The 220,399-nt window shown below is 36.3% G+C and overlaps 1 protein-coding gene and 1 long non-coding RNA gene across 10 annotated transcripts; both read left to right on the forward strand.

Moving 5' to 3' along the window:
- The first annotated feature begins 11,972 nt into the window (after nucleotides 1–11,972).
- On the forward strand, nucleotides 11,973–45,335 carry HLH54F (basic helix-loop-helix domain-containing transcription factor HLH54F). Of its 3 annotated transcripts, none has more exons than XM_090401974.1 (3): nucleotides 11,973–12,371; nucleotides 30,417–30,728; nucleotides 44,955–45,335. In XM_090401974.1, exons 2-3 carry the CDS (start codon nucleotides 30,441–30,443, stop codon nucleotides 45,225–45,227), a joined length of 561 nt encoding a protein of 186 aa, XP_090258100.1. In that variant the 5' UTR covers nucleotides 11,973–12,371; nucleotides 30,417–30,440; the 3' UTR covers nucleotides 45,228–45,335. The 3 variants fall into 3 exon arrangements, with proteins under 3 accessions (XP_090258100.1, XP_090258102.1, XP_090258101.1); XM_090401976.1 differs by lacking the exon at nucleotides 11,973–12,371 and adding an exon at nucleotides 12,655–12,765; XM_090401975.1 differs by lacking the exon at nucleotides 11,973–12,371 and adding an exon at nucleotides 16,392–16,449.
- A 13,870-nt stretch (nucleotides 45,336–59,205) lies between these two features.
- On the forward strand, nucleotides 59,206–197,546 carry LOC150101055 (uncharacterized). Of its 7 annotated transcripts, XR_016549155.1 has the most exons (5): nucleotides 124,147–124,274; nucleotides 127,504–127,602; nucleotides 169,516–169,573; nucleotides 169,827–169,921; nucleotides 197,058–197,546. It is a non-coding gene; the product is annotated as an uncharacterized LOC150101055 (long non-coding RNA). The 7 variants fall into 7 exon arrangements; XR_016549150.1 differs by lacking the exons at nucleotides 124,147–124,274; nucleotides 169,827–169,921 and adding an exon at nucleotides 59,206–59,259; XR_016549154.1 differs by lacking the exons at nucleotides 124,147–124,274; nucleotides 169,827–169,921 and adding an exon at nucleotides 59,241–59,263.
- Nucleotides 197,547–220,399: the final 22,853 nt, after the last annotated feature.

Raw genomic sequence — 220,399 nt, forward strand, 5'->3', positions numbered from 1 at the left:
CAACTGGAATTCGATGGAAATTCTGAAAGATATGGCCAGGGACAGATCTGAATGGAGAATGTATGTCTATGGAATCACCAGGAATCGAAAACGACTCGATGGAACATAACAACAAAACATGTTTTTAAGTTTTACATATCTCGAAATGGTATATGACAAAGTGCCAAGAGAAAAGTTGTTCATAGGACTGTAATTACTGTATATAGCGTAAATCATATACCGGACAACAAGAAGTCTATATTCTAAGATGTAAGTCAGCCATTAGAATTGAATGGTATACAAGAAGATGGTTTGATATAAAATCAGGCATGTAAGACAAGAGTGCATACTATCTCCACTGTTATCCATCATCTGCATGAATTAGGTTATGAAGAAATGCAGCAGCAAACCCGATATCAGAATTGGAGATGTTAATCTCAGTCTTTACTTTTTGCAGATGCTATATTCGCAATGAAATTAAAGTCAGAATAAGTCTTCAGAATTCTTCAATTAAATTAAATAACTGCTGTAACAAATTTTGCATGAAAATCACAATAAAAATATCAAAATTATGAAAATAAGCAGGCACATGTAAAACATCAGCGGGATTCTCAACGGAAAGCCTGTAAAATACGAAAAATATTTCAGCTGTTTAGGCACAACTTTTGTTGACAAAGAGAAGTAAATATTGAAACATATAATAGAATAAATGAAACTTCTATGATGTTGGTCAGTTGAAGACATTTATATGAAATGAGAAAAATTAGTAAACACACTGATTAACAGTATAGAAGACAATGTTTAATTATAACTTAGTCATTCGAGATGTGGTTTAGAAATAAAATAGTTGACGAAAGACTTGAGACCACAGATATGAGAGGTCCGAGAAAAATTAAGACGGTGAACAGATGGCATCGAATCATATTAAATGTCCTTATAATATTAAAAAGGAAGACATTGTTAGCATTCAGGAATATATGAGTGGAGCTAATTTCAGGGTATGGTTATTCAACTGAAGATGGAGAAAGGTTGGCAAAACAAGTGTTTGATGCTAGGATGGCAAGAAAAACACACATAGAAAGACCAAAATATAGGTGGATTGATGCAGTTAAAGTGCCTTAGACAGAAGCGCTGACCGTAAAGGTAGTCCGATAAGAAATATCCGATCTTCTCTAAGACTTATATATCATGAAAAGAAAAGGGAGGAGAAGAGGAAACAAAATAGAACAAACTTATCTTTTATTTAATTGAAATCTTATAATGCCTTTCTTGTTTACAGAATGGCGTAGAGATTAGTATTTTGGTCACTGATTATAATCAAACAGTCAAAATTAAACCAATCAAAACTTTTCAAGAATATCTATAAATGTTCTTGAAATTTTGATTAATTACTGTAAGGTATGTCAAATGAAAAGCCGAATATAAAATGCGAGGTTAGAAAGAGAATGAGTCATTCTCTCATTCAATCAATGCTAACTTCAATTGAATGTTTGGAAATGAAGGCGTAGCTGTTTCTTGATTTTGAACACAACTGTCATCAGTAGTGGCGGCTCGTGACTTGAATTCGTGGGGATGCTGCACTTTCGAAATAAACATACACACTGTAAGTACAGTGTATACGTGTTTGGATAAAATATCAAAATTATGGTAAAAATTAAACATAAAAAAATATTGTTTATTATCGATAAAATTATACAGTTTAGTGTAATTCAAAATTACTTAAAAATTGCTATAACAAATGTTATGTCTTTAATTCTAATGTCCAAATATTTAAAGAGACGGAGTAAACACGATAAGCACTACGAACACTTGCTACTGGCGCAAACTGCATATAAACAACAGTGAAAACTGCGCGACGGACAGTGCCGCATTACTCTAATGGCTCGCATCTCACTGTGACCTGCATATGCTTGCGCGCGTAACAATATGACACAGTGCTGCTAGCGTCCTTCGCCCTCCTAAGTGCTACAAGATGGATTTTTATTATTCTTTATACAAAATAAGAGAATTGTATAGGATTGTTGATGATAAAATTAAATATTACAAGCAAATATAAATTAGTTAATAAATATATTTATGTATCGAGAAAAATTGGGGGTGCTGCAGTTCCGTAGTGACTTTGCACGAGCCGCCCCTGGTCATCAAATATATTATGAAATCCAGAAGAAATCCGTCATGATTCTTTATCTCTCTCTCTCTCTCTCTCTCTCTCTCAACTTGACACATTTTTCCATTGCACACCGTAATATTTTGCTGAAATTTTTATCAACGAAAAATATTTGCATAAACTACATAAATGCGTGTCCTGCAAAAAGTTCGCATGCTCACCAAATGCGCACTTGAGATTTACAAAACCTATGATTTGATCATTCATTCTGGGAATTGTAGAAAGAGGTCCTTTTATTATTTATTTACTTTGTGTGTGTGTGTGTGTGTGTGTGTGTTGGAATAGTACCGTTGAGAATTGGAGAAGTTAAAGCACGATCCAACTTCCAGGCAGATTCTATTAAAACTATTGTTTACTGATTACCTTTTTTTTTCCTTCTTAATTTTGAGATATTACAGAACAAAGTAACCAGGGAGAATGAAACTTTTCATGATGTATTTTCTTTGTTATTGAGTTCGCTAGTTTCACTAAAGGCTTCTTTCTCTCTCTCTCTCTCTCTCTCTCGCGCACGCACGCACGCACACACACACACACACACACACACACACACACACACACACACACACACACACACACACACACACACACACACACACACACACACACACACACACACACAAGAGAGCGACACACAGGCAGATCAGCGCACCAGCACTCTTCACCGGGGATCCACTCTCCCGTCAGTTGTATGTCGAGTCCACAGAGGTAGAAGAAGGGAGCCCTTAGGAGGAATCTGGAAAGAATTTTAACCTGGCTAGCTTTACCTAAAATTTATTTGATTATTTTATGCTACTCGCTTCACATAGATCTTTCCACTGAGAGGGGAGGAGGGGGGAAGAATCCATGTAATTATAGAACAAATTTAGCACAAATTACGAACAGCGGTTGAAAAATGGATATAATTAGCCTACCGGATTTTTTGAAAGTATTTGGGTGCTGAAGACCTTCGTCGCTCGGTGCCAGACTTCAAGAAGGCCTAAAGTGGCTCGAAAATACTATGTTTTGTCTCTAGAACAGGGAAACCAATGTATCTAACCTTTGCTCACGTGTACTGCTGTGTGTGTGTAGTAGTCTTATATAATGAATGATAATAAAAGAACGCCACAGTTAATGTTGGATGAAAGAAAAAAAAAAAGTTTAGTTTCATCCATTCTATGAATTGACTAATCGATAATTCATAACCATTCTCTGCGAAAGAAGAAGAAACGAATTGGGTTATACATTACCCGGAAAGGAATTTTTCGAAAGGAAATTTTGAAGGAATTGGCATATAAATAAAAATGTAGGAAAGACAGGGAGAAGAGGGGGGGGGGTCTATGTTAAGAAGTTGGAATAGAATTAAGGACTTAATTCTGTGTAGCATTGTAGATGTATACGAATTATTTCGAATAAACGGAAGAAGCAGGGGATTGTTTCATTTGTTTCCTGCAATTTGGTAGGTCAGGAATTGATAGTGCCGGAGTTGTTTTATTATTATTATTATTATTTTCTTTTTAATTGTACGGATGCTTGGATTATTGGTCTGCTCTTTTGAGGCTGGCGCTTTGACTTTTCCAAATGTGGAATAAACAATGAGAACATCTTATTGATGACCAGAGTGTGGCCACGTATGGATACTCCCTGGCCACAATTCTCCTTGGGATCTCTAACAATAATGAAAAACTGCAATCCAAAACATCAGGCGCTTCATTAATTTATCTTTCATTTGAAACACTGACAGTATCAAATTTCAACCCGTTTTCAAACATCACAATAATGATGATCATTCATTCATTCCCTCCAAGTTTGTTTATTTTTAATCTAGCGCCTTCTTTCCCACAATTATCAAGTTACAACAAAAACATGACTCAGACTCCTGTACTTCCATTTATTCCCAGGTCTAGCTGGGGGAAAAGGATTTTTTGTTTTTCCCAATCCTTTCCCCCAATTCTAATATGACTTCATAACATCTCTCTCTCTCTCTCTCTCTCTCTCTCTCTCTCTCTCTCTCTCTCTCTCTCTCTGTGTGTGTGTGTGTGTGTGTGACTTTCAAAACCTCGTTTCAGATTTCTTTCTAGTTAATATATAATCCATCTCTTATGCATTCCACCCTTTTTGTCAGTCAGCATTATGAACTACCAGTCCACAGTAATAAACTTGTTTTTATCGTCCTTTAATAATGGCTTGATTTAATATTTTGGCTTAGCTGTCCTAGGCAAAAGTTACTAAATAAAAATGAACACGTTTGCTTCCCTTGGATTGTGTATAACTAGGTAGTCACCATTTTAACACTATTACTGCAGTTTATAAAAATATACCATATGTTATTATTTCTTTGTGGCGATGCAGATATAAACGCTATTTTTGCCTTGCCTCAATGAAATAATATTTCTTCGGAAAGCATTACACACACACACACACACACACACACACACACACACACACACACACACACACACAGAACAAATATAAATAGTAATGAAAGCATGTAAGACAAAAACACAATTAAAGGTATTTTGCTTAAAAAAAACTGTTGTTGCTTACAATAACAGCGGTCAAGATTATATATTTTTTATAAAATAAACTGCGCTTATGCCGCAGGTTCACTAGACGCAGTCACCCTGTGTGTGTGTGTGTGTGTGTGTGTGTGTGTGTGTGTATGTGTGTGTGTTGAGAGAGAGAGAGAAGCTACTATGCACTCCCCCATGATTTCAGTGAAAATGCCTAGCGACCACCTCCACGATGACCACCCTGAAGATATTCATTACTCTGACTGCACTTTCACCGCTAATTCCCGCCACTTGACCTTTAACCCTTCTCTGATTTTGACAGAGCTGAGAAGTTATATTCGCTGTACTTTTGACACCTCATTTTGCATGCCAGAAATCGCTGAGGTTCGTACTCAAAGTGGTGATATGTTTGTTACAAAACAATTGTTCTGATAATTTTGAAACAGAGCTGCTCACATAGGCTTGAGTCTCCAGATGTTATTCATCATAAAAAAAAAAAACGATAAGCAACGAAACTTGGATACCTTACTTTGTCCAGTTTTTTAATAAAAATTTAATCAGTGAAGATAATGTTTTCACTTTGCATTAAAAAAATATCAAACTTAAAAATATATATATTCATGTAACTCAATTAACAACGTATTATTAGATCCTTAATGCTCACTACTTTTTCGACTTTCTACAAAAACGAAATTCTAGTAACAAGCTGTATTTGATTAACGACTATTCAGAAATGTCTTACAAAAGCAAACATTGTACAGTTTCGTTTATACTTAAGTCGCGGATCTGCTATTATGGCTTTCCCTTAGTGTTTGATAGGTATAAACAACAAGATCACGTGATTACAGCACACGTCCCACAAACCTTAAGTTTCAACTGTGCACGCGAACCAGTGTAAACAACGCCTACCAACAATGAGTCGCGAGCTGCGGGTTGTAAGACAAGTTGCTCTATAAAATGCTCTCTGTTTGGAGAGTTTATTTGAAGTTTATCGCTGCTTGAACGAAAACAAGCCAATCATAGTTTTTATTGTGCCTCACTGCTTTTGTTTGCGCTCATCTCTAGCGCGAAAACGCGTGCGTACATCTGTCATCGGAAAGCAGGGCCGATGCGGTTTATTTAACTTGTAGCTTTGCATTTCTCTGGCGCGACGGTCGTTTGCGGTGAATTCTGAAACCATCTGTTCAGGATCAAATATTTGTCGACCAAAGAAGTTGGTGTCTGTCTTGCTCGCCATCGTCTGCATTCCGCCGTTGTGGTAATCGTTCGTAGAGACTGCTGAAGCAAATGACTCAGACAATGAATATGCAGTCTTTTATGTTGATAAATATCTTTCCGTCATTCGACCTACATGCTAAGATGAAATACGTGACATTCGGCCCAGTTGGCTTAATGGAAAATTAGGACTATTTAGGCTGAACATTGCTAAAAATGTGTTGCATGCGCCTTACATGGGCAGAGTTGCGAATTCTCTTTTTGGAGCAAAGTCCTGAGACCCCGAAGTTCAATACGTCCCAGCTAAAAATGATAGAAAAAGAAAAAATGTCTGCTGCGCAATAGTCTTGTGACCCTACAGTTAATTCTTAAATGTGTGACTAGCTTGCAACTTTAATATACTAGTTACTGGCATATACATACGCATCAAAGCCCTCCGTAACTCAGTCGGTATCGATGATCCTTTTTTACTCGAAAAAGCCTGGGTTCAAATCCGTCTGGAAACTGAATAACCTTTACGAGGGCTTTTTAAGTTAAAGTGAGTTAGCTGGTCTTATATAGGGGTCAGTGGCGTAGCTAGGGGGGGGGGTATGACCCGGCCGACACTTTCCGTTTAAGAAATCTTGCCATACTGTATACTGTCTATAGAACAGCAACTGAGTGATGAAATAGACTTCGACAATGTCAGCGACGATTTTGCTAACGATAAAGCAAGAAAAATAACATTTTAGAATGTTGGAATTAAAGTTTTACTTCAAAAATAAACATAATGTTTTAATTTATTTCCCTATACATCATTTTGACTTTTTGTAGTATTTTTGGTGTGTATTGAGAGGGACGGCAAACTCAGGGATCGCCCCGAACTGCAAAAGCTCTAGTTACGCTACTGATAGGGGTGACGAGATTTTTCCTCCAGGAAACTCATGGTTTTTATCCCGCAAAACAGGTAAACCGGCCGGAGAATACACACAATTTATTGCCATAATAACCAAAAATGCAGATAGGATTAACCGTTCCTATGATAAGCAGCATTAGGTTTCTAAGAAATGCTATAACGTAAGATTCCATCAGGATCATGCTCCATTGAGCCTATCACGTAAGATTCGATGATTTTTAAAGCACCCTTTTCATCGTTTAGGACTTTTTATGATAATCTCAAACACGAGAGGTTGTCCAACCTTATAGTACTAGTACGGTAGCATCGAGAAGAAAGAAAACGAAACTTATTCACATTAGATTAGCCAATATACAAGTTGTACTTTTTTTTTTTTAAGAAAGACATATGAAGCATTTTTTTCTCCCTTACAGATGAAGTGGAGAGTGTTGAACGAAGAAGAAGAAAATTTGTTTTCTGTTTGGAGGTGTGAATCGGTGCTGCTAGTTGTTCGTTGCATGTGTTTCTTAACATATTTTAATCAGGGGGAGGGTCATTAATTCATTTAATTGTTCCCTTCTGTGAGAGAGTAGTAAGGTGGATTACTGATCCGGATGTCTATATAGGACTGCTAATTTCTTGGATGCTGAGAAGATAATACTCGTAATGTGTTTATACAAGAGAAACTGCAGATTTAGAGTTAAACCAAGAAGAGAAACTCGGTAGGGAACAAGAAAGCACGACTGACCATTTGGACATGGTATATGCTTCTTACTTCTAGTTTTTTTATTTTATTTTTTAAATCAGCTTTCGATATAATTGATAACTTGTTTGTAATTACTTTGAGGTTTAGTATAGACAGGAAAGGAAGATGTCTGTGAAAGCCACTGAAATGTGATATATAGTTGAATCTTATCTCCGTAATATAGCAATGTGATATACTTGGCTTGATTTTTATTAGATATCCTTGGCATACCTCTTGAATCTTACATACGGTACAAGGATTTAAAGAAGAGAATCTGGAATAAATAATAAATATTACCATACGTATAAGTTCAGGGATTCGTGCTGCTCAAACGTATGGATCACAAGCCAGAAACAGTTCAATTAAGGAAACGAAGAATAGAAATCACGACTATTATCTACTTTGCATTTCGAAAAATGCTAGTGAAAAACACGGGGATGAGAACAGTACTGTGGGTGTTGCTCCATGGAGGGAAAAAAAAAAAAAAGAAACGTAAATTTCCATCTGAATTGTCTTGTGGATAAACAACATCCAAGGTATACTTAAATTACTGTTAGGAAAAAGTCAAGAGTATTTGTAGAATGGTTACCTAAGGATCCTCCTGGTAAGTATATGAATACGTTATGTGAGACCGCAGTTATAATCATCGCTATCTGCCGGATCATATGCCAGTTTGCAGCTGGAAAGAAAGGAGCTGTGAAGAATGCTGCTATTAGCGATAAATGACATCAGATTATTTGCTAGTATCGTCTCGTTCCCAGTAATTTCTATTTTTTTTTTTTTTTTGTTTTTGTCTATGAAATCTTCGGTGTTTCTGCATACGTACGATTTTTGTTTGACTCTTATCACAATAAGTTGTTCTACATCATTCCTTCCGTTTTAGAATTCCGAAGTGAATGGGATATCGAAAATCGCTTTACTAGGATTATTACTTTAACACTTTTTCACAGAATAACACCTCCTTATTCAGTATTTAAAAACATTTTTAAATAATAAGTTTCACACTCTTGTTTATTATACAAAATTATTTTGATTATTTCATCGTAGGTCGTGGAACTTGTAAAATGGCAATGTTTGATAGTAGATTTTGGATTCAGGAGGCGCATTTTAATTTTTTCGAAGGTTTTCCCTTTATGATTTATTTACCTGAAACACAAGTTTGAGTTTATGAATTAAAACAGCGAACATTAGAAGTCAGTAACGTAACCACTCCGCTTCGAAATCTATCAGTACGAAGAGGATAGAAGTAAAGAGGTATCAAGGAAATCCTGGAGGCTTTTACGAGAAGGTTTACTTACTTTTTGAGTAACTCTACGTTGTTAATAACAAATATTTCTGTGTATTCTTTGTGTACTTTTTTCACCTAAAAAGCGCAAATGCTATGCATCCGTATATTCATGATGTCCTTCTATAAATTATGTCCTTCACTGCGTACAGTTGATATTTATTACATCAGAATTACGTTGCCCCTAAAGTCCTTGTTACAGCATATTTCCAATATCACCTCGTTTCAGGTCAATGATAATTTCTGGAGGATGTTTCCCTACTTCCGTTTTATCTGTCTGTTTTGGATTACCGTGTTTTGGAATTTGACCTACTAGCTCAAAGTTAGAACAGTCATTTCAAGTTAAGGTCGTCATAGTCGGTACATGCTTTTCCAAATAGTGTTAAATATATCAAAAGCCACTGATCCTCTTTACGTGGTTATGTCAGTATTTATTATTTATTCGAAGTCATCATGGGATTTATTTATAAGCAAACAATTGTCTGTAGGCTTTTTTTTTTTTTTTTTTTTTTTTTTTTTTTTTAGAGCAGCACTAGTCGTATGGATGTGAAAGACATTATGGTTCCATGTAGCTGCATTTGATTAATGACACATTAGAGGTTAATGGCACAATTTTGAACTTCGAATATTTTTCTAACCAGAAGAATGTTTCTCATCTTGACGTATACGCACATGTGAAAAATGAGATGAAAACTGACGAGGGAATATCTCACGTTGTTTAAATGAGGTGCTAATCGTACATTCCGTCAAGAAATATGCGAAGCGAAAGGTCGTGAACCAGGTGGTGACATTTGCCAACATTGGCGACCCTTTAGCGTTAAGTTATAGTCGCTCCTGCTGCTAGGCCAGAGGTCGGACGCTGACAAGTTGACGATCATCATGACAAGTGCAGTGATGGTCTTGACTCACTTCTCCAACCCAAAGTTACTGAGCACCACACCCGTTGTCACGTTTTTCAGTTCTATTTAGCAGTTCCCTAGCAGTTCTTCCTAAACGAAGAATAGCTATGAAACTGAACTGCTCGATTCTACAATGAAAATAATCTCATCAAAACACCACAGAATTACTTTACTCGACCTCCTCATCAACTTCTCATTTATGAGAGAAACTGAACACCCTTTCCCATAGTCCTGATTTATATACTGTTGCTATTGCCCGGAATCTGACTTAAGAACACTGTGGTTATTGCATGTTGGCAACACGAAACAAGTGTGTCTCTGGAGTGCTGAAAGCACGGCTGATGTTTGAGGGATAGTGTTAGGTAAAGCTTTCAGTATTTTCTCTCGAAATCAAGCAGTAAAATCAGGTTTGACTTTGCGAGGCAGTAGTCAATGATTCATGTCCGGCTGATAAATAAATACAATAAACTGAAAATACCAGTTTGATGAGGGGGAAAAAAACAAAAACAAACTGAAATTGCACACACGCACGCACACGTTATATGTAAATTAGATATTGAATATAATTGTTTATTCTTATACATTTTAATGTATACAAAAAAGGTAATAAACAAATAAATGAAAAGTAATCAGAGGTGATTGAACTATTTTAACATATTCTCTAAGCTAAGTCCTGTCTCTTTATTAAAATTTTAGAATACAGTTATCTAATTTCAGTTTTAATTCAAGCATAATAAATGTTGAATTAAAACCGAAGTTACTGAGAGAAATCTTACTGATAGAAAACTGAGTTTAATCCACTTCACTGCAAAAATCATAGGATGTTTCCAATTATTCGTCACAAGAATGTAGCAAATAATTGGAAACAAATATCATAAACATGTAGATACATAGTTGATTAACAGTTTAAATAGCTTAGCATATTCCTTTTTTAATGCCGATATAGAGTTAATAGAGTCCATTATTAGGCATACAATATTCATTGCATATGTTATGCATATAGTAATGTTGTTAAAATTATTTTTTCAAAAAAATATTATATTATTTATCATCAGGCGAATCCGCACTTCATAATGAAGCATTGCTGTATATTCTCCAGCGGAGAGAATGTGATTGTGCTTCTGAAATGTGGTTCTCAAACTTCTTTGGTTGATTCTCGATGAGCAGTGAATGGCATTTGAAAACTTCCGTGGAAAAGAACAAAAGATGCGTTTCGTAATTTGTGGCATGTGAACCTCCATTAATTCAAATGATGTTGTGAATGAGTGAAGTTTATTATTATTATTATTATTATTATTATTATTATTATTATTATTATTCTGTACACCCCTTTTTTTTTGTTCTGTAAACTTATGCAGTTCTAGAAAATTCTTAAGTAATGTGGCAAGAATAATTTAGCATATTAGCATCAGTCATATATAAATTTAATTATTTCATATATTAAAATACGAAGACTCTAATTCTATACTCATGTATTAAAATGTGTGCAAGTACACATACAGACAAATACGTATTATGAAAGTGTCCTGAAAAGCTAATATTTAATAATTTGCCCTATTTGAACAAAGTAGTATGCAAGAAGAAGCTTGGTGATGATAAATAGAAAAAAAAAAAAAAAAATTTGTGTTTCGATGTAAATTTCCATTGGTCTAGGAAACATCAAAATCCGTTTTAATTTAAATTTTACCTTTGGTATAAACACGAGCATATACAGTGGCCCTTGACACGAGGTTTACTACTCAATAAATAGGATGTTGGAGGTTCTCTTCGTTGGGGAAAGTGAAGCATGCTGTCAGTTCCTCTATCATAGCAATATCGTTGTGTCAACACTTAGAACCCTGCGATGTCAAACAAATTGTCCCAACCCATCTCGACAAACACTTTCATGTCAAAAGGCTAATCTTGTCTTCTTAACAAATGACCATTCACTCGACACAAGCAGTGCGGTCTCGCGTCGCTACACTTATTGCTAGAGGAATCGACGGACAACGACTCGAAGCGGCCGTTCCTACGAGCGAAATCCGAAACCGCCCCCTCGAAATTCTGAGGAATCATCGTCAAATCCCACCTCACTCCTATCGCTGTCCCTCATTTGTCAATCTCTCTTGCTCGTTCGTTCTATTCCCGTATGAGTGTGAGTGCGCGCGCGCGCCACTTCACTTGTTTCGGTTTTCGGAGAGACCATGGCGTGTTAATAACTTCACACATCGGATGACAGTGAGCGTTTCGTCACTGTTAGGTGATTGGCTTGTACTTAAGATAAGGGTGGAACATCGGACAATGTGGTCCCTCTATAAGTGCCGAAAAAGAACTTCGAAACAATTTCTGCAATCTTTTCGGTGTACAGCGGTTAGGCTTATTGGTATAATCTTTAACTCTTTCCACCATTTCGAAGTGATTAAACATTACAGCATTTCAAAGACTGTGATATTTTTGTTTGTTAGCAGGAACCTTTGATTTATTCTTACATGTTACAATATCTCAAAAAAATCCCTTTTCTACAAAGCTCATTATTTAATGCTAAAGATGATTACCGAGTTTTATTGATAGTTTCATCTCTTTGTGTATGTGTGAGAGAGAGAGAGAGACGATGTGCATGTTACGTCTAGAGCGTGCTAGCAAACACGTGCTCTGATATTTACCATGAAAGTCTATGGAAAGTGCTTTGTTGATCAGCTGCAGGCTTCTTTACGAACATCATTGGGATATTCTATTCACGTAAGTATTTTGTCCCTTTCATTGTATTTTAAACTTACTTCACATACTTGCTTCTAATTTCAAAGCAACTCCAAGGATCCAGTGTTCTTTCGATTACTGGCGATTTGATTATGAGCTATGTTGACAAATTATTTTTATTCGAATTTATTAATTTTTCTGGAATGTTATGCCATTAGGCAAGAGAGGAGTTCTCTAGTCTATCATCACAGTTATTAAAAAATAATTATTAAATTTATTTTTTCTGACTGCAAATGCATGATAAGAATTGAAGCCAGCAACACTGGAAATACTTTATAATGGCCCATCATTAGTGACTCTTAATTATTTTGAGCCTATTGGTTAAAAACGTACATTCATTCATTGTGTTTCCAGAATTTTGTTTAGAATGAAGGAGGTGAGACATTGATTTATTATTATTATTATTATTATTATTATTATTATTATTATTATTATTATTTTGCAATACTATTATTTTATTGCCTAAATTTTCTGCTCTAATAAAACAATAGAATAGTTTCAAGGTGTTATGAATTAATCTTCTTAATATTCTTGCATAATGTGCTAGTTCGTTAAATGCGCTTTGGACATTGATGCAATCTACCCGGCCGTGTGAAGCTTCTCATCTTCATTCAGATTCAGAAAAATCGATCTTTCCACAGTTCAAGCCACACTCCTGAATTTAATTTATGCTACACTTTAACTTTGGTGTGAAGTGTTTTGCCAACTTTTCACTCTGGAGATTGCTTTGAATTTTTATTCAATACAAATAAAAATAATCAAGAAATGTCTTTAATTACATTCAATTTTTCTTGTTACTTTTATCTCAAGTACAGTTGTGTGTTTATCCGCTTCAAGTGCCATTTTCAGCTTTGAGTACGGCAGAATAGCACATGAATTAACAAAATGATGATGCTGATGATAATAATAATAATAATAATATAGGAAGCGTTTTCCTGGGTGCGTGCGTGAGTGAGCGCTCAAACCTTTAAATTGAGCAATAATCGGGTCAAAAATCTTAATCAGTCAACATTAACTATCCTTTCTTTATAAGAAGATAGCACTAAACACGTACAAATAATTAATTGATAAGATATTGAACTTTTAAGAAAAGTTTCAATAAAAAATCAGCGATTTCTTGTGGCAGAGATGAAGTGCTTTGTTGTAGCTAACACTGGATATTTCGGATTGTTTCTAGTTCTTCACTCAGTACTTGATATACTATAGCTGATGATATGAAGCAGCAAATGATAGATAAAACGGTAGATAATGCAACTTTTTCGTAATTTCGATCCAAATGTGTCTAGAGTTTTATGTTCAGGAACAATTAACTTAAAAAGGCAGTAGGCAAATAATGAATACGCAATTAACTTGCCTATTCATTGTTATTCAGAACTGTGTAACTTGCCTAAGCATGCTAATTCGAGCCTCTGTAGCTCCGTCGGTATAGACGCAGCCCTTTGGTCGGAAAGAGCTGGGTTCGATTCCCGTCCATGACGTGAGAAACCTTTATCTGGTCCCTTTCGACTAAAGGTGAGTTAGCCGGTCTTATACGGAGGTGATGGGTTTCTTCACCCAGAAACGTGGGTTTTTCCTCCCCCAGAATAGACAAACCGGCCCCGTGAACACACGTATCTACAGACATGGGACACACCAGGAGGCATAAGGCCAACCACCTTATCCTCGAGACGGTCGCGGTTGCGAAGCCCACTGCTAAATAAAATCAATGGTTCGTGAAAAAGCTTAAGACACGACAAGCATACTAATTCTCTTTTCCGAAGAAAGTTATGATGAAAGGATTCATTTTATCAGAAGTTATTTTATCCATTTCATATGAAATATATGTGAATTAAAAAAAAGAAATAAACTCTATTTGGTTATATTTCTTTCGCTATGAGAATTGCAATTATCAAATTTGGGTACATCATCAGTATCTATACATTTTTCTGGCATTTATTCTGCTGAATGCAACATTGACTTAGGTGATGCTAATTTTTTTTTCATTCCCGTTTATAATTCCGTTACAATGTCCTGCCTGGGAATATTTTGCGCCTAGAAAAGAGTTTTTTTTTTTTGTTGTTGTTGTTGGCGATTACTATACTTAGCAGAAATCGGACGAAAGATTCCTTTTATATTCACTAAATCACCATAAGAGCACTTTCTCTTTATGAAATAACTTTCAAGCATGTAATAACAACATTCGTACTGGAAATAAAAACTTGCTTGAGTACTCGCACAACGGGCAATTGAACCATTTCGTAGTAGGTCGATACTACCATATGTTGTCTATCCGATCCTCTTTCACCTATCTTTACCATATTAGGTCCAATACTCTGTTATGGCTAGGTAACTAGGCTTCTTCTAAACTTTTTTTTGTGGCAGTTAAAGAGCGGTCATTCCCATCTCCACAGTCTGCTACGTGTTCTCCATGCGGGTTGTTCGTTTTTCAAGAGAAACACCTTACAGTTACGCTTTTATGAAAAAGCCCCTATAAATGTTTCTCGTGTCCTAGCCGGGATTCGAAACCGAGATCTTTTTGCCGAAAACGCACCATTGCTACCAACCCGGCTGTGTTGTTTAGGGTTCCGTTTGCAATATTTGCTATTCGTTTGCAATTCTTTGAATTCGAATTCCGTTTAGGACGCAATGGACTTTTACAGGGTGAAAAATCCTAGTTCTAGAATTTTTATTAATCTTTCATTTAAAAGATCTGAAACTAGGATTTTTCCTCCTGGAAAGTGAGTATTTTACTCCCGCAAACTGAAAAACCGGAATGAGAATGCGCGCAATTAACAGACGTGTACTTACTCGATGAACTTAGTTGCCTGGTTTTTAATCCAGGTTTACATCCACCACCCTAGAGGTCACTTCAGGTCTATTTTGATTACCAATGTCGGCCAGGTAGAAGCCCCTCATTGAGAAATGCCTGCACTGTAGATACTCGACACCTTCTTGTGTCGAAAGTACGAGTGTATGCACTGAGTTAGCTTTGCATTAGAAATACCCATTCTTAATTTACATATTCGGCGCTATAACGAAATACCACGTGCCAGTAATGGGGAAACGTGTCAAGGTAAGCCAATTTGACCACTGGCAGATAGTTGGGACCCCAGAGGGCAGGTGCCAGTATTTCAGAAACAGCTGCACTTGTTGGTTGCTCCCGTACTACAGTATCAAAGGTATACCAGGACCGGATTAACCATGAAGAGACATTCAACAGAAGGACTCACATTGGTCAGCTACGCGTGGTTCATCCTAGAGGTGAGCGTCGGGTGTCATGATTGCTATCTCAGCAACGACGCGCAAGAGTCACACAGCTCACCCATCAGGGTCGCATTTATACTTTCGGAGGCCCGAGGCGCAACATCATTATGAGGCCCTCAAAGATAAGCATTTTTTTAATTTATTGAAAATAAAAGTCAACATTCCATGATAACTAATTTTAATAACACAATACAACATTGGTATACATATATTTGCATTTTAAAAAAAGTATAAAATAAATCAGTTCACATTTAAATAAAAAAATTAAAATGTGAACTGATTTATTTTATACTTTTTTTTAAGGCTTATCTTTAAGGGCCTCATAATGATGTTGCACCTCGAGCCTCCAAAAGTATAAATGCGACCCTGGTTGTACTGGTGGGTGAACTGTGTGACTCTTGCGCGTCGTTGCTGGGATAGCAATCATGACACCCGACGCTCACCTCTAGGATGAACCACGCGTAGCTGACCAATGTAAGTCCTTCTGCTGAATGTCTCTTCATGGTTAATCCAGTCCTGGTATACCTTTGATACTGTAGTACGGGAGCAACCAACAAGTGCAGCTGTTTCTGAAATACTGGCACCTTCCCTCTGGGGTCCCAACTATCTGCCAGTGGTCAAATTGGCTTACGTTGACACGTTTCCCCATTACTGGCACGTGTTATTTCGTTATAGCGCCGAATATGTAAATTAGGAATGAGTATTTCTAATGCAAAGCTAACTCAGTGCATACACTCGTACTCTCGACACAAGAAGGTGTCGAGTATCTACAGTGCAGGCATTTCTCAATGAGGGGGCTTCTACCTGGCCGACATTGGTAATCAAAATAGACCTGAAGTAATGCGTCTTGGCTTTAATTTTAGCAAATATATCTATAATGTCATCATAATTGATGGAGTCCATTACATCTGATTCAATGCATAATAACGACAGCTCGCTTGTTTTATTTTGGTGCAAGTTGCTTCTTAAATAATTTTTTATTCGTTTCAACACTGAAAATGAGCGTTCAGCACTTGCATTTGGAATAGGCATCGTCAAAAATATTTTTAAAATTGTTTCTACGTTCGGAAAAGTAGACCTTAACCCATCGTTTATAAATTTGTACATATTTTTAATTGAAGAATTTTCTTCCTTTATCATTATTAAAAATTGCGTAACTTCATCAGTAAATTTTTCTGGATCAATATCAATCCCATAAGTTTGTAAAATTTTATCAATACTAGTCTTGATCTATATCTTCTTTCAAAAAAAAAAGTCAACTATATCTAATATGTCGAAATAGCTTTTTGTTCTTTCATTAATTTCCAAAATTAGCTTATCGCAAATGACATTAAAAGTGTTCGCAGCGAAATTTTCTTTCCCATGTAATATAATCTCATTGTTAGATTGTGAAACTTCGTCACTTATTTTTTTTTTTCGTTTTTTAACTCTTTCCTTTTCATCTTTAAATTTTGTCTCATCTGTTAATAAATTCGCTTCTTCATTTACAGCAGCAAAACTATTTCTTATATCTGAAATAAAACCAACTAAAGAGTGTAACAAATTATTAGCTAAAATCCATATCGGGATCTTGTAGAGATTTACTAGTAGCATTTATTCGTTGTAAAATTTTGTCCCACATAACTGTTAAAATTGCTGTTTCTGGTTTGTCAGAATGTTCAGCCAACGATGAGCTCTCTAATTTAGAAATAGGTTTTTCATGAGGAGAAATGGCTAGTTCAAGTAATGCGTCTTTAATTTGTTTATATCTACGTTTCAAAGCCAATAGAGCGTCAGTTCTTGCGGATCACCTCGTTTCACTTAGTCTTTTTAACTGTTAAAGAATTTTTTTTCTAAATGTTCAAGGAGTATACCCCATCTTCTTGTTGAAGATGAAAAGTGATTATATACATTGTGAATAAAACAAAAATATTGCACTGCTTCCGGACAAGATTCCGCGGCATAGTTGCCAATTAAATTTAAGGAATGACTAGAGCACGGTATATAATGCTCAGAGGGACATCCGTTTTTTCAGCCTAGCTTGTAAACCTGTATACCTTTCATATTGGCAGCGTTATCATAGCTTTGCCCTCTGCACATTTTTATATCCAAAGATAATTCTTCTAATTTTGTTAATACTACCTCTTCTAAATATAAGGAATTATGTTGTGCAATTCTGATGAACCTAATAAATGTTTCTCTAATGTCAGAATTTGCGGCAACATATCTAAATATCATAGCTAGTTGGTCATTATGGGCAATGTCTAGCGTTGAATCGAGTATTATTGCAAAATAAGCAGCTTCCTTAATATCTGATATTAATATTTCTCTTGTTTTTTAGTTGTTAACGCTATGAATTCATCACAAGTATGGTAAGAAAGATAATTTGATCTGCCAGAACCACAGTTGGCATACATTTTCCTGTGATGTTTTAAAAAATCATCAAATTCACTTAAATAATGTAAACACGATAAATAATTTCCGCAAGAATCAGAAAAAATATCATTTGTATTTCCTCTAAATGCTAGTCCTAGTTTACCCAGTAACTTAATGGTAGCTATTATTCTTTTTAAAATCTCTCTGAAATAATTTTCTTCAGATTGTATTTGTTTGATCAATTCAGAATCAATTCGACTATTTACAGAACTTGATTTTCTTTTGCGATATGTGCACATCGCTCGTATATGCTCAGTAGAATGCTCGTGATCACATAAGGTTCGTGTTATATTTCCCCAGTTACTAAAACCCTTCATTAAGCTATTATTTGACTTAGAAAACAATTTACAAACAAAGCAGTAAATTGCTTTGCTGGTTTTTGAAAAAATTAGCCACTCTCGTTTCTCCTTTGTTCCATTCGCCTTTTTATAGTAAAAATGTGATATATTTACATTTCTGAGATATATTCTATTGCGTTCTGTGTATTCTTTTTATTAAATTTTCGAGTTTACCAACATTCTGGGGCATATTTATTAAAATATGCTCGATAAACTGTTCATTAATAGTAAGTGGCCACACTGCTATATCGGTAGGATAAGAGATAGCTTGCTTGCTGGTAAGTACAGACTCCGATTGAAAATTTTCTTCAGAATCCTCTTGATTTGTTTCATTTACTTCTTTCTCTCCTTTTATGTTTTCCGCATCATTTTGATGTTCTTCATTTTCACTTTCACCTCCTCCTGATAATGATACTAATGTTTCGTTTTCATTCCGAGAACTGTGAAGTTCAACTTCAGTTCTACGAAAATCTTCATTTTCAGAACGCAAGAAAGACAAAATTGCCCCCTTTTGACTATTTAGGGTGTTTTTCATTTTCTCTAAGTCGTTTTCTTTTACTAGCTCCGGATTCAAATTTTCCTGGCATCATTATGTGTATTAATCTATCAAAAGCAAAATAAATATTTATTAAATCCAAAATAAACATATAAATAAAATAAACAATTACGTTAAAAGCTTAAAAAATACAAAAATAGAAACAGTAGTATCTTGGTTTTGTTAAAATAAACGAGTAACAGTAAAATAAGAATAATAATTAATTGAATAATATATTCTTACCGACTGCGACAACTACTTTAACTATATAATTAGGTATATACACTTGTATACAGTATACTGCTTTACAAGCTAGCCAAATAACGGTAACTAAATTATCAGTTTAATTACCGTTTTTTGGAATTTCCTTTACTGTTCTACGATTGTGCACCTTTTTGGTGCACAATTTATTTATTGTCTCTCTTCCCAAAAATATAAATGAATTTCACATGTATACAGTAAATATTAATATTAAAAAAATCTTGGTAATATTAAACTAGCAACTTTGTAAGTCATTTTATATAAATAAATGACTAACTTATATCGATGGATTATAAATAATTATGCAACTTCTACGATACTTTATATATAATATTAAAGTTTCTAAATAGTTTAAAATCTTTTAATGTAATTCTAAATATATATATTATTTACACTTTTAATCCATTTACATGGATTAAAATCTTTTTACGAATCATTTACATGGAATTTAAAATTCCATGTAATTGAATCATAATTAATTTAAAGAAAGATGTAATTAAAATCTTTCTGTGAAAGATTTCAATTGCATCGTTGATTATTGATTTTGAGAACATTAATTTTGTTTGACAAGCTTCGTTGACAAGCATCATAGTTGCTACAAAAATTCTGAATACCGAAAAAAATATTAAAAGGTATGGTAATAATTTAGTATAAGGATAAAAGTTTTTTTTTAATAATAAATTAAATGCAATCAAATTAAGCTTACTAATCAAGGTAAAAATTGGAACTTCATGAACTGCGAAGTTCAGATATTCTCACTAAAAATAAAAATTTTGAATTTACGGTAATAAAAATTATAGAAAAAATCATCATATTTATGGAATTACAACATTTATTTATTACAAGATTTATTCAACTCCAGCTTTGATTTTTGTAAGTTGCAGTAATAAGCATAATAATTCTAGCTTTAGTTAAAACGTAGAGGCAATAAATAGTAACGATAACTTGCTTTGCTCGCTAACAACCACTTTTTTACTCGACATTTTACCCTAAAATGATTAGAATCTTGATGCACAAAAAAATGAACTGAAAAATCAGTTTAATTTATAAATAATAATAAACTTGAAATTCAAATGCTCTATTTATGTGATATAGAAACTGCTCTTACCCAACTAATTAATAGAAATAGCAGCAGCAGCAGCACACAAAAAAACCTCTGTTGTCTCTGGAAAGTGTCTCAAAATGATCGCAAAAACTTTCTTTAACTCAAAACTTATTTACTGTGTTTACAGTTTCCTTCTTGTTACTGTTAATCTAAATCTTAATTGTTCACCTAAAACACATCATAAGAGGAATTGTACAAAGGTATATAACTTACAAAAGCTCTGTATCGCACATTCAGTCAAAGGTCTTGCACAAAAAATTCTAAGGCAATTCTCTCATCTCAGATCTTGAGCTTCCTTCAGGAAATCTGGCTTCAAAAATATCTCATCGGGAAAATAGCGGACTGTGAACTGCGCCCTCAGGTACTGATATACAACTCCGGCAAAAAAAAAAGTTATTCTCCCATGGCGAAAAGAAAAATTTGCTTCGGGTAATTTGTCTCGCCTTTTTTCCTCTGCTTGGGCTTGCCAAAAATGCCTGGACGACTGCCTCCTTGGAACAACTCCTTTCAGCAACTCGAAGCTTTCTCTTAAGACTAGAACCGGGAAGCTCCTCTCTGGCAACGTCTGGAAACGGGAAGCCTTCTTTCTCTAGCGACTTCTGGATTCGGGAAGCCCTATATGCTTGGCTCTGTCCCCTTTTATTATGCATTCTCTGAGACCTCGCACGAAGTTTGTAGCCCCCCGAAGAATTCGGCATGATTCGTTCATCTTAAGTTTCAAGTTCAGCATGCTCTTTGTTCTCTTCTGTGCCTTCTTTTGATTGTAAGTTGCCATTGGAAAGTTGTTTGAACCTTTCTGACTGACTTCGGAGGTGTTTACATGCAGAGCTTGTAAGCTTTTCTCATACACACAAAATTTAATAAACAACCTTTCTAATCCCCCATGTTATTCTATTACATACAGCTCCGGATTCAACATTGCTCAACTGTTCAACATAGAGAAGTTTAGTTCGTGTATGAATAACGATTGAATTATAACATGCATGTTGATGAATTTTAGAACATTAACGCTCACTTGTATGTCGATGCGCAAAAATGAGACTGGGATCGAATACGTGTAAGTATAATTAAATAAGCAACCGCGCACGTGTTGCAATTCGTTCCCCCCGCGTCGGCCGGGCGGGAACCACCGACATCTTTTTATTGGTAAATATGTCATTTTGGCCTACTTGATTGGCCTCAGTTACTATTTTCATGACCTTGCTCCATCTTACAGGTCCTATTCATGTCACTTTTCCCACGGTTCACTCTTAATTGCGTTGTCATTCAGAATGGAGGTAATCCAAGTTAACCGAATTAAATATTACCCCTACAATGATGTCTTATATTTTTCTATCGACCCTTGAGCCCGAATCGACCCCTAACAATGGTATATCGACCACTTTGGCGACCACTGCTCTAACATATTCTTATTAAAGAAGTATATGCAGTTAATTTCTAAAGGGCTATTTACTACAAAAATATCTAATACAAAATATACAGAGACAAACAAGGTTATTTTTTTACAACATTCTTATGGGACTTGACCTAAGTAAGAAATCGGTGTAATGTGCTTTGGAATATTTAAGCTACAATCGAGTTTTTACAATATTGATAAGAACAATAGTCTAAAAGTCCAGGTGGTCCAGCGAAAACCATCTGTGACAAAATGAAACTAGTTTATTTATTTAAAAACACAAAAATATAAATTTATTAAGTATATCTTTATAGAGTTCATAATTAAAAGGACTACTACTACTACTAATAATAATAATAGGTTTCTACAGATGTGTCTCATCTTGTTTTGGTATTATCAAAATTATCAAGGTATTCTGAAGCATTATGAATTTTGCTATTTTATTATTATGCCGCTAATATTTCTTCAAATGCGGCACTTTTTACAACAAAACTGGCTAAGTTATGTCGAATACAGTATTAGGTCAAAGGGTTTTGAGTATATTCGCGAACAGATATACTCAAAACCCTTTGACCTAATAAAAAGGCAGAATGCTGATGAAACTTCATCAGCATTCTATCTGTTAAAATGCAATTACCCCCCCCCCCCCACCCCCGTCGTTAACGGATTATTGTAGTTATGTGCACTGTACTTATTGATTGACCCTTAATTGCTGCACAAATTTACTTATTGTGTCTCTTCCCAAATAAAAACGAATTTCACATGTGCGAAAATAAATAATCAAAATGTTTGTTTGCATTGAAAATATTATGTCAAATATTTATATTTTTTAAATACCATTTATTGAAATAAATATGACATTGGCTTCCTTTCCTTGCAAAATAAGATTATATGGGTCGCACATTTCAATTTTAGGAACGATTTTTTTTTATTTTATTATTTATTTATTTTTATGAACAACAAATGGTGTTAAACTGCATTACTCGGGGTTTCCGATTGTGAGTCTTTTTAATTTATATTCAATGGTATTTTATCAGAGATTCTACACCTTTGTCTTTTGCTTAAAACTGCAACAGTACAATTACTTTGGAAAAATAACGAATTCAAACAAAGCGAAAGTGTGCACATGTTATCTAGCAGTATTTTTTTTTTTTTTGTGTGTGTGAGTGTGTGTGTGTGTGTGTGTGTGGTGATAATTTTGGGAGGGGGGGCGGGAGTTAGCCATTATTATTATTCCTGACACCTCCAAGAAGTCCAAAGACTCATCGCGGGAGGACACCTACAACTGTCTCAACTACTACACTGAACCCTACTACGAATCATCTCCATCAACGCCATCTACCGCCCACCTCCACCACAACTGGAATTCTATATCTGTAAATTGCGTGTGTTCTGAAGGGCCGATTTGTCTGTCTGCGGGATGAAAAACCCGAGTTTCCGGGAGAAAAAAACCCTGCTACCTCCTTATGAGATCGGCTAACTCACCTTCGATTGAAAATCGTCCAGATAAAGATTCCTCCCGTCGCGACGGGAGGAATCTTTATCTGGACGATTTTCAATCTGATATAACTTAGATTCCGGTTACCGAGCAAACGGCAAGCAGCTGCATTTCTTCTTGTACGCAACTGAACATAGCTACTACATACGCCAAGTAATCTAGTTAAGTGTTCTTTTCAGCGTGAAGGATTATTGTCCCTTCTAATGGACATGACGGTCAAACTACACTTCTTATCCATGTTCTTTCAGCAGGTGGACAGAATATTATCCAGGTTTGCTGGACGTGTATATACGTCCAACAAAGAAATGGTACGCTTACATACACGAATTTTATGGAATACAGAGTTCCTGCTAGTTTTATATTCTAAGGAAAGAACAATGTATTTCAAATGGAAGCGGGAAGCCTCACAAATTTTTCAGCGGCCTCTAGTTTTTATATTATGAATTTAATATTTAAAAATAAGTATTTTATTTATCTACTATAACTAACTGTTTTTTTATTGTTCTTTGTGAGGAGTAAGGTTTTAAAATGAGGCCCCCCCCTAGAGAGAGTGAGGCCCCCATTTTGCGCCTCATGCGCCTAATGGTAAATGCGGTCCTGAGTACAACAGCGAGGAAGTTCGATTTATTTTCCTGCTGCACCATGCTGATGAACCGATTCGCATTTGGTATAAACAGCATGAAGTCCTATTCCCTGGTTGCACAGTTGGGGTTCAACAGGCCGGAGGAGGTGGTGTATGGTCTGGGGAGGTTTTTCCTGGCACGCCTCAAGTTCGTTGGTTATCATCCCACAAACACTGAATGGTGAATGCTACAGGGACCTGTTAGCATTCACAGACCATCTCCATCCATATCTTCAGGAGGTTTACCTCGACAACAGTGCCATCTTTCACCTTGTTATCGGGCTAGTACAACGACTGAGTGGTTAGAGGAACACGACAACGAATTTACCACATTACCTTGGTCCCAAAACTCCCCTGAGTGTAACCCAATTGAACATGTGTGGGATATGCTAGAACTGGCTACTGATCCTCCTCCACGGAATGAGCGCGAACTGATGGAGTTGATGCAACAGACATGGTCGAATTATGCATGGAGGACGTTCAACACCCTGTGGAATCTGCTCCTCGGCGTCTGCGAACCGTGATTGCACAGAGAGGTGAACCAACATGTTATTAGGTGGGTGTTCCTAATGCAAAGCTAACTCAGTGTAGTATACTAAGAAAATTCGAAATGTTTTATGCCCTCTTATATTTCAAATATAACATTTTGAACTTATAGATTTTTATAATACCATGATCACAATATTGCGCAATATGTAGTATAATCAAAGTTACTGGTTTAAGATTTAGCTTTTGTATTACGGAATTTGTCTTAAAAATGCTCCTTAGTCTCTCTCTCTCTCTGTAAGAAAAATGAACATTTATTCATATTTCTAAAAAGAAAAAAATCGCTAGCTATCGCTTGAATGTGGTCGCTGGAAAAAAAAAAAGTAGCTCCGTGAGCCGAGCAGGGATGCTTAAATTAGTTTTGAACACAGCGTTATATTGGACTGTTAATTATGCTTTGATTTTTTTTTATTTGTTTACAACAGCAAAGCAAGTTCAAAACCGTGAAACCCATCTTCCCAGTGAAAGACGCAAGAATGGATTTCAAAATGATATAGCAAAATTTACAGTCGGTTTACTCCTCACTAGTAAAACCGAATTAGGCTTGTGTTACATATTAGGATATGCAAACATAAATTTACATAGTAGTTAAAGCCACTGACTTCAGTTAATATTTGGCTGATATAGCACTATCTGATTTGTGGTGTACTTCCTTTCTGCGCATGCTATCGCTGCTTTGTGTTATCTATTGTGATATATTTGCTGCTGTGAAAAACAAATGAAGGACGAGAACAGAAAGATAATAATATTTGCATTTTCCCTATACCTCCACTCCACTCCACTCCACTCCACTCCACTCCACTCCACTCCACGTACGCACCCAGATCTTTATCAGTTATTCAGATATGAATTGTCTGATTTAAGTGTGAAATTTTTCATTGTTATTTCTCTGTCGAGCCTCCATAGCTCAGTCGCTTTCAGAAGAACATGCGCAGTATATAGACATAGGACACTACGAGAATAAGGATTAATTATCCTGTTCCGTTGGATTTGGTTTCGAACGCCTGCATGGTAAGCGTAAGTCTACGCGTAAGCGTAACACAGGAAGGATTTCTCTGTCATATTATTTCCAATAAATAGGCATTTACAAGTTTAAAAGAGCTTAAGTTTCAACGGACTGATCTAATTTTTACCGTTTGGTGGAAAATCTATTTCTTACATCACCTCCATGGAGTCCGGACTCATATCGAGTAGCAGCTCTATACCCAACAACACCCGTCTCTCCTACACTGCAGAATTCACCGTCTACATTACACCACCTACGTCTACTTGCGCGTATTTTCTATCGGTTTGTGTAGATAAAAAAAAAACAGAGATTACGTAAGGGAAAATGCCCTTCAGTTTCGCATGAGACCCTCTAATTCATCTTCAACTGAAAAAATCCCATATAAAGATTTTTCGCATCATGATGAAATCTATCCCACTTCTTTTCCAACAGACGCATATCCAGTCGTTCTTCCAACTGCGCTACGGAGGCGGCATCATATCATTTTGGTCAGTACTTAGATCTCGATAGAAATCAAGTTACTTATTATGAGATAATGTTTAGAAAATGAATTAAAAATTTAGAAAAAAAAATGCCAAGATGTATTGAAATAACAATCTTAATGAAACCACTTGCATTATTTTTTGTTGTGTTCATACTGATCTAAACACAGCGTCTCTGCCCTACAAACCATTATCTCTGTGGATTTGAATCCCACCGTGACATTGATGCTTGCAGATGTCTTGAGGAGGAAGTTGATTTTAAACCATTTCGTAATAAGGTATAACCTGGCATGGCCTGAACTCCCGAATCCATTCATTTCATTAGAAGGCGAGATTGAGGCCGCGCATTACTTTATAGTAAATCTTCAGAGTTACTCTCGCGTAACTGTGTGAAGTGCATTTATGCGTTGCTGTGTGGAATGTCATCGAGGTAATGATCATGCTTCATCTAGTAAGGTATGTATGATCATGAGTTACTTCCGAACAACAAAGATGAACTTATTTGTCTTCGTTTCCGAATGATTGTATTTTTGGACCTGTCTGGAGAGAGTGAGATGCCAAAGACCCCCTGCAAACCATTATCAAAGTGAGAAATGTTTTCTGTTCCGGTGCAAAAATACGTAACACGTCTAAACATCGAGACCTAACTCGGATACTGGGAATATTTTTTTCTGGCTCTCAGCTTGGTTACAAATAATTAGTACAATATGAAATGATAAAATGCATAATTAAAAAAAAAAAAACTTAAGTTGTCAAACCGCACACAGTTCGACGAAAAGTAATAACAAACTAATGACATTGTCCCCTGAGAAAAGAACCGCATGGAGTAATCCCCCCCCCCCCTCCGCGTCCCTTCTTAGCTTCCTTGTTCAAGGAGGAAGAGTTCTAAATCCATGCTGACCGCAATCACTTCCGATCCATGCCATACTTGCCGTAAGGGATGTCCAAGATCTTAATATATGTAAATATATTTGGAGAAAGGATAGTACTCACTTCTAGTGTATCTATTCTAATAAATAATTATTCAAATATAAACAAACACACATTTTTTCATGAATTACCCGCAGTTTGAATCCTTGATAATAGCTTTATGCGACCATAATGTACTTCTATGCATTTCGATTATTTTTCTATACTATTTCTATATGATATTTTTGTCGCATATGAGTGTCCTTTATATTTTTGCTACTGTTTATACATCCTTCCCATTTGTTTTTCTTTTTTTTTTCTGCTTTAAAGACCATGTATCATAGGCTAGATTTGTTTTGTTTGTTTGTTTGTAACCTTTATGTAGTATATGCGATAGAAGAAAATTCTGTTTGTAACAATAAGAGAATATTTATGTGCTTATTTAATATCTTCGAGTATTCTGGCATGTCATTGCTAGGCAATTCGTTACCCATAGAAATCAAGTTACTTATTATGAGATAATGTTTAGAAAATGAATTAAAAATTTAGAAAAAAAAATGCCAAGATGTATTAAAATAACAATCTTAATGAAACCACTTGCATTATTTTTTGTCCACGAACAATCTCCACGAACGACAGAAAGGATTTATGAATCAGCAAGAAAGCAACGGTTTCTTTGTCTTTATTTTATTTATTTATTTGTTTGTCTTCTGCTATTCTTTATTCCTTATCATCTCGTTTTTCGTTGTTCTAAATCATCCACAAGTCTGTTATCTCACAATGTTTCTTTTTTGAAATACCGAAGAGCAACTTCAAAGTTAATTGAGATTTACTTTAATTTTCAAATTACTTCTTAACATTAAAATGCTAGGCATCCATCATTTCCCCCCTCTGGGTTTAAGCTAGCTTTGCATAATATGCTAAAATATTCGGTACTATGAACTACAAAACGTGATAGAGAATGAAATGAAAACTGTTTAGTAGATAAACTTAGAAAGAAGGTAAAAAAAAAAAAAAACACTCCCGTATTAAATAGCAGAAAAAATCAATGCCATTTGTATTTTTCCTTTTGTGATTTTAGCTTGTATTTCGGGCATCTGGCACTAATGTTTAATAAGTTAAACACTGTAAATGGATGTTAGAGTAATGGGAATGGTTGCCTGTTGCGTGAAGAGAAATTCAACCTACCACGCCCTCTACTCCCCAGGAAAGCCCCAATGTTTTGGAAACCACCGGCTCAACTCTCGGCTTGGTAAAAAATTCCTCTCAAGGGGAAAAACGTTATTTCTATTTCTCTGCTCTGTGACATACGACACTCGGGATAATTAGCCTCAGGATTAGCGAAGGGTTGAAGGTCAGAGTAAAGATTGGACCACTTGTGCTTAAAAAACAAATGTGGACGAGGAGAACCGATCGTGTGAACGTTTAGAGTAAAACAAACACCACTCCGACCTCAACGATGTCATTGACCAGCGGACTCTTCCCTAAGAAAAGCTGTTGTTATCGACAGACTATCTTAGTCTACCCCTTCACTCCCCGCTGGCTACTTCGGACATGTGGTAATAACAAAAGAAGGAAAAAAAAGTTCCTGGAAACTACTGTCACTAACTCTGGCAGTGCTCCCTCTGGTGTCTGTAATCCACAGCGTATGTGGAAATGTTTCCGGAACTACATCAAAAATAATTGATATTGAGAAAATATTTGTTGTCGTGTTTCTTAAACCAATCTAAACGGAAAATAAAACATGAAAACGAAATCTGAAAACAGTTTTTTTTTTCATGTATCGAAAAGATATTAATTAAAATTCTTTATATAATCTTAGGCCATGAATAGTCTAAATTTTAAGAAATAAGTTTATGCGTAACCCGTCACTTTGTCTTGAGCACACAATAAAAAATAAAATAAAAATAATATTAGTATGAAAAATATTCATTTGCAAATCACATTAGACGATTTATAAATTTGTTACTGCCTATGAAATTTTGAAGTAGTATTCATTTAGTATATAACTTAGGTTGCACGTAATATATCAGTCTATTTCATTGACAAGGAGATAAATATTCTCAAACGAATAGTGTTGTTGATTGTACAGTTCGCATTAGCCACCTTTGCTACTTTTCAATATATCTATTTCTTTAGAATGGTACACATCACGACAAATCCTGGCAAAAGTGAATAAACACATTGTTTGCCTCTGCTGAGTTTCAAATAGCCATATAGATATTTATTCTGCTTCGCTACGCACCCACCTATTCGCCAAGTAAATTCTTTTATTATTTTGAAGCAGAAGAAATACGTTAGTTAATTTCAGTCAACAGGTATCGTGTGCGGCTTTTAAACAAAATAAAACTATCAATCTGAGTTGTAGGTTAAAAAAATATCAAAAGATTACCGTAAAATTTAATGTTTGGATATCAAAACTTATCTGATAACAACGAGCTTTCATTAATGAATGTCACGAGTAATTATTATAAGATTTGTTTGATTGGTAAAACCATCTCTTCCTATTATATGGAAATTTCCTGTCCACATTAACTTTCCTGATTTCATTAACTGACTAGTATGTATTATGTATAGTTGGTATTGGAATACCCGAGGAAGATCGCTTAATTGATGTGTGCGCGCGCGCGCGCGTGTGTGATAGAGAGAGAGAGAGAGAGATGCTGTTGAGTTTGTTGATTTGCACATTAACTTTCTAAATCTCAGATTGAGGTGAGGCATCCAAGACCTCCCTAAGCAAGAACTCTTAAATTCTTGATGATATTCAGAAGAGTTCAATCCACTTAATAGGCGACCCTTTCCTCAGAATGCCTTTATAATAGGCGCTCCGTCTCAGTTCTTTGCTTATTCTATAGGTACTTTCATGGGCATTGCTCCTCTGAATTGGCTGCTACTATTCCTTCACTTTCTTCTAACCATAGGAGAACCAGAGCAGCCACTGACCAACACCCATACACTGTTCAACTTCGAACATACAACTAACTTCTCCTTAGCTTCTTTCATTCTGTCTACCTCTATTCTTTGAAACAATCTTCACCGTACTGCTTTTTCCACTGAGTACAACCTCCCACTATTTAAGAAACATATCAACAGAGTACAAACTCCTTAATCACTTGCCCACACATGGGAGTGTACTGTTATATCTTGTGACCTTTCATGTGTGAGGTCAACATTCAAAAAATTTAAGAAAAAATTGTTTATATACTCGCCCGACCTCTTTTTACGTATTAAATACAATGGTCTGTTATTACCTGGCTTTCATGTCTCATAACAATGATGTTGCTAGATACAAAGGTTAAATCCGTTTCCATAGTCGGATATGTCAGTCAGTTGCGTGTATTTTCTGTTTGGTAAGGTGAAACCCCGAACTTCCGGAAGAAAAACCTCATTAATATTAACGGCGTTTCTTGGAATCCATGAGTGCATATTATAGTTCTTCTCTGCTCGTCATTATATAACAGAAAACTTTGGCTAAATGGATTTTCCTAAAAACGAGTATTTGATATTTTCATTAAAATTTATCCAATATTTTAGTTTTCAAGTTTGATTTTTAACAGTTAAAACTTTTATAAAAAAGTTAAACAAAATGCTTTTTTTTTAATCCTGAAATCATTACTGCGATTATTTTATTCCTTTCCTTTGATTACTTCAGAGTAGTTTCTTTAATTTAGGTTTCTCACCTACTATAATCAGAAATGGCTCGAAGGAGAAAAGATACTGATTCGGACACAATTAATGAAAAACATTTTCACAGAAAAGATCGACCGGTACAGAGGAACGCTGCAAATGCTCGGGAACGAGCGCGTATGCGAGTTCTTAGTAAAGCCTTTTCCAGATTAAAGACATCCTTACCTTGGGTACCGGCAGACACGAAACTCTCTAAGCTAGACACTTTGCGTTTGGCGGCCAGCTACATAGCCCACCTTCGTCAAATACTAACAGAGGAGCCACCACAACCTTCTTCTGTTCATCCCATCACTTTGGTAGGTAGATGGCTCTGCCAATCTGTTTATCTTTAAAGATATTTGATTGTCTAATGATAATGAAGTGATCAATGATTAGTAACTTATTATTACTGATTGTAACAGATCAGATTCGTTGATTTCTTAATATCTCTTGATTTGCAACACATGCAAACATCGGTTTGCACATGTTCATGCTTGAACGGCTCGCATCACTAACTTATCGTCTGGCGCAAGAAAATATCTTCGTAAAAAAGTGCCATCAGTTAATCATAGAGAAAAAAGAGAAACTCCATATCTGGAATGCCGTAAAAACCAGTGGAATAACACAGGATATTACTAGAGGGTATCACCATGGGTATTACTAGAGCAATTTGATATGAAGTTAACTGCCCCTATATTAAAGACCTGGTCGTGAAGATATTTCACGTGCAAACTCTTATTTGTTCACGCTTGAATAAAAAATGGAAACAAGAATACAACTTCTTGTCAGGTACAATCATCACAGAAAACTCTAATAATAATAAGAATGAAGAGAATTTATTGAGCTGTTGCGAGACAACTTTCTTAAGCAGCATATGAAAGACGGACCTCCAAGTCAAAGAGTGTTAGATTTGATCATACCATCAGAACGTGGTCTCGGTTAAGAATGTGGCTGTTTTGCCACCAGTTGGTGGCAGTGATCATACTGTACTGATTTACCTGGAAGTAGCCAACTATATAGATGTTCCAATTAGGACAGGTTACATGGTGACTACATTGCTGGAAATTAAGACAAACTCAGAAGAATACTGTCCTTGGTTCCATGGTATCGGCTTTTGAATGGAAAGAATATCGGCTATGCATGGAAAGATTTAAAACGATTTCCATGCAGTATATGAAAGCGCCCCTAGAGTTCGAAGAATAAATAGGGTGGGAGTGAAATGGACGTGCAACCTTATTAAACAAGAGATCCATAAGAAGATCATGTGGAACGAATATCGTGAGAATAAGAGTGAGAGGAGTAATGAAATATAAAAGTGCAGGCCAGGAAAGATATTAGTGCAGAAAGGGAAGTATGAAAAGAAATTGGCTATGGGCAGGGTAAAGGCTATCCAAAATAATTTTATTAATATGCCACAAGTAATCAGAAAGAATGAAGGTAGAATGAACTTTACTGAATGCAGATGGTACTCTTTTGTTAGCTGATGAGATTGTTCAATTAATAAGTGCTGACTTCGCTAAGATCTATCAGCCAGGTATATGTAACATCGTGAATAGTGCTACCATTACATTGGATGAAGAGCTAAAGGTATGTGAATGAAGTTCAAGAGCTGTTGCATAGCATGGATAAGAATTCGGCTGAAAGGGATGTTCAGCCGAATTGGCTAGGCCCTTCATATGCTTGTGAAGAGCCTAGCCTCAGCTCAGGAAAGATACCACAGGAATGGAAAGAATATGTGATAGTTCCGTTGTACAAGTATGCAAAAACCGATGTGTCTTACTACCGACCTATCAGTATCTCTGGCGTGATGGTGAAGATTTTAGAGAAGTTGGTGAGAACTTACATACAGAAATGGGTTAACAGACAGTCTACACTTTGTAAGGAAGAGCATGAGTTTAATGAAGGGGGAGATCATCGCTTGAAAAATGCGCTCGTGCTCCTCGTCCCTGACGACTGAGAATTTTTAGTTGACGAGTAAAAAAAAAAAAAAAAAAAAAAAAAAATATCAGAAGAGAAGTTTCGGTTTAATCGTCGACATTACATAAATGCCGGTTCTGCTTTTTGCATGCTTACCTTACTTGTCGCATATATTGGAGAATGCTCGTCATTACAAATACATGATTTGTCGTAATTCGACCAATAAGAGGTTACGGTTTGCACAGGGCATATTTTATCTATAGAGCGCTCAGTCGTATCACGCCAGGTAACCAGTTAATCGCAACACGGCAACCTAGAATAGATATGTAGTGGGAAGCGGTAATTAATTTATTTCTTACCCAGTGATTGAATATTGAATTCAGGCCCGTTTCTACATTTTGCGGGACCCTGTGCGAAATGGAAAACGGGACCCCTGAAAGTTAGTAACTTTTATGGAAATTTTAAATGGAAGAATATCTTATTAATTAATTAATTAAATCAAATATGAAAAATATTTATGCACATAAATAAACAAGTATACTCTTTACCATCAATTTAAGTAAAGGGAAAAAATTAGTTAAAAAATATGTTTGTATGTACATGATATATTATTTTATTATGTAAGTACACATTATCATATAAATACGCCAGAACAATGATTTATTTAATAATATAAATAATAATATACAAATATGAAAAAATATCCATTTTTTACTATAAAGAATGAAATATATGTATAACAACTTATAAGATTTAAAAGAAATCTTAATATATTAAATTTTATTTAACCTAATGCGCTTATCAATAAAATCATTTATAACGCTATCAAAATTCAAATTTTTTTGCAATTTCGTGCTCTATAGATATTATTGCCAGGGACGACAAATGTTCTTGAGAAATAGAAGATCGCAAATAGGTTTTATTAATTTTAATTTGGAAAATGACCTTTCTGCTGATGCGACCGTAACTAGACTGGTCAATAATATTTTAAATGTCGTAGTAATATTTGGATAAATATCCGACAAATTATTTGCAATTGTGAATTTTAAAATATTAATGGGTGCATCTTCTGGAACAATATTTCTAAAAATAATTAATTCATTGTAAAATTCAGATTCATCAATATCTGTATTTAATTTTTGATACAGCTGTTTTGCAGCAAAATTTTAATTTATTTTCTGTCATTTTTCTTATTAATTTCATATCATAAAGAAATCCAAATGATTTTTTGTGAATTTCATACAATTCAAATCTTTTTTTGACAGATTGTAGAGCAGTATCTAAAATTACAAAAAAGAAATTTATCCTAAAATTATCTTTGTTATCACCTATTTGGGATTCATCAAGCGTTTCATAATCAAAAAATACTTTTATTCGACGTACTCGACTTTCTTTAAATTAAATTTCTATTTCTAATAGATTTGGCAGTTCTTTAGCAATCTCGAAACAGCTATCAAATCCTGATATTCTCTGCTCTTCAAAGTACTCTTTAATATGCTTAGTTGCTAAACGTCTATGGGAAGTTTTGCATTTTGTAACATTTTACTTACTAAATTAACTTTTGACAAAAGCTAATACCAATTACAAGGCTTAGTATAAACTCAAATGAACCTATTTGTTCATATATTGAAACCACTTCTACTTTGATAGTATTATCTGATGCAGTTTTGAATAATTCTTTTAGTGCATTTAAAAATTCTGGAATTTGAAAACGTACAGCTCTAACTGATTCTATTCTACATTCCCATCTTGTATCACATAACGGTTTTGGAGTTAATTGTTTAACAAATTTCTTTAATATGTCCCAAAGTGAAGTTAAAGCAGCACATAATGTATATATTTTTTATATAACATTAAAAAAATTTATTGCTATAATTGATGATTTTGCGACATCCCCTAAAATCAAATTTTAATTATGACAGGTGCAAGGAGTATAAAATGCCTTTTCGTTTTCATTTAAAATGTAAGCACGGACTCCCTTATATACGCCTTTCATATTTGCTCCTGATAAAGGGCAAGGGTATGATGATTACAATATGACAATTTAAGATTTAATTTATTCATTAAAGCGATTTTATATTTTCATATATACTTTTACCAGTAGTGTCAATAATTGTTAAAAACGTCAAAAAGTGTTCACGAATTTCGATGTCTGCTTGAAATACTGTATATGAAATAAAATTCAAAAAATTACTGAAATTTGCTCCTGATGACTAACATAAGGAGTACAATCGAGAATTATTGAATAGTACTTTGCCTGTCGTATCATATTTAAATATTTTGTTGAATTTTGGTTCCCATATCAACAATTAATTCATTTTGCACAATGGGTGATAGATACGAATTTTGTTTCTTACCTATAATTTTTTCCCCTGAACATCTCATTAAATGATCTTTTAAAAGTGGATCAAATTCTGCAATTAATTCTATGATTCCAAAAACATTACCATTATGGGCAGTGTACAAAGTATCAAAATTACCTCTAAAAGCTAAATTATGTTCGGATAAATAAAGAATTGCTGCTACTATTCGTCTTAAAACATTTCTTAACCGTTCTGCTTCAAATTTTATGACATTTTGATTTTCCTGATCAATTGTATTGTGATTTTTTAAATTACATTCCATTTGTGTCCATGAATACATGCATTTCATGTGCACTGGATTTCGTTCGTGTGACTTTAATCTTTCACTTACATGTCGCCAGTCAGAAAAGCCATTATTAGATAAAAATTTATCATCAGAAGAAAATAATTTGCAACGAAAACAAAAAATAGAGTTGGAAGAGTTGGAATATACAAGCCATTTTCTGTTTTGCTTCTCTCCGTTTGCAATTGTCCTAACATAGTGAGCTGTGGAAAAACACCTCTTGTTATCTTTTGGAAATTCATTTTCAGTCGGAGGAGACGGTGGACCACTTTGTACAATTTGTGTTAGTATTGCGTTGTTCAAAATTTTGGGCCATGTTGCTGGATCATCAATAGTAAATAGTTCACCTTCCTCTGGTGTCTCAGTTTTAGGATCTTCAATACTCATTGTTTGACCAAACGCATCATGTTCTCCGCTTCCTTTGAGTATTTCAGAACTCTCATTATTAATTAATGTTGAAGCCGAAGAACTGTTTGTAGTTATTTCAGAACTCTCGTTATCAACTGATATATCTGAACAAATATATGAGTTCAACTTCATAAATTTAAACAGTTAATTTCTTTGACGTTCCTCAGCCGCTTCTTTTTCTTGTTTTCGCTTTCGTTTATCATGCCCACTTTGGATATTTTCTTCCATAATAATCTCGCTCACGACTAGCCATACTCTAGAATTAAATACGATAGATTTAATTATAAAATAAGTTAATAAATTAAAACAAAATTACTTACCTGATAAATAAAATATATCTAAAATAGATAATATTAGAAAATAAATAAATTTAATATAGATTGAAAACTGCTATTTAAGAAAAATTCTGATGTCGGATATCCTAAAACCAGTTTACAAAATATATTTTTAAAGATGTTTTGCAAGTAATGTCACATAAAAAATTGCCATGACAGTACGTTTATATATTTAATTGTTCATAAAATCATAAACTGAAATAAAAAAAAACTCCTTAAAATCATTGAAAACACCTTTTTAAAATGCACTTTTCCCTATTTAACACTATGTTGTACGATATTGTTATATATCTTAGAGTAGGCTCAAATATTACTGCTCTCTAGCGCTACGATCTTATTTCGCTTACTATAACAACAATAGTTGGTTGGAAAATTATACACATATATTTTTCTATATAATAATATTTTTATATAATAATTTTAAAAAAATTAATTGATTTTCTTTTTTCAATTTTTGAGCTTTGCGGAGCCCTGTGCCACCGCATAGTTCGCACACCCATGAATACGGCCTTGATTGAAATATTGGTGGATATTGAAACTTTTTCCATAAAAGTGATGATTCAAGACATATTATAAGTGATATGAACAAAAAATGACATCATTAAAAAAGAAAAATAATAAATGGTCTTGTATCACCATCATCATCATCATCAATATCCTGATATGTACCTTCAAATGATCTTCAGGCTACTATGATCTCACTACATGGCTGAGTTTACATTATTATTAATCTTATTATTTGTTATAACAGACAATCGCTTATATTATGAATGAATTGTTTTCTTTACAGGTTGATAAACACACTAATACGTAAGTACCATAATTAACATATTGATGATTCAACACTGGTTGTTATATAATGTTAAAATTAGCCATGCCATTAACAAAAGCTTATAAATTGATCAGATCTGGGAATAAATACGTGACCAGGATATAGTAGGCGATCATAGTAGAGTACACCCTGGCTAATCTTTGACCATCGAGATATTTGCCTAAACTGATGAGTCAGCACAAAATTTTTCAAGCTCTGGAGCTCATGTTTCAGCAATTTGCTTTTATTTTACAATAATTTTACAGCTGAATTGGATACGGAGAATTGATATACTGTTGGACTTTGATAGAATACCACATGAAAAACTGAATAATAATGCGTAAACAATGCAAAAAAAAATATTGACCTGGATAAGTGGGTGGCTGACAGACAGGCACCAGAAAATGGTATATGGTAGGTATGAATCTGCCAGATTTAAGGCGACCAGGGATATGCATTCAGTCTATGCATTAATTATATTGGGAGTTGGCTGATAATGAAAAGATAGGCAGGCAATCAGGGATGCTCTGATATCCAGTGCTTACAACATGTTTTGAATAGGCTGGACGTATGAGCAAATCATAATGGTTACCAATTCAATGTAAAGTTATGCACTTTATGCTTATTCCAGAGGCACTTTGTCGCAGGAATAGGGCCAGACAAGTTCTCTGGCAGAAATGAAGTTTTGTATCCTTGAATACTGCAGGTTTGGAGTAATCTGGAAAATAAGTGCAAAAGGAAGTGTGCTGCTCCTTACTGCGGAATTTGATATAAGATCGACTGCTTCTATACACAAGTAGTCTAGCCCAGTCGTGTAGTTACTTAATATGCAAACTTTTGTTATTAAGTATAATTTATATATATTGAATTGGTTTGTTAAAATACTGTAATAATAATTTGAATATTAAAAAAAGCGTTTAATATTTTAATAAAAACTTTAGAAATAAATTTTTTCACTAATTCTGTGAGTTTAAAAGTTACTATGCCATGTTACTTAGTATTTAAGCTTGCTGTTCTATTTTCCTCAGGGTCGGTTAGTTCTCTGCATTTCAGAAGAGGAATTCAATCAAAGGATAAGATTTGTTGTTAATGGGATAAAAAAAAAGAGAAAAAAAGAAAAACCAACCGAATTTCTATTGGTGTCATTCATTAAAAGGATTTAAAAGGAATGTGGACTGTTAATGGAGTTAAACTAAGATGAAATCCGAGATATGGATTGATAATTGATATTAGAGGAAAAAAAACCAAATAAATTTAGGAATATCAGTTTTAGGTGTAGAATGTATGTGGATGAATTTCCATGTATGTAGAATAAATATTAGTAGAATAAAAAAAATATAAACAGAGGAAATTAATGATTAGTCCCTCGCATCAACGTAAACTCATTTTGAGCTATTAGTCCACCTGTAAGCCTTCGCCTTTGCGTCACGGACTGTGTTAAAACAACATACATGCCAATCGTTTGTAATGAGAAGAGTGGGGGGAAGCTACCTAAAACAGGAAATGCATCCTTGAGACTTCGAGATTCCTTCGCACACCTTCGCTGTGCCGACAACAGCTTTCTCTTGTCTTATGACCCTTGCAGCTGCGTTACATCAAACCCGGTGGCTTTCCGCTTAAGCTGCAGGAAGATGGACGCGACCGCTTGTCGTCAATGTCGCGCGCGTGGATTTTATTCCTGCACGTGTCTCAGTATCCTGCAGGGGTATTGAAAGTCAGCCAAGGGAGAAAGAGAAACTATCACCCAAGGGGTTGTGGGAGCGCATTTATTAATAGCTGTTTTTACCGCTGAAATGCGATGTTTTATTCTTATTGGAGCACTGCGGGGTACACATTGAAATCCGACATTGTGGTGCCGTACTTCGGAATGCGAATCATCGTTCGAACTAGTTGCTAAAAAGTATCTTGTAGGAACATAGTTTAGATCTCCTTCCAAGGATATTAAAGATCATTGGTACTGTTACTCTTAATCATCTTCTAACTTTTCTGTTTCTGTGTGTCACATTTTTTCCCCTTTCATTTGTGTATTCTTGCAATATTTAGTCTTTTTATTTTTCACCAAACAGCAGAATGGTGATAAACCAGTATAGCAACGAAAAATAAATTCCAGTACCTCATTCAGTTTATCAGCAAAGATTTATTTATTTTTAAATTCTTTAAGTTAGTTTAGAATACAAGATTCCATTAGGGCTAAATATAATAACGCATATGCTTTGAATTATCGGCGTAACTCAATTAATCCAACTCATTGCTGAAAATCACTAAAAAATCTTAACATTATATGCATCGTTGCATCATTTGAGTTAAATAAAACTACATTATTTGTGGCTTATAATGTCCAAAGGCAACCGTTAGCATTTTTTTCTATAACAGTTCCTTTTATAAAGGGAAACGGATTAGTGTTCTGCGATAGCCAATTGATTAGATATCTCAGAGACTTTGCTGTAGAAAGAGATCTCGTAAGCCACTTTTGTCTTAGAGTAAGCAGAGGTGGTGAGTTCATGCCAGGCGATGAAAATCATCTGTTATTTAAAGACCGTCACAAAACGTCCAAGCTGCAGTAGGACTCAACCCCTCCCCCTCCCCTCCACAGTTTATTATCACAAACCAGGCGGGGTTGTCGAGTTCTTGTAAAATAGTTCGCAGAGTGAAAATTCGAATCAAGGCATAATTTCCCATTGACTTTCATTGCATAATGTAAAGTGAGCTATATTCCTACGGAGGGGGGCATCCGCAAATACTATAAAATGACAAATTGGGTATAGGTAAGTAAAATGTTGAAATTGTTCGGCTGACAAAAAAAAAAAAAAAAGCATTGTTTTCAGTTCATATAATCATTGTAGTTCACTAGCGAATTAAGTGTTGATTGTTTGATAATAAAATAGCTAACGTTATAAGGCTAGGTATGGTCTCTAGTCGACTTGCATTTTATGTGGGATGAGAAGATTCCAAGAGAGAAAACCCTGCCACCTTTGTAGAAAAGCCCTTATAAAACTTCCTCTCGTACCACAATAGGAATGGAACTCATTTCCTAACCGAAGGACTCTATCGCTACTGACTACGGTGCGGACGCTCACAAATGACAACTCACAGTACAGATGTCATATTATTATTATTATTATTATTTAATATGGATTTTTATGAGGAGAAAAGCAGTTATTCTAAATTGATTATAAAATGGCAGCGCCGCATATAACAATATTTTATTATATTATTTCTGGGAAAACTCCCATGTTACTCCTCATTATAAACTATTATAATACAGCTATATTGCCTGCTTCAGTTTAGGAGTACCCCTGTTTAAATGTCATTGGCTATTTACTCATGGGTTCTTAGGGCATTATGAGTGTAGATGTACTAAAAAGTATATGTAGCTTAAGGAATAGAAATTGCACATACCTTTTTCTGGGTGTTGTGGCTTTTCCTCTGTCTGCGATGTCGAGAACTGCAGAGTGTGTGTGTGGGGGGGTAGGCAGTTTGGTAGAATAAGTTAGAAAAACCCGGGTTTTTTTCGTAATATATAGAAACATATACTTTTATATAGGGTGGGGAAAAAAGTGAAAGGGTTAATTTTTTAAAATAGGGAGGGGGAAGGGGAAAGGTGGTTGACGGGGTGACGGGGTCGACCACGAATAGTCGAAACGGTCCACACCCCGTCAACCACCTTTCCCCTTCCCCCTCCCTATTTTAAAAAATTAACCCTTTCACTTTTTTCCCCACCCTATATAAAAGTATATGTTTCTATATATTACGAAAAAAAACCCGGATTTTTCTAACTTATTCTACCAAACTGCCTACCCCCCCCCCACACCACACACACACTCTGCAGTTCTCGACATCGCAGACAGAGGAAAAGCCACAACACCTAGAAAAAGGTATGTGCAATTTCTATTCCTTAAGCTACATATACTTTTTAGTACATCTACACTCATAATGCCCTAAGAACCCATGAGTAAATAGCCAATGACATTTAAACAGGGGTACTCCTAAACTGAAGCAGGCAATATAGCTGTATTATAATAATAATATTTTATTAATTTTAATAGATAATTTCCCTTATCCTCTCAATTAGGGTCTGCTGCAGAAGGACACTCTGAATCTTTTATTTCCACCTTTGGAATTATGGAAGGTGGAAACAGTTGCAGAGGATGGTGGGGAGGGAGGGATTACCTCCAGAATTTTAACTGCCGACATGTTCAAATGATTATTATTTGTTTTACCATCGTTCTCTACACCTAGTCCCCCCCCCAAGGTAATGCCAAGATAATACTGAAGTTGATTGTTAAATAACACTACGAAATTAATCATAACAAGAAAATCCAAAAGTGTTTAATACAAAATTAAGGTAAGGCAAGGCAACACGATGATGATACAAAATTGCTAAGAGAAAGAGACCGAAACTTATAAAATTTTGCTTTATTTTGTTATTTTAAGTTTCGAATTTTTTTGTTTATGTTTTGATGGAATTTTAATTTCTCCAAAATGCTGACGACCAAGCATTTGACTTGTGCCGATTCTAAAAAGCTCCAACTTTAAGACTCTAATTTCATTAAAATTAGCTGGAAAATGTAGCTATTTTATTTATATAATTATCATCTTTATTGGAAGTAATGTGGTGCAAAACGCTTGAATTTTTCAAACTTCATCCGCGATTCTGCAAGGAAGTAATGTACCAATTCTCAGTTAATTAATTTAGACTACATTTTATAAATACCTATTAATTCAAACCACGTGTCATTTTTCATTACCCACCCTCCCCCTCATAACTAGGTGTCAAATCCTTTTTAGCAACTGTCCGAACAGGCAAGATTACACCGAGGTATCCAAGGCTATAAACAACAGCATACGGCAATGCGTGTCTCGTGGCTATCAGTTGCATGTTCTTCCATTTGGCCCGTCTCCGTTCTCACGTTCATCTGAAAATCCCTCATAAAGGTTCCTTGCATGCTGGATGGAATTCGAACTCTGGTCTTTTCAATCAAAGGAGACATGACATTCTTCCGATTGGATGCTGAGGCGCTCACGAAGGCATAATTGAAGCTAACTTTTAACTACATAGTTTAACTGAAAAGTTGGTTGAAATTTCATATTAAATATAATTTTGAAGACATTCTTGGTTAGCAATGCATCTGGTGCAAATAGTAAATGATACAGCTAATAAATAAAACATCTTTCCTTCGTTACAGCATAGGAGAGTAAATCAAAATATCCGCAAGGTGTTATTAAAAAAACATATTTCCTCACAATATCCTATTTCTCTCTCCCCCTCCATTTTGAATACACTCGGTTACCGAAATCTCTAGTTGATGTATGCCTTCATAAAGAAACTTCAGCCAGGCAGAAAGATACATATACATACCTCCTTCTCTTGATCGATTGACTGCAAAAGTGGTCTTCTTTTAAAGCACTTTTGGAAAGCCAAGCAAGTTATGGTCAAATGAAGTAAAGTTTGGACTATATGGAAGAAGATGGAAGAACTCAAACTGTAACCGCCTGAAGGTATGCATATTTTGGTCAAGGAATGGACGTCATCATGCAGAAACAGACACTTTGCAATAGCAGTCCTCATCGGTGTTTACTTCCAATCGACTTTTACTTACTACGTGCCATTTCACAGTAACATGCACTTTAACTATCTGTCATAATCATTGTTTTATAAATGCTCAGATATTTGTTTTTTGTGAATTCTACAAAAGGGTTAGCGTCGCTTTTCTGAAGACTGATTTGAACTTTTTTTTTTTTTTTTTGATGTCATGTATTTTCATTCCATACTCTGCATTTGCTCTCTGGCTTGCAAGTGATAGATTCACGTTTCGTCAGTTTGTCAGGGCATTTCAGGAAGACTAATTCCTCACAATATCGATTTCAAAAGACAATTAAAGATAGCAAAATGGTTTTGTCCTTACTCATTCATGAGTTGCTTGGGAATCCATCTTGTATAAGCTTCATTTCCATGAAGTCAGAAATGGATTATTTTTCCCGCAGAACCAGCCTACATTTGGTTGGCCGTTTCGTCGACAGCCACCTTCTAACCTCCCACGCGAGAAGTTGTAAAATCCATCGCACACCAATGCAGTGTGTGGGCAAAAGAGCTCGGACTGTTTCAGTACATTTATTGCTCATTTTTAATGGATGGGCGTGGATGATCTTTCTTTGTGAAGTCATGTTGTGTATAAGGTCCTCTTTGAAGAATTTCTGTCATTCATTCTATACCTGCAGTCTACAAAATTTTTTGGGGGGAGGAGGAGGGGATCAACAGAATGGTTGTGCTTATGTGGATTATTCACCAAAAACATTCGATTAATGAAGATCACATACCTTACCTAAGTAACATTGCGGTATCATGTTCATGGTTGCATGAGTATTCAACAATCGAGAAATATTGTAGAGTACTTATTTTCTCTCTCATACTTATGTAAGAAACAATTTCCAGTGCTCACAGCAAAACAAATACGCTTCTGTATCTCGCGTATCATGGCTAAGTTTCATATTTAAATAGCTTGAACCGCAAATGCTATCGCTGCTAACACCGAATCCAAAAATCCTAGCTTCCCAAACCATGTAGTTTACAAATTAAAAATTAAGTGTTAGAAAATTCGCTTTTTGTAAATAAAAGGATAACTTTCTTTATGACGGATAAATATATGCAAAACATTTTAAGATGTATGTGCAAATACAAAACAAGCATTATTACTTCTTTTTCTTAGAACTTCTCACTTTGTACGTTCCTTAGTCTGCTCTACGTCAGAAATATTTCTCCATTTGGAATAGTGCTCGAAAAAAAACTTTCCGACAAAGCCCGATGCTTTCTAGAGAAAGCCTGTTCTGCTAATTGATGATCCGTTTCTCTGACAGACTTGCTCCGCTCTCGGTTGGTTGCCTGCACGATTTCTGCCTTATATCTTCTCAATAGGTAATTTTCATTGCTGCTATTCGTCTAGTCAACATTCATACACACTGCAAACCCACCAAATCTGCTTCTCCTTCCTATCTTTATCCCATTTTAGTCCTCTACATGCTGCCGATGTACACTCAGCGAATATTAAAGACATCCTCATGCCAAATGGGATCCACTAGCAACACGCAGCTAAAGACGGGATAATAAGAAGGCAGTAATGTACAGGAAGGTTACTGCCTTCAAGTACGCATGATAATGGACAGTAAGGTTGAGTTTGCCCATAAGAGCATCATGGAAACTATTGTAATGCTAAGGTTGCCACAACGTAAATGTCACGGGTATACCGAAAATGGTGTAATAAACAGAAAATTTCAGGTCATCATTGCGTTGTACATATTTCCGTAAACAGCTTAGCTGATCAATCTGAAATGCAGATTAAGTATCATCAGGTTCTTGTAGTGCAAGAGAAATGTTGTAGTTGGACAAAATGCGTGATACAACCAAGGGCTGCAGTGAGTCTACTACTATAAGAATGTATTTGAAATAATTGCGTCGGAGAATATAGCAACCAACGACCATCCAGGAACAAACGACACCATGCTTGGCCACAACAATATAAGGTCTTAAAGTAGTGGCTTGGGACATGTTTCCTGGCATTCTTATGTCTCTTAATATTAAGAAACCTAATGGATGACTAATTAGTCATTCTTTGGGTTTCTTAGTAGTAAAACAACATCTAAGCGACGAGGGCTATCTGAACTGCGTTGCCGACCAAGCAGCCCATTCATATTGATCATTCATTTATTTTGTATGCGATGGAAATTTTTTACATGCGTGATAACACGCCTTATCACAGAAACTTGTTCAAGATTGGTTCCTAGCATACGTAGTAACTTTTCCTTAATGGATTATGCTCTCTTTCCTCATGCACCCGATTTTAATCCTTTGCAAGTCTTGTGGATGTAGTGTGAATACGTCTTTGACAGAGACCTTTTATCAGCAGATCTGATGGAAATAATTTATTATCTTATAATAAACTGGTATTGTTGATTGTCTCTTTCATGCCATGATTCAGCTATAGCTGCTTCGCTTAGTTTTACCAATTTGAATCGATTTACGATGCTTTGGTATTCCTCGTTCTCTGCACGTTCGTTTGAATGGATGCCATCTTTTTTGTTTATTTAAATGTCAGATTTAGTTACAGGTAGAATGTTTTCAAAAAGTATTTTCATTCAAATGAAATAGACTACGCTGTTATTAACTTTTTTTGTTTGTTTATCTTATTTATGTTACACATTTTACAAAATGCGTGTATGCGGTAAGTAGTAGCGAGATGACTGAAGCAATCAGCTACTATTTATACAATGCCTAGCACGGTTAAACGAAGAGTTAGTCGTGTTAAACATTAATATACGTCTTTTGTTGAGGTTTTACTCTCACAATAATCTCGGTAACTGCAGATCTTTTGTGCTAATGTATTGTTTGCTGAAATATTAACGTTTCTTTATTATTACTTTTTTTTTTTTAGACTTGGCCATTCAGCTTTCATAATCGAGCAATTAATCAGGAAGAAATTTCTTGTGCATCTACCATCCAAATAACCGATGCTACTTATGAAATCAGCAGTGGAAGCCACGAGATGTCCAATGACTGTAGAGATGTGACACCTCCGTATTGTGATTACATTGCCCAAAGAATGCAAAATGAACAACAGTCATCAGCTGGGCTGACACAGCAGTTCCTACACTGGCATAATTCATCTGGTCAGCAATGGAGAGACACTATAAATGGAGTGCGTTAATGGAACTGAAGACATCAAAACGCATGCCGTTTTCTTTGTTCTGATTTATTCTATTTAAGCTATTTACAGCGAGTTTTGAATAAATAAAATGCCCTATCAAACCATAAATGAAGAACGAATTCCATATTACATAAAACGACATCTAATAATGATTAAGAGCAGTAAAAATCTTCCACGGTTTAATCTTTAGACATTACTGTTGAATTTTATTAATTGTTAAATTATTTAGGTCACTGGTAGACCTGCAAATGGCGATCTATCATTTTAGTGGTTAGTCGTCCTGCACCTTCCCGCACTCATCCCTCACTATCTCTACTGCTATTGTTTAATCCAGTGGTTCTTAACCTTTTTATGACTGCCCCCCCCCCCTTTTTTTTTCCAACTATTTGTATGGTCTTGCGCCCCCCTGCTCAATTTTATACTGGATTAACGACTCAATAAGATAATTATTATTTATTATTAGGCAAACCTAAATTGCCATCAACATATCTAAATTGATAATTAATTAAAAATTAATGACTGCTACAAATTTTTACTCAAAAATGATGTAAAGTTACTGTATTTAATAAGCCAATCATTAATGGTTACCCTGAGTATGATGAGATCCTGCTAATTTTTCAGTATTAGGTTCAATGTTCGGCAAACGAAGTCTCAAGTCTCCGCTTTCAGTTATTTGCAATCTATTTCGCTACTTAGCTAACAATTGCAACACGACGCTGAATCCTTTCTCGACCAAGTATGAAAAAGGAAAAGTAATGACTAATGAGCTGTAATTTTATTTCTTGCCAAAACTAAGGATACTTGCATCACATGTTTGGTCAGAATCTTTCATACTCACGCTGTTGAAATTGTACTAAAGCTTCAAAATAATTTTTTTAAGTCAACAATTTCTTCACATAAATTTGGATGAACAGAAGTGGCATCAGAAAGAAATGGATTTATGATACAATCGGGTATTTTAAATTCATGAAAGTCTTTGAATCTGATCATCGAGTCTTCTTTCAGTGTCAGAAGATGGAAACAATAACAATCCAAATCTGTATCTAGTATTAAATCATCATCTGTTATTTGTAGACTTGTGAACTGCAGAAAATCTCGTCTTGTAATACTCTGCTTGTAGAATGTTAATTTGCTGATAAAAGCATTTATAATTCCCTTTGCTTTAATAAGATTCATGTTGCTTCCCTGCAATTTGATGTTAATCTCATTTAATTTGGTGAAAACATCAGAAAGATATGCGATGCCAACCTTCTCCTTTTTTTAGAACATTACACATGTTCTCATCACGTGAATTAAGAAATTCCAAAATAGTATCGTAGAGATCACTAAAGCGTCGCAGACAGTTTCCATTTGAGAGCCATCTGTCTTCAGTGTGAAGCAAAAGACGCTCAAATTCTTCATTTTCAAAGTTTCTGAAAAATACGGGTATTCAATGACCGGCTTTTTATTTTATTCACTGCTTTAATTACATCATTCAAAGTCTTATGTAGTCTACAGCTAAGATGTTTTGCAACTAAGCGCTGTCTATGAAGAATGCAGGGAATTGTAAAGATATTTAGGACTGCTTCTTTTAAGTGTGCTATAAATCCACCGTGACGACCAATCATAGCTGGTTCTCCATCAGTTGCACTCGCAATAATATTTGTGAGAGGAATGTTTTTAGTATTAAAAAAGTCTTTAACAATCGTACAAATTGTAGAACCTTTTGTGTCAATTTTCAGCTGTTCAGCAAATACAAACTTCAATAAGAAGAGTTTTTAAATGATCACAATTTTTTTTTTTTTTTTCAATGTCCTTTGCCATTTCGTCAATGTTTGTTGATACTGAACTATTGCTGGGAGGAATTAACGACGTCTTATAACTCTAACCCAGGCCAATCATCGTATCTAAAACTTCATTTATAGCCGGTTAGATGAGTTTCGTCAATAGTATGTGACTTTCCACTGGCAATTAATTTTGAAAGTTTGTAAGACGCAAGTCCTTTCTCTTGTTGGTTACTTTATATTGCAACCAGCCCTTTAAGTCTAGGATGATTTTTAAATTTAATCTTTAATTCGTGAAAGTACTCCATATCCTTTTTTGCTTTATTTGGATGCTTTGTTCTTAAATACTCAATCATTCTTGAAGGCTTCATTCCTTCGTTTGAGAAAGTTTTTTCACATATTAAACACAGTGGTAACTGCTCATTATTTATAGACGGAATAATTCCATATTTTAAACATTCACTTGAATATTGACTACATTTTCCTTTCCACTCATTTTATTTGGCTGCAGTGCTACACAATATCAACGAAGTGCGCCACACGCTACTACGGGCTAGATGTAAACTGCAAACCACGGTTGTCAGGTAGACGTTAGGAAAAATAGCAGATAAAGCTCATGAAAGTAGTGGATTCTACTAAAAATAGCCCAAATTAATAATTTTCAATGTAGAAAATTCAGACCAAAAAGTAGCCAAATTACTTAACATTCAATGTAAAAATTCTGAAAAAAAATAAGTAGCGAATAAATTTGAGCAATTCCAGACACAATACCCTGGACAGTGTTGCCGAACATACAATATAAATAGGGATGCTAGATTAAATACGGAATTTTTTGCTATTATTATATAAGTAGTATTATAACTTATGGTCCTCCTCAGCGACCCTAACCACTTACTGCTCCTTCAGCGTTCACAGCACCCGCCGGGGGGGGAGTGCTACTGCCCAGGTTAAGGCCCACTGGTTTAATCTGAAATCCACTATGAACAAGAAAGAAAGAAAGAAAAAAGCCAATATGTAGAAGAAATCAGGTTAATATTTTAGGGTTATTATATAGATTGAATAATATGAATAATATGGGATATTTCAATAATTTATAAAATTCAGAAAAATTGCTATATTAGAGCGCGGGTTGCACGAAAGTGAATCGCAAGGAAGGTTTTTTTTTTTTTTTTTTTCTTTCCCTGAGGAAATTTTTTGTTCAAATTTTCACCGATAGAGGGCGAAAGCAGTGAAGGCAGTCAGAATGTCATTGAAAACTTATTTATTCATATGAAGGAAACCCGTTACACATCACTATAGTAATCGTTCAACGTGACAATTGACATTTATGTCTTTACGGGTGAAGCAAGATCTCATATTCCCCGCTGTAACCGCAACAGATCTCATATCTCTTGCGGTTACAGTGATTTTGCTCGCCCTGATTGGGCATGGAGATTATGCATCGCTATAGGAGGTTAATATAGCTTTTGGTCTTCTATGTTTGAATATGTTCGTTGCCTCGTATGCTGCAGCTTGCTGAACCAAATCGTTGGGGTGTATGGACGTGTTTAGGAAGAACTTAGATGCTAAGGATTGTAGGAAAGAGAAAATATAGGGAATATTTGTATCTCTATGAAGCTGATTGTTTCTAACTTACCATGGGGCGTTCAGAATCATTCTCAAGCACTTGTTCTGCACTCGTTGTATTTTGATAATGTTAGTATTAGAGGTGTGGCTCCAGGCCGGAGAGGCATAGGTGATTATAGGACGAATCGTCATCTGGTATAGCTGCAATTTGATTCTGCTGCTGAGCTTGCTATTTCTATTAATTAGCGGATAGATCTGTGCGATCGCTTTAGATGCCTTTGCACACGAAAACTTGATGTGTTGGTTGAAAGATAGCTTTCTGTCGAGAATTACATCCAGGTATTTTGTTTTTGTCTGCCAGGGAATTTTAGTATTGAATAGTAACACATCTGCGGGAGATATTGAGCTTTTCGAGAAAAGAATGGCTGAGCTTTCTTGGGGATTGACTTCCAATCTCCATTTGGAGAACCAACCCTCCAACTTTAGAAGGTTTTCTTGAAGCTTTCTGGTAATGAAATGTGGGCAGAGAGATCTGGTTAGTATTGCTGTATCGTCCGCATACAGGGCCAAAATGGAAGACATCGGATTGTGCGGTATGTCCGACATATATACAGAAAATAACAATGGAGTCAGTAGGGATCCCTGTGGCACTCCAGTAAAGATATGGCGCTGGGATGAGGTAGAACCGTTGATTTTGACTTGTATCGATCTGTTCTGAAGATATGAATGGATTAGATGAACCATTTTTAGTGAAGTACCGGCTGAGATACGTTTGTGTAGGAGTCCAAAATGCCAGATTTTGTCAAATGCTTTGGACAGGTCTAGGAAAACAGCTCCTGTGCACTGGCACCAGTTATAGCTGGTGGTGATGTATTCTGCAATTCTGTGGATTTGCTGGGTAGTATTATGGTGTTGCCGAACCAAACTGTTCTTTAGGGAGGATGTTTCAGTCATTTACTGAGGTTTGGAGTCGTGAGAGGATGACCTTCTCCGCAACCTTACCCACATTGGAGATGAGACTGATTGGACGATAATTTTGCGGTAGGTGTGGGTCATTGCATGGCTTATGTATAGGGATTACATCAGCCAGTTTCCAGGTGGAAGGAAAATAGTGAAGTCTTAAGATTGCATTAATTATAATGGTCAGGTGCACTACAGCTTTTCGAGGCAACAGCTTTGATCACCCTATTCGAAATGCCGTCTGGTCCAGGAGCTTTATTGTTCTTTAGTTTTTTAATAATATCATATAATTCAACAGGTGATGTGGGTGCAATATGGTCAGCACTGGTATCTGGGAGTTTTAATACATGTCTGACCTGTCTGCGGATTTTGTGTAAGTGATTGAAATCTAAGTTATCATGTGAAGGTTTGCACTGCACCTCTAGATTCTTTACTATGGCTTCTGCCTTATCTACATCTGTGTGAACTAGGCCCTGGTTAGAGATTCTGGGGCTGAAGGGATCTGTGTTTTTACTTTTTATGTTTATCAGTAACCCCCAGATATAGTGATCAATAGGTTAGATACAGGCTAACTTTTCATCCCAAACTTGGTTTCTATGAGTTTTAAGTGCATCTTTCACTGCACTGTTCAATCTATTAAGAACTGTTTTGTCCTGAGGATCGCGAGTGTTACGAAATCTCTTCCTAGCTCTGTTCTTCTCTCTGATCAGGTCCATAATATCCTCGGGCAAACGACCAGGCTTGGGAACAGGTTTGTGGAAAGTTACAACCGTTATAGCGGACTTAATCTGTTGGGTGAGGCTAGTCACTGCATATTCCACATCTTCTTCTGTGCATATGTGAGGGACAGGTCCAATGTGATCCCTAAGTGCTTTAGACAAGTTGTCCCACGATATGCATGAGTGAGAGGGAGGAGAGGTATTCTTGTTCTCCCACGTTTGTTAGTACGTGCCCAGTTGTAATAGAATTAGGTTGTGATCCGATGACAGCTCATTTAGTGATTTAAGGCTGTACTGAAGTTTAATGCCTTGCAGGATAGTTATATCCAGGATGTCAGCAGTGCCAAACGTATTGAGATGAGTTGATTCAGTAGGTCCAGCCGCAATAGCATAGTTTGATCCTATGTAGTTGGAAAGGATGCAGCCATTCTTGTTGGTGGTTCTACTATTCCAGGCAGGGTGCTTGGAGTTTAAATCCCCAGCAATAATGATGGGTACTCTAACGCCTAAAAATGGCATTCAGATCAGTGTGCAGTAGAGTTTTTAAGGGTGGATTGTAAGCTGAATAGATTTTCAATCTGCGGACAGAGCCGTTGAAAACTTCCACGCCTGTAATTTCAAGGTTAGTGGTTGGTGGTTGTTCACAGAATGGTGCTTAATATAATTTTTAATGAAGATGGCAGTGCCACCGCCTCTATAGTTGGATCTGTCATTTCTGTACATGAAATAATCCCGAATTTTGGGACTGTCAGAGGCTCTAAGGTGTGTTTCACTTATTAGAGTAATATTAGGTTGGTATCTGTAAGTGAAATCTAGTGGCTCCAGAATTTTGTTTTTTAAGCCGTTCGCATTCCATGCAATGATCTGAAGAGAGGCAGGATTGAGTTTGTTTTTATTCATTTATGATTGCTGTGAGGGTGGCCTGTGTTTCCCATAGGAATATTTTAGTGGTGGTTGCTGAAGGGTCTGAAGGGTTAGACAGGCTGAAATCTTGTAGCATGTTAGCTAGAGAGGCTGCAATAACTGCTGTCAGATTAGTAGGTGCTATTGGCTGATTTTGTTCTAATATCGGTTTGTTAGTACGGGCCACGTCAGCATAACTTCTTGTTTGCCTTTGGTTTTCACTGTTTTTATAGGTCACCGACTGTTGCTGCCGAGTCTCAGGTTGAGGTGCAGGGGCCTCAGGTGATCTTTTACTAGAGGAAGAGGGAGGTTTAGCTGCCTCCATTCCTCTGTTTTTTTGGGTGCTGAGTACATCCCTTGTAGTTTGCTGGATGAGGACCATCACAGTTGGCACATTTAGCCGAGATGGTTTTTGGCTTGTGCAGGTGTTAGTGGGGTGGTTCTTTGCGCATTTCAGGCATTTGTACTCTGCCTTGTAGAGTCTTTGAGCATGGCCAAACTTCTGGCATCTATGGCATTGACCAGTAGATGCCCTTTTATGGAGTGGTTCTGGGGTGATCCGGAGTCCACAAACAGATGTTAAATCATAGATGTTCTTATAGGCTTCGTGGATCTCCACCAACACCAGAGGCATAGGGGATTTGTCCGCTCTAGTCATTCTGCAGATCTTAATAGGTGGCAGGTCCTGGTGGAAGTCAGCCTGAATTTCATCTGTAGTTATATCCTCCGTGACACCCCGCAGTACTACCTTCAGATTTTTCTCCGAACTAAGAGAAAAGGTGTGGTATTGAATGTTGCTAGAGTCTAACACTTTGGTCAGTTTCCTGTAATCAGTCACAGTATCCGGCTGAATTTTCATACCATCATCAGTGTTCTTGGCTGAGAGATACTGTATCTGTGAGTTTATCATGGTGGACCTTAATTGTGTCCATGTTTTCTTTTCCCGGAGGATTATTGGTGGAAACCTCTCTTTCGTGGCAGTCGAGGGATTGGAACTGGAAGTATCCTCTTCCCTAACAAAATCTATGGGAGGTTCTGTGTCAGTGGTTTTGCACTTTTTGTGCACCCATACCTCTTCAAAGTCTGGGGAAGACTGTACCTGAGTAATGAGCTCCTCATTTGTATCATCCAAGTTATCTTCTGTGACTGCAGAGGGTGGGAATGAGTCAAAAAATTTAACTTTTCCCGGCCAACTATCACTCAGAAGTTTTCCTAATCTGAGGAATCCATTATAGACCTCCTCGAAAATGGTCTCGTTCAGATGTTTTGCCATAGCAAATCCCTTAGACACAATCTTGTGTTCCAGCAGTACGATATTTGGTTGGTATGCCCTGATTAGGCTTAGAATGTTGGTTTCCAATGGAACTAAAAATTGAAATTAAAGTATTTACTCACCTGCAACTTACAAAAACTTTTCCTAATCAAAAAGCTTGATCAATACATGTGAACTTAGTACTCGACACGAAAGCATAAATCGCTAAAAAAAATATGAATCAAATTCGCAATTCACCATCAAAAATACACGAAATGCTAACGAGCGAGCGGCCATCTTGTTCTTCTCCTCGTTCAACGTGTTCGCCAGCACAAGCAATTACATGTTGCAAATGGATGAGAACGCCATTTACAGAAACATGGAGTATACTGGGTGGATGCAAACAACTACGCGGCGAATGGCATCTTTTAAATCCGCTAAGGAAGGTGGGCTGCTCAGGTGCACTCGGGACTTTAAATAGCCCCACAACTCGAAATCTACTGGTGTGAAGTGTGGAACCGAGGGGCAATGCGGTGTTGCTGAAGTCAGTCTTTATCAAATTCGCTGATGAGAAACTAACTGCTTCACGGGAGATGCGATATGAGCTGGCGCTCCATCCTGCATAAACATGACTGTATGAAGAACATTTTTTTTCCCGCAAAGGAACTATATTAACCTACCTTTCGCGTAGCAAATGCAAGTAGCGCTGTGCATTTACTGAGCACATCTTCCAACCCCTTGTTGCACATGGATCTTCAAAGAAAATGGGACCCACAATGACGGAAGCGGTGACACCAAACATTGAGTGGTGGTGAATTCAGCTGCTCCTGTGTGTAAGCATATGGAATGTCCTGCATCCAAATTCGACACTTATGTGTATTAACTGTCCCATGCACATGCGAAAAATGCGCTTCATCTGTCCAGAAGGTGTTATACAGCCGATGTGGAACTTCTGCGACTTGTGTCGAATCCCAAGTTGTGAATTCTTCCCGCTTAGTGATTTATTTATTTATTTAGCGTATTATGATATAATGGCCACGAGGCCCTTTTCATAGAGAAGCACAGCACCATCTCAATCCCTCCTATTTTTATTCTGGATTGGAACTGGCATATGGCTGACGAATTAGGCCTATGGCTGGGTCTTAAGTATTACTGACTGTAATCAGTGTGTGTTCTCTGAGCCGGTTCGCTGTTCTGGGGGACGAAAAACCCGAGTTTCCGGATGAAAAATCCCCCTCTCCCTCAAGACCGACTAACTCCTTCCGTCGAAAGAGATCAGATAAAGATTCCTTACGTCACGGACGGGAATCGAACACAGGTCTTTCCGAACAAAGTGCTTCGTCTACACCGACTGAGCTATGGAAGTTCCCTCTTAGTGGTATCACTTGGTAACAGTTGGTGAAGAGAGTGCAGCTTGTATGGATATAAGTTTAACACCATGAAGTATGCGGAATACGGACGTTTTCGCTATGCCATGATTCTTGCAGCTTCCCGTGCACTGCTTACACGGCTCGTTGATTGTTCCACTAGGACGTTCATTTGTGATACCCCAGCACTGGTAAGGGCTTCGGATAACACTGGTCTGCAGTGCAAGGGCGATCCAGTTTCCTGAAAACGTTGTATTAGAGACTGTAGTCCGACAGGACTTTGAGCTTTCTTTATCATTTCTGCGTTTGAAACTTTCGTAAAGCTTCTGCTGCCAATTCCCCACATACGTTAAACATCTTCACTAACAATGTCTAATCCACGAATGTCAGCATCGCAGCAACAAAACCTTTCTTTTCATAAAAATAATTCTGTTCGCACTGACTAGGTGGTAAAAATACCCACTAGTCCATTCCAGCGTTTTTTTCCCCGATACTCGGATTTTTCTTCCTGGAAACTCGAGAAAATCGACCCACTCAGTCTCCAAAAGCTAGACAGGAAACAGACGTCTTCGTTTTTAGTCCTGCCTAACTTTTAGAGACTGAGTGGGCAGTTTATTTTCTACTGGTAGCCAATCAGAAATAGTTGGCCCGAAACTATCACTAATTTAAGGGTAATCCAGTGAAGAGATGGCTAACGAACTCCGCCATCTCGTGGTCCTTAACTCTAACACAATATTTTTAGAGTCTAAAATAGTGTGGGTTCTACGGTCGATTTTCTTGAGTTTACGGGTGAAAACCCGAGTTTCAGGGAGAAAAAACCTTGCCTGTGCTAGAGATCGAATAACTGGGGAACCAATCGAAGAAAGGCGAAAATGTTCATATATATATATATATATATATATATTTTTTTTAATCATTATCATTTTTGATAATGACTGAATCAGATCAGTAAAATCATTCAATTATTATATTTGCCTCTTCTTTATCATTGAAAGATTCTTCAATTACCATTGGGATATAAACTTATAATGATTGAATGATTGTTCATTGTCAACTTAATTTTTATTATTGATTTTACCCAGAACAGCCTATGTAGCTTAGTGGAAGTGGCATTTGCACACACAACGCTAGGACATCCGAACAAAAATCTAAGTTCAATTCTAATCGCCGGCTAGAAGCCTTTTTTTCGACTGCTTCCGGAGTTAGTGGAAATATGGCACGAGCAAGTGGGATTTTTCTCCAGGAAACTCGCAAGTCTAGGCTAAGCTATCTCTGATTGGCTAATAGTGGAGGAAGCATGCCTTTCTGTCTCCAAAAGTTATATCAGACTAAAACGACCAGGGGAATAAAAGGAGTTAGTGGATGTTTTCGGATTTAAAAAAAAATGCCTGTGAATTTCAAAGTGCTGCAATAATATGCATGTCATTGTTTTTCCTCTAACGCCTTTTATTTCCAGATGGGAGTAGGTGGAACTCTTTTATCCCTAATCGTCTTTTTTGAAGACGGGCTGGAATTCAACATCAACCTTCACTGACAGTGACTACAATGAATGAAGTGAAAAAGTATGACTAACAACTGCCGCCATCTCGTGGTCGTTAATGCCAACACTTGTATTAGTCAGTAATAGTATGAGCGCTATGATCAATTTTTTCTTTATTGTTTATTTACAACAAACACAAACAGGAAGCATGACCGTCATACGGCTTCCCTTGATGAATTTGACTACCCAGAGGTCTCTGGTAATAATAAGAATTATTAGGAGAATAATATTGCGGTTATGATGCATGGCATTTTTTTCTTATAGCAGCATGGTTTATAACGAAATGTAATCATTCAACTATTTTAGCCCCTTCGTAGCACAATTGCAAGAACGACGGTACGTTGTGCCCTTCAATTGGAAAAGACCGAAGTTAGAATCCCGTCATAACGGGAGGAATCTTTTAATGGACTTTTCGAATCGAAGGTGAGTTAGCCGATCTTATACGGAGGTAGCAGGGTGTTTTCTCCCGGAAACTCTGTTTTTTCATCCAGCATACAGAAAAATCGGCCTTTCAGAACACACGAAATTTACAGACAAAAAATGTTAGCTGTGGTGGTGAGTGGCAGTAGATGATTGGTGGTAGAGGTTCGATGTAGTGGTGGAGACGAAGAGTTGTACAATAGGTGTCCTCCCGCGATGACTCTTCGGACTCCTTGGAGGTGTCACGAATAATAATAATAGTAATAATAGTTTTCAATGAAGAGCATCTACTGTCATAAAGCATGTAGTGAAGCAATCTTAGAAGAACTGTAGCACGATCACCCAAGATTTACAAATCTATATATAGGCCTAAAGCGTTGCATTGGATGGGCAACATCCAATCATTTCGCTGAAACAAACAGCGGACGATCAGATAAGTATTTCCAAGAAGATTGCTAAAGCAGTAAGTCATGATACTATTAAAAATGGTAGTGAAAGAAGTAAAACTGCAAACATGTTATGGGACTTTAAAATTCAGAAAGAGATCGCAGCACTTGTTTGCCAGCCTCTCCATCGGTGGCTGCTATAATTAGTGATAGACATTGGCCAGCTATCTCTGATTGGCTACTGGTGGAGATTGAACTGCCCACTCAGTCTTCAAAAGCTAGACAGGGTATAAAGGCCTTGCCTACTCCCTATAAGGGAATAAAAGTTGTTAGCTGATTTATTTATAAAATTCAGACAGACAACTAGAACATAACATGCCAAACACCATTATAGTCGCATAGCAACGTATACGGTTTATTTTTATGGTTGCTGAAATACCAGGAGACAGGGCCGTACTAATGCACAGGAGTAGGAGGCTCTAACTGAGGGACTTGGAAAAATTAGGGCCAACGTAAGGGCCCCAAACAATGAGGAAGGCACCCGATTAATCTAGCGCCTCGGGCTACGACCTCCTCGTGAAAAGTTTAAGTATGGCCTTACCAGGAGACTCGAGTAGAAGTAAAAGATAGTCGTATTGGAAAAAATGAGCAAGTATAGAGATTATCTAATTTGATAAGCGAAATATGTTGGTACTTTTCTGTACATAAATAAAAATAAATATATATTAAAAAAGTTCAGCTGAAAAGGAGAATGGAACTGGTGTCACAGTGTATTTGTATCGCGCTGGTCTTGATAATTGTTTTGGTGCTGGCTTTATTCCACATAATGAAACAAACCAAAAGAAAATTACGTTCAATTCACAGGTTGGGTAATTCATATGGTTACTATTCATAGATGAAACTTTCTTAGCAGAAGGTTGAAATCATACCAATAAATATATGAAACATATTTCTTTTTGTTATTTATTGTAAATATGTGTATCTTTTATTTCTTTGTGAGCCTATGTAGCTCAGTGGATGTGGCGTTTGCATAACACAGCGCTTGACTGCACGAAGGAAGACTTGCTTTCAAATCTAGGCAGTGACTAGAGGATATTTTACTAAGCCTTTTTTTTTCAGCCGGTTCCCGAGTTAGGCATGTCAAGCGGGATTTCTCTCCCCCTGAAACTTAGGTTTTTCTCCCTGTAAAACTCAAGAAAATCGACCGTAGAACCCACATTATTTCAGAAATTCAACATATTGTGTTAGGGTTAGGGACCACGAGTTAGCGGCACTTGTTGAGCTGTCTCTCTTCACTGCGTGCCAACTAATTAGTGATAGCCTTGGGTTAGCCATCTCTGATCGGCTACCAGTGGAGATTGAACTGCCCACACAGTCTCCAAAAGTTAGACAAGGCTAAAATGGCCTCACCTGCTCCCTATACGGGAATAAAAAGGCATTAGCCTAATTTTTTAAAAATTTCTTTGTTAAACTTATTTTCTAATTTTTGTTTAATATTGGTACATACTATTTCATATTGAGAACAGGAACGTTCTGATTACTAATCTTTAAACTGCGAACGAATAAGGATTCTGAAAGCTTAGATTTGAAATTTTCACAATAAATTTAATTTTTAAAGAACAACTTAAATTTTTCAGAGTATATTAATTTTTGGTATGATAGCTCATGATTTAATCTTATTTGTATTTGATTATTTTCATATATTCTTGTGATAGCTTTTAGGATATTATTTGGTATTTGTCTTTCATTTAATATGTTAAATAAAATGCTTCTTTTAACTTTGTCAAAGGCTTTTTCAAAGTCAATAAATGCAATATGTGTTTCTAAATTGTATTCTCTTCTTTTCTCTATTATTAATTTTAGGCAAAAGGCTGGATCTATACATGATCGTCCTTTTCTAAATCCATTCTGTACTTCTAAAATAAAGTTTTCGGAATATTTCATTAGTTTGCTATTTAAGATTCTGCCATATATTTTGTAACAGGAATTTAGTATGCTTATATCTCTATAGTTTTTAGGGTCATCTCTGTTAGCTTTTTTAAAGATAGGAATCACAATTGCTTTTTTCCGTTCTATTGGGGGGGGGTACCAGTTGTATAAATTTTATTTAAAAATAATAAGAGTCTTTCTTTGAATCTGGTTCCTCCATATTTATATAGTTCTGAACCTAGTTTATCTTCTCCAGTTGATTTCCAGTTTCTTGTTTCTTTCAGGCTGATTTCTAATTTTTCTTTAGTTATTTCCTTTTTATTTTCGTTTATTGTTTGCCAATTGTCTTTTTTAAAATATTTGTCTGTCCACAATTCTATGTAGTAATTTAGAAATTTTTCTAATTTCATTTCAGTGTTTAATTTTATGTTTTCTTTGGTATCTGCATTTAAGTGTTTCAAAATTTTATATACATTGGGTCTTATTTTATATAAACCATGTTCTAAATTAGAAACAAATTTATTCCATGATTCTCTATGTCTTTTTCTGACTTCTCTTTTAGCTATGGCTCTTATTCTTTTATATTCTATTTGATCTTCTAATCTTTTACTGCTTAACCATTTGTGATAGGCTTCTTTTTTCTTTTTGATTATTTCTTTCATTGTATCATACCAGGTCTTCAATTTTTTCCCTTTTATTGAATTTTCTCTGGGTGTGATTCCCACTGAAGAGGCCCCAATAAAGGTCGACACCAGTGTGGGTAGTAATCCTTTCCATAATGCATGGTATTATACATCACCTCTGGGTGTGATTCCCACTGAAGAGACCTCAATAAAGGTCGACACCAGTCTGGGTAGTGATCCTTTCCATAATGCATGGCATTATACATATCTGCAAAGAGATGTGCTTTGCATTATGGGATACTAATGAAAGTGATGTGAAGTCGTAGCCTTTTTATACGAGTTGCCCAGTCCTGAAAATACTTCAGGCACAACTTTGTTTGCTTTCACTTGGATGAGGGATTAAACCAAGTACAGTATATAATTTCTTGGTATTTTTAATTTATAATATAACCAAGTGGAAAAATTTCCAACAAAAATTTAAAAAAAATCCCGCATTCTGATTCGTAACACCAGAGGGCGATCTTTACTTGTTTACGTTTTAGGTATGCTATTTAAAACAACACTAGATAATGTTAATCGTAAGCTTGTTGAGCTGTGAGATGAGGTAGGTATGTAATTGGAAGTTTTTTTTTTTTTCCTCATGAATATACCTGCTCATGTGAGAATTTGTAGTCACGTTGTATAACTGCATTGATTACAGTGGAAGCAAAAATTAGCAAACTGAAAAATTTAAGTTGTTCTTTCAAAATTAATTGTGAAAATTTCAAATCTCGGCTTTCAGATCCTTATTTGATTGGCACTTTAAAGATTACTAATCAGTACGTTTATGTTCTCAAAATATGAAATAGTAAGTTTGACAAAGAAATAAAAGTTACGCTATTTACAATAAATGACGAAAAGAAATATGTTTCATACATTTATTATGATTTTAACCTTTCGTTAAGAAACGAGTTCATCTGTGGATAGTAACCATATGAATTTGGTTAATTCATATGGTTACTATCCACAGATGAATTGAACGTTATTATTACTACTACTACTACGGGCAACTCCAAAGAGTCCTTAGACTCATTGCGGGAGGCCCTGAACATCACGTCCATCACAACTATTCTGCATTCACACAGTGGCTTAGCTGGAGGGGGCGGCACTTTGAACCTTTTTGAACTTTTACAGTTAATTCTAAAATACAGTCTCGAGAACTCAGTTCCAAATATTGTAATACTGCTGCGAATTTTCCTCACGATTTCTGTAAGTATTGCTAGTTATGAGAGGAGTTTTTCTAAATAAAATTGAATAAGAATTACCTACATTACTATGAAATAGACTTCGCCAATGTCATCAATAATTTTGTTAACAGAAAAGCAAGAAATATAACATTTTAGAATGTTGAAATTAAAGTTTTATTTCAAACATAAACATTTAATTTATTTCCCTATACGTCATTTTGACACTTTTTTGTAGTATTTTTGGTGTGTGTTGAGAGGGGCGGCAAAAGTTCTAGCTACACCACTGCATTCACACAGTATCCGTCATACTTTGCCTCGAACTTATTCACAGTCATAGCACCCACAACAGATTCTGGCAGCTTATTCCACTCATTTACTACTTAAAAGTAAAAAACCTAGCTCTAACACCCTTGCTAACCACACTCTTGCCCAGCTTCCATGGGTGGCCCCTATTCCTCCCACCACCAGTCCTGTTCTCAAAAATATCCTCTGAATTAACCTTATAGGGAAACCCTTCAGTAATTTGAATGTCTCAAATATATCCCCCCCCCCTTATCTGCCTATCAACCAATTTCTGCAACCCACAAATTTTCAACCTGTTCTCATAAGGTTCATTCCATAGACCTGTTATCATCTTGGTCACTCGCCTCTGGATCCTCTCCACCTCCTCCCCATCTAGAAGAAACTGAGGCAACCAAATCTGTGCACAGTAGTCGAGATGGGGTCTTATCAAGGCTCGATACAGAGGAACAATAACTTCCTTGTCTCTGCTCGTCGATGTATTCTTCAGCAACCACTTGATTTGATGAGCTGATTTAGCCACTTTTGCAATGTGCCCCTAAACTTCAACTCCCTATCCACCAACACTCCCAAATCTCTGGCCTCATCAATCTCCTGGAGTACAGTTCCACCAATGTGGTATACTGCTATTAATCTTTTCACCCCAAAATGCATAACCTTACACTTTGCCACATTAAATGGACATCCATTCTCCTTAGCCCAGTCTTCCAATCTATCCAAATCATCCTGCAGAATTTTGACATCATCTGCATTCACTATTGCTCTACCCAACTTTGCATCATCAGCAGACAAATGAATAGTACCTCTCAGATCCTTTCCAATATCATTAATGAACAAATTAAATAGTAGTGGTCCAAGATCAGAACCTTGTGGCACACCACTAGTCACAGGCTCTTTTGGACTCTACTCCTGAATAAACTACTTTCTGATATCTCTCCATCAACCACCCACCTATCCATCTCACCAACCCCCATATGTTGCAGTTTACGGATTAGAATTCCATGTGGTATCCTGTCAAAGGCCTTAGCCAGGTCCAGCAGTATCACTGTAAACCCATTACCCCTATCCAGTTCAGCTGTCACTGTGTTATAAAACTTGTGCAAGTTACTGAGGCATGATCTACCTTTCACAAAATCATGCTGTCCCTCATATAGTATCTCATTTTCATCAATCCATTCCTGTATTTTTTTTCTTGACTACTTTCTCCAAGACCTTGACAATGACTCCTGATATCCCGATCGGTCGGTAATTTGCAACAGCAGTCTTGGATCCTCCTTTATACAGTGGAACTATTTTCCCCTCTTTCCACCCCTTTGGGACTAAACCAGACTCGAGACTCAGATTGAACAATATGGTCAAGGGCACTGACAATTCTTTTGCCGCTTCACGTAAGACCCATGCTGGTATACCATCCAATCCCGCAGATGTATTCACATTAAGGTTTTGTAATACACTATTCACCTCCACTTCATTCACCACAATTCCCGTAAAAACTAATGGTTCCTTCATTCCTTTAATGTCGCCAGCTGGATGATATACTCTTGCAAAGTACTCGCCCAGTAATTCCACTATATCAACTGATTTAGTGACCTTCCTACCATAGGCATTTCTTAAAATCATTCTGCTATATATAGTTTTTCTCTTACTTGCAGCATATTATTATTATTATTATTATTATTCCTGATACCTCCAAGGAGTCCGAAGACTCATTGCAGGAGGACATCTTCAACTATCTCTACACCTTACCTTTCATATGCGATCATACCTAGGATGTATGATCGCATATGAAAAAGATATAAACGTAAAAATTGCAAAATATTTAAAAATAGCAGGTGTAATTAATCCTATATTTAAACCAAAGTTAGTTCAAAAACAAACCAGACTAAAATAAAATAAAAATAAAATGATTTTGTTATGCAAATTCATGTTATACGAAACAAAGAACTATTACAAAAAACAGGGTTAGGTTCCAAAAGTTAAAAAACTATACTATTTTCTTTTTATAACTAAGCGAAATGTATGTTTATTAAAACAATAATTGATCAAAAGTATTACACATTAATATTATTACATAATGTTTTCTTCATCATTACTACTAAGCACCATTAAATGAGGGCATTTTCTTTCTGGTAAAATATACTCATCTTTTGAGCTTTCTTCAGCAGCATCTTGAGTTCTGTGCTCTACTTTTTGCAAAAAAATGTGTTATTTTCGATTATTTGCTTTTAGCTGAGGGACCTTTATAAATTTCGTTGTATGGAGCTATGCACTTGTGAAGTTCTCTCTTAAATTTTGCACTTCTTTCAGTGGAAGGATCTTCATTTAGAAAATATAACTCCAATTGTTCGGCTAAGTCTAGGCCTTTCTTTATGCTTTTTTTTAGGGTAAAATGTTTAACTTCATGTCCATCTGTACTATCGTCCTCTGAATTAATTTGGTTCATCCCAGATGCCATTTCCACCAAATTTGCTTCATCAATCTCTTCTTCCATCAGTAATTCTTGAATATCTTCGACATTCATATCATCAAACCTTTCTCTCCTAGAGACTTAGCAAGTTCTATTATTGCATCTATTCTGTTTTCTGCTGGCTCAATTGGATTATTGCTATGAACTGACCCTGGCCATATATTTTTCCAACAGGCATTTAACGTTGCGAAATTTTTGTTGTGAAAATGTTGGCGATCACATGGTAAAACACATGGGTTTTACCATGTGATAGCCTGAACCGTTACTGCACATAAGTAATGTTACACATCTTTTGATGCTTTAAAACCTGATGCAAATTTTTCATTTTTTGAAATAAATGTTCTCTTATGCATTTTTTTCCACCAATGGCTCATCTTGTCAGCATTAATTTCGAACCATGTCAGAGTGAGAACGTGTTGTAGGAATGCCATGTTATACAGGGATTTTTTCCCCAATTCTTGAACCTTATATATGTATATGTGTATATGTATGTATATGTATATATGTATATATAAGTAAATAAATGTCATCCACCAACAGTTTGGTGGATGACATTTCTTTTTTTTTTTTTTTTTTTTTTTTTTTTTTTTTTTTTTTTACAGAGGAAGGGGGGGAAATCAGCTGAATACAGGCTTTCTTACATGCTGTAAAGTGAATAGCAGGTGAGATATTATCATCATCATACATATCAAGGATTTAGGCCTAGCGTGGCCTATTCCGGCCTTAGAAGTCATCGTTGAATCGTTTAAGAGGACATCCTGGTTTTCTTTTTCCTAATGGCTTGTACTTTAAGGCTTGTTTTGGTAATCTTTCTATTTTCATACGCTTTTTATAAGCTAACCACTCCCCAGCCAAAAGGCTGCGGGTTCAAATCCCCCCGTGGGCATGGATGTTTGGGATCGTCTGTGGAAATACTAGTGGTGGTGGTGGTCAGCGATAGATGCTGTTGGTGTAGTTGCGGTCAGTTGGTGGGATTGTGAGTAGTGGGAACAGAGTTGTGGAGTGGATGCCCTCCCTTGATGAGTCTTTGGACTCCCTGGAGGTGACAAATAATAATGATAATAACACAGCATATTTTAGGAACCTAACGACTGTGTTATACGGGGGGGGGGGGGGTTACCTGTATATATAGTTTTTTTTTTCCCAGAAGTAGTTGCACTTCTGGGGAAAAAAAGAGGTCTTTCATTGTTTAAGATGTTTAGATGTCTCAGGTGTTATGCATTAATAAGGTTCATAGTTTGAAAATTTATTGTGATGGCTGTTTACAAATATGATCACTAACAATAAGACAACAATCAGAATGACAAATGTTTCAAGAAACATTTGTAAGATATTACAAAACAAACAAAAAAGAAAAAAGCTGTGCACAACAACTAAATGTCATTTCAAGGTATTTTAGCTGACAAACTAACAGAAATTCTGAAAATGATTTTTCATGTTTTTAATCTATTACAGCAACAGTTCTGAAGCTATGATCTGTGAAATCCTTTGGAGTTTGATACCCATAGCTCTGCAGCTGCAACAGAAAATTAAATTTTTTACAGTAGATCAATAAATTATATATATCTAAAAAAATTTTAATTAAATATTTTAAAATTATTATTATTACATAACACCTATAGGGAGTCCAAAGACTCATCGAGGGAGGGTACCTACTCTACAACTCTCCGTCTCTACCAACTGCCTTCATCATCTACCGCCAATTGCATTTGGGCATGGATGTTTGTTTGTGAAAATAACACTAGTATTTTCACAAACAAACATCCATGCCCATGGCAGGATTTGAACCCACAGCCTTTCGGATATGCTAACCACTCAGCCAACTAGGCCAGCTTTCTAAAAATGTAGTAAAAAAGTGGAGTAAAAGTAGAGTAAAAATGCCTTGTAAAAGTGGAGGAATTTGAAATTAGACATTAAAAATTAAATTTGGTACCCTTAGTTTGATGTGTGGGAGTGCCACAAACACCATCTTTTGTGATGCTGCAGAAGAAAATGGCTTGATTGAAATCTCTGTAGTGTGCTAAAACTTGAATTCAAGGAAAATTCTCTAGTGATAATTACATACAAATTATGCTGAACTCTCATACAAAACACTGGAAGTTTTAAATCCATTCCCCACCACCTGTTTTTGTGAAAAAGCTTTTATAACTGTGACATTCTTAAAAGCAAACAGAGAAACCACTTATGAAATGTAGAATTGGTCCTCAGATTTCACTCTCAGAAATTTTTTAAACCATATTTCAAAAAAAACTAGTCATTGAAATGCAGTATCAACCATCTTATTAAATTTATATTCTGGTTTTTGCATGATTTCTTGTTTATGAATTAAATATTTTGAGATTTTGTATTTTTTTTTGTTGTCAATTGTTTTGAGGTTCAAATTATAGAAGTGGCTTAGGTTTCTGGCTTCCCTAGAGGTCTGAGCCACTTCTACAATTTACTGTGGGTAAATTGTAGAAGTCAAAGTCAAAACCCACTAGTTTAGTTATAAAATTTTGTTAGGCTGTAAGCTAACCAGTTTGTATTGTATAAGAAAATCATTACACTTCTATTGTTCTAATGCTGTACTTAGTAAGTGTCGATGTATACAAGTTTTTACATGAGTAAAATTTTTTTTCTCAGAAAAAAACAACTCACTATTTAGTGATAGGCTAAGTTCTACAAGGAAAAGTTATCTGTTTGCTTTTGCTTTGTAAACCTTAATGTTATTTACTACTTGCCTTGACTACATTAATATAATATGCCATAATTGTCTGGTTTTCTGCAGGATGGAGAGAAATTTCAATAATAAATTCCCTCGAAATTTGTTATGGCAATGAAAGATATAGTTAAGTATAAAAAATCTTAACACTTAACTTGTTTTAAACGATAGTCACAAAGAGGAAAAGTATCTTTTTGAATCTTTGGAAAAAGAAAAGTTTGATTAATATCTATTTTTTTTTTTTATCAGTATTTTAAAAATGGAATCAAATATTACTCATTGGCTGTCACATGAGAAATTAATAGTATTTATTTAATATAAACTTATTTATTTATATATAAAAAAATTTCCAATAGTATTTATTAACTTGTCTTCTGAGCATTCAGAGAATCATATGATTGATTCCTCGTTATCCATCATCATCAAATTCCTGCCACAAGGGGTGTCAGGATATGATAGTACTACATGAAAAATTTACATCATTACTAACTTCTTATCTATAATTTTCCTCCAAATCAGTCTGTTACTTGTCAAAACTTTATCAGATCTTGCATTTCTATCATCTAAGGTACTTTGTACCGTATCAATACACCTATATCTTGGTCTTCCTCTGGGTCTTTTTCCTGCCAACCTGGCAGAGAACACTTGTTTTGATAATCTTTCTTCTCCCATTTTTAAGTGACCATTCCCTGAGATTAGCTTTGCTAATGCATTCCTGGATGCTGACAATGTCAAGTTCTTTCCTAATATCCTCATTTTTAATATGATATTGCCATTGATGCCATCTGTTTGTGCCTCTAATCTTTCTCAATACTCTCATATCTGCGGTCTCTAGTCTTTGGTCAAGTGTTTTACTTCTGAATCAGCTTGCAGATCCATAAGTTAAAACTGGTTTGAACACTGTCGTGTATACAACTAATTTAGTGTTCCGACTAATTTCTCTCTTATTCCATATGAATTTATTCAATTGACTTCCTACCATACCAGCTTTGTTGATTCTGTTGTCTATTTCCATATTTAATTTACCATCTTCACTAAAAATCGTGTCTAAGTAGCTGAAATGTTTTACTTGTTCCACAGGTTCTTCATTCACAATACAGTTGACATTTTCGATGATTCTATTTTTATTGTCTTTGTCTTTTTATTGCTGACTTTCATACCATATCTATTACAATAGTTATTCAATTTAGTCAGGGAATCTTGCAGACTTGTAGCAGATTTATTTAGAAGTATAACATCATCCACATAAAGCAAAGAGCTGATATTAACATCTGCAATTCTGATATTATGTTTAATACCACTTTCCTTCATAATGTGATCCATATAGATAATGAATAACAGAGGGGATAATGTACATCCTTGTCTCACACTGTCTTCCTGTACTTCCTTCAATTCATAAGAATTGCTGACTTACAACTACTCAAATAAAGCCTAAGTATTGCTTGATATAATGCCCCATTGACACCATATAACTGTAGCGTATTGACTAGCTTCTCTCTTGGCACCTTGTCATATGTCTTTTCCAGATCGACAAAACTTAAATACAGATCTTTGTTATATTCCCATGATTTTTCAACTATTTGTCGTAAAGTGAAGATCTAATCCTGACAGCCTCTATTTGGGCTGTCAGGATCAGATCAGAATCCAGTTTGTTCTTCATCAAGCTTTTATTATTATTATTAAACAAGACTTCATGGAGTCATAGGCTCATCTGCGAGGTCCTTTTATCACACACACACATCTCATCATACCGAGCCGTAAAGAGACACAAACTCCTTGCAGACACCACAGTCTCAGGCAAGGCATTCCAATCATTCACAACTCTGCACGAAAAAAACCTGCCTCTCACTCCCCTACTCACACCCTCTTTATACAGTTTCTGGGGATGACCTCTGGTTCTCCCCTGATCTACTACTATTCTCTGTAGAACTTCTCCATCATTGATCGCATAACAACCCCTTACAACTTGTCGGTCTCTATCATATCTCCCCTCTTCCTTCTCTTCACTTTTCTTCCACAATTCTTCTCAACCTTTTCTCAAGTATACTTGCATGAATCTTACCAGGAACACTCAGTAGGGAAATACCTCTATAATTCTTGCATTCAGTTTTATTTCTCTTTTTATATATGGGTACTATGAGAGCTTTACTCCAATCATCGGGAATTCATCCCTCTGTCCAGGACTTCTGAACTATGCAGTGCAGCCACTGTAAGACTTTTATACCACCATACTTCAGCATTTCTGGTCGAATATCATCTACTCCTGCTGTCTTTCCACATTTCAAGCCTTTGATAGCTTTTTCTACTTCAAGTATGGATATGTATTCCTGACTGTATGCCTGTTGAGTGTCTTTTACCACTCTGCTATCACTGCTTGTTTCATTTAGCAATTTTTAGAAGTAATTACTCCATACTTCAAGGGTATCTTTTTCTGCCGTTTTCATGTCACCTTTATCATCTCTAATTCCTTTTAGAGCACTCTTTCCTCCATATCTAAGCTTCTTCCACAACCTCCAGAATATTTTGCCACCCTCTTGATATTTATTTTCTATGTTCTTGCCAAAGTCCTCCTATGACTCTTGTTTGGGCAGTTTTACACAGTGTTTAGCTTTCTTACATTTGTCAATATATTCTCTAAGAGCACAAGCGGACTTATTTACCAGGAACTTTTGATATGCTTTCTTCTTTTCCTTCACTGCCTCTTTAGCTTCCTGTGTCCACCATGGAGTTCTGATTTTTCTATCCTTGCAGGCAACCTCACCATATGCCTCTCTGGCTGAATCAATCAGGGTTTTCTTCAAGGCTTGCCACCGAATCTCCAAGGTTTGGTTCCTGTTCTCAAACTCTTTCATTTTTTCTTCAATAATCTTTGTGAATTTTAGTCTACAGTTCACATCTGAGAGCTGCTCAACTTTTATTCGCTTTAAAACTTTCTTACATGTTATTGTTTTCAATATGAAATTCAATTTTATCCTGCTCAAGACTAAATAGTGATCACTTCCAATTTCAAATCCTCTGTACACTCTGGTGTCCTGCACAATGGAGAAAACATCACTATCAACAATAACATAGTCAGTGAGACTTTTTTTATTCGTTGCTTCTTCTCTCCATGTGAATTTGTGCACATTTTTATGTTGGAACATGGTGTTAGTAATAACTAGTCCATGTCCTGAGCAGAAATCCAACAGGTATTTGCCATTATTATTAGCGTTGCTCTTTTCTCCAAATTTCCCCAAAATATTTTTGTATGTCTGACAATCATTTCCTACTCTGCTATTTAGATCCCCAACAAGGACCAACTTTTCCTTTTTCATTGTGCCAATTGCTTTTTCTAAAGCATCAAAAAATTTCTCCACTTCTACCTTAGTAGAACCTTCTGTGAGACCATAGGCACAAATAAGTCTCATTCTCCAATTCCCCATTCTGATATTTGCCCACATCACTCTACTTGAGACTGGCTGCCATTCAAGAAGATTAGCCTCGTATTTAGTGTTGAATACTATGGCTACTCCTTTTCCTTGATTGTTATTGCCTGAATATAACATTATCCTGATTATCTTGGATATGTTAATTTTTAATTGATTTATTTTTTTTATACTAATCTGAAATATGGAGAGTTGTTAACCTATGATGTTTTAATACTGTAGGAAGCGTTCAGGTTGGGAGGAAGTGAAACTTATTAACAGTGGACGAGCTGGTTGTTTAAGTAGCTATCATACCTGATGTTGAACCAACAGGCTGTGGGTTTGAAAATCCTGTTGTGGACATGAATGTTTGTGATTGTGTTTAGGTGGGAGATGAATTTCATTGCCTAGTGAGACCACTGCTCTGCTTGTTGGATGCTTGAAAGTGGCACGAATAAGTTCAATTTTTAGTTTCTAAAGCATTGTTTCCTGATTATATAAGAAATATATGGCACAAAATTAATTAAAAATACAAAAAAATAATAAAAATAGAAAAAATGTTTAATCCAGCATCAGTACCAGTGTACTATAGGTTTAAAACATTTTATGGGTGGAGTTCTTCTTTTCAGCCATTTTCTGTACACTGTTGGATGAAGGCCTCCTCCAGTTCTTTCCACCTTTCTCTGTTCTTGGCAATGGTTGACCAATTTTTCCCAACAAAATTTGACAGTTCATCACTCCACCTTCTTTTAGGATGTCCTTGGCCTTGTTTCCCTTCTTTTGGAATCTATTTTGTTAGTATGGTAGTCCATCACTCATCTTCTCTTCTGGATAGATGTCTGGCTCATTTCTATTTTAGTTATGGTGAAGAATGATGTCAGTGATGCGAGTCTGGCTTCTTATCCAGGTGTTTTGCTTCTTATCTTTCAATGTGCCTAGCATCAACCTCCCCATTTCTTTTTTTTGAGTTGTTGTTAGTTTATTTGCCAGTGCTTTTGTTAGCAACCAAAGTTTCACAACCATATGTGATGACTGAAAGCATACACTGGTTAAATGTCTTCCTTTTTAAACAGAGTGGGACGTCATTGTTTAAAAAATGTTTTTCAGTTTTCTGAATGCACCCCAGGCAAGTTGAACTATCCTATTTATTTCCTTTTGGAGTCCACAGTTTAGATCAATGAGATGACCTAAGTATATATGTGAAGAGACTCTTTCCAAGAAATTGTTTTCTGTTATTATGTTTTTTGGTACAAAATGATTAAACATTATTTTAGTTTTTTCTCTATTTATATTAGACCAACTTTTCTGCTTTCATGATATAGGTCTTCTGGAGTGTTTGCAAAAATTATATCATCTGCATATCTTAGGTGTGTTAAGTTTCTGTTACTAATTTTTATACCATGGTTTGTCAATTTTATATTATTAAATATTTCTTGAAGGACTGCTGTAAAGATTTTGGGTGATAGAGAGTCTCCTTGTCAGACACCTTTTTTCAATTGATATTTTATTGCTACTTGTGTGAAGTTGGATTGTTGCAGTGTGGTATTAACAAAAAAAAAAGCCATGCTATAGTCAGAATACTAAGATTTGAAGTAGTAAAAGTATTTTTGAGCATTGAACAGAGAATTCTTAAATTATGTTTCAGTATAACCACATAAGTATGAAAGTAAACATTTACTTATTCATTCTGTTAATTTCTTATGCAATATGGCATACTTCATCAGAATAAAATTAAATATCAGTAAATAAAGTTTAAGCACCTTAGTAGTGCAAATGGATGAATGATAGAACATTGTGCCCCTTTGATTGGAAAAGGCTATAGTGACAGGAAGAATCAGTTTTTTTCAATTGAAAGTGAGTTAGCCTCATAAGGTAGCATAGGCCTTCTCCTGAAAACTTATTTTTCACCCCATACAGAAAACTGGGCAAAGGACGCAAGCAGTTTACAGACAAAAATACTATTAGTGGCATTTGTCTAGATCGAGGATTGTGATGACTCCTCTTGCAATGAGTCCTTGTGATTGGAGGTGCCACATAATGAGCGAGTATGGATTTGTAGAAGGTATGACGTCCATTGACTGAGGCTTTGAATGGAAGAAGTAGTAGGTAGAGGACAGGACAGAACAGAAGATCATAAGTAGGTATGGAAGCAAGCAAGAGTGATAAGATAGCATATGTGACTGATAGTAAGTTATCATGCAAGAATGATGGTAAGATAATGAAACACTGACTTAATGTAAGATAGTGGATGCGAAAGGCAGTGAGTTACATGGCAGCAAGAAAGTGATTAAAACAAAGATTAAAAGCAAAGTTGATGCAAGTGAAATGAGAATTATAGATGTTTAGGGAAGAATGATAAGAATGATGAAGAACGGAATGAAAGAGCGGCTTGTATGGATATTCAGTCATTACACGCGTGGTGAATGAAAAGATATACAAGATTTGATTTTGTGGAGATAATGAACAGTAATTCAGGCGATGGATATTGAGGAGTAAACAAGTGAGTCAGTAGTCATAGTAGGAACAAGTGATTTGGAACAAGCAAGAAGAGTGTGAGAATGGATATCATTTGTTGAGGAAAGAAAAAAAATAAGTGTTTAATTTAAAATTGAGATGGAAATAAAGCTTATGTGAAAATTACTTTAATAATTAAAAATTTTTTGTGTTATTATCAAAGGCATCTTCAGTACATTGACAATGGAATCCAAATGCAATTAAGAGAAGCATTTTAAAAATTGTCATCATAGCATAAGTAAGACAACTAGTCAATAAAGTTACTAATTAAAAAAATATATAATAATCTGTTGTGCACTGGCTGTTCAGATAAGCTCTTATTTTTAGTAAATATTTGCAGTATTGCTAATCATTACTGGTGTTATTTTTGACAGTGTTAAGTGTTTGTTTAATCGTAACTATCATTACATGATATTGTTTCAAACATATTTTACTTTCGTGGCACTATTGCATACAAGAAAAATGGCAGCTAGGATCTTCAATGTTCATTGATATCAATATGTGGGATTTGGTGTGATGTAGTTTGTGTTTAATGTATTCATTGCTGAATGCGAATGGTTTGTGGTGCAAGAGTGGAGAGAGTGTTGGAAATGTTTCATGAGTGAGTGCTTTTTTTTTTTTTTTTATGGCACAAGACATCAAAGGCCATACTGCACCAGGACACAGATAGGTCACAGCAATATATGGTAATCGGTTAGTAGGACAATCACAAACATCCACGTCCTTGGTGGGGTTTAAACTTCAGCCTCTTGGCTGGAGAGCAGATATACTAACTACTTGGCCAAGCAGGCTGGTTGAGTGAGTGCAAGAAGTGAGTCATGTTGAGAGCAGAAGAATGAAGTGACTGATAATTAAGTTGTAAGACAGGATTGTGAAAGTGTTTTAGAGAATGTAGTGGAAGTGGTGAAAGAGTGTACAAAATACGAATGAGAGTATGAAGGTAGTGGATGAAAGTAATATGTATGATGAGGTGACACTCTGGAGAGAAATAACGTTTACAGGGACTTCTTTGCAGGACAAAATGTGAGCTCAAGTGATTGAAGAAATGATTAGCAAGTAGTACAGCAGGAGGGAGAGTGAAAGAAAAAGTGAATGGGAAAAGTGTAAAAGTGCACGAAACTGGGAAAGCGTTGTATGGAGAATAAGAGGATTAGTGAAGCTGTTGGTATGCAGAAGGAAGAAGTGAAATAGTTAATTGTTTAGGCAGGCACAAGTGATTTGAAAGGTGAAAATGCAATGAGAGAGGATATGAGAGTTTTTGACAGAAGCAAAAATGATGAGTAAGAAAGTAAATGCTTTGAGTCTTTTGCCTTGGTATGATAGGCAAGAATTGAGGAGAGCCATGATTGCTAATGAGTCAATGAGAAGATTGTGCAGGAAGTACAGTGTGCACTTTGTAGATGTCAGGAGTGAATTTGATGCATGAAAACTTGTGTTATGCTTGATAGTTACTGTTACTCTGCATTTAATGGTTTTTGGTAGATGCTTGGAGAAAGTGTTGTTCAGTGAATATTTGGAAGTGCAATATTTGAGATAAGAGTGTGAATGCAAGAATGACTGTGAAGAGCTGGTTGCAGTTTCCCAGGTTTCAAATCTGAATGGGCTGGTAATGACATTATGCAGAGTAACTGTGGGCACTATTGAATGTTAAAATGTATGTACACGGATGCCAGAAGTATCAGAAATAAAGGAGTTTTTGGCATTGGTCAGCTCCACCGGGCCAAAAATTATCTGCATTAGCAAGACATGGTTGACAAATGATGGAGTTACAGGGATAGAATGTAAGGGATATTGTATATTCTGTCTTCTCTGAAAAAAAGATCGAGAAAATAAGGTAGGAGGCATAGTATTATTATTAATGATAGTTGAAGAACTTCAGCTAACAAAAATAGAAGTTAAGGGAATTATAGATCTGAAGGAGAGATATATAAGGCTGTCTGGTGTGAGACAAGAGGCCAATAGGTGAAAATATATTGTTGGTTTGTTGCTATAGACCTCGGGGAGCCAGAGGCAGATGTGCTTATCTGCTGATGCATTGCATCCACAATGAAAGCAGGCTGAGTAATTTTCATGGATGACTTCAGCTATGAGGATATAGATTGGAAGGAAGAAGGTGCACATGGCAAGATGGAAATGGAATTTACAGTTACTAAGGAATAATTACCTGAACCAGCACATGAAGGAGACTTAGAGGTTTGAGCATTGTTTGATCAGGTAATAGCATTAGAAGATCTCTCTCTGTGATTACAGTAGCAACTCTACCGTAATTCTCAGTCAAGAAAGAATTTGTATGGAACTACGAAGCTGGTAATTTTGACAAACTGAGGTGGCAGCTTGGAGCAGTGGCATGTCATAATAAGCTACGAGGAATTAATGTCAATAGTTCATAGGAAGTGGTCAGATTGTTTCAGAGAGGCAGTATCAGACTTGTATATCCAGGGTCAAGAGGATAAACTGAGTAGAGATTAAGTGAATGAGTAGCAATATGAACAGGAGCTGGGGAGGAGAGAGAGAAAAAAAAAAAAAAGCACTATGGAAGGAATATAAGCAAAGAGGTGATGAGCATGCTCATGAGCAATACAAAGTGCAGCAAGAAGGGTAGCTATGACTAAACAAACACACATAATAACCACAGTAATAAGTTTTAATAAGTAAATATTTCATCCTAAGTATCATAGGACATTGTCAGTACAGTTAATTCAAACAATACTAGGAATAACTAATCATGTTAGGGTGCATGATTACAATGGAATTCCAATATGTGTGTAGTAGCGTGTTATAGAATTAAATTAAAACATATCTGGAGGAAAAAAAAATTACATTAAAATAAGATAACATATATAAAAATTATTTTACACAATTTTGTATGACAATTTCCCGTACTTTAGGAATAGCAAGAGCATCATTATGGTTCAGATTTAGTTTGTGAAGTAGGGCTTCAACACTTTCTTTATATAAACGTTCATGTTTATATAAAGATCTATGTAGGAATTTGGTCTTTTTCCAATGGATCCTATGGTTTTGGGTTTTCAACTCAGTGTTGTGCAAGGCCAGATTTCTGCGGTTTGATAAGGTGGACATGGTCTTGATGTTGTGAAATGCGTTTATGAACAGATCTACCTGTCTGTCCATAGTAAGACAATTTACAGGAGCATGGAACCTCGTACATGCCAGGTAGCATCAGAGGTGAGAGTTTGTCTTTAGGAGAAAGTAACAAATTATAGATCTTGTTGACTGTTTTGTAGGTAGTAGCAAGTTTGTATTTCTTCATAATTTTTGAAAGACATTTGGAGATGCCTTTGACATAAGCCATCTCTGACTCTCTGATGAATCTCTAAACCAAGAATTGGAAATAATCAAAAATACAGCCATAATAAATGGATACAATTGTAAAACAACTCAAAAAATCATCAGTCACACTTATCCACACGTTAACCTAGACAAGAACAAGCCTGTAGGATTCCCATACCTCATGTCCCATATCTTAACTGCATGCATATTGGGATTCCATTGTAATCATGCACCTAACTATGTTATTCCTAGTATTGTTTGAATTAACTGTACTGATGATGTTCTATGATACTTAGGATGAAATATTTACTTATTAAAACTTATTACTGTGGTTATTATGTGTGTTTGTTTAGTCATGAATTCTCCACAGGTTTCATTGTACAATAAAGAAGGGTAGCTAGTATGATAAAGAAGGCTAAATCAGATATAACAGAAAATCAGCTAAGCAGACTAAAGTAAATCCAAAAGAGAGCTTTTTTTTTACATAGCAAGTAAGAGAGAGAATGATTATGGAAGAATAACTTTACATGCTAAAGTTATTCAGCTATAAAGAAATACAGTAAAACCCCGTTTTTACGTTCCCGCAATTTACGTTTTCCTGCCATTTACGTCATTTTCTGTTGGTCCCGTCTTAAGGCCTATTCTTACGATATATTGTTTTCCCGCCATTAACAACTTGATGTGGGCGTTATTTCCCGTGATTTGCGTTTTTTCTCGGGTAGCAATACTGATTTTGGAATCGATTTCTGCAGAAATCTGCGCATTCTGTTCCCAGATGGCATTGCTTTCTGCTGTAGTTTCGTTTTTGCCATCATGGTGACTTGCACGCTTGCAGCAGTAATGTAGTGATGAGCGATACCATGATTTTTCAATCACAGTACAAATTGATATTGCAGAATTTCTGGTAAGTAATTTAGCATGTGATAGTTGCTTTCAAGTTGCGGTGGTGGATTATCCATGTTAGTAACATGGAGAAAAAAGACGGAAAATGTATTTCGGTAGAAGAAAAGATGGCAATTCTGCGACGTGTAGATTGGCATGCTGGAACACGTGTGTATTTAGCAAAAGATCTTGGACTCTCCGTGTCCACTTTGAACACGATAGTAAAAAACAGGTCAGGCATTGCACTCAATGCAAAGCAGTCTGGTGCTAAGTCAAAAAAAAAAAAAAAAAAAAAAAAAAACCAAAAGAAAAACAATCAGCAATTAAAGGTTTTTTAAAATAGAAATGTAAGTAATTGTAAATTCATTTATTTTCAGTTATTAAATTTTGTAATCTAGTATGTAGACTCGCATACTAGTAGTAAGTCATCTTTCAGCCTTTTTTAATGTTTTTTTTTACATTTCCTGCTATTTACGCTTTTTTCCATCAGTCCCCTGAAAAGTGTAAAAAAAAAAAAGGGGTTTTATTGTAGTTGAGTTACTAAGTGATCACTTTGTAAAGGCATATCTTCCAGATGGAGACTTTGTAGTTACTGATGTGATATTGAGGTTGATGAACTGGAGTTACTCAATATATTTAAAAATATCAGTGTGAATACAGCAGTGGGACTGGACAGTTATCAGTTTGTGTTACAAGAATGTACAAGAGAATTGGCAGTTCCTCTGATGTTGTTTATTCTAAGGCTCAGCTCTGACAAGGTAAAATTCAGGAATGGGTGGATAGGAACAGGATATACTATATAAGGAGCAGCATGGCTTTGTAAAAGGTAGGTGCTGCCTCAGTAATTTATTCATATTTTATAATTAGGCGACAGCAGAATTGGATAAAGGAAATGGCTACATCATGATACTGCTGGACTTTTCTGTGCAGTATTCTGTCAAATGCCTTTGCAGAACTATTACATAAGTTGGTGTGAATGGATAGATACAAGATTGGTGGCATTGGGATGGATAGGGGTGGCTGACAGACACCAGAGAAGTGGTCTATGGAATCAAGGCAAATGAGAGGAATACTGCAATGCCTCAGGGCTCTGTACTAGGGACAGTACTATTTAATTTGTTTATTAATGATATAAGATTTAACGTGGGATATTCAGTTGTTTGCTGACAATGTAAAACTGGAAAGGAAAATAGTTGATAAAGGTGATGTTGATATCCTCTAAGGTGATTTACATAAATGCATTGTAGGCAAGGACAATGGTTGTCAATTTAATGTTGCATGTTGCAGAATGTGAGGTGATGCACCTTGGAATGAAAAGATTACATACTTTATATCATATCATATATTATGTTCCAGGAAGTTGATGAGATTATGGGTCTGGGATTGATGATTAGAGGTTTGAAGTTCAGAGGACATATTGCAAAAGAGGTTATTATCCCTCTTTAGTAGGCTCTGAATCAGCCACGTCTTGACTGATGTACAGATATTTGGTTGCCTAGAATTTTTGGGGATCAGGAGGTAGTGGAGAGGATTGGGAAATGTGTGACAAGTCTATGGAATACTCTCTATGAGAATAGATTGAAGGTGTGTAGGTTGGACAGGTGAAGGAAAGGGTACATGATAGAAACTTGAGTTATTAAAGGGATTCTATAAGATTGACACAATAATCTTTTTCAGTATATAAGTAGCAGCAGAAGAACCAAGGGACAGAGAACTCTGGAACCAGGACTGTACAGACTATGTTCTCTGCTTGGAGAGTAGTGAATGAGTGAAATGGATTGCCAGAGGTAGTGGTGAATAAGTTTAAATAGAGGTATGATTGGTATTGTGTGAATAATGGATAGTGTGGGTCTCCTGTGATGAATCTCTCGACTCCATGGAAATGCATGTATAATAATAATGAATTGGGAATTAATAGAATGACATATTAATAATTCCCACAGAAAGAATAACCAAATCTGTCAGTTCTGGTTAAATTCAGACAATGTAAAAAGGTCTCACAGCGTTCTTTATATAAATATTATATAATGGTTTTCTTCTGAAGTATCCTGTGTTGAATACAGATGGCATCTTTAGCTAAAACAGGTTCATGGTTAAGACAAGCTAATCAGGTTTATGGTACTGGATATAAGATTTATGTTCTTCATGGCAGAGAGCACAACAGCTCTACCTGAAGCATGGCAAGCAACTGGAGGAAGGAATCTGTAGGCTCCTGGAAAGTTAATTTCAGGAAGTTTGTATTGAAGTGAAGGATAGTTGGAAATCTTCTTGATAGGATAAAAGGACACCACAATATTGAGAGGCTTCCTGGAACAAATGTGTTCAGATCTTCCTTGAACATAAGAAGAATCAGATTTTTGCCTCAGACATGGAGCATAAAATGGTTAAATGCTCAATAAAGGACTTGTTGAAACCTTTTGTAAAAAGGGCATTTGACATGCTTCAGTTCTTGGCATAAAGTAGTATGAGCTTGGTAATAGCAAGATCTTAATGGTTCTAATTTTTTTTTACTTGGGTACTAGTGTGAAGTAGTATGTGGAATGTTTCTTTGCATTTCTCAGATTTTTTTTTTGAAAACAAACATTCCACATGCTACTTCACACTAGTACTCGAGTAAAAAAAAAAAAAAAAAAAAAAACCATTAAGATCTTGCTATTACTAAGCTCATACTGCTTTATGCCAAGAACTGAATCATGTCAAATGCTCTTTTTAAAAAAGGTTTCAACAAGTCCTCTCAGTTTGATGAAGAATCTAAATCTAGAAAGGGTAGCTGGTTGATTTATTCCTCTGGAGCAAACTAAATTCTAGGATGAATCACTTTTTTTTTTAAGACAAAAAAGGTTAGTATACTGCTGGTTTGAGAGAAATTTTTTTTTTTTTTTTACATGATCCTCAAAATGCTCTACAACATAATTGGCAAGTGTAGGAGAAAGAGGACTTCCCATTACTGTACCTTTTTAGCCTGCTGATATAATTTACCTTGAACACTAACTGGATTGAAATGTAAAAAATTTTGATGTCGGAAGGAAAATTTTGTTTAAATAAATTGATAAGTATCTGTCTAAGGAATGTTAGTAAGAGGTTATAAGGTGATCAAAATATCTGAAGGGCCTTTATACAAAGATTGTAAATTTTATTTTTAAAATCAAGAGTTCTTAATATGTGAAGTGGATTTTCCAGTAGACAGGTGCTTAGATCTTATACATGGGGAAGCCAATACATTTCATTACAGGTCTTAATTGAACACAAGACCTATGGATCTTTGGAAGATCATGTAATCTAGGAGAATGAGTGCAAAAGATCTTGAGTATTTTTTTTTAATTCTTCATCCCAACTGGAGATGTTATCAATTTATTAAGTTTACCTAGCTAGTAGTAGGATCAGGCTAGAGGGAATAAGTAGAAAAATCGCAAAACATTAAGGACATTTTCCTTAATTATTGTATCCTATCTTGTATGACTACTGATTTGCCTGTGTCAGTGCTTGTAATAATGAGATTATTTTTATGTAAAGATTTAAGAGCTTTCAATTCTGGATGCATTTGATTTGAAGGAGGTAGTTTTGCTTTGAAGAAAAATCGTAATAGTTTGAAAATAGACTGTTGAAACTCTCAGAAGGAACATAATTTAGGCCTCTGTAAGATGAAAAAAAAAGGTCCATAATAGGAAATTTTATTGGAGAAACTGCATACTCATGATTTTTGGGTAATAGAGAAATTTCATCCTGAAGGAGAGGATTTTCAGATACATGAACTAATTTATCTCGTTTGTAATATTAGAAGATAATCCTAGAATGGCTAACTAATAAACTGAACTTCTTTTAAGGGAGCTTTCGAGATGAATTAAACTCAATTGTATGAATCTAATTTAAATATGAAGACTAATAATTAAAATCTCATTGAATTATCCTTAAGAGAGAAACCAGACCAAGGTCTCGGGTTTCTGTCCCTTTCAATATTTAAAAGCGCTAGTAATGTCCTAACTCAGTGGATAACGCATTTGAATGTGCTTAAGAGAAACCTGAGCACTCTCTCAGGTTTTTAATCCCTTTCTATATTTAAAAGGACCAAGGATTTCTTAACTTCATTGAGTTGTAATATTAACAGATTTACTGGCCTTTGACACTTTAGTCACTTGACTGCCCAGGAGAGCTTTATCAGTCGGCAGAAAACCTACTTACAATGGAAGGTACAACCATCATCTATCATGTCACCACCCTTCCTAGCAGATATGGTGTTATTAAAATCTTGGCCATTCAAAACTAGTGGTCAAAACCATTTGTTCTGGCAACTGGTCTTTTCATAGAACTTAGTCAAATCTCCTCTTCTTCCTCTTTATAGAGCTTTTATCCTGTTTAGTGCAGGGTCCACTATAATTATGCGACTGTGGGGAAACCTCATCTGGCTTGTCTCAGAGTCTGGTATTGTGGGGGGGGGGGCAATTTTTATGACTGTAGAAGTACATGTTAACAAGGCTGGTTTGCCTATTCTTGGGGATGAAAAACTTGAGTTTTTTGGTGGAAAAACCCCCTACCTCCATACGAGACCAGCTAACTCACCCTTAGTTGAAAGAGACCAAATAAAGGTTCCTCACATCTTGGATAGGAATCGAACCCAGGTCTTTCCGACCAAAGGGCTTCATTTACTGACTGAGCTACAGAGGCTCTAAGAACTTAGTAAAATCTGAGATGGTTTTTTAGGTAATGGCTTTCCCATTCACAGAATTCCCTAATGCCCTTCCATTAACCCAACCCCTGTCAGCTTAGTTGGCTGAGTGGTTAGCATAGGCACTCTCCAACCAAGTCTGTGTGTTCAAATCTGCCATTGGGCATTAATGTTTGTTAGTGTCTTTAGGTGGGGGGGGATGAATTTTACTGCATAGTGTGCTACTTACTGGGGACCTGGAATGGCTTGAAAACATTCTATGTTTGCTCTCTAGAACATAGTTTCTGGACTATGCGAACAAATTTTTAAAAAAATTAGAAAAAAAATTAATAAAGAGAAATATATATTTAGCTCAACCATGGTATCTCAGTGTACTTTAGGTTTACAAAAATCTTCAGTGGGTGGGAGCTACAGAAAAAGGGAAAAAAAATCTGTTTTCAAATTCATATTTATCTTTATTCTTGATGACGTATGTCAGTGCTTGTGTATGTGTGCGAGAAACTAGTCTGAATGCGTAAATAAGTTTTTACTTCTAACACGATTATACTGGAATTTTTACAGTCAGAAGCTTAATATCAGTGATGTACTTCAGCTATATCATAGAATGAGGAACTGGATGGTAAAGAGATCCATGTTGCTGGGTTACTGCTCAGGAAATATCTGGCAGAGGCATTTTCTGAATGCATTCCAAAAGTCATGATATTAAATAAGACAGGTGTAAAATGGATGAATGAAGAGGTATTGCATGCAATTTGGAAGAAGTCAGTACAAGATAAGTAGTAATAATTGGTTATATGAAATACATGAAAGCGTACAAAAAGCAGGCAAAAAAGGTGACTCACTTCGTAAGGGTAGCAAAAGTGGTATGAGCAGTGGTTAGCTAATGAGGCTGAAAAAAAATCCCAGAAAGGTTCTTTCAATATGTGACCAGTAGAAGAATGATTATGGAAAGGTGATATTATTATGTGAAACCTCCAGGGAGTCCAAAGACTCGTCGAGGGAGGACACTTACTCCGCACCTCTCTCTCTGTCTTCACCACTCAATCCACCAACTACAAATAACCACAACTACACCAATGCCATCTACCGCCCACCACCACTAATGTTTCCACAGCAAATCGCAAATATCCATGCCTGCGGGATTCGAACCTGCAGCCATTTGGCTGGAGAGCAGATACGCTAACTGCTCAGCCAACGAGGCTGGCAAAAAGTGAATGTTTCCTCTCAAACCATTTCCTATATCATTAATATACAAAGTAAATAGCAACAGTGCCTTTACAGAGCAGTGCAGTACACCACTCCTCTTCTTCCTCCTTATATGTTGTTTCATCCTGGTGTGTCCTATGTCTGTAGATGCGCGTGTTCAGAATGATAACTGAGGAGTACGATATAGCTGGAAGGGTGATGAGCAGTTCATAAAAGTATTTCATCCTTGAATGTAACATGCAGAACTTAAGAACAGTGGTAAGGAAGGAAGGAAGGAACCACTACTAGTGAGTGAGTAGGAGGCATATGTGGAATTGAATAAATTGGGTGCTAATAAGGCTGTAAGACTTGATATATTGCCACATTTTGAGGGAATGTTCCAGGGAGTTAACAGCTTTGATAAATCTTTTTTAACATGAATCTTATACTGGAGGTATTAGCATGTTGTGTATGGAAGGGGGGGGGGGTTGATTTCCCAGAAGAGAAAAGTTATTAGTGGTGTGCTTATAGCATCTATTTTGAGACATTTGCTGCTTAACTTGCATGATATTGAAGAACGTTTGAATGGTGATATGCAGTTGTTTGCTAATAGTGCAAAGTTTAAAATAGCTTTGCCAGAGGAGTTGAACAGACTGGCTGGATATGTAAGTGAATGGATTACCAGTTCAATGTAGCAGAGCATAAGTTTTTAAAATTTGGGAAGCAAAGATGGGATGCAGAGTTTAAGATTGGTGGGGATATCTGAAAGGAGGTGGAGGAAATTAGGGATCTGGGAATAATGGCCAAAAATTTCAGGAACTACTTGCTAAAATTGTGAGGATAGCATAGTGGATTATGGCAATGATGTAGGATACTGATGTGTAGAAGTAAGGATATCATGATTCCATTGTATAAAGCTTTAATCGATTGCATGTAGTTTATTGTGTGACCACCTGGTTTTCAAAAGGATGAAGAGATGTTGGAAATGCTGCAAAGATGATTGACTAAGGTGGTTTCTGGTGTCTGGAATGTTGGTTATAAAGACAGATTGAGGTAATGCAAATTGCAATCTAGTGAATAGGATGAAATGGGAAAGATATGATCACACTGCAGCCTAAAAAAACAGATGAGACTATTTGAAATAGCATGTAGATTGCATTGAAAAATAAAATTCACATTGTTTTTTTTAGGCTTCTGTGGATAGGGAACATGTTAAACATATTAGTCTGGTATAAATTCTGTATGGAGACTGTTAGCCCATTCAATTGGGTTTAAATTGTAGTGTCATGTACTTAATATTTTTTATATTTGGCTCCCACCCATGAAAGGTTTATTTTTAAACTTATATATATTCATTTAGGATTTTTTTTTTTGCTATTTTTAATGATTTTATATTTATTTTGTATTTTTGTATTTGTTCACATTATGGGTAAATATCAAGAATAGTGATCGGAGCTTGCTCCACCTTAGACATGAATTGCCTCAGCTTGCACTACCTTAAGGGTCAGTTGCTGCAGTATCCAGGTATTTGCTTATGCTTGGAATTGCCGAACTTTATATAGTTTCTACTATATTCGGCATGAAACTCTTTGAGTTTCTTATTTGGCTAAGAAACGATATGGGATATATATCCCTTAACTTAAACAAGTTATATGTCGCCGAATTGAAGCCTTTGGCTCTTCATATGTCTAATAATTTGTATTTTTATTTTTTACGAGGTCCAGAAACCCTGCTCTAGAGACCAAACATTGAACTATTTTTTAAGCCACTTCAGGACTTCAGTGAGCAGGGCAGTGGTTTCATGCTGAACAATGAAATTCATCTCCCACCTAAAGGTATTCACAAACATTCATGCAAACAGCAGGATTCAGACTCACAGCCTGTTGGTTGGAAAGCAGATATTGTACATTAACCACTTGGCCAACGAGGCTAACAGTTAACCAACAAGCAAATTAACATAAAGAAAAATAGAATATTTGAATAAAAAAAAAGACTAACAAGAGTGATTGCATGTGATTTGTGTTGTACTATGTGATGAGAAGAGCATCATAGATCCTCGTATATCAGAAAAGATGACCAAATGTGATGTAGGGTCTCGCATTGTTTCTTGTTGCATTGATATGTTTCAACAAGGATGGTATACTTTTCAGAAGCAGCTGTCCAGTATGAACTGAATTTAATAAACACTTCCTATAATTTCTTTGTAAGAAGATTCAAAGTCATCAGAAAGTTCGAAAACATTAAATCATTGCAACAAGGTATTGCATTAGTTTTGGTCATTTTTCATCAAAAACCTGATTGTGTGCATGCATGCACGCACACACATACGCAGATGTTTTTCTCATTAAGTAGCTAGCTATTGCAACATGAATTGTGCATGCTTGCCATTGTTAGTCTTTTTTTTTTTTTTCAATATTCTGTGTTGTCTCAGATTTGCTTGTTTAATTCAATCATTATTATTATTATTATTACAGGCAACTCCAAAGAGTCCTTAGACTCATTGAGGAAGACCCTAAACATCATCTCTACAACTATTCAGCTTCCACACAGTATCTATCATACCTTGCCTTGAACCCACTCACAATCATGACACCCACAACAGACTCTGGCAACTTATTCCACTCATTCACCACTCTCCATGCAAAAAACCTAGTTCTAACACCTTTGCTAACCACACTCTTGCCCAGTTTCCATGGATGGTCCCTAGTCCTCCCACCACCAGACCTGTTCTGAAAAATATCCTTTGAATTAATCTTATAGATAACCTTCAGTAATTTGAATGTCTCGATCTTATCACCCCTCTTCCGCCTATCAACCAATGTCTGCAACCCACAAATCTTCAACCTTAGGTGACCAAGATGATAGCAGGTCTTATGGTTCATTCCATACCTCCTGCTATCATCTTGGTCACCTGCCTCTGGATCCTCTCTACCTCCTTCCCCATCAAGAAGAAACCCTGGGGCCAAGATCTGTTCACAGTAGTCAAGATGGGGGATCTTATCAAGATCCACCAATGTGGTATACTGCTGCTAATCTTTTCACCTCAAAATGCATAACCTTACACTTTGCCACATTAAATTGACATCCATTCTCCTTGGCCCAGTCTTCCAATCTATCCAAATCATCCTGCAAAATTTTGACATCATCTGCGTTCACTATTGCTCTACCCAACTTTGCATCATCAGCAAACAAATGAATAGTACCTCTCAGATCCTTTCCAATATCATTAATGAACAAATTAAATAGTAGTGGTCCAAGAACAGAATCCTGCCGCACACCACTAGTCACAGGCCGTCTTTTGGACTCTACTCCTGAATAAATTGCTCTCTGATATCTCTCCATCAACCACCCTCCTATCCATCTCACCAACCCTATATCCATCCCCATGTGCTGCAGTTTGCTGATTAGAATTTCATGTGGTATTTTGTCAAAGGCCTTAGCAAGGTCCTGCAGTATGACTGTAAACATTTTTCCCTTATCTAGCTCAGCCATCACTGTGTTATAAAACGTGAGCAAGTTAGTGAGGCATGATCTACCCCTTCACAAAGCCATGCTGTCCGGCATCCAGTATCTCTTTATCATCTATCCATTCCTGTATTCTTCTCTTTCCTACTTTCTCTAAAACCTTGACAACGACTCCTGATATGCTGATCGGTTCGATAATTTATAACAGCAGTCTTGGAACCTCCCTTATACAGTGGTACTATTTTCCCCTCTTTCCACCCCCTCGGGACTAACCCAGACCCGAGACTCAAATTAAACAAAATGGTCAAGGGCACTGTCAATTCTTTGTCTGCTTCACGTAAGACCCGAGCTGGTATACCATCCAAACCCACAGCTGTATTCACATTAAGGTTTGTAATACACTATTCACCTCCACTTCATTCAGCTTCATTCACCACAATTCCCGTAAAAACTAATGGTTCCTTCATTCCTTTAATGTCACCACCTGAATGATATACTCTTGCAAAGTACTCGCTCAGTAATTTCACTATATCAACTAATTCAGTTACCTCCCTATCATCGACATTCCTTAAAATCATTCTGCCATATACATTTTTTCTTTTACTTGCAGCATATCGAAAAAATTGTTTAGGATTCTCTTTTGTTTGCATGGCTAATTTCCTTTCATAATCAGCTTTTGCTTTCCTTACCACACTCGTTACCTTTCTGGCCTGTGCTTTGTACTGTTTATGTGCCTGCAGGTTGCCTTTCTCCTTAAATTCCTTCCACAGCTGTTTCTTTTTTTGCAGCTCAAGCTTAATGCTGTTAATCATAATTTCATTAATGTTCATTAATGTATATTTTTCCACTTTCCTGATGAAGTGTACTATAATGTATATAAAACTAAACATTCTCCATATGGAGAATGTTTACAACAGAATTAAATGTTTGGCAATTTACTGAACACATATTAAAGGTACTTTTGAAAAATTCATCACAGACGTAAAAAAAAAAAAGGAAAAAAAAATTGGCTACCACATTTAGACTTCTCCAACATACTATGATCCCCTTCCTACAAGGCCTATATTTCATTTAATTTAATGCACATGCTTTAACACATTTCATTACTATCACCAGGCATCATGGAGTCAAAAGACTCCAAGTACACACTGTTGCAAACAGAGTTCATCAAACTGTTTTAAACTAATGTAGCTACATTCACCATACTCTCAGGCAATGCATTCCACTCACAAAGGAACCTTCTCTTCAATCCTTAGCTCACCCCTCCCTTATACAATTCCCAGGGATGGCCTCTTGTTCTACCCTTTTCCTGTTTACGAAAAATTTCTTCCACATTATCATGTTAACAACTCCTGACCAACTTATGTCTTGGTCATATCCTCTTTCCTCCTGATTTCAAATTGCATTCTCTCAATTTTTCTTCATACCCCCCCCCCCCCACACACATTCTGAACACCAATCATTTTAGTGAATTAGGGCTGACCTGGTTGGCCAAGAGGTTAGCTTATCCATTCTGCAGCCAAGAGGCTGTAGGTTCGAATCCCCCCCCCCCCACAAGGATATGGATGTTTGCGATTGTCCTACTAACCAATTACCATATGTACTGCTGCGACCTTTGTCATCTTTGCACCATAAAAAAATCAAATTAAAAAAAATCTTAGTAAATTATCTCTGGACCTTTCTAATATATCATCACCATGAAAATCAGGTCATCGCTAAACTGTGCACTATAATCCATATGAGGCTTGATCAAGGCTTAATACAATGCAACCATAACCTTTATTTTTGCACTTCAAGGTCTTCTGCATCATTGCCTTAATCCCTGTAGTGACCCCCTGAAGTTCAGATTCTTGTCGCCACAATTCCCAGATCTCTTGTTTCTTCAATCCCTTAAAAATTTCCCCACCAGGTGTACACTTTGCATCCTCCCATTTTTGCTTACCAAGTTTCAGTACCTTTCCTTTTGCAGCATACTGACATTTCTACACACTTGTCCATTTATACAATCTATTCAGGTCCTCCACATCTGCTTGACTCATCACTGTTTTTCTCAATTTTGCATCATTTACAGTCAGTTGAATATCTGTAGTTAAACCCATACCAATGTCATTAATATATCAGTTGAACAACAATGGCCCAAAACAGACTCTTGCAGTACACCATTAGTGATTTTTCTCTTTTGGGATACCACACTTCCATATGTAACTTGCTGATACTTGTCTGACAGCCAGTAATCTATTCAACTCACTAGTCTATCTGATTCCATCGATTTCAATTTAGTTACAAACTTTGTGGCAATATATCAAAAGTCTTTGTATGCACTTTGTCCCCTGTGTATGCATCTCCCCTTGTCTAATGCATTCATCACCCTGTTATGGTACATAAGTGAATGTGTAAAACGTGACTTCCTTTTAACAGACACATGCTGATAATCAGAATACTGCTATTCTCAACACATTTGTGTCCTAGCTCTTACTAACTTCTATAATCTGTAGCTTCACCTTATCTCCACCTTTGTGAAGTTGAATGATTTTACCTTACTTCTGTTTCTTTGGGACTTGTGCTGTTGTAAGCTACTTGTTAAACAGGAAAGTCTAAGGTGATGCTAACTCCCTGGAACATTCCCTTAAGACACAGGGTTATGTGTTATCAAGTCCTGTTGCCTTATCAACATCAAGCTTATTTAGTTCCCCATATACCTCTTGCTTGGTCAGAAGTAAGTCTTCTCCCATTTCTTCTACATTTGAACTTTTGGTTTCATGCTGAGACTGTCTCAGATAGCTAATCTCGAATCTAGTTCACTAACCTGACATCTAAACCCATGTGCTGCAACTTAAATATCAACTTATCATGTGGTACTCTGTCAAATGCCTTTGTAAAATCCAAAGAAATAGCAGAATATGCCATCATCAACTGCCCTTATCGCTTTATTATAAAAAGCAAGAGTGACCGTTAACAAATCCATCTTGACTCTCACAGATAACTTTACCTTCACCTGCCCAATGCTGTGTATTGTCCCTCATTAATTTCTCCAGGATCTTAATAATTACTGAGGAAACAAACTGGTCTATAATTTGACACTTCCATTCTGCTACCACCCTTATGCAATGGCACTATCTTACCCTCCTTCCACTGCTTGGGTACCTTTCCCTTGGCCAAACTTTCATTGAATAGCAGGTCAATGGAGCTGTCAGTTCTTTAGAACATTCTCACAAAACCCATGGCAAAATTCCACCCAGAGTACTCAGTATTTGAAATGCACTCTCCTCTTGCACCTCGAACCTGTCCCCTGTCCCTCTAGTATTAAAACCAACTTCTCCAGGATGAAATATCCCAATAAAGTGTTCATTGAACAACTCCACTATGTCCTTTGCATCAGTTACTCTATTCCCATTTTTATCCAACAATGTCATTCTTCCACAACCATTTCTCTTTGTACTGCCACATAGCTAAAAACCTTCTTAGGATTTTCTTTGGACTCACGGCCAATCTCTTCTCATGTTTTAGTTTTGCTTTCCTTACCATAGTAGTTACTCTCCTGGCCCGAGTCTTATATTCTTCATACATTTTTTCTCCACCCTCTCCTTATATCTCTTCCATAACCTCTTTTTTACCTGCAGTTCCATTGTTTGTCATCTGCTTCACACCAAATTGTGTTCTCTTCTTCACTCGTAGTATACAGCTTACTATTATTGCTAACAAATATTCCTTCATAATTTCCCAAGCACTAATGATATTTCACACTTCCAATTCCTCTCTCCATGGAACTGCTCCAAGCTGATATCTAAGACTATTATAATCACCTGCCTTATAATTCCATATACATTCCCTTCTCTTTGATACTACTGCATATCTATTCATCTTCCAAATCAAAACCACATGGTCACTCTCTCTCTCTCCAACTGGGGGAAGAGATGCTATCTCAGTTATAAACAGCTCTTCTGATGCTATGACCAAATCCAAAACTCTTGAACCTCTTGTTCCTTCTACATGTTGCCTAAGATATTTGTCCATCAAAAATTCTAGGAATTCCATTTCCTTATTACTACATACAGTTTCATCTTCCCAATTTTTACTGCTGTAGTTAAAATCTCCCACAACAATTATTTTTGCATTTCCTTATTACTACATACAGTTTCCTCTTTCCAATTTATACTGCTGTAGTTAAAATCTCCCACAACAATTATTCTTGCACTTGCCAAGCTCAACTGCCCAAAAATCTCCTGCTCCTCACCCTGTATTCACCCTGGCTTGTAGCAACACCCCACTAAATATCCTGTTGCCCACCTTTAACTCACACTATATGCTTTCAAAACCATTAGTGCTGTTGCCCTCCAAATCCTCCACTCTAAGAGGACATAAGTCATCACTTATCATAAGCAGTGCTCCACCACCACCACCATGTTTTCCCTTCCTATCCTGTCAAAAAATGCTGTACCCTGCTACTTCTATTCCTGTTAGTGTATCATCCGTCAACCATGTCTCAGAGATCCCAGTAATCTTTGGACCAACTGATGCTATCAGTGCCGCCAATTCATCTCCTTTACTCCAGATATTCCTGGCATTAGTATAAATAATAAAAATATATCACTGTTTCTATACATATCATTATCCCCCTCCAGACTCCACAGGATTCAGCATTGTCAGATGTATTTCCCCCTTTTCTCAAGCACTTATTCCCATAAGAGGCCATTCCTGCTACCATCCACCCTGATAATTCTAGTTTCCCATTGATACAGACTTGTTCAGAGAACAGCAATCTCTCCAGATGCCTACATCCTTCCTCATTCAAATGCAAGCAGTCTATCGCATGTAGTTCCTTTCTTTCCTCAAATGCTATCCAGGCATCCACGTACTCCAAGCCTCTTTTGACACATTCTGGCTATCATGCCATTCATTATTAATGCTCTTCTTGGCTTGATCTGCTAATTTCTACTCACACTGCACTCTTGCTGTCACTTCCAACTGAGTCACCTCCCTGGCCCACTTCTTATACTCTTTGTGTAATTGATTATTGCTATTATTCATCTTTCCACATTACCTTCTTCCAGATTTCATGCTTAATTCCTTTATCCATTCAACATTATCTTATTCACCTTTCTGACCTTCTGAATACGTTTACACATATGTGTTGTTAAATATCTTTTGGTCAGTGCCCAAGCAACATTTCTCATTTAACTTGTCATTCCATGCTTATGCTCTAAGCTATCTCTTGAGCTTCTCATAATCACTGTCCACATATCCTTTCATCATAGAGGTCTTCATATGGCTAAACAGGTATTATAATTACATGGCCCCTCCAGGGAGTCCAAAGACTCATCAAGGGAAGGCACCTACTCTACAACTCTATCTCCACCACTCAATCCACCAACTTCAACGAACCGCAACAACACCAACGTCATCTACCACTGACAACCACCGTAGTATTTGCACAGACGATCACAAAAATCCATGCCCACGTTGGGTTTCGAACCCATAGCCTTTTGGCTGGAGAGCGGATACGCTAACCACTCGGCCAAAAGGTTTGTGTTGGCAGTTCTTGTTTTTGTTTGTTTTAATTGTTTTAATTCACAACACAATAATTAGGAAATAATATTTAACTTATTTGCTGATATTTTGCTGGCATTATTATTATTAATAACACCAGAATTCAATTCACAACACACTCAGGCAATGCATTCCCTTCACCAACCACTCTCCATGCAAAGAACCTTCTCACTCTTCTGTTCATACTGTCTTTATACAGTTTCCAACAATGGCCTCTTATTCTACCACTCTCTCTCATTCTATGAAAAATCTCTTCCATGTCAACCAGATAACAACCCCTGACTAGCTTATGTCTCAATCATATCTCGTACTCCAAAGACCACCGGCAACCTTTGTGAATCTTCTCTAGATCTTTTCCAACATATCTTCATCACCATGAAAATCTGGTGACCAAATTTGTGCACAATAATCCATATGAGGCCTGATCAAGGCCTTATATAATGGCATCATAATCTTTATTTCTGCATGTCAGGGTCCTCCATATCATTGCCATTATCTGATGCAATGTCTTCACAACTCATGCAGTGTGCCCCCTGAATTTCAGGTCCTTGTCCACCACCACTCCCAGATCTCATTTCCTCTATCTCCTTTAAATTTCCCCACCAAGTGTGCACTCTCCATTGTTGCTTACCAGATCGATCTCAAAAGCTTACACTGTGCAACATTGAATGGACAGTTCCACTTACCTCCCTATTCATGCAATCTATTCAAGTCTTCCTGCAAGGTCATAACATTTACTTGACTCTGCATTGTTCTCCCCAATTTTGCATCATCTGCAAACCACTAGTTAAACCTGTCCCAATATCATTAGTATACAAATTGAATAGTGGTCCCAAAACTGACCTGCGGTACACTACCATTGACCTTCCTCTTACAGATTTGTGAGTGAGCAGGAGGTATTTGAGGAAATAAATAATCTTGATGTCAATAAGCAATAGGATTTGATGGCATGTCACCACGTGTACCCAGTATCTTCAGAGTACAAAGCACCAGAAGTATCTGCTGCAATGATAATGTGTTTACTTGTGCTTTTATGCACTCCACACTGAATTCACTTACCTATGCTTTACTCACCCACACTTTTTAGCCAATTGCTAATCTCCCCCATATTTGAAGTTCTGATTTCATTGAGATTGAAACATTCTGATGAATTGCTCACTGAATCTCTCTACTATTCTTTGCAGCAGTTACCAATCTATTACTTTCATCCATTAACATCATCTTGCAATAATCATTCTTCTTTCTCTTTGGCACATATCGATGAAACTCCCTAGGATTTTTCTTGGCTTCATCTGCTAATTGCTGCTCACATTGCATTCTTGGTGCCCTTACCAACCGAGTCACCTCCCTGACCTACTCTTTGTGCAACTGATTATTGCCATTATTCATCTTTTTCTGTCTCCACAGCCACGTTGCCTTCTTCCAGGTTTCATGCTTTATTCCTTCTTGACGATGTTCTCTGCACAACAGAACTGTTAACATTCTGTATGTTCAATATCAGCTGCTTATCACATGTAAACCATATCAAACTGGCAATCTTCATCCATTCACCTAAAGACAAACTCTCTCCTTTATCACATCCAGGAGTGTATGAAGTGCCCTGTACTTGTGACCTAGCTTATTATGGACAGACAGAGAGAATCACTGATATCTACCTCAGAGAACATAAAGACCATTCTTTGATATTCCTTCACACAAGATCAACATGGAGGAGGGGGAATAGTGCTACATAGAAGTCACAAGTCAGCCTGTTTTTTGGAATTAGCAGGTTAAAAACATTCTCCAAATTTCAACAAGTATGACTATATCAATTTACCAAAAATCTGAGAGAGACTCATTTTGAGATTAAATTAATACTTGTTAACACTTTATCCAACAATAAATGGTGCCAATCATTTGGGACCTTAGCTCTTTGTGTTGCTCGTTAAAAATTTTAAACTGATCCCACTGTTTGTTGCTGTTCACATACTGTATCAAACTGTTTTTTGTGCTCTGAAGATGCTGGATATAACACCAGCAGAATATCAGCAAATAAGTTAAATCTTATTTTCTTATTATTCTTGTGTTTCGAATTAAAACCATTCATATGACTTACTAGGACCCAGGTGATTACTTCATGGTCACTCTCACCAACTGAAGGGAAATGTAAATTATGCCTCCCAAGAAATTATATTCTTATTTAATCCTTTATTCAGGTGTAAGCAAACAGTTTTTAATGTGAAGGAGGAAAGTGTGACACTCCATTCACAATCACATCTTCCAATGAAATGATTAGATCTAAGACTCTATCCTTACCTGCTCTCCCTTATATATTTCCTAAGATAGTTGTCCCTCAAGAATTTGAGAAATTCATTTTTCTTATATCTAAATGCTATCTCCTCATTTCAATCTTATGTTCAATATACTGTATTGTTCAATATATTTGTTGGCAAAGGTTGGTCGATTGGTAGAGCCTCTGCTACAAATGGCTCAGTTAAGTAAGTTTGAGTGCAGTTAGTAGTTGGAAGGGGACCAATCGTTCGATGCTGTTGGCACACTCTCCCTCGATGAGTCTTTGGACTCTTTGGAGGTGTCAAATAATAATAATAATAATAATAATAATTTTGGCTGAACAGGCCTAGGAACATGGATTACAAAATGTTCTTGCATTTCTATAAATCAAATTTATATGACTACATATTGTATTATTAACCACAAGATTCATAGCGAAGAATTTATGGAGATAAAAAACGTGTTGGAATAATTACTTATAATTATGAAAATAACACTTGATGTTTCGACTTATCCTGATCTATGGTGAAAAAAAAATTAATAAATAAAATAATAATAATAATATATTTTATTATTTTACTTTTATCTTACTTTTATCCCAGATTATCTTACTTTTAGTCCATCCATTCTACAAATACTAATGTACTATAAGTTTTCAATCTTTTTGTGGGTAGGATTCACATTAAAAAAAAGTCTGTGGTGATAATTTGGGATAAATAAATAATTTTTTGTTGTTTGTTCAGTTAGCTAACAGACACTTCTTTTGAAATTAAGATGCCATCTTGGAATCAGTAAACTCATCATGGGAAATTTCACTCAACACATCTCATTAGTAACATAACTGCCATATTATATCTTATAAGCTCATGTGTTCCCTTCACATTCATAACACCTTCTAACAGCAATTTTCCAAGGCAAATAACATCTATTACTTGCCTCGGGGAAAAAAAAATCTGTCTTCACTTCCATTTTCATCATATTTTCATCTTTCAGAGATGTCCCATTTTTTTTTCCCCTCTCTTCTTCCACTCTTTGAAATCCTTTTTGTTAATTTGGCAGAATCCTCTTACCGCTTCTCCTCTGGCTATTTGCTTATGCATTTTTGGAAATTATGGAGACAACTACCGTGTTTGAATAAAAACTTTAGTTTACTATTACTAAAATTTTACAATTTGACGTTTCGACCTTTATGTCAAGGTCATCTTCTGGAGCATACAAATATACGCAAGAAACAAGCTATACTACAATCATACTGGTTCGTTAAAGACACTGACTAACCGCTACCACAATTGTTGGCCTGACCTCTGGTGAAAAAAAAAAAAAAAAAAAAAAATTATACATCAATGCTAGAGTCCTATTATTTGTGTTGTCTACTATATACATATATTAACATCATTCCAGCCAGTTGGAGTGGAATGGTTTCTAATACCAGCGGATTGGCTAGAGTAGCCAATCCGGTAGTTGTCTCCATAATTTCCAAAAATGCATTCGGATCACCGTGCAAGCCTAAAAGAAAGGCTATTTGCTTATGTTTTACAGTTTATATTTCCTCAACTTTTTTTTCATAACCAGTATTCTAGAGTATGAACTCACCTTACTGAACTCTAGTTTCCTGCCACCATGGAACCAAACCATCACCAGGAAACCAAATTTACACACAGTAATTCAGATGTGGTTTGATTGAGGCTATCTCCATATCTTTATCATACACAATAGTTTCTGCAACTCTTGCAGCCCTGAGCTTCAGATCTCAGTTGGTCATTCTCAGATCCTGAGCTACATTCATCTTCAGGAACACTGTTTTCCTTGTTTTGTTACTTGAGTATGAACTTTGTCCATCTCTGTGTCAACAGAACTTAAAAATGTCAGAGATATCAAGGTTCTATACTGTCCACCTCGTCCAAGCCTATATCCATCTACCCATTATTAATTACTAGATTTAGGATCAGACTAAGAATGAATACATGATCAACATGAGCAAGTCCTTGGGTATCTTCATATCTAACAAAATATTTTTAGAATAGGCATCAAATCAAAGAAGTATCAAATGCTTTGCAGTATGGACTTTGGTTTGAAAGTGATAGTAGTAAATCTGCAGCAGACTTTAAAAAATCACCCTAATCTTAGTAAATATAGTTGTATTAAACTTCCCAAAATTTGGGAAACTCCCATCCAACATCGATGGCTAGCCAACAGCACCCATAGAGTATAATAAATTTAGTTTAATCCTTTATCCAAGTGTGAGCAAACAAAGTTTGCACCTGAAGGTATCTTCAGGACTGGGTTAAGGTGGTACAACACCAGGGCAATTCGTTGCAAAGGTGGAGCAAGCTACCAACACTCCTATCTCAGTATCTCCTATAATGCAAAACACATCTCCTTGCGGATATGTCTAATGTTATGCATTAAGGGAAGGGCACCCATAGAGGGTGCCCTTCATAGGACTAACTACTAGATAGTCTTTATTTATTCTCTCATTTCTTCCACTTATTGCTTCTTGTGTGTTTGTGTGTGTTATTACAATTTTAAAATTGTGTTCCTGATGTCTCTCTGACTGAGATGAAATATTGAAATCGATTAAACCTGTTTAATCATTTCTCTTTGTGCTGTAAATTTATTCAAGTGCAACATGAATGTAAACCAGCATTTAAATCTAAATACTCATTCATGTAAGGCATTGGTTGGACCACATGTGGATTATTATACTCAAATATGGTCATTGTGATGTGAAAACACTGGAGAGGATCCAGAGATGACCATGGTAATATCAGAACTCTGGAATATTGGTTATTTAGAGAGGTTGAGGGGATGTGGATTGTGAAGTTTGGTGGTTAGGAGGAAAATGGGTGATAGAAGTTTTTAACTTAGTGAAGGGATTTTACTGAATTAATACAGAGGGAATTATAAAAAAGATTTGAGATTGAGAAGGGAAGAATGAGGAACCACCCTTTGAAGTTGTGTAAAAATGTGTGAAGAAGAGTGCTAGAAGCAGATTTTTTGCATTGATAGTGGTGGATGAGTGTAATGCATTGCCAGATTGCAGATGCAATCTGGCAACACATTCCAGATTTCACATACCAGATGCAAAGCCCATGAATGAATTCAGAACTCAGACTATATTGCTAATTATGTATTCTCTTGCAGTGAATGACTCCATGGTATTTGCTGTAATCACTCATGTTGGTTACCAAAGTAAAGAAGTATTTGTGTTCATCAGCTTTTTGTTGGCATGGTTTGGTAATGTCATAATGTATCCAAATTAGTGAATATGACAAGTACAGCAATCCCTCGATTAATGTGTCCCCGATTAGTGTGACATTTTTTTCGATACATAAATTTGATCAGTGTGCCTATATACATCTTAAAAATAAATGTTACAGATTTTAAAAATGTTCTTTATACATTTTTTATGGCTAACTATTTTAAAAAACCACTCACCAGAATGAAATAATTTAGTTAATGATTTAAAACTTTTACAGAGTTATTTTTAATAGCATACTACACTACTTCCATGTACTCTATGTATAGTATGTTCCAAATTTTTACCGCCAAAATTTATGTTGTCTGCTAATTACATAGAATTTTCCTGATCATATCTTGTAATTTGCAATTATTTTCCTTACATTTTTAAAATTTTTATTTTAAAGTATTTTCCCAACCTTTCATCATGAGTAAAAGAATTAGTGAGCAAAAAAGTGAAAGTGTGGAAAATGATTCGAAAAGTAAACTCATTGGAAGAAGAACTCGAAATAATAAAGTGAACAAGGCGAGTCCAGAGCAAAGATAAGACAAGAACACAAAAATGGGTGAATCAACTATAAGAGCAATTTTAAGTAAAGCAATTTTAATTAAAATTCAATCATTATAATACTTTGAATACAAAGTATTATAATGATTGAATTAGAGAGACTTCTTTGTACACGGATTGAAGATTGTAACCAAAAACGGATCCTGCTAAGAACTGACATTATTAAATCAAAAGCATTAAGTCTCTTTGCAACCTTGAAAGAAAGGGCTATCAATGATGGAAAAGAAGAATTCCACATTAGTGCTGGGTGGTTTGAGAAATAGCCTACATAATGTTCTAATCACAGGCGAAGCTGTAAGTGCCGATAAGGAGGTGGCTGCAAATTATCCAGGGATTTGAAAAAAATGGCATTAGAAGGGGGCTATTGTGACCAACAAATATTTAATGTCAATGAAACTGGCCTTTTTTTGAAAGCCAATGCCTTCCAAGACTTTTCTGGCTAAATCTGAGAAATCTCAGCCTGGTTATAAAGTCGAATGAAATTACTGCTAGCAATATGCGATCCATTTGGAAGCACATTCTTCCACATTGTGCAAATGATTTTAGAGGTTTTAAAATGAATCTAAGTTAATTAAATCTCATTCTGAGAAACTGAGTGATTCTGACCTGCTAAATTTAGATATGCAGTGGAAAGATCCTGAAGAATATGAAGAAAATTTAATCACTAACAATCCCAAAGAGATTTCACAGAAACAAATTTAAAATATTTTTTGTGCAACCGAAACTTTTTTTTTAATTTTAGCAATGCTTAGAGACTGGCCCTTGTGAAGAGAGAAGCAGGAAAATTTGCAGAAGAGGCAGTTGTGTGAAAAAAAAAGAAACAGAATGCCCTCCATAATAATAGATTTATATTTTGAATATGTTTTATTGTCTTTCAGCTTCATAGTTTTCTTTAACTAGGCCCTGAGACATACTCTAATTCTTTTATAAAAAAACAGTGGTAAAAAAAGAAATTTGAGGAACGAATTATACTTTTTTCCATAGGTTATTATATTCGATTAGTGTGTTTTCGATTAATGCGCCTGTTTTAAAGAACGCATTAGGCGCACTAATTTAGGGATTGCTGTATAAAGATCTCCTGATGGAGGTGGGACCTGACAATTTATTCTCCTAGTAAAATGTTTAACTGATCATCACACTTTCATATACACCTTAGCAAATAGGTAGTACTCATAATTTGGATGCCAGTTTTCAATTAGTATATTTGTCCTAATAAATTACTAATTATATGAAGAGCCAAAGGCTTCAATTTGGTGACATGAACTTATTTAAGTTGAGGGATATTACATCCCATATTGTTTCTTAGCCAAATAAGAAACTCAAAGAGTTTCATGCTGAATATAGAAACTATATAAAGTTCGGCGATTCCAAGCATAAGCAAATACCTGGATAGTGCAACACCTGACCCATTTGGTAGTGCAAACTGAGGCAACTCATAGTAAGGGTGGAGTAAGCTCCGATCACTGTTCTTGGTATTTACCCATAATGTGAACTTAGCTCCTAAGAGCTATATTACTGTTCTACATTATGAGAGAAGGTCACTACCCAGGCCAGTTTCAATCTTTATTGAGGTCTCATCAGTGAGTAGGTAGACCTAGTTAATACCAAGTTTGTAGCGAACAGAACTTACAACCCTTCTATGAGAATTACCAAGTAGGTGTCCTAATAAATTACTAATCTATAATCACTACAAACTTGGTATTGACTAGGTCTACCTGCTCACTGATGAAACCTCAATAAAGGTTGAAACTGGTCTGGGCAGTGATCTTCTCTCATAATGTAGAACAGTAATACAGCTCTTGGGAGCTAAGTTCACATTATGGGTAAATACCAAGAATAGTGATCGGAGCTTGCTCCACCCTTACTATGAGTTGCCTCAGTTTGTACTACCAAATGAGTCAGGTGTTGCACTATCCAGGTATTTGCTTACGCTTGGAATCGCTGAACTTTATATAGTTTCTGTATTTGGCATGAAACTCTTTGAGTTTCTTATTCGGCTAAGAAACAATATGGGATGTAATATCCCTTAACTTAAATAAGTATATTTGTAATTTTTTCACTTAAAAATATGTATATTTATTTTTACTACAGTGAGAAAAGCTAAATCTATGAAAAGAAATTGATTTGGCAAGCTAAAGGCAATCCAATAGAATTTTAATGCTGTATCTCAAGTAAAAGAAAGAATGAATGTGGAAGAATAACTTTACTGAATGCAGATAGTACTCTAGTGTTGGAAGCTGATGACATTGTTCAGTTAATGAATGCTCACTTTCTCATCAGCTTCTGACCGCTAGAATACTATCTGCATTCAGTCCTGAGACATACTGTACATTGTATGAGGAGATAGAGGTGCATGAGGGAGGTTTCAGAGCTGTTGCATAAGCTGGATATGAATTCAGAAATAGGGACAGATGGAATATTAGCACATATGATAAAGGAATAGTCAGCTGAATTGGCTAGACCTACATGTTTGTATAACTTGCCTCAGCTCATGAAAGATACCACAGAATGGAAAGAATATATGATAGTTCCATTGTACAAGAATGTGCAAAACCTGATATTTCTAACTACCAACCTATCAGTAGCTCTGGAGTAGTGGTGAAGATTTTAGAGACGTTGGTAAGAACTTGCATACAGAAATGGGTTGACAGACAAGCTATGCTTTGCAAAGAACAACATGGATTTAATGGAGGTCATATTTTAATAATTGCTCAGATTATTTTATAAGTGTTACAACTGAGTTGGATAAAGGGAATGGAAATACTATTATACTCTTTGACTTTTCTAAGGTATTTGATAAAATATCACGTGAAACCCTGTTGTATAAACTAGAGAATATGGAATGTATATAAACTCCTGACTTCTATAAGTGGAGGAGTGATGGACAGGTATGATAAAGCAGTATATTGTGTGATTTTGCCAAATTTAATGTGATCAGTGTGTATCACAGGGATCAGTCCTTGGACCATTGTTCTGTTTATACATTAATGATATTGGGAAGAATCTGACAGGATATATTCCATTGTTTAAAGTTGTTGAAAGTTTCCATTGTTTGCATTGTTTGCTGATGATACAAGGATAGGATGGACAATCAGGGATGCTGCTGATAACCTTTACTTACAGATTGATTTGAATAGACTGGAAATGTGAGATGATGATGATGGCTGTCAATTCTGTGTTAGTAAGTATAAAGTTATGTACTATGATATGATGAGATTTCCAGCAGCATATTATATTGGCAGGGATTATGCTATAAGAAATCAAGGAGGCTAAGGATCTTGGAAGTTATTGTTGATAAGAAATTTATGACTGCACCTAGACCACTGAGCACAGATCTGGTCTCCTGGGTTTGGAGGAGATAGTCTGTGGAAAGACTGTAAATTAGAGTTACCAGGATTATATTAGGACTATGGGATGTAGCTTATAAGGATAGATTCAGAGTATACGACTGCAAACCCTGGTGAACAAGGGAGAGATATGATGTCTAAACTTCTGAATGGATGTTATGGGATGTTGTTTAATGAAATTTTTGTTATGTGAAACATAGGGAGGGAACACAGGAGGCATCCATGGAAGTTTTTGTGTGGTTAAGAAAGGGATAAGAGCTGGATTTTTCTCTCACAGATCACTGAGTGGAATAGTTTGCCTTGTTGAAATGGTGAATGCATCTAGTGTAAATGAGATTAAGAGAAGGTATAACAGGTGGAAGTGGATGATTTAGGGCTTCTTTTGACGAGTCCTTGACTTACAATTTTTATTGAGTAAAAAAAAAAAATGAGAAGAGTTTTCAGCTTAGTTGTCAATTTATGTAAATGCCAGTTCTATCTATGATTATGTTGCAAATAGTTTACTTTATTTTATTATTATTATTATTACCCCAAGACCTCATGGAGTCAAAGACTCATCTGGGAGGTCCTTTTATCACACATGCATCTCATCATACCGTGTCTTAAGCACACTCAAACTCCTTGCAGACACCACACTCTTAGGCAAGGCATTCCAATCATTCACAACTCTGCATGAAAAAAACCTGCCTCTCACCCCCCTACTCACACCCTCTTTATACAGTTTCCAGGGATGACCTCTGGTTTTCCCCTGATCTCCCACTATTCTCTGTAGAACTTCTCCACCATTGATCTTATAACAACCCCTAACCAACTTGTAGGTCTCTATCATATCTCCCCTCTTCCTCCTATCCACCAGTTTCTGCAAATTACATATTCTCAATCTTTCCTCATACTTGACATTCCAGAGGTCAGAAACTACCTTAGTCAGTCGCCTTTGGACCCTTTCTAACATCTCTTAATCCTTCTGAAAACCCGGTGACCAAATCTGGGCACAATAGTCCATGTGTGGCCTAATCAAAGCCTTATACAATGGAACAAGAATCTCCCTACTTCTACACGTCAGTGTCCTCCGCATCATTCCCAGAAGCCTTTGTGTTGTCTTCACAATTTTGGCGATGTGTCCCCCCTGAATTTTAGATCCTTATCCACTATCACCCCCAGATCTCTTATTTCCTCTACCTCCAACAATATATTCTCACAAAGCATAAATTCTGCGTCCCACCTTTGTTTTCCATATTTTAAAACCTTACATTTTGCAACATTGAACTCGCATCCCCATTTCTGTGCCCAATCACTCAATTTATTCAAGTCTTCTTGCAAGGCCACAACATCCTCACTACTCTTTATGGTTCGTTCCAACTTTGCATCATCTGCAAACAACTGAATATCTCCATCCAGATCTTCGCCAATATCATTAATATACAAGTTAAATAGTAATGGCCATAAAACAGACCCCTGAGGCACTCCACTAGTGACTTTCCTTTTCCTGGATATCGCACCTCCCATACACAACTTGTTGATACCTATCAGATAGCCAGAGTCCAATCCAATGCACTAATCTAATATCCAATCCCCATCTGCTCTAAGACTCTAGTTTGACTGTCAACTTATCATGAGGTACTCTATCAAAAGCTTTTGTGAAGTATGTTACTGTGTATCCTTCTCCTCTGTCCAAGGAAGCAGTCACTTTATTGTAATAAGTAAGTAGATTACTAAAATATGACCTCCCTTTAGCAAATCCATGCTGTCCATCAAAGATTATACCATTGTTGTCAACCCAACTCTGGAGCCTAGTTCTCACAAGCTTCTCCAACAACTTAACCACAACACTTGACACAGAGATAGGCCTATAGTTTGATGCTTGAGTTCAATCATCTCCTTTATGAAGTGGCACTATCTTGCCCTCCTTCCACTCTTTAGGAACTTGACCACGTGCAAGACTCGTATTAAAAAAATATGTCAAGGCAGGTGTCAACTCTCTGGCACTTATTGCACTTGGTGGGGGTTTGCATACCAATCTTTACAAATACCTGTTTCATTGATTATCATAGATGTTGTTATAATAGAGTATGACTATTTTGTGCCATTATTTTGTTTTGGTTTACACAAATAAGAATATAGTTTAGTCAGCTAAATCCCAAATTGCTGGTTTATTATTCTTGTTTGTTCAGTATTTAAGTAGATACTTACTAATAATGTGCACCACGAGAAGTTGAAGAAGACTGGGACTTCTTAGGTTAGAAGTCCCAGTCTGCTTGTTCACTGCATTCTTTAAAAAGCAGTATGAAAGTTTACTCTGTTATCTGGCTTTAACCTTAAGTGATCCTTAAGAATATCATATTGATTATCTTAGTACCTCATAATGCACCACACACACACACACTGCTGCCTAGACCAGTTTCAATTTTTATTGAGATATTATTCAGTAGGAGGTAGATCTGTTGAGATACTGAAAGCTAATTTCACTATCTCAACAGAAGTAGAAGTCATATTTCCAGATGCAAGTAGGTAAATGTTATAGGAAACAAACTGAAAAAAACTTACTGCTACAAATTTTTCATCCAGAGTATTTTAATAATATAGTGATGCACTGTTTTCCTGATAGTGTATGGAAACATAACTTTTGCAATTTGATTTAGCTCTTGCATCTCTATTGGTCCAGCTCCCATTGGTGAGACCTCAGCAAAGGTTGAAATGAATCAGGATAATGAATGGAAGTGTACATGTTTGAAAGGAAGTGTGTTGTGCATTATGAGATTAGGCACTTTAATGTGAAGTCATCTCCTATGTACAAGTAGCCTAGCTGTGAATTTGCTTAATGCAAATTTTTGTTGGCTTTTGCTTAGGTTACTTATTTCGTATCCAAACATAAGTAGTAAGTAAGTGGTACAACATTATTTACAACAAATTAGGATACATTACAAATGAGAACAGCTTAAATTTCATAGGTGAATTATACAGGGAATAATAAGTAAAATATGAAGAAAAAGAAACTATACATATGTTATATTTTTGTTTAGGTAAAGGGACAAAAACAAACAATCACAATAAGGTAATTAAGGTAAATTGATCTAGGTAAGTTGGACAAAAGTTACATCTGGTAGTTTTCATGAGCATTAGTATGAACAGAAACAGAAGATTGTTGATATATTTTATTCGTCTTCTTCTATGGGGAATGAATGTTTTCATACCAATAATTTTGGTGATGAATTTAGTCCAATTGTTTGATCAGAAGGCTATCAGACAGTACATGGATGAGCATAACTCTGTACTCTACAGGACAACATACTAAATTGTGGTCTCAAGACAATTGGGTCATCATTAGTGTTCTGTCTCTTGACAGGTCCAATGGTATAACTCAGCAGATTCTCTTCCTCCAATTTCCTCTGTCTCTTGCTTCCTCCTTCATTTCCTAATATCCTCTTGTGCCCATTATATCATCAAGCATCATTAGTCGTCTCCTTCCTCTTGGTCGCTTCCCTTCAATTTTCCCTTCTATTATTCTTATCAGTAGGCTGTCTCTTAATACATGTCCTACCCAGTTATGCTTTCTTCTTCTTGTGGTCTTTAGTAAATTCCTTTCTTCTTCAGCTCTTTGTAATACTTCTTCATTGGCGATTTTTTTCAGTCCACTTTATTTACTCCATTCTTCTCCATAACCACATTTCAAATGCCTCCAACATTTTAGCTTCTTTCTTCCAAATTGTCCCTGTTTCTGGCCTATATAAGGTCATACTCCAAATATAACACTTAAGTCTTTTCTTTAGATTTTTATTCATTTTATTAATAAACAAATTTTTCTTGCTGTAAAATGCATATTTCCCTTTGTTAATTCTTTCTTTTATTTCCATGTCACATTTTCCATTTTCTTGTATTATACTACCAAGGTATTTGTATTGTCTCACTTGCTCTACACTTTCTCCATTCATCATCACCTTGATACTGCCTGGTTTCCTGGAGACTCTCATCACTTTTGTTTTCTTTGTGTTAATTTTCATACCATATTTCTTGCATATACTTTCACATTTTTGCATTAGGTGCTGTAGTTCATCTTCAGTATTAGCTAATATTGAAGGTGGGGGTTTTCCCACTATTGGAAGAACCACTATTGTTCTTCCAATAGTGGGAAGAACAATCTTCAAATGCTTCTTTTGTCATTTTTTCTGCAAATATATTGATGAGCGTCGGTGACAGGCAGCATCCTTGTTTTATACCTCTGCCAATCACACATTTTTAGTTTTTTCTACTTTTGTCTTTATTATCGCCGTCTGGTTCATATATAATTCAGCTATTAACCTTCGTTCTCTCCAATCTAAACCTATTTTGCGTAACATTTCCATCAGATTTTCCCATTTCACCATGTCAAATACTTTTTCAAGGTCGACGAAACGTATATAAACTTCTTTAGTTACTTATATATATTCCTTTCACATATGGTCCTCGTTACTACAATTGCATCTCTAGTTCCTCTTTCTTTTCTAAATCCAAATTGATTATCCCCCAGAAAATACTCCACTCTATTATACAATCGTTGATTTAATATTCTTAGCAGTACTTTGGAGGCATGCGAGAGTATGCTTATAGTTCTGTAGTCACTGCACTTAGCAGAATTGCTTTTCTTTTCAATTGGTATAAATATACTCTCTGTGAAATCTTTCGGCTATACTCCTTTTTTGTAAATGAGGTTGCAGAGTTTCCATGTTTCTGTTATACCTTTATCCTCCAGTTGTTTTAGGATTTCACTAGGTATTCCATCCACTCCTTCCATCTTTCCACTTTTTAATTCCTTAATTGCTGTTTCTAATTCTCTCTTTAGCATTTCAGGACCTCTTTCTTCTGTTGAGAATTTAAAATGAAATGGGGAATGAATATTTTCATACCAATAATTTTGGTGATGAATTTAATTCAAATGTTTGATCAGAAGGCTATCAGACAGCACATGGATGAGCATAACTCTGTTAATGTTGTGCTCTACAGAACAAAATACTAAATAAGTGGTCTCAAGACAATTGGGTGCTTACACCCAATTGTTTTGAGAAATGTATATCAACCTTAGTCTTGAATTAACTTCACTGTTAAATTCATTATTCGGAAGGTTTTAGATAGGAGACAATTTGACTTTGAGAATGGTTGGTGGCATTAGGAGAACAGTGGAGACAGCAAATGAACTTCATAGAATGAGGAAGAGAGATTTTTAGTCACAGAAGATAAAAAAGAGAACATAAGTTGGAAACTTTTTTGGTATAGTATATCAGGGCTAACATAAATACCAATGCCATTCTTGAAGTGTTGCTGCCCTGGTTGGCTGAATGGATAGCATATTGACTCTCCATCCTACAAGTTATAGGTTCATATCCCACCATGGGCATGGAGATAAATAATCTACTACCTAAAGGCATTCACAAACATCCAAGTGTGATACCACCATCTGTTCATTTGGAGGCCTGAAGTAGACTGAAAAACTACCATGTTTGGTTTCTATAGCAGGATTCCTGATTCTCTAATGCTTATCTCAACCACCATACTAATGTATCATAGGTGTACAATCTTTTGTGGGTGGGATTCACATTAAAAAAAGACTATTGAGTAGTGAGTGAAAAAAAAAATAACTAAAATTTGAGTTTAAGTAAAAGTCCATGTGGTTTTTCTAGATTACAAATGAACATCATTCATCTTGAAACTAAGACGATGTATACACTGCTTGGAAAGAAGTCAACGGACACCATGGCATGAGGAACAAACAGCCATGACACCCATCTTAAGATATATGATCCACTTTCACTGCTGTGACTGCAGCAATCCTATGTGGCATACTTTCTGCAAGCATACAATAGTGATCAATGGGAATTTTGGACCATTCTTCCTGGACTGTCGTGGAATGATATTGCTTGACCTCATTTGGCACTCCAGTTCATCTCATATGTGCTCAGTATAGTCGATCAGGGCTCTGTGGAGGCCAGTCAAGTGTGGTGACATTCATGCCCACAAACTGTGCAGCTACAACAGGAGCCTTATGACATGGTGCATTGTCTTGCTGAAAGAGACAATGATCAGTTCATAGAAATGTCACAAAGTAGGAAGTATTGCGTTGTTCAGAATGTTCAGATACCTCTGAGTTCAGTGTTTGTGACATCACAAACAGTGGTCTGAGGCCAAAACCAGGAAAAATAGGACAATACCATCACACTCCAAATTTCATAGTTGGGGTTACATACTCTAGTAAGAGACGTTTACCAGGCATCCATCACATACACACCCATCCATCTGCTCGATAGTGTATGTAGTGAAATTTTTCAGTCCATAACAGCTTTCCCAAGCTTCCACGTCCCACTATACACCTTCTTTTCACCACTGAAGATGACACTGCACGTTGGTTTGGGAAATGTGGGACTTGCATATTCAGTCAAGTTTGAAGCAGGTAGAACTTGTATTCAACTCCCTGCACTTCCATCTCAGTATGGTATCACTGATTGTTGACCTGGGATTGCCCAATTTGTCAACATTTGCCAAACCCACACCAATAAACCTGCAACATGTCATCCAATCCCAATGCTTCTTTCAAACTCCATTAGTTCCCTTCCTCAGCCAGTTCAACCAGACAAAGTTGCACTCACTAGGGAGAATCGTATTTCTCAACACTTCCTTCTAGGCAGTATATTTGTAATCTTGAAGTGTTTGGGAGGGTCACACTCCCTTGCAAGTACTGTTCTTGGCACTGTTCCCACCACCCAAATCTGCCTCTGCTACATTAGACAGAATATTTACAGCAAAGATTATTCAGTAGCTGACCTGTAAGTTTCTTTCCACATAATCTTTACTATAAGATACTCCAGAATACTATTTGGTAGCTGATTTGCAGAATAACTGTCTTAAGGCTGCATCTTCAAAAATATGTTGGATCTCTCTCTCCCTCTTGTATTGTGTATGATTTTAACTCTACAAATATCACTCATATCACATATTGAAAGAAATAGAAATAAACTGTTTTTGGTCTTGATTCCAAACATGGATTTTCTCACTTCAAGCCTTAGTACCTTCATTTGGTGCTGTACCTACAGTGGTGGTACAGGACTAGTTGATGAAACTTATCAACTCAGTGGTGTCCACTGAGAAATATAGTTAGCACCTCAGCCCATGATAACTATTTTGGCATGATGACTGATTGAATCTGTGATCTATTGCTTGACAGATTAATAAATTAGGGTAGATGGCAGCATTTGCAAAGAATTTTGCACTCCTTTACTGTAAGAACGTTTTGATCTTGGGCATACTGGCTTCTCAGAGCTGTACATTTCTTACAAATGATAGAAATGATAGTATTTAGAATGCTGTTTGTCTTGGATTATCTGTAGTTTGTTAATGTTTGAATTTTCCATGTGACTTTAGGCAGGTGAGCCATGCATAAGAATTGGTCTCTTCATCTTGTATAGAAGTAATTTAAGTTCCGTGCTAAGCAGGCTATTCTGGTTGAGTAACAAGTATAACTGTTCTATTGCCCTATTTGATTTTGAGCAATTTTGGCACTCCCATTCCAATATTCAAATACTTAGGGATACAACTAGATAAAAGCTTCACTTCACAACTCGTCAATTTGACTATTGGACCCCGTTGAATGGGAGTGCCAAATATTACTACTTGCTGGGAATACTTGTCTTGTGAATACCACTCCAGTGGTCTTGTCTGTGTTGACATAAATTCACCATTTTTTTGAACCATCATTCTAGTTCTGAGATTGCATTTTGAGTTTGTGAAGGTCGGAGGCAGTGCAATTATTGCATTATCATTTGCATGTGGAGCTGTGCACAGAATGTCAGCCACATAGATTGCTATGAGCATAGGTAATAACAGGGATAACTCTGGGTGATGCCCTGCTGAGATTTTTCTTTCACACTGATTCCCTGCTTTGCTTAGAGTTTTTGAAAAAATGCATCATCATTGAGAAAAGATGCATCATCATCAAATTCCTGATATATATACCCTCAAGGGGTGTACAGGATATGATAGTACTACATGAAAAATTACTTCATTACTAACTTCCTATCTACAATTTTCCTCCAAATCAGTCTGTTACCTGTCAAGACTCCAACATTATCAGATCTTGTATTTCTATCTTCTAAGGCACTTTTTTTTATGTATCAATCCACCTATATCTTGGTCTTCCTCTGGGTCTTTTTCCTACCAACCTGGTAGAGAACACTTGTTTTGCTAATCTTTCCTCTCCCATTCTGTTTAAGTGACCATACCAAATGAGATTAGCTCTGCTAACACATTCCTGGATGCTGACAATGTCAAGTTCTTTCCTAATATCCTCATTTTTAATATGATATTGCCATTGATGCCATCTGTTCACAATCCTAATCTTTCTCAGGACTCTCATATCTGCGGTCTCTAGTCTTTGGTCAAGTGTTTTACTTCTGACCCAGCTCTCAGATCCATAAGTTAAAATTGGCTGGAATACTGTCTTGTATACAGCTAATTTAGTGTTTTGGCTAATTTCTCTTATTCCATATAAATTCATTCAATTGAGTTCTTACCATATCAGCTTTGTTGATTCTGTTGTCTATTTCCATATTTAATTTACCATCTTCAGTAAAAATCATGCCTAAGTAGCTGAAATGTTTTACTTGTTCTATAGGTTCTCTATTCACAATGCAGTTGATATTTTCAATGTTTCTGCCTATTTTCATTGTCTTTGTCTTTTCAATGATGACCTTCATACCATATCTGTTACAACAGTTATCACTTTAATCAGGGAATCTTACATACTTGTAGCAGATTTGTTTAGAAGTATAACATCATCTGCATAAAGCAAAGAGCTGAGATTAACATCTCCAGTTTTGATATCAGGTTTAATACCACTTCATAATGTGATCCATATAGATAATGAATAACAGAGGGGATAATGTACATCCTTGTCTGACACCAGATTTAACATTGAACCGTACTTCCTTCAATTCTAACTGCTGACTTGCAACTCAAATAAACACTTAAGTATTGCTTGATATAATGCCCCATTGACACCATATAACTGTAGCATTTTGAATAGCTTCTCTCTTGGCACCTCTTATATGCCATTTTCAGATCTACAAAACTTAAATGCAGATCTTTGTTATATTCCCATGATTTCTCAACTGTATGTCGTAGAGTGAAAATCTGATCCTGACAGCCTCAATTCAGCTTGTTCTTCACCAAGTTTCTCTTCCACAATTCTTCTCAACCATTTCTCAAGTATACTGCATATACCTTACCAGATACACTCAGTAGAGAAATACCTTTTGTAATTCTCATATTCAGTTTTATTTCCCTTTTTATATATGGGTACTATGAGAGCTCTACTCCAATCATCTGGAATTCATTCCTCTGTTCAGGCTTTGTGAACAGTGCAGCCACTGTAAGACTTTTATACCTCCATATTTGAGCATTTCTGGTCGAATATCATCTACTCCTGCTACCTTTCCACATTTCATGCTTTTTCTACTTCAAGCGTGGATATGTATTCTGACTGCATGTATGGTCAGTTTTTTACCACTGTGTTGTCATCACCGCTTGTTTCATTTAGCAATTTTTCTAAGTAATTACTTCATCATGCATATCAAGGATTTAGGCCTGGTGGCCTGTTCTGGCTTTAGAAGTCATCGTTTAGCCAGGTGTTCTGTGTTATTGATGCCTGAGTCTTCTTTTCGCATGAGATTTTTAATCTCTTCCAGAAGTCAGTCAGAGTTAGTGTGTGACAGCTGTTAATGCAGTTATTAACAGCAGTCACCTGTTTTTCCAAGTATGAAATTGAGTAACTGATGTTTTTTTATTTTGACTTGATGGCTGTATCTAGGTCAATAAATTTGTGCACAGTGGTCATTAGTTCTGTTCATTCGGGAACTGATCTGAGATGTTTCCATGTTGTGAGCCCATTTGGAGTAAAACTAGGTTTTTGTTAGACATAAGGTTGTCCATTGCACTTATTTGATATTGGTGTGTGATATTATTGTTACCCTAAAATATTGTTACCCTAATCTAAAATAAAAAATTGTTACCCTAATGTCCAATTGCCAGCCTGGTTGGCCGAGTGGTTAGCGTATCTGCTCTCCAGCCTAAAGCCTGTGGGTTCGAATCCCGCTCTGGGCATGGATGTTTATGATTGTCTGTGAAAGTACTAGTGGTGGTAGTCAGCAGTAGATGGTGTTGGTGTTAGATGAAGGTTAGCGGAGTAGTGAGACAAAGAATTGTAGAGTAGATGTCCTCCCTCGATGAGTCTTTGGACTCCCTGGAGGTGTGATATAATAATAATAATAAAACCCCATGGAGTCAGACTCATCGAGTCGAGGGGGTTTCCTTTGTCATACACACACAGGTTGAGAAGATACAATTTACTGTGTGTTAAACACATTCTATTCTCCACAGACATCAAACTCTCAGGCAAGGCATTCCAATCATTCACAACTCTGCATGCAAAAAAAATCTGCTCCTCATTCTCTTCTTATATAGCTTCTGGGGATGATCTCTTGTTCTCCCACCATTTAATGAAAAACTTCTTTAACATTGATCCTATAATCACCCCAACCAACTTGTACATCTCTGTTATATCATCCCTCTTCTTTCTATCCACTAGACTGTAAATTGTCTTCCCAATGTTTCCTCATGTTCACCATTTCAGAGATTAGAAACTACCTTAGGATCCTTTCCAACATCTCTTCATCCTAATAAGATAACTGAACGGGGTTTTATTGGTTGGAATTGGATACAACTATTAGCTGACTAGTTTCGTGAAGGTGACCAAATCTGTGCACAGTAGTCTATGTGTGGCATAATCAGAGCCTTATACAATGGAACAAGAATCTCCTTACTTCTACAAATCAGTGTCTTTTGCATCATTCCCAGAATTAAACAAAATTGCCTTCACAATTTTGGCAACCTAAATTTTAGATCCTTATCCACCATCACACCCAAGATCTCTCATTTCCTCTGCGTCCAACAATATATCCCCACCTCTGTGTCCATTCACTCAATCTATTCAAGTCTTCTAAGTAAGGCCACAACATCACATCTGCTATACTCTTCATAGTTTATTCCAACTTTGCATCATCTGCAGACAACTGAATATCCCATCCAAATCTTCCCCAATATCATTAACATACAGGTTAAACAGCAATGGCCCTAAAATAGACCCCTGAGGCACACCACTAGTGACGTTCCTCTTACGGGATATTTCTCTGCCATACACAACTTGCTAATACCTATCAGATAGCCAATCTTTGATCCAATGCACTAGTCTAATATCCAACCCATCTGCTCTAGTTTGACTATCAACTTATCATGCAGTAATCTATCAAAACCCAAAATCTAAGTATACTACTGTGTATCCATCTCCTTTGTCCAATGAAGTCATTACCCTATTGTAATAAGCAGATTACTAAAACATGACCTCTCTTTAGTAAATCCATGCTGTCCATCAAAGATAATACCACTGTTGTCAACCCATTTCTGAATCCTGGTTCTCAGCCTCTCCAACACTTTAACCATAACAACTGACACACAGATAGGCCTATAAGTTGATGCCGGAGTTCTGTCACCTTCCTTATCAAGTGGCACAATCTTGCCTTCCTTTCCCTCCTTTGGAATTTGACCAAGTGCAAGACTCATGTTAAATATGTCAAGACAAATGTCAACTCTCTAGCACAGCATTTCCAGTGGTGGGTTACGACCCGGCACCAGGTCACGAAAGCTAAATGCCAGGTCACCTAAAAAAAAACTCTTGGAAACCTAGGTGTTTCATTTTTGGGTTTTCTTTTTTACACAAAACTCTAAAATACAAGTAAATAGCATTTAATCGGGACTAATGAATAAATAATTTAATTAATAGAGACAAAAAACACGCTCCATCCGCATTGCCATTTCACAATCTCTTTGTTCTCAGTAAAGTAGCTCAAGTAATGGCGAGGCAGCGCGGTGGCAACTGCACCACCAGCTGAATCATTTGGCGGTCTGGCATTTGTTTTACTCGCCCACTATTTTTTCTATTTATTGATTATGTGTACCTTGCCTAGTGAGTTCGGGATCCACTAAAATAAAAATTTTAGTGGGTCACGCAGATGAAGTATTAAAATAACAGGGCCATGAAAAAAAAAGTTTGGGAAACCTTGCTCTATCACATTCCTTCAAAATACGTGGTGATATATTATCAAGTCCCACATCCTTATTAACATCAAGTTTGTTCAATTCCCCAATATACCTCTTGTTCACTTACAGTCAGTCTTTCCTCCTCATCAACTGTTTTCAAACTCTCCATGATGTTGCATTCACAAGAATGAAAGACCTTTATGAACTGCTCATTAAATATCTCAACTACATCCTGCTGCAGTTCTTATACCATTTTCTCCAATCAGTGTCATCCTTCCATAATCTTTTTTTTTTTTTTTTTTGTTGGCTACATATTGAAAGAACTCCCTAGGATTCTTTTTGGCTTCATTAGCTAACTGCTGCTCATGCTTCACTTTTGCTATTCTTACCAACCACGTCACCTGCCTTGCTTGCTCTTTGTAATCCTCATGGAATTGATTATTACTACTCCTCCTCTTATGCAGCCTCCATAATGCCTTTTTACGCTGTATCACATGCTTAATCTCTCATTCATCCATTTCACACCTATGTTATTTCACCTTCTGACCCTTGGAATACATTTAGACATTGCTTCTACTGGATAGTTCTTGAATATCATCCAAGCTGCATCAATCTCCTTTCCAGCCAACTCCTCATTCCATGCTACACCTGCAAGCTGTGTCCTGAGCTTCTCATAATCACCAGCCTTGTAGTTCCATATATACCCTTTTCTCACAGAGGTTCTCACACTACTGGCAACCATCCAGGTAATCACTTCATGGCCACTCTTACTGACTGGAGGGTGATTTGACATCTCATTTATAATAACATCCTCTAATACGATCAAATCCAAGACCCTCAATCCTTGCATGCCCTCTGTTACACGCTGCCTGAGGTAATTGTCTCTCAAAAACTTAAGTAATTTTCTTTACTCCCAGTTGCTATCTCATCATCCCAGTCTATATTACCATAATTGAAATCACCCATAATGATCACCCTTTTCTTATTTGGCTTGGCTAATTTGATTATACATCCATGCATTTAGCTGAATGGTTACCTGCTCTGCAACTATATGCCTGAGAAAAGAGTGTCCTGCATTCGATTCTCGTTGCTGACATGAGGAGCTTAAGGAGCTTTCTCAGACATAGCCAAGTTAGCTAGTCTTGGGTGTGGACTGCAGGGTTTTATACGCCAGATAAACTGGGGAGAAAAACCCTGCAGTCCACACCAGGCTTAAGAACACAGCACTTCACAAACAATTACACATGGTTGAGCATGGGGGATAACGACTCCACCTCATAGTGAGTTATGAAACCCAAAAATGGGAGGCCAAGGCCCTACATGGGGCTGTAGTGCCAAATGAGAAGAGAAGAAGAATTTGATTATACATTTCATAGTCACTACCATCCACATTACCAGGTCTGTAACAACATCCCTCTAAGTATATCATTCTGTTCATCTCTATCTCACACCATGCTGCCTCAAAACCACTGGCACTATTTCCCTCTTGCATCTCCTTGTATGGACATAACTCTTTCTCTTATCAATACCACTCCCCTCCCCTTTTTACCCTTTCTATCTTCATGAAACATATCATACCCTTCTATCTCTATTCCTGTCAGGATGTCATCCTCGTCCAACCATGTCTCATTTATTCCAACAATTCTTGGGTGAACAGACTCAATTAATGCACCCATTTCATTTGCCTTGTTTCTTACACTTCTAGCATTTGTATACAAACATAACAACTCATTCCTGGATCTATAGCAAGTTTCACTGATACCACTTAGTAGATGTGACTTCTCCATACTTAACTCAAGCCATTTCGTTTTCTCCTTATTCATCTTAGAACCTTCAAATCCAACTGTTTTCCCCTGATCCCAGGTGATCCCCTTCCCTTTTTGTCTACACACACTCATTCACATCCTATAAGAGCATCAATCTTTCTCATGCTGTATTTCCCTGTATATCCTGACCTTCTCATTTCCTTGTTTATCCTGCACACTTGTTCTCTCATTCTCTATACTCATGCTACTGCCATTTTCATTCATAACCACCACTTCAATCCCCCCTTTCTTACTCAACTGCTCTTTCATATTGTGTAGTATTGATATAGCAAAGGACATCAGGAAGTCCTGCCACATTATCCTTAGGGCAGAAGTCATTGAGGGTTCTACCGTTTTGGTTTGTACTGTTGTTCCAGGCTGGGTTCTTCGTGTTCACATCTCCTGCTACTAGCACTGCTTGGTTTATGTCTAGAATTTCAGGTGAGTCTGTTTGGAGAGTTATATGGAGTATATTTTCATGTCACTTGCATCCATGGTTTGAATCTTCACTTCCTTACCCTGAGCCTATCATTATGGTATAGAACATAGTTCCTGAACTGTGGGTTATTGATTGATCAGACATGTTTCATTTACAAGGATTACTGCATGCTACAGTACTGATGTAATCCTTGTAAATGAAACACATCTACCAGCTGACAACCCAGAACACAGTTTTTAGAGAGCTTAATCTTCTATATTAATCATCAACTAGAGCAGTAAGGATTGTTTTTATATGTCTTGCAAACTTATTTGGAGCACTGGTTGGGGTTTGCCTTGAACCTTCTTAGCATTGCAAGATTAACATCTTGCAATGCTTATGGTGGTTTAGTGTTCTGTTGGCAGGTTATCAGCATTTGCTATGGGTGCCTGTGGAATTGATGCTGGAGCTCTTTGTTTTTCTTTTGCTGGGTTTTGGGTGGCCAAGTATTGCTTACACCCTGTGTAGTTGGTGGGATGGGATTCACCATAGTTCATGCATTTAGCTGACTGTTTTTGATTTTTGCAGTAAACTGTTATGTGGTTTCTCTCCATTTAATGTAGCTGATGGTTTTATGCCTGTTGACTCAAGGATACAGAGCTAACCCATCAGCATGAAGATGTAGGTAAAGGATGTAATTGCTACTACCTGACTAGACTTCACCAGAGTTCAGTGTACTCCACATGGTCATTACCTGGACTTCAGAAGTTGAGCACTAGACAGAGCAATAGTAAATCCATATTTGCTGTTTTAAGAAAAATATCTACATCCCTTTTTAAGCTTGATATATAGTTGAATAACAGGACTGTTTATTAAAATTAAGGGGATAAAAATCCCTTGTTGTTTTACAGCCAGTAAGTGAAACTCTAAGATCGAGAACTACGATCTATGAGTTTCATGCCGAAGAACTATCGGCAAATCCAAGCATAAGTGACCACTTGGTAGTACAACACCAAGGCAACTCAAAGCAAAGGTGGAGCAAGCTCCCTCACTATCCTTGATATTTTCTCATAATGTAAAAACACAGCTCCTAGGAGATGTAATACTGTCATTACATTATGAGGAGAGGTCACTACTCAGACCGGTTTCAACCTTTTTTGAGGTCTCATCAGTGAGTAGGTAGACCTGGATGATAACAAAGTTATATAGGAGCTGTGTTTTTACATTATGAGAAAATATCAAGGATAGTGAGGGATCTTGCTCCAACTTTGCTTCGAGTTGCCTTGATGTTGTACTACCAAGTGATCGCTTACGCTTGGATTTGCTGATAGTTCTTCGGCATGAAACTCATAGATTGTAGTTCTCGATCTTAGAGTTTCACTTACTGGCTGTAAAACAACAAGGGATTTTTATCCCCTTAATTTTAATTAAGGTCACCAGAAAAATAGCCGTTTGGCTTTTCATCTTAGGACTGTTTATTATTATTCCAAAAGTAAGTCATAAATAATTGCTAACATTTAAGTATCAGTGGGATCTGTACAATAGCACAATAATATTTTTAGTACAGTTGAAAGTTTGAAAAAGACCCGAGTTTGAATCCTGTTTGGGATGCATGAAACATTTATAGAGCTTTTTCAACTGAAGATTGAGTTATGTAGTGTCAAGTAGTGGTCGAAGGGTTTTTCTCTCCCTCACCTGAAGAAAACATGCATTTATGACAGAACATACTTGTCTCATAGTATCTAGCATGATCCAAAAGAGTGATATCCTACTATGCAGAAACCCTAGAGAATTTAGAGGATCCAACCTATTTTGGGCTCATTGCTGAGAAGAGGAAGCTGTTATTTAAATTTAGTCTTGGTCTTGCTGTTTAGGTGAGGAAGACTGCATATCACTTCAGATTCCTCATAAGGCTGCATATTTTATTATTATTATTATTATTACGTGACACCTCCATATATAATAAATTTTGCTAAAATGATAGAAGTCATGTGCAAACAGTATGAACATCACATTGTTAAAAACGTAACCTTTCCTTCATGGTTACAGGGGGATTAGAATTCATTGTTAAAATGTGTTTAGATGGCACACATTCAGCCCACTTATTTCAAGTTTTCCAGCAAATCCTGACTTTAGGACTCTAAACAATTATTTCAGCTTTTATTGGCCACCATCCATACTGTTTGGTTTAATTTATGTTTAGTTATGAGTAACTTTTTTGTTAACATGTTATTCTCTAGCTTAATTTATTTTTGTAATAACCAAATAGATGATAATAATAACAGGACTCTAGCATTGATGTAGTAGGTTTTTTCCACTGGAGGTGTCAATATCAGGTCAGTAGTTTTTGCAGTTGACCAAATCAATGTAACTCTGGCATACTATGTAGATTGTAGTGCAGCTTGTTTCTTTGTATGTGTGTACTCCAGATGATCTTAATGTGAAGGTCAAAACGTCAACGTACATCACTTGTATAATAACTGCATTGATTTAAGTGGAAGTAAAAATTAGTATATTCTGAAAAATTTAAGTTGTTCTTTCAAAATTAATTGTGAAAATTTCAAATCTAGTCTTTCAGATCCTTTTTCAATTGGCACTTTAAAGATTACTAATCAGTAGGTTCATGTTCTCAATATGAAATAGTAAGTTTGACAAGGAAATAAAAATTAAAATTGCAGTTTAAATTTGGTCTGTGTAGTAGGGCTTCAGAACTTTCTTTATATTACTATTATTATTATTACTATTATTACGGGCAACTCCAGGGAGTCATTAGACTCATCGAGGGAGGCCCCAAATCATATTCATCACAACTATCTGACATTCATACAGTATCTATCATACCTCGCCTTAAACTCATTCACTGTCACAGCATCAACTACAGACTCAGGGAGCGCATTCCACTCATTCACTACTCTAAAAGTAAAGAACCCAGCTCTAACACCTTTACTAACCACACTTTTGCCAAGTTTCCATGGATGTCCCCTAGTCCTCCCACAACCAGCCCTGTTCTCAAAAATATCTTCTGAATTAATTTTATAGAAACCCTTCAGTAATTTGAATGTCTCAATCATATCTCCCCTCCTCCGCCTATCAACCAATTTTTGCAACCCACAAATCCTCAACCTGTTCTCATACGGTTCATTCCACAGACCTGCTATCATCTTGGTCACTCGCCTCTGGATCCTCTCCACCTCCTCCCCATCAAGAAGAAACCTAGGTGACCAAATCTGAGCACAGTAGTCGAGATGGGGTCTTATCAAGGCTCAATACAGAGGAACAATAACCTGCTTGTCAACGTATTCTTCAGCAACCAAGTGATTTGATGAGCTGTTTTGGTCACTTTTGCAATGTGTCCCCTAAATTTCAATTCCTTATCCACCAACACTCCTAAATCTCGTGCCTCATCAATTTCCTGGAGCAGGGTTCCACCAATGCAGTAAACTGCCGCCAATCTTTTCACCCCAAAATGCATAACCTTACATTTTGCCACATTAAACTGACATCTATTCTCCTTAGCCCAGACCTCCAATCTATCCAAATCATCCTGCAAAATTTTGACGTCATCTGCATTCACTATTGTCCTACCCAACTTCGCATCATCCGCAAACAAATGAACTGTTCCTCTCAGATCATTTCCTATATCATTTATGAACAAATTAAACAGCAGTGGTCCAAGAACAGATCCTTGTGGCACACCACTAGTCACAGGCCGTCTTGTGGACTCTACTCCCGAGTAAACCACTCTCTGATATCTCTCAGTCAACCACCCTCCTATCCATCTCACCAACCCTATGTCCATTCCCATATGCTGCAATTTACTGATTAGAATTCCATGTGGAATCCTGTCAAAGGCCTTGGCAAGGTCCAGTAGAATCACCGTAAACCCATTACCCTTATCCAGTTCAGCCGTCACTGTGTTATAATACGTGAGCAAGTTACTGAGGCATGACCTACCCTTCACAAAACCATGCTGTCCCCGATACAGTATCCCATTTTCTTCTATCCAATCTTGTATTTTCCTCTTGACTATTTTCTCTAAGACCTTGACAATGATTCCTGATATGCTAATCAGTCGGTAATTTACAACAGCAGTCTTGGAACCACCTTTATGCAGTGGAACTATTTTCCCCTTTTTCCACCCGCTCGGGACTAACCCAGACCCGAGACTCAAATTAAACAAAATGGTCAAGGGTACTGACAATTCTTTAGATGCTTCTCGTACAACACGAGCTGGTATACCATCCAATCCCACAGATGTATTGACATTGAGGTTATGCAATAGACTACTCACCTCCACTTCATTAACCACAATTCCCGTATAATCTACTGGTTTATTCGTTTCTGCAATGTCACCACCTGGATGATATACTTTTGCAAAGTGCTCACTCAGTAACTCAACTATCTCAACTGATTCAGTTACCTCCCTACCATCGGCATTCTTTAAAATCAATCTGCCATGTACATTTTTCCTTTTACTTGCTACATATCTAAAAAACTGTTTAGGATTCTCTTTAGCCTGCATGGCCAATGTTCTTTCGTAATCCTTTTTTGCTTTTCTTACCACACTCGTCACCCTTCTGGCCTGCGCTTTATACCGTTCATGTGCCTGCCGGTCACCCTTCTCCTTAAATTCCCTCCATAGTTGTTTCTTTTTTTGCAACTCAAGCTTAATGGTGTTATTCATCCATTTAACCCCTACTTGATTTATTATTCGGACTCTAGGTATACAGTCAGCCATTGCTTCATGCAAGCACTTCTTAACTACCTCCCATGCACTATCAACTTCTAGTCCTTGCAGTTGTACATGCCATGGCACTGAACCAATCAAACTCCTAAGCTTGTCATACTTTCCTGCCCGATAATTCCACATGTACCCTGTCTTAATTGAAAATTCTACACCTTTAGCCACCTCCCAAGTTAAGACCCTATGATCACTCTCACCGATTGGTGGCAATGTGGTCATATTTGTTACAGCCAAATCCTCAGATGTAATTACTAGGTCAAGCACTCTCTGACCCCTAGTATTTTCCATCACATGCTGTCGCAGATAGTTATCCCTTAATAACCGCATAAAATCCAGTTCCTTCCTCCCGTGTGTCCTCTCCTCACTCCAATCAATGCGACCATAGTTGAAATCTCCCATAATAATCACCCTCCTTCCACCCATTTCTTCTATTTGCTTGTGCATACTGTCACCACCATCTTTTCCATCACTTGGTCTATAGCAGCACCCAATTGTATATTTAGTTCTGCTAGCCACAATCTCACACCAAATGGCCTCAAATGTGCTCTTTTCTCTATCCTGCAATTCAACTTCTATTCTCCTTGGCTGGAGCTCATCAGCTATCATCAACAATACTCCTCCCCCCATTTTGTTCTCTCTGTCATTCCTGAACACACTATACCCATCACATTCAATCCCACTAGTTATATCATCTACAGTCAGCCATGTTTCACTAATACCTATAACCTGTGGTCTGGAAGTGCCAACCATGGCCAAAAACTCTTCCTTCTTGTTCCTAATACTCCTAGTATTAGTGTACATGAATTTAAGACCCCCATTAGCCCCAACCCTACCTTGATGCCTTATATTAACTATCCCACTCTGATTTGTTGTCCTTATTTGCTCTAGCATATTATATTCATTCTTACATTCAACTGCCTCCATAAGGACTGTATCTCTAACCCCCCCCCCTAACAAATCTAGTTTCCCTGAATTTGCACATCCACTACATTCAGCAACACTTTCTCAAGTCTTCTTACACCGTAACCATTCAAATGCAAGCCATCCATCTTATATAGATCCTTTCGCCCATCAAACTCGCTCCACACATCCACAAATTCCACACCACTCGTCATACATAACCCACGCATAAAGTCATTTGCAATTATAGCCCTCCTTTTAAACATTTTACTGTCATACCGTGGCAAAAGACTAATCATTCTAACTCTCTCACTCTTTTCTTTTGCTACCTCAAACAATTCATTCAGGTCTTCTATCATTTCCATTTTATCTCCTTTCAAATCATTCGTACCTGCCACAACAATCATTTCTTTCACCCTTTCCTTTTGCTCTCTAATAGACGCAGTTACGTCCTTTATGGTCGCACCAGGTTGGTACGATTTTGTCAAATCCTCTACTAACACACCTCGTACTAACGAGTCTCCATACAGCACTCTATCCTTCATTTTGTTCATGTTCACATTCATATGTCTATTTTTCTTGTCATACCTTTTATTATTGGTTGGTTCATTCAGTCTACTTTTGTTCATGCACTCTAGCTGCTGTTTTGCTCTTTCCATCGCACTATTCAACAACGCGATCTCACTCAATGCATCTATCTCATTTTTTTTTTTGTTCTCTGAGAAACCATTTATACTATCATTCACACTTTCTACATTCACACTCTCACAATTTTCATGTACAACCTTGCCGTTTCTTGTCATATCCCTATTTCCTTCATTTTGAAGGTTGACAACAATATCACACTCACGATCCGAAATACACTTCAATTCCGCATTCTCCCTACATTTTCTACACACATTCAATCCTTTATCATCATCTAACCACACTCCGACCGCACTCCGCAAAGCGTACATTTCACAGCTAGTACACTGACTCATTTCTTTCATGCTACCGTTCTTTGATAACGATGGCGAACCTTCATTACTGGCCGCTTTTCCTACGCACAGGTGCCATATTTATCTGTAACGTGTTTTGTCAAATTAAACGTTATAACACACCAAAAATAGACGCACTAAAATATGCAAGGCAAACAAAACAAAACTACACAATATTAAGTAATTTGTATCGATAACTGAAAATGATACTTATCTTATCTGGAGCTTGCACGAACACTACTCATTACGAATCCATCTAGCGGCGACTCCCTACATAGATTATGTTATAAAACACTTTAGTACACTAACCACGTTAATAAAGCTCTAATAATATACCAAAATTAAACACTTAAGTCCAATAAATTGAATCCAAAACACCAATAAATCAACAAAAAACACAAATCTCTCAGGATCTCTCCGATAGCACGACCGTTCACCAGCTAGCCTCGACACCGATTTATATAAAAGCTATTTATGTAAATGTTCATGTTTATATCAAGATCTATGTAAAAGTTTAGACTTTTCCCAATGGATCCTATGGCTTGGATTTTCAATTCCGTGTTGAGAGAGGCCAGATTTCCGCAGTTTAAAAAGACAAATGTGGTCTTGATGTTCTGAGATGCATATCTGAACAGACCTTCTTGTGTGTCCAAAGTAAGACAATTTGCATGAGCATTGAATCTCATAAATGCCAGGCAACATCAAAGGTGAGAGTTTGTCCTTAGGAGAAGGTAACAAGTTGTAAATTTGGTTGATAGGTTTGTAAGTAGTGGCAAAATTGTATTTCTTCATAATTTTAGAAAGACGTTCGGAGATGCCTTTGACGTAAGGTATGGGAATCCTATGGACTTCTTCTTGTCTGGTTTGATGTGTGGGAAAGTGACTGATGATTTTTAGTTTAGGATTATATCCATTTAGGATGGCTGTATTTTTGATTGCTTTTAAATCTTGGTTTAGAGATTCTTCAGAGGAGCAGAATTTGTGTGCTCTGGAAACTAGTGATTTAATAATGCCAGATTTCTGAGATGGATGATGAGCAGAAGAATTGTGAATGCAGCGACCTGAGAATGTAGGCTTGCGAAAGACAGACATAGCGATGGAACCGTCTTCTTTTCTTTGAATGTGTAAATCCAAAAAGGAAATCCCTGTGAAGATTCTTTTTCTAACATAAAGTTGATGCAATGATGAAGGAGGTTAATTTTATCTAGAAACAGTTGTAATTCATGTTTGGGATGATCCCAGACTACAAATACATCGTCGACATATCTTAACCAAATTTTTGGTTTGGGTTCAAAAGTGAATATTTTTTCCTCAAGGTCTAGAAACAAGTTTGCTAGGTTTGATGATAAAGGAGATCCCATTGCTGTTCCTTCTTCTTGCTTGTAAATTTGACCTTTCCAGGTGAAATAACATGATGAAATAACAAACTTGAACAATTCAACTATATCAGACGGATATTTGTGAGTTAGTAATTCTATTGTTTCTTTATGGGGAATGTTTGTGAAGAGGGGGGACAATGTTGAAGCTGATTAACAAGTCAGTTTTTGAAAGTTGAAATATAGAAAGAAATGTTAACCATCTCTTCAGTATTGAAGCCAACAGACTTCGTTTTGGTGTAGCTAAAGTGATCTACAATGCCAAATTGTAAATTTAGCATTGTAGATCACTTCGGAATTAAATATCCCACCATCAAAATTGAAAGCTATTATATCTTTAAAACGTAATAAAAACATAATCATTACCAGAGCTGATAAAGGAAATACCACTGTGGTTCTTGATACAAATTCATATGATCGAAAAAGGAATTTGCTTCTTTGAGATCATAATACTTACGCCAAATTGGATTATGATCCTACAAAACGTCAACTCAGAAAATTAAATAAGCTACTTAATGACTTCCTCCTTAGATGAAGAAACAATCAAAAAAACTTAAGACATACTATGCCAGATCACCTAGAATTTATGGCTTACCTAAGCTACACAAAACTAATGTTCCACTCAGACCTGTTGTAGACTATCAGCAGTCCAACTTACAAGTTATCAAGATTCTTATCTAACCTTCTCCGTCATCACATAGGCCACTCAGCCTCTTCAATCAAAAATTCTATAGAGTTTCACACATAAATGAAAGACTCAAAAACTGACTTATTAATCAGCTTTGACATTGTCTCCCTCTTCACGAACATTCCGCATAAAGAAACAATAGAATTACTAACTCACAAATATCTCTGAAGAATCTTTAAACCAAGAATTAGAAGTAATCAAAAATACAGCCATCATAAATGGATATAATCCTAAAACAACTCAAAAAAAATCATCAGTCACTTTCCCACACATCAAACCAGACAAGAAGAAGTCCGTAGGATTCCCATACCTTACGTCAAAGGCATATCCATATGTCTTTCTAAAATTATGAAGAAATACAATTTTGCCACTACTTACAAACCTATCAACCAAATTTACAACTTGTTACCTTCTCCTAAGGACAAACTCTCACCTTTGATGTTGCTTGGCGTTTATGAGATTCCATGCTCATGCAAATTGTCTTACTTTGGACACACAAGTAGGTCTGTTCAGAAATGCATTTCAGAACATCAAGACCACATTCGTCTTTTTAAACCACAGAAATCTGGCCTCTCTCAACACGGAATTGAAAATCCAAGCCATAGGATCCATTGGGAAAAGTCTAAACTTTTACATAGATCTTTATATAAACATGAACATTTATATAAAGATAGTTCTGAAGCCCTACTACACAGACCAAATTTAAACCACAACGAAGCTCTTACTATTCCTAAGGTATGGGAAATTGTCATACAAAATTGTGTAAAATAATTATTAGTTTTTTTTACTTCTGTAACACGTTATGCACGTTTAATGAGATTTTATTGTAATCATGTGCCCTAACTGTATGTTATTCCTATTGTTTAAACTACTGTATTGATGATGTCCTAAGATACTTTAGGATGAAATATTTAAAAGTAAATAATTTTCACTGTGGTTAATACGTGTTTCTTTTAATTATGATCTCACCACAGGTTTCGTTATTTAAAAAAAGAAATAAAAGATATTTCTTTTTTAAATAAAAATTTTTAAATTTTTTAAATGAAAAGAAATATGTTTCATACATTTATTGTTGATTTCAACCTTCCGTTATGAAACTAGTTCATCTATGGATAGCAACCATATGAATTACCCAACTTGTGAATTGAATGTAATTTTGTTTTAGTTTGTTTCATCATGTGGAATAAATACTAAAAAAATATCAAGACCAGCACGATACAAATTCACCGTGACACTAGTCCCATTCTCCTTTTCAGTTCATGCTTTTTTATATATATTTATTTTTATTTATGTACAAAAAAAGTACTAATATGTTTCACAATCTTAATTAACTATCCAATTACTCAGGTGGTTTAACTCTATGGAATGCATTGCCTGATAGTGGTGAGACCACAAATGGTCAAGGAGTGGTATGATAGACTTTGTGTTTTCTAGGAAGGACTTCCGACGATGAGTCTTTTGAATCTATGGAGGCCTGAATCATCATCATAATAATAATAATTAAACTGAAGTTTTTGTCTGATATGGTAATTGTTTTCATAATTTTTACTATGAAAAATCTAGTAAAGCTTTCAAGTGTTTTATTTATAAAAAAATTAATTCAAGAATGGAGTTTTACAAACTAAACATCTCAACAGTTAAACACTTTTTCATATTCTAAGAATATAAGCTTTACATTAATCTATTTAACTAAGTGGTACATAACTTAATGACTTATTTGAGAATTGTTTATTGCTGGATAAGAAATGGATATTTGGTTTTGGTATTGTTTTTAGCTTCAGTTAGTCTTCCAGGTGAGTGTTCGTCATTTGTGATTGCACTCGTAGTGTCCTCTAGTGACAAATTAATATAATATGATAGTGCACTAATCGACAATGGATAAGGATGAAACTCTAACCATAAATAGATAAATGAATAATAGCAGTTGATTTTTTAACATTGTTTTAAAAAAATTATTTTTTTTAAATATAATTAATTAAAATACAAGCTGTTTGAGAATGTATAATTTGTAAACGATGAAGATACATAATTGACAAAATATGTAAAAAGGCTGAACACATCCTTTACCTAATCCAGGTTTTCTATCCCTAGTTTAGGTAAAGTTTGGCTGAGTTTTATTTTGGGTAGGTGGAGAAAGACAACAAAATGCTTTCGTTTGTTTTTAGTTATGACAAGAATGCAGCATACTAAATTTGTCAGTCTTAGTACTTATTGATTAGGTTAAACCTGCGAGGATTGTATGTGATGACTTGAGTGGTGTAAAGGCTAGCATATCCACACAGCTACCAACATGCTGTTGAAACTAAGCCTGTTTCTGCTAAAATGTTATTATTGGGTGAGACTTCCAATGTGGTCTGGAGGGATCTGGAAAAGTTGCCCCCAGTACATTTCGCTCCCTGTAGATAATGAGTGGGCTACAAAAATGTAAATAATACACTTAATTTTTTAATAATTCTAATTTATTTTGTTTTAATAGAATAAATGCATATTATTATTATTTAAAACTCGAAATTGTATGCAATGCCTCTAAGATAATCAATTACATTACGATTTTGAAAATCTTGGACTATTGTTTTGATTCTAGCAGAAATTGCAGCATACTTCTTGTTTCTTTGATTGCTCAATTACTGGCAATTAGTTGTGTAATTTCGAAATTGTGCAGCCCTCATTGCTTCTTTAAAGAATCAATGAATCGGTAAATATTTGGAATAAAATAGCACAAGCTTCCTGAAATCCCCTGTGCTACCCCTCCACGGCGTTGTTAGTACGTTGCTGATTATTCAGTGTTTGTGTGTAAAAATTTCACAATTTGATGGCAAAAATGGGTAATTGCAATCAAATTATGAAACTTTTTTTCTCCGTTGCAGTCACCATAGCTTCAATGGGGACGTCATCAACTTCAACTAAATCTTCAAATGCTTGAATAACATTAGCAGGAGGAATAAATGCCAATGACAGAATCATTCGGATCCAACGAGCAAAATCATGGTCTTGTTCGTATCGATCTTGTAAACCTTCATTCTGTACCTTTCGCCGAACGCTTTGGGAAAGATGAAAAAAACAACCGGTATTTATAATACCAGCATTCTTGTTGGAAGGCTTACATGGTACTTTGTTTGAAATCTGTCATAAGTCGCTGGGGTTGGAGACCTGGTTGTAGATTTTTAACTTCTTGAAGCTACTTGATGTATGTGGCACGAGTTTTGTTTGGCAGAAGTGCGTAGACCACTGGGATAACTGTATTTAATTGAACCACATGAATTGTATAAAGCTGCTGGAAATGCATGGGTACTGTGCTAAAAATTGCATCAGAAAACCACTCCTGGCCACACGTCAATAACTGAAGATTGTTACTAGTGGAAAATATAAGCATGTGACCCGAGAGCAGTTTGTCCTGAGAATCATACATGAAAAACTGTTGTACATTTCCATTGATAATAATTTCTTTATACTTTTGTGGAATTACTAGGTCCTGGAGATTGCTGAGTAAAGCAGGAATACCATTGTTGCATCGAACATGACAAATGGTTCATTTAAGTGAATCCTTTTTAGAAAGTAATGCCGTGACATTGGCATGAGCCTCTGCAATTACTGATGCAACAATTTGCTGTGGCCATTCGTTCGTGGTTGTTGCATGTTGCCGTATTTGACCAATCAGTTACAATGCTTTGGACCTTGCAGCTTAAGCTGCATGGTTATATTTAGTTATGACTTTCACAACTGGGCCTTCCAAACCCTTTGTCCAAACATGCCCTTTGCAGGTGGAACGTTTTTCACAAACCCAGATTCCATGTTGTTCATCTGCAGTTCTCTTTGAAAACAGCTAGTAGTTGTCATCATCTACCAATTTTCTTTTGCCTCTTATTAACGGAACACTTTTTGCCATTGTACACACAGGATTAATCAATCGAGATGCAAAAATTGTATTGCATCTTGATTAAGATGCAAAATCATATTACATATTGCACTGCTAGCTTCGCAGGCAGTGCAATATGTAAATGTTGCACTGCCTGTGATGCTCAGCTTGTTCACGCGATGCACCGCCGATAATGAGGCAGCAAAAACAGAAAATGCACGCTGTCCACTGTTCCCTCTCTCCATGTCCGTCACTAACCATGTGACTATCACCCTCGTCGTCAAGTATGTATTCTTTCCATTGTGAAAGGATTAACAGTTCCAGTTAATACTTTAACAATGAAAAGAGAACCCTGAAGACATACAAAAGGGGAGAAATTAGTTTAAAAGCTATGTGACAATTTGTACACGAATGTAATTTTGAAAATTTGTTCAGAAAAGTTAGAGTTATTGGAAGTTCACTTCGAGTAATCGACAGAGTTTAGCATTGAATCTCCACTAAAGGGGCTGTGACTTCAATAAAAATTTGAGTTATTGAGAGTTGACTGTATTTACATTTTTGTAACCTACTCATTATTTACAGGGGACGAAATGTGCTGGGGGTGGAATGTTGGGGACGAAATGTGAGAGGCGACATTTCCGTAAACTGGCCTGGATGGTTGTCAGAGTCTTCAGATAGTAGATCATTTGCATTACCTAATGTATTACTATTTATTGTTTTGCTTATTGGAGACTCAAAGTGGTGGGAGCATGACCATGTTGGTCTCCTGATTTAGGCCTCTCATTTCTTGATCAAAAATGCAACACTGAAATATATAATAGAGATGTTTTTACTGAATTTTTATCTTTCTGCAGATAGTCTAATAGAATTTTAATTTTTAAAAATTTTCTTTCTTGTAGCATATCAGAGAGAGAGCAAAGGTATTAAATCTGTATAATTCATGATACTGCATGTAAGATATTTGATTACCTGATAAATGGAAAAAGGAGATGAGAAAAGTAAGCATTATGACATTATTATTTCTGAAATATTTAAATACGAATATATTAAGATAATAGATGTTTGGAAGGTTATTCATAATTTGTTGGAATGTTTCTAAATCTGTATATATAAAAACAAATGTCCTGACTGATTCATCAATACTCTGTTCAAAGCCTGGACCTAGAAACATGGAATTTGGGGAGTATATTCCTTCCATGACATAAGCATCACTAAGAAGGGGTGTTTAGAAATTCGACCCCCTAATGGGGTTAAAAGGAGTAAAATGTGTTTTCATGGATTCCTAAATACCTCTTAGGCCCGATGAGATATCGACTTGGTTTTTGCTTACAAAGGTTACTTATACAAATGCTTAAAGACGTAATTCAGGATTTTGCCCTAATCAACCCCTAAAGGGGCAAATATAGATTCAAGGGTGAATTATAGAACCCTTCGTATCTCCTGTGTTTATTGAGTAATAAGATTCTTTTTTGGCATGTAGGTGTCTTTTTTAAAATCTTTAGAAAGTGTTTTAACAGTTTTTAAAATTTTGCCCCAAAGGGGTATTTTTTATTCAAAAGAGGACATTTTTCTGGTGGTCCCCTAACAGTTTTTTTTGTAGGCTTATCTATATCGTTTATAAAAATGAAACAACTAAGCTAAGAAACTTCAAAAAAAAAAAAAAAAAAGAGAGAACTAAACATACTAAAAAGTGAAAAACAATCTTTTCTTAAATATGTGAATTTAAATTTTTTGGTATTGGTGCTGCCAAATTTAATGCATACAAATTAACTTTATACTTTATACAAAGTATAGTTCACAAGCTATATGTACTTATACTAACAAAAAAGTATGCGTATTATAAGTTACACATCATTACTTCATACGTTCAGTAATAAGAAATATGTTTATTCTCGATGAAAGTACATTATTTTTTGCGGTTACACCTGTATCTGCTAGGGCGCGAGTAGACATGTTGCAGCATAGGTGACAGAGCTCTCGTAAGAGAAGTTGTGACTTGTATTAATAAGTATGAGTGGTTGAGGGGATAAATCTGTGGATTCATATGAGTATTCTGTGAATAATTATTTGTTCTTAGGACTACTTCGTGTTTCAGTTATTTTTCCATACTTCTGAATCAGTTTTGTTCAGAACTTTTAGTAATATTCAACAATAATTAAATAGGTTATCGTGTAATTGAAAATTTATGTAATTAGTTTGCATTAAATTTGGTGCTGACTCCAAAAAGTTTAAATTCGTATATTTAATAAAGTATTATTTTTCACTTTTTAGTGTGTTTTGTCCCTTCTCTTTTTTTTTTTTTTTAAGTCGGTATGGCGATTGAGTTTTTAAACGTTAATGGGGAAATGCTGCCTCACACTGTTGTCCCCATCTCAGGAAATGGAGCCTGCCTGTTCCAGTCCCTCTCCTATCTTATGTATGACACTCAACTAATGGCTAGGGATGTGTATGATGAGCTAATTGTGAAACACGTGGTGGACAACTGGGAGGAGTTTTCCATGTCCCACGACAGCAAGCAAGCAAGACAACTACGCCAGTTCCGCTGAATACCTCGCTCACATGTCCCAACCCGTTACTTATGGTGGTTTATGCGAGCTGGTGGCAGCTGGGCAATTGTTTGAGTTTGTCTTGGAGGCTTACTGCAGTGGTGAGCTCTATGAAAATCTTCATACTGAAGGTTACCCCCCCATGAGGACGTACGCTTTGCACAGGACCTTTCTAAGGACTATCTCGATGCGTACCTGCCACGTCAACTTGAAGTGTCTATCACAATTCAGCCCGACTCCACTCGCCTCTCACAGCCATCATCTCTTCTTTTTTCCAAGAAGGCTCTTGGCAAACATTGTGCCAGATACACTGACTAAAAGGAGGAAGGAACTCAAGGATGTGGCAAGGAAATATGTGCAGAGTAATCCTGCGGTGCACCATGCCGAGGTGGCCAAGTACCAACAAAACAAATTCGAGGTGCACAGAGTGGGCAAAGCACTCCTTGAAGATGAAAGGCAAGCACTTCCGTGGAAGGCATGGTATATGATCTTGACGTGGCTTATGAGACAGGCAGCACTGTAGCTCTAGGTACTATGAGCCACAAGTGCCAGTGCTACAATGTCCTCAAGTGGAAGGAGGAGGTTCCCCAGCATGTGCTGCAGCTCTGGCAAAATGTAGCTAGCTCCCACCCTTCAAACTTCTGCCTGAGACTCTACAACCTGGTAATGGACAGACACCCCAAGCATGTCCACTTCATGGATTGTGTTCGGAAGTACAATGGCTGCTTCAACATGATATAATTTGGCGCCAAGCAGATTCTACGAGACAGCTTCATTCCGACCTTGAAAATTCAGGGGCAGGTATATCACTTGGTAGGAAGTCTGCTTCCAGCACCTCAACAGGAAGTCCAATTCTTGCTAATCTGTTTCGTAGGCAAGGACGAAAGGAAGGTGTGCTTGAGGTGCAGCAACTTTCCTGATGTCAAAAACAGATTAGTCAAACAACTGCAGAGGATGCTACATGATGTCAACAGCTACATAAAGGACCTGAAGACTGCCCTGGACAAAGTACCTCCAACCTGCAAGAAGTTCAAAAGCATCATCCATGCAGATAGAAAGCCTGCTGATGCTCATGGAGGTCGCTTCAATGCACCAACAGTAAATGAGGTAGCGCTGGTGATTGTTGGTCACCAATTCGAGCAGTGAGATATTGTGCTGCAGAACCATGATAACAAACTGCAGTGCATCAGTGAGATCCACTGATCGAACAATGCCCTGCAGTACCCACTCCTGTTCTGCCGTGGCAAGGATGGGTATTCCATTGCCCTGCCTCAGCATGACCCTGAGACCAAGTTGCCCCTCAAGAAAACAGTCTCTGCAGTGAGCTTGTACTGCATCATGGTGAGGCAAGGGGAGGTCAACCATGGTATACTTCCATTCCCACTTCAGTTAATTTTTGGTTGACATATGCCAAAATAAAGATTGTTGGAATTTTTTTCACTTGGTTATAAATTAAATTAAAGATACCAAGAAATTATATACTTAGCTTAATTCTTTATCCAAGTGTAAGCAAACAAAGTTTTTGCCTGAAGTATTTTCAGGACTGGGCAACTCTTATAAAGAAACCAAGACTTCACATCACTTTCCGTAGTATCCCATAACGAAAAGCACATCCTCTTTGCAGACATGTATATAAACTCTACTTGCCATGTATATGACAACTTGTATATAAAATTATGACTGTTGCATTACTTCAACCTTAGTATAATCTCTGGGTCTGACTCCCACTTTAGAGGCCTCAATAAAGGTTGAAACCGGTCTGGGTAGTGACCCTTCTCATAATGCATAGCATTATACATGTCTGCAAGGAGATGTGCTTTGCATTATGGGATACTATGACAGGTGATGTGAAGTTGTAGCTTCTTTATACGAGTTGCCCAGTCCTGAAAATACTTCTTTTTACACTTGGATAAAGGATTAAGACAAGTAAAGAATTTCATGGTATCTTTAATTTATAGTATAACCAAGTGAAAAAAAGTTCCAACAACTTTCTCTAATTCAGAGTGATTTAATAAAGAGGTGTGACACCTTTTGGCAACTCGTATATACAAATATGACTTCTGCATTACTTCAACCTTAGTATTACCTCTGGATCTGATTCCTACTGAAGAGACCTCAAAAAGGTAGAAACCGGTGCAGCTCTGGCTCTGATTTGAGAGGCTCTGCTTGGGGGTAGGTTTTTGCCTGCCTCTGAGCGGGGCCACCGCTGAGATTATGGCTCTGCTTGGTGGTGGTGGGGTGTGAGCCTGCCACTGGGTAGAGCCAATGCTGAGAAGTTCTTCTTGGTCACCAGGTGAGCCTGTCACTGAGTGGAACAACGCTGAGTTCAGTGATCTTTCGGGATCATCTTATTTTTAGAGCCCGCTTCACCTATATGAAGGTAGAAACCGGTATGAGTAATGACCTTCCCATAATGCATAGCATTATACATGTCTGCATTATGGGATACTAAGACAAGTGATATGAAGTCTTGGCTTCTTTGTACGAGTTGCCCAGTCCTGAAAATACTTCAGGCACAAACTTTGTTTGCTTACACTTGGATAAAGAAGCCAAGACTACCTTAGGAACAATCAGGTGCAGCTGAGGGCTACATTCACCTGAGGGATGGCATGGGGAGGCAGGATGCTGATGCTGCTCAGCTGGGTCAAATGGTGGTGCTCCCTTCATTGGGGGACCTCGTTACATGCATGACCCAGACTCAAGATGCCATGACATACTTCTGCAACTATGGCATCCCTGATCTGTTCATGACTTCCACCTGTAACCACAGGGGGAAGGATATCACAGATGCACTGCTGCTTGGGCAAAAGTCTCACGATCATCACAACATCATAGCCAGGGTGTTCCATCTCAAGGTGAAGATTATGGCTCTTGAATAAGGGCAGCCTGTTTGGGAAAGTGCAGTGCTTCATGTACTCTGTAGAGTGGCAAATGCAGGATCTGCCTTGCATCCACATCTTGCTGTGGCTAGAGCAGCACATCTTCCTTGATATGATTGACAAAGTCATCTGTGCCAAAATACCTGACCCTGAGCAAGACACTCTCCTCCACAACATCGTCAAGACGAACATGATTTATGGGCCCTGTGGCAGTTTTGAACCGCAATTCTCTCTGCACAAAACGAGGCAGGTGCAGCAAGAGGTACCCCCCAGCCAATTCTCAAGAACACTCAGACAGGAGACGATGGATATCCACAATATTGGAGGAGGTCTCCAACTGACAGTGGCTTCATCATATTAATCAATGGGATAGAGCTGGACAACCACTGGGTGGTGCCCTACAACCCTGTGTTGAATCTTCAGGATTCAACAAGAATTGGAAGACAATTAAGAGATACTTGAGCTTTAGTATAGAAACTGATGGTGAAAGGGGTATATAGAATGAATAATTTATATAATGACACAAAGCATGAATCAAAAATGGCAATTATTCTGTGTGAAGAATTATGTTTTAATTAATTGTAACAGCCATAAAATGTTCTATGTGAAACGTATGTAATCTAAAGTTCAAGGTGCTTGGGCAAGAGTTACGCGTGCAGCAGTGTAAATTATTGGAAAGCGGCTCACGCTTGAATTCGCAGAAGACACTGACCTAAGGAAACGCATTGACCCGGATGGACCAGCGGGAAAAAAAGGTGAATGTCAGGCGAAGATTTGTAAGAAAAAAGAGGGTGCTAAAGATGCAAAAGAAAAATAGTTAGCCTCCTCCCTTACAGAAGGCTTTTTGATCGTCGGACTTTTGCCCTTGCTTGAGTCATGACCATTTGGTTTTTGACCTGCTCTTCTCGGATGAGCGGTTTTTTCTCTCTCTCGCCTCGTGATGGATCCAGGATAGCCCATAGATGTTCTATATCGGCAGCCATAGTTCCCGTATTCGTGACCGCAGTGTGGAATAGGACAACTGGCAACTATACCTGACTAGCATGGACAGATCCTCAGCCGTACTGAAGGGGGCAGATGAGACGAATGCCATGACCACGTGCATAAGGTAATTTTACGATGTTCCAGATCTAGTTTTTCAAGGAAGTCGAACCTAGCACTGTATGCAGAATGTGGACTACCTTGGTAAAGTACTGTTTTGTTCTCCTTTATGTTAAAAGAGAAGCATGCCAAGAATAAGTGTGAATTGCATCAAGTATTATATGTGAACGGACATTCTAGTAAGGAACTTTAGTAGATTAGTGTTAACTGCCAGGGTTTATCTTTCTTGGTAGCTTTGTCACTGATTGTAGATTAGATATAGTGTGACATCATTATTATTATTACTGCTACTACGGGCTACTCCAGGAGTCCTTAGACTCATCGAGGGAGGCCCTAAACACCATGTTCACACAGCTGTTCAACATTCTCACAGTATCTATCATACCTTGCCTTGAACTCACTCACTGTCATAGCACCCACAACAGACTCTGGCAGCTTATTCCACTCATTTACCACTCTAAAAGTAAAGAACCCAGCTCTAACACCCCTGCTAACCACGCTCTTGCCCAGCTTCCATGGGTGTCCCCTAGTTCTCCCACCACCAGTCCTGATCTCAAAAATATCATCTGAATTAATCCTATAGAATCCTTTTAGCAATTTGAATGTCTCAATCATATCTCCCCTTTTTCGCCTATCAACTAGTTTCTGCAACCCACAAATCTTCAACCTGTTCTCATATGGTTCATTCCATAGACCTGCTATCATCTTAGTCACTCGCCTCTGGATCCTCTCAACCTCCTCCCCATCAAGAAGGAACCGAAGTGACCAAATCTGGGCACAGTAGTCGACATGAGGTCTTATCAAGGCTCGGTACAGAGGTACAATAACTTGCTTGTCTCTGCTCGTCAAGGTATTTTTCAACAACCAAGTGAGTTGATGAGCTGATTTAGCTACTTTCGCAATGTGCCCCCTAAACTTCATCTCCCTATCCACCAACACTCCCAAGTCCCTGGCCTCATCAATCTCTTGGAGTACAGTTCCACCAATGTGGTATACTGCTGCTAATCTTTTCACTCCAAAATGCATAACCTTACATTTTGTCACATTAAATTGACATCCATTCTCCTTAGTCCAGAACTCCAATCTATCTAAGTCATCTTGCAAGACTTTGACATCTTCTGCATTCACTATCGCCCTACCCAACTTTGCATCATCAGCGAACAAATGAACTGTCCCACTTAGACCATTCCCTATATCGTTAATGAACAGATTAAACAGCAGTGGTCCAAGAACAGAACCCTGTGGCACACCACTAGTCACAGGCCGTTTTTTGGACTCTACTACTGAATAAACTACTCTTTGATATCTCTCCATCAACCACCCAGCTATCCATCTCACCAACCCTATATCCATTCCCATATGTTGTAGTTTACGGATTAGAATTCCATGTGGTATCCTGTCAAACGCCTTTGTCAGGTCCAGCAGTATCACTGTAAACCCATTTCCCTTATCCAGTTCAGCCGTCACCTTGTTATAAAACTTGAGCAAGTTACTGAGGCATGATCTACCCTTCACAAAGCCATGCTGTCCTCTGTACAGTATCTCATTTTCATCAATCCATTCCTGTATTTTTCCCTTGACTACTTTCTCCAAGACCTTGACAACGACTCCTGATATGCTGTTCGGTCGGTAATTTGCAATCATAGTCTTGGATCCTCCTTTATGCAGTGGAACTATTTTCCCCTCTTTCCACGCCTTCGGGACTAAGCCAGACCTGAGACTCAGATTAAACAACATGGTCAAGGGCACTGATAATTCATTAGCCGCTTCATGCAAGACCCGTGCCGGTATACCATCCAATCCCACAGATGTATTCACATTAAGGTTCTGTAATAGACTACTCACCTCCACTTCATTCATCGCAATTCCCATATAAACTAATGGTTCCTTCATTTTTTCAACGTCACCACCTGGATGATATACTTTTGCAAATTTCGCACTCAGTAACTCCACTATATCGACTGGTTCAGTGAACTCTTTACCATCGTCATTCCTTAAAATCATTTTGCCATGTACAGTTTTTTTCTTGCTTGCAGCATATTGAAAGAACTGTTTGGGATTCTCTTTTGCTTGCATAGCTAGTTTCCTTTCATAATCGGTTTTTGCTGTTTTTACCACACTCGTTACCCTTCTAGCCTGTACTTTATACCGTTCGTGTGCCTGCAGGTCACCCCTTTCTTTAAATTCCCTCCATAGTTGTTTCTTTTTTTGCAGCTCAAGCTTAATGGTGTTATTCATCCATTTAACCCCTCCTTGTTTCACTATTCGGACCTTAGGTATACAATCAGCCATAACCTCCTGTAAATGCTCTTTGATCACTTCCCATGCTCTATCGACATCCAGCCCTTGCAGTTGTACGTGCCATGGCACTGATCCAAGCAATCTCCTAAGCTTGTCATACTTGCCAGCACGGTAATTCCACATATACCCTGTCTTAATCACAAATTTCACACCTTTAGCCACCTCCCAGGTCAAGACCTTATGATCACTCTCACCAATAGGTGGCAACATGGTCATATTCATTACAGTCAAATTCTCAGATACTATTACCAGGTCAAGCACTCTCACACCCCTAGTATTTTCAATTACATGCTGTTTCAGATAGTTATCTCTTAATAATTGAATAAAATCCATATCCTTCCTCACATGTGTCCTCTCCTCCTTCCAATCAATGTTACCATAGTTGAAATCCCCCATAATAATTACCCTCCTTCCACTCATTTCAATTTGTTTATGCATACCATCTATTCTATCACCTGGTCTACAGTAGCACCCAACTGTATATTTTATTCTGCCAGTATCAATCTCGCACCAAATAGCCTCAAATGAGCTCCTTTCACTATCCTGCAATACTTCAATTCTCCTTGGCTGCAGTTCATCAGCTATCATCAATAACACCCCTCCCCCAATTTTATTCTCTCTGTCCCTCCTAAACATACTATAACCTACACATTCTATCCCACTAACTATATCATCTTCCTTCAGCCATGTTTCACTAATGCCAATAACCTGTGGCCAGGAAGAGCCAATCAAGGCCAAAAATTCTTCCTTCTTGTTCCTAATACTCCTGGCATTAGTATACATGAATTGCAGTGTTCCCTTTGTCCCACCCCTATCTTGATGCGTTATTCTAAATATCCCATTCCCATTTTTTGTCCTTATTGCTGGCTCAGGTACATTATATACATTTTTACACTCAACTGTCTCACTGATGTCTGGATATCCACTTTCCCCCCTCCTTGGTAGTTCTAGTTTCCTTGGTTCTGCACATCCATTTTCACTTCATTCAGCAACACTTTTTCCAGTCTCCGCACACCAAGTCCATTCAAATGCAGTCCATCCATCTTGTATAAGTCCTTTCGCCCATCAAAACTCACTCCACACGTCCACAAATTCCACACCACACCGTCCGCATAACCTGCGCATAATATCATTTGCGATTATGGCCCTCCTTCTAAACTCCTCTCTGTCATACCGCGGTAACAGACTCACCATTCTAACTCTGTCACTCTTTTCTTTCGCTACCTTTAACAATACTTTCAAGTCCTCTCTCAAATCATGAATTGTATCTTTTAACATAGAATAATAGGGTAAATAGTGAAGATCTGAAGTTTGAGAAATGTATTGTGTACAATCTAATGAGTGAAATTGTGAAAGGAGATTCTGTTAGATTTACAGTTAAGTTCTAAATGTCTATATTAGCTCCTCACGTGTGTATGACTTTTATCTAATAGTGAGAATGAATGTAACTATGTACAATTTAGTGGCCTTAATAAACGTGTTTTTATGTTTTAACCTGAAATTAGCCTGTGTCTGAATTCAACTCATTGCTCATTAATTTTGGAACCTAATGCGGAGTATAATTGAATGTAGAGGCCACAATTGCAAACATCATCGAGTGTAATTAGTTCAGATAATTAGGTGCTAAAAGATAATCGTTAGGATAATCACCTCTGCATAATTTCTGAGAGAAGTTCCCTGGTTAAAGATTCCTCCTAACCTAAGGATACTAGCTGGTACAGTGGAACAAATAAATTTGCCAGTATCTGATGGGGAAACAACTCCAGACAGTAAAATACCAAGGATTTGTCTCCAACAAAGAGAGAGGCCCTTTGTTCAAGAGTTCAAATACACGTGGTTACTCTAAGTATTTGGCCAAGTAGATAGATAGCTTTCAGAGTCTAGCACCATAGCTTGTGTTAAGATAGGATTATCAGGGTAATCAGTTTAAGGCAGAAATAAAGTAAATCGATTAACAAAGGGCGAGATATTGAATATAGATATAGAAATAAAAATAAAGAATTGATGGTAGATATTGAAAGTAAAGAAAGTGAATAAAATATAAATACACATGAATATAACACCTGTCCTGTCATGCATTTTCGATGCATCATCAATGTGGAATTATTCAGCTCTGTCAAGTCCAAGTACATTTGCAAATACATGAAGAAGGGCAGTGACCAGGTGGCTCTTTCCCCGGAGAATGAGAGGGATGAGGTGAAGTTGTATGAGAGTGGGTTGTACATCAGCAGCTCAGAAGTGGTTTGGAAGATCTTGGCCTTCCCCATTCATGAGAGATACCCCCCACTGTCTTCCATCTTGCTGTTCACCTTGAGAATGGTCAGCATGTGTACTTCACCTCCAACAACTTGACTGAGAAGCTCATCAGCCCTACTCAGACAACACTCTTGGCTTTCTTCAAGCTATGCAAAACTGATGATTTTGCAAAAATCCTCCTGTACTTTGAGGTCCCTTCTTACTTTGTGTGGAAGAATAACAAGTTCACAAGAAGGAAGTGGGGGAAGGATGTTGATGGCTGGCCACCCAAACGACACAGAGTGTTATTCATCTCTGCATGCTGCTACATGAGGTTTGAGGCCCAATGTTGTTTTCAGAGAAGACTATGAATGGTGTCCTCCATCCCACATTCCAATCTACATGCAAGGCGTTAAGTTTGCTGGAGGATGACAAGCGCTGGAACACTACCTTGGAGGATGCTGCCATGTGTGATTCTCCCTTCAAGCTGCAGGAGTTCTTCACAGTTATGTTGGTATTCTGTCAACTCTCTGATCCTCTGAATCTTTGCAGCAGGTGGAGAGGGAGTTGCAAGGCAGTGTGCAGCAGGTGATGGACAAGGTGTACGACAGATGCCTATGTTGATTGAGGAATCAGTGTTGGATTTGGGAGGACAAGACTTGCCACAGTATGGCATGCCTCAGTCAACAAGTTCTGGAAGAGTCTTGGGGAACAGGGACTATCTTAGGGAGACCAGCTATGACATGAATGCCTTGGCACAGGTGGTGTCGAATAACGAGGGCTCGCTGATGGATGAGCAGCTTGCTGTCTATTGGCAAGTCCTTAGCAGCATTGAGTCAGGTATTGGGAAGACCTTCCTCATCAACTTGCTCCTTACAATGCCAGAGGATGCGACAGCATCCTCTGGCATCGCTGCTATGCTTTTGGAGGGAGGCAAGACTCTGTCAGTAGTGCCAATGGGAATTTGAGCTGATAAGATTAAGGTGGGCATTAAAGCATTGTATCTATGGCTCCTCATTTGGAAACTCTCTCAGGAAGAACATGATGGTCCACTTCAGAGGCATTGTCTCTGCTGGGCAATTCTTTGAACTCCTACTCAAAATAGGGGATGGAGAGTATCCTGAGTCCGAGGGAAAGGTGACTATCCCTGAAGCCCTGGGCTCAGTAGTGACAGTCCTAGCAAACCTCACAGCCAGGATATACCCTGAAATTCTGATATCAAGGAGAAGTCCATGAACTGGCTGTGAGAACAAGCCATTCTGACCTCCAAGAATAACAAGGACATTATCATTAATGACACCTTACTTAACTCGTTTGAAGGATCAGAAATGGAGTACAGGTCTGTGGACTCAGTGGTGCAAACAGATGACTCAGTCTGCTACCCTGTGAAGTTCCTCAAAACCCTCCTGGTTTCCCAGCATGCATGCTTCTCCTCAAAGTGAGGGCTCCAGTGATGTTTCTATGGAACGTCAACCTGCCCAAACTCTAGCACCAGGCTGCGAGTGAAGGCCCTCCATGGTAACATCATTGAGGCCAGTGTTCACCAGCTGTTCTCAGGGAGGGGGGGGGGGAGTCGGTGTTCATACCATCAGAGTACCCCTTCGAGTTCAAGAGGCTGCAGTTCCCCCTCAAGGTCTGCTTTCCTATGACCATCAACAAGTCCCAGGAGCAGTCGCTGAAGGTGGCAAGGATTGACTTCAGTGAGGACTGCTTCTCACATGGGCAGTTCTACGTGGCCTGCTCCAGAGTGAGCTCACCCAGCAGCCTGGTGATCCTAGCACCTGAGGCGAGAACCACCAATGTGGTCTACAAGGAATGATTAGAATGGTCTGATCATTCCTTGTAGATTGGAATGATCATTCCAATATGTAAAAAGGGAAACAAAAATTAATGTCAAAATTACAGGAAGATATTACTACTGTCAGCAGACTACAAAATTTCATCTAATATACTAAAAAAGAATTTTTGTTTATGCTAATGAAAATGTAGATAAATATCAAACAGGATTCCGAAGAAATAGATCAACAATTAACCAAATTTTTACTTAGACGAGTACTAGAAGAAAATGGAAATGTAATCTGCAGGTCAATCTTTTATTTATAGACTTTAGAAAAGCATATGATAGTATTCATAGAGATGGTTTTTGGGGAGTATTAGATGAACTTGGAATAACTTATAAGATAGTACATTTAATCAAAATTTTCACTACTGATAGCTGAAGCATGGTATTAACTGATGACATTAGATCTGAAACGTTCTGATATTAAGACAGGATTGAAGCAAGGAGATACCCATTTGCCTTTCCTTTTTAATTTAGCATTAGAAAAAAATGTATTTGGGAAACTATAAAAGATAACACAAACAGAACAATAATATTAGGATATGTAGATGATATATGCCTAATTTAAAAAAAAAAAAAAAAAAAAATTCTGAAGACAATAACATTTAGAAAACTCACAACTGCTGCTGAAAAATTAGGATTACAAATCAACTAGGATAAAACTGAATATTTAAATATATGCAGAAATAACAATCAAATAATAACCTGAAATTTCAAAGCCACTTCTATCAGATATCTTAGAACATTGATTACTCAAGATAATAAAATTAGTTCAGAAATAAAAGCTACAATACATGCCTCTACTAGATCTTATCATTCACTACATCATTTACTATCTTTAGACCTATTGGTTTATATGGAGCAGAAACCTGGAGCTTAACAGACAACAGACAAAGATGCAAAAGTATTACAGATCTTTAAAAATAAAATCTTCAGAAAAGTCGATGGACCTGTAAGAGATAACACAACAGGTGAATAAAGAGGAAGGCATAATCAAGAACTGTATGAACTCTGTAGCTGATGAAATCAGAACATGCAGATTGAGATGGCTTGGACATGTGGAAATATTGGGTGAGGAGGGAATGGCTAAACAAGCATTTGAGATGAAGCCTGATGGAAATTGACCCAGAGGTAGCCTGTAGATGTACTGGGAGGATAATATCCAAAAAGACTTAGCTGAGATGGGAATCGGGGACTGGAATGAAAGAGCTCAAGATAGAAAGGAATGGAAAAATTTGGTACATGCAGCAAAGAACCTTAGAGGTTTAGCAAACTGAAGAAGATAAAAGCCAAAGGTGAAAATACGAAAAATAGTTTATTCGATTTATTTTTTAAATAGCATGACTAATTTTATCTTCCTAGAAGACAACTTTATCAGGTGCATAAACATAAAGGGGAGAATCAGAAATATACTAAACATTATAAGAATAATACTATCATTATATTAATAACAGATTGCTATAATTTAATCTAGCTGTATTGTTGAGCATGTGGAGTGTCGTTAGTGGTCTTGTAATTACCATACTAGAATAGCAGAGAAGTAACAATATGATAGGCTGTAGCCAATGGTGAGCTATGAAAATTTTAACAAAGGGCTCGCATTGGCAAGCAAAAAAAAAAAAAAAGCCGTATTTCACACAAAAACTTTTATTAATACAGCTTATGCACAAATTCCAATCAAAAAGTATGAGAGGACAATCAACTGCTAAAGGCTATCATTTTTAAACAAATATTTCATGAGCTAAACATGAAATATTTGCACACAATCAACTGTGTTAATTTATCTTACATAAGAAAAACATTTTTTAACTATCAAAATATAATAAGAATGAAATCTTTTATAATCTTTTATAAAACATTTGATTGACTACTGGTTTTACCATACTATTGGTTACCAGAAGGGAGAAGGATGAAATAGCGCATGTGCTTTATTTTCAAACTTGGGCGCATTTGTCATAGAGGAGTTGAAGCAATAATTCCAAATAATCTATACACTGCTGAATAGACTAATTTTTGTTAGGTTACCGTATGAGTTTGTCACTTAATATGTTTCAAAAAAAAATTTTTTTTTTTGAAAAAAAAAAGTAAACAAGAAGAACAAGGGGCTCGCAAATTTGAGAACAATTTAACAAAGGTCTCACGCAAGCCCCTTAGCTCACCACTGGCTGTAGCTAAGATTTATATTAAGGCAAACAGGGTTGAGAATAATTTCTGTGCATTCTAATTTTCTTTTTTTTCTCAAGCTCATTGTGGCATTTATATAGAATCTTCAATTTGGCCCATTTTATCAGATGTGTTGTGGATTGGTTTTTGTTGGGATATCAGCAGAATTTAGAACATGATTGGATAGAGCTGAGGCCCTGGATATCACTTATGGTCGATCTGTATCAATAGAACTGACATGTTCTTTCAGTTTTTCTAAGGCATGTGATGTGAAGTCAATACCACCTTTACCACGAGTTGCCTCAGTCCTGAAAATACTTCAGGCACAAACTTTGTTTGCTTACACTTGGATAAGGGATTAAACCAAGATATAATTTCTTGGTATCTTTAATTTATTTCAATTTTTCTCTTTGTCCATAATAGGGGACATTGCAGTTGTATCAAAGAGACAGTTCTCACCTTGGTACTTTAGACCGTTGTCTTTTGTTTTTTATCAGATGAAGTAAGAATCGAAGTTTGGTTAGAGAGGTGTGGTTCTGATCTTATTTTCTTGAAAATGTTTACTAACTTGCTTTGTAATGAAGCTGATGTAAAAGAAATATAACTTTTCATTTCATTATCTTCAACACAAGGATTGAACAGGAGTTTTGAAGCTCTTTTATGATCATTTTCTTGCAAAGTCATTAAAAAACTTCCTTTGGTATCAATGGATGGGCTAAAGATTTTTTTTTTTTTGTATCACTTTTATATGTATTTTTTTTACTTATTTTCCTTAGAAGCTATGCTCCAGTGACTAAACAGCACCTTTTCAAACCACTTCAGGCCTTCAGTGAGTGGGGCAGTTGTCTCGCACTGATTGATGAAATTTATTTCCCAGCTGAAGACAATCAACATATCCATATGCATGGCAGGATTTGAACCCACATCCTGTTAGTTGGAGAGTGATATGTTAATTACTCCACTCAGGCCAGCATATTTATTCATTTGAAAAAAAATTTTGTGTATTTCTTTATTTGATCTTGAGTCAGTCATTTCCTAGATTCAAAAATAAAGTTTATAGGCTAGTGATTTTTCCTTATTACCCAAAGTTTTGAAAAAGTATGAATACAGAGATATGTTAACATTAAATTGATGCATTTTACAGAATTACATCAAGTGTGTACACTAGCGTGGTTGGTTAACTGGATAGTGTAACTGTTCTCTAACCACAAAAAGGCTGCAAGTAAGTTTGAATATAGCCCTGGACCTGGATGTTTGTGAATGTCTTTAGGTGGAAAATGAATTTCATTGCCCAGTGTGAGAGACTATCATAATGCATAATGAAGGCCTGAATTGGTTTGGTTTCCATGAAAAGGTTCCATGTTTGATCTCTAGATCAGGATTTCCTGATTGTGTAAAACAAATAAAAAGATGTAGATAATAAAGAATAATGTGTGGATAGGTTTATGTGTTTGTCACACATGTTGAATTGGATTTAAACGGTATTGATGCGAACACAGATTGATAAGAAAATAACTATTTATTAACTTAAAGACTAATATTTCGCTGGTATTATATCCAGCATCTTCAGAGCACACAAACAAAGTTTGTTACAAATGCGAGACAAACACAATTCGGTGTAACAGTGTGGCTAGTATAAGTAATTGCAGCGTGCAACACAAGACTAAAGTCCTAATACGGTGCCATCTAAGTTAAAAAAAAAAAAAAAAAAACAGTAGTCCAAAGTTTTGAAAAAAATATATAGTCCAAATAGTAGTCCTTGAAAAGTGGAGGGATTCCCCCACTATCTACCACAGAAGACTACAACAAAACTATCACCATCTCGTACATTAAAGGCACATCTGAAAAGATATCTAGGGTGCTTAATAACACTAACTGCGCACCGTATTTAAATCTTATGTGAAATTGACGACTCTCATCTGTTCACCTAAGGACAGATTCACTCCTTTATCACATCCAGGAGTCTATGAAGTGCCCTGTTCTTGTCATCGAGCCTACTATGGACAGATAGGAAGAACTGTGGACATCCGCCTTAGTGAACACAAAAAATATATCTGGCATTTTTGCTATGGCAAGTTGGGTCTGGCAGACCATGTTTTGGATACCCTAGCACAAGGGATCAATTGGAAAAAAACAAAAGTACTGCACAGAAGTTTCTACAAGTCAGAGAGGTTGTTCCTGAAATCAAGAAGCTTTAAAACATACTCCAAACCTTAACAAATATGGCTGTATAAATCTACCAAAGACTTTGGGAGTCAGTCATCCTAAGACCAAATTAATATTTATTTTAATTTTATTTATTTCAAAATTTTGAACTACTGTTTTTTGTTATTTTTTAACTTGGATGGCGCCGTATTAGGACTTTAGTCTTGTGTTGCATGCTGCAATTACTTATGCTAGCCCCACTGTCACAGTGAATTGTGGTTGTCTCGCATTTGTAACAAACTTTGTTTGTGTGCTCTGAAGATGCTGGATATAATATCAGCGAAATATTAGCTTTTAAGTTAATAAATCGTTATTTTCGTATCAATCTGTGTTTGCATCAATACCATTTAAATCCAATTCAACAAAGAATAAAATCCTTAGCCTATCTAAAGTACTATTGGTTTACAAATGTGTTACCTTGGCATGCTAAGGTTGCCAAGGTAGCACATAAGTTTACTTTGTTATTGAAGAACATACAATAAGAGATAAAATCCATTGAAGTGTCTATGTGGTAATAATGATAATATATAAGGAACTGAAGGGCGATAAAGAATTATTTTAATATGAAAGTGTCCTGTAGGAAGATTTAAATAGGCTGATGTATGGTGATTTCATAAGTGTAGGAGTATGTGCTAGACAAATGATCAACAAATGCAAGTTTTCCAGGTATGAAGATTTGTGACTCAACTGTGTCATCGAGAAGCAAGTAGAGCAGATGAAAGAAAGGATTACATTGGTTGAAATGAATGACTTGAGATAAGCATGGCATGAGAGACGAAAAGTTAAGAGTCAAGAATGTGTATTGCCAATACATGCACAAGTTGAGACAGTTATGATTTCAAATGAATCTGTGTGCATAGACCATAAGAGATATGTAGCAAGTTAATGTGCGAGGTGTTTCTGATGGTCAAAAGGATTTGTGAGGATAGATATCACTTAAACGGATTTAAAGTTGCATGCTTCTAGAGATGATTTGGTGAAATAGTGAATGTAAATTGTCAGGTGAAACTGGGTGTATTGGGGTTTTCACATTAAGACAGTCCTAAATTGTGACTAGTGGCAAATAGACTAAGAGAGAAAAAAAAAAGTTTTATAGAGAACCTCAAGAATAAGACTAGTTTTGTCAGACAAGAATTGTCTGACAAAATTACTTCTAATAACTAATGTTTTAAAAGAGCATGTGTAGTAGAAATAAAGTTGTTCATAATGATTAACACATGCACAGAATAATAGAATTTTTTAAACTCTTATATACAGTCATCCCTCGACTTATGTCCGGGTTCCGTTCCATCCGGCAGGATGTAAGTCAAATCGGACGTAAGTTGATACATTAAATCAACAGAGTTATAGGGGTTAGGGATTCAACTAATAAGTATACTGTCATTTTAATTTTTAAACCTTATAAAACTGTACTGTGTGTTATTGCCACTATTCCAATGCTTTGCATATTCCTCTTCATCTTTTCATCATAAATTTGTTCATAGCAAGCAAACATGTCATGTACTTCCCTTTCTATGAATAAGTAGCATTCAACATTGGGGTCCATGTCTTCAACCATTTTGAGAACATCGCTAACTGCAGAGAACATTTCTGCAAGAACCTTCACTGTGAATTGTTTAACTACCTCTCCTTATTTCTCTTTTCCTTTTTCCTTTCTCGTTTTTTCTCTTCTGCAACAGTTGTTCTTCCAGTTCGACCAATTCTTCGTTAGTCAACTCTTTGGGGGTGGGGGTGGGGTGGGACTTTCTATGAGTCGAATTATGTCATCATCATTCACTTCGAGATTCAGATTGTTGGCTAGGCCCACTATTACAAACTTCTACAGTCATTCACAAACCGTTTTAATGTATTTTTCCATATGGCATTCATACATTGAGAGGTCACTTCGTCCCAAGCCACAGCAATATTTTTAATAGCATGATAAATATTGAATATTTTCCAGAATTGCATGAGAGTCTGGTCATTTCCTTCAGTGGCAGAAATGGCTTGTGAAAAAGTTGTCCATAGATGATAAGCCTTAAATACTGCAAGAACTCCTTGATCCATCAGTTGGATCAATGAAGTGATGTTTGGAGGGAAAAACATGACCTTGAACTTGGTGAAGATCACCGCTATAAGACTAACAAGACTGATTAACGTTATCTAGAATTAATAAAATTCTACATTTTCTTTCACGCAATAGTTTTTTATTTTGAAAGTTTATTGAAAGTTTATTTTTCACTTGGTTAGAGTATAATAATTTAGTTTAATCCTTTATCGAAGTGTGATCAAACAAAGTTTGCACCTGAAAGTATCTTCAGGACTGGGGTAAGGTGGTACAACACCAGGATACTCCTTGCAAAGGTGGAGCAAGCTACCAACACTCCTATATCAGTATCTCCCATAATGCAAAACACATCTCCTTAAGGATATGTCTAATGTTATGCATTAAGGGAAGGGCCACAACCCAGACTAGTTTCGACCTTTATTGAGGTCTCTTCAGTGGGAGCCAGGCCCAAGTGGAGATACCAGGCAGAAGCATTAGCAAGTCATCTGTATCTATAGGAGTTGCCAAATGGTGTGCCACCCTTTTTTAATAAATTACTCTGGATTTCGAGAAAGATGTTAAAAGTTTATTTTTTACTTGGTTAGAGTATAATAAATTTAGTTTAATCGTTTATCCAAGTGTGAGCAAACAAAGTTTGCGCCTGAAAGTATCTTAAGGACTGGGGTAAGGTGGTACAACACCAGGACAATTCGTTGCAAAGGTGGAGCAAGCTACCAACACTCCTATGTCAGTATGTCCCATAATGCAAAACACATCTCCTTGCGGATATATCTAATATGTTTGCATTATGGGAGATACCGAGATAGGAGTGTTGGCAGCTTGCTCCACCTTTGCAAGGAGTGCCCTGGTGTTGTTACCACCTTACCCCAGTCCTGAAGATACTTTCAGGCGCAAACTTTGTTTGCTCACACTTGGATAAAGGATTAAACTAAATTTATTATACTCTAACCAAGTGAAAAATAAACTTTCAACATCTTTCTCGAAATCCAGAGTAATTTATTAAAAAAGGGTAGCACACCATTTGGCAACTCCTATAGGTAGAGATGACCTGCTAATGCTTCTGCCTGGTATCTCCACTTGGGCCTGGCTCCCACTGAAGAGACCTCAACAACTAGGACCTAAAGGAGAGCTCCAGTTCCAGATCGAAGAGAAAGAGCGTTTTGGTGTTGCACTACCCAAAGGATCAGCTAGACAGCCTGTGCCTCACAGTCCAAAAGAAGATCCAGTTCCAGCGGCCTGAATAGAGAGCTCCATGCTCAAGTTCTACCGTAGTACCCCAGCCTTGGTAAGACCTTTTTTTTTTCTTTATTTGTTGTTTTATCTAACCCTTCCGGTATCTTTTTGCTTGCCACGAAGAACGCCCAGCGTTCCTCGATTTTGCCCTCCTTTACATCCTCTTTCAACAGCCAGTAGTTAGGAATTCCTTTAACAATGCCGCTTTTTTTGCCCAGAACTAGGATGCTCGGTATCGAGGTCAAGCAGCTCTCAGATGAGCAGGCGTTAGTGAGAGCTCTGATAGAGACAGTAGGGGCTGATAACATATACGGTTTCGCACCGTACTCGAAGGAGAGATTTCAAATTGTGGTCAAAAATGATCAAACAAGAAAAAAATTATTAGAGGGTTTCCCTTGTTTGGGACAAACAATCAAGCCTTTCTTAGTAGGGAGTCTACGCAAAACATTAAAAATAACCAGATTTCCCCTAGAATACCTGGAGAACGAAGCCGACATCAAGAAATTCTTTAGTCAATGGGGTGAAATTCATGATATCAAAGCGATTGAACACGCAGAATACAAAAGCTGGAAAACAGGAGAAGTAGAAATCCAGATGGATATGAAAACAGATGTTCCCAACTTCATTAAGTTGGGCCAAACAAGGGTTATGGTCAACTACCCGGGTGTCAAAAGATTGTGCTTTTGATGCGACTCTGCTTAACACCTCTGGGCAGATTGCCCGAGAATACAATGTAGAAACTGCAAATGAACGAAGAACAAATTAGAAAGCTGCACAGAACCTTGTCTTAAATGTGGGGACTTGACCCACAAAGTTGACACATGCTCGCATAAGACGCTTTCAGAAGTAATTGGAGGGACCGTAACACCGGTCAGGGCTACACCCACGGGAAAACCTGAGGCATTACCAAGGAGCGATTTTTCAGAACTCTGCCATCCGGCCGAAAAAGGGGCAACAGCGGAAAACATAACCTCCGCAAAAACCCCAATGGATAAGATACCCAAGGCAACCCGCCACACGAAGGACAAAATCGCCAACATCGAGATTGCAAACATCGAAACGCGCAGGAAAGAGGAAAAAGTTGTCACAACCAATGCTCCAACAAAGCGCACAAGATAAATAGAAACAGAGAAAAAGAAAAAAGCTAAACAAAGCAGCCTACTGTCATCAGAGGACGAATCAGATAATACCCAAATTACAGGCCAACGTGGAGCAACAGGCACAAAGCCCCTCGACGTAGACGCAACAAGGCTGGGAAACTCTCCCCAGGTAACAAACGAACCTACAGAACCCCAAACACATAACCATGGAACAGACATTGTCAGCGACACAGATATGGAATATGAAGGTAACCTCGTTATTGATACGGATGCAAATAGTACAAACAGCTCTGATGAAGAACCAGATGTGGTTCACGTAGACCCACGAACAGATGAAAACCCCCCTTCTTCTAAACACCATGGAATTTAAAATTGCCACTCTAAACACTAATAGTTTACGCAACCTTTTGCGCAAAGCGCTATCTGGAAGCTAATGTTAACACACAAAATTAATATCCTCCTGATCCAAGAAACCTATTTCTATAAGCATTGGAAAAGAAAAAAAAAAAAAAAAGCCCCTTCTTATAAGTTTTTTCTTTTGGTTTTGTTTCTGTGTATTCACACTTAGTCCACATAGGAGGGGGCAGACCTGAGAACCCAAGCGGCGAAGGGCTACAGCGAGGCGGTGCAGCTCCTTGTGGGCTGCATCACTCGGGCCAGGCTCTTCCCCCAACTCTCAGTTCTCTGGTTGATAAAGTCCACCTCAATACGGATCCTGCTATCGCAGTTTTGTTTATTATTATTATTTTTTTTTTCAGTTGTAAGGCATAGTTTAAGAATAATCTAAGTTCCAAATTTTAACAAACATTTTTCTTTATTTTTTAGGAGTTACAAGATGACATCTCCAGACACCTAGATTAATGTAATCTAAAGTTATGTTTTTTTCGGGTAAAATGAAATGTAAATTTTAAGTTTTTTTTTTCGAACAGGTGTAAGGAGATTATGTTTTACAGACCTTTTAGCCACAACCTCTGAGTTATACAGCTAAACAGGTTGACTGAGGCCTCTTTTTACCTCCTACTATCCTCCTCTACCTTTCTTTAACTTCCCCTATTACTACTTGCTGACCCTCAGCAATCTTTATACTCCAAAGGCCGATGATGAAAGACATGAACTCCCATTCTACCTCAATAAAGGTCGAAACTAGCAGGTTGTGGCCCTTCCCTTAATGCATAACATTAGATATATCCGCAAGGAGATGTGTTTTGCATTATGGGAGATACTGAGATAGGAGTGTTGGTAGCTTGCTCCACCTTTGCAAGGAGTACCCTGGTGTTGTACCACCTTACCCCAGTCCTGAAGATACTTTCAGGCGCAAACTTTGTTTGCTCACACTTGGATAAAGGATTAAACTAAATTTATTATACTCTAACCAAGTGAAAAATAAACTTTCAGCATCTTTTTCGAAATCCAGAGTAATTTATTAAAAAAGGGTGGCACACCATTTGGCAACTCCTATAGATACAGATGACTTGCTAATGCTTCTGCCTGGTATCTCCACTTGGGCCTGGCTCCCACTGAAGAGACCTCAATAAAGGTCGAAACTAGTCTGGGTTGTGGCCCTTCCCTTAATGCATAACATTAGACATATCCTTAAGGAGATGTGTTTTGCATTATGGGAGATACTGATATAGGAGTGTTGGTAGCTTGCTCCACCTTTGCAAGGAGTATCCTGGTGTTGTACCACCTTACCCCAGTCCTGAAGATACTTTCAGGCACAAACTTTGTTTGCTCACACTTGGATAAAGGATTAAACTAAATTTATTAAGCTTTTTATTTTACTCGCTTAACAGTTGATTAAGGCATCCTCAAACAATTTTTGAATCGTCCATGACTTCTTATTGCTCCGATAATGAACTGGGAGTATGATTCCTAATGTTTTTGAAGATTCGTGGTTTCTCACTGTGCCATATCGCAGATGGTTTCAGTTTATATCCAGCCACATTACCCGTAACAGAATCATAATACGGGCATTAAGAGCTTTGAAACTAGGTATAGATTTCAAAGATTTTTAACTAGGTTTAGATTTCTTTTTGTGGATAAATGTGCACTTCGGAATTTATTTCCGAAACAAGGATGTCTCATCCGTATTAAATAGTTGCTGTGGTGAATAATTTTCCTCCGTAATAATTTTATCCAATTTTCTCACAAATTCCTTGGCAGCCTTCTTAGCACTTGCAGATTCATATACATTTTTACATTATGCAGTGCATAACTCTGCTTGAATCTCATGAACCAACCGGAAGAAGCGTTGAATTCGTAGTCATAATCGTGTTCTGCTTTCTCCTTCAACATGTTGAAGAGACTTAAGTCCTTAGCGATTATAGTCACAGTGCTAAGGCATATGCGCTTTTGGTTCAGGTCCTCTATATATAGCCGAAAATGTTAATTATTCCCTTATGGGATCACGGATGTATCTTTGAAAGGACGTAACTCAAACGGACGTAAGTCGAGGGATGACTGTATTACTTTAGTGTTACAAGAACATCATTAAGCAGAGAAGAGATCAGCTGAGTCATAAGATATTAGCCAAATATGCATGTATTAAATTGCTTCTTGATGACAGCTGAGTAAACAGGAGAGTACACTGTTAGAGTTCAAGGGAAACAATAGTAGTGTTTGTATATTAAATGGAGTGGTGCATAACTTGTTCATTATTATGGGGAAATTGCAAAAAGAGTAAAGGGTGAGGGTAAGAATGAAAGGCCTTCACTGGAAGTTGAGTAAAGGTGTGATGAAGGGTGGTGTGAGGAGTATATTTTTTATAGGGATGGTAGTGGATGAATGCGGAAAGCATAAATCAGTTCAAGGTTCAGTACATTAGACATGTTTCTAGTTAAGTGGGCTTCCAACACTGACTCTGCCAACTCTGTGGAAACTGCTGTAATAATATTATTTAAGAAAAATCAGGAAATGCAAGTTTTTCTAAACAATGAATTAGACTTAATAGATGGCCTTGGCCAAAAAGTTGCAAGAATATAATTAAAAAGAATTGTATCAGATGAACAGATCTTATGACTTTCATAATATTGAAGCAAGCTTTAGTATTAGAAACAAAGGCTAGCAGTATGTTATACAAGGCAGAATTATTAAAGGATCTTATGAATTATTCAAGAAGTACCATAGGATTGATACAAGGAAAAAGAAGAAGAGGAAGACAAAGAACAGATTGGATGGGAAATATTAAGGACTGGACCTTTTAGTCCTATGAAGAATGTAAACGAGAAGCACAAAACTGTATATTGTGGAAGCTCATGGTAGTCAATCTCCTGAAAGGAGATGACATCTGACAAGAGATAGGATTCACCAGTCTAAAAGGATTCATAAGGTTCTAATTTGTTTTCATATACATCTTAAGTGATATATATACTTTATTTATAATATTTAATTATAATAGAAGAGGTTATATGAAATTTTAAATGCAAATGCAAAATTTTACATTTTTAACTTAGATTTACACATGCAAGGGCTGACAACAAAGTAACAAGATCATAAGTACATCTGTAAATTTTAAAAAAATGTTATTTTGAATCAGAGCAGTCATGTCTAAAGTATTAGTCTTTTATAATTATGCATGAATTCCAGTTTTTTTTTTTTAATATCAACCTCCATGGAGTCAGCTGACTCAGTAGTAGTAGTAGTATGATGAGTAGACTTTTGATGTATATTGGCAGATACATTCATCAAAAATCTGCTCATCATACCTCTCAAAAAATTGGTGTTATCAAGCCTTTAATTAATAGAGCACATAATGAATGCTGTTCTCCAAGCTTACATCAAGAACGTCTCCCTATCAAAACTTTAATGGAATTAAATGGTTACAACTCTCATCAAATCCAGCAGATAATGGACTCCTTAGGTGTTGGAACTAATGTTCCAACACCTAAGGATTCTTCAGCAGACTGCAGGATTCCAATCCCTTTTATTTTTGGTATCTCTGAACCTCTTGGTAGAACTTTGAAGAAGTATCATCTTATTCTTACACATTTTTCTATCAACAAAATTTCTCATCTGTTACCATCCAAAAGACAAACTGTCACCTCTATTGTTAGCTGGTATTTACCAGATACCTTAGGAATATAACTTTGAGCAGATAGACCATTCTGTGGTAAAAAGAATTAATGAACATCAATATTACATTGAATATGTGAAATCTCAAAAGTCTGGTCTGGCACATTAAAGTATTGACACTAAACACAGTATCAATGGGATGAAGCTCATCTTCTCCATAGAAGCAGTTTTAAGTATTGAATACCTTTTCAAAGAGAGTTGCAAAGCCCTTTTACATCAACCTAACCTGAATCAGAAAGATTGTATCCCTTTCCTGAAAGTTTGGGAGATTCTCATTTTATGTAAACATCAAAAGAGTTTTAATATTATTTATTAATATATTAATTTCTAGCTTGTGACAACCATTTTATTACTGTGATTATCGTGTAATTTGTTTATTTTTCTTGGATAATTTTCTTTGGACTGAAAGTGAGATCAAGATAATGAAAGTGAAATTTTTTTTTTAAATTTTGGGATTATAAAGTGCCCAAACAGAATTATCTTTTTGGGTTCTTTAGTAGTTTATTTGCAGCTTGTAAAAAATATTCACCATTCAGAAAGAATGGATGCATGAGTTTAGATATTACATCAAATCCAGAAACTTAGTTTTGTGTAAAAATTAGTAAGATGGTAAACAAAACATGAATTAATGCAAATAATATTTGGGATAGTCTCCTTTCAGTTATTCATGAAATAACCGTGTAACCATTTTAAGGGTTGAACACATATATTCAAAAGTGACTTTCCTTGCTGCTTAAATCAGGCAACTAAGCCAAATGGCTTAGTTGCCCGATTTAACAAGATGTGCCTTTGACACATCTTGCGATTTAACTAGATTTGTCTCTGACAGTTGCTTAAGCCTCGGTATTGGAAAGAGAGCAAAATAATGTAACATGAAACTCCAAGATAGAGGTAGCAAATTATGGACTTATCAGTATCTCAGGAGTGGTGATTTAGGCATTGGAAAAAGTTAAAAGCAAAATATAGGAATGGGTGAATAGGAATGTGATATTGTATAGGTGCCAGTATATATAGTTTTGTGAAAGCCTTGCCGTAGTAATTTACTCACTTTTTATAATGAAGTGACAGTTCTGTTAGACAAAGAAATAGCTACTAAGTGATACTGCTGGACTTTGCGAAGGCATGTGACAGAAAATACAACAGGAATTGGAAGTTCAGGAACTGACTCACTTGACTTGTATTGTAAAAGCACATAAAGATTCCTCTTGTCATAGCAAGAATTGAACTTATGCTCTTTTCCATTCAAAGGGTACATCTTCTGTCTTTCTTATGCTTGGAGAAAGAGTTATTCACTGTGAGAATGTAAATGCAAAATCAGGAAAATTAGGAATTATTAGGGTGGGAGATGCATATATACTTGAATGTGGGCACTCTTGAGACAAGTGAAAGAATAGAAATCAAGGTATGCTGAATTTAATCTTAAGTCACTTCTCAAATCTTAATGGTTAAAACTATTCAAAGATGCAGTGGGGGGGGGGGGTTTGGTTATCTCAGTGTGGCCAAAAATTATAGGCATTAGTGAGACTTCGTTGGCAGAAGATATAGTTAGAATATAAGGGATATTTTCATAGAGGAAAAGAGAATAGTTTTTTTTTCTTGGGGAGGGGGTATTACTGAGGCCAGTGAATTAATTGCAGTCAACAAGGGAGTTCATCATAAAGGCAGGATCTTGGCAGGATGCACATTGGTAGCTATTTGATGTGTGGATAGAAGGCATCAGAACAAAATGTACAGTTGGTTGCTGCTGCTGTACATTAGTGTACAGCAGCAGTTTGTAAACATGAATAGTTGCCTATATCCAGCATCCACTTTCAAAGTTCATTAGCTATACACACTATCATTATTTATGGGATCTGGAGACTCAAGTTAATTAAATAAATTTTATTTAATTACAAAGTTTCATGTAATAATTGTCATAATCTTCATTGGTAACCAGACTGTCACTTGGAAAAATGACTCAGACAGGTTAACGGATTTGAGCAAGATAAGCAAAGGAGAAAAAAATGAAAATAAACAGCAGTATCTGGAATGTCAGTATCCATCATAAGTGCCAAGAACTAGACAAAACTAATAGAAATATCAAATTAGCAGTAATAACAAAGAAAAAAAAAGTTCAGATGAAACAGATAATTACATATATCTACAGTGGTCAAAAGGGAAGAAAGAGCAAAAGCAAGAGAAATATTTATTCAGAAATCAATTTTTAAAAAAATCACATATTACAAATACTAGAGCAAGAGTTCTAGCACTAAGATTACAAATAAGTCATGGCTTCCTGACTATTAATGGTGTCTGTGCTCCAGATGAAGGAAAAGAAAAGATGCTTTTAAATTCCGATTTACAAAAAAGAAAACCTGAATAATAATGGAAGATTTCAGTGCCTGAGTAGGAAATTGTTCCACTTAGTACAAACAGTGAAACTATGTTGGATACAGACTTAAGAATTTTTCCACATATAATGACTTAAAAATTACTGATTCTTTTTTTCAAGCATAAAGATTGCCATAAATTCACTTGTTCTAGGTGCTTATCAGAACTTTCCAGACTCCATTTGTAGAATCTGATCATTATCTCTTGGAAGGGAGGGAGGGGGACAAGAAACCTAAAAAAAGTATAATATAATAGCTAATAGGAAAACAGTTAATGCAATACTAGATAGCTGGGTATTTAGAAGTGAAAAATGAAACTGAGAAATGAAAACAAATCCAGCCAAGACATGGTTATGCAATGAGGGGTTTGACATGGGGGATTTTGTGAATGTGTGCCTGTGCATGCATGCCCGCATGCTCCATATTCGTTGCTTAGAGAAAATGGATTGTGGTATGAGGTGGCAGTGGAGGGAGGGAGGGAGAGAGTGCGTGTGTGTTGTAGATGTTTTACGAGCCAGAAATGTGAGCCTTGTTGGAAGCAAGAGAAGTAGCAGTAGTTAGTACTGAAAGCAATGGAGTGAATGGAGTTCTAGGTTTAAATGATGGTGAAAGAGATGTCAAAGAAATGCAAATACTGGCATGTAAGTTATATGCATGAATGTTCACTCCATTGCTTTCAGTACTAAATGCTCATTCATCATCTGACCTCCATGAAGGTCAGATGTTAAATGAGCATTTTGTTCATTGTGGATGGTGTGGACTATTGCACACAAAGCTCATCCAGCTGTGCCTTAAACTGATTCAATGTGTCCCCATTCACAATACACTCAGGCAATGCATTCCACTCACCAATCACTCTCCATGCAAAGAACCTTCTCCTCACTCCTCTGCTCACACCTACTTAGTTTCCAGCAATGGCCTCTTGTATTACTTCCTCCTATTCACAGAGCTTTGCAACTTACATTCTCTCAATTTGTCCTCGTACTCCACATTCCAAAGACCACTAACCACCTTTGTGAATCTTCTCTGGACCTTTTCCAATATATCCTCATCACCATGAAATCCCAGTGACCAAATCTGTGCACAATAATCCATATGAAGCCTGATCAAGGCCTTTATACAATGTCATCATAATCTCTCTCTCTCTTTCTGCATGTCATAGTCCTCTCCATCATTGCCATTATCCAATGTGACATCTTTACAACTTGTGCAATGTGGCCCTTGATTTTCAGGACCTTGTCTGCCATCACTCCTAGATCCCTCATCTCTGCCAAGTGTATACTTTGCATCCCATCGTTGTTTATCAAATCTCAAAACCTTATACTGTGCAACATTGAATGGACAGTTCCATTTACCTTCCCATTCATGCAATCTATTCAGGTCCTCCTGTAAGGCCATAACATCTGCTTGACTCTACATTACTCTTCCCAATTTTGCATCATCTGCAAACAGCTGCATATCACTAGTTAAACACACCCCAATATTATTAACATACAAATTGAACAACAATAGTCCAAATACTGATCCCTGCAGTACACCACTAGTGACCTTCCTCTTTTGAGATACTGCACCCACCCCCATATACAATTTTCTTATACCTATCTGACAGTCATCAAATCCTACCGCCTTATTGACAGCGTTTTTTATTTCCTCAAATACCTCTTGCTCACTCACAATTAAGCCATACTCTCCTATGTCCTCTACATTTAAGTTCCTCATGATTCCACCCTGATCAGGATGAAACACCCTTATAAATTGATCCCTGAATACATCAAGAATGTCTTCTACAACAGTTACCATTCTACCATTTTCATCCATTAACATCATCTTACCATGATCATTCTTCCTTCTACTTACCACATATCTAAAAAAAAAGCTCTGGGGTTTTTCTTCGCTTGATGTGCCAATTCCTGGTCATTCTGCACTTTTGTTTTCCTTACTAAGTCACTATTCTGACTTGTTCTTCATATAACTGATTATTATCATTATTCATCTTGTACTGCTTCTAAAGTGCCGTCTTCTTCTTCCTCATTCATCCAGATGAATGAGGAGCTTAAGCTCCTCATAGATTGCATGAATGGGCAGGTAAATGGAACTGTTCATTCAGTGTTGTACAGTATAAGGTTTTGAGATATGGAAAACAACGATGACTAATCTGTATATGATTAGCCACAATCCAGATGATCACTTTCACCAACTGGAGAAAAGTGGGAAACGCAACTCGCAATTACATCCTCTGATGAAATGATGCCTGAGATATCTCTCGAGAACACGAGAAATTCATTTTCCTTATTTCCAAACACTGTCTCTTCATTTCAATCTGTGCTGCCATAATTAAAATCACCCATAATAATTACCCTTCCTTTGTTCACAAATCCAAGTTGTTTATACATTTTTTCTTTAAATTAAAGATACAAAGAAATTATATACTTGGTTTAATCCTTTATCCAAGTGTGTAAACAAATAAAGTTTGTGCCTGAACTATTTTCAGGACTGGGGCAACTCTTATATAGAAGCTATGGCTTCACATCACTTGCCTTATTATCCTATAATGCAAAGCACATATCCTTATGGGTATGTATAATGCTATGCGTTATGGGAAGGGTCACTACCCAGACCGGTTTCGACCTTTATTGAGATCTCTTCAGTGGGAGCCAGACCCCAGAGGTGATACCAAGGTTTGAAGGAATGCAAAGTTCATATTTTTATATAGGAGTTTCCAAAAGGTATCTCACTTATTATTGAAATATTTTGGATTAGAGATAGTCGTTGGAAGTTTTTCCTACTTGGTTATACTATAAATTAAAGATACCAAGAAATTATATACTTGGTTTAATCCTTTATCTAAGTGTAAGCAAGAAGTTTGCACCTGAACTATTTTCAGGACTGGGGCAACTCATATATAGAAGCTATGACTTCACATCACTTGCCTTAGTGACCCTTCCCATAATTCATAGTATTATACATACCCGTAAGGATATGTGCTTTGCATTATTGGATACCAAGGCAAGTGATGTTAAGTCATAGCTTCTATATACAAGTTGTCCCAGTCCTGAAAATAGTTAAGGCACAAACTTTGTTTACTTATACTTGGATAAAGGATTAAACCAAGTATATAATTTCTTGGTATCTTTAATTTATAGTATAACCAAGTGGGAAAAACTTCCAGCTATACATTTCTTCATCACCACCCTCGACATTCACAGGCCTATAGCAACTTTCGACTGTCTTACTGTCACCCTCCACGTTACACCACACTGCCTCATAACCATTGCCTCTTTCATGTCTACCTTATGTGGATATAATTCCCCTGCTATCATCATCAGCACCCTCCCTCCATCCCTCCCTCTCTTCTTGTCCTTTCTATCCTCATGAACTGTATCCTTCCATTTTTATTCCAGTTAGTATATCTTCATTCAACCATGTTTCACTTATTCCAATGATTTTTGGGCAAATAAACTCAATCAGTGAAACCATTTCATCTTCCTTATTTCTGATACATTTGTAAATAAATGCAGTAATTCATTTTTAGGTCTATAACCAGTCCTATCCATGCCATTTGTTGGTTGTGATTTCCCCACCACACCTGCCCACTCACTGTTATCACCCTTTACCACATATATCTACTCAGTCTCGACTTCTTTACCCACATCACCATATACTCAATCTTCATACCCACATTCACTGCCATTTTCAACATCCACTCTCCCAGTCTCACGTTTCCCTGTTCACCTGAGCTCTCCTCATTTTTCCTGTTCCTCTTGCATTCTCTCTTCATCTGTCACACTACTACTGTTAACACTGTCAAGCACTTCTATCTCTTCAATACCACTCTCCTGATTTTTCACATCTCTTGTTTCTGATCTCTTGCATGCATCACACACACTGTACTTCCATCCAGGAACACTTTTTCTAGTGCACTCACTCCAAAACCATTCAGATGCAATCCATCACGTCTGTATAATTTCATTCTTACCTTAAACACATGCCATATATTCACCTACTGTACTCCCTTCTCACACAGCTCTGCTAGCATACCATTCATAATTTTGGATCTGCTGCAGCTCATCATTGTCATACCTCAGCAACACACTGACACTCTTTCCCACCACAATGTTATCTTTCTTTTCAATAACCTCCCGATATTTGTCCTCAATTGCTCCTTATGCCCACTTAGATCATTGGTCCCCACACTCACCACTAACTCTCTTGCCTATTCTTCCTCATGTCCAATGCCTGAATTATTCTACTCATTCCTCCTGGATAGTAGACCTTATGGAATCTCCATATGCTGCTATCCTGGAATCACTCATCACCACTTTTACTCTTTTCTTTCATTCTAGAAGATAAACTTTGTGAAGAATAATGTCTTTTGACAAGGATGATTGTTTATTGATCCAGCTTTTACATTAAAAATCTTAATGGAAAAGCATTGCAAATTCAACATTGAAACACACACACACACACAGCTTTTGTAGATTACCAGAAACCCTTTGACACAGTCTTAAGGAACAAACTGTGGACTATAATCAAGAATGTAAACATTCCAAATCAGTTGTTTTCTGCAATAACTGACATGTATCAAAATAACCAAATACCCATAAGAATAAATAAAGTTTACAGAATGGAAACCAGTAAACAGAGGAGTTCATCAAGGATGCCCAGGGTCACCACTCTTATATCTGTATAGATGAAATAGTAAAGAAATGGAAGAAAATTATAAAACCAGCATTTAAACTGGATTTAAACAGCAACTGGAAGAGGAATGCATTATGGAGGCAACACAAGATGAATGGTAGTAATCAGGTGCATGAAGAGTACAAAGAGCAGGCTAGAAAAGGTGACTCAGTTAGGCTAGCAAAAGTACAGTATGAGACCAAAACAAATTCCAGACAACTCTTTGATACATGGCTAGTAAAAGAAAGAATTATTATGGAAGGATGATACTGGTTGGTGATAATGGTAAAATGATTACTGCAGAGGATATAGTTGAGATATTAAATAAGCAATTTATAATGCTTTCATCCTTGTGAATATGATATGAAGCAGAACGTCAGTGCATTGGAAAGGAAGAAGGAACCCTCATGGTGAGTGAGCAGGAAGTATGAGAAATTGAGTAGACGTGATGATATATCACTGTTTTGATGGAATGTTCCAGGAAGATAATCACGGTATTGATATATCTTTTTAACATGTCTTAGATTAGGCCAAGTTGCAAAGAAGTGGTTAATCAAAACCACCTTAATCTTAACAATGGTGGCATAAAAATATCAAGAATTTGGATGGTACACATTCAGCCCACTTAGTTTTCTAGCAAACTCTGACTTCAGAGCTCTAAGCAATTATCAGCTTTTATTGGTGACTATCCATACTGGTTTGTTGTAATTTATATGTATATTTATATAAGTAATTTTTTTGTGTGAACATGTTGCTCTCCAGCTTAATTTAATTTTGTAACCTAATAGATTATTATCCTCATGGATTATTAACCTCATGGAGTCAAAGACTCATCTGGGATAGTAGTAATAATATAATAGTAGTAATAATAACAGGACTCTAGCTTGGATGTAGTAAGGTTTTTTTTTTCTCTTCACCAGAGGTCAGGCCAATAGTTTTAACGGTTGATCAGTAACCTTAGCATACCGTGTAGATTGTAGTGCAGCTTGTTTTTGTGTGTGTGTGTATTCCAGATGATGACCTTAATGTGCAGGTCCAAAGTTGAGTGTTTATTTTGGTCTATGTTAAACTAAAGTTTTACTCTATTGTGGTAGTTGTTTCCATAATTTTCATGATGTATGGAAATGGAGTGCTGTTCTTGAAATAGCTGGTACCACAGAACAGAAACAAGACAATTTCTGAAGAAACAAAACAGCTTATGAAGAAACGAAGAGAAATGAGACAATCATTTAACCTACAGAATAAAATTGAATACACTCAAGTGTGCAGCACAATCAGAAAACGTATCGCAGAAGAAATAAGAAAATTCAATTGTAAATTCATACAACAAACAATTGAAAACAACCGTAGTCTCAAAAAAGCCAGACAGTAATTGATGAACAGCAACAAACAGATGGTTGCAGTCAAACTACAAGACAGGGCCATCACCAGAGATAGATATGCTATAGCAAAAAAGAATTGAAGAATTCTACTCAATATTATATCAGGATGATGAATTAAATGAAGAAGAAGACAACTACGACACAACTGAAGTACCACAGATTCTACCAGAAGAAATTATGTGGAGCATCCAAATCTTCCAAAATGGGAAAGCTGCAGGTGAGGATGGAGTTATAGCTGAACTTCTAAAACAGGTGGAGAAATAATTTACAAACCCTTCGCAAAACTATTTACGTTATGCCTGAAAAAAAATGATGTACCAACAACATGGAAGAAGGCTACCCTAATTCTGATAGATAAAAAAGGTGAGATAGAAGACTTGACGAACTACCGACCTATCAGTCTACTATCATTGGTCTACAAAGTGTTTACAAAAGTCTTGGCTTTGTGTGACTGTAGACCTAGCACAACCAAAAGAACAGGCAGGCTTTTGAAGGGCTTTAGTACAATGGACAATATTCAAGTTGTACAGCAGATTATTGAACGGTGTAATGAATATCAATTACCACTATGTCTTGGTTTTATAGGAGCCATACATCAGAACCATCAAATCAGCATACACCAACCACAGCAGTAATTCATTTCAATGGAGACATCTCTACTGTAGGAATACAGAGAGATATAAGACAGGGTGCCACAATATCTCCAAAATTATTCACAACGTGCCTAGAAGAAATATTCAAACTTCTTGATTGGGAAGGGAAAGGTCTGAAGATAAATGGAAGATATTTAAGCCATTTACGTTTTGCAGATGACATAGTTATCTTTACTTCAACTGCGCATGAATTACAGATTTGTATCGATGAGCTCCAAATTGCTAGCAAAACAACAGGCCTAAAGATAAACCTAAAGAACACCCAAGTTATATTCAATAGCTGTGTCCAACCAGAAATAATAAAAATTAATAATGAGGAAATTAAACAAGTAGATCATTACATATACTTAGGACAACAGATATCAATAGAACAAAATATCATGGACGAAATTAAAAGGTGCACGATGCTTGGGTGGAAAGCATTTGGAAAATTACATTCAATATTCAAAAGCCAACTACCATTATGCCTGAAGAGAAAAGTTTTTAACCAGTCTATTCTTCCTATACTGACATATGGCCACGAAACATAGACACTGAATGCTAAGGAAATTCAAAAATTAAGAACAACACAATTTAGTATGTAAAGAAGTATGCTTGGTATCACAAGATTGGATCACAAAAGGAATACATGGATAAGAAATCAAACCAAAGTCTCTGACATCATATAAAGAGTGAAACATCTGAAATGACAATGGGCTGGGCATATTGCTCGAAGACAACATCAACGATGGACAAAAGAAGTACTGGATTGGATTCCATGAGAGGAAAAATGACCACAACGCTGACCTAAATCACGGTGGATTGATGATATTATCAGATTTGCAGGAGTGACATGGACAAGGAGAGCCATGGACAGAGAGTTTTGAAGTAATCTTGGAAAGGTTATCGTGGATCGACATAACATACCTTAATGTGAAGTTTGAAACATTGAGTGTTTATTTTGGTTTATATTAAACTAAAGTAAACACTTTACGCTGAATCTAACATATAATGTAACATCATTTCTGTCACTTCTGAGGTTTAGCCTTGGGCACTACTTGGCTATCTTCAGAAAAATGTCTTCAGCATCCCCTCCCTTTAGGCCAAAAGATATTGCATCCAGATGGAAATGGAGTGCTGTTTTTCTTTCTCACTTTAGAAAGAACTGAAGTAAGTGAAATTGAGCAGTAATTAGATGGCAAAGATTTGTCATCCTTCTTAGGAATGAATTGAATGTGGACTGATTTTCAGGCTGCAGGACAGATACCAGTGGAATAGGAGTGAATAAAAAAAATCACAGAACAAAAGTTGAATCTATAGTACATCCCTTCAGTATAATCAAATTGCCATCGGGAACCAGGAGACTTTTTAGTATCATTTAGATGACATTTTTCTGATTTTTATATTAAAAAATCAAGGGGAACAGTATTGAATGTTATGTGGGGAATGGTAGTAGAACATTATTGAGATTGTCTGTGCAAGAATTAGAGGAAAAGTAAAAAAGCAAGAGATTGGCTTTTTCTGTGAGTAATAATGCAATGGAACATCCAAGTGTAAAAGAGGTGAGAGCACAATTGGACAAAAGTTTACAGCCAATAGCTTTGGCAAGAGATCAGAATGTATAAACTGCAGTTTGGATATGATGCATGCTTTCAGCTTTTATCCCTTTCAGAATCAGTTATTGATGTCAGGATCCACAAACATGAAAATGTAGGCAGAGGATTTGGTTGCTGCAGACTTACCAAACTTTAGCATACTCAACATAGTGTTAATGTAGCATCATTTCTGCCACTTCTGAGATTTAGCCTTGGTCACTACTTGGCTATCTTCAGAAAAATGTCTTCAGCCCCTTTCCCTTTAGGCCAAAAGATATTGCATCCAGATCAATTCAATTAGGGCACTAAAACATTAAAATGAGTATGCCTTAGAAACTGGAGGCAAAATACTGATGCAGTTGGCTCTCACTCAATGGAGAATTCTCCATGCTTGCTACACAAGCTCATTAATTGAGAAAGAAGTAATATTTATTTGTTAATAAATGCATGCATTTATAAGCATTCCATTTAGGCATTTATTTTTGTAGACAGAAGATGTCTTAAGCTTGCGTGGCAATAATTGAGCTTTGCATTGTGTATCGAAGGCTGATGCTTACTCGTCTATTCAAAACTACCTTGGCTTGCTTGGTTGCAGGTGCTTCCAGGCCCTCGCTGCGGCACTGTGATTTCATGCATGCGCATAACCATTTCCGCTCCCTTCACGTCGTCTTAAACACAAAGCCATACGCAGTCAAAGTAGCTCTAGTCAGTGAGCTTCAGCCAGCTTTTACAGGTGTGTGTGTGTGTTGCATGAGAAAATTAAGTTACAACCAACTTTTTTATGACGATGTTATTGACCAGTTCATAAAGAAGAACTGTAGGGTAGAATTTGTATTCAAGTAGCTAAATTGAAAAAGATAGAATATCATTTGTGATATTCTATTACATAAACAGTAACCTAGCATCCATGTTATATAGGTATATAACATGGATGTTAGGTTTCACAAAAATGTCGTGTTATAAAAATTGTGTTATGCGAGACTCAGATCACATAGAAAAAGTGGTGTTAGATTCCGAAATCTTTGTTTATATAATCTTTAAAAAAAAAAATGACATATCCAACAAAAAAAATATTTTTATTTAATTCAGGTAATTCATGTAAATTAAGAAAACAAATAAACTATAAAACAAATACATAGTATAAAATTATAAAAAATTATAAATTGTACGTAAACTTCATTGCACATAATACATAAATGTTTTAGGCAAAATAAAATAAAGTGTATATTTGTAGATGTTCTTTATTTACAAGTGGCCGGACTTCGTCATCACTTGAAATCTCTTGGACATCATTTGTATAATTCTCATTGCATACTTCGGTTGGTTTAGTTATCAAGAAGTCAGTAATAAGATCTTGCTTACCACTGTGCTGTAATTTTTTATTAAGTTCATAATACAGAGCTAAATAAATATCCAATTGTCTCGTGAATTTTCTGGAGCGCTCCATTGGGAGATCATTATCCATAAAATAACTTTCTTGCCAAGTCCAATCCTTCTGCTAATTTCTTTAAACTGAATTCTTTAACGGATTCAACACAATCAGAATCTTTGGCAGAACTTTCTCTGCCATTTGGTTCGACGTCATCTATTAATTAATTGTACCAGTTCCTCCTCATTTAAATCTATTTCTCCATCAATTAATTCACTAATTTCATTTTCAACCATATTGCAAAAGCGCTTTAAATGGCCATTATTATAAAAATTTTTTTTTACATAAAAAAAAGCATTACATATTGTATGTAACTCACTTTATAAAAATAAAGTGCTCAGCTTGAGATTAACACACTTATGATTTTTAATGCGCTTTCCTGGCAGAAAACAATGACAATTTTCAACAATAAATACTTTTGTTGTTGATGTACATGCGTAAACAATTGATGTACATGCGTGCTAAGGGGTATTTCCCCCTAATATAAATTTGCTACTTATAACATGCGTGATACGGGCAGACATAAATTTAACGAAGATAAAATTTGGTTTTTAAGTCTCCCATTGAAAAATATATGAAAAGATAAAGGGTTACTACAGTTGTAGACCGTCTTATATCGAAACCGCATTGTATAAGTACTGCGTTCAACAGGGGTTATTACAATTTGTAGACCGCGTTGTATCGAAACAGCATTGTATAAGTACTGCGTTCAACAGGGGTTATTACAATTTGTAGACCGCGTTATATCGAAACAGCATTGTATAAGTACTGTGTTATACGTGGGTTACCTGTATATAGTTTTAAATGGTCAGTAATTCATTATTCCACTAATCAGACTTTAATCACACCTCTCACTTCCTGAATGATTACAAGAGCAAGCGTGAATTTCAAGACCAGCATTCGCTCCTGCTCTTACTATAGTAAACTTGTAGGTATCACTGGATTTTTTTTATAGTGGATAGTTTACTATGGTTAACTTCTTATAGCATACTGTTGTACCTATGGGTTAGGACCCCTCAGTAGTTTATTATATTTGCTGTTGGGAGAGTGAGAGTACTGTAATAATAAGGCACTTCTATCACCATTGCATTGTGATGATTAATTAAAACCATCATAGCTGTGTGTGTTAACCAACAAAAGTTAACCATGAATTTGTGATTGACTTTTGTATTGTATTCCAGTGTGTGGGAAGCATAAACAGATAAGTTAAAAAATAACAAAAAAATTGCCAATGTTCATTAAATCTGAAGTTCTTTTATGGTATCAGATGCAGGCTGGAATTTAAAAAAAAAAAAAAAAAAAAAAAAGCTTTAATTAAACCCTGTACTGTATTTGCTAAACCCTGTACCTATTGCTTTCATTTTGGAAATTATAGATTTTACAACCGCATTAAAAATAACTTTTAATATCCCGACGTTTCGATCTTCATATTAAGATCATCATCTGGAGTGTATATACAAATACACAAGCACAAGCTGAGTTACATTACATACAGTTAGTAAAGAAACAATGAATTTGATCACAGGTTGTTCTAACTGGCATGACCTCTAGTGGAAAAAAAAATTATTTAGAAATGACATCAAGTTAAATTCTATTTATGATAACATGAATAAACATTCTTTCTTACAGATAGTTTTCTTTTATTAACAATGATGTCCTATTTTTAGCATTACAATTGTTATTTTTGATTTAGGAACCTGGATTTTCTAGTCCTGTTTATAGTTGCTCTTAGAGAGGAAGGTTCCATGGGTCGAATATGTGCCTTCCATATGTTTGGGATTTTTAGACCATCATTATTGTTCAGATTTGGGTGGTTGATAATAATCTTGCATGCTTCCTTAAATTTGTGTTCATAGCATGTTTTGGTGTGATGTAGACAACTGTTGTTTCTTGCTTCTGGTTGGTTGTTATCGTTGACTGTGGAGAAATTTGAATACGGCCGTTGGTTCTGTCGATCTTTTAGTCTATGAAATTTGGAAATTACAATAACAACCAATCAGAAGCAAGAAACAACAGGAGCCACCAATTGCCTGCAGGTAACAATTAGGTAGTTAACCTATCCAACCACACTTTAAACAAAGATGAACTCTCAGTACTTAACAAAGGTCTAAATTTTGCCATAGCACCCAAATCGATTAACAAACTTGAATTTATTTGTAACATTGAAAGAGGCTTGATTCATCCCAAATAACATAGCAGGCAAAATACGTTTAGAAACCGCCAACATTTTAAATCTTAACAAAACATTTTTAATGAATTAACAGCGGTGAAATCATAAAAATCTAATACGAACATCGTAATAACTAGTGCCGATAAAGGAAGTGCCATCATTATTTTAAACCGAACCCTGTTAGTCTCGGACAATAATGCATATCAACTCATTAACTACAACCCAACCAATAGATTAAAAAAGAAAACAAAGAAACTACTTAAGTCAATTACCACATGGCCCGAAGATACGGTCAAAAAAACTATTTCCGCACTACGCTCGTTCCCCAAGAATTTACGGGCTACCAAAAATTTACAAAGAAAACACACCACTCCTGCCAATTGTCGAAGGGGATAGATAGCCATAATTATCACGTACCCAAGAAATTAGTGGCAACACTCAAGGAGTTGGTAGGTCATGCCCCCTCGTATATCAAAAACATACAACACTTCATAAACATCATCAAAGACATTACATTAGAAAAAGATGACTCATTAGTCAGTTTTGACGTCTCTGCCCTCTTTATGAATGTCCCAATCAATGACATAATTCTTCTTTAACAGAACAAATTCCCTCCAGACATAACGCGCTTTTTGCGCATGTATTACGTTTTGGTTATTTTGTATGGCAAAACGCTTTTTACCTCCAAAAAGAGCCATTATGCCCCTCCCCCCCCATTGCTAACTTTTATATGGAACATTTTGAGCAACATGCTCTAGATTCCTCTCCTTTAAAACCCAAAGTCTGGCTTAGATATTGACAATGTTTTCGCGATCTGGTCCCATGGCCGCTAGGCACATTCCTTAGCCACCTAAACAAACAACACAAACTTATACAGTTCACAATTGAGATTGAAAAACAGAACACACTTCCGTTCCTAGATATACTTGTCACATGTCTTCCTTTTGGCAATCTTTCCTTCACTGTTTACCGGAAACCGACACATACTGGCCAATATATACACATGAACTCCTACCACCACCCAACACAAAAACTAGGTGTCATTAATATTCTATAAAACAGGGCTCTGAAGATCTGCTCCAGTGAACATGCACTGAAAGACAAATTTAAAGTTATTCGCAATACTTTTCAAAAAAATGGGTACAGCCAAAACACTATTAACAAAATTCTCTATAAGACCTCGATTAAAAACAAAGACAAACCAAACTACAATAAAACTATAACCATTCCTTACATTAAAGGGACATCAGATAAAATAAACAGAATACTACAAAAATATAACCTCAAAAACACCTTTAAACTTCCTGCAAAATTAAAAAGCTTACTCGACTCATTCAAAGATCTACTCCCTCCACTGGCCCACCCTGGAGTATACCGTATTTATTGCACTTGTAAGATACCATATATAGAGGAAACAGGACGCACAATTCCTATCAGACAAAAAGAACATAAACAATACATTAAATATAATAATTATGGTGAATCTGGCCTTTCTGATCATGCCCTGAACACCTTACATAGAATTGACTGGAAAAGCACTAGTTGTCTACATCACACCAAAATATGGTATGAACACAAATTTAAGGAAGCATGTGAAATTATTATCAACCACCCCAATCTGAATTTTCATTGTACCCATGGAACCTTCCTCTCTAAGAGCAACTATAAACAGGACTGTAGAAAATCCAGGTTCCTAAATCAAAAATAACAATTGTAATGCTAAAAATAGGACATCATTGTTACTAAAAGAAAACTATCTGTAAGAAAGAATGTTTATTTATGTTATCATAAATAGAATTTAGGTTGATGTAATTTCTAAATAATTAATTTTTTTTTTCCACTAGAGGTCATGCCAGTTAGAACAACCTGTGATCAAATTCATTGTTTCTTTACTCACTGTATATAATGTAACTCTGCTTGTGTAATTGTATATACTCCAGATGATGATCTTAATATGAAGATCAAAACGTCGGGATATTAAAAGAGTTATTTTTAACGCAGTTGTAAAGTCCATAATTTCTAAAATGATTGCTGATCACCGCACAACACTAAAAGAAAGGATTGCTTATTGCTAATTATTTGTGTAAAACTTATAAACTATAAAATATTTTTTAAAGTGGCAAGAAATGGATTTCGACAATTTCAAAAAATTGGTGAAATCCATTGAGTTTTTTAAAAAATTAAATTCAGAATTCAAATCCTGGCTCGTGGGAAGAACTGTTTGAGGCTTTTTTTCAGTTAGCGTTAAGTGGGTGTTACAGTTGGCAGAATTTTACCTCCTAGAAGTTGGATTTTTTTTTCCTACAAAACATGTAAACATTGCCCATGAACATTTGTATCTGCATTTTGTACCATCCTTAACACGTACGCTACTTCGTCATAGTTTCTTCCCGTACGCCAAGCAATTTCACTTCTTCAAGGTCAGTATGGGTAATCTCGTTGCCGGCAGTAAGCGACATATGAGTATACTTGTAGTTGGCTTGTGCGAAGCATATACCTTCTACGAGTATACACAGTTTTTCTGCTAGCTCCACAAGCCAAGCATTTTCACTTCTTCAAGGTCAGTATGGGTAATTTTTTTGCCGGTGGTAAGCGTCATACGAGTATAATCATAGCTGGCTTGTGTGGCTCATATACCAACTACGAGTGTACTCGTAGTTGGCAGTGAACTTGTTAATAAGTATATGTATCACAAAAAATTATTTATAATAGAGATAAGATGATACGTATACAAGGACAAGTCTTTCTCAAACAAAAATTAAGTGGATAGATACAATTTATGCTTTCTTAATATTTTTGTCTTTGATTCTTTGGTATTAGGTATTGACTATGCCATATAGTTTACAGATGTAGTTGACTGGTGTAACCAGTTAAAGGTTAAGTATAATTTGTAATGTATAACATTTCAATATGATAAAGATCTTAATTTTATTTAGGATGTGAGGAAAAACTAAGAACACATGCTGATGTTGAAGCAGATGTAGCTGTTACAAGGTTTGTAAAATAAAAAATTAAAAAAAAGTATTTAAATATCAGTTGATTACATTTTCAAAGATCGTTTTAATGGATTTTTTTATATGACAAGTTATTGAAATTGCAAAACTTCTGTTTGTAGATAAATATATCATTATATGGGTATCTCCATAAAGTGAGGAGAACCATACTAACCACTCACATAATATCATACCTCTTCTTAAACTCATTCACTTGTTATTTTTTTTCCCATATCTATGAAACTTAAATGCAGATCCTTGTTATATTCCCATGATTTCTCAACTGTTTAACTTAAAGTGAAATTATGATCTTGACAACCTGCTTGTTCTTCAAGACTTACCTGCAACAGTGAGTAGGAAAATTTTCTATAATTCATACATTCAGTCGAATTTTACTTTTTTATTTATTTATTTATTTATTTTTATAGAAAGATAAGATCAAAGCTATACTCTATCATGTGGAATTTAGACCACCTTCTGAATTATGTATTGCAGCCACTGTAGAACTTTATAGATTCTATATCTCAGCATTTCTGATTAAATATCATCTACTTTAGCTCTTCATCACATTTTAGATTTTTTTGATGGCTTTTTCTACCTCAAATGTTGATACATACTTCTGACTGCATTCCTCTTTTTTTCTACCACTTTCAGTTCTTGCTTCATGTAGTAATCTTCAAAAGTAATTACTCCAAACATGTACAATATCTTCAGTTTTTATGTTGCCTTTATCATCTTTCATTACTTTTAGAGTACTCTCACCAACATAAAATTTTTTAATAGCCTCCAAAACATTATCTCTCTCTCTTTCCTGAATATTTATTTTCTATATTCTTACCAAAATTTTCCCATGTGTTTTGTTTAGTTACTTTTACACACTGCTTCACTTTCTTACAATTTTTTTTCTGTAATCTCAGAGCATTTGGTGAATTACTTCCTAAGAACTCATTATTATTATAATTTTTGCTTTTTTTCTCGCCAAAACATTTCTGTATTTGGTACATTCGTTTCCTATTCTACTGTTTTAGATATCAAACAACCAGTTATTTCTTTATCACCTGCCTTCTATAATAAAAATTCCTGTGCTTCTTCCTTAGTTATACTATGGAAGTGAGACCATAGGCACAAATGAGTCGCATTGTCCAATTCCCTGTTTTGATGTTTGCCCACATCACTCCACTTGATATTGATTGCCACTATTCAGGATTGTCTTCATGATTAATGTTGAATACTTTGGCTACTCCTTTCTTTCTATCATTATAGCCCTGAATATAATGTATGCGTTATTTAGAAGAATCTTGCCTGTTTTCCTCTTGTTTTGGAAATACAAATTATGTTGAAACTTCTAGTTCTTCTCACAGTTCTACTTTTTATGTTGATAGTGTATCTTGAATATGCTGATATCAAGTTTGAGCTTATTTCAGTGGCTGACTTTTCACTGTTTGTCTTAGTTTTATGTTTTGTCTTAGTTAACTGTTTGTATATTAGAATATTACCAATAATAGGAGAGAGAATCTTAGACAAATGCTTTGAAAGTTCATAAGTTGGGCAGCCAGTAGAATCTGCTGTGAATCTTAAAGAAATATTTTCTTTCAGTTTGGAAGTGAACAGACACAAAAAAGGAGGGAAAATTGTTTTCCTTGAACTTTAATGGCTACCAATTGAGCACCTTCCCCCCCCCTGCCTTTGACATTGTATATTGTAACATGCATTATAATTTTCAATTGTTATTGTTTTATTTTTTTTCTTTAATGATATCATTTTGGTTGCGAAAAATTACCAAACATGCTTCTGTTTAATTAAATTATTGTCAATATAAGTGAATCTGTCTTAATTTCAGTAATGTCCATTTTTTACATGTCAATATTTCAATTGCGTGTCAATATGATGTGCAACATACTGCATGTTATTATTATGGTTGAATTTGCTGCACTTAGTTTGAGCTAAGGACTTCCAAAAAAATTATAAAGAATTAAAAACAAATTATTTTTTTTTCTGTAAGAATTGAAACATATTTGGAATAGTTTTTAGCAGTGGATTATAGAAGCAGTGAGTTAATGTAGCTGTGAGAAATATTTAGTTATGGCTAGAGGATAGGTTAATTATAAATTTATATATAACCATTTATTCAGCATAATTAAACATTTTTATATTATTATGTATAAATATGTATGCAAATATTTTTTAAATATATCTATGGGATGTTTAAGGACCAAAACTAGGAGCAGGCTTTTATTTAATCTCCTGGTTTTGTTAAGAAATCCCTAGAACTGACTAGGGTTCCTGATCCAATGTTTGATCCTCGCCTTACCAGGTGTCCCATAAGTTGGCACCTTAGATAACCAAATTATTCTGTATTGGCTTGAACCATATGAAATATGGTTCAAGCCAATACAGAATACAGTCTCTCCCCTCCCCCAATATTTCCTTTAATTTTTGCCAGTGTGCACATGAAATTGTCAGCAAGTTTCCAGTCTGACTCAATATGTGTAGAGTAACCCATAATGCAAAGCATAATGCTGACAAAAGCGAAAGTCACACGCCACAAATCATATTTGGTATGCCTTAAGCTTGATGGCATCTTTGTTAAAAGATCTTGTGCATTGCATGCTAAATATTTCTATTAAAGAAACCAAAATTCCTTCAGCTGCTAAAATACTGTATATACTTGCATTTCATAAGCATATTGTCACATTTATCCAGCCACTCAAATTTAAATGAATTTGCAATTCTTTTATGCTTTAATTTTGACAGTGATATTTTGATGGTTTAACACACTTGAAATTGATGTCATATTTCTTATATTAATGTTGTCCTTTTTTCATCAGCATGTAAAATTGTAAGCTTTAATTTCCTTAAATTTGCATAGCAAAATCCATCACTGTTTGCCTAAGTCCAAGTCACTGTACTGTCTAGATCAGTGGTTCTTAACCTTTTTGAAGTCACGGAACACTTTCGATTATAAGAAAAATTTGGGGAACACCAAAAGCATTAGGGTCATAGAACTAACAATAAAAATATGCATAGACTTGCCTTTTCGATAAATGAAACTTATTTTAATGTGATACTTGAGCTTGTCGACTTTTTCAGATTTCAGCAATATCAGATCTAATATGTGTCATCTCTGTCTATATTAGTAAGTTTTTCATGCTTTTTAGTTTTTATATTGGTTAATATTGAGAAACCGAGCTCACACAAATATGATGTTGAAATTTGTAACAAAATTTTCAGTACCCTTGTGAAGAGAGCTGGGTATTCATTTGGCTTAGACAAAAATCCAAAATTCCTCAACAATTATTTCAGAGAATTTAATTTTTAATGTACGATCCTTTGATAAGGTAACTAATTGTTCTTCTTGTAACGAAAATTCACAACCCGATGTATTAACTGTGCCAAATTGATTTCGTATCCAGTCATAAATATGTGTATTTAAGGAAGGAAAGTAAATTGAAATATTTTCTTCCAATATTGTTAATGTTCTATTATAACATATTTTTTTTGTTCTGATATGTGGTTTTTCCAAAGAGATACGCTCTTTTGGAAATTTGTCAGTGGATGTCGAAATATTTTCATTTTCCCTTGGATACTTGTATTAACACTATTTAAATAATTAAAAATATCGGGTTAAATATGCCATTTTAGCACACAAATATCATTTTGAAGAAGACATTTTACATCTGTACCTTCATTTTTAAAAAAGACCAATAATTCATTCTAAGTTCTAAAATTCGGAATAGCACTTTACCCATGGATAATCATCTTATTTTAGTGTGAAAAAGCAAAGATTCATACTTGGCTTCCATAGATATGCAAAGTTTTTTTTAAAAAAGGCCTGCTTTTAAAGGTATTGACTTGATGTAATTTGTAATATTTACAACTTGGTCTAGTACAGGTTTTAATATTACCGGTAATGTGTTTGAAAAATGTCATGTGATATCTTTTACCGGTGGAACACTTGTAATCAGTTTGTCGAACACCAGTGTTCCAGGGAACACTGGTTAAGAACCACTGGTCTAGATGATAGGCACTCTAAGCAAATGTGCATCTGCAACTTGTTGATGCTAGCATCAGTTAGCTCACACTGTACAAGCTAAAAGTAACTAATTAGTGTATTACGTTGGAAATGGGTATATTATTTGAATGGAAACATTGGAGAACTTCCTGAATAAAATAAGTGACTAGCTGGACTAGCATGATTTATCATATAATTTGTTTTTATAATATGTTCAAAAATTATGAAACTCCGTTTTATAGTATGTTCAAAAAACTGTAAATTAGAAATTCGGAAAGTAAAAATTTTGTGTGCACAGTTATTAGTTGTGTGTGCATGCGCATGTGCACAACTTAGAAGGAACATTGGTTCTCCCTGCCCCAACATCCTACCTGCATGGTTTCATCATGGAACCATTTCAGACTTAACAGAATTAAAAATAACACCAATAACATAAACATAGATAGGGAATAGATGGTGGTGATTTTTTCCCTTGGTGACTTTTGTAGGCATTTCCCACAAAGTGTTCCTGGTGAGATTTTTTTACAGGATAGTTCACCATTCCTTCCCCCCCACCATCACCACCCAATTTTATCCAGGCTCAGGACTGGCATATGACTGGGATGTATTCATGACTGTAATCATTTGTGTTCACGGGGCCGGTTTGCTTGTTCTCGGGGACAAAAAAACCGGAGTTTCTGGTTAAGAAAAAACCCTACTTCTGTATGAGACCGGCTAACTCCCCTTTTGTTGAAAGAGACCAGATATAGCTTCCTAATGTCACCGATGGGAATCGAACCCAGGTCTTTCCGACCAAAGGCTTAGTCTATACTGACTGAGCTATAGAGGCTCAAATAGGTGGTGCTAATGCACTAATACAGAAATTTAAGCAGTAGTAATCAGAGAAAGAAAAGAGTAGCTATAGTACTCAACACTGAAGATAAAGATAAGCTTCTTGAATAGAAGCAATTTCAAATACAGTTGAAGTGGGCAAATTTAATAAGAAATTGGATAGTGACTTATTTGTATGTCTGGTCCCATAGAAAGTTGTAGAATAGAAGTAAAGGAATTTTTTGAGTCATTAGAGAAGATATCTAACATAAAGGAAAAGCTACATTCTGAGACCTAAACAGAAGACTGGAAAATGAATCCTATCCCAGACATATAGACGTTTTGGGATAATGATGATAAGCATGTGCTAGATTTCTTTTCAAGACATGATCTAATCAATACTAAGTCTATGCTCAAACATAAAGATATTCATAAATTTACATGGAAAGAGCACTCATGAAATGATCCAGAACACATGGTCAGAAGGTCAAATTCCAAATGATTGGAGTAGAGCCCTCATACTACCTGTGTGAGAGTTAACCCCAAGAAGAGGAAACTGATCCTGGTTAGCAAAAAATATCAAAAGTGAGGGAGGAAGAGAGGCATGGTCTTTCTTCCTGGAGATGAGACAGGATTGTGTTTTGGTGGTAGTCAGATTCACTACATTCTGCTCAACCCCAGATAAGAATCAGTGTTTAAAGGAGATCAGTTTTTAAATCATTGATTAAAGATCTTGAAGCATAAATTACTAAGGTTTTGAGAATGAAAATTAGGAATGGAAATTACTGTATTTGTACTGCCATTACAAATAGGATTGGATATCAGGGTGAGAAGATTTTTTATATATGAGTTTGTGAAAGTACTGAATACCCAGGTTACATAAGTATTAATTAAAAAAAATCTGATGACAAATGAAAGCCATCCACCATGATCTGCAGTGAATGAGCAGAAAGAAAGCTGGCAATCCATATACACAAAGGAAAGGAGAAATATCATAAGATGGTAGCTTGGTAAGAAGGCCATGATGCCACACTCACTCAGATGCCTTGGAAATATCTATTGTGACCACTTGAGTTTCCACACTTTTCCCATAGCCTGTTAGGAGACCTGCTGTGGAATGAGAATAGTGGAATCCATATTGGTGAATTTCTAAGTGAAGTAGTTGACTGTTGATGACTGTTTGCATTATTTTTGAAAGTGTTAAGATCAGGACAATAGTTTGATGGTTGACTTTCATCTCTTTTTTTTTTGGGGGGGGGGGGGGAGGCATGCTGACTAAAAGCTTGCTTCCAAGCAGTTGGATAGATGCCAGATGAGTATGATAGCTTGAAGAGACAGTAGATGAGTGAATTCTGAAGCACAAGCTTTTAGTACAACTGGAGTAATACTATCAGGACCAGGAGAATTTTTGGAATCAAAAGGCTGTGGAGTATTTTTCTGATTTCCTCCTTCTGGTGAAACTTCAGAGGAATCATAGTGTGGATAGTCTGTGAAATAAGGGGGGGGGGACCTTGGTTCTGTGTGAGTTGGAGTTAAAAATTGATACCAAGAGTACCTTATCTTTACAAGATGCTATCATTGTACCATCAGGATGTGAGAGAAGTGGAAATATGGAAGGGCAAAAGTTGTGTCTACAGCCTTGGCAAGGGACACCAAAAACTTCACTGCCATTTGGACAGAAGACAATCTTTAGTGCATTTGATCCTTACAAAGTCTGCTTTGGATTTGATTTTTCAATTGTTACAAGCTAATGCAAGTTGAGTGAGGCTGGAGTTTTGAGTTAAGCCGTTGGGTATTTTTAGTTGAATTTTTAGCTCGGACTGCTTTGGCATAATTGTTGGAAAATCAGGGTTTGGATAAGGATCGAGCATTTTGAGTGGAGTGGGGAATAAAAGCACTCACCCCAGCGAGAATAATTTCTGCTATTAGATCAGAGTGGGTGATAGGATCAGAGGGGCAAAAGGAATAGTCAGACAATGAAAACGAGGTACAGAAGTCCCTAGGGTCATCCCAATTGACACCATTGTGGTACCACATAATATGAGGTTGAGATAGGGATCCCATACGTCCCGGTTTGCCTGGGACAGTCTTGGTTTTATTACTTCTGTCCCGGCGTCCCGATATGTTTAGTTTGGGATGCTAAATGTCCCAGATTTTTTAGAATATAAAAATATTAACATTTCTAATAAGAATAAGTACAAGTCGTAATCTTTTTGGGTGCTTTTAAAGATGTATGTTTACAAAACAAAAGCAGAGACATATTTATTTTGTAGTTCGGTGAATTACCAGAATGTTAGAATTTTGGGAAATTTAGTTCCATACATTTCATTCAGCCAGAGAAAAGAATGTCAGAATGAGGGAGACAGTCGCCCAACTGTATGTTTAACTAATCGCAACCACGACATCAATTTCGTTCGTCTGGTCGGCCGTAAATTTTTAGCAATCTTTTGTCTCAAGCTTAGTGGGCATAACGTATGATATCCGATGGTCCGAAATGTTTCTCATTGGTCGACATGTTTTTGAATATTAATGCGCCACGATAGTTCGTTTTCTTTCAACCAATGAGAAACATTTCGGACCGTCGGATAACGCACGCTTTTCGAACTAAGCGTCAGGCGCTAAATTATTTTTATATCGCTACAGGGTATGTGATATAACCTAGTTTTGAACTGTTCATTTCGTATTCTTGCATTCTCGTATTAATTGTGAATATCGTATTTTTTAAATTAATAAAGCTATACTTGTTACAAAATGCCCAAAAGAAAGTGTAATTTCAATGAAAAATTGAAGGATCTTTTTCCTTTCATTTTCATAACAAAAAGCAGTGATTGTGATGATAACTCAAGAGTGAAATATAGCGTGTGCCATGCAGAATTTAACATTGGCCATGGAGGTAAGGCAGATATAACTGACCATGTCAATACAAAAAACCTCAAGTCTGCTGTGTCTGCAAAAAGTTCAAGTCAATCATTGACATAATTTTTTGGGTATCAAAAGTTAGGTAGCCAAGAAATGGAGTTGGTTGCACAAGAGACTACATTTGTTTTTCATGCAGTTAAACACAATCACAGTTTCCAATCTATGGATTGTACATCCTCTATTTAAAAAAAAATTCTTGAATAAGAAATTTTCATGTGCACAAACGAAGTGCAAGGCTATTATTACCAATGTCTTATCACTACATGTAAAAAGTGAAATATTGGAAGATCTGAGGAATGTAAAATATTGTTGCATATCCATAGATGCATCTAATTATATTGATCTTAAGATTGTACCTATCAATGTGAGGTATTTCACTGTTGATAAAGGGATTTCAACAGAAATATTAGAATTTTCTAGCCTTCCTGGAGAAACTTCTGATTTAATTTGTGATCACATTTTAAATGCTGCCCAAAAATATAACAATACTGATAAAATAATAGGCATTTCAGCAGATAATACCAACACAAATTTTGGTGGATTAAAAAAAAAAAGGAAAGGTAAAATTAATGTTTTTACTAAATTACAAAACAAATTAAACAGAAAATTAATTGGCATAGGTTGTGCAGCTCACATTATACATAATGCTGTACAAACTGATGCTGATATCTTACCAATAGATATTCAAACAATTTTGGGTAAAGTTTTCCAGCATTTTAACCAATTCAGTCTTTTTTCAGATTTCAGACTTTCGACTCTGTCAGAGTTGAAAGTCTGAAATCTTTTTGTGATTTTGTCGAAACTGAATACAAGACTATTTTAGGTCATAGCAAAACATGATGGCTTTCACTGCAGCCATGTTTAATTTGTTTTATTGAAATGTACGATGGGCTTAAATCTTATTTCTTGTCTCAAGATATTTTGAATACGTTTTTCAGTGATAAGAAGTCTTTCATTTATCTTCTATTTTTAAAAAATCAGATGAAAATATTTTCTGAGGCAATCCAGTGAATCGAAAGAGAATATGCTACGGGTTGTGAGGTAAAAAAAAGAGATAACATTCTTATTATGAAAATTTTATTGTGTGAAAATGAGAAGTATTTACACAGTGAAGTGAAAATCGAAATGAAAAATCTTTGTGAAGAAGGTTTAATGACTGAATCATCATTTAGAGACAGCATCTCCAATTTTTACTTCATTGCAATTCAATATATTCAAGAATGGACTCAAAATCAGTTTAGTGTATTTATTAAAATGGAATGGGCTTGCTTGAATCTTGTATCTTCGGAAAATTTAATGGAATGTGTCAAAGAAATTGAGACCATCTTACCAAATTTCAACTTAAATGAAGAGAACTTATTTGATGAGTACAGCCATGTTAAAATGTATGCAACTGAGTTTAAAATTAATGAATAGAATAATGCCAGTTGTAAACTTGAGGATAGGTGGAAAGAAATCTTTGGTCATTTTAAAAAGGAACAAATTACTTATAGTGAAATAGCTTCAATTATGAGTTTTTGTTTGACCTTACCAGGATCAAATGCTTCTATTGAATGAATTTTTTCATTGATGAATTCGTTATGGACAAATGAAAGGGATCGCTTGCAACAGTTAAATCTATCATGCTTGTTAAAACCCATTACAGAAGCATGTCATGTTCAGAGTTTTTCGATATAGTATCTAAGAATCGACAACTCTTGCACAAAATCCATTCTTCAACCAAATATAATAATGATTCTGCAAGTAGCAGTAAAATGGGACAGGCAACGATCAGCTGTAATGTACAAGAAGAGGCAGAATAAGGAAGAGAGGATTATATATTAAAAATGAATTAAAAATTTGTTTTTATTTTTTTAATTTTTAAGTTAAATAAAATAAATTAAATTAATTTATTTTTCATATAATTTCAGATATTATGCATCTACACACGCATAATCGTGTTGTTTATATTTTATTGTATTTACATTGTAGTTCCCGTTTTATTGACATATTAACATTTTATGTCTTTATATGATGATGATGATGATGATGATGATGAATGCTTAATTTAAGTGTTACGTTTTAAGTGTTGTTATTAGAATTCTATTTATTTGAAGTATGTATAAACATTTATGTTATCTACATTAATAAATCAAATTCAGCTAAATATTTAATTTTTTTATTTTAAAATACATCATGTTAACGAATAAAAATTTATTTCTTTTAACCCTTAATTTTACAAAATTTATTGTGTCCCAGTTTTTTGTTTTCAAAAAATGGGATCCCTAGGCTGAGAATATTAGAAGGATGATCTGTACAAAAGGAGACATAAACAAGGTTATGATTAGACTTGCCAAGAGAAGAATTAAGATTAGTGGTGTATTTGGAGGAATGTGAGAATTACAGAGACATTTCATTACTGAGTGTTCTTGGTAAGATATATGCAAGTATACTTGAGAAACAGTTGAGAAGGATTGTGGAAGAGAAGCTTGGTGAAGAACAAGCTGGATTCATGCCAAATAGAAGCTGTCAGGATCAGATTTTCACTTTACAACAGATAGTTGATAAATCATGGGAATATAACAAAGATCTGTATTTAAGTTTTGTAGATCTGGAAAAGGCATATGACAAGGTACCAAGAGAGAAGCTATTCCAAATGCTACAGTTATATGGTGTTGATGGGGCATTATATCAAGCAATACTTAGTCTTTATTTGAGTTGTAAGTCAGCAGTTAGAATTGAAGGAAGTACTGGAAGGTTGTTTAATGTTAAATCTGGTGTCAGACAAGAATGTTCATTATCCCTTCTCTTATTCATTATCTATATGGATCACATTATGAAGGAAAGTGATATTAAACCTGATATCAAAATTGGAGGTTATCTCAGCTCTTTGCTTTATGCAGATGATGTTAAATCATCAGTGATGGTGCAAACAGTTTAGCTTCTTTTCCAGCTTGGTCTGTAAAGCTGGAGAGGGAAGCCACTCTGAATTTATACATTGAAATTGTTAAGGAAAATTATCTCACTATCAAGGTAATTGTACTGTGTGTGATCGACTTTCAGAGATAGTAAATAGATCAGTGAAGTCTTCAGAATTAGGAGAATGGTAGAGGCAGCAAATGAAGGCAACAAATTGAGGTAAGGAAATCTTAAGCCACAGTAAATCATATAAAGATTATTCTAGGTCTTGATAGCCTTTGTCATGGAATATCTCACCTGACAATCCTGCCTTTCTTACAAAAAGGCATCATGGAAGATGTAATAAGGAAAGTTGAAGTGATGTTGCAGATGATGCCAGTTGTAGTTTGGCGATGAATAACATTAGGTTTGTAGGTGGTAGTGCATATCATTGATATTAGAATTAAGACATATCGGTACACAATAAATAACGGAAAAAACTCGCGTAGAAAGATTATTTATTAGTATAATTTTTGCCTGTGTGTCACAGGCATCCTCAGTACATTAAGCTCAAAATTAAATACTAACTGACAATTCCCAAAAGCGCCACCTAATAAGTAGCTGGTGTAAGATAACTAAAAAGTCAATAACTTTCCTAAAAAAAAAAAAAAATAATAATAATAATATAATAAAAAGTTAGGAAAGATTAGCTGATTTGTAAAGTACTATCTCCCATAAAGGGGACAGACGTAAGCCGTCGGATCTGTTTAAGTTAGGAGAATGAAGTAGAGTTTCACATGTTTCTTTATAAAGGCGTTCCATGAGAAACTGACTTTTGTGAAGAACTCTTGTTTTTCTCCAATGAACTCTGTGTCTAGTGAAGATGGCATGTTCAGAAAGTCTAGACTTTTCAGGCTTCACATGTTTCTTTATAAAGGCGTTCCTGAAAAGTCTGGACTTTCTGAACATGCCATCTTCACTAGACACAGAGTTCATTGGAGAAAGACAAGAGTTCTTCACAAAAGTCAGTTTCTCATGGAACGCCTTTATAAAGAAACATGTGAAACTCTACTTCATTCTCCTAACTTAAACAGATCCGACGGCTTACGTCTGTCCCCTTTATGGGAGATAGTACTTTACAAATCAGCTAATCTTTCCTAACTTTTTATTATATTAATTTTTTTTTTTTTTAGGAAAGTTATTGACCTTTTTAGTTATCTTACACCAGCTACTTATTAGGTGGTGCTTTTTGGAATTGTCAGTTAGTGTTTAATTTTGAGCTTAATGTACTGAGGATGCCTGTGACACACAGGCGAAAATTATACTAATAAATAATCTTTCTACGTGAGTTTTTTCCGTTATTTATTGTGTACCGATATGTCTACTCACGGTTTACCTCTTTTAAAACTTAGAATTAAGACATGTCAATATGAAATGTTTTTTTGGAGATTTCTTGGTGGTTTTTTTTTTAACTGCAGTGACTCTGAAATTACTATCAGACTTAAATTTAAATATGCCATGTGAATGATGCATTTATTTGACTCCACAGACAAAATACTCCGGATTCATTTTTAACTCATCGAACAGACAACACTCTAAAATACATTCCACTTTAGAAAGAGAATGAAATAACTGACTGCTCTTTCCTTGACACGCTACTCACATCTATGTCAAATGGTTTAATTCGGTAAAAATAGTAGTAAAATTAGTTAAGGTCAGCTGCAAGAGCTGTGTCATTAGAACAAACAGCTGGGCTGGGTGATTGTTTACATATCTTACAGTATTATGTGTTGACTTTCTATGAAACAGCTCTTGCAGCTGACCTTAACTAATTTTACTACTATTTTTACCGAATACCTAATAAGATAGATAAAATGCTATATATATAGCCCTTCTTTCTTCTCTAACATGCAAGATCAAATCATTGCTATTGCTATCCACTTATTTGGGATACATCTGAAAAGATAGTTAAGGTAATAAATATAACCTTCAAGTGCTGACTAAAAAGAAAAAAAACATTCTGAGACATTAAAGCATTGACTAATAATTTCCAACACCTAATCCTGTCCCCAAGATTACTGAGATAGGATAAATGGTTTACATTTTCCAGGTCCTCTATCCAGTTTAAGTAATAAGTTGGATTGAATCAGTGCACTTTGGTTAGATCAGTGAAAGCCATGAAAAGTGGATGATTTTGTTCACAGAATTTCTCTTTGAGTTGATGATGTGCAGTAATATATAAATATAACCTCCAAGTACTATCAGACTTAAATATATCTTTCCAGCTATAGATAATAAATAGATGCATTGATAATTTACTCCAGTCTGACTTATTACCATTTTTTAAAATATGGTTATAATCAAATATCTTTAAAGAGCATGCATATCTCTTTGTCTTTGAAATTTGAACAAAAAGATTGAAGCTGATGTTCAGTCCACACCTTCCTTGAAACTCTTGGAAGGCCATCGTGACCTGGGCTGGGCTGGATTTTTCTTAATAGAATATTCAGCTTAGCCAAAGGAGGTAGGTAGAGAACTGAAGTAATCCTTAAACTGTTGCTGAGAAATTCTCTTGATCCTTAAAATGCACTTTTCCATGAGTAATTAAAATGATCTTTCTCGATATATCCTTTGTTCATATGGGATCCAAACCATAAAGAGGTTCTATAAAATGCTTTGACTTTAAAGAAGACCTGAGAGTCAAAAGTCAGCAAGGCTTTTGTATTTCCTTAAATTTCTGCAACCAAAAAAAAAAAAAAAAAATTTAAGTTCTTTATACCCTTGCGATTTTTTAAAAAAAAAATTTATTTGAAACATTTGGGATCATAGTGTAAGGCATGGAAAGTCAGTTTAATATTGATCAGAAGATTTTTCATTTTCATCAAACCAGTTGATATTTCTTAATCTAGTTTCTTTGCAGATAACAAAAATGGCAGACTTCATTACCAGCCAGTGCTACTCAACATGTTTGAAATGCTCAATAGGTAATTTGATGTTGAGACATAGTTGGAACTGGCTGCACTTCTCAGCGTATTAGCATTAGTCTTGTTTGGAGTATATCATTCCCTACAAGGTGAATCCTGATATACATGATGGAATGAATAAGATCGATCCAACAGTCATCAGCACTGGTCATGGTTCTTGTGAGGAGGACATCATTAATGACAAGCATAATCTCATTATTAATCAAATGAGAGGGACCCGAGTGAGGGTTTCCACAAATTATTGAATGTGGTTTTTTTTATATAAAAAAAAAAAAAAAAGTATAATATGCCAGAATCAAAAAATTAGAATAATCAAAGAAAATGTGTTGAATGATTTGCAATTCTAATTTATTGCATAGAAAATAATTATTACTAAATATGAATTAGCATCATCTAAATCTGTGTACTTGGTAGATTATATAACCATGTAAACACATAAAAATGTAATATAAATTATAAGAAAACTGTTATTTGAAAACATTCACAAAATTAGAATAATTTTTAATGTGGTTCAAAAAATATTAGAATAATGTGAAAATAAATGCACACAAATTTCAAAGGGAAACAACATGATAATTAGTACTTTGTTGCATCCCTCCTTTAAATAATATGACCAACTGTTTGTAAACGGTTGGCCATATTATTTACTAGCAGTTCAGTTTATTTTTTTTTTTTTATCAAAACATGGCCATATGGTCTGCAGACTAGAAACAAGTTCATTTTTGTCACTTGGGACAACTTCTTGAAGATGTTTCTTAATTCTCCACAAATTCTCAATGGAGTTTAAATCTGATGAGTTTGCCGATCAAGGAATTACATTGATTTTCCTTTCTTTGAGCCATCTAGTAGTGGTCTTGGAAGTGTGACAAGAAGCTGAATCTTGCCGAAAAAAGGAAATCATCACCACATAAATCTTCCGATGCCGATAACATAAAATGCTCAAGAATTTCTTAGTACACACTTTGAAATTGACTCTTTTGTATACAATACAGGGCCTACCTGGACCCTCTGCAGTCATACAAATCCATGCCATGACAGAGGTTGCAAATTTTACTGAACACCTCATGCATTCTTAATCAAATGCTTCTTGCTTAAGATGCCAAACATGTATCCTTTGATGTGTTTGTAAACAAAGACAACAGTCTTTGCTTACACAATCGCACCCTAGCTGTCTTTTGCTTGGAAGTCATAAACAGCTTCATCTTAGGCACATATGATTTAAAACCCAATTTATGAAGCCATCTCAATGTCATAGATTCAGACACATTCACACCTAGTTCTTTCCATCTTCTGTGAAAATACCTTACATTTCGGAAGTGGTTTTTCTTCATGATATTCTTCAATCTCCTCTCATCTCTTGATGTAGTTATCACCTTTTGACCGCTATTGCAACAATTATTTTGAAAACTCCAGTTATTAGAGTACTGTCTCAATACTCTACTCACGCTCGCATGAGAACATTAATTCCTTAGCTATAAACTGTTGAGTTTGCCTTTGTGTAGAGAGACACCATACAAATTTTCTTAGCTTTCAATATGTCACTTGTATAGTGGTTTAGCAACCCATGTTTAGCAAATGATTAACTGAAATCTACATGCAAACAATTCCTCGCACACAAGTCAGTCCTGCAGCTAACTGAAATATATGCTATTTCTATGTTCTCCTCAAACCAATTGGGAAAAAATTGGAATATTCTCATATATTGAACCATGTTAAAAATTATTCTAATTTTGTGAATGTTTTCAAATAACAGTTTTCTTATAATTTCTATTACATTTTTGAGTATTTATGTGGTTATATAATCTACAAAGTACATAGAATTAGATGATGCTAATTCATATTTGGCAGTAATTATTTTCTATGCAATAAATTAGAATTGCAATTGTGAAGATAATGTTCAGCACACTTAATCGTGATGAGAGTTCTATTTGTTTACCAGCATCCTTAACATTCACAATAAAGCAAACTTGCTTTGCAATAATCTCAGTGCAGCTAATTCTCCTTCCAGAGTGTAGTTAGGTCCAAATTTTGATCTAAGTTACCAAAAAAATCACTTTATCTTGTATGTGACACAAGATAGTGTCAAATTTGGCATTAAAATCTTCTTTTGGGTCATCAGTATCCAGGGTTGGAGCAGGCTTAGGTACCAATCACTAACATGTCTTTCAGATTGTTCAGCAGTCTAAGTATCCAAGAATCAACATTATAGACTGCAAAGTAAATGCCTTGATTTTGACTGCTACTTGGTGATTCCACTGAATGTGATTATCCAGTCCAGGGTTAGTGAATCATACTATTTTTGGGCATGTTTTCTCATCTGGAGTGAGTAGAGTGAATTCTGTTCATTCTAGATAAAGTGGCTGGAGTGAGCAGAGTGGGCTACTCAGTCATGGGGTGCATCTTGTTCCCATCACTATTTGCTACTGCTGGAGGACCTGTGTAAATATTGTGCGTTATACAGCCTTGGAAGATATTTGTGCATAAAAGTTCCTTTTAATATAGGAATGTTGGTGGATTTATTTATAGCTAAAAAGAAACAAAGGAATCAAAGATGGATTGATATAAATCTTAAATGATGTGGACCGGAAAGGAAACAGAGAATAGGAATGTTGAACCTATTAACACTTGCATGTAAAGATGAGGAGTTATTGGATATTATGGAGAAGAAATAGGATATGAATGAGACAAAATGGGGAGGGGGGGGAGTTAAGAGGAGACTTTCCTTTTTGAAAGGAACTGATGGCCAACCAAAAAATTGTGTTGGTTTAATCATTAATAATGAAATAATGATACTTTATAAGTATCATTACTTATAAAGTATCATTAATTATAATGGAATTAGTGATAAGATAATGATGCTTGTAATTAATTAATTATTAAAATAAAGAGAGCCAAGAGGCTTCATTTCAGTGATGTAAAATTACATAAGATTTCTTAAGTTGACCAGAGAGCTTGCTGGAATACATTCCTCGGCATTCACGAGTTGTTTAAGTCTGGACTACTTAAGACATAGGCGCTGCCCAAGCTTCTATATATTCACCTTTTATTAGTCCATTTTGATAAGGTTTCACTGGCCTGACAGCTGTTTTGAACTGGTTGGTTCTCTTCAGAGACAATGACCTTGTATGTATTGTATATGCAGGTGTATCTCCATGGAGTCAAAACACTCATGGGAGATCCATTATTCACTGATGAAGCACCCATAACCACCTCTGGAAACCCATTCACCATCCCCCCCCCCCCCCCAAGCAAAAATCTGGTCCTTACACCTTTGCTAACCACACTTTTCCAGTGGTGGCCCCATGTTCTCACCATTCTTGCCATGTACTGAAAAAGGTCTGTACTGTCAATCCTATAAAACCCCTTTAATAACTTAACTTAAATGTGTCTATCATGTCTTCTCTTTTTCACCTATCAGCTAATTGTGAAGCCTACAGATTGCCAATCGGTTCTCATAGGGAGCATTCCACAGACCTGTCACAATCTGTCACTTGCCTCTGGATCCTCTCCACAACTTCTTCATACCCATGGAATCTGGCTGTCCTGATCTGTGCACAGTAATCCAGATGTGACTTTATTATATAGGGGCACAATAACATCTTTATCCCTGCTTGTTAGTGTGTTCACCCACCATGTAATCTGATGTGCTGTTTTGGTTACCTTTGCTATATGCCCTCTAAACTTCAACTCTCTGTCCACAATCATAATGACCCAAGTCCCTGGCCTCATCAGTTTCCTGCAATTCAGTTCTGTCTGTATAGTACGCAACTTCTGATCTCTTCCCACTATACACTTGGCCACATTAAACTGGAAGCCATTTACCTTTGCCCATAATGCTAGTCTGTTTGTCTTCCTGCAGGATCTCTGCCTCATTTAGCATTTACTTTCATTCCTCTTCCCAGTTTAAGATCAACAAACAACTGAATATTTCCTGTCAGATCATTTCCTATAGCATTGATATACAAATTAAACAGAGGATCAAGTACGAGCCTTGTGGTACACCACTCGTCACTTGCTTTTTCCTGGACTGAACTTTTCCATAAACCACTTTGATATTTGTCTCTCAGCCACCCTCTAATCCAAATCACCAGATTCATAACCATCCCCCATTTGCTCTAATTTATACAATAGAGGTCTATGTGGAATCTTAAGTGCTTTGCAAGTTTACCAGTATCACTGAGTAGCCATTTCCCTTATCCAATTCCATTGTCACTTGATTATAAAAAGTAAACAAATTACTAAAGCAAGACCTACCCTTCACAAAACCATGTTGTCCCTTATAGAGTATATTTCTACTCACTCAGTCCAGAATTTCTTTCACCAATTTCTGCAATTCCTTAACCACTATCACTCCTGAGATGCTGATTACCTATAAATTGCTATAGAGTTCTGTCTTGGAGCCTCCTTTGTTCAAAGGGACTATTTGTTTTCCCTCTTTTCACTCAATTGGCATTTTCCAGGACTGAGGCTTAAATTAAACAGCTTAGTTGGTGGAGCTGATAATTCCCATGCACATTCTTGTAATATATGGGCCCATATGCCATTGAATTCCATGGCTGTGTATTTGTATTGAGGTTCTACAATATTTTAAGCATCTCCATTTCTCCAACCTCTATTCTCCTATCAGTCAATGTCACATCTGGCATTGCATTGTCACATTTGCAAGGATGTACCACCTAGATGGTACATCCTTGCAAAATGTTCACTCAGCATTTCAGCTATTTGGCTTGGTTCTGTTACCTCCCCACCATCAGCATTTTTTCAAGTTATCCTTCTGTAGTCGTTCTTCCTTTTACTGGCCGCATAGGAAAAAACTATTGAGAGTTATTTTTGGCCTCATCAACTGGCTTTCTTCCATAATTAGCTGTAGCCTTCCTTACCATACTGGTCACTCTTCTTGCTTGTGCCTTTTACTGTTCATGGCCATACTGATCACCTTTTATTTATAATCCCTCTACAACCTTTTCTTTGTCCTCAACTCCTGCTTTATGAAGCTATTGATCCATCTAACTCCCACCTGATTTATTCTTCTCTTTCTAGGTACTGCTTTCTTTAAACACACCTTCACCACTATCTTTCCCCAGCTTGTCACAATGTCTGGCAATCTCCTAGGTCAAGACTATATGATCACTTTCTCCAAGCAGAGGCAAAATAGCTAGATTGGTTACTATTCAGTTATCTGATGCTATAATCAAATCCAGCACTCTTGAATCTTGTGTTCTCTGAATTACATGCTACCTCAGGTAAGTATCTCTCAGCAGCTGTATAAATTCCATTTCTTTCCTTGCCTGTGACCATTCATCTTCCCAGTTTGTCCCTATAGCTGAAATCCTCCATAATGATTACTTGACCCATACTCACCATGCTAATTTGCAAGTGCATGTCATCTACATTCTCATTTATACATTCTGGATTATAGCAGCAACCAATTACATATTTAGTCCTGATGGCCTCTATCTCACACCAGATAGCTTCAAATGAATTGCTCTCTGAATTGCTGTCCTTGTGATGTACTTCTACTCTTTTTGGCTTTAATTCCTCTACTATTGTTAGCAAAATTCCTCCTCTCCCCATCCTGTTCCTTCTGCCCTCTCCTAACACTATATCTCTTGCATTCTATTCCTATGACCATATCATCCTCAGTCAACCACATCTCATTAATGCCTATAACTTTTGTCGAAGTTGTGCTAACCAATGTCAAAAACTCCTCAACCTTATTTCAAATACTTATGGCATTAGTATATATAAACTGCAATATTTCCTTCATCCCACAACCTCTCTTACACCTTAAATTACTCACCCCACTAAAGTCAACATGGGGTGCTACATTTTGCACCATGTGATCACTCTCCAACTTTCTAACCTCTAGATTGCCTGGACCCACGTTCACCATTCTTTCTTCGTTCAGAAATGCAAAGTCTAGTTTTCTTGACTTTGCATTTCTGAACTTTCACTGAACAACACTGTCTCAGGCCTTCTGCCACCAAATCCATTTAGATGTAAGCTGTCCATCTTATGTAAATTCTTACTTCCATCAAACTCACCCCACACCCACTCCTCCTGCACAATCTGAATGCTGACTCATTTGTGATCATAGCTCTATCTCAGCCTGCCTCTATCATACTGTGGCAACAGACTCACAAATTTTGCTTTTTCAGTCTTCTTTTTTGCATGCACTAGTAACTTTATCATGTCTTCTTGCATACCACATTATCACTTGCATTTGTAAACCAGCCAAAAAAAACATCATATGTTCCTTTTTCCAATTTTGTTTACCTTTTCCTAAATTGTGGTCTTTTCTCTGATAGTCTGCCAAGCTTTTCTTTGGATGAGACTTGAAAGTATATTGAATTTCCCCAGGGCAGCTTACTAACTGGTAAGTCCAGTGGTAGGGATGCTACCCAACACCTCTGGACAGGTAGATTCAATAGCATTTACTCTATTAGGATGTTAGGGTTATACTGCTGATACTTGGTTGCCAGTGCCTCGTCTGTACTTTTAGACCAGGATGGACCATGAGGTGAGGTTGATATTTGAGAGGGAGAGGCTATGTATTGCACTACATAGTATAAGCAAAACTGATAGAACATATAATTGAATGGACAACAGCATACTACCAAAAATATTATACAGATATAAAATAAGTGGTAAAAGAAGAATCGTAAGACCAAGAAAGAGATGGCATGAGACTGGAACAAGCCATCTAGCCTAAAATCCATTGAAGAAGACCTTAACTCTCTACATTCTTACAGCATCACTGAAATCATTTATCTTAACTTCAGAAAAACATGACTTTGTCACACTCTCCTCAAGGACTCCTTGTATCAGTGAATTGCCATTGATGCAAATTCAATCCTTATTTTCACACTTTTGCTTTTTTATGCTCTGCTTTCTCTCCCATTTCTTTCACTTTTGTGTCATACCATTTGTGAGGTGTTTCTCCAACCATTCAATCTCACATTTAGTCACGTTTAGTCCTGTGAAGGCAATGGTGTATTTAGGTATTTCCTACCCCTAGGCCTGCAGAAAGTGCCGCCCCTCATATTTAATGAACATGTTAATTTACATGCATAGCCTATTTATATCGTAAATTTGTAATATAAATATATATAATGGCTCACCCAAAATGTCCTAGAATATTCTATGTCTTGCTGCTCATTCGGTGAAGGTATTATCGTGTCCACATAGTCCAGTGCCTTTTAATATCGCTCTCAATTTGCCAAGTTGCTGAGCCTTTCTTCTGTCATAGTTGTTCTATAGTAAGCCTTCAACCTTTTCAGGATGGAAAACAATTGTTCAGTTCAGCAATTTGTTGCCATCTCACACAGAAAAATCGTAACAGCAGTGTCTAGATTGGGATATATATACACTGTAGGACTTCCTTTCGAATTTTCTGTGAAAGGTGTAGGAATGTATTTATTTCTAGGCCACTTGATTTCAGGTGCGCTCTGAAGTGCAGACATTCGTTTACAAATTCAGGTTCAATATCAGTTGAAAAGTGTTCTTTTCGACTGTTTTTTGCCCCTTTTATGACACATCCTTTTCACATATTACATGCATTGTTGTGAGAAATCGGAACTCCGAGAGGTTTTTATTCGACACTTTTCTTCGATTCATTTCGAATGAGAGACTATGCAAAATTGTGTTATAAGTATCAGTTTTGAAACTGACTGACTGGATTGTTCTCGTCTTCATTTTCATTACTTTCATCTGCACTGTCATCAAAAAACCTGGTGGGCTTTTTCTTTCTCTTTTTCTCTACCTCATACAAGTCAACTCCACTAAATTTCTTGCCCTGTTCTTCATAGGATTCATAGAGTAACTCTAGTTCTTTGAAATATTCTTCGAGGGACCTGTACAGTTCACACATAGTTCCTATATCAATGTTTACACTTTGTAATTTCTTGCTTGTGGCATTCATTCTTGCGAGAATATCACCCCATAGGCAGGTCATGATCCCAACCTCCAGTGACTGAAGTTGCCATAGAATACTACTTGCTTCGCATCGCATAACTTTCTTCTGGGTGGTGTCATTTTCAATTTCGGACAAAGTGGAAATTATTTCCTTCCATCCCTCATGAAGACTCTGACAGGCATCATCACGAGCTGACCAACGAGTAGCAAAGAACTTTTGAATACATTTCCAGAGGTTTCCAGGTGCTTTCTTAGAACACTCCACCGATGTGTTGAAGATGTGAAAAATACGTACAGTTTCTGAAAGACATCAAAAAATGCGTAAGAGTATGGACAGGATTCGGCAGCACAAGTACCAATTAGAGACAGAGAATGTCCAGTGCATGGTGTGAATTCTGCCAATGGATTTATTTCACAAATTCTTGCTTGCAGTCCTGTGTACTTGCCTGACATGTTACTAGCATTATGATATGCCTGCCTCTGCAATTTGCTACATCAATTCCAAGCTTGTTTAGTGAAGTCAAAACCGCCCCTCTTGTAACTCTTCAGATTTGTGACTTACGTTAGGAATGAAATGCAAGAAACCCTCCACAGGAGTTCCATGTTCTTTCACATATCGTACAATGAAGGACAGCTGATCAACATGAGACAAGTCTGGTGTTGAGTCAACACTTATGGAATAGTACTTAGCTATTTTAAGTTCTTCCACAATAAATTTGATTACTTTCTCGCCCATTCTTTTAATAAATTCCTCATATGTGGCAAAGGAAGGATAGGAAACGAAACTTATTCCTTTTTCCCGCATTTGGCAATGTGCTCAGCAAGAAAGGGATCAAATTCACTAATTAACTCTAGTCACATCATTACATTTCCTTTATGCACAGAACCAAAAATGTCATCCTTTCTCCTCAAAGCAAGTCCTCTACTGGCCAATGTTTTTACAACTGCAACGACTCGTTTTAACACTGCCTTCCAGTACTTAATTTCTTCTTCCAGTTGCTGAGTTATTTGTAACTCAATTCTCCCTGCAAGATTTGCTCTTTGTTTCAGAACTATCAGACAGTTCATATCACTAGTTGCTTTCTCGTGATGACTCACTCGTGCTTCTGCATTTTTCCAGTCATTAAATCCACCGACAAAGTGACTGTCGTCAGCTCCCCCTCCACCCGACAAGGTGCACAGAAGATCATTCCAGTACTAGGAGAGTAAACAAGAAATCTCTTATTAATTTTTTGCCATTAATCAGATTCCTCTCAATAAGTTTCTTAGAAACATGTCTTACTTTGTCAGGATAAACTCTTTGTGATTTGAAAGATCACTGTCTAAATTTTGCAGAAACCCGTTAACTGCGATACACTCGTGTGTTACATCATTTAGAATCCACTCAGCTGGGTGATTACTCACTATGATTACTCACTGCTGCCAGATTGTTGGGATTTGTTGTAGGCAAGTCATTTGAAACAAATTCAATTTCCATCTCCTCAACCACTTCTTGTTTTTCCAAATCACAATCACTATTAGCAGATACTGATGCAAAAAAACTGTCCAGTATTCTTGTCTTTGTTAAATATTTTGTTAATTTTCACTTCCTTTTCTTTTCTCCTCTTCTTATATTCAGTACACTAAGTTGCTTTCTACCGTCACTCATGTTTTAAAATTTAAATAGTAATTTAAAACATGCAGGAAGCACGGAATGATTTACGCAATTTATAACTTTTTAAAAGCAAAACAATAAAACAGTATTACCTCCACTCTGATGACAACATATACCAAGGGCAGTGAAAACTCTAAAACTAATTTCAGATTTAGCACATCTTAACTGCCACAAAGATATCAGGATACTGAACTAAAGAGTTCAAGGAAGGGTAACAATCTTAATTTGAATTCAAAATAATAAAGAAGGAAAAGTTGTTACAGTTAGTAAGAATAATACCGACAAAAAATTAATTAACAATCTCTCCTAACTGCAATCCCTATTACCTTTGTGTCAAGTTACCAATAACACAGTAGCTTTCCGTGCACGTGTCTCGGTCTGCATAGTTATGTAGAATCTGATTACATGCCAATATGCTTGCAGACTAAACTTACAATGAGGAAAAGAAAAATATTTCTCTACTTGTGAGTAGATGCGGCATATAAGGAACATGTTATAATTACAAAAATGAGAGCCTGGACATTTCCGCCACCCCTCAAAATTTGCCGCTCTAGGCCCAGGCCTATACATCAATATGCCACTGTGTGAAGGGACACTAACTAAGCTAATTGCATTATCACGTATTTTGTCTTTCAATTCTCTGCTATCATTCTTCTTACTCTCTTCACACTTCTGGCATTTGCTCACAAAACATTTTCACATTTTCTACAAACACATTCTTCAGTTTCATTCTTCCAAAAATATCTCCTGCAAAGGCTGCAGCAAATATAATCGCACACATTAAAATCACACACCGTTATTTTGTGCATCGGCACCAATCAGAAAATTTAACACACTACTCTTACAGTTAATCACACAAACACTCATAAATATAATGATGCAGCAAAAAAGAATGACTTAATTGATGCTGAAAACTTCCAAAATGAAGTTATCTTCTGGCATTGATATTCACCACTTGTACTGCCTTCCACCCTTTTGTGGAATATTAACCAAGGCAGATCTCCCTTCATGATTCCACAAACTATCCACAATAAGCCTCCTCTGACCTTTTGTCAGAAGGATATCAGAAAAATACTCATTAGTCTTGATAGTAATAAGCCTCATGAGTATATTTAGAGTATGTATTTCTAATAATCCTAGTAAGTATTTCTCTAGTTGTACTAAAAGCTTGTTCTCCAGAATTGATGCTAATCTTGTATCACCTCTTCAAGCTGTCATACTCATCTACTCAACAGCTTGGAAGGACGAGGGACCTAAGCTTTTATCAAGCCTCTTCCTCAAAAGGACAATAGTCAACAATCAAATCATCACTCTGTTGCTCTGACTTCAGTACTTCAGAAAATAATGGAAAAAGTCAACAGCCAACTGCTTCACTACTTGGAGACTCAATGAATGCTTAGTAATCACAAGTATGGATTCCATCATTTTTGCTCCACAGTTGATCTCCTAGTTTTTAGGAAGGTGGGTGATCTCCTAGATCACCCACCTTCGAACACAGGCCATATCAAGAGAAATGCAAGCAGTTATTCTTGATATTTTCAAGGCATTTAGTTGAGTCTGATATCGTGGCATTATCAAGTTACCATCTTGTGGTATTCTTTGTACTCTTTTTGAGTGGATTACCAGCTTCCTCTCATTACTCATTACTGGTGATAGTTTCCTTTTATCAGATTTTTCAATCAGTCAGAGAGAAGATCACTGATATATAAGAGGATGACTAAGTGAATACTCCAGGATATCAGAGCTTTGCTGATGACAGTACTCTGCATTCCTCTTTTTCCTTAAAACTTTGTAGTGCTCAGGTGATTCAGGCTTCAAAATGCTTTGTAACCAATGTCTTAAACACTGATCACTTTGTCATTCCAAAGTGGGGTGAGAATAACCTAGTGAGTTTTAATGCCACTAAAATGCAGTTCTGTCTCATTTCTCCGAAGGAAGACCATGCTGCACTCTCCTTCACTTTTGTCAATAGTTACCAGTCAGGATTAGTTTTCTTTTCTTGATTGACTTTCACATCTATCCTATCATGGCACAAACACATCACATCTATTGTCTTGTCAGTCTCCAAAAAAAAAGCACGATATTCCTTTTCATTCTAAACAATACCTTATTCTTGTTCAACTTCTGACAACATAAATCTCAAATCTATCCAATCTTAGAATATTGTTCTCCCATTTAGGATGGTAGACCTAGGTGCTCCCTGAGAATGCTTGATTGTTTTCAGACAAGAGCTTAATTGATGGCTCCTCTCTTACTGTATTATGTCTTTCTATAAGTATTTCCACGGATGCTTCTCCACTGAACTGCCACTCAACTTTCTTTAAATCATTTTCAAACATAAACAGCTGCTAGTCAACACCCAGCAGCTGCTATAGTTCAGCTCCAAACTTATCAGTGCTCTTTGTTTGGAAAGACCTGGACTTGAATCCCATCCATCTAGGATGTTTATCAGAGTTTTTCAACCAAAGGTCAGTTAGCCAATCTCATAATACACTTGGAAATACCTGGAGGTAGCAGGAATTTTCTTCCCAGAAACTCAGGTTTTTCATCCTGCAAAATAGGCAAATTGGCCAGAAGAGCATCTGTAATTTACAGACATAATACACTGGCTTTATAGCCTGAATTGCTTTGGGCATAATCCAACTGAACCAGCTAAACAATCAAAACTTATTCAACCAGCTTTCATCCTCCTCTGTTCCCTATGCCTCTGCTCTTTGGATCAGTCTTCCCCATACTGTTTTCCTTAGTGATTATAACCTTCAGCCTTCCAAGAAACACAAACCATTTCTTTCCTTTCTTTAACCTTTTGCTCACACACAGCACTTTGATTTCATATGTCTTGGAATATCTTGCATGTGGGGCTGACATAGAAAAAAATCTGTGTGTGTTTTAAGATTGAGTATGCTGCATATATTGAAACAGACTGAGAAAAAGGTCTTAAATCAGGTCCATTGTCCATAAGTTCATGTGAATAGAGGTAAGAACAGAAGTGATGTGTGGAAGAATAAGCAGAAAAGGAAAAACATTCAGTTGGAAGCTTTTAAGTAAAAAAAATAAAGCTTTTTGGAATTTAATACAAACAAGATCAAAATGAATTGTTTATAATGGAAGTATGGGGGGGGAATAAGATAAAAAGGTGGATTGAATTTAACATTACTTGAAGGAAGACATTAATCAGAATATAAATGCTATATGCATTAATGAAGAATAGAAGTAGCAACAATCAGGAACTGTTTTTAATAACTGAAGATGGAAATCTTATGATTACTGGAAGAGAGATTAGGAGAATGTAATAACATTATTTTCAAAACCAGTTATAGCAGTATTAAATAAACTAGAATGAATGAAGTGTATATGGAGTGAGAAAGTTTTCTTTTGCACTCCTGTGATATGAGTTTTATTTTTTTAATTGATTGTATTTGGTATTAACAATATACTTTATGTAGAAAAAAGTAATCCGACTCCAGTGCTATTTAGACAATACTGCATTTAGTGCAAAATCATTAAGGAGTTGAGCCACAATTACATTCTGCACTCTCTTTGGCACACTTTCAATGAGATGCTGGTAACTATTGTAGTTGCAGGTATGTTCAAGTTCATTCCAAAGGGGCCTCTATAGGATTGAGGTCGGAGTTTTGAGCTGGCCACTCTAAATTCTCTACACCCGTATCCTCAAACCATGTTGAAATGGAGCATGCTTTATGGCATGGTGTGTTGTCCTGCTGAAACAAGAATGGCCCCGTCTCTATAAAACTGGTAAACTGAAGGCAGTGTAGCATTGTCTAGAATTCCCTGGTACTTTGTAAAGTTCATGTTTCCATCCACAACCAGCAGTCTGAGTCTATATAACGAGAAACATACCAAGACCATTACATTGCCCCCATCAAATTACTGTTTTTCAATGCGTTTCATGGGATGAGTATTTATTATTATACATTGGAAAATTAGCTTTTCTTTTATGAAAATTCTAGTTTTTAAAATGGTAACTATTTTGCTTGCAACAGTTGGAAAATTTAGGTATAAAGCACGTGATTTCACATGTTGGTAATGAATTCGTACATTGCCTTATTCCTTTCTCTCCTTCACGAATTGACTCTTGAGCCAAGGGTATAGCTAAGTTATACAAGTTAGTTATACATGGTTACTTCTAACAGTGTTTTTCAGTCATTAAACTGAGATGCAGTCTGGGCATCTTTTACATAAGTTCAAGAATTAGCATTAATTCTTGATTATTTGATAATTACATCAAGTAACCATATTTCTTTTGTAAGTTAATATCTTATTTATTTTCATGAATGCTGTTATCAATTTCTAGGAAAGGAAGATGTTCGGTGTTTCGTGACATGCCAGAAATTGAGCCTCAGCAGTCTAAAGGAGACAGTAATGCTCCTAGAATAGAAAGTCCAGAAGCGTGTGAAAGAACTAAAATGAGCAACAGTAATTTAGAAGAGACTACCAGTACTAAATCTAACCAAAAATCAAAGAGCAAAAAATTTTTAAGCTGGTTTAAGTAGCAATAAAAATTGTTTTTAGTTATCCTAAAATTTTTACAGTGGTAATTGTGAAACAGCCTTGTTAATTCTCGATTCATGAGTATTTTATGTGACAGTTTAAGTTTTTGTTAAGACAGCTTAAGTTTTTGTATATAAATATGCAGTTATATGGAATCTCAGTATGTCTGCTTGAAAAGTTGAAAGAAGAACTTTTATAATGGGAAAAGGTATTGACATATAGAGTAAGTTTTGTATTTTAATACAATCTAAATATATATTTTGGATTATGTATTAAAACTTTTACCAGTGTATATATGTATGTCAGAAGTTATTTTGGGGTTAGATTATAAAGGAGTGGCAATGAATATTAGCTGATAGTTTGAGATGTTGCAAGGATAAATAAACATGGGGGGACTGGACTACACATGATATCATGTATGGGGAATATACATACAAACATTAAAAAATTCTGCATTATTGCATATGTGATATTGTCTGTGTATTCATTTTAGAAATTATGGACCTTACAAACGTGTTATAAATAATTTAATGAAACATGAATTAACAGCAGTGAAATCACTAAATTCAAATCTGGACATCGTAATAATGAGATCCGATAAAGGAAATGTCACGGTTATTCTAAACCGAACCACATATTTAGAAAAAATCCTGAGGGGGTGGAAAGAGGGGAAAATAGTTCCACTGCATAAAGGTGGTTCCAAGACTGCTGTTGTAAATTACCGACCGATTAGCATTTCAGGAATCATTGTCAAGGTCTTAGAGAAATTAGTCAAGAAAAGAATACAGGATTGGATAGATGAAAATGGGATATTGTATGGGAGACAACATGGTTTTGTGAAGGGTAGATCATGCCTCAGTAACTTGCTCATGTTTCATAACACAGTGACGGCTGAACTGGATAAGGGTAATGGGTTTACAGTGATTCTACTGGACCTTGCAAAGGCCTTTGACAGGATACCACATGGAACCCTAATCAGTAAACTGGAGCAGATGGGGATGGATATAGGACTGGTGAGATGGATAGGAGGGTGGTTGATGGAGAGATACCAGAGAGTGGTTTATTCAGGAGTTGAGTCTAAAAGATGGCTTGTGACTAGTGGTGTGCCACAGGACTCTGTTCTTGGACCACTACCTTTCAATTTGTTCATCAATGATATAGGAAAGGATCTGAGAGGAAGTGTTCACTTGTTTGCTGATGATGCAAAGTTGGGTAGAGCAATTGTGAGTGCACAGGATGTCAGAATTTTACGGAATGATTTGGATAGTTTGGAGGACTGGGCTAGGAAAAATGGATGTCAATTTAATGTGGCAAAGTGTAAGGTTATGCATTTTGGGGTGAAAAGAATAGCAGCAGTATATCACGTTGGTGGAACCATACTCCAGGAGATTGATGAGGCCAGGGATTTGGGAGTGTTGATGGTTAGGGAATTGAAGTTTAGGGGGCACATTGCAAAAGTGGCTAAATCAGCTCATCAAATGACTTGGCTTCTGAAAAATACTTTAACATGCAGAGAGACAAACAAGTTATTGTTCCTCTCTATCGAGCCTTGATAAAACCCCATCTGGACTACTGTGCCCAGTTATGGGCACCAAGGTTTCTTTGTGATGGGGAGGAAGTGGAGAGGATCCAGAGACAAGTGACCAAGATGATAGCAGGTCTGTGGAATGAACCTTATGAGAATAGGTTGAAGATTTGTGGGTTGCAAAAATTGGTCGATAGGAGGAAAAGGGGTGATATGATTGAGACATTCAAATTACTGAAGGGTTACTATAAGATTAATCCAGAAGATATTTTTGAAAATAGGACTGGTGGTGGGAGGACTAGGGGACCATGCATGGAAGCTGGGCAAGAATGTGGTTAACAAGGGTGTTAGAGCTAGGTTTTTTACTTGGAAAGTAGTAAATGTGGAATAAGCTGCCAGAGTCTGTGGTGGGTGCTACGACCATGAATGAGTTCAAGGCAAGGTATGATAGATACTGTGTGAATGTCGAATAGTTGTTCTTGACATGATGTTAGGGCCTCCCTCGATGAGTCTGTCGACTCCTTGGAGTTTCCCAGAATAATAATAATAATAAAATGAATTTGCTAGTCTCGGACAGCAGTACATACCAACTTGTTAACTACGACCCAACCAATAGAATAAAAAAAACCCAGAGAAATTACTTAAATCAGTTACTACATGGCCCGAAGATACAGTCAAAAAATTGCTTCTGCACTACGCTCATTTCCTGAGAATTTACTGTCTACCAAAGATATGCAAATCAAACACACCACTTCGACCGACAGTCAACGGTATAGACAGCCCAAATTATCACCTAGCCAAGAAATTAGCAGCAGCACTCAAGGAGTCGGTAGGTCATTTCCCCTCCTATATCAGAAACACACAACACTTCATAAACACAAAGACATTACATTAGAAGAAGATGATTTATTAGTCAGTTCTGATGTCTCTGCCCTCTTTACGAATGTCCCAATCAATGACATAATGCTTCTTTTACAGGACAAATTCCATGCAGATATCATGGCGTTTTTTGCGCATATATTACATTCTGGTTATTTTGTATGTCAAAATGATTTCTACCTACAAAAAGAAGGCACAGCCATGGGCTTGCCAATATCCCCTCCCATCCCCATTGCTAACACTTTTATATGGAACATTTTGAGCAACATGCTCTAGATTCCTCTCCTTTAAAACCCAGAGTCTGGATTAGGTACATTAACAATGTTTTCACGATCTGGCCCCATGGCCCCCAGACACTTTCCTTAGCCACCTAAACAAACAACACAAATGCATACTGTTCACAATTGAGACTGAAAAGCAGAACACACTTCCATTTCTAGATACACTTTTTTGCATATCTTCCTTCTGGCAGTCTTTGTCTTTCCTTCACTGTTTACTGGAAACCGACACATAATGGCCAATATATATACACAAACTCTTACCACCACCACCACAAAAACTAGGTGTCATTAATACTCTAAAAACATGGCTTTGAAGATTTGCTCCAATGAACAAGCGCTTAAGATGAATTTAAAGTTATCAGCAATACTTTTCAAAAAAAAAAAAAAGGTTACAGCCAAAACACTATTAACAAAATTCTCTACAGGACCTCAATAAAAAACAAAGGTAAACTAGACTACAATAAAACTGTAACCATTCCTTACATTAAAGAGACATCAGATAAAATAAACAGAATACTATAGAAATACAACCTCAAAGCCGCCTTTAAACCTTCTGCAAAATTAAGAAGCTTACTTAACTCATCCAAAGACCCCCTCCCTCCGCTGGTCCACCCTGGAGTACACTGTATTTATTGCACCTTTAATTTACCATATATAGGAGAAACAGGACACACAATTCCTATCAGACAAAAAGAACATAAATGACACATTAAATATAACTATGGTGAAGCTAGTCTTTCTGATCATGCCCTGAACATTTTACATAAAATTGACTGGAAAAGCACCAGTTGTTTACATCACACCAAAACATTGTATGAACGTAAATTTAAGGAAGCCTGTGAGATTCTTATCAACCACCCTAATCTGAACAATAATGATGGTCTAAATATCCTTAACATATGGAAGGCACATATTCTTCCCACGGAACCTTTCTCCCTAAGAGTTAACTATAAACAGGACTGTAGATAATCCAGAATCTTAAATCTAGCATAAAAATTGTCATGTGAAAATAGGACATCATTGTTACTGTAAGAAAGCTATCTATATGAAAGAATGTTTCTCTTATGTTATCTTAAATAGAATTTAGCTTTGATGTAGTTTCTAAATAATTAATTTTATCTATTTTTTTTCCTTTTCTTTTTATATATATACATTAACTAGAGGTCATGCCAGTAGAATAACCGTTGATCAATCATTGTTTCTTTAGCATGCTGTGTAAAATGTAACTCAGCTTGTTCTTGTATATTTGTATATACTCCAGATGATGACCTTAATATAAAGGTCGAAACGTTGGGAAATTAAAATAGTTATTTATAACACGGTTATAAAGTCCACAATTTCTAAAATGAATGCTGATCACCGTGTAACACTAAAAGAAAGGATTGTCTGTGTATGTTGTCTTCGTTTTTTTTTTTTGTTTTGTTTGGATAATTGATTAGCTTGATTATCTACTGCAACTAGGGATGATTTTTCATAAAAGAATGCAGTAGCACATAACATGCACTTGCAAATGTAGGAATTAAAAGTAGTTTTATATACTTGTGTCCAAATATGGGAAAAAAAAATACAGTAGTCATTCCCATACTTTCCAGTTTAGTTACCTACTTATGACACTATTAAAAACCTTTGTACAATCTGCATATGCATCTCACTTGTTCAGTGCATTTGCCATCTTGTTATAGAACATAAGTTAATTGGTAAAACATGACCTCCCTTTAACAAACTCATGCTAACAATAACAGAACATACTGTTTACAGATTGTCCTTTAATTTAAATTAAACATGCAAGAAATTATTCTTGTTTAATCATTTAACCAAGATTAAGTAGTGAAGTAGACCTAGTAGTGAAGATACTTCACATTGCATGTGAAGTATCACTACTAGTCTACTTGTATATAGAGAGAGCCACTACCCAGACCAGTAGTATTAATTCTGCATTAATTAAACCTTGGTATCTCTTCTGGGTCTGGCTCAGGGGCGTGTGCTGGCAATATGTGCAATGCACACAGGTGCCAAAAGATTTCAGGCGAGGAGGAAATACTTAAAAAAAAATATTATTCATTAATTATATCAAAATAAATTACATTTTTGTTTAAATTTTAATTATCTTTTATAGATTTGTCTTAAACAAATTATTTATAATCACTTATTTGTTATTATTCCTTAAGTTCTTATTTTATTCTGATCCTAGTTCTAACAAGTAGTTTAGCGTAAACAAGTAAAAACTTGAATTACTGTGAGTTTACTGTTTACAGGATAATGCACATTTGAATTTGTTTAATCTTGTTCAAACTCTCATTTGCTCTAAACATGTATAAGAAAATCTGCTGCAGTTTTTAGCTTTATTCTATATTCTGCTGTTATCAGCAGAATATAGGCAACATCTTGCAATGAACCTGAATTGTCATGAGAAAAATTTAAATCATTTGAACAATTACAAAAAATGGACAGAATTAATTACATCCTTAAAAAATAAAACTTGTATTGATCATTTGCAACAAATAGTTTTAGATAATGAAAGGAAACGTTGGTATGAAGTTATAAAAAGAATAATTTTTGTACTACAGTTTTTAGGCAAACAAAATCTAGCACTTCGTGGTAAAAGTAATAAACTTTACGATCACAACAATGGCAATTTTTTAAAATGCATTGAGATGTTAGAAAAGTTTGATACTTATATATCGGAACACACGACACGTGTAGCTAATGATCCTGACTTTAAAAATATGCCCTCCTATTTAGGAGATAAAATTCAAAATGAAATACTCACTTTATTGGCATCAAATATTAGAAATAACGTTTTTATAAAGTGTTTTTTTTTTATTGGGGTATAGGGGTGCCGACTAAAGTTTTGCACACGGGCGCCAGACACTACTGGCGCACCCCTGGTCTGGCTACCAGTGATGATATCAAAGGTCAAAATCATCTGGATGGTGGCCCTGCCATAATACTTAGCATTATAAGATACTAAACAACTGATGTGAAGTCATCAGCCTCTGTATACAAGTAGCCTAGTTGTAAAGATACAACACTACACATTCAAACTTTGCTTACACTTATATAAAGGATAAAACAAGAATATAAATTTTTTGACGAACTTTCTACAACTATTTGTGATAAAGACTAGTTTATATATACATAATTAAAAAAAAAAAATGATAATTTCTGGCATCAGCCTTATCAGCACATTTTGTGAAATGGAACAATTTTACCTTTTTCCACTTCTTGGGAACTTGCAAGACTTGTTAAACAGGTAAGCCAAGGATGACACTAACTCCGTGAACATTCCCTTAAGATATACAGTGATATGTCATCAGGTTTTGTCTTATTGACATCAAGCTTTACTTAACTTCACATATTCCTTTTATTCATGTTGAAGTTTCTGAAACAGAAAACTATGTAGACACTGGAATACAAATAAATAATTTACTAGCTAAAATTATAAGCTGATGTTTTGCTAGCTCAAGCTAGCATTATCAGCGGCAACTTAACAACACACACTCACTGAAGGCATGGAGGGCAACAGTGGCACTGTTTGTGGTGATTCTTGTTGTTAATGCTGATGGTTAGAACAGTGTGGTAAAATCTATGTAAGATCGTACTGTTGGTTCTGTTACAGTTAACCAGGTTCTTCAGCACTTGTGCCACTTTCAGAAACAGATAATGCTGACAAAGTATCCGTTTGTAAATAATTTTAATTAGTAAATTATTTATTTGCATTCCAGTGTCTATGTAGTTTTCTGTTCCAGAAACTTTGACATAATGGCAGCAACTACAGAAACTGATTGACTACTTAACATGAACTACTGATCCTGCAATTTTTATATCATTTCATATCTGCAAGCTGGCTTCTCCATTTATTCTAATCTGTTTATTTAGCAAAAAAAAAAAATCAATTTTATAATTAGAAAAAAGAGTGGAAGATGCATTTTGTAAAGTAACATGCTATCATGCTATAATAAAATATTAATTTTATAAATCACCTACCTTATAGCTCTGCATTTATTCCCTTATAATTTTGCTACAAAGTTAAAATTGCATGATCGTTTGTCAATTTAAGGCATGACTGTTACCATATTTCCAGGCAGATAGTTATTACCAGTCTTCTAATACTATATAATCTAAGTATCTAATTTAATATGCTTCTTAAGGAAGCCATACTTGCATAGCTCTATAAATTCTCTCCCCCTCCCTCCCCTTAATCCATACTGTCACAATAGTTGAATCTTGTATCCATGAGGTTAAACTATCTGTGCAGTTCAGTCTTTAGAGGAATAATACTGAAGATCTATAATGACTTTAAATTTTTTTCATCATCATATTAACATCACTTTTCAAATATAAAAATGTACTTCCATAAGTTTTTTTACTCGAATACATAACACAGAATATTTTCAAAAAATACATTTTTAATGACGGCCAAAAAATATGTAAAGAGATTACCAACCATGTCACATCTCCATGTCTGTAACACATAAGCAAGTTTTCCTGAAGGGTTAAAATGAATTACTGCTTGAAACATGACTGTAATTTAATGTACACCTATTGCAAAAATACGTAACAAAAAAGGATTCCATTCTTCTCCACTAGTTGGTGGTGGAGGGGGGGAAAAACCCTCCTTGAATCAGAATTACTAGATACATGTATAGGATGAAAAAACTTGAAGGGATTCACCATTATAAATTATTGTGGCAGAGGCAAGATGGAGATCAGAAAAGAGATTAAAAAAGGGATGGACTATTAAGCTCAAATTGATTTTCAACCTAACTGCTTAATGATTGCTTGCTACTAGGAGCCACTCTCATGTGGAGGTGGCTTCTTCCTTCTGGAAATTCTGTAAAACAGGCAAATGGCCATAATTCAAAACAGGGCTCTTGGGAAGTAAAGAATAAAATAGGTTGCCCGTTTATATCACTCCCATTAAGTCAGTGAGTGAATTGATGAAATACTATGAATTTGAAATGAGTAATCATTGCTAGTTTGCCATGGTGAATTACACAGTCCAACACAATTTTTGCTGACTTTTATATGAGACTTGTTTTTTACTAATTTGGGTGTGCTGATTTCAAATATCAAACCCATTTTTCTCTATCACGTCAGGTTTTTCCTCTATGGCATTTTCTTTTTGCTAATTTGTAAGTTTTTGATAGTTTTAAGGAGGCAGTACTATTTAGTGGATCAAAAAAATCGATTTTTTAATACTTTCTGAAAGTACGTACTTTTAAAAATCTGTTCCTAACTTTTTATCAAGAAATTCGAAAAATTCCCGAAGATATAGCCTATTATTCAAAGCGGTGCACAGATCAGAATCGGAGCGCTCACCGCTCTCGCTTGTTAGTAAACGAATAAATGCATAAGAACCTGCAACGGCACGTACTGGCACTTTGAATGCGAGAGAGGCCGATAATTAGATACATAGCTACTTAACAATATTCATTAAAAATTACAAGAATATTTATAAAAAAATAACAATTTTACTTACACATGAGTTTCAGGGAATAAATTTTTGTTTGTAGCAATTTCTGCTGCGTGTTCTGTTTTGGCAATCCCTTTGAATACTCCAACAGTAGTCGGCCATCATGTGAGAATCCCATCTTCCTTGGTACCGATCTTCCATAGTTTTTAAGTCTTGATGAAATCTTTCGCCTTGTTCATCGCTTACAGCACCTAAATTCTCGGGAAATCTATCAAGATGACTGTATAGGAAATGAAGCTTTATGCTCATGTTGCAACCTAGGCGCTGGAAATTTTCAAGCATTGTTTCCACTAGATCTTTGTAATTGCACGCTTTTTTGTTTCCAAGAAAATTATTCGCAACCATCATAAATGAAGTCCAGGCCTCTTTCTCAATTTCGTTCATAGAGTTGATGAAATTTGGGTCTCTCATTAAAGTTCTAATTTGTGGTCCATCAAATACACCGGCTTTAATTTTTTCATAACTAAGTCGTGGAAATTTTTCACATATGTATTGGAAACAGTCACTTTGTAAATCTAAAGCTTTAACATACTGCTTCATAAGACCTAGTTTGATGTGTAGAGGTGGAAAAATGATTTTTTCTCTGTCAATTAAAGGTTGATTTATAACATTCTGTTCTCCAACATTTAAGGATATTCTAAGAGGCCAATGTTTCTGACCCAAGTGTTGGTTTCTAGCTCGACTAGAAAACACGGAAACTTTGTATATCCTCTTTGAAAGCCAAGTAAAAAAGTTCACCATTTTAAGATCCACACAGATGATCCAGTTATGGTCTGTATATTTTAATAACTTCAGAACCTTTTTAATGTTCTCATATGTTTCCTTTAAATGGACTGAATAGCTAATAGGAATTGAGCCATATACATTCCCATTGTGTAGTAAGACACACTTGAGACTTCTGCTTGAACTGTCGATAAATAAACGCCACTCATTTGGATGATATTGTACAACACTCATTTCAGTTAGTAAACCTGACACATTGTTACAGTAAACAAACCCACACGCGTGTTTAAAATATTGTACAAGATTACTTTCCCTGCTACGATAAAAAGTTATTTTCGTATCTTGCTCCAGTAAGTTTTTTTCATTTAATCTTGAAGCTAAAAATTCCGATGATTCCTTTGATAGGCCCAAATCTCTTACTAAGTCATTCATTCCGCTTGAGTAAAATGTTGCGGTCCAGAACTAGAAATTAAATTTTCATTGTCTAAATCAATATCCGGGTCTTGCTCCTCAAGAACATCTGGAATATCCTGATCATGCTCGTTCTCAAGTAAAGGAAGTCCTTTATAAATTGGCATGGCTATTTCATTGGAATGAGCAACGCTGGCTGAATTGCTGAGTCGAGATTTGGATACACGATTTTTTTCTTATTCTTCTTATTATAACCAGAAGTCTGAACTAAACAAAAATAGCAATCATCTACGTGATTTTTCGGTTCACGCCAAATCATTGGAATGCCACAAGCCAATTTTTGGTGTTTTCCCTTGCTCCACTGTCGTAAATTTTATACACGACTTACACACTTTATTTGGAGCCCATGAATTGTCCTGAGCTGCAATTTTTACGTCAAAGAATGCAAAGTACACTTTCTTAACGAAATCAGTGATATTTGTCCTTTGACTGGGAACAGTAAAGCTGCCACAAATGTAGCAGAAGGAATCTACACTATTAACACAATTTCGAGTAGTAGACATGATGTATTTTCTTCACTGCCGACTAACATGCAATTAACAAGACAAAAAAAAACTAGAGACTTTATTGAAACGTTATAAGCGCTCATCATACTTTCACGATCGATTAACGATTGACTGATTTCGATTCATTCTTTGTCCGCTATGACGCATATAGCATTCATTTGTTTTAGGCAGTTGTCATCGCCTACTTTTCATCACCTAAATGTATTAGGTCGGTTATCGGCCTCTCTCGCATTCAAAGCACCAGTATGTGCCGTTGCAGGTTCTTACGCATTTATTCATTTAATAACAAGCGAGAGCGGTGAGTGCTCAGATTCTGATCTGCGCACTGCTTTGAATAATAGGCTATATCTTCAGGAATTTTTCAAATTTCTTGATAAAAAGTTAGGAACAGATTTTTAAAAGTACATACTTTCAGAAAATAATATTAAAAAATTGATTTTTTTGATCCTCTAAATAGTACTGCCTCCTTAAAACTATCAAAAACTTACAAATTAGCAAAAAGAAAATGCCATAGAGGAAAAACCTGACGTGATAGAGAAAAATGGGTTTGATATTTGAAATCAGTGCACCAAAATTAGTAAAAAACAAGTGTCAGATCATAATCAGCAGAAAAAAAATTTTTTTTTTTTGTTGGCCAGTGTTATCATTGCACAAGAACTTCCATGCAGTCTGAACTCATTCCAAGAGATCCACACTATCAACACAATATTTATCAGACCCCCCCCCCCCTTGAACACATTTACCGATGAGGTAAACACAACACTGCCAGCCCATTCCACTCATTCACTACTCTCCAACTGAAAAATCTAGTCCTCTCATCCTTGCTAACTACATTTGTACTCAGTTTCCAGGGATAAGTTCCTGTTGTGTATCTTATAGCCTATTGTTGAAAAATTTCCTTGTATTAGTCTTTCAAAACCCATTTAGTAACTTAAATGTTTGTTTATAATATATCCCCTCTTTATCACCTACCAGTCAATCATATCCATTACTTCCTCATATCCAAGCAACCAACCTGTACAGTAATCCAGATGTTGCTGTATAAAGAATGATCTGCTTCTTATTTCTGCTTGTTAATGTGTTCTCCAATAACCAAGTAATCATATCAGCTACCTTTGCAACATGGTCTCCCAAATCCCTAGCTTCATAGCTTGTAATCTTTTCAATCCAAAATGCACAACATACAGAAAAAGCCAATCTCCTGGCCTCACGCTTTGCTTCTAATGCATGCATAATTGACAATGGTAAATGTACCCCAGCCACTCCAGATGCCCAACATACAATGCCCACTTATATCCTCTTGCCAGAAAGAGATAAGAAAAATACTATTCAAATTAGACACAAAAAAGTCTCCTGACCCTGATGGCATTCCTCCAATTGTCCTGAAAGTTTGTGCACCAGAACTGACTCTTATCCTATGTTGCCTGTATATACTGTCTTACTCCACTGGCCTGGAAATTGCCTATATTCAACCCATTCCCAAGAAGGGCAACAAATCATTGCTATCCTCATAACTACCACTCTATCTCACTTTAACTCATCCTGTCTAAAGTAATGGAAAAAAATCAATTCCCAACTCCTACATTACCTCGAAGGAACCCACCTAATAAACGACTGCCAGTATGGATTCCATCACTGCTGATCAACAGGAGATCTGCTCATGTATGCTACCCATCTCTGGACAAATGCCATGCAGAAGTTTGTGAATCTCAAGTGGTTGCACTTGATGTCTCCAACACGTTTGATTGGGTCTGGCACAAGGGCTTACTAAACAAGCTGCCATCATTCTGTCTCAAGACTTCTGTAGTTGGATTGCCAGCTTTCTGTCTGGACACACACACACTATGTGGTGGTGAATGGTTCCTTATTCTCTCACCATTCAACTAAAACCAGAGTTCGACAAGGTTCTGTCCTCTCACCAATCCTCTTCCTGCTATATATCAATGACCTACTTCAGCTGATCTCCAACCCAATACAGTTTTGCAGATGACAGCACATTGCACTTCTCCCTTTCATTCGATAAACCTTGCTCTAAACAACTAACCTACAGGACATCAACCACCACTGCCCTCAGTTCTGATCTCCAAGCCATCCAATGGGCTTTAGAACCTAGTCAATTTCAATGCTAATAAAACTTAGTACTGTCTTCTTTCTTATTAAAAAAAAATTTTCTCCCAGTATTATTTTTGACAATACCCATATTTCCAGACAATTTGAGACTTCTCTTCTTGGAATTACCCTGACATCAAGCTTCTCCTGGCATAAACACTTCACAACCACTGCATCCTCAGCTTCTAAAAAAACTAGGATTTCTCTTTCGCTCAAGATGTTACTTCACCTCTGAACAGCTGTTAACTTATACAAATCTCACAAATCTGCCCAGCTATTGAATACTGCTCTGACATATGGGGTGGAGCTCCAAAAATCTCCCTCAAAATTCTTGACTCAATACAGAGGAGAGCAATTAGACTTATTAATGGCCCATCTCTTACTGATTCACTCCCCCCACTTTCGCACAGATGATTGGTTTCTACAATATGTGTATTGTACATATATTTCCATGGGAAATGTTCATCTGAAATAGTATCAATAATTCCCCACTTAATACCAAGCTCATTGGAACATGTGCAGCTGCTGCTCAACGTTCCTTCACAGTGCACCTTGAAACCCACAGAACAAGTATCTTTTCCTCCTCCATCCCTGCAACTGCTGTACTGTGAAACAGTCTTCCCCTGTTGCATTTCCCAAGGAATACAATATACAGTCATTTAAATCAAGTGAACAAGTTCCTCCTTTCCCAACCCACTACCCATATATGGTGCTAATGTACTACAGATTGATGAACCAACCTCTCGTGTATTGGCTCAACATAAAAAAAAAAAATAACTTCACGTTTCCACGTTAAATTGAAAATTATCTTATACTCATACTGTCAGACTATTTAAAATCATTCTGAAAGCTCTTTTCACAGCCATGATTAACTATCATGTTATCCAATTTTACATCAGAAAATAACTGCACATTTCTCTTCATTTCATTTTCTATATAATTTATGTAACAGTGGCCCAAGCAGAGAGCTTTATGGTACACCACTAGTCAACTGCTTTCTCCTGGATTCAATTCCTCTGTATACTGCTCTTGAATATCTGTCCAACTGTTCATTATATCTGTATCACAAACTTCATATTTACCCTTATTTGCTTAAATTTGTATAATAGTTCTATAAGGTATCCTGCCACTTTCACAAAATCCAGCAGCGTCATTATGTATTCATTCCTTTTATCTAACTCAGTCATAAATATTGTAAAATAAATTACTAAGGCATGACCTACCTACTTTTCTCAAACCATGCTGTTGCCCACAGAATATCATATTCTTATACACCCATTCCTGAATTCTGTCTGACCAACTTTTCCATTACCTTTGCTACCACTTTGTCTTGGACAGAACTGTTTTGTTCTCCTTCTCTCTTGAGCTTTAGCAGAGTTGAGACTAAAATTAAACAACCTAGAGCACAGTACTCTAGACTGTTTAACTGTGGTAATGCAGATTCCCTTGCACATTCTTGTAGTATGGAACCTGTTATCTCATGTAATCCTATGGCCATATTTGCATTGGGATTCTGCAATATCCTAATTACTTCCAACTCATCTACATCTATTCCCATGTCACAGGAACTGATGTCAGCATCAGTTCCTGTGACAGCATCTTCACTTAGATGATACACTTACTAAGTGGTCACTCAGTAACAGAACTGTTTTTCCTGTTTCTGTTGGCTTGCCAGCAGCACTTGTTAGTCATTATTCTTTTTTTTTTTATTGCCGTCCTGGTTGGCTGAGTGTTTAGAATATCTGCTCCCCAGCCAAGAGGTGGAGGGTTTGAATGTTTGTGATTATCCACTGCTGTGACTTATGTCCTGGTGCAGTATGACCTTTGATGTTTTTGCACCATAAAAATCCAAATCCTTTTTTTAACAGTTAACTCTGTGAGATTTCCTTTGGCTTGCCCAGCTAATTTCTCAAAATCTTGTTTTGCATTCCTTACCATCTTAGTCACCTTTCTTGCCTGTGTTGTATACTATTCACAAGCTTGTTGATCACCTTTCTCCTCAATGTATCCTTCTCATTTTCTTTTTTGCAATTCCTACTCCTGTTTAATAATGCCCATCATCCATCTAGCTGATGCCTGATTTATCCTCTTCACCTTGGGTAAGAAGTTTGATATTGCTTCCTTCAAATGCCCATGGACCACTTTCTATGTACTGCTGTGACATCCTTCTCTTGCACCTTCTTATGCTGTGGCACTGCTTTAAGCCATCTCCTAAGCTTGTGAAAATCGCCCATCCTGTAGTTTCATATAGATCTCTTTACCCAAAGTTTCACATTTGGAAATTCAATCAAGAATGAGTAGTTACTCTCCACATTACTCTGTACTCTCTCTCTCTCATCCTATTCCTCTGTTCTCAGTGAAAATACTATATACTTCTCACATTCAATCCCAGTAACTATCATACCTGCCTGCAGAATTAGAAGATGTAGTTACTTTATCATCATTACCTAGTTACATCATTGGTTGGTGTAACTCTTGCCAAAAGTCTCACTAATGCCTGTAGAAAAACCTCTGTTGTTCAGTTGGTTTTGATGATGCCCTTTAGTTGGAATGACCTGGGTGTAAGATACACCCACTCACTTGATTCTCCCATAGTAGCTCCAGTTTCCTAACTTTTATATAGTGAACAATGCTTTCTCAAGACACCTAACTCCAAATCTATTTTAAGTGCAATCCATCAGCATTATATATATAAGTCCTGTTCATCAAATTCAGTCCATAGGTACACAAAACTCATATACATAATTATTTTTGCACAACCTGTGCATTGACTCATTTGCAATCATTGGCTTCAATTCACCTCTGTAACCCGAATTTCTGCAATAATTCACTGTCATGTTTTTGTCCTGTGAAACATTGTAAACTTGCTATTTCTTTCATGAGCTCCTCTTTGTAAAGACTTTCAGCAACTGCACATCAATCTCACTGACACATTTTCATTCTTTTGTCAGTATTCACCCTTCATTGTCATGCATCTTATCCTCCTCCACATAGCTGAAACTCACTCTCAAAACATTTTATACATTTTTGCTTGCCAGTCTGTTTCATTTTGTATAACAATAGGTGCCAGTACTCATTCCTTGTTAGTAGGAAAATTGAAAATTAAAAGGATATGTAAAGAAAACTAAAATTATTTACTGGTATTTGTAGTTCATAGTTTTTATATAGTAAATATCTTAACAAACATTGAAAAATCTAAATTTAATTTAAATAAGCATATTTGTATGCTCAGTAAACATAAAATTACTGAATGTATTAAACTGTATGTCACTATTAATAAGAGTGCCAGTATGCTGTACTATCACAAAAAAAAAAAAAAAAATGCATTTCACACTGCACTGAATAAAATCTTTCACATTAAGACATCCCTAACATTTTCCCATAGAACAGCATTGAAATGATAGTGCCATGATTGGGACTTTTCAGTGGTTTGTTGAGATTGTTTGTTATGCAGTTGACTCATGGTCAACTGCATAAAAAATCTGACTATTAACCCTTTAACCACTGACTTTATATTCTGTACATATACGGGCTCAGCAAAGCAGGCGTGTATTTCCGAGCCCGTAATAATAATATTCCCAGCAGTTAAAGGATTAATGTTGATGGCTTTAAGATATTTTTCTGTATAGGAAATTATACAATAGGACCAGTACATAAAATGCAACTAGTCAGAATACTATGGCTTGTCATGGCATGATGAATTTCTATTTAGAAAAAAAAAAAAAAAGGGGGAGAGACTTTCCCTCTCTGTCATATCTTAAATGTAAAATTAAAATGTTCGTAATTGTGCTTATCAAGCTTGCATAAAATTGTATATCACTCCTTTTAGAGTTGAATCTTACCTGATGGAATGATAGACTATGTAATATATTTGTCTCTTTAATTTCTTTTATTCAAATAAATTAAATATTTAATTTTATTCTGTAGTACAGAATTCAAAGAAGAAAATACAACTACCCAAAATAATAAATATGAATAAATCTAAGAATTTTTATTGTTAAAAGACCATAAGATTTAATGATTACAAATACAAAGAGCCAACAAGTTTCACTGGCCACTGTCTAGCATTTTCAAGGCTGTACTGGTGTGAAAACACATGCATCAAGTTACATGAAAACATACACTTTAGCAACTGCTAGGCCATTACATTTGATATAATATATCACCGTGTATTCTGAAGGAATGTGCCAGAGAGTTGACACCTGCCTTGACATATTTTTTTAATACGAGTCTTGCACTTGGTCAAGTTCCTAAAGAGTGGAAGGAGGGCAAGATTGTGCCACTTCATAAAGGAGGTAATTGAACTCGGGCATCAAACTATAGGCCTATCTCTGTGTCAGGTGTTGTGGTTAAGTTGTTGGAGAAGCTTGTGAGAACCAGGATCCAGAGTTGGGTTGACAATGGTATAATCTTTGATGGATAGCATGGATTTGCTAAAGGGAGGTCATATTTTAGTAATCTACTTGCTTATTACAATAAAGTGACTGCTTCCTTGGACAAAGAAGAAGGATACACAGTAATATACTTGGATTTTGCAAAAGTTTTTGATAGAGTACCTCATGAGATAGAGTACCTCATGATAAGTTGACAGTCAAACTAGAGCAGATGGGGTTGGATATTAGATTGGTGCATTGGATTGGAGACTGGCTATCTGATAGGTATCAACAAGTTGCTTATGGGGGGGGGGTGCGATATCCAGGAAAAGGAAAGTCATTAGTGGAGTGCTTCAGGGGTCTGTTTTAGGGCCATTACTATTTAACTTGTATATTAATGATATTGGTGAAGATTTGGATGGAGATATTCAGTTGTTTGCAGATGATGCAAAGTTGGGACGAACCATAAAGAGTAGTGATGTTGTGGCCTTGCAAGAAGACTTGAATAAATTGAGTGATTGGGCACGGAAATGGGGATGCGAGTTCAATGTAGCAAAATGTAAGGTTTTAAAATTTGGAAAATAAAGATGGGATGCAGAATTTATGCATGGTGAAAATATATTGTTTGGAGGTAGAGGAAATAAGAGATCTGGCAGTGATAGTAGATAAGGATCTTAAATTCAGGGGACACATCGCCAAAATTGTGAAGACAACACAAAGGCTTCTGGGAATGATGCGGAGGACACTGACGTGTAGAGGTAGGGAGATTCTTGTTCCGTTGTATAAGGCTTTGATTAGGCCACATATGGACTATTGTGCCCAGATTTGGTCACCGGGTTTTCAGAAGGATGAAGAGATGTTGGAAAGGATCCAAAGGCGACTGATTATGGTAGTTTCTGACCTCTGGAATGTTGAGTGAGACGATGTAATTTGCAGAGTCTGGTGGAGAGGAGGAAGAGGGGGAGATATGATAGAGACCTACAAGTTGGTAAGGGGTTATAAGATCAATGGTGGAGAAGTTGTACAGAGAATAGTGGGAGATCATGGGAGAACCAGAGGTCTTCTCTGAAAACTGTAAAAAGGGGTTATAAGATCAATGGTGGAGAAGTTCTACAGAGAATAGTGGGAGATCATGGGAGAACCAGAGGTCTTCTCTGAAAACTGTATAAAGAGGGTGTGAGTAGGGGACTGAGAGGCAGGTTTTTTTTTTCGTGCAGAGTTGTGAATGATTAGAATGCTTTGCCTGAGAGTGTGGTGTCTGCAAGGAGTTTGAGTGTGTTTAAGACATGGTATGATGAGATGTGTGTGTGATAAAAGGACCTCTCAGATGAGTCTTTTGACTCCATGAGGTCTTGGAGTAATAATAATAATTTGCGTTTGGTGTGCATGCATTCGAATGCTTCAGTCAGAATCTGGTACATGACCACGTGTTGTGTAGTTTTTCGCATATTGTAGTGCTGTTGAGCTATTTCCATATGTCTTTAAGAATAGCACCTTGATTTCTATTTAAATTATTGCCTGTGCGTAGCACCACTGCTGCCGCTTTGAAAGTTCTGTGTCTGTAATCGTTCTCGATGTAAGGCATAGAACTGTTTTTCCAATAATGGTTCAAGGAATTCACTACACGTAGATTTGCTTGAACAATTTCTCTTTGCTAAATAAAGGGGAAATTTACAAGATCCCTATTGACACGATGTAATTTGCAGAGTCTGGTGGAGAGGAGGAAGAGGGGGAGATATGATAGAGACCTACAAGTTGGTAAGGGGTTATAAGATCAATGGTGGAGAAGTTCTACAGAGAATAGTGGGAGATCATGGGAGAACCAGAGGTCTTCTCTGAAAACTGTAAAAAGGGGTTATAAGATCAATGGTGGAGAAGTTCTACAGAGAATAGTGGGAGATCATGGGAGAACCAGAGGTCTTCTCTGGAAACTGTATAAAGAGGGTGTGAGTAGGGGACTGAGAGGCAGGTTTTTTTTTTCATGCAGAGTTGTGAATGATTAGAATGCCTTGCCTGAGAGTGTGGTGTCTGCAAGGAGTTTGAGTGTGTTTAAGACACGGCATGATGAGGTGTGTGTGATAAAAGGACCTCTCAGATGAGTCTTTTGACTCCATGAGGTCTTGGAGTAATAATAATAATAATTTGCGTTTGATGGTGTGCATGCGTTCGAATGCTTCAGTCAGAATCTGGTACATGACCACGTGTTGTGTAGTTTTTCGCATATTGTAGTGCTGTTGAGCTGAGAGAATTGTTGAGATATTTCCATATGTCTTTAAGAATAGCACCTTGATTTCTATTTAAATTATTGCCTGTGCGTAGCACCACTGCTGCCGCTTTGAAAGTTCTGTGTCTGTAGTCGTTCTCGATGGAAGGCATAGAACTGTTTTTCCAATAATGGTTCAAGGAATTCACTACACGTAGATATGCTTGAACCATTTCTCTTTGCTAAATAAAGGGGAAATTTACAAGATCCCTATTCTATTACACGCAAGGTGCTTCTGTACATGTTGCAACTCTTCTCAGCAGTGGTGCACCTAGGGAGAGGGCCAAGGGGCCCTTCCCCCCCCCCCCCAAAAAAAAGAAAAAGTTAAAAAAAACACTAGAAAATTTTCCAAAATACTTTTCTTAATTAAAATTCATTTTTTATTTATGTTGTATCATGTCTTCTATTTCTATACTAATGAATTAGGGGTCACAAGGTGAGAGAACCCATATAGCAGTGTTTCTCAACCTATGGTCCGCAAAGATGGGAGAGGTGGTCCGCAGGCTTAAATTAACCAAATAAATCTATATATTTTAATTATCCAAACAAAACAAATTAAAATTGAATAAGTAAAAATTATTAAAATAAAATGAATACTTATAAAAAAAAAAAAATAAAAAAAAAGCAGCAGAATGACGAGCAATAAAAGAGGGGTGAAGTGAAAAACAATATGGTTTTATTGCTTCCATTACTGTTTTGTCAGATTTGAAGTGAACATGTGTTATCCACATTTCAACCAATTGCTTATTGTTTATTGATTTTTATTGTTGAAGGTTTTCCTTCTTCAACCAAGTCTCAATATATCTTCAGAAGTGATAAATAATACTTAGACAAAATGAGTTAACTCCGGTATTTATATATTTTTTTTGGAAATCGCACAAAAAACAAGCTGACAATTGAGTTGAAATACTACCTCTTCAACCGAATTCCAGTAATATGTAAAACTGCCATAACAGCATTCACTATATATATATCTTATTTTTAACACGTTTATGAATTTTAACACTTTCAGTTGAATTTTATTGCTGCCAAGCAAACTCTCACAATCTAAACAATAACGATAGTTTTTAGTTAGATACTGTGTTTGTCAATGCAACATGTGGTTTTGCTTGAGTCTACATATACAGCATAGTTTCTGTATGAGAGGACATGTGATTTATTAAGTAGTGTCGTTTTTATCCCAGTTGTCTCTAATTGCACTATTGTTGAGAAATATATTACACAGACTTCTTATACCTTATTCACTGACATAATAAAAGTATTTGTTTTTCTTGCCTCTACAATATAGTGGCTATTAGGGGAGGGCATGTTGTTTACCACGGGAGCAAGTTACTATCGCCCTGCTCTGAACGTGTTTCAGCTTTTTTCATTTGCGAGGTATATGCGAAACTTTTTAATTTCTTTTTTTGAAAAGTAAAATCAGTGGTGAGAGTTATATGCGAGTAAGTATGGTATTTTAATTATGGAAATTATGGATAAGTACATTGGTATCTTCTTTAAACGGAAAAATATCTCGGATGACAGTGATAATATAAAACGAGTTTGTGTGTAGTTCTTGAAGAGAAAGGTCTGTAACGAATCCACAGAAACACAGAATTTCCATCAGTTGCAATGTGATAATATTAATACGCTTAACGAAAGAAAAAATTTGCTGACTTGCTGGACACTCGACTAGCGGATCGCATTCAAAGGTAAATATACAATTGGTTAGTTTGTAGGAACATTTTTCTGTTTTGTGACTTTTCTTCCTTTACGGTAATTATGCCTATATTATTATTCAACAACTGTTTACAGTTTTGAATGTGTATATAAAGTCAATATCAACAGTAGCCTGATTAAGAACGCGTGATGAAAGGGACGGGGAGGTTTGGAGCTTCCCCAGATAGTATTCAAAAGGTAAATACAATTGGTTATTTTGTATAGGGCCCCGAAACTTATTAGTTTAGAATTTAGCCACTGGGAAAGGGTTTGTGTCCACCTCAAAACTCTGAAACAGAATTTGGAAACATTTTCCTAATAACTTTTTATAAGAAATTTCTGTGATTTCACGATCCATTTCAGGCTTGCAGTCACGGGAACAACCTTTCGTTATCAAAAAAAGAGCAGCTAATTGAGCTTTCAAGTGACAGTGGGCTTAAAATGCAATTCCGTGATCGTGGTTTAGCTTGATTCTGGATCTCGCCTTCAGTGAGAAGTGAATTTCCTGAATTATTTGAAAAAGTCGAAAATCGTCATGCAGTTTTCTACAACCTATCTTTGCGAGAAACGATTTTCATCGCTCCTTTAAATAAAAACAAAATACAGAATTCGTCTTAGTGTGTGTGTGTGTTGATCTTCGACTGAAGTTGACCAATATTGAGCCAGATATCAGCAACTCTACAGAGGCCGAGAAGCTTAACCATCTCATTAAAAGTAAATAGTGACATAATTATATCATTATTTGTTTAATAAAAATTAAAACTTTTAATTTTTATCCACAAAATTTAATTTTTTTATCTATATATCTGTCCTGGTTGGCCGACTCTCCAGCCATGCCCATTGTGAGTTCGAATCCCGCAGTGGGCATGGATGTTTGTGATTGTCTGTGAAAATACTAGTGGTAGTGGTCGGAGGTAGACAGCGTTGGTGTAGATGATGATGATTGTAGTTGTGGTTGGTGAAGACGGAGAGTTGTAGAGTAGGTGCCCTTCCTCGTAATGTCTTTGGACTACCTGGAGGTGTTATGTAATAACGATATTGACAAGCTTTATATGTTCATTGTGCATCACATAGTTTGAATTTGGCATTGGGAAATGCTATATCTGTGACAAATAAGAAATTGCATTGGCATAATTGAAAAGGTACACAATTTCTTCAATACCCCTAAAAGACGTCCTTATTGTTTATATTATATTATTATTAATATCTTTTAAGATTTATAATATCTTTATTTAGCTTGCAAAAAATATTTGTGTGCACCTTACCATTGTCTAAAATAATGCAAAAATCTGACAGTGACCTCTTAATTGCCCTAAATTTTGTTGATGTTATGGCTCAATTAAATACAGTTCATGAAACACCAGATTCTTTATTTAAAGATATTTACGATGAAGCATGTATAAAAGCCAATAATTTTAATATTGACATTAAAAAAGCCAAGAACTTTGAAGTCTCTTCCTCAAAATAAACATTAAAGTCCAATGTTTCCAGCCGATTCTGTAGAAGTGTATTTCAGGAGAACTATTTCATTCCATTTATTGACCAAATATTAACTCAACTTCATGAACGTCTCACTCAGCACCGCAACATTTTGAAATATATTATTTTCTCTTCTACCAAATGGAAAAGATGCTCCAACAGCAAGTGCAATGGACGATTTTTGTCAATTATGTGCATTTTATGCCAGTGATTAGCCTTATATACAAATCCAGCCATTTTGAATGCCGCATTCAAGTTGTGGTATAAGAAATTTGAAAAACCGTTTGCAATAGCTCCATGCAAAAATGCTGTTGATGCAGTTTCAAAGTGTGACAAAATGATATATCCTAACAGCTATAACTTATTAAAAATATTTGCAACGCTTCTGGTAACAACATGTATCAGTGAAAGGTCATTTTCTAACTTATGCCTTTTAAAAACCTATTTAAGATCTACCATGATACAATCACAATTGAACTGACTGGCTTTGCTATATATATATAATATAATTCAAGAGCTTTGTAAATATAAAAGAAAGCATGATTTTATTCTTTAAATAAATTTTTATAATCACCTAATTAATTTTATTGAATGAATGAAATTTAACGAATTTTAGTTGAACGGATAAAAATATTTTTAATGCAAATTCATTGCATTAAAAATATTTTTATCAGTTCAACTCAATGATGAGCAATAACTTTAAGATTGCTAATTAAATCTCGTAAGTCCATATGAGTCCAGCATGAAGCTGGCACTATTCCTGAGATTCTTTGATACCAAACTGCTTTACTGAAGCATCCATGAATGCTTGTTGAAAGAAGGCTCTTTGAAGCTGTAATTTATCATCTGAATCTTAATTACAGTGATGGACTTTCTATTCCTCAGGTTTGTGAAACTAATTTCTGATTGCATAAAATAATGCCCTTCTCTCCCTTTCAAGCTGCTAATAGTGCTATAGATTGAAGGTAGCACATAATTTTCATTTAAAAAAAATAATAACCATTAAAGTATGCAATGATAATCAAACGTAATTGAATTTCCCATTGTTCTTTTAGATTCATGTACTGCGATTATGCTGTATGATACTCAATCTAACTAGTTAATTAAATATTCTTTTTATAATACTACAGTTGCATGTTCTTTCTTGAGTTATTGAAACCCAAAAAGTTTCTATAATGTTAACTCCTGAATGGCAGCAATCTTAATTGTAATTCCATTCAGTATCACTCTTAGATACTGATAAAATAAGGGATACAAATAAGGTTCATTGTACCTTGACTACTAGTAAGAATCTTAAGCATTGAAATTTGAATTGGATAAGTTATCAAGATTATGGAAATTAAAACTCACTTATTGGGGAAT

This window comes from Typopeltis vanoorti, chromosome 12, assembly GCF_054136105.1.
Source record: "Typopeltis vanoorti isolate ZY-2024b chromosome 12, IOZ_Tvanoo_1.0, whole genome shotgun sequence".
In the NCBI taxonomy this organism is placed as follows: Eukaryota; Metazoa; Arthropoda; class Arachnida; order Uropygi; family Thelyphonidae; genus Typopeltis; species Typopeltis vanoorti.

Excerpts from the sequence above, each read along its gene's own strand:
- HLH54F (XM_090401974.1), top strand. The coding sequence starts at position 30,441 with ATGGCTCGAAGGAGAAAAGATACTGATTCGGACACAATTAATGAAAAA. Across the intron at positions 30,729-44,954 it reads CTGTTCATCCCATCACTTTG|ACTTGGCCATTCAGCTTTCA; the intron begins GTAGGTAGATGG and ends TTTTTTTTTTAG.